Consider the following 288,358-nt stretch of genomic DNA (forward strand, 5'->3'; position numbering starts at 1 on the left):
CATGGTACACTAGTCTAGACAATATTGAATGCAATAACTTCAATAACCTCAAGAGTCTCTTCATCAAGATATTATCTAAGATGGGATGCTCTAACAACCTCATCATTAGGCTAATGAATGTCAATGATAAGGAAAAGGATGATGTTTGAGACTATGTCACCCATGTGTGGAGTCTCTTTAAGAGAATCCTAGCCGCAGAGAGCGACCCAGTGAATGAGTGGTCTCTGTTGTGTAAGCGGAATCCGAAGTGAAGAGCTTTACAAGTCCTTGGTAAATAACTCAAACCTACAAAGGGATATGCTAGCTAGGGTCTTTGAAGAAGCCACATGAGTGGATGACTTGCTCAAGGAGAGAAGCTTAAGACTCACAAACTGAGATAGCATTGCCTCTAGAACCTTAGAAAGAGCTATGATTGTTAGTGAAAGATCTAGCCAAAGCACCCAAGACAAGGGAAAGAGTGTCGACTAGACCCAACCAGAGCCAAGAATTGGCAGATGTAAAGCTAGAGTTGGCTAGGCTTCAGAAGGCCCACACGACCTCACATGCAATGCATGCATTGCAGAGGAAACCACCTTCCAGCCGAGTGCAAGGATCCTAGATCTAGACCTTGTGCCAATTGCATTAGGCTTGGCCATGATGCAATGCATTTTTGATTACCAAGGCAATTGCCATACTCACAACCATACAATTAGCCTTACTACCTAGGGAATAGAGTGCCATATTTTGGAAGGGGATCTCCACTAGCTCTCCTAGCACCCAAATATTCAAAGTTAGCTATCCCTAGGATGGATATCAACCCCACATGGATATCTAGATCACCTAGACCCATCGTGATCTATCCACCGAGCAATGCTCTGATGCATTGCATTGAGGAGCCAAACGAGGATGAAGCATATGTGAACCCTTATGTATCATACAATGAAGAGAGTAATCCAATCTTGATGGATTTCAAACTAGTGCCGGTGATGGAGTTGGACAAGGGAAGAGGTAGAGGTTGAGGACATAACCAAGAACCCATTGCAAGTTGGACTTGCAGTCACCTAGTGCACATATCATATTGATGCCTCAAAAGGGAGCAAACCAATTGAGACAAGACCAATGTGAGATGCCTTGAGTGTGGGATCACACACTTGTACGCCAAGTGCCCTAGGCAGAAATCTTCCACTATTTTGGCTATCATGCCATCCATACCATTGGGGCTGTTTGGAGTTGAGACACTTGATGGTGAAGTCACACCAATTTCACTGAATGTTATGACTTGAGCACAAGCAAAGTAGGCCGATACTTCATTACTCAAATATAGTAGCCTCGACATAGCTTCAATAGGGAAGGAAAGCTGTAGAAGAAGGAGAAAGAGGGCTGAGACGAAGATTACACTTAAGATAGATAGTGCCACCATGTTACCAAAGGGGAAGCAAGTCATGGATGTAGAAGTAGAAACATTTGCTCCTAGGAAAAGGAAAGTGCCAAGATTGGAGAATATCGCGATCCAAGGCACTAATTAGAAGTGGTCGATAAGGTCAAGAAGTAGGTGAGAAAAGTCCATGCACACCTAAAGAATGCAAAATCCATTATCAAAGATGAGATCGATGAGCTCTCTAGTATGAGCACACTAGTCTTGCCTACTCAATTAAGATCAAGAAATGCATCTCCACCCCACGTAGCACTGCATAGATAGAGCCTAGATACCACATGTAGGCAAACTACCCAAGATCATTGTCAAAAGAGTGTAGAGCCTAATGAAAAGCGGGCGGTTGGCAACTTGCCCATGACATTGATATCAGCCCCTGTGACTCTGCCTTTAGGAGAACTATTTAGGCAGAATCCAATCTTATGGCAACTGTTGAGGTAGTGGCTAGAAAGACCAAGTGAGCTTGGAGCGACCGACTTGCCCGACCATGACACAGCCACATAGATACTTAGCTTGGCCCTAAACTCAGTGCCCAAGTCCTTACACATGAACGCTTTTTGGAAAGGCATGAAAATGTACATAGTCCTACCTATCATAGCATTAGGAGAGACACCACAAGAAAGGGGATCGTAGACATTGGAGCAGGAGTCAGTGTACTCAACCATGCAGTCCTGCAGGCTTGGGGTAATCCAGCTATGGAGATCATAAGATTTAATGTCACACTGGCGAATGGAATGAAAGTTAGGCCATTTGGGATACTGAAAGACTAGCCCTTGAAGATAGAAAGAGTCCAATTCTCAGTGAGCTTCATACTCATGAAGGGAGTGGACTACGGCATCCTGCTAGGCTGACCTTCGATGCAAAATGCATGAGTGATAGAAGATGGGGGCAATGGTCTCATATTATTAGGCAACAGATCAAAGGCTATAAGAGTCAAGATGGATACCTGGAAGACCATGCTAGTCAACCTAGATGCCATCTCCGCTATCTTGAAAGGAGACTCACATGTTAGGAATTCTTATGAGCCACTAACAAAGTATATCCCTTGCCCCGGTGAGCAAGATTGGGTGCATGTGCTAGCCACCATCGGCATGCCATTCTCAAATGACAAAGAGCATTATAAGTAGGTTTCAAGGAGAGCAAGTGAGTTCCATAAAGCCATAAAATCTCACCTTTCGCCGAAGGGTAAGACCCTGCCAACATCAGTGCCACTTTGCATGATGACCAAAAGCTATAGCAGACAACCAACACCTGCCCCTTTACACATTTTTTTTAACAAATCCGAGCTCTAGGAGGGGATCCTTGAATGCTTGACAAGAGAGCTAGCAAGTAACCTAGCTACCAATCTCAAACCCCTCAAGGATCTCATGGATGAGCTGAAGTGGCGGTGCACCAAAGTACATGACTTGAACCTAATGTACAATTGGGAATTGATCATGGATGAGAAGAGGACTGAGAACAAAAACCTAGGAGATGATGAGTAACCAAAAGGTAACGATTTGGATGACAAGTATGAACACTGCTACTCTCCAAATGAGGAAAGTGAGGAAGAGGCCAAGACAATAGAGTATGACACGGACAATTGATGAGTAATTGAATGGATACAAGTAGACTCTAAGGCATGGAAAGCCAATGAATTTAGGATTGAAAGAGGAGTCTTCAAAACTAAATGTGACCGGTGGACCAGCTAGGAGTGATAGACTACAAGCAAGTTGGATTAGTTCAAACAAGTACCACACCACTCCTTAGAACACAATCAGTCTCAAAGTTGCAACCACTAAGGGAAACTCCTTCTTCTAACAAAGGTTGTGAGTTTAACTTCAAGTTAGAAGTGAGATCTAAGAGTGACCCACCGACCACCTAAGACTTCACAAAATCATCCAAGTATGTATTACTGATTGAATTTTTCAGGCTAGATATAAAATTAAACACATCTCTTACAACTCACTTAAACTACATGGAAATTCTCTTAACTCAGCTTGCAAGAGACTCACATTCATGAGCATTCTAGTCTAAATGGTATATACCCTCAAAAATGGAGAGAAAAAAGAAGATTTTTCATTAAAAATCAAGATATATAAAAAATCCAATCCACTTTCTTATGAGGACAAAGCTATTTCTTTTTAAATTGCATACTATGCTTTAGTCTCTCAATGTAAGACCGACAACTCTTCTCTATTCAAACCCTCTTCCCATGGTAGAACACTCCAAGTAGCAATAGTCTCCTCAATAGGCATGATTGGTTGTTATCCATACATTAATTCAACAAGCATATACCCTATAACTGCACTATGAGTGGTCCTATCAGCCCATAAAGTAAAGGGTAACATTCTTGGCCACTCTTTCATCTTGCCCTTGCATGACTTTGCTAATGCCTTAATGATAGGCTGATGACCTCTTTCACTTTTTTCATTTGCTTCAGAATAGTAGGCTGAAGTTAAAGCTAGCTTGATACACAATCATGAAAGAAGTCACGAGCCTCATCCACATCCAATTCTCCTCTATCCGCAACCACTTTACCAACTATGATATATGAGGATGGTATCATTGTCTCTTTCATGATGGTATTGGACCTCTTTGCAGTGTTATAGAGTACAAGGATAAAATATGCCTAGGTCTTCTCCTCTTGGAGCTCTAGAGGCCTTGCACAACACTATTGTGAGACAGGAGGCCATCTCACCCACAAAGACCCACACAAAGAGCAATGTGACAGATTTTTTTCACAAATTAGATCCTATTGATACTACTAGCCTAGCAAAGATAGAGCGACCCTGCTAAACACCTTCCATTCCACACCATGGAGTCACATTGGATAGAGCCATTTCACTTTGTCGATCATGACAACCCTGTCTACTAGGACCATGTCCGAGGAGACCACACCACAATTGTTGTTGGTTGCAACCCATCTCTATGCTTTACCATGGAATACATCTGATAGACACTGCATGATTCCACATAATGCTCCACATCTTTATACATGGTTTGCCACCAATACTTCTCTTTGATCTTGGAAAATGTGGCCCAGACTCCTCTATGTCCAGCCCATAAGCTTTCATGAAACTCCTACATCACCTGTTGTTGAGAAGCCCTATCTCCCAATACACGTATTGGAGCTCCTCTCTTTTTCTTTGCATGCTTCCATAACTATCCATCTTTCAAGAAAACCCCATAATCTTTTCTTTTAATCCTTTTGAATTCAACTTCAGACCACTCAGCCTTCTTTGTCATGAGGCTGAGATATTGGCCTATTTTTAGCCAATCATCCTCATACAACTCTTCCAAAAATTGTGTTCTCACTGAAGCGTAACACCGATGATGCTTTCTCACTATTGCCCATCTCTTCTCCATTGTTGTAAGTTCTTTTCTTATTGGTGAAATCCCTATTACAATAGTTATACCCATTGTATTTGTTGTTATGATAGTTGTACGTGCATTAATGACAGCTATACTTGCTATTTTCAAATCTGTACCTATAGTAACAGTAGCTGCATACTCATTCCCTGTTGTCATAAAGTCATTTTCAACACCTATCACATCATCCTCTTCATCTTCCATCAGCTCCTCTTCATCTTCAAACCTTGCTCATGAAATCATGTCAACCACGGGGTTTTCTCTACCTGCTACAATATGCTAAAAATCATGGTTAAGTGAGTTTATATATGCAATCCACCATAACATGGAAATATCAAGAGTTGAGCACTTTACTATGATGCCCAATAGAGATAGACTATGAGTCTCTACCACTACATGAGCTCCCATAAAGTACTCCCTACCACACTTAAGGGATGTCACTACATCCCAAAGCTCTCTTTTGACTTGAGAATATTTCCTTGCCGTTCATCGAGGACCTTTGCTCCAAACTGAATGGCATACCTATTCCCATTAGCATCATCAAGACCCACTATCCAACCAATGCCAATTGGGCTTGTATCCATGATGAGAATAATAGGTTTCCCATTCTCATAATTTTCTCTCTTTAGTGTTGGGGCTGAAATCAATAAGCTCTTTAACTTTTGAATTGCCTTCATATGAGTTTTACTCCACCAAAACTTTTGCCCTTTTCTCAAGAGCTGATATAAACATTTAGCCACATGAGCAAAATGGAGAATCCATATCAAGTAAATAACACATGTACCCAAAAACCTTCTCACCTTGGATACATTTGAACATGTATCCCACATCCTGCTTATGGCACCAATCTTTACTAGTGAGGGCTTTCTCCCATATGGTTTAGACATGTGCCCAACAACTAATACTTCCTCCACTCCAAAAACCAACTTCTCTCCTAACTGAGTCAAATGCACTTTTTCAAGATGGCTCAAAATCCTGTCACAATCAACAATATGATTAGCCACAAATCTTCTACATCCATGCTCATTCAACTCTTCATTCTTCTCATAGATATCACATCCTTTGATCAGCACATCATCAAGAAAGGGTAAGGTCAACCGAGGAATATACACCCCCAAAACTTTATACATAGCATTCATCATATGTGCCACTGAATTGGTTGCTCCCCATGGAAGCGTACACATCCTAACCAATCCAAGTGGTTTCTTCATGGTAGTGATATATTGGCTTTCCAATGCAAGCTGGAACTGATCATATCCTAAATATAAATCACCCATAGACTAAATTGCCTTGCCTACAAATGCTTCTGCAAATTCATCCACTATCGGGCCTGATCCAACATTCCTTATGTTGACCTTATTAACTGGTTGTAAATCTTGTATAAACCTCAAAGAACCATTCTTCTTTGGAACACTAAACCACCGATTCAAATATGGAGCTGAAGAAGGATCCAAAATATGCATTCTGATCTTCTCATTCAAAAGCTCTATTAGCTTAGGTAAATATACCTGAGGCACTAGAATAGGCTTTAAATTCCATGGCACATGAGGTACTATAAAGATCACCATAGGTGCAACAATGGTTAGATCAACACATCCAATTTTATCTAGCTGAAATGCAAAGTCTTTCCCATGCCTTGCTAACATCTGCAAGAAACAAACTCTTTCTACAGGCAAAAGGAAGCTTGTATCACCAATTTTTAGCTCTCGTAAGTTTCAGCTATAAAATTATGTCCTACTCCATGTGGATCCTATAACCTAGGCTGTTGAGTCACTTTTTTATCCAACCCATCACTTTCAAGCGGGTAAAGGCAATGCCACATGCTTAACCTTCTTTGCAACTATTTTGTACTTTGTATCCACCCTTGCTTTAGCCTTGTCTTGTAGCCCATATTACAGTCCATAACATTCATGCTCAGGAAACTCTTGAATGGCTTCTAGAGTGTCAACATAAATAACCTCTTTTTCTGCCATATTTTCAGCATTAATTGCTACAAAAATTTTAGCCATTATATCAACATCAACCAGCCTTGAAAACAACTCTGAAATACCTTCATTTGTAGCCATCAAACTATATATCTTTTTAGCTCTTTTTCAGCTCATCCTACATATTTCTTCTCAGCCTTGTACATGGCTAGAATATTCTTAAAAGTACCAAGACTACATGTTGTCCATTCCTACAATCCAGACACAAACACAATTTTTCCCTTTCTTGGAGGCATAATTATCTTCCTAGAGGCACTGCCATAGCCTCCACTTACAACAATGCTATCTAAAAACCCTTAAAATCTTGTACATTAGGTGGCATGGGATTATCCCATAGCCTATCCCAATTGCAGGGATGATTCACACAAACAGCAAGAAATTGTACTGCCTTTGTATTATCTTTACTCCGAACCCAAGCATATGAAGAACCATCATCTAAGGCTTTTGTTTCCAGCCTTGATTTTGAAATATAGGGCTGCCCCAAAATCACCAGATAACTACATGAATCCTACACAAAAATTTGATTTTCATCCCTAACATCTCCAATAGTGACGAGTACATTCGGACAAGCCGCATAAAGATCCCTTGATGAATTTTTTGCTTCCCGCATGCGCCATCCCGGATTTACATCAATTGGCCAACCTCCATTTTGATACAAGTTGTGTGTCATAACATTAATTTTGGAACCATAATCCAAGAGAGCTATGCAAGGGGACTCTCTTTCTCCTACTTTAACAATTGTCTCTGTTATACACGAGCCCAATGCGTTCATGAATAATGACTGCTTGGAATAAAATGAGCATCTTCTTCTTCATATACTTGTTGATGGACATCCCCATTATACATAGCCTTCTCTCTATGCTTACTCTTGCCCATAAGACCAATTTTAGCCCCACAAGCTTGCTGTCTACACTCCCATTCAACCCATTTTCAACATCAGCTACTCCAAATTAGCATTACATACATCATCATATTCTCTCTAAAGTTGTTTCTCTATGTCTTTGTCAACTTGCATCAATGCTTGCAAAACTTCACCATTAAACTGTCTTTTTCATTTTAGCATATCAATGATTGCATTATGAAATTCACGCTTTGTGATTCGAAGAACTTCTCCAAGTGTGAATTCCACTCTACTACCAAGTATACGACCTTCCAAGACCTTTTAAAGGTTTGTGGCCGTCTCAAGAACCAATTGTAACCTGTAACTAGGCTACTTGCCCCTTTTCTTCCCTTCTTGTTTCTTCTCTTGAGATGCATCCTCCATAACATGCTCAAGTATGGCTTTTTCAGCCTCTTTCTACTCCTCCATTTTACTTTGTGTTATGCATTTAGATGGTCCTAAAGAGGAAGGACTAGCAGTGTCCTCATCTCTTCTTCTCTTTTCTTCCACAAGAGCTTCTTGATTATGAACCTTAGCCAAATAAGCATAGGTTGAAAATGAATCCACTTGTGCACTCTATCATGTTCTCCCTCGTATACTCTCACTTGCATCAACCAATTGAAACTTTGATTTTTTGCCTTTTTCCATGCAATCTAATGCCCTCATCCAAACGTGAGATTTTGCTTTAATCATGCCTCTACAAGCTTCCTTGATCCTTTCACTTCCCAACCCATATGTGGCTACATTTATGGAAACAAATGTTGTCCTTGCTGCCATCTCTTCCAACCTCTTCTAGATGCCACCATTTTCAATATTTGGCTCTATTGGAAGACCATTTTCTGTTGCATGTATTTTACCATCTTTTCAAAAGACTAACCTTTTTGCTTCCACTTCATGGTAGGCTGTACAGTCTTTCTTTTCATGCTGTAAATTATCACACCAAATGCATCTCCTCATGTATCCTTCTTTGTATAGTCTTTGGGTTGTTGCCTGACCCTTCTCTTCTATCTTAACATCCAAATTTTTGACATTTGTATAGATTTCTATCAAATTTATCCTCAAATCACGCATGCCTTTGATTAATTCATCCACAGCATTACCTTTAAGAGCCAGACCAATAGGTATAGCCGGTTGTTTTGCCATAGCCATAGGCACCTTGGTTGCAATTTCAGCCCCGTTGTGAGCACTGGCAGGTGTAGTGTCTATACCCCATCTTAATTTCATTTGCTCTCTCTTTTATACACTGCCTTAGTTACATTAGCCCAATCTTATTTCGGCCTTGTTTCAAAAGAGTCATCTTCTAAATGATCAGTCAGCTTCTCCTACAAGACAAAATCAGCAGCCTTCAAAAACAAATCAATTTTCTAACTCTCCAATGATTGCTACTCATCGGCATCCCACTACGCATATGGACTTTCAAATTCACAGAGCAAAGCTATAGTAGCCAACCCTTTATTGGGCTTTTCAATCTAATCTATAAATGTATTTTTAGTTACCAATCCTGCATCTTCCAAGTAAAACTCTTCTCTCAAAGCTTTCTTAAAATCTACCCAATCAACATCTCTTTTATATATAACTCATCAATCTGGTCATACAATGCATGCATGGCCAAACGGGAGAAATACCGACTGCATGCATGCTGTGATATCCCATGAAATAACATTTTTCTTCATACAACCGGATGAAGGACAAAACATTTTGACCCTTAAACAGATTCAATTCCTATCTAACTGCCTGCAATGCATTCACAGCTAAGGAATCAATTCTTTCTACTTCCTACTGAGTTTGCATCTGGCTGTTGTAACAACTATTGTTGCTATTGTTGCTGTAACAAAGCAATCATATGTTGTAAAGCATCACTACTACTTGAACCTGAAGAATCCCCCATCTTTACACACTTGATGTCAACTTTCACATCGGGTTCACCGCCGTTGGAGTGTTTGGGGTCAAAAGTCTACCACCGGGGTAAGAGACAGGAGGGTGAAGAGAGATTCAGGGAGAGGAGTAGACAGAAGAAAAGGAGTTCAAAGAAATAGAAGATGTAGAGGAATACTCATAGAGGTGAAGCCTATCAATTTATTTTTGCATCTTGAGAAGATAAATCTCTTGTAGACCAAAAATATACATAAAACAATGGCTTCCTCTCAGCTACTCAGACCGCCAATCCGATGCTTCCATTGGCTCCGAAAGGGGGGTAAAATACCAAGACACTTGATCAGATTTCTCCCAGATCACTCCTTCCTCTCCTAGTTTAGAGTGATGTTTGTTGCTTGTAAACTGCCATTGTGTGTCACGTGATTTCGCCAATCCTTCTTTTTGCATAAAATTCCCAAAAATGGCAAAAAGATGGCTGAAAGCCACTTGAGTTTTTTTTAAAACATGTCATCTTATTTTAGAAGTTGTCTATAATTTTTGGATATTTACAAGATATAATATCCAAAATTGGCTAAATTTGTCCAAAAATCTAGTATTTTGAACCATCCACACTACGGACAATGACATTAATGACTAATATGGCATTGGCTCTCTAGATCAATAAGAAAGTCAAATGATGATGCACTCTAGATTTTTTCACACTGTGTCTGCATAGTGGCACGACAATGGTTCCTCACCCTCACACACTCACTCCCTCACTCCCTCACACCCCCTCCCTCAAGCACAAGCGTAAGCAAGAACAAGAAGAAGAGAACAAGAAGAGATCTAGTTTTGGCCACACACAAGAATAATCTTCTTCATTCACTTTTTGCCTTTTTATACATGCCCTCCTTCCCTTTGGGCACCCATCCCTTTTTACATGACCAGTCATTTTATCCTAGGTCCTTTTTTCTTATTCCATCCTATTTTCACATTCCTTCACCTGTGCCCCATCTACATTTACAAATTGCACAAGAGGGATCCTGGCACTCTTTTACAAAATGAATTACAATGCACCCACTGCTTTCCTTGCTAGAATATTCGGTGCACTCATTATTGTGTGCTTCTATTTACATTGAGACTTTTCTTGCATTTTTTTGTGCTTGCCTTTCTCTTCCATTTTTCTCACCTTGGCCTATCTTCCATTTTCAAATTTTTGGGGTTTTTCTATCTTAGACTTCCAAAGGTGTAACATTACCCCCTCATGGCCAAGTGCCAGTTCCATGGAACTTGTTGGTAAGGGATTGGGTGGTTGAAAGTTTGCCATGTGGGTCGATGATGGGATTTTGGGGAGGTGCGTGATGGAGAAGAAACACACCAAAATGGATGAGAGGTTGTGGATGCCTAGGATGGATTGAGTGGATGATGGGGACCTTTGATATTGATGGTTGATCACAGATTGCCAAATGTACCTGAAAGAAAAAGAAAGTGCACTACCTAGGGGTGTACCTACCTCACTGTGTAGTGCATGGTGTTTGTGCTAGTGGAATTGGGAGTTGGGTTGAGAACCTTAGGCAAGCCTGTGGTGTTATCCCATACTTGAGGGCCCAATTCTTCATGTACAAGGGGAGGTGTAGTGGGTGTGACTTAGGGAGGCACGTCTACCTAACTGTAGGTGAGTGGGAACTCCCTAGGTGTGTCTTGCCCTTAATGTGTCCTAAGTATGTGAAGTGGAAAGAACTAGGGTGGTCCCTAGGTGCAATGCTTGTGACACTCGTAGAGTACAGATGGGCTGATTTCCTTGTTGTGTTCCTTTTCTTTCTACTTCTTTCCTTCTTCTCCTTTTCCTTTTTCTTGTCTTTTCTTTTCTCTCTTGTTTTTTTATTTTAAAATTTTATTTTTTAAAAATTTAATAAGAGAGCATGCTAAGAGGTAACCCATTAATGAGCAAGGGCCAGGTCGCGTGGTGGTGGTTGAGCGCTTTACTGAGGAATACCCTACTCTGTAGATACCCCTTTAAGTTGGAGTGGAGTAGGTGAAAAAAATGGGTGGTTATACCCAGTGAATCTATTGTCACTTAAATCTTCTAGGAGGATGTTGGCAAGAGAGTGGCTCTCATCATGAGGCGCACCATCTCATAGCTATCTATCCTAGGATTGAGATAAAAAAAGAGGGGTAGCAACCACTCTTCCTCTACAGTAGGTTTTTTTAATAGTAATATTCATAGTAGGTGGAGGTAGTTACATGTGGTGATGAAAGCGGGGTCGGGGCATGAGGAGAAGTCCTTGAGAAAACCTTGTATAGATGGGCGAAGGTCCCTTTTGGTGAAGATCAAGCTCTCTTTAGGTATTGAGGCATTTACATTGTAGATAAGAGGGAAGTTGTATCTACCATACACCTCCCAGTTAAAATCAACTCCAAACCTTATTAGGTAGGGCATATAGATAGGATCATCCCGTTCATGGACTAGGGTGCTATAGAAAGTGATCCATGCCTCTAAGCTAGAGTTCCAGATGTTCTTGCACCACTTAGGTTGTGCCTCATATCCCTCCACCCTCCGGGGTACCTCTATCGCTTTATCTTCCCAGTAGTATGTAGGTTCTTGCTACCACCTTGTGGGGTGCCTCCTCCGTTCCTCTAGCCATATCCTTCTAGCCTTGTTGAAAGCTTGATGATATCCTTCACTACCCTAGCATATAATACTCTATCCAATGTGTGAGAGAAAGTGAAGGAGAACTCAAAGGGGTGGTAGCGGCTCTCCTATTGCTCCCACACTGCAAGTTCCTGGGCCCAATTAACAAGATCACACTCCTCACTTTGAGGGATGGCCAATTGTGGAACTTGTGGTGTCTTGGCTTGAAACATCCTGCAAGCATGTTCCACCTGCTCTCGGTGCTTGTGCCTCATCTCCACCATCTATTCAGGTAACCCTGATTCCTCTCCTTGCTCTTCTAGTTGCACTTGGGGCTGCATAAGGGGGCTTGGTTTGTGCACTTATTCTTCCTCTTGATGGTTTGATTCAAAATTAGGACCTTCTTCCTCTTGGACCAGCTCTAGTGGCTCCTATTGAGGTGGCTACATTTGCTATTCCGGCTCCCCAAGCCCTAGCAAGATGAGTTCCTATGTGGTTAAACTAGTTGAGATTAAGTGAGCATGCTGCTCCTCTACTCCCAAGCTAGTGCTAGGCTTGGGTGCCTTGTCATGGAGTCCATGTTGCATGGACCTTCTTATTAGTTCTAGTTTTCTTCTTAGTTGCTCCAATGTCTCTTCTCCTCTTGGCTATGTGACATTTAATACCGTGCTTAAGAATGCACATTCTTGCTCCAACATTCCTGTCTCGACAACCGCGAGTTTACTTTTTGCCAGGAGGTGCTCACTTTCAGAATGGGCTAGCTTGTAGGCTAAGTTTTTTATTTGATCTTCATTCTTGGCTACCCATTCTTTAGCTTTTTCCTTCATTTTATCTAACCCTTGATGCATTTTCTCTTGCTCTTGATTTTTACGTTCCACATGCTCTTTCATTATGGCTCATTGGTGGAGAGTTGATTGTAGCTGGTTGTACACCTCCAACTTCTTCGTGTTCTCCTCATCTATTTGGTTCTTTGCCACCTGTAGTTCTATCTTTGCCTCTTTAACTCCTTTATTTCTAGATCTAGATGTTTATTTTCTTGGGTGTTGAAGGCGCACATATTTTCTAAGGAGATACGGTTTCTCTCTTTCTTTATCATTCAACTCTTTTAGACCCTGTCTTGCCTTCAAGGCCTCTTTTCGTGCGATTACCTCCCTATTTATGATGGTCATCACCCTTGCTTGTTCCATCCTGTAGTCTACAAAGGCAATCTTTTCTTTTTTGAGCTCTACAAGTGTGGCCTTTTTCTCTTCTGTTGCCTTGTGGAGTTGGCTTTGAAACTCCTTTACTAGTTTGTCTTGATCTTCATTGTGGTGCATGGCCGAAGGCACACTAAAGTGGTTGACACTTCTAAGCAGGCTACCTTTGGCCCTTGACATGACTCTGTGTTGGCTACTACCTGGCCTCTTTGTTCCTGCAAGGGGGGCTCCTTCATTGGTGGGTGCACGCGTAATTTCTTATACTTTGCTAACTAGGTATTGCACCTTGGCCATGATATTGCTTTCATTGATAGCCCTTTCTGTAGTACCCTATGTTGGGGTGATTTTTGGTGTGGCCATGACTTGTGGGATTGGTTGTAGCAAGGATTTACCATTGCCTTATGCTACCAATCTTGGTTTCGGTTCTTTAGCTGTTGCACTCATGCTTGGCACTCCTCTCTTGTTGGGCTCATCATTGGTTATTCTTGAGATCGGGAGGGTTTCTCCACAAATCTGCGAATGGCAAGGGAAATCTTCTCTTCACCCTGTTGTCTCAGTTGTTCTTTCTCCTCTTCTTACCTCTTTCTACACTCTTCTTCTAGCCTCTTTGACTCCTCCTCCACCTGTTGCAGCTCTTTGTTTTCCTTAGCAATGGAGCAAGTTCTTTGTATGGGGATTTTGAGAGTGATCTTTTTTCTCCCCCCTTGGCTTGAAAACTCTGAGCATTGCTACTTCACTAACTGTCCTCTCGCTTGAGCCTTCTTGTGGTTGAGATGGTTCCTCATTCTCCTTTTCATTAACAATTCTTTCCATGTTTTCCTATTACTCTTTGTGTCTTTCTTCTTCCCCCTATTCTCCTGTTGAGAGCAAGATGGTCGCGGGCTTGTTAGGGTGGGAGAGTGATGCTCCTTGCAGATTAGTGATGGATCCAAGGTCTCCTCTACCACTTCTCTTTCCGCCTGACCTAGCACTTCTTGGATAATGGCCATTAACACTTCTCCAAAGCCTATGAACAAAGCCTTAGAGGTAGGTTTTTTCCTCTCAGACTCTGTTGTGGTAGCCGGAGACTTCCCTCCTGCCACCCTTGTTGCTATGGCTACTACCTTTCTGATGCATGAATTGTCTTCTGGACGTAGGCATTCCAATTCACCTTGTCCAAGGCATTGGCTGTAAGGCTTTTCAACAATGGTATGCTAATTCTATTCATAGGGGCATTGTATCTCTAGCCTGAAAAAAGGGTATGGAACATTTTAGCTTGCATTCAAATGGTGGGGTCCGGAATATCAACTAGGTTGATTCCATCATTAGTATAGACCTTCTTTTTTTCCATCCCCAACATTCTGCGCCTTGTTGGGTAGCATGTAAAAAATGATGGGTAGACTTTCAGTCTCAATAGAAACCATCAATTTGCATTTTCCCAAGAGTGGATAGGATTGCCCCCCAAATGGGCTAAGTTTTGCATTTGTTGATCGCAATTGGGGATGAGCGATGGTTATTTAGTGTTCAAGCGTTAAGGTATTGGCATCCTCTCCCTCATCAATTAGCGCATCAAGGGTGTATGCCCTTTGGGAGGTTACAGTGATCCGCAAGTAGGATGGTGCTGCTACTTCCTCATCCTCCTTCTCAAGTTCTGTGATGGTTGCAACCCTCATGTTTGACTGTGGTTCTATCATGGACCCATGGCAACTATAACTTTGACTTTCTCGGGGTCTGTCGTAATTCCAACCGAACTGACCACATGACCCAGAAATAACCCATAAGGTACTCCAAAAACACACTTCCGTGGGTTTAAGGCGATGCAAAATTGTCTACAACGCTCAAAGCATTTTCTTAAAATGATCAGCTGCCTTCCTCTCACGGTGGCGGCCCCTAAGTCATCAATAAACACCTTCAACTCTTCAGGGGATATGTCATCAAATGTCTTATTTGTTGTTCGTTGCCACGAACCAGGCGCATTGCATAAATCAAAGGCCATCACATGGTATGCAAAAGTACCAAATACAGTAATAAAAGTTGTTTTCAACTTGTCCTCTTCTGCAATTGCCATCTGGTTATATCCTGCAAAGCAATCCATGAACGAATATATTTCCCTACCCGCTAATTGATCCAAAATCTGGTCAATAAATGGCAACGGGTAGTAGTCCTTAACTGTTTGCTTATTCAGCTCCCTAAAGTCTACACATAATCGAATTTGATTATTCTTCTTCTTTCTTATCACAACGGCGAACACCATTCCATGTGTTGCACAGGAAAAATCAAACCCGCTTTCCGAAGCTTTTGTAACTCTTCAAACAGCCCGTCCCTTAGTTCGAAAGGCATACGCCTTACTTTTTGTCGTACAGGACGACTGCCCTCTTTCAACGGAATTGTATGAACAGCAAGACTAGGAGGAATGCCTCTCAGTTCATCATAACTCCAGGCAAAGATATCTCGGAATTCCTGAATCAAGGCCACATAGTCCTCCCTTTCTGCTGTGCTGAGCATAGAACCTAATTTGATTGGCCGTGAATCATCAGGCATACCAAGGTCTAGCTCGATAACATCTGCATCTCTTATACAATCTTGGCCCTCTATCGGCTCGTTCAAAGTAATCTGATAGATGTCTTCCATGGTGGATCCCTCTTTGGACTCATCACTCGATGATGTATCACTGGCAGATAAATCTTCTAATGTCTCCAATTCTATAGAAGATAGAGAAGCTCTCTCACTCTGCGGGGACTCAGGATAAGCATCAACCACCACACGCTGAGCACCTCTACCGAAGATTAGTCGACCGGCGGGTATATCTACTTGGCAGTCCGCTTGCAAGATCCAAGGTCGTCCGAGTAATACTTGGTAACTTGGACGGCCTGCAAAACGAATCACCCTAAAGTCCAACAGGCATTCTACATTTGCAACAGTGACATGGACCTTAGTAATGCAGCCTTCTGGCTGTCTCAAACTATCATATGCCATTCTAAGAATTGTGGAGGTATCTTTCTGGATCGCAAGACCTAACCTTTCCATCAGTTCAGAACTCATAATGTTAACAGATGATCCCGTGTCGACAATGGCATAATCTACTAATATCCCATCGACATAGGCTGCAACCCTTGGGCAATGCTTCTTAGAATGCTCGAACCAGTCATCACCAACTCGCGCAATACCCAAAGGTTCTACGATATACCCGGTACATAGGATCTTTCTAAATTCCTTGCGTACTCCTGGGGAAAGCTTAATAAGCTGTAAGAGATTCACATCCGGCTTGACTTCGCAAAGAGAGCTCGCCAAATCGAATTCATGATAGTTCGATAGAGTTCGCTTTTCACGCCAAACCGTCCACTCTTTAGGTCGCTGAACCGGATTTATTGCCTCCTTCTTAACTTTCACCTTCTTCTTTGGTGGTTCCTTATTGGTTTTACTTTCTACAGGCTTCAAAGGTCCCCCTTCCATGGCAGGATCCAAAACTTGCGTTCCTTTGTCACCTTGTTTAGGGTTTCTGTCGACAGGCTTATCCTTGTCGGCTTCTCTACCCTTTTGACCTCTTGTAAGGACAGCTCGCAGATTAGAGGTTTCAGCATCATTAACATATACAGCCTTAATCAAACTAACCCCACTACCACTGGGTAGCTCCTCCACTGCAGTCTTTGGTCGTTGAAGTATTTGTTTAGGCCCATCTTCTCGCTGGGAATCATTTCCTTGTGCACAATGATTAACAGGCCCTGGTTGCCGACTTCCTCGCTGGAGGGAACTGATCTTACTCCAGCAAGTAGCTGCTAAATGGCCGGATTTTCCACAAATGTCGCACTTAACATTTGGGCAATTTCTTGGATAGTGCTGCTGCCCACCACACCATTTGCAACTAAACCTCGAAGGTGCACCCTCCTCTGGGTATCTACTTCCTATCAAATTTTGTTGTTTTTTAAGGAAGTTGACATCAACGGCTATTTGCCGCTACTGCTCCGTAATCATGTCGGTATAATGCTTCATCATGTCCTTAACCTCGCCAAGAACATTGGAAGCACTCGACTCATAGCCTTGGTCATTACCATGTCGTTCCATAGGCCTAACAATTCGATTAGGCACTGGTTGTTGAGCCACAGGCATGGTATTAGAATTGACCGCCTGGCCTCCACCATTTGGAGCCATTTGACTGCCCGTAGGCATCGACATGCTAGGGGGAGCTAGTAATAAAGGGACATTCTGCATCATGTTCCCTCTCCCATTAGGGTTAGCCATCGCTATCCCTTGGCCACTACTGCCATTGGCCATTGCCATATTGTTTCCCAATACTAAACCCATATTTGAATTGCCTCGAGAAGCATAGGCTGCTTGTAGTCGGGATTCCACCTCTTGTGCTCGTGTAATGGCAGTATCTATATCCCCCAAGGGGACACTACTCAACTGCAATTGGATATTAAAGTCCAAACCATGAAGGAAATATTGCAATTGGGCAGCTGCGGGGATAGGAATAGAGGTGTCCAACTTACGAAAAACCTCTTTTATTTTCTTCGCATAAGCACGAATATCCTCGTGTGGTTCTTGGCGGGTCACGTTGAGTACACGCAACCAATATTGCCCACCCCTTTCAGGGGCAAAATCCCTTCGAAGAGCTCCATAAAATGCATCAATATTCAATATGGTTCCGGCTTCTAAACCATGATACCATATGGCAGCTCTTCCTTTAAGAGTCATATTGAAGAACATCATTAAATGCCCTTCTTCTTGGATGCGACAGTTAAACATCAACTTTTGAAACTCCCTAATGTGGAGTTCCGCATCTTCCTCAACTAGCCCATTAAAAATGGGTAGCGGGTAACCTAGAGCCGGCGAATCCGTCGTTCCTACAGGAATTGAAATAGGCTACGCCATAACGAAAATTGGGTTTGCACTAGGAATACGGGACGGTGGGGTTACACCTCCCGCACTTGATGTAGACTGGCTTATGGAAGAAAGGGGAGCACTAGAGCTTCCACCTTCTCCTAACTTACTGCTTGTGGCACAAAGACCACTAGATCCACTCCCTCGTAAGGGTTCAGCACCGCTATGCTTAGGGGAATATCTCCTAAAGATTTCAGCACGTCGCCTAGCTCTTTCGTCTCTTTCTTGCTTTTGGATTTCTGCTAGACGATGCTTATCGATAAATAACGGATCAATCTCAGTATCCTTTGGCATAAACTGCTAGTTGGTCCCTATGTTGAGATATCGAGCTCCACTTGTGATATGCCAGGGTGACCGTTGTGCATTTATGTCACCGACGTGTTAGTTGCAGATGCGGTTGGTACACCGCCCATGAATAATAGCTACATGATAGCTATCCTTATCTACTCTAGTTCGTGGCTCAGTTAGTATGCCACCTTAGTTAGTTGAGTTTGGTTTTGAGACCCATATTTAGGGTTCTTCTATTTCTTTGTACTAGAGTTCTTTTTGGCTTACACAACTAAGAAGAGAAAAACAGTTTTCAGCCTCCATCTTTGTGTGTATTCCCCCATTGTGCAAGCAAGAAAGCTACAAGTGAGACTCCTTCCTTCTCTCCCACAATCTTGACATGGTATCAGAGCCTTGTTCGTGGTAAGGAGCTCAAGAAAGCAAGCCAAGCTCGCGGTGTTCTGGTAAGAGGAGCAGTGTTGCTTTCATTTTCTGTTTTGGGAGCAGATCTCTGCAGGTAGCACAGTCGAAAATTGCAAGAGTGCATTGTCTCAGGTTGAGACGCCCTTCGCGGTGAAGCAAGAGGGCAGTATATACTGCGGGAGCGAGGTCTTTAGCCCTCGGCGACCCTGTTTTTTTGATTTGAGGCCATTTCGGGGCCTGTTTTGGAGGCGGAAGTTTTCTGCACGCACTCAGGAAAAGGCCCAGTTTTATGCTGTGCGACCACTGTTCTACAGGTCAGTGAAAAGTTACTGTAGAAATTGCATCGTATGCTTGTGTGCAGAGAATTGGGAGTTACAGATTCATCCTTGTTGCATGTTGATGCAAAATCGTCACTAGGAAGTGACTGTGTGGTCAAATACCACTTTCGCCAGTTTTGCAGATTTGCCCTTGTGAGGGTGAAGCTGTGTTTTTTGCAGTGACAGAATTTTTTTGCAGTATTCTGTAATGGCATCTGATTCTCTCTCACAGATTGTCACTGAAAAGCTTGACAAGAACAACTTCCAAGCATGGAAGTTTAGAATGACGAATTTCCTTATGGGAAAAGGATATTGGGAATTTGTTGCAGGAAATGAAGAAGAACCAGTTCTTCCTGATGTTCCCAATCAACAGAAAATGCAGGCATTTAAAGCATGGCATGAGAGAGCCAGGAAAGTTATGTACTGGCTGTCTATCAGTATTTCAGACTCTATGATTGTGCATATTCAGGATGCAAGTACGCCAAAGGAGACATGGGATACTTTGTCAAAAATGTATAGCACAAATACTCAAGCCAGGAAAATGCAGCTCAAGCAAGAGTTGCATAATGTGCAACGAGAAAATATGAGCATCAATGACTACCACATGAAGGTGAAGAAGATTGCAGATGCACTTGCTTCCATTGGGTCGCCAGTGGAAGATGATGATTTAGTTTCTGTGACCTTGAATGGTCTAGGAAAGGATTATGCACAGTTTCGGACATCCATCTCAGTTTGTGAAAGATTTCCTGATTTTGAGGAGTTGATTGCTCTTCTAATTTCTGAGGAGCAGAGAAATGGTGGTGCATCTTCTTCAGGAGGAACTTCAAAAGAAGCTGTCTTCTACTCAAATGCTGGAAGAGGTAGAGGCAGACGTAGAGGAGGCCGCTTTGGAGGCCGTGGTAGAAATCAGAATATGCAGCAAACTCAAGAAAACCAGTCCTATGGAGGAGGACGTGGTAACTCTAGAGGCAGGGGGAGCCAAAGAGGTCGTGGTGGATGGCAAAGAGGTCAAAATGCAAACAGTAATGTTGAATGCTACTACTGTGGTAAAATGGGTCATATGGCTAAAGACTGCTATAAAAAGCAGAATGACATGATGAATGGAAAACTGCAACAAGGGAATTATGCATCTTCTAGTAGACAGGGTGATGACAGAAATGAGCATTTGTTCATGGTGCAGCACATGAACAATTCTGTGACAAGTGCAGAAGAAAGCAATGATGTATGGTATGTTGACTCAGGTGCATCAAACCACATGACAGGTCATGCAGAATGGATGGAGGATGCAAGGAAAATGGAAAAACCAGGATTTGTGGAGACTGGTGATGATACTGCACATCCTATTGTGCAGATTGGAAAAATTCCCTTGTCTATGCAGGATGGGAAAAAGAAATACCTGTCCGATGTATTTCATGTCCCGAATATCACCAAGAATCTGGTTTCTGTTGGTCAAATGGTTGAGCAGGGCTTGCAGGTCAGATTTAATCCTCATGGATGCTTTGTTGAGGATATGAAAAATAAAGGTCGCTTGATAGCAAAAGGAAAGAAGAAGGGCAGAATGTTTACGTTGGATGCAGACATGTCTGAATTGAGTGCAGCAATGTTTGCACATGGGACTGGTGTAGTTGCAGATATTGATATCTGGCATAAACGCATTGGTCATGTTAATGTACAGCAACTTAAATCAATGCAGGCCCAAAATATTGTTGCAGGATTGCCAAAATTCAAGGTTGCAGAAATGCATAAGGTATGTGAAGCCTGTCAGTTTGGAAAACAGGCAAGGAAACCATTTCCTAGACATGTTCAAGAGAGTAAGAAGCCATTGGAATTAATCCACTCTGATGTGTGGACTACTAAAGCTGCATCTCTTGGAGGCTGTCATTATTTTGTCACTTTTATTGATGACTATAGCAGAAAAGTTTGGGTGTATTTTATGAAAAAGAAAAGTGAAGTTTTTGGGCATTTCAAAACTCTTAAAGCTATGGTTGAAAAAGAAACAGGCCTGCAAATAAAATGCCTAAGGTCAGATGGAGGGGGAGAGTACCTCTCAAATGAGTTTGCAAGGTTCTTGCAGGAGCATGGCATAAAGCAGCAATATTCATGCAGTCATACCCCACAGCAAAATGGAATTGCAGAAAGAAAAAACAGGCATATTGGAGAGGTATCTCGTGCCATGCTCAATGAAAAAGACTTGCCAGATTTTTATTGGGCTGAAGCAGTTGCTACAACAGTCTATATAATGAACAGGACTCCCACTGCAGCAATACATGGGATGACTCCATAGGAGAGGTATACTGGTAGGAAACCAGATATTTCTCATTTGAAAATTTTTGGTTGCATTGCCTATGTACATGTGCCAGATGAGTTGAGATCCAAGTTGGATCCAAAAGCTGAGAAGTGCATCTTTATTGGTTACTCTCTGCAGCAAAAAGGGTATAGATGCTATAACCCTTCTACTCGTAAGTTTACAGTGAGCAGAGATGTTGTTTTTGATGAGATGAGTAGCTGGTATAAACCAGTAAATGTGATTGATAATGTAGATGCACAAAATGGTAATGTTGCACAGAATTCTCAGCAGCAGTCACAAGATATTAGTGGACCTGGAGCGTCCTCTAGCAGTGGTTCACATTCTTCGCCATGGACAGGCAGATTGAGATCAGGAGAATCTTTTGAAGGCAGCGCAAATAGTGGTATGCAGGTATCACGAAAAGGAAAAGAGAAGGTAGATCAGCCCATGTTTGATGTGAATGCAGGTCACTCTTATGTGGATGGTAAATCCAGTGGCTCAGAACAGAGCATTGATGATGAGTTGGGTATTCCTTCTATTGTTACACCTGGAGTAAGGAAGACCAGGGATGTTTTGAGAGCACCTGGGAGTGAACCTACTTTGCGCAGGTCTACGAGAGCTAGGTATCCTGTGGATAGGCTGAAATATGATCGATTTACAGCCATTCACTATGCATATATGGTCAAAGTGATACAGGAACCAGAACCCACTTCTTTTGAGCAAGCCATGGGAAAAGAAAAATGGGAGAAAGCCATGGATGAAGAAATGGATGCCTTGGAAGCAAATGCTACATGGGAATTGGTACCTTTGCCTAAAGGTAAGAATGCAATTGGCTGTAAGTGGGTTTATAAGGTGAAGCACAATGCAGATGGTTCTGTGAACAGATACAAGGCAAGATTAGTAGTCAAGGGGTATGCACAAATATATGGCATTGACTATGAAGAAACATTCAGTCTGGTTGCAAGGACGGCAACCGTAAGAGCAATCATTGCTATGGCTGCATCAAAGGAATGGTCTTTACATCAGATGGATGTAAAGAATGCCTTCTTGTATGGTGACTTGCAAGAAGAGGTCTATATGGAGCAGCCACCAGGTTATGTGCATGATGTTCATCCTGAGTTTGTTTGCAGGTTGAAGAAAGCCTTGTATGGCTTGAAGCAAGCACCTAGAGCATGCTCTGACAAGATAGGACAGTATCTTGTCACTATTGGCTTTCAGATTTCCAAGGCAAATTTCTCACTTTATGTGAGGAAAACAGAGAAAGGTATTATGCTACTTGTCATTTATGTTGATGATTTGATTATGACAGGTGACAGTGATGAAGATATCCTTCATGTGAAAATGCTATTGAAGCAGAAGTTTGAGATGAAGGATTTGGGAGAGCTGCATTATTTCTTGGGCATTGAGGTGATTAGATCACCAAGTGGGATACAGCTCTTGCAGAGGCAGTATGGATTGGACATGCTGTCCAAATATGGGATGACAGGCTGTTAGCCTATTTCAGTTCCTTTGGAGCAGAATGTGAAGCTAAGCGCAGATGCAGGTGAGCTTTTGGAAGACCCTACTATGTACAGATGCATAGTAGGAAGCTTGATTTATATGACTATTACCAGGCCAGATTTGAGCTATGCTATTGGATTGGTAAGTCAGTTTATGCAGGCTCCAAGGAAACCGCATTTGGATGCGGCTAGACGCATACTCAGGTATGTGAAGTCCACATTGTAGTATGGACTATTTTATGAGACTAGGGTTCAGATACAGTTGCATGGATACACTAATGCTGATTGGGCTGGTAGCATTTCTGATAGACGTTCTACCAGTGGATATGTGTTCTCTTTTGGGAGTGCTGCAGTCACTTGGAGCAGCAAGAAACAGCCTACAGTTGCCTTGTCGAGCACAGAGGCTGAGTATAGGGGTGTAGCAATGGCTGGATGTGAGGTAGCTTGGTTGCATAAGCTACTTTATGATATGCATGAGCCTACAGATGGGCCAGTTGTCATTTATTGTGACAACATGAGTAGTATACACTTGGCAAATAACCCAGTCTATCATGCTAGAACAAAGCACATTGAGGTGCATTATCACTATGTGCGGGAGAGGGTTTTACTAGGTCTTATTGATCTAGTTTATGTCAGCACAGAGGATCAGGTAGCTGACATATTTACGAAGGCATTGGGCGCAGAGAAGCTGCGCAAGTTCAGAGACCTGCTTGGTGTGCAGGAATTGGGATTGAGCTCGAGGGGGAGTGTTGAGATATCGAGCTCCACTTGTGATATGCCAGGGTGACCGTTGTGCATTTATGTCACCGACATGTTAGTTGCAGATGCGGTTGGTACACCGCCCATGAATAATAGCTACATGATAGCTATCCTTATCTACTCTAGTTCGTGGCTCAGTTAGTATGCCACCTTAGTTAGTTGAGTTTGGTTTTGAGATCCATATTTAGGGTTCTTCTATTTCTTTGTACTAGAGTTCTTTTTGGCTTACACAACTAAGAAGAGAAAAACAGTTTTCAGCCTCCATCTTTGTGTGTATTCCCCCATTGTGCAAGCAAGAAAGCTACAAGTGAGACTCCTTCCTTCTCTCCCACAATCTTGACACCCTAGACAACCAGGATTCAAGGACCGCCACTTTTAAGTGGCTCCCGGTAGACGCACCACTGATGGAACCTAGAACGGGCCGACACTGGCTCGTGCACTAGCCGGACCTCTATCACGCGCGCTCAACAACCCCACAGCCTCGCGGCCAGGAGCGGTGATGACACATACATTGCCTTCCTAAATATCTTGCGTTTGTATTACGTCGTTTGTAGTCCACTCTTCTCTCACCCACTACTCCTCAGAGGGAGTCCCTTACACATTGCCTGATGGCACGAAGCACAGACATAGGGGGTCCTCCAACGGCTGAGTGCCGCCACCCCTCTGCGACTCCCCTACACCTTGGGGATTGGCCCCTCGATGCGTCGCTCAACATATAAACATGTCGCACAAAATCCACTCAAGGTACCATTTAATCGTATACAGGAATGTACCATTGTCCTTACTTCTCTTTTCCCTAGACCCCACGACTAGCCTATGGCTTAGGATGTCCTGTCTCTCACTCAACGTGGGTCAAGGTCCTAATGAAAACAATTGCTGTGCATCCAGGATTGCTGATACCTTTTAACATTTCCATGATTTATGCATATTGTGGATGCCAAGTGCTCAAACAATCATGAAATCAATATTGTGCACATGTGGAAAACATCCTTTCAATGATTTTCAACTACCGTTCTTATGCGGCGTTGCACGAACCTAGCACCGAGGAAACCCTCGTGCTACTAGGCTCTTATTTTATAATTATTCACCGACCTATATGGCATGCACACAAAACAACAATCTTTTCGTCATTTTACTCCACATTTAGACACATTCTAACCACTCTACCCTCCCATTGATCAAATGTTGCATTGTGGTATGGATTTATAGGGCATTTTGCCATCATTTTATGTGTAGAAAGGGGGAAAAACACACTAGAACAAGAAGGTGGGGTTGAACTGAGGCAAATCCTCATGCTTCAGTCCCCACAAATATTCACAAACATTGTTCTTAATTTTCATTAATTTTCCGCACCCAAAATGCATTTTTTCCCTATTTTTAGTGATTTTCCTCTATTTTTCTTGTATTTTCCCTTATTTTTTGCATTATTTAATTACTAGAAATTCAAAACAGGTTATGGGCTATGGCCCTTAGTTCCTTCTTGCAGCAAAAATGAAAATTTAGTTAGTGTTCTTATTCATTTTCCCATTTTTATGCCCAAAAACATCATTTTCCCTCGATTTTCCATATTTTACGTATTTTAGTGTATTATTTTGAGCCACAAGATGCATATTTTTCTGATTTTTTGATTAGGATCAACAAGTACTCATGGAAAACAGCAACATAAACAATTTTTAGCCCACATGAACAACATTTTATCAATCAAAAGCCATGAAATCTCAAATTTCCTTTGAAAAAAAATTGAATTACCGCTTATTTGCGTGTTTCGGGTTTCATGTCCATGGCTGCAAATCTGAAAATCAGCAGCACTTCATGTTCAGCACGATCACAAATCACCATTTCCAGCCCATGGAGCAATCCGATCCATGCCGGACAAGCCTCCACCATTCTTTCTTCTTCCTTCCTCTTCCCACATGAACTTGCCTTTAGAAGAGAGAGGGGGAGGAGAGAGAAAGACTAAAATCAGAGATCTTCAAAGAGACCATCATTGCGCGAGCGAAGGGCGGCGAAATGACCAGCATACAGAGGGGAAGCAAGGGCCATGATCATTGTGATGGGTTGTATTGAGGTTGCATGATGCCTCCATCTCCATCAAGTGCATTTTTCGGCGCCTGATGGCGCCCTCTTCTTCCACGTTTTTTGCACACAAAACCCACAACATTGCGATTTTAGGAAAAATAATGTGTTTTTAGGGTTTTGTGGTGTATATGGTGTTCCTATGGGATGGAATGTGATAGCAAAATAATTCTCAATAAGAACAATCAATCTATATTAGTAAATAAAAAAATATCAATATTTATCAATAAATATTTAGTAAAATATAATAAAAATAGATTTTTACATCCAAAAAATAGAAAAAAATAATATTTGTGTTTATGAATGTATGATAATGCTAAAGCATGAGGATTAGCCTCAGTTCAGCCCTATCTCTATGTTAGAGTGGTTTTTATTGCTTTTATGAAGTAAAAATACATAAAAGATGCTCTCTAAGCCTACAATGCATAACCTTAAGTGGGAAGGAGAGGGGGGTGTTAAGGGGATAATATGCTAAATTCTAATATTTTTTTGTTGCATGGTATATAGGACATGTGGTTTTAAAAATTAAGAGGGTCCAGTAGCATAAGAATGCTCGATGTTGCTAGCCCTAGGCAATGCATCAATCTCGATTTAGAGTAAAGGCATGGAAAGAAATGTTGTTGCACCTTCACAATGTTGGTTGTTGATGGAAGAATTGTTTGAGCACTATAAATCATACACAATTGCATTGCATGCAATGCATGGTATCATCATGGATGCATAGCAATTATTTTTGTGAACAATGACCTATGTGGAGAAGGTGAGGTACCCTAAGTTATAGGGTTAGTGGTTTGCTCCTTAGGGAATATTCAATGAGGAGTATCTATTATCTCTTGTAACTGATCTAGGCCATGAGGTGGGGTTCACTAAGATAGGTAGAGATATTATTGACAATGTTGAAAAATTTGTCAGCAAAGGAGAAATAGCATGTATGAGATAAGTGCTCTTATAGTCACTGCTGGTGTGGGCACAAGTAAACTTTAGTAGGAAAGATTTGGTCACATTGGTTTCGTAGAGTTAAAGAAGATGCATAAGCAACGTATGGTTGCTCACCTACCTACGTTATTTGAAAATGAAGGAACCATGTGAAGCTTGTATGATGGGCAAGCAATAGAGATAGGAATTTTCACAAGAAAGCAAGAATAGAGCAAAGGCTCCTCTAGAGTTGGTGTGTGGTGCTAACTTGTATGGTAAATGCCTACACAAGCCTTAGGAGGATCTTCTTATTTTATGTTGATCGTTGATGACTATGATAGAAAGATGTGGATGTACTTCCTTTGTAATAAGGCTCAAGCTTTTTGTAAGTTTAAAGAATGGCTAAAACTTACTGTGAATGAAACATGGTGAAGTGTGAAGAAGTTTAGAATAAATGGTGGTGATGAGTTCAACTCAAAGGTGTTTGAAAACTTTTTCAAGAGCAAAGGGATTAAGCATCAATTGATGATGCCTCATATGCCTCAATAAAATGGCATTATTCAACATTGAAATTGCACCATTGTGGAAATGGCACGGCGTATGCTTAAGGGCAAGGGACTGTCTAACTAGTTTTGGGCAGAAGATGTTAATATTGTAATCTACATTCTTAATCAGAGTTACACAAAGGCTCTTAAAGACAAAACTTCTCATGAGGCCTATTTTCGTAAGAAACCATTTATCTCACATTTTGAAACTTTTAGATGTGAATGTTATGCACATGTTCCAAAGGATAAGTGAAAAATATTAAACCAAAAATCATAAAATATATATTCTTAGGTTATAGTGATGAGCAAAAGGCTTACAAATTATAAGACCAAGAGGCAAAGAATATCATAGCAAGCTGTGATGTGGTGTTCAAGGAGTAGTCACACATAATGGAGAAGGAGAATATAAGTTTTACCACTTTATCATCTAGTGAAGAAGTAGTCCATATGAACCTATACCAAGAGCTCTCCCTACCCTCAAGGAGGAGGAAACATCATCATTCGATGATGGGAAAAAGTTCACCAACCTGCAATCACACCACCAGAAAAGCCATTTCTGCAATGGGTGAAGTAACTCTATGATAGTGGTAATCCTATGCTTATCATAGTTGAAGAAAAGACAAATGGACCAAGGAGGTCTTTGAGAATAGAGTAGCAAAGAAAGGCTTCTATTCACATAGTTAATATGGCCTTGATTAGCTGAGATTATAAGAGAACTAAAGGAGCCAACAAACTTAGAAGAAACACTTGTTGATCTAGCATGGAGAGCAACTATGCAAGCTATGACATCATAATGAAGAATGATACTTGGGAGCTAGTGGATCGACCGGAAAAAATGAAGATTATTGATACCAAGTGGGTTTGGAAGGTAAAGTTCAAGGCTGATGGTAGCTTAGAAAAATACAAAGCTAGATTAGTTACACATGGATTTTCACAAGTTGAAGGATTTGATTTTCAAAAAGCATTTGCTCCAACTACTAGAATGACCACTATTCGAATAATACTTATAGTGGCCACTCATAAGAAGGACACAATTTACCAAATGGATGTTAAATTAGCATTCTTGAATGGAGACCTCAAGGAGGAGATGTACATAGCTCAACCATCGGGGTTTGCGGCCCCCCATTTTGAGAACAAAGTTTGTAAGCTAAAGAAGGCATTGTATGAACTGAAACAAGCAACTAGAGGATGGTATCAGTGGATAGATAAATTCTTTTTAGGCTTGAATTTCAAAATATTCACCTCATATGCTAAGTTGTATATTTATAGGGATGGTGTGAAGTATGTAGTGATTGTCCTAAATGTGGACAACCTTCTTATTGCACGTGACTATGAATATATGATCCATCAAGCTCATCAAGCTTTGAGCTTTGAGTTTGAAATGATTGACTTGGGCTTGTTACACTATTGTTTGAGGATTAAAGCTAAGCTTGGGAAAAATCTTCATCTCTCAAAAGAAGTATGCATGGGAGATCTTGAAAGCATTTGGCATGACTAAGTGTAAGGAGATAGCTACACCTATGGAGATCAATGTGAAGTTATCCATTGAGGATACATCAGCACTAGCAGACATCGGGAGGTATAAGAGGTTGGTTGGTAGCCTCTAATCTACTTGTGTAACACTAGGCCAGATATCAATTTTACTATTGGTGTTTTGAGTAGGTTTTCAAACAAACCACGAGAAAGTCATTGGAAAGTTGGAGTGTGGGTGCTCAGATACTTGAAGGAAACTCTTGACTATGGTATCACATACAATTTCAGAAGTGCTCTTTATGGGGAATTGTGACTTAGATTGCAGGTGATAGTGATTTTACAAAATTAGTTTCTAGATATTATTTCTCTTTAGGTTAAGGAATCTTGTCTTGGATTAGTAAAAAGCAACCAAATGTGGCATTGTCTTCTACTACTACCGAAGCACAGTATAAGGTAGCTTGTTTTGCTACATGTAAAGCGATATGGTTAAGGAGGATCCTATGGCACATGGGAGTATAGAATGAAGATCCAATAGTGCTAAGATGTAACAATTAGAGCTACATCGCCATTTTTCATACACACACCAAACACATTGAGCTCTAGTATCATTATGTGTGTGACTTGATCAAGGATGGGATAGTAGAGCTCATCTACTATCCTTGGTCTACTATCCAATGGAGGATAATGGAGCATATACCTTCATCAAAGCTCTCTTGAAGGATTTGCTTCAAGTTCATCTTTAGAGGCTCAACATTAGGCCAAGGATGTAGTTCCTTGCAGTGGGTGGACATTGGGGGTGGGTTGCTAGATATGCTCAATACCCCACCCTTGTAAGGTGCCAATGATGATCCATGATACTCTAAGTTGTAAGGCCCCTATTATGAGGAGAAGCCATATGTGAGCACATCATTGGTTGGGTCCTGACTTGTATGTGAAATGAGTTCTATATGATTTGATGGCAAAAAGGTGACCTTTATGGACCTAGACTTTGGGTTAGATAGAGTAGTTATATTGTTTTAGCAACTTGAGGCACAATGCATCAAGTTAGGGGTGTGGAAGTTATCAGGGACCCCTATTTTGGGGTTCGGGGGACCACGGAAGCAGCCCTTAGTTGGGGGGTCTTAGGGGAAACTAGTGCCCCCCTTGATGGGGATCCAAGGGCAACACCTCAACCCAATGGTAAAGAAAATATTCCTTCAAATATTCTCCGACTAACTAGGAAAGGTTCATGATATGGTTGGGGACATGCTGACTAGACTACCTTCCCAAGCTATAAAAGAAAGAACCCTCCAAAGCCATCATCAATCTAACCAGTCAGAGTTCTTCTAGCTACCCTTAAGCTCTTGGCCTATCATCTATCTAAATCACCATCTAAGCTTCACAGTGGAAGTGTATGAGTGTGGATAGATCCACCTTTGTATTAGTTCGTTTGAGATTAAAGTAGTTTCTATTCTTCTCATATTTGATTTGTGTTCTCTACTCCTTGCTCAAATTCTATCTATTATGCCATGTAGTTTCTACACTATTCTCATGTTTTTCAATTCTATTCTTGCTTTCTATGTTCATTTTACTATGGTAGTAGTGCAGTTTGTTGTAACATCTATAGTAGCGATGTAGTTCTGTTATGAATTTTGCATAAACTTAGGTTTATGAATTTTGCATAAACTTAGGGCTATAACAACTCCTCTCATCTTTTTCCCTCCTTTGTAGTAACTTGTTCTTCTCTCTTTGCTATGGATATAGAAATTTGACCTTTAGCAAGGCAAGCAAGCTCCCAAATCACATCCATATCAATGTTTAATTCATTCCAAATAGATAGAAGATGGATTCCTACTATCATTAGCAAAGGTATTTGGATCATTACATGTAGTAGGCAAAACATAAGTAAAAATAGAGGTGTGAGAGCTCATTCATCTTTGCTTAGAAGGGTAGAATAATATATTTTAGACTTGGAGCAAATAAGAAAAACATAAAAGAGATACTAGTATAAGATGTGTTTATGGAGAGTCATGTTTGGAACATGGAATTTCAAACCTTCTAATGCATAGATCAAATTGTAAGTATTTGATCCTTAATGTTTCTCTTTTCTTAAACTTAGTAATTGAATTTAATATGATAAAATTCATTTGTCTTGTAGATATCTTCCCATCTAATTATTTGTCTTGTAGATGTCTACCCATATAATATTGAGGAATGACAATCAGTCAAGTCTTTTGTTGATGTTATTAATGTTGTGCACGGTTTGACTAGAGAAGAAATTATGAACAAAAGAAAAAAACACACCTTGCAAAGAATGTAATATTCTTTTATGATTGTTCTTATATTATCCCTATGAGACATTGCTAATTGGGAGTAACATCCCCCCTTTCTTTGCCTAAAAGTTCAAGCTTTGAGTAGCCTTTACCAAGTCCAACCCACTAGCGAAAGCTATAGGTGTAAAATGTTCTAGGATACATAGAGCATTAAACCATAGTCTTTTAAGTAGGCTAAGCAAAATTAATTTGTTTATGCTTATTAATATATTTCTTTTTTAATGCTAAGATAAGAAGATCAAAGGCCATGCTCTCAGTGAAGAGATTGGCATATGATCATGTCTTACAATTTGTTGATGAAGGGTGGGGCACTAGGATAGAAAGTAAGATAACTTGTAGGACATATTAGAATTTGTTGCTTGTAAATACTTGGTTTCTACTCACAATTTCATTCTTAGATTTTTATTATAGTAGATGATGTTATATTGATGGCATTCTAGTTGCTTCAAATCAAAATCTTGATGATTTGCAAAGACCCTATAGTGGATCTCGATGTTTGGTTCAATAAGGACATTATTACAATCCTTAAGGTTAAATCATCATGCACACTACATCAAGTAAGGATGGACTTATATAATTAAAATATTGATTTATCATGTTCATTTGTATCCTAGATTAACAATAAATGGACAAGTTTCTCATCAAATTATATATACTTAGGTGTATATTGGATTCCACTTCTTGAATGACACTACTAAATTTTTTTGCAGATGTCAAAGAGGAGAGTGAAGAATTTACAATATAAGGAGATTGAAAAAAAGATATCTTTAATTTCAATATAAATACAAGTATGGATATTATCTCTATTTGCTTTCTTCATGATTACATATACGAGGTTACTCTGAGTTTTCTTAGGAAAGACATCCTTTCTTAGAGTCCTTTGGCCTTACTTTGATACTTTGACTTTCTTAGGTATTGAGAGCATTCCTTCACTTGCTACAATTGTAGCCATCTCTCCTTCTTTATACAGCTCCACACTCTCTGTGGCTTGCTTATCTCCTTGTGCCTCATTACATACAATTGATAATTATGTACTTTAAAAGCTTTGCTCTTACATAACAACATGCTTAGTATTATAACAATCCTTGGAAAAGTATCACATATTTGAAAGACAAGAGTGTTAGTTTACCATTATTTTACAATGCACTATCTTTTGAGTGAAACTCTATCTTAAAGTTAAGCATATTTCATGTTACCTTTATAAGTCTGTTATCATTAAGATAATATAAAGTGGATCAATCTTCTAGCATTTGCAATTACTCTCTAGCCACACAAGAATGGCTATCATCTTGATGAGGACTCTACAACTAACAATACAAAGTAAAAATATACATCTTATTAATAGTTTATGGAATCAAATATCCTAATATATCTTGATAGATCAAGACTCTGAGCTCACCACAACTTGTTTGTACTCCATTTTTACAAGTATATTAGAAGGCATTGGATGCATTTTCTCTAGTAGTTCATTCAATCTTTTTGCACCTCTATATCCAAAAATAATTAAAATATAGAGTACTTGCAACACATAAAATTTTGAATTATTAAGGGGGCCTTAGATAATTTAACTTACATCTTATCATTTCCATGGCTTCCCTACAAAGTATTGATGAAGTAATATTGCTTATTAGTACAATCAAGCTCTAATGAGAACTAAAAATAATCATATGCCAATAATTTAGTTTTTAGAAAATATCATGAAATTAGATAGAATAGCAAACTACTTACTTTTCATGGCATTGAATCTAAAGAACCTCTAAAGTTTTGACGCCAATTGGATTGAACCAGTGCCTAAGTCCACATGTATTAATCTCATTTCTTCTCATATAATGGGAATTTGAAAATTTGATAAGTACTTTAATTTTTTTATGTATATTGAAAGGGAGCTTATGCATTATACACTTGGAAAAAGAAGCAAGATAGAGCATATAGAAACAATATTTATTGCCAAGAAACTATCATTTCTAAAAATAAAAAAAGTTGAGCATATTATACCTCAACCTAGGAAGAAGAATAGGATTGTTTGTTTCTCTCCTTCTATATATGAGGATCTAAATACACTTTAAGTCAAAGCTAACAATATCGGCTCTCTTGTATATGTCACCAAGTAAAATAAAATGCATATGGAAGTCTTGGATTAACACTTTGAAGTACGTTAGAGGGCCCATCTTCTAACAATTATAGCTACTCTACTTCATTTTCTTTTGCTTTCTTCCTCTTGTGCTCCCTCTAGTTCTTTGCCTATTCTTATGTAGCCTTTTCCTCCTTCTCATGCAATCTTATATCTCTTTCATGTGTGGTATCATTTATTTTAGGAATCTTAGAGAATATATATCTCAACCTTCTGAGGATGATCATGTCCTTGTCCATGAATGTCGGCAGTCTGTGTGCATGGGCAGCACAAATGTGAGCATTTGAAACTATTGAGACTATGATTATTACAAATCTCCCTAACAAGTCCTTAAAATGGGAGTTTTGGGGTTACATTGTTAAGAGCTTTCATTGCCTTTCGAATCTCCCTTAGGTATCTCACACCATGTGACAACTTTTTCTTGGGTTTTCTTAGTGAGCTAGATGGCTTGGAGGAAACCTAATGAATCCTTTGAGGAATCTACTTAGGATCAATCTTTCACTTTCTTGTAGTTGCATTTATTCTAAACAACACAAAATTGTCCATGTATAGGCATTCTACGACAAAACCATTGCGTTTCATGTGACAACAATGATGTGGACAGCATATTCTCACATTTTCATTTCTTACTATAGAAACCAAAAAAAAAAGCGATATGGAGACAACCATAACTCGCACTTCTTATGATAGAAATAAAAAAATTATAAAATTTGAATTTTTAGCAAAGATTCCCTATTTGTCTTGTGAAATGCAAGATGGCCTAGAATGGCATATTTGGAACTATTAAAGCATTATCTTGCATAAATCTTAATGATTATACTATAGATCACATAATTTTGAGCCACATAAATTGTTTTTTTCCTGAATGTGATGCTTTGGAGGGAAGTACAATAATGTTTATTTGCATTGGATGGAGTCAGTTGTTTCGATGAAGAATGCTAAATACCAACTATTTTCGCATCCTATACATAATAAAATGGACTTTACTCGAAAAGCTTGAGAAAAAGGGTTAAGCGTGTCTTGAGTTTTACAAAAAGGACATTGAAAATATTATTAAAATGAGAGTTTGAAAGAGATGGCACATTTGATAATGTACCTCACTTTATTATGCCTTGAAAATGATCCCACATGTGAGGAGATACTTTGAGAAGGAGTGCCCTTTTCATGACAACATGTGCCCTTTTTGACACATTTTTTGAAAATAATGGCTCTTTTTTTGAACTTTTTTTAAAAATATATCTTAAGCAAAATCTTGCACCATCTTGCTATTTTGATGCTCAACCTTTCCATATCTCTAATAGACTTTAACATAACCTTCCCATATCTCTGTGAATATTTTCATATGCCCATGGACCTTTAGCACAATGAGCACAATTTTACAAATTTCAATCTTTTGTGCAAGAATAGAATTTTTTTTATTTTATGTTTTGTGAATTATCCTATAAAATACGGGTTTCTATGTACTTAGTCATCCTCTTGTAGCCTCATTTCATGCTTAATTTGACCTATTCATCCATTTCTCTTTTGGTACCTTATGAAATGCAAGTTGCAATGTGTGTAGGCTTCCTAGTGTAGCTTGAATTTGCATCTCATCCAACAATAAGGTTGTTTGATAAATTTTCATTCTATGTCTATATAATGTGACTTTCTTTGTAAACAATACTTTTGATATAGCCTATTTTTGCATTTCATTTGATGAAGAAGCTATATGTGTGTTTTTAATGATAAATTATTGTGTTGTAGTTGCAAGTTGGTGCATGGTCAAAACAACAAAAATAAGGCTTCTCTAGAAGGAAGATCTAAGTTTAGTCTTTCTCTCTCCTCTCTCCTCTTTCCTTTTGTAAATTGTTATTATGGATCAACGGTAAAAGAGAGGGGATAGAGTGAGATGGACATTTTTGATCAATGATGATGCGGGAGTGGAAAGATATGTGAATCAAGGTTGGATGGATCATTAGTGAGACCATTGAAAAGCATTAGTGGGTCTCCAATGTCGAAAAATGTGCGTCATAATGAGCAGTTTTATGAAAAAAAGGTTGGATTTTACTGTTTTATGATAAATTATTGTTTGAAATGGTAAGTAATACTTGGATTTGATTGCCAATCCTTTGTTTGATTATTCATATTGAAAGAATCATGAAAAAATCAGTTGTATAATAATTCTATGCAAAACATGCAAAACCCGAGACTAGGCGATTTAAGGAAAAATATCTGGTTTTTGGGTTTTTGGTATGCATTTGCCATTTCTATGGGTTGAAACATGCTAGGAAAATCATATTCTATAATAGCAATCAGTCTTAACAAAAAAATAGTAATTATATGTAAATTTCTATAAATAAATAAGAAAAAAAATTTATGTCATAAAAATAAGGAAAAATAAGATTAATGTATGTGGACGTATGATAGAGCTCAAGCATGAGGTTTAGCTGAGCCCTATTTCTTTGTTAGAGTGAGTTTTTATCGCTTTCAATAAAGAAAAATACAAAAAAAATCCATAACGACACCTATCAATGAAAGCAAAATTTTAAACAATAGGGAGTAGGGGGTTGTTGAGTGGTTAAAGTACGTTAAACTCTAATGTTTCATGATGCATATCATATAGAGTTCGTGATTGTCAAAAATTGAAAGGGACTAGTAGTACGATGAAGCTCAGTATTAGCCCTAAGCAATGAAGCACTATCGTAGTAAAAGAAAATCATGAAAATAATTGTCTTCGCACTTTTATGTTGTTGATTTTCAATGAATATTTATTTGAGCACAATGGTCATATTCACACTTGCATTGATGCACCATATGGTATCATATCCTAGATGCATAGCACCTATTTGTATGAGTGATGACCTACGTGGAGAGCGTGAGGTATCCTAAGCTATAGGGATAGATATTCGGTTTCTTGGAAGTTATTCAGTGAGGTTTATGTGTCATCTCTTGGATCATTTATCAAAAGAGTGGACTTTGTTTCGAATGTGTTTCATGTTCACGGCGCATCTTGGGGCCAATCCACGAGGTGTAGGAGAGCCGTAGTGGAGCCGCGGTGATCAACTGAGGGGTGCTCCCTCCTGTGTGCATACTACATGGTGTATAATACCAACATGTTTAGGGACTCCCTTTGAGGAGTGGAGAAAGAATTATTTGTTGGACTACAAATCATACAAATGCAAAGTTCTAACGCTCCTAGCCACGAGGTCGTGTGGGGTGGTTTTAGGTGAGTAGTAGAGGTCCCACTAGTGCGTTAGAGCTAGTGTCGTGGCCCGTTTTAGGTCTCAACATTATTCAAGGAATCGATGAGTATAGTTCATGAAGAAAAAGAGTGATGTATTTGAGCACTTCAAAACTTTCAAGGATGTTGTTGAAACAGAAATAGGCTCATAACAACAAAATGCTTGAGATTAGATGGAGGGGAGAGTACCTCTTTAATGAGTTTCGTGACTTTTTGAGGTGTCATGGGATAAAGAGAGAGTTTACTTGTAGGTATATTCCACAAAAAAAGGGATTACAGAGAGATAAAACAGGCATATTATAGAAGTTGCATGGTCATTGATGCTTGAAGAGAATATACCAAAATATTTTTGGTCTAAAGTTGTTCATACTATTGTCTATATTATGAACAGAACTCCCACATTTGCAATTCATGGAATAGCCCCCAAAGAATGCTTTACAGACAAGAAGATGAATGTGTCACACTTGAAAGTGTTTGGCTATCTATGAAAGAAGCTTAATCCAAAGGCTAAAAAATATATTTTTATTGAATACTCTTTAGATTAGAAAGGGTATCATTGTTATAACCTTGTCACATGTGCGTTTAGAGTAAGCATGGATGCTATTTTTTATGAGATGAGCAGTTAGTATACATGTAGTGGTGATGCATTGGATGATGATGATGACCATGATAGTTATGTGCAAAAATAAAAACAAGAGTCACAAAGCCTTAAATGGACCAAAAACACCATCTTGTACTATATCTACAGTTAGTCCTTGGTCTGCTATCCTTGGTCTAGGAGACTAAGTAGTAGCCCCATATCTTTAGGTGGATCTACAAGTGTTGTAAGTAAAGACAAAGAGAAGAAGAAAGTGTTGGATGATAATGATGCATCTACTAGTAATTTGAGATTTGATGGAGATTCTTGTGGTTCAGAGAGCTTGGATAATGAGCTTGGTATTCCTTCAATCAGGACACCAGGTATACAAAGAGCACATGGAAATGTAAAGAACACTGAGTGATCAAGAGGTGGTATGCAAGTCTAATATGGTGAGATGTCCTATTAAAAGATTTGGTTTTGAAGATTACATAGCTCACCATTATGCTTATATGGTAAAGGTGGTAAAGGATGTTGATCACACTTGCTTTGAGGATGCTATTGGTCATGCTCATTGGGACGTAGCAATGAGGAGATGGCTATATTCGAAGCCAATAAGACTTGGGATTTGGTACCATTTCCTAAGGGCAAGAAATTTATTGGCTATAAGTAGTTTTACAAAATCAAGCATAATGCAAATGGTTATGTTAATAGGTATAAGGCTAGGCTGGTTGTAAAAGTCTATGCTCAAATATATAGCATAGATTATGAAGAGACATTCAATTCAGTTGCTAGGATGGCAAATGTTAGATGCATGATTGCTTTGGCAGTGCCCAAAGGTTAGAGTTCACAGCAAATGGATGTCAAAAATGCCTTATTGCATGGTGAATAGAAAGAAGAGGTGTTTATGGAGTAGCCAGTAGGTTATGAGGATTTAGAGCATCACACATATGTGTGCAGGTTGAAGAAGGTGGTTTATGGGTTGACGCAAGCACCTAGATCATGGTTTGATAAGATCAAAGAGTATCTTATCAAAATTTTCTTTTATGTTTTTGATGCTGACCACTTACTTTATGTGAGAAAGGGAGATTCAAGCTTGGTCATCTCCACAAAATTTTCTTCTTCAGATCCCAACTTTTGGGTACATAAAGCCTCTATCGATAGTACAATATCTCATTTTGAAAAAGATAGTTCTTAAATGTGGCCTTACCATTCAAGTTCTTCTTCTCTAAATGGATAATCCTTTTGATATCTAGGTATTCTGGATAATAAGGCACATTTTCTCGGTTTTCCATAGAGCTTATTCATCCTTAAGGTTTCAAGGATGATTCGGAGGTGGTTTGGATGGTCTTCTTCTTCTTTGGAATAAACCAAGATGTCATCAAACAAAACAACAAGAATGAGTTCGTTGAGGTAAGGCTAGAAAATGCCATGTATTAATTTGTTAAAGGTAGCTAGAGTATTAGTTAAACCAAAGGACATAATTGTGAACTCAAAATGGACATACCTAGTGTTAAAAGCAATCTTTGGGATATCCTTAGCTTTTATTTGATTTGGTAGTATCTTGATTTTAAATCAAAATTTGAGAAGATTTTTGCCCCTTGCAATCTATCAAGTAGCTCATCAATTCATAGAATATGATATTTATTCTTGATGGTTACTTGATAATCAATTCATAGAATATGATATTTATTCTTGATGGTTACATGATAATCTGGAATAATCAATGCAAAGCCTTAGGGTCCCATTCTTGTTCTTTTGGAAAAGCACAGGGGCACCCCAACATGAGTTTTTGGGTCGAATTAATCCTTGTTCTAACACTCGTTGAAATTGTTCCTTCAATCCAATGGCTTCGTGAATAGATATCTTATAAGGCCTTTTTGCAACCGATTTGGCTCTAGGGGTTAATTTAATCTCATGATCTACTTCATGGCTAGGGGATAGTTCCATTAGTTCTTTAGAAAATACATTGACGTATTTGCTAAGCCATGAAGGTACTTCAAGGTTTGTGGATGGTTCTACCTTATTTAGTTTGATTAGGTAGATAGGTAGTCCTTTTCTTAGACACTTAATTAGTTGTTTGGCTTTGGCTAGCTATGATGCAAAGGCTTGCTTTGGTGCTCTTGATGCAGAGTAAATGATGGCAATTAGTTGATGATGGAGTGCATAAGGGTAAAGGTAATAACAAAGGTGACAAGAATAGGGATCATGAGTTGTACATGCGCTCCTCCTCTCTTGAGCCAATGATTACGATAGCATGCTTTTGCTTTTTTCTTTTTTTTAATGTATTTATTTTTCTCCTTTATAAAATGAAGAAAAGAAGAAAGGAAAAAGAAAACTAATATGGATCCCTTTGTACTCCTAACTTCTCTGAAGTTCTCACACTCAAGCTTGTGTGATGGAGATGCTCAATGTGATTATAAATCTTCAAGAAATATAATATATTCTTCTTTTGATTTTATTTTCTATTTCCATCTTCTAGCTCATTAACATTCTCCAAGATTACATTCAAGTACTCTTCTTCATTACTTATTTGAATGGCATGAATAATGTTATTTCAGCATGAAACCTATGACTACGACCTAATATGTGCCCACATTTCAGACTTGGCACATAAATATCATATCCTATTCTCTGGTTTGATATGCATGATCAGCTTTATCGTTGAAGCGTCATTGGCCTTGGAAAATAATTCAAAATGTTGCACTCCATGAGCTTAATGCAGGGACCAATGGATGTACTCTTATTGTTTTAGGAGCTTCGACCTACAAAATCCATGGGCTAGCTCCTCTCACCTAGCCATGCACATGCTTCATTAACTCAAAGATTTTCTTGTAATGAGCTTGTTACCACCTAATAACTATAAAATCCACAATCCACAAGTGCACACCCTTTTGCTTCTTATCTCTTCTTGCTCAACATGCATGGAAGAAGGCATAGGAGAAGATTAGAGAGCTCCAAGAGAAATGAAAGGAGCATCAATTGCCATGGTCCCTCTCTCTCTCCTCTTCTCACTCTCTCAAGATGCAAAAGCAAGAGCAAGAAAGCAAGGACACAACATTTGCACACACATGAATAGCTTGTTCTATTCTTTCTCATCCTTTAAATACATAAAATTTAGGGTTAGGGTTTTCACATCCCTCTTGGACATCCTTCCCCTTTTGTGGTCCTTCTAGCCAGTCATGGCTTCTTTTACATGCTTGTAGGCCTCAAAAATTGATTGATACTCTTGACAACAATGAAGTATTATTAGGTTATTACAACTTGCATGATGACTCTCATAAAAAATAATAGCATAAAATGTTACAAAAATTGTTCCTTTGTCAAGAATTTGCGGCCCTCTTCCTTTTTCTCCTTCTTATAGTTAACATAGAGAGGTCCACCTACACACAATATGATATGATGGTCATGACCTTAGGAACATGGGTGTATGGACTAGTACCTTCCAATCGACAAGTTAAGGTTTTCACCCCCAACAAATGGAGACAGAAGTGGAATTATGATCAGCATAGATATGCTCCCAATAAAAACAATGGAGCTGCTTGACTATGACAAAGAAGTGCCAAGAGAAACATAGGATGTCAAGGAAATGAGCCAAGATCAATGGGAGTCTTATGAGGGGTTTATTGAGGCTCTAAAGGCCCCCAGTCAAAAGGTGATGGACTTACCACTAGGAATTTCACTACTATAAGGACAAGAAGGAGGTCCTAAGTAGTCCTTACACAAATATCAAGAAATGCACAAGTCTAACATTGCAATAATCTTCCATTTTAAGGTGCACGAGGACCTAAATTGAGAATGTCCCAACTATTTGAGCCATTTACATTTTCACACCTCCATGAGAAATAAGAAAAGAATCTCTAGCTATGCAAGAAACATGTAAGTTTTTTTGGGTTGTTTGCATGCATTGAAGGATGTTGCTTTTTGTAAGCTTAGGTTTCACTTTTGTTGTGTTAGGCTAAAATTTTTCTTTCATGGTTGAGATAAGTTTCATATCACACTTAATAATCCTTGGTTGAGAATGGATTATCTTTTATAGGTTGATTGGAAAGTTGTAATTGGAAGTGCAAGAGTTGGTAATAATGTCTGTTTTTTCTTACTCTTGACCTAGCACATTCACATGATATGGGTCACACACACCCTCACTTCCATGCCCTTATCCTCAGTAAACTTAGGGGTCATCTCTCATCTTTCTACAATTACTTCCATGCCAAAGTGAAGTTCTACACACTTTTGCAGCATCACTGTGCACTACATGGTATGAGGTCTACTACAGCTATATGCAATATGGTTAGTTGCACCTATACAAAGAAAAAACACCATCAAATTGCACACACATTTTTGCATATGCACATGTGACAATCCGACACTCAAATAGGAAACGTAGGCCATGTGAGTAAGGAGACAGGTGAGAATGAGGGATTTGGAGGTCTCCCTAGTAATTCAAACTAAGGGTTTCTTTTTAGAGTCTACATCAAATGGCCAATTTTCTCTCAAGAGGTAGTGAGCTTGGATGGGCAGAGAGGAGCAGCATCCTTATGTTCAAATCAAGAGGTGAGGATGAGAATAAAAGCATGACCTTTAATCAAGATTTTGATTGCTCATTGCATAGCAATCGTGCATTTTAGATAGGCTAGACACAACCTTTCAATGCATTCATAATCTCATACATACATAAAGTGTTTGGCATGCATTATATCAGTCTTTAAAAAATTGCATTAACAAAAAAAAATCATGAATGATTGAGAATAACTTTATCTTCAAAAGAATTTCTCTAACTATGCACATTGCATCTCTCATATAAGTGCTTCAAAAAATCTTTGAAGTCTTGAAAACTCTTCTCATGGGTTTCCTTGACATTTGCTAGCACACATTCAATAGATGCTTGATATACCTTGCAAGCAAGATTGGATGACACTTCTTACCTCCACACAGAAAAGCATGTGCTTGTATGGCATACCAAAAACTATGGATTTATTCAAGAATTCAAGTTTGAAAGCTTATGAAGGCTTGTTTTTCATAAGGCAACAAGGTTTCTTTAATCTTATATACTATTTCTGTTTCTTCTTGTAGAAATCCCCATTTTCTCATGATATACATGAGTATACTAGGGGAGCATGAAAACACGCCTTAGTTCATTAAAAAGAAAAGAATTTTGAAAAGTCAAGGGTGACTTTTTAAGCCAACAAAAACAAAGCACCCACAAATGAAGAACAACAACAAAAGCATGCAATCAAACTCAAGTGCATGGTCTACATCAAATGGCTAATTTATTTTGGATAGGCGAAGAGGAGAGACATCCTCTTGTTCAAATTGAGAGGCGAGGATAGAATAAATGGATCAACTTTAATTACGATTTTAGTTGCATAATGTATAGTGTACATGCACTTTAGATAGGTTAGGCACAATCTTTCAATGCATTCGTAATTTGATACATACATCGAGTGTTTGGCATGCATTGCATCATTCTGGTGCGACAAGTTTTATGCTTTCATGTATTCACATGGATATACATATATAGTGAAATGGATTTGTATTTATATACGAAGAAGGCCTATGATAGTAATATTATGATTTTGGTACTCTATGTGGATGATATGTTGATTGCTAGGAGTGCTCATGATGCGCTAGATGCCTTGAAAGGTCAGCTCAAGAAGAGCTTTGAGATAAAGGACATGGGACTAGGCCTCACATATTCTTGGGATGTGCATCACATGCAATTGCTTTAAGGGTCTCCTTTACTTGTTATAGAAGGAATACATTCATAAAGTTCTTGAGTGGTTTCATATGTAGGATGTTAAGCCTATTGGCTATCCTTTACCTTCTCATATAGGTTAATTATCCATAGTTTGATGAGTAGAAGGTTGAGATAGCCACTATCCTTTATGCATCTCTAGTGGGTAGTTTGAAGTATGCCATGATAGCCACTTGTCCTAACATACTATTCATAGTGGGAGTTCTGGCATACTCTATAGCTACATCTAGTAGGTGGCATTGGGATACCATGAAGGATATCATGAGGTACCTTAAGGGCACTATAGATATGTGCATATATCATGGTGGCCAAGGTACAGGAGTCATGGGGTACAGGGACTTTGATTATGTAGGACATGTAGATAGTAGGAAATCCACCTTTGGCTATGTCTTCACTTTTGCTAGAGGTAATGTTTATTGGATGTCCAGGGTGCAAAAATGCATGGTTCTATCCACTATAGAGACAAAGTATCTAGTAGAATGTCGTAGTCCACTCCCTTCATGACGATGAAGTTCACAGAGAACTGGACACCCACGTTCTTCACTGGAAAATTCTTCAAGACTCCAAATGGCCTAACTTTCATTCCATTAGCTAGAGTGATGTTGAACCTAGCGGTTTCGATAGGCAGGTTTCCCCAAGCCTGGAGCACAATATAGCTCAACACACTCACTCTTGCCCCAGTATCTATGATTCCCTTCCATGTTACATCTCCTAAAGCGAGGATAGGAAAGAATCCATGCATCTCAGTGCCTTCCCAAAAGGCGTTAATGTGTAATGACTTTGACACTGAGTGCAGCATCAAGTTGGGTATCTGCATGATTGCGTCGCGATCCTACAAGTCGGCAGCAACATGATCTATTAATTCTTCCACCCAATGTTTCAACTCTTGCCATAGCGTGGGGTGCTACCTGAGTAGGTATCCTAAACTCAAAGTCACTAGGGTGGTCATTAACATCACCAGGAGGTTGTTGGTTGCTTGCCTTTCTCCTAGATTTGTGCTTCTTGGCCATTGGTCTTGATCGACTGGCTGGCTCGTAACATCTAAACTTGGCCTAGGTGGCACCGCCTATGACATGGGTGCATCTCTCAACCTTGGTTGTGTAGGTGAGACTGGTATGCTCACACTAGAGAGATCCTCGATCTCGTCCTCTAAGATAGGCTTAGCATCCTTGAGGTGCTCCTGGGTTTCCTTTACCCACTCCTTGACTTTGGCTATTGCCTCGAGTTGGCGCCTAGGGTGAGGATACTCCCCTACCTTGGCACTCCCTTTCTCTGCCATCTTTGGGGCGGTGATCTCTGCCTCTGCATCTGTGACCTTCTTGCCAATCACTAGCATTGCCGATCCTCAGTATTAAGCATGACCTTTGTGTCAGTCTTTGTCTTCCTTCTCCTTTGGCTCTTCTTTCCTATTGAGGCTGCATCTAAGTTGCTAGGCCAAGGCAATGATATGCCTACCTTCTTCATTTGTGCTCTGGTCATGACATGCAACAAGATGGGTGTGTCCTTGTTGTCGAATGTTTCAACTTCAAACAGCCCCAAAGGCACTAATGGCATGATTGTCAAGCTAGAGGATGGCTTCCATCTAGGGCAATTGGCGAAGAGATGAGTAATGCTGCACTCAATACATCTGAGGTTGGATTTTTCCCTATTCGCTTGTTCTCTCTCTAGACATCGTGATGAGATATGGCCTAGGTGACTGCAAATCCAACAAGAGATCGGATCTTGGGTCGGATCTTGGGTCGGCCCTACGAATCCTCTACCCCTACCTCTACCTATTGCCATCACCGGTATTGGTCGATAGTCCATCAGGACTGGATTGCCCTCTTCGTCGAACAAGATGTAAGGGTTCACGTAGGCTTCTTCCTCATATGCTCCTCCATGTAATGGACTGGAGCCTCACTCAGTGGATGGGTTACTTAGGGTCCTGGTGGCCTGGGTATGCTTGTCGGGTTGATCTTCATTCTAGGGATGGCTGGTTTTACATCGTTTGGTGGTGGGAGTGTCAGCTAGGCTCCTCCTTCAAAGAAATTTGGCGGCCTGTTCCCTACAACGGATTGTACTATTGGACATAGGGAATCTCCTAGGCAGCCTATAGTGCATGGCATCATGGTCGAACCTACCACAATTCATGCAAGGCCTAGATCTAGGATCCTGGCACTCCACTAGAAGGTGGTTAGCTCCATTCTTGTAGTCATGCTAGCTCCCATTCATGCAGTTGTGCTAGCTCCATTCTCACCTCGGCTAGCTCCTGGCCTTGATCTATACTCTTCCCCTTATCCTGCGTGCTAGGCTTTGATCTCTCGCTAGAGGTTGTGGTCCTCTCCGAGGTCCTTTGACTAAAGTTATCGTAGTTATTGCGGTTCGAGCTTCGAGAGCTCCTCTCTCTCAGCTGGTCATCTACCCTAATTGCTTTGTTAAAGACCCTAGCTAGCATGTCTCGTTGCAAGCTGGAGTTGCTTGCTAAGTCTTTGTACAATTCCCCGCTGCGGATTCTGTTTATGAATATGGTGGAGATAGCCCTTTCATTGGGGCACTCGTTCACGGGGATTCTCTTGAAGAGGCTACGCTCATGAGTGACATAGTTGACTAAGATTTTATTTGTGGATTTGGCTTGGCCATTAGCCTGAGGGTAATAGGGAGAGGACTTCCGATAAATTATTAGGAAGGTAGAGAGCAAGTGGGCAATCACTTCATTAATGAAGTGTGTGCCTTGGTCGCTTACAAGTTCGATTGGACAGCCAAACCGTGAAATGACCTGCTCCCACAAGAACTTTGCAATGGTCCTAGCATCATTCTTTCTCATGGCTTGTGCCTCTGCCCATTTCGTTAGATAGTCGGTTGCCACTATGATGTAGCGAGCTTGGGAATATTGTGCTGCAGGACTAATAGGTCCAATAAAATCGATGCCCCATTTTTCAAAGGGTTGTCGGGCTATGACAGGGGTCAACTCCATCTTGTCCTTCCACACAGGCACTTTGGTCCTTTGGCACTCATCGCAGTGCTTTACAAATTTAGCTGCATCACGGAAGAGGGTGGGCCACCATAGTTGGGATTGTAGCACCTTTCGGGCTGTTGTGTCCCCACTAAAGTGTCCTCTAGCGATTCCACCATGTGCTTCGTTCAATGTGTCGTGCATCTCGTGCTCACATATGCATCTATGCAATAAACCGTCTTGTCCCAACCTGTAGAGTTGGACGGCTATCAGTTGGTATGGCTGAATTTTCAGGATAATCCTTCTCAGCCTGGCCTTCTCAGTGGGTTGCTCAGGTAATCCATTCTCTAGTACTCGCACTATGTCTTCGGCCCAATACGGCATCAGATCAACTTTAAATAATTCCTTCTCGCTAGGCAGGTTAAAGAGATGAGCATCCAACAAATTGTCAGGTATGCCTTGTCCAGCGGCTTCTCCTGTGGGTACGCGGGACATGTGGTCAGCCATGTAATGCTGCTTTCCTTTGCGTACAACCACAGAGAAGTCGAACTCCAGTAGCAAGAGTAACCATCTAGCTATGCGTCCTGTAGCGCAAGGCTTATTCACAAGATACAGCAGGGCCTGATGGTCAACAAAGAAGACAAAGGGAGTGGCCAACAGGTAATGCATGAATTTCTTTACCGCAAATATCATGGCCAACCCGTCCCTTTTTGTCGTGGAATAGTTCATCTTGGTCTCTGTGAGCTGCCTGCTGGCAAAACTCATCGAATAGTCTAAATTATGTTTGCCCGGTTGGCATAGCACGGCTCCGATAGCAAACTTAGAGACGTCTATGTGTACATGAAACTCTATGTTCTAGTCTGGGGCTCGTAAGATTGGTGCAGTAGTGAGAGCATTTTTCAACTCCTCATACGTGTGCTGGCATTCCTCAGTCCACTTGAACACTATCAACAGCTTGTACAATGGTCTAACAATTAGTGCGTAATTTAGTACAAAGCGTCGATAATATCCAGTGTGTCCTAAGAAGCACTAAACTCTCTTGTAGTTATCGGATGGTGGTAAATCCACAATGACTCTAACTTTAGAAAAGTCAGTGGCAATGTCGTTCTTTGACGCTACGTGCCCTAAGATGCATTCGTGTTTCACCCAGAACTGGCACTTTAAGGGGTTCAAGGAGAGACGATATAAGTGGCACCGTTCAAATACTACTCAGAGTTTGTTTAAGTGTTTGATCCAGGTCGAATGGACACACAGATTGTCGACAAAGACCTCTAACTCATTGTGAAGCATGTCTTTAAAGATGGTGCACATGAGGCGTTGGAAAGTGGCAGGGGCATTGGTCAACCCGAAGGGCATGACTATGTACGCAAAGACACCCCACTCAGTGGCAAAGGCGGTCTTGTGCCTGTTTGCAGGATGTACTTGCACCTTGTTGTACCCTCAGAAGCCATCTGGGAAACTGTAGGCTTCCTTGCCTGCCACCCTCTCAAGCATGTGCTTGGTATATGGCAAGGGATAGTTGTCTTTCTTTGTAGCAGCGTTCACCTTCTTGTAATTGACGCACACTCAAATTTTTCCATTCTTCTTCATCACAATGGCTATGGGTGACACCCAGTCCGTGTGCTCAATTTCGTAGATGAATCCAACTCTCATCAGCTTGTCGATTTCCTCTTTGACAGCATGAGCGTATTTTGGATTCATGGCGTACGGTCACTGCTTGATCGGCGTTGCGTCCGACGTCATGGGTATGTTGTGAGTCATAACACTCGGATCTACCCCTCGTAGCTCTTCTAAGGACCAGGCAAATACATCTATGTACTCCCGCAAGAGAGTGACAAGACTCAACTCTTGTTCACCAGTCAAGTCATCGGCAATGAATACTGGTCGGGGTATCTCCCCTTCCAGGGCTAGGTTTACCTCCTTGACCTTGGTTGGTCCTTTGATTGGTTCGCTCGTCTGCCCTTGACGCTTGGCACCTTAGCAGAACCACTACCCTATCCCCTTTTTTGAATTTAATCAAGCGTTTAGGGAGGTCATGCGGCTTTTGCTACTCTTCTGATCGTGCATCTTTGGGGTACTTTGCCCTATCCTTCTTTGACCGTCTGCAACTCAGTGGACGAGTAAGTCCCCCTTGGTGCATCTGGTCATGGGCGGCCTAGTGATCTCTAGGTCGCTATCCAAAGTAACTTCCAATTCAGAGTCAAACCCTTCATCTTCGTTGGAAGAGGTGGTCTCCCCTGGTGGCCGCAATTTGGATGGCGATTCGATTCTAAGTATTGATGTCGTCCCTGATTGGGCTAGGCTTGCTTGCTCAAGGTCTATGGCCCCCATACATTCCAACCACGCACAATCACATTTCATGCACATGACTCCTTGCTCCAATCTAAGGGCCTGCCTTTTCTGCGGCTTGGTGTCTGCTCGTATCTACTCAATTTCTCATCCTTCAGTGTCGTACTCTATGGTATCCACTTCACCCTTGCTTTCATCACTCAAGGATTGGCACTCTTCGTATTCATCGGTGCAGGAATCCTGGTCATTTGACTGCCCATCGTCTCCTAGGGCTTGGTATGCCCCATGTCATTGGTCTGGAATCAGGGCCTAGTTATACATGAGGTTCAACTCGTGCACCCTAGTCCATTGCCACTTAGGATCCTCTAAGAGATCCTGGAGCGGTTTGAAGTAGGCAGCCGAGTTACCCGCTAGCTGGTCTGCTAGGTGTTCCAGTACCCCCTGGAGTTCCCTTTTGTTGGATGGCACTTGGAAGGTAACAGGCTTAGGCCTTCCATGGAGGCTTGCTACCATCATGTAGACTGGTGTAGAGAGTGCTTTGTTTGTCTTGCCGATTGTTTTAATGGCGTGCTCATACGCCTCATGGTTTGAGAATGGCAGGTCAATTGTAGCGAGAACGTGCATCCAATTCGGCTCATCCTCTGGGCATGGGATATACTTAGTCAAGTGCCCATAGGGCTTCCTAACCTGACTGTTCCCTTTGAGCATAGCAGAGATGGTGTCTAGGTCAACTGGTAAGGTCTTCCAAGTGTCCATCTCTATTCTTACGATGTCAGTTCTATTGCCAAGGAAGATCAAGCCGTTACCCCAATCTTCAATGACTCTAGTGTTGCGCATTCAGGGTCGGCCTAATAGGACATTATAGTCCACTCCCTTCATGACTATAAAGTCGACAGAGAACTGGACACCCGCGATCTTCACTGGCCAATTCTTCAAGACCCCGAATGGCTTCACTCTCATACCGTTTGCTAGCGTGACATTAAACCAAGCAGCTTCGACAGGGGGATTTCCCCAAGTCTGCAGCACTGCGTGGCTAAGCACACTAACCACAGCTCCCGTGTCTACAATTCCCTTCCTTGTTGTGTCACCCAGGGCTAGGACCGGTAGGACTGCGTGCATCTCAACGCCCTCCCAAAAGGCATTGGCGTGCAAGGATTTAGGCACGGAGTGCAGCATCAGACTTGACAATTGTGTTTCTACATCCTGGTCTTGAGGGTCTGCCGTGACGTGTTCTTGTGATCCCTCGACCCACTGCTTAATGTATTGCCATAGGGCAGGGTGCTGCCTAAGCAGATCTCCCAGGCTAAGTGTTACAGGGGTGGTCACTAGAGTGGTCAAGAGATGGATAGATTCTCGTGCTTCCTTTAGCTCTGACTGTCCGGGCCAATGGTTGCAGCTCGGTTGCGTCTAGACTTAGTCTCAGAGGCACTGCTCGTGGCTTAGTGGCTTCGGTTGAGGCGGTGACATTGGCATGCTCATGCTAGAGAGATCATCAATCTCGTCCTCTATGATGGGTTCAGCCTGTGTGAGATGCTGTTGAGCCTCCCTCACCCACTCCCTCACCTTTTCTATGGCCTCTAATTGTCTATTTGGATGAGGGTATTCCCCTATCTTAGCGCTTCCCTCTTCAGCTGTCTTAGGGGCTGAAGTCGTTGCCTCCGCATCTGAGACTTTCTTCCCAGTAGGTAAAGATGTAGCACTCTCGGTCTTCAATGTGACCTTAGCTTCCGATCTCTTCTTTTTCCGCCTACGGCTTTTCTTTCCTATTGAGGTAGCGTCAATATTGCTAGGTCCTGGCAGAGAGATGCCGGCCTACTTCGTTTGGGCTTGGGTCATAACTCGCAAGGGAATAGGTGTGACCTCCCCGTCGGGGTTTTCGACACCAAACAACCCTAATGGGATGGATGGCACATTAGTTGAGCTCGAGGACAGCTTCCGCTTTGGGCAATCTATGAAAAGATGGGTGATTCCGCACTCTGCGCACCTTTCGTCAGCCTTGTCCTTGTTTTGTTGCTCTCTTTCAGGGCAGCGTGATGAGACATGACCGGGGTGGCCGCAAGTCCAACAAGTGACCGGATCCTGTGGCTGCCCTCTTAGGCCTCTACCCCGTCCTCGTCCTAACGCCATCACCGGCATGGGTCGATAATCCATGAGGACCGCGTTGCCTTCGTCGTCATGTGAGATGTAAGGGTATATGTAGGTCTCTTCGTTACTAGGCTCCTCCATGTAGTGTACTGGAGTGTCGCTCGGTGGGTGGGTCACATAAGGACCAGGCGGTCTAGGAATGCCGGTAGGATTTATGTCCATTCTAGGGACATCTATTTCCATATCGTTAGGTGTGGGTAGAGCTAATGGGGCTTCCCTTCCGAAGAATGGCTGTGGCCTATTAGCTAGATAAGGCTGGCCATAGGGCTGCGAGTATGGAAGTCTTCGTGGTAGTTTGCAATGTGCGACATTGTGGCCAAACCTACCGCAGTTAGCGCAAGGTCTTGACCTAGGATCTTGACACTTGGCTCATAAGTAGTTTCCACCACAGTATATGCACTGGATGTGCGAGCGCGTTGGTCGTCTCAACATGTCTTGTATCTTGGCTAATTCCATCTTGACCTCAGCCAAGGTGGCCTTCCCCTTATCTTGGGATGATGGGTTTGACCGCTCACCCGAGGCTGACGTTCTCTCCAAGCTTCGCGGGTTAGTCTCTTCTAGAGTTGAGCTCCTAGAGCTTCGCTCTTTCAACTCTAGTGGTCATTGACTCTGATGGCTTTCTCAAAAACTCTAGCCACTATGTCCCGTTGCAAGCTTGAATTGCCTACCAATGTCTTATATAACTCCTTGTCTCTAATTCCGCTGATGAATACAGTTGAAATTGCTATGTCAGTCGGTCGCTCGCCTAGAGGGATTCTCTTAAAAAGACTCCTCACATGGGTCACATAGTCGCGGATTTCCTCCTTCTCTTTCTGCTTGACATTCATCAAGCGTACTAGCAGGTTATCGAAGTATCCGGGCTCGGCGAACCTCTTGACGAAGATATCCTTGAGATTATTGAAGTTGGCTTGCTCCACGGCATCCAAGCTTGTGTACCACGTCCTACCCTTGTCTCCTAAGCAAATCCCGAATGCTTGCGAACGTTGAGTCTGGTTGTTGAGGCCGTTGGCTTCATAGACTTGCTCGAACTACTAGAAAAAGCTGTATGGGTCGTCATGCGGCTAGTACTTGTCGAGTTGTTTGGCAACAATCGGTATTTTGGCCTAACTCTTTGAGCCCTCATTTGCCCCCTAATCCTGCAAGCAGAGACGTCGCTAGTGCAATGGCACTCTGCTCTACTATGGTGTTGTCGAACAGTCGTTTCATGAGGAGCTCGCTCAGCGTCAGGTCCTCCTCTAGTGCTCTCTCATGGTCTGTTCGGTTCCGGCCAGCCAAGTTCACCACTCGCTGCACCTCATGCAGCTCCATGCTTTGCCTTTTGCTCCTAGCCTGTTGATCCCTATTATAATCAGTTATGCCTTGCAATGCCTTGTGGGCTAGCCTTCTCTCCTCCTCTAAGTCTACAATGATTGCATCTGATGTCCTGCCCCGGTGCTCGTACCGAGCGTGCACGTCGTAACTGCTCACCATTTGCTGTATAGCATCTGGGAATACACTCAAATCAAGCTCCTCATTAGACTGATGGTCTGAGCTTTCTTCTGTCATGGTCGAATTCTTGCGCCCCGCTGTGCTAGTAATTAGGTCGAATAGTCGTGACAGATCCCCGTTGTTGGCGCTCCTTGCTTGGTTCTTACCTACGCTTCACGTGTTTGTCTATGTCTTGGGTCCGCTCCTATTGGTGGGTTCCTTGAGCGACTTATCTGAGTGAGTTCCTTTGATTATTGAATACAAACCTCAATTTATGGTCACTCGGTGAGTGTGTTGTTCCTCATGCACTTTTGCCCAATCAGGCTTTCAGTTTTCTTAAGTGTACTTCAAGTGCAAAAATTCAATGTGAGTGCCGCAAGCAATTCCTCGGCGTCTTACTCACTCTCGCTCGTTTCGGCTTGATAGGCTTATAGGTCCATTTTTCGGCCGTTTAGTCAGGGTTTAGGGTTTCCTTGTATGTTTCCTTGTTTGCTTCCAATCGATCAGGTCTTGTGGTTCAGCGGCTCACGTCCTAGTCCTTGGGTCCCTCAACTGTCTACTACCAACTGCTAAGCGGCCGTGTACTACAACTTCTCTTATCAGGTGTGCCAGAATCAAGTTCTGAATGCCCAAAGGGTTTCGACAAGTTGCGCTAATGCGTGTTTGCCGGGTCAGGTCAAATTTCTGATAGATTTGACAAAAACTTGCACTTGGACCAACTGGTCCGAATTGCAGGGTCCGAGTGGGTCACTCGGACAGGCCGAATGGCACAGGGTCAAGGGCCGAATCTCCAGATCTGACTAGGACGATGTTTATTCGGACGGGCCAAATGGCAGGTTCGGACAGGATAATTTGGATGTGTCGAACCGCACTTGGCCGAAGGCGGAATCCCGGATGTGGCAGAGTTTCAAATTTGGGACTCAGACAGGTCGCTCAGACGGGCCGAACAGCGCAGGGCCGAATGTGCCACGTGGTCAAAAAGTTCTGGCTCGAACGGTCCGAGTAGGGTTACTCGGATGGGTTGACTCGGATAGTTCGAGTGCCGACTAGGATTCCAAGATGAGTAGCTGAATGGCAAGGGGCCGAGGGCCGATTCTGGGACTCGGCCCAGAAGCAACCACTCGGACGGGCCGAATGGGCGTGACGGAGACAACGCGATGTCAATTTCGATCGATTCTTGGGATTTACACAATCATACCAAGCACAACCCTCCAAATCCTGTCTAGGGGGATTGAGGAAGGGATTCATATACCTGAATGGGTCGGTGAGTGCATCGGTGATGCGATTGAATCACATGGCCTGGGGCTCTCTAGCTCTCTCTCTCTCTCTCTGAAATGGCATAAATGAGCTCCCTTTTGGCCTCCTGGCTCTTATATGCCTTCCCAGCTGTGGTGTTGACGCCCCCAATCACTCTCTTGTCGATCTTAGGCCTCATTAGCGAGCATTTTGTGCATTTTGCATGATTTTTTCTGTGTTCTTGCCCTATTTCGAAACAGTGAACCCTACCCTTTTCCGGTTCAATTTCCTACTCTAACCTACGCTAAATGCAACAAAAATCGAAGGCAAAAAACTGAAATAGATCCTCCATGCTTTCCAATCATCAAACAACCAAAATATCCCAAAATACTTACTTGTTCCGAAGATTAAAAGCACCCAATTTCCTACCTATCTCAAGCTTCGTTTCGGGGATGAATACCCTACTTTGATGCTCGATGTGAGGCACGCAAGTGCTTAAGCTTCAATCCGTTGGTCCCGGCAACGGAACCAAAATGTGGGAGCTTTCGCTCAACTGCAAAGACCAACGGACCGCTTATTGTTTCAAGCGTTTCAAGTGAGCTCTAATGGCTATCTCTCACCTAGCCGACGCGCCGTCGATCCTACGAGTGTTGTGAGCTTACCTTGGTGCCCGATCGAGTACCCTTCTCTCTCTTGCACTCCGGTAGCTCCACGATTCTTGATGCTAACTCAAGCATCCTCAAGCCTCCCCATCTCCAAGATCCATCCTCCATAGCCGCGCGCGCAAGAGAAGAGAAGAGAAGAGAAGGGAAGAAGTGAAGAGGAGATGGTGAAGAGCTTCACCCTCTTGATCCCTCACTCTCACACACACTCACTCCCTCACACTCTCACACTCCCTCTCTCAAGAGTACACACAAGCAAGAAGGAGAGAAGAAGAGAGGAAGAAGAAGACTCTTTTTGCCACACACCAAAGAATGAGCCTCTTTTACATGGCCGGTCGTAGCCTAGGCCCTTTTTCCCATTTCCCACCATTCTAATTTATCCTATTCCCACTAATGCATTCACTTTGCACAGGAGCGAGCTTGGCACTCTTTAACACAGATTCGGGGGCGCTTCCGCATTTTAATGGTGTGCCTTTTTCCTCTTTTGTTGCCGTGGCCCGACACCGAAGCTTCTTGAGGGTCGTGTCCGAACATTTGATTTTTTCAGGGATTGGTTGCCAGTCAAGTCACCTTTTTCTGCTTTTATCTTTTTTTGCTTTTATCCTTCGCCTTTTTTGCTATTTTCCCTTCTTCCCAATCTCCGCTCCTTTGTGCTGTGGAAACACGATAACAATCCTAATCCATGGCTCACAAGTAGTCCAACCATTCTAAGTTTAATACAGACAAGGTCAACATTAATGACCAATGAGGGATGTTTTGAGGGCTTTCTATTGTGATCTTCTCAATTGTTCTTCCATTAGAGTCATAATCCTCATTAGAATCTATATCACTTTCTACTCAATCCATTCATTGTCAAAGTAACTCTCCTCTTTGGTGTTAGATTTGTCACAAGGGGCACATGGAGACAAAAAGGCTATTGTGATAATCGAATAAGACTTAATGAAGTTTAATCCATTGCCACAAGGGATTTCTTAAGAGCTCCTCAAAGATAAGTTAGCCTCACTCAAGTTCTTGAAGGTTGGTCCCTATAATGAGAGGGGTTTACAAAATTCGAGTCTATTAATGGGTGTAGGAAATCCTTTGTACTTAGATGCACATGACAAACTTGCATGCATCATGAATAGTGGCATAGAAGGAAGGTCATCAGAGACATCAAGCCTATTGACATGGGATTTTTGAAATTTGTGTTGACTTAGACATTCATTGGCGAATTTATACTCTCCTGCTTTGATGAATGGCAACTCCAAGGTGGCAAGAATATGAAGCCAATCCTGCTCATCCTCGAGGTCTAGAATATATTTGTTCGACTACTTCTATGTTGGAGGACAAATTATGTCACCCCAAAACAAGATAGAAATAGCACCAAAGGTCGAGTTTGGTAGTCTTCTAGCTATTCATTTCAATGCACACAACTTTGATTCAATTTCCCAAAATACTAGACCATTGCCCCAATCTTAAATGAGTTGTGCATTGCACATCTAAGGTCCATCGAGCAATAGGTCATAGTCAACGCCCTTCATGACCACAAATGTGATAGAGAACTTGACACCAACGATCTTCACCAATTAGTCCTTTAGAACACCTAGGGAATGCACCTTAGATCCATCATTGAGATGGTGAGATTAAAGTAGACTGGCTCAATTGGGTTTCCCCATCTCTTAAGCACTACCTTGTTGACAATGCTGACACCTACTCCCATATCTATACTGCCTCTTTGTGTGAAGTTTCTTTCCACAGGTAGAACCACACATTGTTCAACTCCCTCTGAGAACATGGCAACTCTTAAAGCACCAAGGATTGGGGTATGTGGAGAACCCAATATGAGATTCTATGTATTCTCTACAATGGGCTAGGTCTCATTACTTCCATCAGTCCAAGTCTTGAAAGTCATCCAAAAGGCAAGTTTTCTTTTAAAGAGCATACCCAATGTTATTGAGACTCTTGTAGAGACTAAGGTAGCTAAAAGCCTTGGGTTTACTTTATGATACTACAGCTTCCTTGACTAACCTTAAGCATGTAGTTATGCTCCTAATTCAATAGTGGGTCTTTCAAAAGTGTTAGGATTGATCATCGAGGCCAAAGGAAGTGTGCCATCTACACCATGTTGTTGCAAATCGTCCTTGGCTTCTTCATCCCTAATTTTAGCTAGAGCCTCTTCCATCTAGTTCCTTACCTTGCTAATCAACTTAAGTTGATGTTTGGATTAGTATATTCACCTACTTGGTCAAGGTAGCCATTTCAGTGTGTGGACCAGTTGTAGCTTGTTTAGCACTTGAAGTAATTGTGGGAATTGAGGTTTCTCCATCACTCTTTAACTTGAGAGCATCATGCTTAACTTCCTTCTTTGCATTCTTCTTGCCAATTATAAATCCATTTGCTAGGGATGGTCCAGGGATATTGACATTGCCTTGCTCTGAGCTTGGTAATGGCATTAACTGGAATGGGAATGACATCCTCATGCTTCAGCATTTCAACCACAAAGAGATTCAAGGATATGGTGGGTATTATAGCTTTACCGGAGCTAGCTTTCCTCCTTTGGAAATGGGGATATGTGTGAGTGATTTCACATTCATGGCATTGTTGGTCAACTTTGTTCTATTGTGGTCTTGTTTCTGAGGGCACCAGGTGGAGATGTTACTAGGTTGGCTGCAAGTCCATAACCAATAAGAGTCTCTCAAGGTTGCATCATGCTATGCCCTTTACCTCTTTCTAATATCATGATTAGGACTTGAATTTGTTGCTGGTTATACAACGTCTATAGTTTTCAGACTGCATCTTTGGTCCCTGGCAGTGAGGTTGCAGGAGTTTAAACTGAAGCAAATACATAGCATATGTATTGACTGTTTTACCTACGGGTTAGACCATTTGTTTTGGGACTGTTTTGGGTTATCAATGGGCTGAGATACCCTAGTTTTTTACTGCAATTAGTTGCAAAAAACTGTCATAAACTGTTGTGTACTAAACTGGCATACTTATTGGTTCGCAGGTAGCAGACAGTCTATTGCATCATGGCTAATGCATATGGGACTGATAATATCACTCAGATAGTTGGAGAGAAGTTAGACAACAAGAATTTTGCATTATGGAAATTCAGAATGAAGAACTTTCTAGTTGGCAAGGGTTATTGGGATCTATGTACAGGAGAAGAGCCTGCTCCTGAGTTGCCTGCAACGAATCCAGCTAATGAGCAGAAAAGAGCTCATAGGCTATGGAATGAGAGAGCATGCAAGGTGCTGCATTGGTTTTCTCTATGTATATCTGATGCTATGGTAATTCAAATCACTGGATGTGAGACTCCGAAGGATGCTTGGGACATACTGATGAAAAATTATGGAACCATGACACATGCACAAAAGATCCAGTTGAAACAACAGTTCAACAACATGTCTAGGAATGGCACGAACATCTAGGTGTATACCACGGAGATTAAAACCATAGCTGATCAACTTGCTATCATTGGCTCAAGTGTATCAGAAGATGATATGATTGATGTTGCCTTGAATGGATTAGGGAAAGAATACAAAGCTTTTGACACATCTATTTCTCTTAGAGAAGAGCCTCCTACCTGGGAAGAGCTAGTTGCTTTGTTGCTACATGAGGAGGTCAAACTTGGTTTGAATACAGGTTCCAGTGCATCTCAGAGTAGAGACACTGTGTTATACTCTAGCCAGCGTGACAGAGGATTTAGAGGTCCTGGTGACACTTGTAATGCTTATGGACAGCAGTAGCAACACGGTAATTGGCATGGGGCAAATACACAAGGCCAGCGTGGATCTGGCGGGTTTAGAGGCAGGGGGAGATCACCCCGTGGTAGAGGTGGTGGATCTGGTTCATGGCAGTCATCTGATCAGTCCAACAGGGACAAGGATTGCCATTATTGCGATAGGTATGGGCACATTGAAAAAGACTGTTACAAGAACCAAGGAGATATGAAGGCAAAGGATAGACAGCATGGGAACTATGCATCTTCCAGTCGTGCTTATGATGAGCAAGTTGATAGACTCTTTGCCATGCAGCATGTATCCAAAAATGCATCGAGACATAATAGAGATGATAGATGGTACATTAACTCTGGAGCATCAAACCAAATGACACCACATGGAGAGTGGTTTAATGAGATGGTTGCAAGTACACATTGTTGAGATATCAAGCTCCACTCGTGATACGCCAGGGTGACCGTTGTGTATTTATGTCACCGACTTGTCAGTTGCAGACGCGGTTGGTACACCGCCCATGAATAATAGCTACATGATAGCTATCCTTATCTACTCTAGTTTGTGGCTCAGTTAGTATGCCACCTTAGTTAGTTGAGTTTGGTTTGAGACCCATATATAGGGTTCTTCTATTTCTTTGTACTAGAGTTCTTTTGGCTTACACAACTAAGAAGAGGAAAATTGTTTTCAGCCTCCACCCTTGTGTGTATTCCCCCATTGTGCAAGCAAGAAAGCTTCAAGTGAGACTCCTTCCTTCTCTCCCATAATCTTGACATGGTATCAGAGCCTTGTTCGTGGTAAGGAGCTCAAGAAAGCAAGCCAAGCTCGCAGTGTTCTGGTAAGAGGAGCAGTGTTGCTTTCATTTTCTGTTTTGGGAGCAGATCTCTGCAGGTAGCACAGCCGGAAATTGCAAGAGTGCACTGTCTCAGGTTGAGACGCCCTTCGCGGTGAAGCAAGAGGCTAATATATGCTGCGGGAGGGGGCTTTAGCCTTTGGCGACCCTGTTTTTTTGACTTGAGGCCATTTCGGGGCCTGTTTTGGAGGCGGAAGTTTTCTGCACGCACTCAAGAAAAGGCCCAGTTTTATGCTATGCAGACTGTTCTACAGGTCGGTGAAAAGTTACTGTAGAAATTGCATCGTATGCTTGTGCGCAGAGACATTGGGAGTTACAGAATCATCCCTGTTGCTTGTTGATGCAAAATCGTCACTAGGAAGTGACTGTGTGGTCAAATACCACTTTCGTCAGTTTTGCAGATTTGCCTTTGTGAGGCTGAAGTTGTGTTCTTTGCAGTGACAGAATTTTTTGCAGTGTTCTGTAATGGCGTCTGATTCTCTCTCACAGATTGTCACTGAAAAGCTTGACAAGAACAACTTCCAAGCATGGAAGTTTAGAATGACGAATTTCCTTATGGGAAAAGGATATTGGGAATTTGTTGCAGGAAATGAAGAAGAATCAGTTCTTCCTGATGTTCCCAATCAACAGCAAATGCAGGCATTTAAAGCATGGCATGAGAGAGCCAGGAAAGTTATGTACTGGGTGTCTATCAGCATTTCAGACTCTATGATTGTGCATATTCAAGATGCAAGTACGCCAAAGGAGGCATGGGATACTTTGTCAAAAATGTATAGCACAAATACGCAAGCCAGGAAAATGCACCTCAAGCAAGAGTTGCACAATGTGCAAAGAGAAAATATGAGCATCAATGACTACCACATGAAGGTGAAGAAGATTGCAGATGCACTTGCTTCCATTGGGTCGCCAGTGGAAGATGATGATTTAGTCTCAGTGACCTTGAATGGTCTAGGAAAGGATTATGCACAGTTCCGAACATCCATTTCCGTCCGTGAAAGATTTCCTGATTTTGAGGAGTTGATTGCTCTTCTAATTTCTGAGGAGCAGAGAAATGGTGGTGCATCTTCTTCAGGAGAAACTTCAAAAGAAGCTGTCTTCTACTCAAATGCTGGAAGAGGTAGAGGCAGAGGTAGAGGAGGCCGATATGGAGGCCGTGGTAGAAATCAGAATATGCAGCAAACTCAAGAAAACCAGTCCTATGGAGGAGGACGTGGTAACTCTAGAGGCAAGGGGAGCCAAAGAGGTCGTGGTGGATGGCAAAGAGGCCAAAATGCTAACAGTAATGTTGAATGCTACTATTGTGGTAAAATGGGTCATATGGCTAAAGACTGCTATAAAAAGCAGAATGACATCATGAATGGAAAACTGCAACAAGGGAATTATGCATCTTCTAGTAGACAGGGTGATGACAGAAATGAGCATTTGTTTATGGTGCAGCACATGAACAATTTTGTGACAAGTGCAGAAGAAAGCAATGATGTATGGTATGTTGACTCAGGTGCATCAAACCACATGACAGGTCATGCAGAATGGATGGAGGATGCAAGGAAAATGGAAAAACCAGGATTTGTGGAGACTGGTGATGATACTGCACATCCTATTGTGCAGATTGGAAAAATTCCTTTGTCTATGCAGGATGGGAAAAAGAAATACCTGTCCGATGTATTTCATGTCCCGAATATCACCAAGAATCTGGTTTCTGTTGGTCAAATGGTTGAGCAGGGCTTGCAGGTCAGATTTAATCCTCATGGATGCTTTGTTGAGGATATGAAAAATAAAGGTCGCTTGATAGCAAAAGGAAAGAAGAAGGGCAGAATGTTTACATTGGATGCAGACATGTCTGAATTGAGTGCAGCAATGTTTGCACATGGGACCGGTGTAGTTGCAGATATTGATATCTGGCATAAACGCATTGGTCATGTTAATGTACAGCGACTTAAATCAATGCAGGCCCAAAATATTGTTGCAGGTTTGCCTAAATTCAAGGTTGCAGAAATGCATAAGGTATGTGAAGCCTGTTAGTTTGGAAAACAGGCAAGGAAACCATTTCCTAGACATGTTCAAGAGAGTGAGAAGCCATTGGAATTAATCCACTCTGATGTGTGGACTACTAAAGCTACATCTCTTGGAGGCTGTCATTATTTTGTCACTTTTATTGATGACTATAGCAGAAAAGTTTGGGTGTATTTTATGAAAAAGAAAAGTAAAGTTTTTGGGCATTTCAAAACCCTTAAAGCTATGGTTGAAAAAGAAACAGGCCTGCAAATAAAATGCCTAAGGTCAGATGGAGGGGGAGAGTACCTCCCAAATGAGTTTGCAAGGTTCCTGCAGGAGCATGGCATAAAGCAGCAATATTCATGCAGTCATACCCCACAACAAAATGGAATTGCAGAAAGGAAAAACAGGCATATTGGAGAGGTATCTCGTGCCATGCTCAATGAAAAAGACTTGCCAGATTTTTATTGGGCTGAAGCAGTTGCTACAGCAGTCTACATAATGAACAGGACTCCCACTGCAACAATACATGGAATGACTCCAGAGGAGAGGTATACTGGTAGGAAACCAGATATTTCTCATTTGAAAATTTTTGGTTGCATTGCCTATGTACATGTGCCAGATGAGTTGAGATCCAAGTTGGATCCAAAAGCTGAGAAGTGCATCTTTATTGGTTACTCTCTGCAGCAAAAAGGGTATAGATGCTATAACCCTTCTACTCGTTAGTTTACAGTGAGCAGAGATGTTATTTTTGATGAGATGAGTAGCTGGTATAAACCAGTAAATGTGATTGATGATGTAGATGCACAAAATGGTAATGCTGCACAGAATTCACAGCAGTAGTCACAAAATATTAGTGGACCTGGAGCGTCCTCTAGCAGTGGTTCACATTCTTCGCCATGGACAGGCAGATTGACATCAGGAGAATCTTCTCAAAGTAATGCAGATAGTGGTATGCAGGTATCACGAAAAGGAAAAGAGAAGGTTGATCAGCCCATGTTTGATGTGAATGCAGGTCACTCTTGTGTGGATGGTGAATCCAGTGGCTCAGAACAGAGCATTGATGATGAGTTGGGTATTCCTTCTATTGTTACACCTGGAGTAAGGAAGACCAGGGATGCTTTGAGAGCACCTGGGAGTGAACCTACTTTGCGCAGGTCTACAAGAGCTAGGTATCCTGTGGATAGGCTGAAATATGATGGATTTACAGCCATTCACTATGCATATATGGTCAAAGTGATACAGGAACCAGAACCCACTTCTTTTGAGCAAGCCATGGGAAAAGAAAAATGGGAGAAAGCCATGGATGAAGAAATGGATGCCTTGGAAGCAAATGCTACATGGGAATTGGTACCTTTGCCTAAAGGTAAAAATGTAATTGGCTGTAAGTGGGTTTATAAGGTGAAGCACAATGCAGATGGTTCTGTAAACAGATACAAGGCAAGATTAGTAGTCAAGGGGTATGCACAAACATATGGCATTGACTATGAAGAAACATTCAGTCCGGTTGCAAGGATGGCAACTGTAAGAGCAGTCATTGCTATGGCTACATCAAAGGGATGGTCTTTACATCAGATGGATGCAAAGAATGCCTTCTTGCATGGTGATTTGCAAGAAGAGGTCTATATGGAGCAGCCACCAGGTTATGTGCATGCTGTTCATCCTGAGTTTGTTTGCAGGTTGAAGAAAGCCTTGTATGGCTTGAAGCAAGCACCTAGAGCATGGTCTGACAAGATAGGACAGTATCTTGTCACTATTGGCTTTCAGATTTCCAAGGCAGATTTCTCACTTTATGTGAGAAAAATAGAGAAAGGTATTATGCTACTTGTCATTTATGTTGATGATTTGATTGTGACAGGTGAGATATCCTTCATGTGAAAATGCTATTGAAGCAGAAGTTTGAAATGAAGGATTTGGGAGAGCTGCGTTATTTCTTGGGTATTGAGGTGATTAGATCACCAAGTGGGATACAGCTCTTGCAAAGGCAGTATGGATTGGACATGCTGTCCAAATATGGGATGACAGGCTGTAAGCCTATTTCAGTTCCTTTGAAGCAGAATGTGAAGCTGAGCACAGATGCAGATGAGATTCTAGAAGACCCTACTATGTACAGACGCATAGTAGGAAGTTTGATTTATATGACTATTACCAGGCCAGATTTGAGCTATGCTGTTGGATTGGTAAGTCAGTTTATGCAGGCTCCAAGGAAACCACATTTGGATGCGGCTAGACGCATACTCAGGTATGTGAAGCCCACATTGCAGTATGGACTATTTTATGAGACTGGGGTTCAGATACAGTTGCATGGATACAGTGATGCTAATTGGGCTAGTAGTATTTCTGATAGACGATCTACCAGTGGATATGTGTTCTCTTTTGGGAGTGCTGCAGTGACTTGGAGCAGTAAGAAACAGCCTACAGTTGCCTTGTCGAGCACAAAGGCTGAGTACAGGGGTGCAGCAATGGCTGCATGTGAGGTAGCTTGGTTGCATAAGCTACTTTATGATATGCATCAGTCTACAGATGGGCCAGTTGTCATTTATTGTGACAACATGAGTAGTATACACTTGGCAAATAACCCAGTCTATCATGCTAGAACAAAGCACATTGAGGTGCATTATCACTATGTGCGAGAGAGGGTTTTACTAGGTCTTATTGATCTAGTTTATGTTAGCACAGAGGATCAGGTAGCTGACATATTCACGAAGGCATTGGGCGCAGAGAAGCTGCGCAAGTTCAAAGACCTGCTTGGTGTGCAGGAATTGAGATTGAGCTCGAGGGGGAGTGTTGAGATATCGAGCTCCACTCGTGATACGCCAGGGTGACCGTTGTGTATTTATATCACCGACTTGTCAGTTGCAGACGCGGTTGGTACACGGCCCATGAATAATAGCTACATGATAGCTATCCTTATCTACTCTAGTTTGTGGCTCAGTTAGTATGCCACCTTAGTTAGTTGAGTTTGGTTTGAGACCCATATATAGGGTTCTTCTATTTCTTTGTACTAGAGTTCTTTTGGCTTACACAACTAAGAAGAGGAAAACTGTTTTCAGCCTACACCCTTGTGTGTATTCCCCCATTGTGCAAGCAAGAAAGCTTCAAGTGAGACTCCTTCCTTCTCTCCCATAATCTTGACACACATGGTCATGTATGTACTAGGGATGACACCCAACATGACATAAAGCATAAAGGGATTGTTCCTCTCATGATGCCTGATGGCAAGAAGAAAGGCGTGCATGATGTATTACATGTACCTACCATAACAAAGAATCTTTTGTCTGTGGGTCAAATGGCAGAACAGAATCTGCAAGTGATATTTAACAAAGATGGATGTTTCATTGAGGAGTATGGAAATGGCTGCATGTTAATTGCCAAGGGCAAAAGGGATGGCAGGATGTTTACATTGGATGTGACCATTACAGGACTTAAGGAAGCCATGTTTGCTCATGATGAGAGTGCCATTCGGGATGTAGAGATTTGGCACAAGCGGATTGGACATGTCAATGTACAAAAGCTGAAATCTATGCAGAGAAGGAAGTAGTACTTGGATTACCCAAATTCAAGTATAATGACTTTGGTCATGTATGTCCTGCATGTCAGTTTGGGAAGCAGGCACGGTTTCCTTTCCTGAGACATGTAAAAAACAGCACTAGGCCTTTACAGTTGGTGCACTCTAATGTCTGGGGTCCTTCACATAATGCTTCTTTTGGAGGTGCATGGTATTATGTATCATTTATTGATGATTTCAGCAAGTACACTTGGCTTTATATTTTGAAGCATAAAGATGATGTGTTTGATGCATTCAAAGACTTCAAGAAGCATGTAGAAAATGAGGTGGGCTGCTACATATCCTATTTGAGATCAGATGGAGGAGGTGAATATGTATCTATTTACTTTGACAGGTATCTTGCTAAATATGGGATCAAAAGACAGCTCACATGTAGCTATACACCGCAACAAAACGGTGTTGTAGAGAGGAAAAATAGGGTCCTGATGGAATCAGCTAGAGCTATGCTGAATGAGAAATGTCTGCCAAATGGTTATTGGGCTAAAGCAGTGATGACTGCTGTCTATGTGCTGAATCGAACCCCTACAGCAAGGATTCATGATGTCACTCCATATGAGAGACTGTATAGTCATAAACCTGATATTTTGCACTTGAAGGTATTTGGCAGCATTGCATATGTGCATATACCGGATGAGAAGAGGAAGAAACTAGACCCTAAGGCAGTGAAGAGTGTGTTTGTGGGATATGCACAGGAACGGAAAGCTTATAAGTGTTATGTACCTTCTAGGCATGAGACACTCATAAGTAGAGATGTGGTATTTGATGAGTTAGCATCTTGGTATGGGAATCTTGTTTTGTAGTGCCTATTGATGGCTCACCTAGTATGAGTCGTGCTAAAAATACTCCTGTAGAGAGTACTTCCATGAGTGGTCAAACAGGTGATGTATCATCTACAGTGAGCCCTTGGACAGGATGATTGCACAGTCACACTACTGCATCCACTGACACGGATATGTCAGTGAGGGGGAGAACAGATAAGGGAAAAGAAAAGGTTTTTGAAGATGTAACAGGTCCACTCACTGTAGGTTATGACTAATCTAGCACAATGATAGCTTAGACAGTGAATTGGGGATTCCGTCTGTTATGACGCCAAGTGCTAAGCAGAGTCATTATGTGCCGCCTCATGAGAGGCAAGCTCACAGTGAGCCATAGCTCAGTAGATCAGAGAGGGTTGGACGACTTGTTGATAGGTATACTTACATTGGATATTCAACGCGTCATTATGCTTATATGATGAAAGTAACAGGTTTTAGAGAACCAAATAAGTTTGATGAGGCAGTTGCAGATGAGGATTGGCATGGTGCTATGGATGAGGAATATTCAGCTTTGGCTAAAAATGGCACATGGTATTTGGTACAGTTTCTTGAGGGCAAAACACCTATTGGCTCCAAGTGGGTGTATAAGGTAAAATGTAAATCAGATGGATCATTGGAAAGATACAAGGCTAGGCTGGTTGCAAAAGGGTATGCGCAATAGTATGGTCTTGATTATGAGGAGACTTTCAGCCCTGTAGCAAAGATGGCTACAATTAGAACTGTGATTGCTTTGGTAGCAGCTAGAGGCTAGAAACTATGGCAGCTGGACGTAAAGAATGCCTTTCTGAATGGAGAGTCACAGGAATAAGTTTACATGGAAGAGCCTGAAGGCTATGTGCATCCAGAATTTCCAGCACATGTATGCCCACTGAAAAAGGCATTATATGGGCTGAAACAGGCACCCAGAGCATGGAATGCTTGCATCAGCAGTTATATGCAGCAACATGGTTTCCGATTGGGTGATGCTGATCATAGTTTGTTTGTGAAGAAGAAAGATCGTGGCTATGTATTCCTAGTTGTCTATGTTGATGACTTGATCATTACAGGAGATGATGAAAGCAGGATTGCTGAAGTAAAGACATGTTTACAGGCTAAGTTTAAGGTCAAGGACCTAGGAGAGCTGAAATATTTTTTGGGGATTGAGGTTGTCTCTACACTTCAAGGCATATGGCTACTACAGAAGCAGTATGCTCAGGACATGTTACAGAAATATGGTATGGCTGATTGCAAGCCTATGGATACGCCTTTAGAGTAGAATGTCAAGCTGCAGATTGATGTTGGGACAGATATTGAGAATGTTACCACGTACAGACAGATGGTAGGCAGCTTGATCTATCTCACGATCACTAGACTTGACTTGAGTTATGCTGTGGGGATGATCAGTCAGTTCATGCAGAAGCCTCGCAAACCACACTTGGATGCAGTCAGGAGAATTCTGAGATATGTAAAGAGTACCGCAGATCATGGGTTGTTTTATGCATATGGGAAACCCCTTGACTTGATGGGGTATACTGATGCTGACTGGGTTGGTTGCACTTATGACAGGAGGTCAACTAGCGGCTATGCATTTGGATTGGGTAGTAGCATGATCAGTTGGCAGAGTAAGAAATAGCCTATAGTTGCACTGTCCAGTATGGAAGTAGAGTATCGTGGTGTGGCCTGTGAAGCTATGTGGTTACAGAAGTTGCTGAATGACTTGGGAGTACACTTGGATAGCAAAGTAAGGTTGTACTGTGACAATTTAAGCAGTGTCATGTTAGCAAGAAATCATGTTTATCATGCAAGATCGAAACACATTAAGGTTCACTACCATTTCATTAGGGAAATGGTTTTAGCAGATCAGATTGACTTGGAGCATGTGAAGACTGAAGACCAGGTAGCAGACATCTTTACGAAATCACTTGGTAAAGATAAGTTCATTCACTTTAGACAGCTACTTGGAGTGATATAGATGATTTGAGTTTTGTTTTGAGCTTGAGGGGGAGTGTTAGAAGTCAAGCTCACCTCAGTTCGTCTTTATGAGTGACCGACATCTATGACAGCTAGTGTGTGTGTACAGCTGTCTCCATGTGACTACATTGAATAAGTCTAGTCAGTGACCTAATTAGAGTTAGTCAGTTAGGTCTACACCTAGTCTAGTTTACTTTTACACTGTATTGTGTACTTCTCAGTTAGTTCTTGAATAATGAAGAAAATACAATGAGAGCCTGAAGGCTCATGGATATGGAGTATTCCCTGTCTCTCTCTCCCATTTTTGAACAGGGTCTATGTTATCGAAGCTTGAAAAGAGAAAAATAAAGCAACAAGCATTACACTTTTCGATTATAGCGGGTGTCTTGTATCAGAGAGGAGTAGACGATATCTATTTTCGTTGTGTAGTACCCAATAAGGTTTATTCTTGAGGAGTGCCACAATTTAGGTTATGGGGGACATTTTGTTGGCCGGCTTACCGCCCAAAAAGCTCTTCGTGCTGGATATTGGTGGCCGTCAATTTTCCAAGATGCTTTTAGTTATATTAAGCGTTGTGATGTTTGTCAAAGACACGATGCGAGAGAAAATTGTAGGCGATCTCTAAATCCTATTTTGGTTATGTTACCATTTGAAAAATGGGGTATTGATTTTGTGGGACCAATATATCCTTCATCAACTACGCGAAAGTAGTATATCATTGTAGCAACGGACTACTTTACAAAGTGTTCTAAAGCACGAGCAATGGTGAAGGACAATGCTAAGGAGATGGCCAGTTTCATTATGGAGAAAATTGTTTACCATTTCAGTCCACCGAAGGAGATTATGTCTAATCGAGGGACACACTTCTTGAACAAGGTCATAGTGGCCCTCAAACCAAAGCTTTGAATATTAAGCACAACAAGACTACCCCGTATAATCCTCAAGTGAATAGTCAGATTGAGAGTATGAATAAACAACTGGTAGGAATCTTATCTAAGATTGTATCACAAAGCAAGCGCGATTGGGATAAGAAGTTATATGTGGTGTGTGGGCTTACAACACGACCTTTAAGAGAGTCATGAGCCACACCCTGTTCAAGCTAGTGTATGGAGAGGAGTGTGTTTTTCCATTAGAAATAGAGCTCCCCACAATGGGTTTTTCCCTCAATCATTCATTGGGAGAGGAATAAGCGTTACATGAATTATTAACCCCAAGCCAAGAAGGCGAAAGAATGCCCAAGCCGAGAAGGCAGAAGAATGAATGAAAAAGCGAGAAGAAGATGGAAAAGGAGCAAAGACATGCAGGTGGCCTCTAAATCTAAGCTGGAGCAAAAATCGTAATTTTAAATAAAAGGCACCTCAAAAACTCCAAAAACTCTTGTAAAAGAGCACCAGGCTCCCTCCTGTGCCAGTTCTAAAAGAATAGACGGGTATAGGCTTAGGGCAAGAAGCAAAAAGAGGGAATTATAAAATGCGACCTTGCCACAATGGCCGATCATGTAAAAAGAGATGGGCGCCCATGGGGTTTTAGGGTTTGTATATATAAAGTTCAAAAAGTGAATGGAAGCTCATTCTTGGGTGTGTGGCTAACAAGAGCTCTTCTCTTCTTCTCCTCTTCTTCCTTGTGTGCTCTTGAGAGAGGGAGTGTGAGAGTGTGAGGGAGTGAGTATGTGAGAGTGAGGGATCAAGAGGGTGAAGCTCTTCACCATCTCCTCTTCTCTTCTTCTCTTCTCTTCTCTTCTCTTCTCTTCCCTTTTGTTGCGCACGCAGCTATGGTGGATGGAGCTTGGAGATGGAGGAGGCTTGAGGATGCTTGAGCTAGCATCTAGGATTGTGGAGCTACCGGAGTGCATGAGAGAAAAGGCAACTCATGTTGGCATCAAGGTAAGCTCACTACACTCGTAGGATCATCGGCGTGTCGGCTATGTGAGAGGTAGCCATTAGAGCTCACTTGGAACATTTGAAATAATAAGCGGTTTGTGGGTCTTGGCGGTTGAGCAAAAGCTCCCACATTTTGGTTGCGTTGCCGGGACCAACGGATTCAAGCTTGAGTGCTTGTGTGCCCCATATCGAGAATTGAAGTAAGGGATTCATCCTCGAAACAAAGGTTGAGATAGGTATGAAGGTTGGGTGTTTTGATCTTCGCAACAAGTAAGTATTTTGGGTTAGTTGTATGTTTGATGATTGGAAAATAGGGAGAAATCATTTTAGTTTGTTGCTTTTGATTCTTGTTTCATTTAGTGTAGGATAGGATTAGGAAATCGAATCGGGAAAGGGTAGGGTTTACTATTGCAAAACAGGGCAAAATAGGGCATAAATCATGCAAAAAATGGCAAAAATTTTACTTGGGATGCTTAATGTTAGCAAGTGAGTGATTGGGAGCATCAAAGCCTTACCCGGGAGGGGGTTTAAGAGCCAAGAGGCCAAGAGAGAGCTCATTTGCAACCATTGCAAGGAGAGAGAGAGAGAGAGAGAGAGAGAGAGAGCCCGCAAAGATTCGATTCGATCTCATCACCGTAGAGCCTACCGCTCACCCCAGGTATACCAATCACTTCCCTTGGTGCCTTAGTTGGGATCTTGAAGTTTGTGCTTGGAGTGATTGCTTGAATCATGAGATTTGATCAAAATCGTCGTTGTGTGGCATTCGTCGTGCCGCGTTTGGCCCCGTCCGAGCGATCGTTGTTAGGCCGAGTCCCAGACTCGGCCCTCGGACCCTACGATTCGGCCCGCCCGACACAAAAACCCTAATCGGCCCTCAGTCCATAGTCCATTCGACCCGTCCGAGTGACGACACTTGGCCCTTTGACCAACTTGACACTTGGCCCCATTTACCAGTTCAGCCCTCGGCCCAGCCCTCGACCCAAGATCTGACTTGGCCCTCGGCCCAACCCCTCGACCCAACACTTGGCTCGGCCTGTCCGAGTGACGCCACTTGGACCTTGGCTCGCGAAAAATTTCTATACTCGGACCAGTGCGATTTGGCCCGTTCGAGTCACCTACTTGGCCCCCTTGTAATTCGGACCAGTTGGGCTGAGTGCATATTTGCCTCAACTTTTCAAAATTTTGACTTGACCCAACTGGAGTCAGCAACGCAAATTGTTGCGAGCACTCCTGACACTCAGAACTTGATTTGCCTAGAAACCCACTCTAGGTCTCTAGGTCTCTAGGTTGTTGCAATGCCTAGAAACCTAGAGACCTAGAGGCAACCCGCTGAGCCATAAAACCCTGATTGGACCCAAAAATGGCAACGTAACCGAAAAGCCATAAATCCCATCTAGACGGCTAGAGAATTGATCGACAAAGACTATCAGGCCCAAAATGAAGCGAGGGTGCGTAAGATGCTTAGAGTCTGTTTGTTGCGCTCACCTTGAATTTCCACACTTGAAGTGCACTTAAGGAAAACTGAAAGCCTGATTGTGCACAAGTGCACTAGAAAGAACACACGCACTGAGTGAAGATAAATTGAGGACTGTATTTAATAAGTCAACGAACTCACTCAGATAAGCCACTCAAGGAACCCACAGACAAAAACAAACCATCAACATGCGAAGTAGGACCAAGCAAGTAGCGCAAACGAAGGGCATTTGACAAACCTAGTCAACCTGATTGATAGCTTGGTGAAGCATGAGAACTTGACTGATGGCAAAGGAGAGCTCAGACTGTAGGTCTAACAAGGAACTCGACTTAGGTGTCTTCCCAGAGGCTATTCAGCACAACTGGTTAGCAGCTACGAAGTGCACTCTCGGTATGAGCACCGCGGTTGGACAACAGATGCTATCATCGCAAACTTAGAAGAAGAGAGAAAGCTAGCTCACAAGGCATTGCAAAGCATAGCCGCATATAATAGAGACCAGCAGGCCAGGAGTCAAAGGCAAAGCATTGAGTTGCGTGAGGTGCAGCGAGTGCTGAACTTAGCCGACAGAAACCGAACGGATCACGAGAGAGCCCTAGAAGGAGACTTAATGCTGAGAGAGCTTCTTATGAAGTGATTGTTAGACAACACCGCAACAGAGTAAAGTGCTGCAGCATTGGCAACCTCACTGCTGGTAGGGTTAGGAGCAACCCAAGGCTCTAAGAGCCAGTCTAAAATCCCAATAGTCGCAAAGCAGCTCGATAAGTACTAACCCCATGATGACCCATACAACTTTATAGAGCAGTTTGAGCAAGTCTGCGAAGCCAACGGCTTCAGTGACCTGACTCAGCACTCTCAAGCATTTGGGCTCTACTTAGGTGACAAGGTTGGGACTTGGTATACAAGCTTAGACGCCACAGAACGAGCAAATTTCAATAGCCTCAAGAATCTCTTCATTAAGAGATTTTTTGAGCCTGGATACTCCAACAATCTGCTAGTATGACTGATGAATGTTAAGTAGAAAGAGAAGGAGGACATTCACGATTACGTAACCCACATGAGGAGCCTCTTCAAGAGAATCCCTATAGGCGAATGACTGAGTGAAAGAGCAATTTCAACTGTGTTCATCAGCGGAATTCAAAACGAGAAACTGTATAAGGATTTGGCAGCCAGTTTGAGTGGGTTGTTGCAATGCCTAGAAACCTAGAGACCTAGAGGCAACCCGCTGAGCCATAAAACCCTGATTGGACCCAAAAATGGCAACGTAACCGAAAAGCCATAAATCCCATCTAGACGGCTAGAGAATTGATAGACAAAGCCTATCAGGCCCAAAATGAAGCGAGGGTGCGTAAGATGCTTAGAGTCTGTTTGTTGCGCTCACCTTGAATTTCCGCACTTGAAGTGCACTTAAGGAAAATTGAAAGCCTGATTGTGCACAAGTGCACTAGAAAGAACACACGCACTGAGTGGAGATAAATTGAGGACTGTATTTAATAAGTCAAGGAACTCACTCAGATAAGCCACTCAAGGAACCCACAGACAAAGATCCCTCCCCGATTCCTCCTTCAAGATGGTACACATGAACAGCCCATAGAGAAGAGAGAGAGGGAGGAGAGAGAAAGACTAGAATCTGATCTCTTCATCCGGACAGCCATTCCTCGCACGAAGACCGGCGATATCATCAGCCAAGAGGGAGAAGTTGAGGCCCCATGTCGGTTACATGAGTTACATTCAGCCTCCATGCTTGATCCATGAGGGGGAGGGCGAAAAAAATGGCTCCATGTCTGATCACGCCATGCTCATCTTCTTCATGTTTTTTCCACGATTGGTTGCATAAAATTTGAGGGGGGGGTTTAAAAATCCCAAAGGGCACCCCCCCTTTGGTCCAAGTTGTGTCCGAAGGGCATTTAACAAACCTACTCAACCTGATTGATAGCTTGGTGAAGCATGAGAACTTGACTGATGGCAAAGGAAAGCTCAGACTGTAGGTCTAACGAGGAACTCGACTTAGGTGTCTTCTCAGAGGCTATTCAGCACAACTGGTTAGCAGCTACGAAGTGCACTCTCGGTATGAGCACCGCGGTTGGACAACAGATGCTATCATCGCAAACTTAGAAGAAGAGAGAAAGCTAGCTCACAAGGCATTGCAAAGCATAGCCGCATATAATAGAGACCAGCAGGCCAGGAGTCAAAGGCAAAGCATTGAGTTGCGTGAGGTGCAGCGAGTGCTGAACTTAGTCGAAAGAAACCGAACGCGGATCACAAGAGAGCCCTAGAAGGAGACTTAATGCTGAGAGAGCTTCTTATGAAGTGATTGTTAGACAACACCGCAACAGACTAAAGTGCTGCAGCATTGGCAACCTCACTGCTGGCAGGGTTAGGAGCAACCCAAGGCTCTAAGAGCCAGTCTAAAATCCCAATAGTCGCAAAGCAGCTCGATAAGTACTAACCCCATGATGACCCATACAACTTTATAGAGCAGTTTGAGCAAGTCTGCGAAGCCAACGGCTTCAATGACCTGACTCAGCACTCTCAAGCATTTGGGCTCTACTTAGATGACAAGGTTGGGACTTGGTATACAAGCTTAGACGCCACAGAACGAGCAAATTTCAATAGCCTCAAGAATCTCTTCATTAAGAGATTTTTTGAGCCTGGATACTCCAATAATCTGCTAGTATGACTGATGAATGTCAAGTAGAAAGAGAAGGAGGACATTCACGATTACGTAACCCACATGAGGAGCCTCTTCAAGAGAATCCCTATAGGTGAATGACTGACTGAAAGAGCAGTTTCAACTGTGTTCATCAGTGGAATTCAAAACGAGGAACTGTATAAGGATTTGGCAGCCAACTCGAGCTTACAGTGAGACGCACTGTCGTATTGCTGCGCATTCGAGGTGTGAAAACCACCCAAAAAGTTGTGTGTGTGACATTTGTTACTTTGTACATACTTAGTTGTTGTGTTTACATTTATTTTCTGCGTATGAGTATAGTGGAGAGAAGTTTGGAGGTATAGTGGTGAGCATGAAGGGATGCTTTCAGTCTATATTGAGCAGGGCTAAGGAGAGAAGGCTTTACATTGGACAAGCGTTATATGTTGATGCTCTTCAGAAAGGATTTACATCAGACATTTATGTTTATAGTGCCCTGGTGTCTATGTATAGCAAATGTGGGAGCATTGAAGGAGCAGAGAATGTGTTTGATGGGTTGTCTGAGCACACTGTTGTGTTATGGAATGCTTTGTTTTCTATCTATTTAGAGGTATGATCTGCTTCCTAAGTTTGGAATGGCATTTATCTGCACGTATGATGACTATTCATGTATGGTTGAAGCTCAAGCACTCTTCAATGGAATGCTCGAATGGGAGAGAGCTATCCATCTTACCAGCTATGAGGTGTCTAAACATAATAATGTGGTTCATCCTACAGTTCAATTTGGGTACAAATCAATAGTTGGTCCACATTGTATGCTGTGGAAGAGGACAAAGGGGGCATGAAAAAGAAAAAGCAAAAGAGGACTATTTTTAACAAAGAGCCTTTTTGGGGGGAAAGGAAGTTTTTTTTGGAAAAAAAAGGAGGAGAATGCACGATGGGGAGAAGGGCGTGAGACAGACAGACAGATGGGACTTCTGCTTCCTCTCGAAGAGCTGCACGTATCAGAAAGGGGACGCTGAATAAAACATCGGGATGATACTTATTCTCATCTTTGCAGAGGCACTGGCATTGTATGGTCTGATTGTAGGAATTATTCTTTCCTCTTGAGCTGGGCAGTCCAGAGAATAAGCTGGCCATGCTCTTCGTAATTATCTCTGCTGCAAAAGGAAACCGGCATTTCTACATTTCAGTGCTAACCTTGAGTTCACTGCTACTGCAGGACAGTCATATTTTGTCCAGAAACATTTTGTAGAGCAATTGGATTAAACATTTTGATACTACCTGTGATTTTAAGAGGGTTTATGCGTAGTACGCCCTGAGGCAGGAGAGCTTTTACCTGAAGAGAAGATGTCTTCGACCACAGAGTTCAATGGCGATACTATGGCTCCCTTTTTCGGCCGCTACGCTCGTCTTCTCATAGCAAATGCACAGCAACCAAAGCTCTTTGTGGGTATGATACTGAGACTTATTTTTGTGGAGGCTCTTGCTTTGTACGGATTGACAGTGGGCATTATCCGTTCATCTCCTACGGCCAATCGAGAAAATAAATGAACATGGCTTGGCTGAATGGCTGAAGGGTCATATTCTGAAACTCAAGGCAATCCTATTACTGGCCAGTTCGGAAGAGGTTGCAGCTGTACAAGCTCTGCATCTACATAATGCGGAGAAAACAAAAATGTCCCGTGATCATAATGGAATCAGGAAACTTCTAATTGTTCTGGCAAAGGTTGGAAAACTGTGCGTCATCCATACTGGAAATGGTCGAGTAGTGTGGTCTCTCTTGCTCCCTTCATTTCAAAGTTCTGAACTCAGCTACTGTTGAGAATGGGACTCCTCTGTTTTTCAGTGGATTACAAGCCATTGCAAAGAAGCCATTCTTTCAAATCTCTTTCCACATACTACATACAGTACCAGGATTTCAACAATCTACATTGTATAGTGTGACAGTTACTGTGTCGCAATTCCAGAGATGTTCATTGTGTATATAGATGCTAAACTACCCATTCCATGTTGGACAGCAGCAGGATCTTTTATTTTTCATGATGCATTTACAGGCCTATAGGACAAACTCCAACTGGGTGAAGATCTCTGTAACTGAATCATCTTTATCATCATAATGATCAGAACTGAATCATCATTATAATCATAATGATCAGGATACTCTTCTTGGTGTTCCTGTAAGAGCAACCAATTTGGTACTGAAAGTAAGGCTGGAGATACATATACCACAGTCTTATGGACAGATTAAGCATAAGCTTTAATTTAACCCAATAGTTGTGGAAAAATCTAGAGCTCACAACAAATTGATGGAAGCTACTTGACCGTTTACAATGCAACCATTATGTAAAACGAGTTTGGAGCATCATGAAGATTGGGGTGATAACAAATTTGATTCTATTCTGAGTAACAGAATTTCAGATTAACTTTATTGAATGTATTCTGAAATTGCCTTGTGGTTATTAGAAATTACATGATTCAGAGTTGAAGGCCAGTTTGATGATAACTCTGATATTGGATGAATCACTTGTTTGATCTTCCATCTTGAATTTTATCAAGGTCTTCTGTAGACACGACTCTGCTTTCGCAAATCCTTTGACATCTTTGGTGAACCCGACGTGAAACCGTCGCAGAAATTTCAAGATGGGAGATACTTTAGCCTCTCTTTCAGCCTCTTCTACAATTCCGACTGCGTCCTCTACTTCAGCTCCATCAATGACTGATGCGTCAAGTACTTCCACAGAGGATCTAAAGCAGATTTTGCAGAATATGTCCATGTATATGCAACTCCAAAATCAGCAGACACAATTGTATATGCAGCAGCAGCAACAATTGCATCAACAGCAGTTGTCTCAGCAAAGGCAACTCTATTCGGAGCAGGAGAATGCAAACAGCGCAACTAAGGCTATTGAAGCAGTTGAGAATGAGAAGAAGCTATTTGATGGCCTTAATGTTTCAGCATATTTGAAGACATATGAGATCAAGATGGGGTTTTTTGGAGTTCCAACTGGACTTATGAGTAAGTACTTCCTTCGTCTTGTCACACCCGCTTTGAGGGCAAAAGTGACTGATCTTTTTATTCAAAAAACACATTGGCAAGATTTTAAGAAGGCCTTGAAAGAAGAATATTTCCTTGAGGACTTTGTATGGCTACTCGGCGGTCATTCCGAGAGTGGGTCTACATGCCAAACAAAGGTCTAGCTGCTTCAGAGTTGATTCGAGAATTCGAAGAGAGGTATAGTCAGCTTGATGCCATTGAACAAAGAGCATTGGATGTTGAAAAAGTTGAGCTTTTCTTGCAAGCTGTAGATCCTGCTCTTCAGGAAGAGTTGGGTGAGCTTCTTGAGGATCGCACGAAGCCTATGGCTCTTAAAACGGATTGGCAGGATGCCCAGGATGCAGTCTTGACTTTGACAAAGAGGAGGATATGGAAGACTCGCCTACAGAATGGTTCCATGACACCTACACCATGCCTGCTTCTATCCCTGTTATTTCTTCTCCTCCTCAGCCAGTTTCTTGGCCTATGCCAGTGCCTACTGTTTCCACTCCACCTATTCCTCTCCTCCTGTTCCACGATCGATGCTTACACCTTCTGCTCCAAAACCATCCGCTCCATCGGTGCCTACCTCTCTTGATGACATAATCAAAGGCATAACAGATTTGACACTGGAGTCAGTTAAAGCGGAGTTGGTGGGAAATTTGAAAGAGCAGTTTGCTTCGACTGCGCCTACTACTTCTTCTAGTGCTCCTACTGCACCTAGGAGTGCTCCTAGTGCACCTAGGAGAGATCGGAGATGTATTTGGTGCGATAGTATGGACCATCAGCATTGCAGGGATTGTGAATCTTTTCAGGATGCAAGGAGGAAGAATTTGGTATATTGGGGACAAGATGGTAAGATTTGGTTGACTGAGACAGGAGCTCCACTTGCTACCAACTTTGGTAAAGGTGGAATGAAGAAGTTAGTGGATGACATGGCTGCGCGTACTTCTTATGTGACAGCTAGAGGTGATGCTTCTGCATATGGAGTCCAGATTGAGAAGGGATCAGAGACTCACTCAGCACTATGGACTTATGCTATGGAGACTGCAAACAAGGGAAAAATTCAGCAAACTGTTTTGACTAGTACAGGCTCTAGCATCAGATCAGAGACAGGTTGGGATTCGCCTGTTGACAAGTACTCTATTTATGCTTATTTGGCTAAGTCTCAGGGAGCAGATGTACTTGTTGAGGAGAAGCGTAAGAGGGATGAAGAAAATCCAAGTGCAGCTAAGAAGACTAGAGGGGGTGAGTTTGTTACTCCACCTATTGCAAGACCGTCTTCAAGACCAGGGCCAGATCGACAGATGGAAGATGCTCAAAAGAGAGAAAAGAGGCAAGAGCCTAGAGAGAGAAAGCAACCAGGGTTTAGATTGATGTCCGATATTGAGACATCTACGGACATGAAGAAAATCTTTAATGACAAGATACTTGGCAGTGAGGCGACTTTCACTATTTCTGAGGTTTTGGGCATCTCGAAAAGAGAGTTTCAGGATCAGTTTCAAGAGGTCCTAAAGAGGAAAAGACATGCATTGCCTACCACTGATACACAGGGAGTTTTGATTGGGGAGTTGGATGAGGATGAGGATGAGGTTATGGTTGATAATGCTTCTGTTTTTCCGCAGGTAGAGAAGAGGGTTCAGCCTATGCATTATGCTGAAATTGATGAGCCTGTCTTGATACCGCGTAGTCACTTTTCGCGGAGCCATTGGGCTAGGGAAACTACAGAGGCGATGGTAAAGATTGGAGAGAAACAGGTGCCTTATGTTGCATTGGTGGATCATGGTTCAGAGATTAATCTCATAGTTCGTGGAGTTTATGAGAGTAACAGATGGCCTATGGATGTAGAGCATGGGTGGCGTATGAGAGCCGCCAATAACACTGCAGGTGATTTGTATGCTGCCTGTCCCAGTGTCAAGGTTTCTATTGGTGATGTAGAGGAGGATTTTCATTTCTTTGTGCAGGATTCATGCTCTAATCCAAGAAGGCAAGAGCTGAAAGAGAAGCACCAAAGCTGGTCCTGAGACCAAAAGAAAGTATGGTTTGGCGAGAAAAGATAGCTTTGGCTACCAATCATGATTTTGATTTAGCAAGTTCTCTTTGCGAAGTCAAACCAAATGTAAACCTCTTATAGTTGATTAAATTATCTCCAAGAGTACGCAATAAATTCAAGAAGATCCTGCGTATTGGATATATTGTAGAAATTTTGGGCATAGCGCGAGTAGGGGAAGATTGGTTTGATCATGCTAAAAAGAATTTTCCTAGGGTTCCAGCATACGTGGATGGAATATTAGTGGAGCATGCTATTGTAGACACTGGGTCCTCCATCAATATCATGAGTTCAGAGTTGATGGAGAGGTTGGGTCTAGGCATCCAAAAAGATAGCTCCACCCTTCTTAGAATGGTTGATGATAGTCTAAGGCAACTAGAAGGTTGCGTTACTAAAGTCCATGTTACAGTTGCAAGTGTAGAATGCTTCTTGGACTTTAGGGTAATAAGATTTGCAGGACGTCCTAGCTATCGAGTCTTGCTAGGTAGGCCTTGGATCTTACGAACACACTGTCAAGTCGATATACCCGTCGATCGAGTGGTTCTAGGTAGAGGTGCTAATCGAGTAATAGTCGATGCTTACCCTGAGTCTCCTCAAAGTGAGAGAGCTCCTTTATCCTCTACTGAATTAGAAACAACAGATGATCCATCTGGTAGTGAGACATCATCCAGTGACAAATCTAAAGAGGGGTCCACTATAGAGGATATTTATCAGATAACTTTGAATGAGCCGATAGAGCCACAAGATAGGATAAGAGACGGAATGTGATTGAGTTGGACCTTGGCACGCCGATTGATTTGTGGCCAATTAAATTAGGTTCCATGCTCAGTTCAGTAGAAAGGGAGGACTATGTGTCCTTGATTCAAGAATTCTATGACATCTTTGCTTGGATTTATGATGAGCTGAGAGGCATTCCTCCTAGCTTGGCTGTTCATACTATTCCTGTAAAAGAAGGCAGTCATCCTGTGCGTCAGAAAGTAAGGCGTATGCCTTTTGAATTGAGGGACGAGCTGTTTGAGGAGTTACAGAAGTTAGAGAAAGCTGGTTTAATCTTCCTTGTACAGCACATAGAATGGTGTTCACTAGTTGTCATCAGGAAGAAGAAAAACAACCAGATCCGTGTAGATTTTAGAGAGCTGAATAAGCAGACGGTTAATGATTACTACCCGTTGACATTTATTGACCAGATTTTGGATCAATTAACGCATAGGGAAATACATTCGTTTATGGATTGCTTTGCAGGATACAACCAAATGGCAATTGCAGAAGAGGACAAGTTGAAAACAACTTTCATTACTGTCTTTGGTGCTTTTGCATACCATGTGATGGCCTTTGGATTGTGCAATGCACCTGGATCATGACAACGAACAGCAGACAAGACCTTTGGTGACATCTCCCCAGATGAGTTGAAAGTATTTATCGATGACCTGGGGGCAGCCACTGTAAGGGAAAGGATGTTGATTATCTTAAGAAAGTGTTTTGAGCACTGCACACAATTTTGTATCACTCTTAACCCACGGAAGTGTGTCTTTGGAGTGCCTTATGGGCTATTGCTAGGCCATGTAATCAGTTCAATAGGGATCACAACTGACCTTGAAAAGATCAAGGTTATAGTCGCTATGAGTCCACCACGCACTCCGCAAGAGGTACATAGCTTTCTGTCAGTTGGTAGGGTACTATCGGAGGTTTATAAATGCCTTGGCAGAAAGAACGTTGCCATTAACGAACTTATTATCTTTTAGCTGTCTATTTGTATGGTGCGACCCTTGTAAGGTAGCTTTCGAGGATGTGAAACATGAGCTAGTAAAAGCACTGAGAGCAGAATTTTGGTGCCGGAAAGTGCTTAAAAATAGCTAAAAATTATGAATATCAAGGGAAAAATATCCAATGTCAAAGGCGGCGGCTCAACTTAGGACGATTTTAAGCGTCAAAGTGCTCTAAGGACGCCCGGGCAACACTTGCGGATTTTTAGTAATTTTTCCATGCGCCTGTGGCGGTCAGTGGAGCTATCACTCAGTGGGGATGCCGAGACGAGCTCACAGAAATTTTCAGATCGCGATTCGGACACCGTATGCGAGAGAGGCGGGAAAAGGGCCAAAAGGCGGTCAAAATTTGGGAGGTGCCAAAAAAAAAAGAGAAGTGAAGGGGTGCCTTTGTGAAGGGGCACCCCCCCTTTCATCAAAAAATGAGATTAGGGGGGGGCGGCGTGCTGCAGGAGCCGCCGAAAAAAACGCCCCCCCCCCCCACAAATCGTGATGTTGGCTGTAAAGCAAGCCATTGAACCAAGCACAACAGGGTGTTGCACTCCTTCCGCGCTCCGTATTACTCCGTTCAACGTAGTCAATGGCAGCCTGTAGAGGGAGAGAGAAAATCAGTCTTTCTCTCTCCTCCCTCTCTCTCTTCTAAGGGGGAGTTCATGTGGGAAGAGAAAGGAAGAAGAAAGAATGATGGAGGCTTGTCCGGCATTGATTGGATTGCTCCACGGGCTGGAAATGGTGACTTGTGATCGTCATGAGCATGAAGTGCTACTGATTTTCAGATTTGCAACCATGGACATGAAACCCGAAACACGCAAATAAGCGGTAATTCAATTTTTTTCAAATGAAATTTGAGATTTTATGGCTTTTGATTGATAAAATGTTGTTCATGTGGGCTAAAAATTGTTTATGTTGCTGTTTCCCATGAGTACTTGTTGATCATAATCAAAAAATCAGAAAACCATGCATCTTGTGGCTCAAAATAATACACTAAAACACGTAAAATATGAAAAATCAAGGGAAAATGATGTTTTTGAGCATAAAAATGGAAGAATAAATAGGAACACCAACTAAATTTTCTTTTTTTTTGCAAGAAGGAACTAAGGGCCACAGCCCATAACCTATTTTGAATTTTTAGTAATTAAATAGTGCAAAAAATAAGGAAAAATACAAGGAAAATAGAGAAAAACCACTAAAAATAGAGGAAAAATGCATTTTGGGTGCGGAAAATTAATAAAAATTAAGAACAATGTTCATGAATGTTTGTGGGGACTGAAGCATGAGGATTTGCCTCAGTTCAGCCCCACCTTCTTGTTCTAGTGCGTCTTTTTCCGCTTTTTACACATAAAATGATGGCAAAATGCCTTATAAATCCATACAACAATGCAACATTTGATCGATGGGAGGGTAGAGTGGTTAAAATGTGTCTAAATGCAGAGTAATGATGAAAAGATTGCTGGTTTTTGTTAGCATGCCATATAGGTCGGTGAATAATTATAAAATAAGGGCCTAGTAGCACGAGGGTTTCCTCGGGTGCAACGCCGCATAAGAACGGTAGTTGAAAATCATTAAAAGGATGTTTTCCACATGTGCACAATATTGATTTTATAATTATTTGAGCACTTAGCATCCACAATATGCATAAATCATGGAAATATTTAAAGGTATCAGAAATCCTGGATGCACAGCAATTGCTTTCATTAGGACCTTGACCCACGTTGAGTGAGAGACAGGACACCCTAAGCCATAGGCTAGTCGTGGGGTCTAGGGGAAAGAGAAGTAAGGACAATGGTACATTCCTGTATACGATTAAATGGTGCCTTGAGTGGATTTTGTGCGAAATGTTTATATGTTGAGTGACACACTGAGGGGCCAATCCCAAAGTGTAGGAGAGTCACAGAGGGGTGGCGGCATTCAGCCGTTGGAGGACCCCCTATGTTTGTGCTTCGTGCCATTAGGCAATGTGTAAGGGACTCCCTCTGAGGAGTAGTGGGTGAGAGAAGAGTGGACTACAAACGATGTAATACAAACGCAAGATATTTAGGAAGGCAATGTATGTGTCATCAACGCTCCTGGCCGCGAGGCCGTGGGGTTGTTGAGGGCGTGAGATAAAGGTCCGGCTAGTGCACGAGCCAGTGCCAGCCCGTTCTAGGTTCCATCAGTGGTGCGTCTGCCGGGAGCCGCTTAAAAGTGGCGGTCCTCGAATCTTGGTTGTCTAGGGACCAACTAGCAGTTTATGCCAAAGGATACTGTGATTGATCCGTTATTTATCGATAAGCATCGTCTAACAGAAATCCAAAAGCAAGAGAGAGACGAAAGAGCTAGGCGACGTGCTGAAATTTTTAGGAGATATTCCCCTAAGCGTAGCGGTGCTGAACCCTTACGAGGGAGTGGATCTAGTGGTCTTGGGGCCACAAGCAGTAAGTTAGGAGAAGGTGGAAGCTCTAGTGCTCCCCTTTCTTCCATAAGCCAGTCTATATCAAGTGCGGGAGTGCAAATCCAATCCTCGTCATGGCGCAGCCTATTGCAATTCCAGCAGAAACGACGGATTTGCTGGCTCTAGGTTACTCGCTACCCATTTTTAATGGGCTAGTTGAGGAAGATGCGGAACTCCACATTAGGGAGTTTCAAAAGCTGATGTTTAACTGTCGCATTCAAGAAGAAGGACATTTAATGATGTTCTTCAATATGACTCTCAAAAGAAGAGCCGCTATATGGTATCATGGTTTAGAAGCCGGAACCATATTGAATATTGATTCATTTTATGGAGCTTTTCGAAGGGAGTTTGCCCCTGAAAGGGGTGGGCAATATTGGTTGCGTGTACTCAACGTGACCCGCAAGAACTACACGAGGATATTCGTGCTTATGCAAAGAAAATAAAAGACGTTTTCCGTAAGTTGGACACCTCTATTCCTATCCCCCAGCTGCCCAATTGCAATATTTCCTACATGGTTTGGACTTTAACATCCAATTGCAGTTGAGTAGTGTCCCCTTGGGGGATATAGATACTGCCATTACACGAGCACAAGAGGTGGAATCCCGACTACAAGTAGCCTATGCTTCTCGAGGCAATTCGAATATGGGTTTAGTATTGGGAAACAATATGGCGATGACCAATGGCAGTAGTGGCCAAGGGATAGAGATGGCTAACCCTAATGGGAGAGGAAACATGATGCAGAATGTCCCTTTATTACTAGCTCCCCCTAGCATATCGATGCCTATGGGCAGTCAAATGACTCCAAATGGTGGAGGCCAGGTGGCCAATTCTAATACCATGCCTGTGGCTCAACAACCACTGCCTAATCGAATTGTTAGGCCGATGGAATGACATGATAATGACCAAGGCTATGAGTCGAGCACTTCGAATGTTCTTGGCGAGGTTAAGGACATGATGAAGTATTATACCGACATGATTACAGAGCAGTATCAGCAAATAGCCGTTGATGTCAACTTCCTTAAAAAACAACAAAATTTGATAGGAAGTAGATATCCAGATGAGGGTGCACCTTCGAGGTTTAGCTGCAAATGGTGTGGTGGGCAACACTATCCAAGAAATTGCCCAAATGTTAAGTGCGACATCTGTGGAAAATCCGGCCATTTAGCAGCTACTTGCTGGAGTAAGATCAGTTCCCTCCAGCGAGGTAGTCGGCAACCAGGGCCTGTTAATCATCGTGCCCAAGGAAATGATTCCCAGCGAGAAGACGGGCCTAAACAAATACTTCAACGACCAAAGACTACAGTGGAGGAGCTACCCAGTGGTAGTGGGGTTAGTTTGATTGAGGCTGTACGCGTTAATGATGCTGAAACCTCTAATCTGCGAGCTGTTCTTACAAGAGGTCAAAAGGGTAGAGAAGCCGACAAGGATAACCCTATCGACGGAAACCCTAAACAAGGCGACAAAGGAACACAAGTTTTGGATCCTGCCATGGAATGGGGACCTTTGAAGCCCGTGGAGAGTAAAGCCGATAAGGAACCACCAAAGAAGAAGGTGAAAGTTAAGAAAGAGGCAATAAAGCCGGTTCAGTGACCTAAAGAGCGGATGGTTTGGTGTGAAAAGCGAGCTCTATCGAACTATCATGAATTCGATTTGGCGAGCTCTCTCTGCGAAGTCAAGCCGGATGTGAATCTTTTACAGCTTATTAAGCTTTCCCCAGGAGTACGCAAGGAATTTAGAAAGATCCTACATACCGGGTATATCGTCGAACCTTTGGGTATTGCACGAGTTGGTGATGAGACTGGTTCGAGCATGCTGAGAAGCATTGCCCAAGGGTTGCAGCCTATGTCGATGGGATATTAGTAGATCATGCCATTGTCGACAGGGGATCATCTGTTAACATTATGAGTTCTGAACTGATGGAAAGGTTGGGTCTTGCGATCCAGAAAGATACCGCCACAATTCTCAAAATGGCAGATGATAGTTTGAGACAACCGGAAGGCTGCATTACTAAGGTCCATGTTACTGTTGCAAATGTAGAATGCCTGTTGGACTTTAGGGTGATTCGTTTTGCAGGCCCTCCAAGTTACCAAGTGTTACTCGGACGACCTTGGATCTTGCAAGCGGACTGCCAAGTAGATATACCCGCCGGTCGACTAATATTCGGCAGAGGTGCCCAACGTGTGGTGGTTGATGCTTATCCTGAGTCCCCACAGAGTGAGAGAGCTCCTCTATCCTCTACAGAATTGGAGACATTAGAAGATTTATCGGCCAGTGAGACATCATCGAGTGATGAGTCCAAAGAGGAATCCACCACGGAAGACATCTATCAGATCACTTTGAACGAGCCGATAGAGGGGCAAGATTGTATAAGAGATGCAGATGCTATCGAGCTAGACCTTGGTACGCCTGATGATTCACGGCCAATCAAATTAGGTTCTATGCTCAGCACAGCAGAAAGGGAGGAATATGTGGCCTTGATTCAGGAATTCCGTGATATTTTTGCCTGGAGTTATGATGAGCTGAGAGGCATTCCTCCTAGTCTTGCTGTTCATACAATTCCGTTGAAAGAGGGCAGTCGTCCTGTACGATAGAAAGTAAGGCGTATGCCTTTCGAACTGAGGGACGGGCTGTTTGAAGAGTTACAGAAGCTTCGGAAAGCAGGTTTGATTTTTCCTGTGCAACACACGGAATGGTGTTCGCCAGTTGTGATCAGAAAGAAGAAAAATAATCAAATTCAATTATGTGTAGACTTTAGGGAGCTCAATAAGCAGACAATTAAGGACTACTACCCGTTGCCATTTATTGACCAGATTTTGGATCAATTAGCGGGTAGGGAGATATATTCATTTATGGATTGCTTCGCAGGATATAACCAGATGGCAATTGCAGAAGAGGACAAGTTGAAAACAACTTTTATTACTGTATTTGGTACTTTTGTGTACCATGTGATGGCCTTTGGTTTATGCAATACGCCTAGTTTGTGGCAACGAACAGCAGATAAGACATTCGGTGACATATCCCCTGAAGAGTTGAAGGTGTTTATTGATGACTTAGGGGCCGCCACCGTGAGAGAAAGGCAGTTGATCATTTTAAGAAAATGCTTTGAGCGCTGTAGACAGTTTTGTATCGCTCTAAACCCACGGAAGTGTGTTTTTGGAGTACCTTATGGGCTATTTCTGGGTCATGTGGTCAGTTCGGTAGGAATTGCGACAGACCCCGAGAAGGTCAAAGTTATAGTTGCCATGGGTCCACCATGCACTCCGAAAGAAGTCCATAGCTTTCTGTCTTCGGTTGGTTATTACCATAAATTCATAAACGCCCTGGCAGAAAGAACGTTGTCGCTTACAAATTTATTGTCCTTTAGCTGTTTGTTTGTATGGAGCGACCCTTGTAAGGTAGCTTTCGAGGATGTGAAACAGGAGCTAGCAAGAGCTCCCGTTTTAAAAGCACCTAGAAGAGGTGAGGTGTTCTATATATTCTCAGCAGCCACCCATGCATAGTATCAGCTGTTTAGCCCAAATTTGGGAAGAGAAGTGGTACCACCCGATTGCTTTTGCTAGCCGAAAGCTAGGGGTATCCGAGATCAATTATACCTACATGGAGAAGTTGTGTCTAGCGATGGTCTTTGGGACCAAGAAAATTAGGCATTATATTCTCTATGAGAAAGTCGTGCTTTATACGAAGGCAGAGGGACTTCGACTATTGATGAATAAGCTACAGCCGCCTAATCGTCTAGCAAAGTGGTTGATCACTTTGCAGGAATTTGATTATGAAATCCGTAGTAAGCCACCAAGGTTGCAAGGCATCGTGGAATGTCTTGTGGACTTTGGGGAGCCGAAAGAATCTGTGGGCGGCTGAAGGTAGTGACATGGAGTTGTTATTTAAAATAGATACGGCATCTATTCCCTCCTGGTATGCTGCAATAACGCATTATTTATTGACGGGAGAGGTGGGATCTGAATTATCTAAAGCTGAGAGAAGGAAAATTAAGCAGCAAGCGTTAAAGTTTGCCTTGATCGCAGGTACATTATATCGGCAAGGGGTTGATGACATCTATCGCCGATGTGTGATGCCTGACGAGGTGCCATTCATTTTGGAAGAGTGCCATGATTCTGCTTGCGGAGGCCATTTTGCAGGACGGCTTACAGCACAAAAGGCTTTAAGAGCAGGTTATTGGTGGCCTACCATCTTCCAGGATGCGTTTGCGTATGTTAAGAGATGTGATATTTGTCAACGACATGATAGTCGAGAGAATAGGAAACGACCACTCACCCCTATTATGGCGATACTTCCATTTGAGAAGTGGGGAATAGACTTTGTGGGTCCTATTACTCTGTCGTCGACTGCACAAAAGAGATATATCATTGTAGCAACTGACTACTTCACAAAGTGGTCAAAAGCACGTGCAACAAGGAAAGATAATGCTAAAGAAACAGCTAGTTTCCTTTTAGAGCAGATAATATGCTGCTTTGGTCCGCCGAAAGAATTAATGTCGGACCGCGGAACCCATTTCCTAAATAAGGTGATCAAAGGTTTGACAGAAATTTGGCAAATCAAGCATAACAAGACAACCCCCTATAACCCGCAAGCCAATGGGCAAGTTGAAAGCACCAACAAGTAGCTTGTGGGCATCCTGTCTAAAATTGTGTCGGAAAAGAAACAGGATTGGGATAAAAAGTTATATGTAGCAGTGTGGGCCTATAATACGACTTTCAAACGAGCCACTGGCCATACCCCGTTCAAGTTAGTATATGGGGAGGAGTGTGTCTTGCCTTTAGAGATTGAGCTGCCGACTATTCGGTTTGCCATCAATCATTCTTTGAGTGATGAAGACGCACTTTTTGAGCGCTTGACGACACTGGCACATTTAGATGAGCTTAAGCTGCAGAGCTTATTGCACCAAGAAGTGTCGAAGCACCGAATGAAGCAGCTATACAACCTTAAAGCCAAGAAATACACCTTCAAGAAAGGACAGCTTGTTCTGTATTATGACGCACGACGTGAATTATTTCCAGGCAAGCTAGAGCCCAAATGGGACGGGCCCTATAGGATCGTTAGAATAGGAAAGAATAAATCCACAGCCTTGTTAGCTGACCTTGAGGGGGTAGAATTTAAAAATAAGGTTAATCTTAATAAGATTAAACCTTATTATTTCTGATTGCACTAATACTATGACTGCCTTGCAGGACTAGGCGAGATCGATCAAATATCTGCAAGGACATTGTGATAGAGATTGATGGGTCGTCTGATCCCTTATTTAGAACACCCATATTTAGAACAGAGGTATCATCAGGGAAAGCTCATTTGGTGGAGCAAAGGATACAAGGTGACTGAGCAAGAAGGCGGGACATTTATTTGGGAGATCAAGGTCTTCTGCCATCACTGCCTACAAATTTTGACGAGCATCCCTGTTGAATTCAATGATGATGGAGGGATGGAGCCTATAGTCCACCCGTTGAATATGCTGAATTTCGATTACCATAATTACGAGTAGAGTTCCGGATGGCGGGATATGTAAACCCTTTATAGACGTACACCTTGTACTTTGATGGGGCGTCCAGGGGTGCATGCAAAAAAGGAAGTGTAGGAGTTGTCATCCGAGACCCCCGACGACGCATTGTCATGAAGTTAGCTACTTATCTCGGGGTGAATTTTACCAATAATATGGCAGAATACAAAGCCCTGATTATGGGTTTGAATATTGCAAAGAAGGGTGGTATGCGTCAGTTATTGGTGAAAGGGGACTCTCAATTGGTTTTAAATCAACTCAATGGGACGTACCTGGTACGAAACCCCATCCTTTGCATGTACCATCATACTGCCATAGCCCTGCTAGACGAATTCGATAGAGTGTCTTTTCAGCTGATTCCACGAAACTGGAATCAGTTTGCCGATTCATTGGCTGATTTTGCGTATGAAGAAGACCTCTTCTTTAATTGTGGCCCTTGTCCCGATATATCTATTGATGGTGAGACAGGACCTGGTCGTTTGTGGGGTATGCTTTCTGAACATGCCCTCTTTGGCAGACGATGGTTGATCTGGGTGATGCAGAGGGTAGGCGAGACTCATCTGCCTTTATTATCTTGGACCCACAGATTGATTAGACGACATGTGATGCGAACACCTCTTGCGATATACGCAGGAGGGATGGGTCATAATTTAATGCACCTAGTTTAGGGCTACGAGCCTCTGTTCCCCTGGGAATGATATGCTTTGATGTCTATCATAGTTGTTTCTAGGAGGATGTTATGCATAGTATTGGTTGATTTCATTAGGCCAAGAGGGCCAATCTATTGGCGTAGTATTGTTTGATTTCATTAGGCCAAGAGGGCCATTTCCCTGTCTAGTGCGGGTGCGTTTAATCGGGTGTTTGTTTTAAGTGTTGTGCTGGACAGGTTTCGTGATTCATGGAATTTGGTGGAGCCTGGAGGAGCCTTTGTTGCGATGGAAGCTTCTTGTGGCCAATCCAGGCGATATCTCTCCTTTACGAGTACCTTTCTTTCCTGTTATATGTGTATTTGTACTTGTCGAGGGGATATATTTTTGTTGGGGACCGGCAACCAAGGCATGAAGTCCCAGGTTTAGGCCAAGTATGTTTGAGGGAGGTCGGAGTAGTCATTGCCTCCTATAAAGACATTGGCAGGCATCGAAAGACCTATTTTAGAAGGAAGTCCTAGTGGCCCTGTTCTGCTAGCCTGCTAGGCAGCCGTTCTAGGAGTTCTTGTTAGTAGTGAGGCAGTTAGAAGAAGCCTGCCAGAAGATAATAATGATGATGCCAAGAAACCCTGAACACCCTACCAGATGTATATACATATGAAGGTGTGTAAAAAGGGGTTCTAACCCCTATCAAAGAAAGGAAAAGGAATGAAAATGTGTAGGCAGTTGATCATCGCCTTGGGAAGGCCTGGTAGGTTCCTGGGGACGAGTCAGACCTGGGGCCGATACCTTGTCTTCCTAGGGGTGGCTTCTTGCTGGAAAAAAAAAAAACAAAACAAGGAAGGTTGGAGCGAAAATAAAAGTGAGCGTTAGAAAAGGATTGTCGCCTTGCAAGGGCTTGGTAGGTTCTTGGGTGCCGAGACAGGTCTTGAGACCGATGCCCTGTTCTCCCTGGGTCACTACGCTCAGCTCCCTTCTTTTTATATGCCCAAGTATGTTGATAAAATAAAAACCCTAAAAAAAGAAATGTACTAAAAGGAAATACTCCTTGATCAGGCTATAGGAGTCCTCGCCTTGTAGGAGCTCCTAGTCGTGTTGTCTTTAGTTGGTAAGTAGTTCAGACTACCACTTAGGGCAACCTCTTTGATAGGTTTTTTTAGTTTGGCTGTGTTCGAGCAGGTGGTTAGCGACTCACTTCGGATCTTCTATTAGATGATGCTAGGCCTACTCCTTGTGGATGTCATGCCTTGGTTCTGTCAGGGGTAGGGTGAGCATTGTGCTGAGTTTTATTATATATTTTTTTTGTATCAATTTGATGCTTCTTTGGTTGTTTATGTGCAGATATGTTCGTGGATTCGACGGACTGAGTCACCCTATCCCATGGTCACCAATGAGAGCGGAATTTTGGTGTCAGAAAGTGCTTAAAAATAGCTAAAAATTATGAATATCAAGGGAAAAATATCCAATGTCAAAGGCGGCGGCTCGACCTAGAACGATTTTAAGCGTCAAAGTGCTCTAAGGACGCCCGGGCAACACTTGCGGATTTTTAGTAATTTTTCCATGCGCCTGTGGCGGTCAATGGAGCTATCAATCAGTGCGGGATGCCGAGATGAGCTCACAGAAATTTTCCAATCGCGATTTGGACACCGTGTGCGAGAGAGGCGGGAAAAGGGCCAAAAGGCGGTCAAAATTTGGGAGGTGCTAAAAAAAAAGAGAAGTGAAGGGGTGCCTTCCTTCATGAAAAAACGAGATTTAGGAGGGGGGCGGCGTGCTGCAGGAGCCGCCGAAAAAAACGCCCCCCCCCCCACAAATCGTGATGTTGGCTGTAAAGCAAGCCATTGAACCAAGCACAGCAGGGTGTTGCACTCCTTCCGCGCTCCGTATCGCTCCGTTCCACGCAGTCAATGGCAGCCTGTAGAGGGAGAGAGAAAATCAGTCTTTCTCTCTCCTCCCTCTCTCTCTTCTAAGGGGGAGTTCATGTGGGAAGAGAAAGGAAGAAGAAAGAATGATGGAGGCTTGTCCGGTATTGATCGGATTGCTCCACGGGCTGGAAATGGTGACTTGTGATCGTCATGAGCATGAAGTGCTGCTGATTTTCAGATTTGCAGCCATGGACATGAAACCCGAAACACGCAAATAAGTGGTAATTCAATTTTTTTCAAAGGAAATTCGAGATTTTATGGCTTTTGATTGATAAAATGTTATTCATGTGGGATAAAAATTGTTTATGTTGCTGTTTCCCATGAGTACTTGTTGATCATAATCAGAAAATCAGAAAACCATGCATCTTGTGGCTCAAAATAATACACTAAAACACGTAAAATATGGAAAATCAAGGGAAAATGATGTTTTTGAGTATAAAAATGGAAGAATAAATAGGAACACCAACTAAATTTTCATTTTTGTTGCAAGAAGGAACTAAGGGCCACAGCCCATAACCTATTTTGAATTTTCAATAATTAAATAACGCAGAAAATAAGGGAAGATACAAGGAAAATAGAGAAAAACCACTAAAAATAGAGGAAAAATGCATTTTGGGTGCGGAAAATTAATGAAAATTAAGAACAATGTTCATGAATGTTTGTGGGGACTGAAGCATGAGGATTTGCCTCAGTTCAGCCCCACCTTCTTGTTCTAGTGCGTCTTTTTCCGCTTTTTACACATAAAATGATGGCAAAATGCCTTATAAATCCATATAACAATGCAACATTTGATCGATGGGAGGGTAGAGTGGTTAAAATGTGTCTAAATGCGGAGTAATGATGAAAAGATTGCTGGTTTTTGTTAGCATGCCATATAGGTCGGTGAATAATTATAAAATAAGGGCCTAGTAGCACGAGGGTTTCCTCGGTGCTAGGTTCGTGCAACGCCGCATAAGAACAATAGTTGAAAATCATTAAAAGGATGTTTTCCACATGTGCACAATATTGATTTTATAATTGTTTGAGCACTTAGCATCCACAATATGCATAAATCATGGAAATATTTAAAGGTATCGGAAATCCTGGATGCACAGCAATTGCTTTCATTAGGACCTTGACCCACGTTGAGTGAGAGACAGGACACCCTAAGCCATAGGCTAGTCGTGGGGTCTAGGGGAAAGAGAAGTAAGGACAATGGTACATTCCTGTATACGATTAAATGGTACCTTGAGTGTATTTTATATGCAAAATGTTTATATGTTGAGCGACGCACCGAGGGGCCAATCCCCAAAGTGTAGGAGAGTCGCAGAGGGGTGGCGGCATTCAGCCGTTGGAGGACCCCCTATGTTTGTGCTTCGTGCCATTAGGCAATGTGTAAGGGACTCCCTCTGAGGAGTAGTGGGTGAGAGAAGAGTGGACTACAAACGACGTAATACAAACACAAGATATTTAGGAAGGCAATGTATGTGTCATCAACGCTCCTGGCCGCGAGGCCGTGGGGTTGTTGAGTGCGTGAGATAGAGGTCCAGCTAGTGCACGAGCCAGTGCCGGCCCGTTCTAGGTTCCATCAAGCACCAGTTTTAAAAGCACCCAAAAGAGGCGAGGTATTTTACATATTTTCAGCAGCCACCATGTATAGTATCAGCTATTGTTTAGCCCAAATCTGGGAGGAAAAGTGGTATCATCCGATAGCTTTTGCTAGTCTAAAATTGGGCAGATCAAAAATTAACTACACCTACATGGAGAAGTTGTGCCTTGCGATGGTCTTTGCGACTAAAAAATTCAGGCACTACATCCTCTATGAGAAGGTAGTTTTCTATAGGAAAGCGGAAGGACTTAGATTGCTTATGAATAAGCTACAACCGCCTGATCGTCTGGCAAAGTGGTTAATCACTTTGCAGGAGTGCGATTATGAGATTAAGAGTAAGCCACTGAGGTTGTAGGGTCTTGTGGAATGCCTTGTGGATTTCGGGGAGCCGAAAGAGACTTTGGCTGAAGGATATGATATCGAAGTAATGTTTAAAATTGATACAGCTTCTATCCCATCTTGGTATGTTGCTATCACGCATTATCTATCAATAGGAGAGACTGGAGCTCGTTTATCAAAATCAGAAAAGAGGAAAATGAGACAATAGGATTTGAAGTTTTCCTTGATCGCAGGAACACTATATCGGTAGGGTGTTGATGATATCTATCGCCGATTTGTGATGCTTGACGAGGTTTCTTTCATCTTGGAAGAGTGCCATGACTCTGCGTGTGGAGGGCACTTCGCTGGACGGTTGATGACACAGAAAGCTTTAAGAGCTAGATATTGGTGGCCATCCATCTTCCAAGATTCCTTTGAGTACGTTAAGAGATGTGATACCTATCAAAGACATGACAGCAGAGAGAATAGAAAATGTCCACTTACGCCTATCATGGCTATCCTTCCATTTGAGAAGTGGGGCATTGACTTTGTGGGTCCTATCACCCCATCGTCTACTACCCAGAAGAGATACATTATAGTAGCAACTGATTATTTTACAAAATGGTCATAAGCGTGGGTGACGAGGCAGGACAATGCAAAAGAGACTGCTAGTTTCCTCTTAGAGCAGATTATTTGCCGTTTCGGTCCACCGAAGGAACTAGTGTCAGACCGTGGAACCCACTTTTTGAATAAAGTGATCAAAATCCTGATTGAAGCTTGGCAAATCAAGCACAACAAAACAACCCCTTATAATTTGCAAGCCAATGGGCAAGTCGAAAGTACTAATAAGCAGCTTGTGGGTATCTTGTCTAAAATAGTCTTGGAGAAGAAACGAGATTGGGAGAGGAAGTTGTATGTGGTAGTATGGGCGTACAATACAACGTTCAAGCGAGCTACCGGCCATACTCCACTTAAATTAGTTTATGGGGAAGAGTGTGTGTTACCCCTCAAAATCGAGTTGCCAACCATACAGTTTGCAATTAACCACTCTTTGGGAGTGGAGGATGCACTCTTGGAACGTTTCACGACCATAGCCCACCTAGATGAGCTGAAATTGCAGAGCTTACTACACCAGGAGGAAGCTAAATGTCGGATGAAGCTGTTGTACGACCTTAAAGCAAAGAAGTATACCTTTAAAAAAGGGCAATTAGTTCTGTACTACGATGCACGTAGGGAGCTGTTTCCAGGGAAGCTGGAACCTAAATGGGATGGCCCCTACAAGATTATCAGGATAGGAAAAAATAGGTCTACGGCTCTACTAGCTGATATGTAGGGAGTAGAATTTAAAAATAAGGTTAATCGTAATAAGATTAAACCTTATTATTTCTAAGTATGCTAACATGGAAAAATGCACTGCAGGTCCATGCTGGGGCTGATTTGAGACCTGCAAAAGAGCTTAAAGATGGTTGATGGGGCGGTTAATTCCTTATTTGGAGCACCCATATCTGGAGCAGAGATACCATCCGGGGAAACCTATCTGGTGGAGCAAAGGATACAATGTGATTGAGCAAGAAGACAGAACCTTTGTGTGGGAGATCAAAGTCTTCTGCCATCACTTCTTACGAATGTTGACAAGTATGCATGTTGAGTTTAATGAAGAAGGCGAGATGGAGCCATCAGTTCATCCTCTAAACATGCTAAATTTTGACTATCATAATTACAAATAGGGGAGTTTGTGATGGCAGGCTATGTAAACCCATTGTGGACATACACATTATATTTTGATAGAGCGTCCAGGGGCCCTAATAAAAAAGGGAGTGTTGGAGTAGTAATCCGAGATCCCCGACGTAGAGTTACGATGAAGTTAGCTGCTTATCTTGGGGTAGGATTCACTAACAGAATGGCGGAGTATAAAGCCTTGATTATGGAAATGCATATTGCCAAGCAAGGTGGTATTCGAAAATTGTTAGTAAAAAGGGATTCCCAGTTGATCTTGAATCAGCTAGATGGGACATACACAGTGCGGAATCCCATCCTTTGTATGTATCATCGAACTGCCATGACCCTACTTGAGGAGTTTGAGAGAGCGTCTCTTTAGCTGATTCCACGTTATTGGAATCGGTTTGCGGATTCACTGGCAAATCTTGCTTATGAAGAAGACATTTTCTTCAACTGTGGTCCTAGTTTGGATATTGCTATCAATAATGAGACAGGACCTGGTCGCTGGTGGGGAATGTTATCAGAGCATGCAATATATGGCAGGCGATGGTTGATATGGGTGATGCAAAGAGTAGACAAGACACATCTACTGTTGTTATCCTGGACCCATAGGCTGATTAGACAACATGTTATGCGTACGCCTCTTGCTATATATGCAGGAGGGATGGGTCATAATCTTATGCATTTAGTTTAGGGTTGCGAGTCTTATTTTTCCTTCTTGGAAAGGAGCATATTATTGTATATCTGTACTATTTTGGGGAGGGATGTATAGGTACTATGTTGTTTTATTTCATTAGGCCAAGAGGGCCAGTTTCGCGAGGTTTTAGTGTTTTATTTCATTAGGCCAAGAGGGCCAATTGTCTGTTTAGTACGGGTGCGGTTAATGGTTTCTTGTTTTAGTCCTGTGCTAGACAGGTTCAAAGAAGAGCTTGGAAGGAGCCTATGTCATGTGGAGACTTCTCGTGTCCCTATCTAGGTGATATCTCTCCTTTACGAGTACCGTGTTTTTATGCTATATGTGTCTATGTACTTGTAAGGGATTTTCTTTTCTTGTTGGGGACCGGCGTCCAAGGCATGAAGTCCCAAGTTTAGGTTAGGTATGTCTGAGGGAGGTCTGAGTAGTCATTGCCTCCTGTAAAGACATTGCCAGGCATCGAAAGACCTATTTTTAGAAGGCAATTTTAGTGACCCTGCTCTGCTAGCCTGCTAGACAGCCGTTCTAGGAGTTCTTGTTAGTTGTGAGGTAGTTAGAGAAGCCTGCCGAAGGAAAAATGATGATGATAGATAGGGAAAACAAAACCCTGAATATCTCAATGAAAATAAATATATACAAAGGTGTGTAAAAAGGGGTTCTAACCCCTATAAAAATAGAAAATGAAAGAAAGGAAAATGTATAGACAGTTATTCATCGCCTTGCGAAGGCCTGGTAGGTTCCTAGGGACGAGCCAGACCCGGGGCCAATGCCTTGTCTTCCTAGGGGTGGCGTCTCACTAGAAAAGAAGAAAGTAAGGAAGGTTGGAGCAAAAATAAAAGTGAGCGTCAGAAAAGGATTAAGTGTCGCCTCACGAGGGCTTGGTAGGTTCTTGGGTATCGAGATAGAACTCGAGGCCAATGCCCTGTTCTCCTTGGGTCACTACACTCAGCTCCCTCCTTTTTACACGCCCGAGTATGGAAAATTAAAAACCTAAAAGAAGAAATGTGCTAAAAGAAAATATTTCTTGACCACGCTATAGGACTCCTCACCTAGTAGGAGATTTTGGGGTGTGTTGTCCTTAGTTAGGTAGGTCATTCAGACCACCACTTAGGGCAACTTCTTTGATAGTTCTTTTTACTCTGGCCATGTTGGAGCAGTCGGTTAGTGACTAGCTTTGGACCTTCGATCAGATTATGCTAGGCTTACTCCTTGTGGATTTCATGCATTGGTTTTGTTAGGGGGTAGGGTGAGCCTTGTGCTGTGTTTTAGTATGTATCTATTTTGTATCAGCTTGATGCTTCCTTTGGTTGTTTTGTGCAAATCTGTTGTGGGATTCGACGGGCTGAGTCACCCTATCCCGTGGTCACCAATGAGAGCGGAGTTTTGAGCCCAGAATGTGCCTAAAATTTGCAAAAAAATCTGGAATTTAGGGGAAAAATATTCGACATCAAAGGTGGCGGTTGCAGCTAGGATGATTTTAAGCACCAAGTGGAAGACGATTTTTAAAAGGCGCCCGAGTGACACCTGCAGATTTTTGATAATTTTTCCAACTGCTGTGTAGGATGTCGGGAGCTGCCAATCAGTGCGGGATGCCGAGACGGACGTGTAGGATTTTTCAGAGGATGAATTGGAGCCCGGATGTGGAAGAGTTAAAAAATCGACCAAATTTGAAAAGGTGGACATTGAGAGATTAAAGGGGGGTGCCCTTTGGGACCTTAACCGCCCCCCCCCCCCCCCCCCCCCCCCCAAACTTGACTTTGGGCTGCAAGTAAGCCATGAAACAGACAATGCCCGGCAAATGCTCCTTCTTTCCTGATCATATCGCCGGTCTTCGCGCAAGATATGACTGGCTGAATGGAGAGATCAGAATCTAGTCTTTCTCTCTCCTCCCTCTCTCTCCTCTCTATGGGCTGTTCATGCGCACTATCTTGAAGGAGGAATTGGGAAGGAGATTGAAGAAAACGGTGATGGAGATTGATGGAGATGTTGAAAATTGATGTGCAAAATTGGATTAAGAACAATGGAGGCTCCATCCGCTGGTCATGCAGTCATTTAATGCGTCTTGGGTTTCGTAAAAACACGATATGACCATTTTTATGAAGAAAATGAAGGCTTTTTGGTATTTTATGATGGTAATGACGTTCTTATTGGATGAAAATTTGTTTCAATGCTGGTTGTATCATGATTAATTATTGCTTATAAAAAAATCTTGATTTTGCAATGATTTACATACGCTATTTAATTCCTGTAAACCCGATAGCAAGTTTGAAGCGGTAAAATGGTAGTTTTGTCATTTCGGGTGGGTGAAATGTGTTCCTATGGGGGGGGGGAATGGAAAATAAATTAAATGTTAGTATGCTGAAGTGATTGGTATAGGAAAAACCAGAAAATAGCATATTTTACTGATAAATAAATCAAAAAAAAGGAGAAAATAAGGGGAAAATTAGAAATATGCTTCACAAAAATAAGAAAAAATATAATGATTGTTTGTGGATGTATGGTAGTGGCAAATCATGAGGTTTAGCCTCAGTTTTCCCTATCTCTTTGTCAAATTTCGTGATTTATCGCTTTTCATACATCAAAACATGACAAAATGAACCTCTACACCTATGCAACGAAAGCAATACCTAAACGTAGGGGGTTGGGATGTTTGAATGGTGCGATTTGCATGCTGATTATTACTGATCCTCTGATGCATATCACATAGAGTTTGTTGTATTTTAATTAAGAGGGTAGTAGCACGGGTGTTGTCTCGGTGCTATTCTTACATCGCCGCAACGAGTTAATGAATGAGCATTGGAAAGCCTGGTTGTGCACAACACGTTTCTGATTGAAAATTATGTTCGAGAACTTTAGGATCAACCACTTTTGCATGTGCATGTCAACCATGGTATCAGAATACAAAGGACTGGATGCATAGCACCTGTTTTCGATGACGATGACCCACGCTTGAGTGTGGAAGGGTAACCTAAGCCGTAGGATAGACGTTCGTTTCTTGGGGGATTATTTGGTAAGGACACATGGTATCTCCTGGAATACTTTCAAAATGAAAGAGTGGAGTTTGTTCGTTTGTTCTATATATTGAGCAGCGCATCAAGGGGCTAATCCCTGCGATGTAGGAGAGCTGCAGTGGGGCTGTGGTGATTCCATCGAGAGGTTGCCTCCCATGTATGTGATTATCATGGCATTTATTGCCAATGTGTATGAGTTCTCCCTTTGTGGAGTTTATAGAAAGGGAAATGCCGGACTACAAAACTATAAACGCATAGATTAGGCTTTAGGACAGTTCGTCCTTTAGCAGCAGATAGACGATCTTGGCTCGCGAGGCTGTGTGGGTGGGTTTGTCTGTTATGAGCATGAGGTCCGGCTAGTGCCATAGCCAGTGCCGGCCCATTTGAGGTCCCATCACCGTCATGCTAGTTCAAAGGAATAGGCTTCCACGCTTGGTAGACAAGGATCAAGTTGATCTTGATTATGAAGAAGGGCCTTTGGTCATCAATAACCAATGGCCAAGAAAAGAAACCTAGAGATGCTGCTCTTGTATTAGTATGGCAAAAGAATAATGACAAAGCCCAAGCAATTTGTTATCAAGTTTGAGTTGGATGATAGTTATATCCACCATGTAGACACATGTGATACACCTCATGCCACTTGGAAACAATTGGACACATTGTTTGGTGCCCAATCTAAATCTTCAAAATATGGATTGTTGATTGAATTTTTCACGTTGGATATGAAGCATAATACATCCCTTACAATCCATCTTAATTATGTAGCAAGTCCGCTAACTCAACTTGCATGGATTAATTTAAAAATGGATGAAGATGTATGCATTGGAGTTCTGTTAAAGAGTCTTCCTCCAGAATTTGGTAATGTCTCCACCGCAGTAATTAATATGCCAAATCCAAAGCTGGTAGACATCAAAGCATCACTCTTTGAAGAAGAGGAAAAGTTGAAAGGAAAAGAAGAAGCAAACACTTTAAAGGAAGAATAGGTTCTCTATGTCAAGAACAAGTACAAAGGGAAGAAAGACATTGTATGTATGTGACTTCTGCAAAAGAATGGGACATATTGAAAAATTTTGTTATGCTAGGAAAAGATCACAAAAGACCTACCTAGCAACTACCAAAGAAGAAGAAAACCATGAAGAAGAAGAAGATACTCAAGAGCAAAAGGACAAGCCTTATTGATCGTTCTATTTCCACTATTTAGATTAAAAAATTTATGCCTTGTATGTACTTACATTAATGCTCAAATCATAAGCTTTGTAACCTTCATGTAACCTATGCACTACATCCTCTACACACTTAGTGAGGCCTTGTGATAGTATCTAGCTTTATATGGTTGGCTTTTGGAGCCCCAAGAGGAAAACCAACAAAAACGAGGAATCTACTATAAGAAAATGTATCTTGTATCATCAACAAGCATGTTTCTCATATTTTAATCAACCACAAGAAGGAAAAACAACACCAATCTTCTCAAATCTTCATATAGCTTCATATAACAATTCTCCTACGGATTTATCACAACAAAACTTCAACACATTCTTCATATTCTTCATCAAATTCATCAAAAGAATAAGAGAACATAAAGGAATGCTCCACTTTGAATGAAAATCATCACATAGGATTCATCTTCAATAGCTTCATAGTCTCTTACTCATAAATACATTGTTTTACATGAAAAATTGGCTATATCTCACACACACTCTCTCTCATACATGTCTCTCTCAATATTACATTGTAATAATCAAGAATAATCATCCATAACCCCTCTTTGGTCATGGATACCCCTCCCAAGAGGTATATCTGACATGAAGAGTCACTAGAGCCACTACAATGTCCTTTCACAGCTTAACAATGTCATTGTAACTTCAATTTTCACTTGAGTCTTTAGCAACTACTTCTTCTACTTCTTTGAGCTATTTTGAACTTGTATTCATCTCTTCCAAATATTAGAAAATTTCCCCAAGCTAGACATTCATCCAACAGAACACTTACAGAGGCATACAGAGCAAAACAAAACAGAGACAAAGGCTTTATAGACGATTTATAGAGGGTCTATAGAACCATACAGAAGGTCAACATAAAGTTTTTAGTTCAACTAAAACCATTCAAAACCATCAGGAATCATTCAATAAGCTTCTCAACACTCTTAAAATCCTTCAATTATCACTCTATCCTCTCATACAGAAAGAAAACATAATAAAACAAAAGCTAAACAGTACCAATCAGAACCTATCAAACACTCAACAGAACTTTTCATCATATCCTATCTCCACTAAAAAACATAATGAGCTTCTCAACCCTATTCAATCTTATCCAAAACACTCCCAAACACTTCCAAAGCAATCAATTCATAATATAAATTAGCCAAAAGTTAGCAAAAAATTTAACAAAAATAGCCAAAAACATAGTCATATCAACCCTCAATATATCCCCACACTTAATTGGGGAGCATCCTTGTGACCTTAGAAAAAGAGAATAGAAGTTCAAAATATAGCTCAGCTTGATCTTCCACAGTAGCAACTTCAAGAAACACCATCCAAACACAATCCCAATATAAAACTTGCATCTAATAAAGAATTGTGAGATGAAAGGAAAACACCTTTATCCCCATTAACACATCTTAGAAATAGAAAATCATAACAAACTTTTAAAGGATACAAGAGGTTTCTTTCCCAATAAGCATCCATCCATCAGATAGAATCACAAACTACCATCAATTAGGTTCTCGATCAATTCCATCGTCATCTTCAACTCCACACAATAAGGATAAAACACCATATATACATCATAGAACATACACAGAACTCTCACATACACAAGACAATGCAGTCTAAATGGCACATGCTCCCAAAACATGGAGAGCAAAGAGAAACATTTTTATTAAAAAGATCAGTACAACTAAGAGAGTATCCACATGCTATGTAAGATGAAGATATCTTTTCTTGAACTTCATACTCAGCTTGAGACATTCCAGACTCTTATTCTCATCCAAAAAATGTAGAGACACATTTTGGGAAAATTGTAAACAACACATCCTTTCCAACATGATAATAAACCTAGTAGCAAAAGCTTGTGCAAAATAATACAAGACATCCATATGAGCAATAGTCACATACTCATTAGGATTAATTGTCAAGTTTGGAATACTCTTCTGAGTATTTAGATGAGACTATTGATGCATAAAAGCAAGATACCAACAAAAATGAGACACCAAGCATATCGAGGTATCCTCAAGAAAATGAGAATGTGCTCTAGCACATTAAAGATAAGAAGTAGAAGATTGTGCAGAAGTGTCCCAAGACCCAAGAATGATAGGCCAATTAAACACTAGTCCTGTCAAAGAATCATTCAATTTTCACTGTTGTCGATAGAGAATATCACTGTCATACCCAAGAGTGTCCATCACTGATTGTGCAGGAAGATTAATATAGTTAGATGGAGATGGTAAGGAAATAAGAGAGGAACAATAAAGATGTGGGTAAGATAAATAATAAAATGAAGATATTTGAAGGGATAATGATGATGGGAAAGAAGGGAAAGAAAGTAAAAATTTCTGAAGGGATTCTACTCAAAAAATAGAGGGAATAGATGGGACAATAGGAGTAGGTTCAATAGGAGTAGGCAAAGATATAGGATCAACAATAAATGGGCAAGTAATAAAAACTAGAATTTGAGGAAAAATTATAGGGATAAAAGATAAGAGAGTGATACTATTTGGATTAGAAGTGAGGATGGCAATATACAATGGTAATCGATAAGAATTTAGGAAATAAGATAGGATATCAGAGGATCATATGGATAGATGGAACATCGAAAATCAAAAGCTAAAAAGAAATCCTTAGTAAATAAGGGATTGTTAGCAATATGGTTCAACACTTGGGATTGCAATGGCTAGATATCTAAGACTTATGAAAGACATTCCGCTAATGGTGAGGATCCAAAACATTATCCTCCAAAGGAGGATGCCAAGCATAGCCTCTACACCACAATTGCTATTGATGATAATTCTTTAAGCCATCAACCAAATTCATCTCAACAGAATGTACATACATGAATGTCTATAAAATCACATCTCCTACATAAAGATTCATGTTCTCCTTATCAGGGATGTACAGATCTCCTCGAAGATACATAAAAGATAATAATTAGGCTTCATGAGAGATTAGCTCATCAACAAATCTATCGAACATTGCTTTGAGTAAATCTGCAGACCACATGTTCTGCCACCCATCCCCTCTGGAGGTTCCAAGTCCATATTACTCAAGGAAATGTACAATGCAAAGTGCTACTGATGATATTTAATCTAGAAGGATGATGGAGGCAACACTAATTCAGCATAGTGGACAAGATCTTCATGGACACAATTCATATGATGTTGAAGTTGCTCTACCTTAGGAGAGAATCCATCACACAGTTTAGCTTTCTACTACACATTTGATCTAGCTCTTACTTAGAAGACAACAGAGAAGACATCACCGGGACTTGAGGAGGAATAGAAAAAGTAGCAACTTTCATAAGCTAAATTCTCTAGAGCCTTACTAAGCTAACTGGTTAAAGAGTCCACTTTTTCTTACAATGAGGTGTGCACTCCTATGTAGATTGTTTGAAGATAGGAGGTCATGGAGGTCTCCAAAGCAGATTGAACACCAAAAACTAGCTGTGAAAGCATAGACCCAGAAAGCATTGTTTGCAAGGAAGGAGGAATCTGTAGATCTAGTTATCCTTTCCATTGTGATGCAAAGAGGTTGTACAAGACACGAAAAAGGGAAGGGAGCTACCAAACACCTCAAGTATCAAAATCTGTATCCCAAGGGTTAGAACATGGAGAGGATTAGAATGACCCTATGTGCGGTGCTTCTTTCGAATGATTCTAACGGGTGGTACATCTGCTGAATTTTGATTGAATTCCATAGGAGGAGAAGGAACAGAAGGAGGAGACTACTACGAAAGTGGAATAGGATCAGGCAGCACAAGAATGCCACCGGGGGGGAGGTTACAATTGAATGATCTTCTATAGAAAAGCCCCATAGCAAACTGTACTGAGTTGACTATTCGTTATACAGTGAAAATATCGATCCATTTTAGTCAACAGAAAGGTTGTCTAATCAAGCTTAACCCCCTTCAAGATTCTGATAGATGTAGTGAATAATTCTAAGGATAGACACTTGGATGTAGGTTTGCTTGGTCCTTGAGGAATTGGCATAACTTCTTCCATAAGGGAGAGAAAATATGTGCCACTAATACTCATGAATTGGTGATAACCTTATGTGCTACCAAAAGAGTACAAGTCTCCTTTTGTAGCAAGGCAAGGATCTATGCAATGGATAATAAATGATTACCACTAGGCACATGGAAAGCTGCAAAAGGCAAGAACAAGGCCTTGTTGATAGTAACAGGGGATAAATAGAATCGACGTCCATAAACCAAGGCCATAAACCAAGCCCAAAAGCTTCTTGTAAGTCTCCAAAAAAGAGTAACAGAGCTTTGCATCCGCTGGAGGGAACTTTAGGGCCACAAAGAGATGAATACCAGCCTTGCAAATACAATCTGCATCCAAAAGGAGAGAGTAATCATGGATTGGTAATGGTACATGCTGAATCACAAGCGGGGGTATGGAAGAAGATGCCATTTAGACCACACTGGATCACCCACACACACACAAAAACCAGGAAAAGGAGAATGTATTCCCACAAAACCCACACATACCACCACTGAGACAGATAATAGGGAAAAACAAAAACAAAAACAACAAATACTGACTTGACTAGACTAGACCTTCCTAAGCAGTCCACATCCTACACAAAATTCGACATGACCTACGCACATATATGATCGAAAGCTTCATCCTATGCAAACATATAGGCACCCAAAAAACCCGTAATGAGACACTCAAAAGAAAAGAAAATGCCACGCATGTCGTATCCCATACATAGTCCAGAAATCAGGACTAAACCATAGACTTGGACCATCAAAATAAATACAGATAGACAAGACAGATGTCTTTGACCAAAAAACCCCAATCCTCATAAGTGTATAGCGTATACCTATGGTGCGGTGAAGTGGGTGAGTGAAAACTACATAACTCATTTTTATTAGATGACCAATTAATAACAATTCATTATTAAATTATTCCATAAATGCATGGTGAGTTGTATTCGCAGCCCAACCCCTACCTAGACTAACTTGAGTGGATAGGACTAGGGGTCTCTACAAATGCAATTCATTTTTAAAAATTAGATGACTTTTGGCGCAAAGCGTATGCATGTGTGACTTTAGGGGGTTCATTATCATTTACAAATTAAATGTGTATATAGCGCATGTGCGCGTGCACTGTGAATGGATTTTAAGTTACAAAATTAAGTGGGTTATGGTGCTATGTGCTTGTGCAATGGCAGGGTTCCTTTTATAAATTAACAGTTGATTCCTTATAATTAAAAATTTATGAGATGCATTCTATTTATTTGGTGGGTGCAGTGATTGGTTGATTATTAGTTACAATTATATGTGTATTACGGTGCATGTGACCTTACGCATGAACAAGGGCTTTGTAAAGAAGGTTACCACTTCAATGGAAATTTACACAAAGACTAACATGAAATTCTAGACAACAAGAAATGCTGGAAACCATAGCTTGCCATTTCTTAATTCAAGATGTCATACAACCAAGGATTACAAGAGATGTTGAAGCAATGGAAGCTTGAGAATCATTTGATGACAACTGCTGCAAGGAACTTACCCCTTACAATGGTGGGGAAGGAAATACCTTCAAGATCCAAAACGTGGAGATGTGAAAAATGATTAACAAAGATGATTTACATTGGCACCATCTTGCCTTTTATACTCCAGCTTGAAACAGGCTAATTGTCTAACTAAGGTAGCATGAAATTTGCTTTATTGCAATCCATCCCTGCCCAAAAGTTGTCCTCAAAATTTTGGAAACTGAAAAGACAAATGGATTATAAATGTGAAGAAATAAGAGGCCAATGCTGAATATCCTTGTTGAAGTTGTCCATTGAAGAAGATAATCTTCCATTAAAAGAATCTCCAAAATAAGCTCAAAAATGTCCTGAACAGGGTAGTGATAGTAAGTAATCCATAACTTTGGATAGAAATGTCAGAATGATGCATATGAGATATAGAAATGAAGTATACTTCATTAGGCATCCATCCATATCATCAAAATCCAATTTTGATGTTGATAGGTCAATTATTTTCATGACAGAAAATTAATACAGCAAGCTGTCCACTGTGCAATGAACTAATTATCTTCTTGAAGAAGCCATGGAAATTGATCTAAATATGAAGCATGTTGCCACCAAGACGATTCTTCCATAGGCAATCCCTTCCACTTGACAAGATATTCCATAACAATACGGTTCCTTAGAACCTTCTCTCTCTTACTAACAATCCTTTCGGGCTCATAAATGATTAAGCCATCTTCATCAAGAGGAGGTAGTTCTTCAAGAACTTGTATGTTAGGCCCAGTGTATTTCTTAAGTTGAGACACATGAAAAAAATTGTGAATGCATGTGGTTGAAGGCAAATCAAGTTGGTAAGCAAGATCTCCAACTTTCTTTATGATTTGATATGGACCATAATAGCAATGAGCAAGCTTATTATGTCCACCCTTGAGAGAAGCATAATGAGACTTAGGTTGAAGGAAAATCAAGTTGGTAAGCAAGATCTCCAACTTTCTTTGTGATTTGATATGGACCATAATAGCGATGAGCAAGCTTATTATGTCCACCCTTGAGAGAAGCATAATGAGACTTAGGTACTTTCAAAAATACCCATTCTCCTTCTTCAAAATCCACATGCCTTCTTTTATCATCCACATATAATTTCATTGTCTCTTGTGCCTTCTTGATGTTGTCATTGCACTGCTTTATTAAGGCTTCTATCTTTTCCAACTCTTCTCGAGCAAGAGGATTCACTTCATCATGAAACAATGTTGAAGGTACTTGGACTTTATATCCATACAATGTCTCAAATGGTGACATACCAATACTCATGTGATGAGTTTATTGTAACAGAACTCTGCAAGATGAATCCAATGATCCCATGCATTCTGTGTATCATGGCAAAAATGTCCGAGGTAGATTTCTGACCATTTATTGACCCTTTCAGTTTGGCCATTTGTTTGTGGATGATAGACAATACTTGGAGTTAGTTTGGTATCCATGGAAGTAAAAAGACATTTCCAAAAATTTCTCATGAACTTGGAATCCCTATCAGAAACAATCTTCATAGGTAATCCATGAAGCCTGAAAATCTCTTCCATGAATTGATCGGCCACTTGTTTGGTTGAATATTATTCTTTGGTAGGTAAGAAGTGGGTTGATTTTGTAAGACGATCAACCACAAAAAAAATTCTATTCTAGCCCTGCTTAGTGGTAGAAAGTCCTGTAATAAAATCCATGCTGATATCAGTCCATTTACCATGTGGAATAGGCAAAGGCTGAAGTAGACCACTAGGCAATAAATTTGAGTCTTTATTCTGCTAGCATGGTAAGCACTGCATCACATACTCCTTGGTATCTTTCCAAAGTCCCTTCCAATAGAAGCATTTATGGATATTGTCAAAGATTTTAAACAATCCAATATGTCCTGCCAAAGGAGAAGAATGCATCTCCTGTAAAATTCGAGATCTAAATGATGCATGAGGGGTCAAGTATACTCTTCCTTTAAACCAAAGGAGTCCATTTTTCCATTTGAAACTGGGAAATTTAGGTCCATCATCTTGCTATAATTTCTTCTTAATTTTGGCAGTGTGCTCATCTAAAAGATATTCTTATTGAATGTCATGGATCCAATTCTTATGTATGGTAGAGATAGTAGAAACAGAACATACTTACATCCTGGATAAGGTATCTGCCACTACATTATCCTTGCGTGCCATATAAGAAATCTCAAAATCATATCCCTAAAGTGTTGCTAACCATCGTCTTTGTTTGGGAGAAAGATTTGGCTAAGAGAGGAAATACTTCAGTACACGATGGTCGCTCTTCACCTTAAAATGGCTGCCATAAATATAGTGGTGTCACTTCTTGATTGCATGAAGAATGGCTAACATTTTCCACTCATAGACGTGGAGTTCTCTTTCTTTATAATCCAACTTCCTGTTTTCATAAGCAATAACACCATGGTCTTGGCATAAAACAGCCCCAATATCTCTACCACTAGCATAAGCAAATATAGTGAACTCCTTGGAAAAGTTTGGGCACACCCAGATAGATGCTAAAATGAGTAGACTTTTGAACTCATTGAAACTCTTAGTAGCTGTAGCATCCTAAAAGAATGCTTCCTTTTTCAATCTATCAGTAAGAGGAGTTGCTACATGGGCATAATTCTTGATGAATCTCCTATAGAAAGAATATAATCCTAGAAATCCTCATAGTAAAGTAGAATTCTATGGTATGGGCCAATCCTTGATGCACTTGGCCTTCTTTGGATCAACCATAATCCCTTTGAGAGCGGATTTTTCAGCCTAGGATGTGCCTAAAATTTGCCAAAAAATCCAGAAATTAGGGGAAAAATATTTAACATCGAAGGCGGCAACTACAGCTAGGACAATTTTAAGCACCAAGTGAAAGACGGCTTTTAAAAGGCGCTCAAGCGACACTTGTGGATTTTTGATAATTTTTTTGACTGCCTTGCGGGATGCCAGGAGTTGTTATCAGTGCGGGATATCAAGATGGATGCGCATGATTTTTCAGAGGTTGAAACGGAGCCCGGACGAGGAAGAGGCCAAAACTTGGTCAAGATTTTAAAAGGTGGACATTGAAAGGACCAAAGGGGGGGTGCCCTTTGGGAATTTAAACCCCCCCCCCCCCCCCCCCCCCCCTCCCTTTTCCTTTTTGATGAAAAAACGTGGAGGAAGCATGAAGAAATGGCGTGGAGCAGCACGGCTGAAAAATGCGCCATCATCCCCCCCATCATGATTGTGGGCTGCAAATAAGCCATGCAACAAAGATTACCCGGCAACTTCTCCCTCTTGGCTGACTCTATCGCTAGTCTTCACGCGAGATATGGCTGTCTGGATGAAGAGATCAGAATCTAGTCTTTCTCTCTCCTCCCTCTCTCTCTTCTTTATGGGTTGTTCATGTGTACCATCTTGAAGGAGGAACCGGGAGGGAGAATGAAGAAAATGGTAATGGAGGTTGATGGAGATGCTGAAGATTGAAGTAAAACATCGTATTGGAGCAATGGAGGCTCCATTTGTTGAATATGCAGTCATTCAAGGCATCTCGGGTTATGTAAAAAGACGGTATGACAATTTTTATAAAGAAAATGAAGGATTTTTTATAGTTTATGATGATAATTATGTTCTTATTGGATGAAAATTTGTTTGTGTGTTGGTTGCATTATGAGTAATTGCTATTTATCAGAAAATTCTGATTTTGCAATGATTTACATGCTCCATTTAATTCTTGTAAACCCAAAATGCGGTTTTTAAGCAGTAAAATGGTAGTTTTTCTATTTCGGGTGGGTAAAAGGCGTTCCCATGGGGGAAATATGGAAGATAAATTAAATGTTGGTATGTTGAAATGACTTGAATAAGAAAAATAAAAAAATAGCATATTTTATTGCCAAATAAATTAAGAAAATTGGAAAAATAAGGGAAAAAATAGAAATACGTCTTGGAAAAATAAGAAAAATTATAATGATTGTTTGTGGATGTGTGGTAGTGGAAAAGCATGAGGTTTAGCCTCAGTTTGCCTTATCTCCTTGTCAAAGTTTGTGATTTATCGCTTTTTATACATCAAAACATGACAAAATGTACCTCTACACCTATGCAACGAAAGCAATACCTAAACGTAGGGGGTTGAGATGTTTGAATGGTGTGATTTGCGTGCTGATTGTTGCTGATTTTCTGATGCATGTCATGACATAGAGTTCGGTGAATTTTAATTAAGAGGATAGTAGCATGAGTGTTATCTCAATGCTATCCTTGCATCGCCGCAACGTGTTAGCGAATAAGCATTTGAAAAGCCTGGTTGTGCACAGCACGTGTCTGATTTGAAAATGACATTTGAGCACTTTAGGATCATTCACTTTGCATGTGCATGTAAACCATGGTATCGGAATAAAAGGACCGGATGCATAGTACATGTTTTCAATGACAATGACCCATGCTTGAGTGTGGAAAGGCATCCTAAGCCGTAGGATAGACGTTCATCTCTTGGGGGATTATTTGGTAAGGACACATGGTATCACCTAGAATATTCTCAAAATGAAGAGTGGAGTTTGCTCGTTTGTGTTATATGTTGAGCAGCGCATCAAGGGGCTAATCCTTGCGATGTAGGAGAGCTGTAGTGAGGCCGCGGTGTTTCTACCGAGAGGCTGCCTCCTATGTATGTGATTATCGTGGTAATTATTGCCAATGTGTAAGGGTTCTCCCTCTGAGGAGTTGATAGAAAGGGGAACGTTGGACTACAAAACTATAAAACTATAAACGCATAGATTATGCTTTAGGACAATTCGTCCTTTAGCAGTAGATTGACGCTCTTGGCCCGCGAGGCCGTGAGGGTGCATTTGTCTATTATGAGCATGAGGTCCGGCTAGTGCCATAGACAATGTCGGCCCATTTGAGGTCCCATCAGTGGTGCATCTGCCGGGAGCTGCCAACAAGTGGTGGTTCTTGAATCTAGGGTTTTTAGGGACCAAAAAGTTGGTTTATGTCCTCTGACAAGGACCATCAAGCCAAAATACAAAAGCAGAACATGCTGGGAGGGCTAGATGGTGGTTGGAGATTGTAAGTCGCTATTCTCCTCAAAGGAGTAGCCTGATACGCATAAAAGGCTGTGGTCTTAGTAACCCAACTACTGCACACAGTGCTTTAGGTGCAGGAGGAGGCGTAAGTTCTTCCTCTCTTTCACCAAGTCAACCCACTTCAAGTGGGGGTGTGATTCCATCAGTTCAAACTCCTATTGTCAACGTCATGGCACAACCCATTACAATTCCTATAGGGACGCCGGATCTACCAACTTTAGGAGTTTCTTTGCCAATTTTTAATGGGTTAGCCGAAGAAGATGCAGAGTTTCACATTTGTGAATTCCAAAGATTAATGTTTAATTACCGCATCCAAGATGAGAGACACCTTATAATGTTCTTTAACATGACATTAAAAGGAAGGGCTGCAGTATGGTATCATAGCATAGAGACTGGAACCATAACTACAATCGACCAATTCTATGTAGCTTTTTGATGAGAATATGCCCCTAAAAGAGGTGGCCAATACTGGTTGTGTGTTTTTTATGGACCTAAAAATGGGCCGGCACTGGCTCATGCACTAGCCGAACCTCTATCTCACGTGCTCAACAACCCCACGGCCTCGCGGCCAGGAGCGTCTATCAAAAGCTCTGCCTTCCTAAACATTGCGTTTGTAATACATCATTTGTAGTCCACTCTTCTCTCACCCACTACTCCTCAGAGGGAGTCCCTTACACATTGCCCAATGGCACGAAGCACAGACATAGGGGGTCCTCCAACGGCTGAGTGCCGCCACCCCTCTGCGACTCTCCTACACCTTGGGAATTGGCCCCTCGATGCGTCGCTCAACATATAAACATTTCGCACAAAATCCACTCAAGGTACCATTTAATCGTATACAGGAATGTACCGTTGTCCTTACTTCTCTTTTCCCTAGACCCCACAACTAGCCTATGGCTTAGGGTGTCCTGTCTCTCACTCAACGTGGGTCAAGGTCCTAATGAAAACAATTGCTGTGCATCCAGGATTTCTGATACCTTTAAATATTTCCATGATTTATGCATATTGTGGATGCTAAGTGCTCTAACAGTCATGAAATCAATATTGTGCACATGTGGAAAACATCCTTTCAATGATTTTCAACTACCGTTCTTATGCAGCGTTGCACGAACCTAGCACCGAGGAAACCCTCGTGCTACTAGGCCCTTATTTTATAATTATTCACCGACCTATATGCCATGCAAACAAAAGCCAGCAATCTTTTCATCATTTGACTCCACATTTAGACACATTTTGACCACTCTACCCTCCCATCGATCAAATGTTGTATTGTTGTATACATTCATAGGGCAATTTGCCATCATTTTATGTGTAAAAAGCGGAAAAAGACGCACTAGAACAAGAAGGTGGGGTTGAACCGAGGCAAATCCTCATGCTTCAGTCCCCACAAACATTCACAAACATTGTTCTTAATTTTCATTAATTTTTCGCACCCAAAATGCATTTTTCTCCTATTTTTAGTGATTTTTCTCTATTTTCCTTGTATTTTCCCTTATTTTATGCATTATTTAATTACTGAAAATTCAAAATAGGTTATGGGCTGTGGCCGTTAGTTCCTTCTTGCAACAAAAATGAAAATTTAGTTGGTGTTCCTATTCATTTTCCCATTTTTATGCCAAAAAACATCATTTTCCCTTGATTTTCCATATTTTACGTGTTTTAGTGTATTATTTTGAGCCACAAGATGCATATTTTTCTGATTTTCTGATTATGATCAACAAGTACTCATGGAAAACAACAACATAAACAATTTTTAGCCCACATGAACAACATTTTATCAATCAAAAGCCATGAAATCTCAAATTTCCTGTGAAAAATTTGAATTATCGCTTATTTGCGTGTTTCGGGTTTCATGTCCATGGCTGCAAATCTGAAAATCAGCAGCACTTCATGCTCATGACGATCACAAGTCACCATTTCCAGCCCGTGGAGCAATCCGATCCATGCCGGACAAGCCTCCACCATTCTTTCTTCTTCCTTCTTCTTCCCACATGAATTCCCTCTTAGAGGAGAGAGAGGGAGGAGAGAGAAAGACTAGATTTCTATCTCAGCATTCAGGCCATCAATTGAGGAGCGGAGGGCGGCGATAAGATCAGTATACAGAGGGGAATGAGGGACCAATGCCTGCTCTATGGGTTGTATGCAACCCCCATGGTTGATCCATCAAGCAAGAGGCGCAAATTTCGGCGCCATACTGTCGCCATATCTCCACGCCTACATCACGTTTTTTCTCATCTACATTTCATGTGACATTTCATTTTGGGCTCCCAAGGGTCACTTACCCATTTGGCCAAAACTTTGGTCCACCCCTTCAAATCTTGACCATTTCCTTGGCCATTTTCCCGTCCGGACTCGGAATTGAGCTCTGAAAAATCCTGGGCGTCCGGCTTAGCATCCCGCATTGGCCAGTAGCTCATGTCAACCCGCACGACTCTCTGAAAATTTATGAAAAATCAACAAGTGTCGCTGGGGCACCTTTAAAGCACTTTGACGCTTAAAATGGTCCTAGATCGAGCCGCCACCTTTGACGGTGAATATTTTTCCCTTGATATTCATAATTTTTAGCTATTTTTAAGCACTTCCCGACACCTAAATTCCGCTCTCATTGGCGACCACGGGATAGGGCGACTCAGCCCGTCGAATCCACGAACATATCTGCACATCAACCAAAGAAGCATCAAACTGATACAAAACAAATATATAATAAAACTCGGCACAATGCTCCCCCCACCCCTGGACAGTACCAAGGCATGACATCCACAAGGAGTAGGCCTAGCATCATCTAATAGAAGATTCGAAGTGAGTCACTAACCAACTGCTCCAACACAGCCAAACTAAAAAACCTATCAAAGAGGTTGCCTTAAATGGTAGTCTGAACTACTTACCAACTAAAGACAACACAACTAGGAGCTCCTACAAGGCGAGGACTCCTATAGCCTGATCAATGAGTATTTTCTTTCAGTACGGTTCTTCTTTTAGGGTTTTTATTTTATCAACATACTTGGGCATGTAAAAAGGAGGGAGCTGAGCGTAGTGACCCAAGGAGAACAGGGCATCGGTCTCAGGACCTGTCTCGGCACCCAAGAACCTACCAAGCCCTCGCAAGGCGACACTTAATCCTTTTCTAACGCTCACTTTTATTTTCGCTCCAACCTTCCTTGTTTTGTCATTTCATTTTTTTTTCCAGCAAGAAGCAACCCCTAGGAAGACAAGGTATCGGCCCCGGGTCTAACTCGTCCCCAGGAATCTACCAGGCCTTCGCAAGGCAATGATCAACAGCTTATATATTTTCATTCCTTTTCGTTTCTTTGAGAGGGGTTAGAACCCCTTTTTACACACCTTCGTATTTATATTCATCGTGTAGGATGTTCAGGGTTTCTTGGCATCATCATTATTATCTTCTGGCAGGCTTCTCTAACTGCCTCACTACTAACAAGAACTCCTAAAACGGCTGCCTAGCAAGCTAGCAGAATAGGGCCACTAAGACTTCCTTCTAAAACAGGTCTTTCGATGCCTGACAATGTTTTTACAGGAGGTAATGACTACTCCGACCTCCCTCAAACATACTTAGCCTAAACCTGGGACTTCATGCCTTGGTTGCCGGTCACCACCAAAAATATATCCCCTCGACAAGTACAAATACACATATAACAGGAAAGAAAGGTACTCGTAAAGGAGAGATATCACCTAGATTGGCCACAAGAAGCTTCCATCGCAGCAAAGGCTCCTCCGGGCTCCACCAACATTCACGAATCACGAAACCTATCCAGCACAACACTTAAAACAAAAACCCAATTAAACGCACCCGCACTAGACAGGGGAATGGCCCTCTTGGCCTAATGAAATGAAACACTTCACTACAAAACTGAATCGGCCCTCTTGGCCTAATGAAATCAAACAATACTACTCATAACATCCTCCTGGAAACAACTATGATAGACATCAAAGCATACCATTCCCGGGGGAACAGAGGCTCGTAGCCCTAAACTAGGTGCATTAAATTATGACCCATCCCTCCTGCGTATATCGCAAGAGGTGTTCGCATCACATGTCGTCTAATCAGTCTGTGGGTCCAAGTTAATAAAGGCAGATGAGTCTCGCTTACCCTCTACATCACCCAGATCAACCATCATCTGCCAAAGAGGGCATGTTCAGAAAGCATACCCCACAAACGACCAGGTCCTGTCCCACCATCAATAGATATATCAAGACAAGGGCCACAATTAAAGAAGAGGTCTTCTTCATACGCAAAATTAGCCAATGAATCGGCAAACTGATTCCAATTCCGTGGAATCAGCTGAAAAGACACTCTATCAAATTCGGCTAGCAGGGCTATGGCAGTATGATGGTACATGCAAAGGATGGGGTTTCGTACCATATACGTCCCATTGAGTTGATTTAAAACCAACTGAGAGTCCCCTTTCACCAATAACTGGTGGATCCCACCCTTCTTTGCAATATTCAAACCCATAATCAGAGCTTTGTATTCTGCTATATTATTGGTAAAATTCACCCCGAGATAAGCAGCTAACTTCATGACAATGCATCGTCGGGGGTCTTGGATGACAACTCCTACACTTCCTTTTTTGCATGCACCCCTGGACGCCCCATCAAAGTACAAGGTGTACGTCCATAAAGGGTTTACATATCCTGCCATCCGGAACTCTACTCGTAATTATGGTAATCGAAATTCAGCATATTCAACGGGTGGACTGTAGGCTCCATCCCTCCATCATCATTGAATTCAACAGGGATGCTCATCAACATTTGTAGGCAGTGATGGAAGAAGACCTTGATCTCCCAAATAAATGTCCCGCCTTCTTGCTCAATCACCTTGTATCCTTTGCTCCACCAAATGAGCTTTCCCTGATGATACCTCTGTTCTAAATATGGGTGTTCTAAATAAGGGATCAGACGACCCATCAACCTCTATCACGATTTCCTTGCAGATATTTGATCGAGCTCTCCTAGACCTGCAAGGCAGTCATAGTATTAGTGCAATCAGAAATAATAAGGTTTAATCTTATTAAGATTAACCTTATTTTTAAATTCTATCCCCTCAAGGTCAGCTAACAAAACTGTGGATTTATTCTTTCCTATTCTAACGATCCTATAGGGCCCATCCCATTTGGGCTCTAGCTTGCCTGGAAATAATTCACGTCGCGCGTCATAATACAAAACAAGCTGTCCTTTCTTGAAGGTATATTTCTTAGCTTTGAGGTCGTGTAACTGCTTCATTCGGCGCTTCGCCACTTCTTGGTGCAATAAGCTCTGCAGCTTAAGCTCATCTAAATGTGCCAGTGTCGTCAAGCGCTCAAAAAGTGCGTCTTCATCACTCAAAGAATGATTGATGGCAAACCGAATAGTCGGCAGCTCAATCTCTAAAGGCAAGACACACTCCTCCCATATACTAACTTGAACGGGGTATGGCCAGTGGCTCATTTGAAGGTCGTATTATAGGCCCACACTGCCACGTATAACTTTTTATCCCAATCCCGTTTCTTTTCCGACACAATTTTGGACAGGATGCGCACAAGCTGCTTGTTGGTGCTTTCAACTTGCCCATTGGCTTGTGGGTTATATGGGGTTGTCTTGTTATGCTTGATTTGCCACATCTCTATCAAACCTTTAATCACCTTATTCAGGAAATGGGTTCCGCGGTCTGACACTAATTCTTTCGGCGGACCAAAACGGCATATTATCTGCTCTAAAAGGAAACCAGCAGTTTCTTTAGCATCATCTTTCCTTGTTGCACGTGCTTCTAACCACTTTGTGAAGTAGTCAGTTGCTACAATGATGTACTTCTTTTGCGTAGTCGACGACGGAGTAATAGGACCCACAAAGTCTATTCCCCACTTCTCAAATGGAAGTATCGCCATAATAGGGGTGAGTGATCGTTTCCTATTCTCTCGACTATCATGTCGTTGACAAATATCGCATCTCTTAACATACACAAACGCATCCTGGAAGATGGTAGGCCACCAATAACCTTCTCTTAGCGCCTTTTGTGCTGTAAGCCATCCAGCAAAATGGCCTCCGCAAGCAGAATCATGGCACTCTTCCAAAATGAATGGCACCTCGTCAGGCATCACACATCGGCGATAGATGTCATCAACCCCTTGCTGATATAATGTACCTGCGATCAAGGCAAACTTTAACGCTTGCTGCTTAATTTTCCTTCTCTCAGCTTTAGATAATTTGGATCCCGCCTCTCCCGTCGATAAATAATGCGTTATTGCAGCATACTAGGAGGGAATAGATGCCGTATCTATTTTAAATAACAACTCCATGTCACTACCTTCAGCCCCCACAGATTCTCTCGGCTCCCCAAAGTCCACAAGACATTCCACGATGCCTTGCAACCTTGGTGGCTTACTCCTGATTTCATAATCAAATTCCTGCAAAGTGATCAACCACTTCCTAGACGATCAGGCGGCTGCAGCTTATTCATCAATAATCGAAGCCCCTCCGCCTTCGTATAAAGCACGACTTTCTCATAGAGAATATAATGCCTGAATTTCTTGGTCCCAAAGACCATCGCTAGACACAATTTCTCCATGTAAGTATAATTGATCTCTGAAATGCCCAATTTCCGACTAGCAAAGGCTATCGGATGATACCACTTCTCTTCCCAAATTTGGGCTAAACAGCAGCTGATACTATACATGGTGGCCGCTGAGAATATATAGAACACCTCACCTCTTTTAGGTGCTTTTAAAACGGGCGCTCTCGCTAGCTCCTGTTTCACATCCCCGAATGCTACCTTACAAGGGTCACCCCATTCAAACAAACAGCTAAAGGATAATAAATTTGTAAGCGGCAACGTTCTTTCTGCCAAGGCATTTATGAATCTACGGTAATAACCAACCGAAGACAGAAAGCTATGAACTTCTTTCGGAGTGCGTGGTGGACCCATGGCAACTATAACTTTGACCTTCTCGGGGTCTATCGCAATTCCTACCGAACTGACCACATGACCCAGCAATAGCCCATAAGGTACTCCAAAAACACACTTCCGTGGGTTTAGAGCGATGCAAAATTGTCTATAGTGCTCAAAACATTTTCTTAAAATGATCAGCTGCCTTTCTCTCATGGTGGCGGCCCCTAAGTCATCAATAAACACCTTCAACTCTTCGGGGGATATGTCACCGAATGTCTTATCTGTTGTTCGTTGCCACGAACCAGGCGCATTGCATAAACCAAAGGCCATCACATGGTACGCAAAAGTACCAAGTACAGTGATAAAAGTTGTTTTCAACTTGTCTTCTTCTGCAATTGCCATCTGGTTGTATCCTGCAAAGCAATCCATAAACGAATATATCTCCCTACCCGCTAATTGATCCAAAATCTGGTCAATAAATGGCAATGGGTAGTAGTCCTTAACTGCTGTCTGCTTATTCAGCTCTCTAAAGTCTACACATAATCAGATTTGATTATTATTCTTCTTTCTGATCACAACTGGCGAACACCATTCTGTGTGTTGCACCGGAAAAATCAAACCCGCTTTTCGAAGCTTCTATAACTCTTCAAACAGCCCGTCCCTCAGTTCGAAAGGCATACGCCTTACTTTCTGTAGTACAGGACGACTGTCCTCTTTCAACGGAATTGTATGAACAGCAAGACTAGGAGGAATGCCTCTCAGTTCATCATAACTCCAGGCAAAGATATCCCGGAATTCCTGAATCAAGGCCACATAGTCCTCCCTTTCTGCTGTGCTGAGCATAGAACCTAATTTGATTGGCCATGAATCATCAGGCGTACCAAGGTCTAGCTCGATAACATCTGCATCTCTTATACAATCTTGGCCCTCTATCAGCTCGTTCAAAGTGATCTGATAGATGTCTTCCGTGGTGGATCCCTCTTTGGACTCATCACTTGATGATGTCTCACTGGCAGATAAATCCTCTAATGTCTCCAATTCTATAGAGGATAGAGGAGCTCTCTCACTCTGAGGAGACTCAGGATAAGCATCAACCACCACACGCTGGGCACCTCTGCCGAATATTAGTCGACCGGCGGGTATATCTACTTGGCAGTCCGCTTGCAAGATCCAAGGTCGTCCGAGTAATACTTGGTAACTTGGCTGGCCTGCAAAACGAATCACCCTAAAGTCCAACAGGCATTCTACATTTGCAACAGTGACATGTACCTTAGTAATGTTGCCTTCCGGCTGTCTCAAACTATCATCTGCCATTCTGAGAATTGTGGAGGTATCTTTCTGGATCGCAAGACCCAACCTTTCCATCAGTTCAGAACTCATAATGTTAACAGATGATCCCGTGTCGATAATGGCATAATCTACTAATATCCCATCAACATAGGTTGCAACCCTTGGGCAATGCTTCTCAGCATGCTCGAACCAGTCATCACCAACTCACGCAATACCCAAAGGTTCTACGATATACCCGGTACGCAGGATCTTTCTAAATTCCTTGTGTACTCCTGGGGAAATCTTAATAAGCTGTAAAAGATTCACATCTGGCTTGACTTCGCAAAGAGAGATCGCCAAATCAAATTCATGATAGTTCGATAGAGCTCGCTTTTCACGCCAAATCATCCGCTCTTTAGGTCGCTGAACCGGCTTTATTGTCTCTTTTTTAACTTTAACCTTCTTCTTTGGTGGTTCTTTATTAGCTTTACTCTCTACGGGCTTCAAAGGTCCCCCTTCCATGGCAGGATCCAAAACTTGCGTTCCTTTGTCACCTTGTTTAGCGTTTCCATCGACAGGCTTATCCTTGTCGGCTTCTCTACCCTTTTGACCTCTTGTAAGAACAGCTCGCAGATTAGAGGTTTCAGCATCATTAACGCGTACATCCTCAATCAAACTAACCCCACTACCACTTGGTAGCTCCTCCACTATAGTCTTTGGTCGTTGAAGTATTTGTTTAGGCCCATCTTCTCGCTGGGAATCCTTTCCTTGCACACGATGATTAACAGGCCCTGGCTGCCGACTACCTCGCTGGAGGGAACTGATCTTACTCCAACAAGTAGCTGCTAAATGGCCGGATTTTCCACAGATGTTGCACTTAACATTTGGGCAATTTCTTGGGTAGTGCTGCCCACCACACCATTTGCAACTAAACCTCGAAGGTGCACCCTCATCTGGGTATCTACTTCCTATCAAATTTTGTTGTTTTTTAAGGAAGTTGACATCAACGGCTATTTGTCGATACTGCTTCGTAATCATGTCGGTATAATGCTTCATCATGTCCTTAACCTCGCCAAGAACATTGGAAGCGCTCGACTCATAGCCTTGGTCATTACCATGTCATTCCATTGGCCTAACAATTCGATTAGGCACTGGTTGTTGAGCCATAGGCATGGTATTAGAATTGACCGCCTGGCCTCCACCATTTGGAGCCATTTGACTGCCCGTAGGCATCGACATGCTAGGGGGAGCTGGTAATAAAGGGACATTCTGCATCATGTTCCCTCTCCCATTAGGGTTAGCCATCGCTATCCCTTGGCCACTACTGCCATTAGCCATCGCCATATTGTTTCCCAATACTAAACCCATATTCGAATTGCCTCAAAAAGCATAGGCTGCTTGTAGTCGGGATTCCACCTCTTGTGCTCGTGTAATGGCAGTATCTATATCCCCCAAGGGGACACTACTCAACTGCAATTGGATATTAAAGTCCAAACCATGTAGGAAATATTGCAATTGGGCAGCTGGGGATAGGAATAGAGGTGTCCAACTTACGGAAAACCTCTTTTATCTTCTTCGCATAAGCACGAATATCCTCGTGTGGTTCTTGGCGGGTCACGTTGAGTACACGCAACCAATATTGTCAACCCCTTTCAGGGGCAAACTCCCTTCGAAAAGCTCCATAAAATGCATCAATATTCAATATGGTTCCGGCTTCTAAACCATGATACCATATGGCAGCTCTTCCTTTGAGAGTCATATTGAAGAACATCATTAAATGTCCTTCTTCTTGGATGCGACAGTTAAACATCAGCTTTTGAAACTCCCTAATGTGGAGTTCTGCATCTTCCTCAACTAGCCCATTAAAAATGGGTAGCGGGTAACCTAGAGCCGGCAAATCTGTCGTTCCTGCTGGAATTGCAATAGGCTGCGCCATGACGAGGATTGGATTTGCACTACGAATAGGGGACGGTGGGGTTACACCTCCCGCACTTGATGTAGACTGGCTTATGGAAGAAAGGGGAGCACTAGAGCTTCCACCTTCTCCTAAATTACTGCTTGTGGCCCCAAGACCACTAGATCCACTTCCTCCTAAGGGTTCAGCACCGCTATACTTAGGGGAATATCTCCTAAAAATTTCAGCACGTCGCCTAGCTCTTTCGTCTCTTTCTTGCTTTTGGATTTCTGCTAGACGATGCTTATCAATAAATAACGGATCAATCACAGTATCCTTTGGCATAAACTGCAAGTTGGTCCCTAGACAACCAGGATTCGAGGACCGCCACTTTTAAGCGGCTCCCGGCAGACGCACCATTGATGGACCCTAAAACGGGCCGGCACTGGATGCACTAACCGGACCTCTATCTCACGCGCTCAACAACCCCACGGCCTCGTGGCCAGGAGCGTCTATCAAAAGCTCTGCCTTCCTAAACATTGCGTTTGTAATACATCGTTTGTAGTCCACTCTTCTCTCACCCACTACTCCTCAGAGGGAGTCCCTTACACATTGCCCAATGGCACGAAGCACAGATATAGGGGATCCTCCAACGGCTGAGTGCCGCCACCCCTCTGTGACTCTCCTACACCTTGGGGATTGGCTCCTCGATGCATCGCTCAACATATAAACATTTCGCACAAAATCCTCTCAAGGTACCATTTAATCGTATACAGGAATGTACCGTTGTCCTTACTTCTCTTTTCCCTAGCACCAAGGAAACCCTCGTGCTACTAGGCCCTTATTTTATAATTATTCACCGACCTATATGGCATGCAAACAAAATCCAGCGATCTTTTCATCATTTGACTCCACATTTTGACACATTTTGACCACTCTACCCTCCCATCGATCAAATGTTGTATTGTTGTATACATTCATAGGGCAATTTGCCATCATTTTATGTGTAAAAAGCGGAAAAAGACGCACTAGAACAAGAAGGTGGGTTTGAACTGAGGCAAATCCTCATGCTTCAGTCCCCACAAACATTCACAAACATTGTTCTTAATTTTCATTAATTTTTCGCACCCAAAATGCATTTTTCCCCTATTTTTAGTGATTTTTCTCTATTTTCCTTGTATTTCTCCTTTTTTTTTGCATTATTTAATTACTGAAAATTCAAAATAGGTTATGGGCTGTGGCCGTTAGTTCCTTCTTGCAACAAAAATGAAAATTTAGTTGGTGTTCCTATTCATTTTTCCATTTTTATGCCAAAAAACATCATTTTTCCTTGATTTTCCATATTTTACGTGTTTTAGTGTATTATTTTGAGCCACAAGATGCATATTTTTCTGATTTTCTGATTATGATCAACAAGTACTCATGGAAAACAACAACATAAACAATTTTTAGCCCACATGAACAACATTTTATCAATCAAAAGCCATGAAATCTCAAATTTCCTTTGAAAAAATTGAATTATCACTTATTTGCGTGTTTCGGGTTTCATGTCCATGGCTGCAAATCTGAAAATCAGCAGCACTTCATGCTCATGAAAATCACAAGTCACCATTTCCAGCCCGTGGAGCAATCCGATCCATGCCGAACAAGCCTCCACCATTCTTTCTTCTTCCTTCTTTTTCCCACATGAATTCCCTCTTAGAGGAGAGAGAGGGAGGAGAGAGAAAGACTAGATTTCTATCTCAGCATTCAGGCCATCAATTGAGGAGCGGAGGGCAGCGATAAGATCAGCATACAGAGGGGAATGAGGGACCAATGCCTGCTCTATGGGTTGTATACAACCCCCATGGTTGATCCATCAAGCAAGAGGCACAAATTTCGGCGCCATACTGTCGCCATATCTCCACGCCTACATCACGTTTTTTCTCATCTACATTTCATGTGACATTTCATTTTGGGCTCCCAAGGGTCACTTACCCATTTGGCCACCCCTTCAAATCTTGACCATTTCCTTGGCCATTTCCCTGTCCGGACTCGGAATTGAGCTCTGAAAAATCCTGGGTGTCCGGCTTAGCATCCCGCATTGGCCAGTAGCTCATGTCAACCCGCACGACTGTCTGAAAAATTATGAAAAATCAACAAGTGTCGCTCGGGCACCTTTAAAGCACTTTGACGCTTAAAATCGACCTAGATCGAGCCGCCGCCTTTGACGGTGAATATTTTTCCCTTGATATTCATAATTTTTAGCTATTTTTAAGCACTTCCCGGCACCTAAATTCCGCTCTCAGTTTTGAATGTAACACGCCAAGACCCCCATGAGAATGTGAAAGCCTATGCCAAGAAGCTTAAGGAAGTGTTTCGTAAGTTACAAACTTACATTCCCATTTTGTTGGCTGCCCAATTGCAATACTTCTTGCATGGATTGGATTTCAATATTTAGGTACAATCAAGCAGTGTGGCTTTGGTTGATACAGACACTGCCATCACGCAAGAAGGAGTAGAGTCATGATTACAAATGGCCTACTCCTCTCGAATAAATCTTAATGCGGGTCTAGTACCTAGAGGCAATTTACCATTGATGAATGGAAGTCAAGGGATGCCTATGAATACCCCTAATGGGAGAGGAAGCATGGTTCAAAATGTACCTTTATTGCCAGCTCCTCTTAGTGTTACTATGCCTATGGCTAGTCAGTTGGCTCCACCAAATCTTGGAGGCCAAGCTTCGAACCCTAATGTTGTTTCTATGAGTCAACAACCAATGCCCAATCAAATTGTTATGCCAATGGAACGACGGATAGATGATCAAGGCTATGAGTCGAGTGCATCTAACATCCTTGGCGAAGTTAAGGATATAATGAAGCACTACACTGACATGATTTCTGAACAATATCGGCAAATAGCTGTTGATGTCAATTTCCTGAAGAAGCAGCAGAATCTGATAGGGAGTCGACATCCTGAAGAGGGTGACCCTCAAGATTCAGCTGTAAGTGGTGTGACGGACAACATTTCCCTAGAAACTGTCCAAATGTTAAATGTGATATTTGTGGGAAGTCGGGCCATCTAGCCGCTACCTGTTGGAGTAAGATTAGTTCCCTCCAACAAGGGAGTAAACAGCTAGGTCCAGTTAATCATAGAGCGCAAGGTAATAACCTCCAGCAAAATGACAGACCAAGACAAATAATGCAAAGGGGAAAGACCACTATAGAAGAGTTGCCACAAGGCAATGGAGCTAGCCTTATGGAGGCTGTACGCATCAATGGCGTTGAAACCTCTAACGTACGATCCGTGACAAGAGGCCAAAAGGATAAAGAGGTTGACAAAGATAAGGCAAAACCGGTTGAGAGAAACCCTAAGCAAGGGGATAAGGGGACGCAAGTCCTGAATCCTGGCGTGGAAGGTGGACCTATAAGGCCTGTTGAGACAAAAAAGTCGATCCTAAGAAGGATGAGGAAGTGCCAAGAAAGAAGGCAAGAACTAAAAGAGAAGCACCAAAGCCGGTCCCGAGACCAAAAGAAAGGATGGTTTGGCGAGAAAAGAGAGCTTTGGCTACCTATCATGATTTTGATTTAGCAAGTTCTCTTTGGGAAGTCAAACCATATGTAAAACTCTTACAATTGATTAAATTATCTCCAGGAGTACGCAAGGAATTCAAGAAGATCTTGCGTATTGGGTATATTGTAGAACCTTTGGGCATAGCATGAGTAGGGGAAGTTTGGTTTGATCATGCTGAAAAGAATTGCCCTAGGGTTCCAGCATACGTGGATGGAATATTAGTGGAGCATGATATCGTAGACACTAGCTCCTCCATCAATATCATGAGTTCAGATTTGATGGAGAGGTTGGGTGTAGGCATCCAAAAAGATAGGTCCACCCTTCTTAGAATGGCTGATAACAGTCTAAGGCAACCAGAAGGTTGCGTTACTAAAGTCCATGTTACAATCACAAGTGTAGAATGCTTCTTGTACTTTAGGGTGATAAGATTTGTAGGACGTCTGAGCTATCGAGTCTTGCTAGGGAGGCCTTGGATCTTACGAACAGACTGCCAAGTTGATATACCCGCCGGTCGAGTGGTTCTAGGTAGAGGTGCTAATCGAGTAATAGTTGATGCTTACCTTGAGTCTCCTCAGAGTGAGAGAGCTCCTTTATCCTCTACTGAATTAGAGACATCACATGATCCATCTAGTAGTGAGACATCATCCAGCGATGAATCTAAAGAGGGGTCCACTACAGAAGATATTTATCAGATAACTCTAAATGAGCCGATAGAGCCGCAAGATAGGATAAGAGAGGTGGATGTGATTGAGTTGGACCTTGGCACGCCGATTGATTTGAGGCCAATTAAATTAGGTTCCATGCTCAGCTCAGCAGAAAGGGAGGACTATGTGTCCTTGATTCAAGAATTCCGCGATATTTGTGGTGAGCTGAGAGGCATTCCTCCCAGCCTGGCTATTCACACTATTCCTGTAAAAGAAGGTAGTCGTCCTGTGCATCAGAAAGTAAGGCGTATGCCTTTTGAATTGAGGGACGGGCTGTTTGAGGAGTTATAGAAGTTACGGAAAGCTGGTTTAATCTTCCATGTACAGCAAACGGAATGGTGTTCACCCATTGTTATCAAGAAGAAGAAAAACAACCAGATCCGACTATGTGTAGATTTTAGAGAGTTGAATAAGCAGACGGTTAAGGATTACTACCCGTTGCCATTTATTGACCAAATTTTGGATCAATTAGCGGATAGGGAAATATATTCATTTATGGATTGCTTTGCAGGTTACAACCAGATGGCAATTGCAAAAGAGGACAAGTTGAAACCAACTTTCATTACTGTCTTTGGTACTTTTGCATACCATGTGATGGCCTTTGGATTGTGCAATGCACCTGGATCATGGCAACGAACAGCAAACAAGACCTTTGGTGACATCTCCCCAGATGAGTTGAAGGTATTTATCAATGACTTGGGGATAGCCACTATAAGGGAAAGGATGTTGATTATTTTAAGAAAGTGTTTTGAGTGCTGCAGACAATTTTGTATTGCTCTCAACCCATGGAAGTGTGTATTTGGAGTGCATTATGGGCTACTGCTAGGCCACGTGGTTAGTTCAGTGGGGATAGCAACTAACCCTGAGAATATCAAGGTTATAGTCGCCATGAGTCCACCACGCACTCCGAAAGAGGTGCATAGCTTTCTATCATCAATAGGGTACTATTGGAGGTTTATAAATGCCTTGGCAGAAAGGGCGTTGCCATTAATGAACTTATTATCCTTTAGTTGTCTATTTGTATGGAGCGACCCTTGTAAGGTAGCTTTCGAGGATGTGAAATAGGAGCTAGTAAAAGCACCTAAAAGAGATGAGGTATTTTACATATTTTCAGCATGCATAGTATCAGCCCAAATCTGGGAGGAAAAGTGGTATCATCCGATAGCTTTTGCTAGTCGAACATTGGGTATATGAGAAATTAACTACACCTACATGGAGAAGTTGTGCCTTGAGATGGTCTTTGTGACTAAAAAATTCAGGCACTACATCCTCTATGAGAAGGTAGGTTTCTATACGAAGGCGGAAGGGCTTGGATTGCTTATGAACAATCTACAACTGCCTGATCGTCTGGCAAAGTGGTTAATCACTTTGCAGGAGTTTGATTATGAGATTAAGAGTAAGCCATCAAGGTTGATAGGGATTGTGGAATGCCTTGTGGATTTTGGGGAGCCAAAAGAGACTTTGGCTGAAGGAAGTGATATTGAAGAAATGTTTAAAATTGATATTGCTTCTATCCCATCTTGGTATGCTGCTATTACACATTATCTATCAACAGGAGAGATTGGAGCTAGTTTATCAAAATTAGAAAAGAGAAAAATCAGACAACAGGCTTTGAAGTTTTCCTTGATCGTAGAAACACTATATTGACAGGGTGTTGATGATATCTATCACTGATGTGTGATGCCTGACAAGGTTCCTTTCATCTTGGAAGAGTGCCATGACTCTGCATGTGGAGGGCACTTGGCTGGACGGTTGATGGCACAGAAAGCTTTAAGAGCTGGATATTAGTGGCCATCCATCTTCCAAGATTCCTTTGAGTAGGTTAAGAGATGTGATACCTGTCAAAGACACGACAGCAGAGAGTATAGGAAACACCTACTTACGCCTATCATGGCTATCCTGCCATTTGAGAAGTGGAGCATTGACTTTGTGGGTCCTATCACCCCATCGTCTACTACTCAGAAGAGGTACATTATAGTAGCAACTAATTATTTTACAAAATGGTCAGAAGCAAGGGCGACGAGGCAGGACAATGCAAAAGAGACTGCAAGCTTCCTTTTAGAGAAGATTATCTGCCATTTCGGTCCACCGAAGGAATTAGTGTCAGACTGTGGAACCCATTTTTTAAATAAGGTGATCAAACTGACTGAAGCTTGACAAATCAAGCACAATAAAACCACCCCCTATAATCCACAAGCAAATGGACAAGTCGAAAGTACTAATAAGCAGCTTGTGTGTATCTTGTCTAAGATAGTCTCTAAGAAGAAACGAGACTGGGACAGGAAGTTGTATGTGGCAGTATGGGCGTATAATACAACGTTCTAGCGAGCTATCGGCCATACTCCATTTAAATTAGTTTATGGGGAGGAGTGTGTGTTACCCCTTGAAATTGAGTTACCAACCATACGGTTTGCAATTGACCACTCTTTGGGAGATGAGGATTCACTCTTTGAACGTTTTACGACCATAGCCCACCTAGATGAGCTGAAATTGCAGAGCTTGTTACACCAAGAGGTAGCTAAACGTCGGATGAAGCTGTTGCATGATCTTAAAACGAAGAAGTATACCTTTAAAAAATGGCAATTAGTTCTGTACTACGATGTGCATAGGGACTGTTTCCAGGGAAGTTGGAACCTAGATGGGATGGCCCCTACAAGATTGTTAGGATAGGGAAAAATAGGTCTACAGCTCTACTAGCTGATCTGCAGGGAGTAGAATTTAAAAATAAGGTTAATCTTAATAAGATTAAACCTTATTATTTCTAAGTATGCTAATACGGAAAAATGCATTGCAGGTCCATGCCGGGGCTGATTTGAGACCTGCATAAGAGCTTAAAGCTAGTTAATGGGGCGGTTAATTCCTTATTTGAAGCACCCATATTTGGAGTAGAGATACCATCAGGGAAAACTCATATGGTGGAGCAAAGGATACAAAGTGATTGAGCAAGAAGACGGAACCTTTGTGTGGGAGATCCAAGTCTTCTGCCATCACTGCTTACGAATGTTAACGAGTATCCCTGTTGAGTTCAATGAAGAAGGTGGGATGGAGCCGTCACTTCATCCTCTAAACATGTTAAAATTTGACTATCATAATTACGAATAGAGGAGTTCGTGATGGCAGGCTGTGTAAACCCATTGTGGACATACACATTATATTTTGACGGAGTGTCCAGGGGCCCTAATAAAAAAGGGAGTGTTGGAGTAGTAATCTAAGATCCTGGATATAGAGTTACGATGAAGTTAGCTGCTTATCTCGGGGTAGGATTCACTAACAATATGGCGGAATATAAAGCCTTGATTATGGGACTTCATATTGCCAAGCAAGGTGGTATTCGGTGGTTGTTAGTAAAAGGGGATTCCCAGTTCATCTTGAATTAGTTAGATGGGACATACACAGTGCGGAATCCCATCCTTTGTATGTATCATCGAACTGTGATGACCCTACTTGAGAAGTTTGAGAGAGTGTCTCTTCAGTTGATTCCAGGTTACTAGAATCAGTTTGCGGATTCAATGGCAAATCTTGCTTATGAAGAAGACCTTTTCTTCAACTGTGGTCCTAGTTTGGATATTGCTATCAATAATGAGACGAGACCCGGTCGCTTGTGGGGAATGTTATCAGAGCATGCAATATATGGCAGGCGATGGTTGATATGGGTGATGCAAAGAGTAGCCAAGACCCATCTACCATTGTTATCCTGGACCCATAGGCTGATTAGACAACATGTTATGCGTACGCCTCTTGCTATATATGCAGGAGGGATGGGTCATAATCTTATACATTTAGCTTAGGGCTGTGAGCCCTATTTTTCCTCCTTGGAGAGGAGCATATTATTGTATATCTATATTATTTCGAGGAGGGATGTGTAGATGCTATTTTGTTTGATCTCGTTAGGCCAAGAGGGCCAGTTTTGCGAGGTTTTAAATGTTTTTTTTCATTAGGCCAAGAGGGCCGATCAGTTTTTGTAGTGAAATACTTTATTTCATTAGGGCAAGAGGGCCAGTTGTCTGTTTAGTATGGGTGCGGTTAATGGTTTCTTGTTTTAGTCTTGTGCTAGACAGGTTCTAAGAAGAGCTTGGAAGGAGCCTATGTCGCACGGAGACTTCTTGTGGCCCTATGCAGGTGATATCTCTCCTTTACGAGTACCGTGTTTTTATGTATATGTGTTTGTGTACTTGTAGGGGATTTTCTTTTCTTGATTGGGGACCGGCGTCCAAGGCATGAAGTCCTAGGTTTAGGGTAGGTATGTTTGAGGGAGGTTTGAGTAGTTGTTGCCTCCTGTAAAGACATTGCCAAGCATCAAAAGACTTGTTTTAGAAGGTAGTTCTAGTGACCCTGTTCTGCTAGCCTGCTAGGCTGCCGTTCTAGGAGTTCTTGTTAGTTGTGAGGCAGTTAGAGAAGCCTACCAAAGGAAAAACTGATGCTAATGATATAGAGGAAAAACCCTGAGTATCTCAAAGAAAATAAAAATATACAAAGGTGTGTAAAAAGTGGTTCTAACCCCTATAAAAATAGAAAAGAAAAGAAAGGAAAATTTATCAGCAGTTGCTCATCACCTAGCAAAGGCCTGGTAGGTTCCTGGGGACGAGTTAGACCCGGGGCCGATGCCTTGTCTTCCTAGGGGTGGCGCCTTGCTGGAAAAGAAGAAAGTCAGGAAGGTTGGAGTGAAAATAAAAGTGAGCGTCAGAAAAGGATTAAGTGTCACCTCGCGAGGGCTTGGTAGGTTCTTGGGTACCGAGACAGGACCTGAGGCCGATGCCCAAGTGTTGCTCGGGCGCCTTTTAAAAGCCATCTTTCACTTAGTGCTTAAAATCGTCCTAGATGCAGCCGCTGCCTTCGATGTTAAATATTTTTGCCCTAAATTCTGGATTTTTTGGCAAATTTTAGGCACATCCTGGGCTCAAAACTCGGCTCTCATTGGCGAGATTGATGCTCCTTGTCCACGAGGCCGTGAGGGTGTGTTTGTCCTTTAGCAGTAGATTGATGCTCCTGGTCCACGAGGCCGTGAGGGTGTGTTTGTCTACCATGAGTATGAGGTCCGGCTAGTGCGATAGCCAGTGCCGGCCCATTTCAGATCCCATCAGTGGTGCGTCTGCCGGGAGCTACCAATAAGTGGTGGTTCTTGAATCTAGGGTTTTTACGGACCAAAAAGTTGGTTTATTTCCTTTGACAAGGAACTCAAGCCGAAATACAAAAAGCAGAACATGTTGAGAGGGCTAGATGGTGGTTGGAGATTGTAAGTCGCTATTCTCCTCAAAGGAGTAGCTCGATATGCATAAGAGGCAGTGGTCTTAGTGACTGAACTGCTACACATAGTCCTTTAGGTGTAGGAGGAAGCGCAAGTTCTTCCCCTCTTCCACCAAGTCAACCCACTTCAAGTGGGGATATGATTCCATTAGTCCAAACTCCTATTGTCAATCCGATTGTCGTCATGGCACAGCCCATTGCAATTCCTATAGGGATGCTGGATTTGCCAGCTTTAGGAGTTCCTTTGCCCATTTTTAATGGGTTAGCCGAAGAAGTTGCGGAGTTTCACATTTGTGAATTCCAAAGATTAATGTTTAATTACTGCATCCAAGATGAGGGACATCTTATGATGTTCTTTAACATGACATTAAAAGGAAGGGCCGCGGTATGGTATCATAGCATAGAGACTGGAACCATAACCACAATTGACCAATTTTATGCAGCTTTTTGAGGAGAATATGCCCCTGAAAGAGGTGGCCAATATTGGTTGCGTGTGTTGAATGTAACGCACCAAGACCCCCATGAGAATGTGAAAGCCTATGCCAAGAAGCTTAAGGAAGTGTTTTGTAAGTTACAAATGTACATTCCCATTCCGTCGGCTGCCCAATTACAATACTTCTTGCATGGATTGGATTTCAATATTCAGGTACAATTGAGCAGTGTGGCTTTGGCTGATATAGGCACTGCCATTACGCGAGCAGAAGGAGTAGAAGCACGATTATAAACGGCCTACTCCTCTCGAATAAATCTTAATGAGGGTTTAGTACCTGGAGGCAATTTACCATTGATAAATGGAAGTCGAGGGATGCCTATGAATAACCCTAATGGGAGAGGAAGCATGTTCAAAGTACACCTTTACTGCCAGCTCCTCCCAGTGTGACTATGCCTATGGCTAGTCAGTTGGCTCCACCAAATCTTGGAGGCCAAGCTTCGAACCTTGATGTTGTTCCTATGAGTCAACAACCAATGCCCAATCAAATTGTTAGGTCAATGGAACGACGGATAGACGATCAAGGCTATGAGTCGAGTGCCTCTAATGTCCTTGGGGAAGTTAAGGATATGATGAAGCACTACATTGGCAAATAGCTGTTGACGTCAATTTCTTGAAGAAGCAGCAGAATCTGATAGGGAGTCGACGCCCTGAAGAGGGTGGACCCTCAAGATTCAGCTGTAAGTGGTGTGCTAGACAACATTTCCCTAGAAAATGTCCAAATGTTAAATGTGAAATTTGTGGGAAGTCGGGCCATTTAGCCACTACCTGTTGGAGTAAGATTAGTTCCCTCCAACAAGGGAGTAAATAGCCAGGTCCAGTTAATCATAGAGCGCAAGGTAATAACCTCCAGCAAAATGACGGACCAAGACAAATACTACAAAGGGGAAAGTCCACTATAGAAGAGTTTCCATAAGGCAATGGAGTTAGCCTTATCGAGGCTACATGTGTCAATGGCGCTGAAACCTCTAACCTAAGAGACGTGACAAGAGGCCAAAAGGATAAAGAGGTTGATAAAGATAATAAAAAACCAGTTGAGGGAAACCCTAAGCAAGGGGATAAAGGGACGCAAGTCCTGAATCCTAGCGTGGAAGGTGGACCTCTAAGGGCTGTTGATAAAAAAGTTGATCCTAAGAAGGATGAGGAAATGCCGAGAAAGAAGGTAAGAGCCAAAAAAGAAGCACCAAAGTCGGTCCTGAGACCAAAAGAAAGAATGGTTTGGCGAGAAAAGCAAGCTTTGGCTACCTATCATGATTTTGATTTAGCAAGTTCTCTTTGTGAAGTCAAACCAGATGTAAACCTCTTACAGTTGATTAAATTATATCCAGGAGTACGCAAGGAGTTCAAGAAGATCCTACGTATTGGGTATATTGGAGAACCTTTGGGTATAGCACAAGTAGGGGAAGATTGGTTTGATCATGTTGAAAAGAATTTCCCTATGGTTCTAGCATATGTGGATGGAATATTAGTAGAGCATACTATCGTAGACACTGGGTCCTCCATCAATATCATGAGTTTAGAGTTGATAGAGAGGTTGGGTCTAGGCATCCAAAAAGAGAGCTCCACCCTTCTTAGAATGGCTGATGATAGTCTAAGGCAACCAGAAGGTTGCATTACTAAGGTCCATGTTACAGTTGCAAATGTAGAATGCTTCTTGGACTTTAGGGTGATAAGATTTGCAGGACGTCCTAGCTATCGAGTTTTGCTAGGCAGGCCTTGGATCTTATGAACAGATTGTCAAGTCGATATACCCGCCGGTCGCATGGTTCTAGGTAGAGGTGCTAATCAAGTAATAGTTGATGCTTACCCTGAGTCTCCTCAGAGTGAGAGAGCTCCTTTATCCTCTACTGAATTAGAAACAGCAGATGAGAAATCTGGTAGTGAGACATCATCCAGTGATGAATCTAAGGAGGGGTCCACTACAGAGGATATTTATCAGATAACTCTAAATGAGCTGATAGAGCCGCAAGATAGGATAAGAGATGCGGATGTGATTGAGTTAGACCTTGGCACACTGAATGATTCGCAGCCAATTATGTGGAGATTCAGCAAAATCACACTCACTAACAGCCTCTTTGTATGGAGCTTTAGGGCCAAGGACATGCAGACTTACCTATCCCATATACACAGCGGTGCCTATTGCAGTTTTCCACTTTCCTATAAAGCATTGTACTTGCTTCCTTTTCTTAATGCAATGATAGTACTCTTTTCTTTTTAGTAAAGTGTCAGTGTCATTGTCCACATACACAAGATTGTGTTTATAAGTCCAAGTCTCAATCTTGGAACCTAATTCACTTGTGTAACAAACAGTGTCTTTGTCTTCTCCATCATGAGTCCACTCTTCTCCTTCCATCCACCATAACTCATTGCCATGTCCTAGATCCCGCATCTTTCACATGGTATCAGAGCACAGACAGGCATGGCACTACTCCTTCAGCTCCATTTCACTTTCATCTAGCTCAGCTTGAGCTCAGTCCAGCTCAAGTCCTCATCTTCTACTCTTTTTTCTCACTGGCCTGTTTGGCAGCCATAGCCAAACCTGCACCTACCTGCCTTTGAGCTCTTAGATCTATTGAACCAAGTAGTATCTCCCCAAGCTCTCTTCTAGAGGATTGTTCCTAAACTCCCTAAGCTTCCCTCTGTTGCATAACAGTCCAATATTGGGCTCCTATAGTTGCAGCATTGTCATTCTTCTTTGCTTTTGTCATGTGGCCACCATAGCCAGCCTGGATATACCTCTGATAGAGGGTTGAGATCTCCCTCTACAGGTCAAATCAGCCTATGACCTCTTCTTGGAAGATGTTCCCCAACATTAGGCGCAACTCCCTATCACATTAATTGATGACATTGTTGCTCTCTGGCCCCGGCATTACAGAAATCGACTGCGCCTGTCCTGATCTACGTCATTTCTGGTCGAGCTCTCTGTGCGTGCCATACTGCCCGTGATCTGATCGGTCTCCATGGGGATTTAATAGCCCTTGAAGTAAGCTTCCTATACATGTAAAAGGTTTGGGAAGTGATCAACTACAACTCTTGCAATCTACAAAAAACCAGGCCCCTGTCTCAGAAACCCTAATTTCCACCATAGTCAAAATCTCCCAAACTCATTTTTTCTCTCATTTTCTCACTCCTGACACTAAACCAAGCTAAAGCCCACTCTGAGCTATTATCCCAGCACCAAATCAAGGAGGGGAAGGACCTGAGAAGACTAAAGAAGGATCAACAATCCCGAGCAAGGAAGATTCAAGATCAAAATCGAGTCTCTACATAGTGTGTTTTCACACTGTCATTACCTGTGTCTCTTGACACATTGTAATATGCTCTTCCACTGATAAAATCTCAGAATTCTGGAGTTGATTCGCTTCTTCAACCATCCAACATGGGAAAAGACTCTCCAAATGCTCGGTTCAAGGGAGTCGGGTTTCACACTTGGCAATCCTGATGAAGAAGGGTCTTTGGGCCATTACCAATGGCAAAGAGAAGAAACCTCGGGATGCGTACCTTGCAGTTACCTGGCACAAGAATGATGACAAGGCACAAGCCATCATTAAACTAGAACTGGATGACAGCTACATCCATCATGTGGATGCCTATGACACGTCCCATGACACTTGGGATAAATTGGATACCTTATTTGGTGCACAGTCAAAGTTGTCTAAGTATGGTCAATTAATTGAATTTTTCCGACTTGATATGAAGCCTCATACATCCCTGGCATCCAATCTGAACTACATGGAAATCCTGCTTACTCAACTTGCAGGGATAAAGCTAAAAATGGATGAAGATGTTTGCATTGGTGTCTTGTTAAAAAGTTTGCCTCCTGCCTATGATAATGTATCAACCACTCTAACCAATATGCCTGATCCTCAACTTGTTGATATTAAAGCCTCTCTGCTAGAGGAAGAAAAGAAACTTAAAATCAAAGAAGAGCCTAGCACTTCAAAGGATGAACAAATGTTATATGTAAACAACAGATACAAAGGTAAAAAGGAACCGCTCTTCTATGACTTCTGCAAAAGGACCGGACACACTGAGAAGTTTTGTCATGCTAGAAAGAGGTCCCAAAAGGCCTATCTTGCAGCTGTAAAAGAATAAGACCATGGACCAAAAGATGAAGATGAAGATGAAGATGAAGACCACTAGGATCGGAAGGACAAGACTCATCAGTCCTTCTACTCTCATTACTCTGATAGACTATTTTAAAAGCCTTGTATTTCCTTGCCCTAATCCTTCCTGCCATAAGCTTTGTAAACTCCTTATGTAACTTAGCATTACAGTCCCTATACACTTTGTGAGGCCCCTGTTATAGCCTCTGGATGTCCATCATGATTTTGGTGCCCACACTTAGCCTTTTCTGTGATAGCCTCTGGTGTCTACCATGTTTGTGATGTGCCCACACTTTGCAGGTGGTTCTCATTACAGCGTCTACACACTTTGTGCCTTTCTAGTTGTGATTGAGGAGGGGTGTTGAGATTTAGCAATCACACTCACTAACAGCCTCTTTGTATGGAGCTTCAGGGCTAAGGACATGCAGACTTACCTATCCCATATGCACAGTGGTGCCTATTGCAGTTTCCCACTTTCTTATAAAGCATTGTACTTGCTTCCTTTTCTTAATGCAATGATAGTACTCTTTTCTTTTCAATAAAGTGTCAGTGTCATTGTCCACATACACAAGATTGTGTTTATGAGTCCAAGTCTCAATCTTGGAACCTAATTCACTTGTGTAACCAACCGTGTCTTTGTCTTCTCCATCATGAGTCCACTCTTCTCCTTCCATCCACCATAACTCATTGCCATGTCCTAGATCCCGCATCTTTCACATGGTATCAGAGCACAGACGGGCATGGCACTACTCCTTCAGCTCCATTTCACTTTCACCTAGCTCAGCTTGAGCTCAGTCCAGCTCAAGTCCTCATCTTCTACTTTTTTTTCTCACTGCACTGTTTGGCAGCCATAGCCAAACCTGCACCTACCTACCTTTGAGCTCTTAGATCTATTGAACCAAGCAGTATCTCCCCAAGCTCTCTTCTGGAGGATTGTTCCTAAAATCCCTCTCCCTCTGTTGCATAACAGTCCAACATTGGGCTCCTATAGTTGCAGCATTGTCATTCTTCTTTGCTTTTGTCCTGCGGCCACCATAGCCAGCCTGGACATACTTCTGATAGAGGGTTGAGATCTCCCTCTACAGGTCAAATCAACCTATGACCTCTTCTTGGAAGATGTTCCCCAACATTAGGCGCAACTCCCTATCACATTAATTGATGACATTGTTGCTCTCTGGCCCCGACATTACAGAAATCGACTGCGCCTGTCCTGATCTGCGTCGTTTCTGGTCGAGCTCTCTGTGCGTGCCATACTGCCCGTGATCTGATCGATCTCCATGGGGCTTTGATAGCCCTTGAATTAAGCTTACTATACATGTAAAAAGTTTGGGAAATGATCAACTACAACTCCTGAAATCTACAAAAAACCAGGCCCCTGTCTCAGAAACCCTAATTCCACCATAGCCAAAATCTCCCAGACTCATTTTTTCTCTCATTTTCTCACTCCTGACACTAAACCAAGCTAAAGCCCACTCTGAGCTACTGTCCTAGCACCAAATCAAGGAGGGGAAGGACCTGAGAAGACTAAAAAAGGATCAACGACCCGGAGCAAGGAAGATTCAAGATCAAAATCGAGTCTCTACATAGTGTGTTTTCACACTGTCATTACCTGTGTCTCTTGACACATTGTAATATGCTCTTCCACTGATAAAATCTCAGAATTCTGGAGTTGATTCGCTTCTTCAGCCATCCAACATGGGAAAAGACTCTCCAAATGCTCGGTTCAAGGGAGTCGGGTTTCACACTTGGCAAATCCGCATCAAGCTCATCCTGATGAAGAAGGGTCTTTGGGCCATTACCAATGGCAAAGAGAAGAAACCTCGGGATGTAGACCTTGCAGTTACCTGGCACAAGAATGATGACAAGGCATAAGCCATCATTAAACTAGAACTGGATGACAGCTACATCCATCATGTGGATGCCTGTGACACGTCCCATGACACTTGGGATAAATTGGATACCTTATTTGGTGCACAGTCAAAGTCATCTAAGTATGGTCTATTAATTGATTTTTTCTGACTTGATATGACGCCTTATACATCCCTGGCATCCCATCTGAACTACATGGAAAGCCTGCTTACTCAACTTGCATGGATAAAGCTAAAAATGGATGAAGATGTTTGCATTGGTGTCTTGTTAAAAAGTTTGCCTCCTTCCTATGATAATATATCAACCACTCTAACCAATATGCTTGATCCTCAACTTGTTGATATTAAAGCCTCTCTGCTAGAGGAAGAAAAGAAACGTAAAAGCAAAGAAGAGCCTAGCACTTCAAAGGATGAACAAATGTTATATGTAAACAACAGATACAAAGGTAAAAAGGAACCGCTCTTCTATGACTTATGCAAAAGGACCAGACACACTGAGAAGTTCTGTCATGCTAGAAAGAGGTCCCAAAAGGCCTATCTTGTAGCTGTAAAAGAAGAAGACCATGGAACAAAAGATGAAGACGAAGATGAAGATGAAGACCACCAGGATCGGAAGGACAAGACTCATCAGTCCTTCTACTCTCATTACTCTGATAGACTATTTTAAAAGCCTTGTATTTCCTTGCCCTAATCCTTCCTGCCATAAGCTTTGTAAACTCCTTATGTAACTTGGCATTACAGCCCATGTACACTTTGTGAGGCCCCTGTTATAGCCTCTGGATGTCCATCATGTTTTTGGTGCCCACACTTAGCCTTTTCTGAGACAGCCTCTGGTGTCTACCATGTTTGTGATGTGCCCACACTTTGCAGGTGGTTCTCATTACAGCGTCTACACACTTTGTGCCTTTCTAGTTGTGATTGAGGAGGGGTGTTGAGATTTGGCAATCACACTCACTAACATCCTCTTTGTATGGAGCTTCAAGGCCAAGGACATGTAGACTTACCTATCCCATATACATAGTGGTGCCTATTGCAATTTCCCACTTTCCTATAAAGCATTGTACTTGCTTCCTTTTCTTAATGCAATGATAGTACTCTTTTCTTTTCAGTAAAGTGTCAGTGTCATTGTCCACATACACAAGATTGTGTTTATGAGTTCAAGTCTCAATCTTGGAACCTAATTCACTTGTGTAACAAAAAATGTCTTTGTTTTCTCCATCATGAGTCCACTCTTCTCCTTCCATCCACCATAACTCATTGCCATGTCCTAGATCCCGCATCTTTCACAAATTAAATTGGGTTCCATGCTCAGTTCAGCAGAAAGAGAGGACTATGTGTCCTTGATTCAAGAATTTGGTGATATCTTTTCTTGGAGTTATAATGAGCTGAGAGGCATTCCTCCCAGCCTGGCTGTTCATACTATTCCTGTAAAAGAAGGCAGTCATCCTGTGCATCAGAAGGTAAGGCATATGCCTTTTGAATTGAGGGACGGGCTGTTTGAGGAGTTACAGAAGTTATAGAAAGCTGGTTTAATCTTCCCTATACAACACACAGAATGGTGTTCACCAGTTGTCATCAGGAAGAAGAAAAACAACCAGATCTGACTATGTGTAGATTTTAGAGAGCTGAATAAGCAGACGGTTAAGGATTACTATCCGTTGCCATTTATTGACCAGATTTTGGATCAATTAGCGGGTAGGGAAATATATTTGTTTATGGGTTGCTTTGCAAGATACAACCAGATGGCAATTGCAGAAGAGGAGGCATTAAAAACAAATTTTATTACTGTCTTTGGTACTTTTGCGTACCATGTGATGGCCTTTGGATTGTGCAATGCACCTGGATCATGGCAACGAACAACAGATAAGAACTTTGGTGACATCTCCCCAGATGAGTTGAAAGTATTTTTTTGATGACCTGGGGGCAACCGCTGTAAGGGAAAGGATGTTGATTATTTCAAGAAAGTGCTTTGAGCGCTGCAGACAATTTTGTATCGCTCTTAACCCACGGAAGTGTATCTTTGGAGTGCCTTATGGGCTACTACTAGGCCATGTGGTCAGTTCAGTAGGGATAGCAACTGACCCTAAAAATACAATGTCATAGTCACTATGAGTCCACCACACACTCCGAAAGAGGTACATAGCTTTTTGTCATTGATAGGGTACTATCGAAGGTTTATAAATGCCTTGGCAGAAAGGACGTTGTCATTAATAAACTTATTATCCTTTAGCTGTCTATTTGTATGGGGTGACCCTTGTAAGGTAGCTTTCGAGGATGTGAAAAAGAAGCTAGTAAAAGCACCAGTTTTAAAAGCACCTAAAACAGGCGAGGTATTTTACATATTTTCAGCGCCACCATGCATAGTATCAGCTGTTGTTTAGCCCAAATCTGGGAGGGAAAGTGGTATCATCCGATAGCTTTTGCTAGTCAAAAATTGGGCATATCAGAAATTAACTACACCTACATGGAGAGGTTGTGCCTTGCGATGGTCTTTGCGACTAAAAAATTCAAGCACTACATCCTCTATGAGAAGGTAGTTTTCTATATGAAGGCGGAAGGGCTTAGATTTCTCATGAACAAGCTACAACCGCCTGATCATCTGGCAAAGTGGTTAATCACTTTGCAGGAGTTCAATTATGGGATTAAGATTAAGCCACCGAGGTTGCAGGGTATTGTGGAATGCCTTGTGGATTTCGGGGAGCCGAAAGAGACTTTGGTTGAAGAAAGTGATATCGAAGAAATGTTTAAAATTGATACAGCTCCTATCCCATCTTGGTATGCTACTATTACGCATTATCTATCAACGGAGAGACTGGAGCTGGTTTATCAAAATCTGAAAAGAGAAAAATCAGACAACAAGCTTTGAAGTTTTCCTTGATCGTAGAAACACTATATCGGCAGGGTGTTGATGATATCTATCACTGATGTGTGATGCCTGACGAGGTTCCTTTCATCTTGGAAGAGTGCCATGACTCTGCATGTGGAGGGAACTTCGCTAGACGGTTGACGGTAGAGAAAGCTTTAAGAGCTAGATATTGGTGGCCGTCCATATTCCAAGATTCCTTCGAGTAGGTTAAGAGATGTGATACCTGTCAAAGACATGACAACAGAGAGAATAGGAAACGCCCACTTACGCCTATTATGGCTATCCTTCCATTTGGGAAGTGGGGCATTGATTTTGTGGGTCCTATCACCCCGTCGTGTACTACCTAGAAGAGGTATATTATAGTAGCAACTGATTATTTTACAAAATGGTCAAAAGTGTGGGCGATGAGGCAGGACAATGCAAAAGAGACTGCAAGTTTTGTTTTAGAGCAGATTAACTGCCATTTCGGTCCACCGAAGGAATTAGTGTCAGACTGTGGAACCCATTTTTTGAATAAAGTGATCAAACTGACTGAAGCTTGGCAAATCAAGCACAATAAAACCACCCCCTATAATCCACAAGCAAATGGACAAGTCGAAAGTACTAATAAGCAACTTGTGGGTATCTTGTCTAAGATAGTCTTTGAGAAGAAACGAGACTGGGACAGGAAGTTGTATGTGGCAGTATGGGCGTATAATACAACGTTCTAGCGAGCTATCGGCCATACTCCATTTAAATTAGTTTATGGGGAGGAGTGTGTGTTACCCCTTGAAATTGAGTTACCAACCATACGGTTTGCAATTGACCACTCTTTGGGAGATGAGGATTCACTCTTTGAACGTTTTACGACCATAGCCCACCTAGATGAGCTGAAATTGTAGAGCTTGTTACACCAAGTGGTAGCTAAACGTCGGATGAAGCTATTGCATGATCTTAAAGCGAAGAAGTATACCTTTAAAAAAGGGCAATTAGTTCTATACTACGATGCGCATAGGGAGTTGTTTCCGGGGAAGCTGGAACCTAGATGGGATGGCCCCTACAAGATTGTTAGGATAGGGAAAAATAGGTCTACAGCTCTACTAGCTGATCTGCAGGGAGTAGAATTTAAAAATAAGGTTAATCTTAATAAGATTAAACCTTATTATTTCTAAGTATGCTAATACGGAAAAATGCATTGCAGGTCCATGCCGGGGCTGATTTGAGACCTGCATAAGAGCTTAAAGCTAGTTAATGGGGCGGTTAATTCCTTATTTGAAGCACCCATATTTGGAGTAGAGATACCATCAGGGAAAACTCATATGGTGGAGCAAAGGATACAAAGTGATTGAGCAAGAAGACGGAACCTTTGTGTGGGAGATCCAAGTCTTCTGCCATCACTGCTTACGAATGTTGACGAGTATCCCTGTTGAGTTCAATGAAGAAGGTGGGATGGAGCCGTCACTTCATCCTCTAAACATGTTAAAATTTGACTATCATAATTACGAATAGAGGAGTTCGTGATGGCAGGCTGTGTAAACCCATTGTGGACATACACATTATATTTTGACGGAGTGTCCAGGGGCCCTAATAAAAAAGGGAGTGTTGGAGTAGTAATCCGAGATCCCCGACGTAGAGTTATGATGAAGTTAGCTACTTATCTCGGGGTAGGATTCACTAACAATATGGCGGAGTATAAAGCCCTCAATTATGAGACTGCATATTGCCAAACAAGGTGGCATTCGGCGGTTGTTAGTAAAAGAGTATTCCCAGTTGATCATGAATTAGCTAGATGGGACATACACAGTGCGGAATCCCATCCTTTGTATGTATCATCGAACTGTGATGACCCTACTTGAGGAGTTTGAGAGAGTGTCTTTTCAGCTGATTCCACATTACTGGAATCAATTTGCGGATTCACTGGCAAATCTTGCTTATGAAGAAGACCTTTTCTTCAACTGTGGTCCTAGTTTGGATATTGCTATCAATAATGAGACAGGACCCGATTGCTTGTGGGGAATGTTATCAGAGCATGCAATATATGACAGACGATGGTTGATATGGGTGATGCAAAGAGTAGCTGAGACCAATCTACCGTTGTTATCCTGGACCCATAGGTTGATTAGACAACATGTTATGCGTACGTCTCTTGCTCTATATGCAGGAGGGATGGGTCATAACCTTATGCATTTAGTTTAGGGCTGTGAGTCCTATTTTTCCTCCTTGGAAAGGATCATATTATTGTATATCTGCACTATTTTGGGGAGGGATGTGTAGGTGCGATTCTGTTTGATCTCGTTAGGCCAAGAGGGCCGATTAGTTTTTGTAGTGAAGTGATTTATTTTGTTAGGCCAAGAGGGCCAGTTGTCTGTTTAGTACGTGTGCGGTTAATGGTTTCTTATTTTAGTTCTTGTGCTAGACAGGTTCGAAGAAGAGCTTGGAAGGAGCCTTTGTTGCGCGAAAGCTTCTTGTGGCCCTATCCAGGTGATATCTCTCTTTATGAGTGCCGTATTCTTATGCTATATGTGTCTGTGTACTTGTAGGGGATTTTCTTTTCTTGTTGGGGACTGGCGTCCAAGGCATGAAGTCCCAGGTTTAGGTTAGGTATGTATGAGGGAGGGTTGAGTAGTCGTTGCCTCTTGAAAGATTGTGAGGCATCGAAAGACCTGTTTTAGAAGGTAGTTCTAGTGACCCTATTCTGCTAGCCTGCTAGGCAGCCATTCTAGGAGTTCTTGGTTAGTTGTGAGGCAGTTAGAGAAGCCTACCGAAGGAACAAAGATGATGATAGAGAGGAAAAAACCTTGAATATCTTAAAGTAAATAAATATATACAAAGGTGTGTAAAAAGGGGTTCTAACCCCCTATAAAAATAGAAGATGAAAGAAAGGAAAAATTATAAGCAGTTGATCATTGCCTTGCGAAGGCCTAGTAGGTTCCTGGAAACGAGTCAGACCCAGGGCTGATGCCTTGTCTTCCTAGGGGTGGCATCTTGCTGAAAAAGAAGAAAGTAAGGAGGGTTGGAGCGAAATAAAAGTGAGTATCAGAAAAGGATTAAGTGTCACCTTGCGAGGGCTTGGTAGGTTCTTGGATACCGAGACAGGACCTGAAGAAGCCGATGCCCTGTTCTCCTTGGGTTACGACACTCAACTCCCTCCGTTTTACATGCCCGAGTATGGACAAATAAAAACTTAAAAGAAGAAATGTGCTAAAAGGAAATACTTATTGATCAGGCTATAGGAGTCCTCTCCTAGTAGGAGCTCCTGGTTGTGTTGTCCTTAGTGATGTAGGTAGTTTAGACCAGCACTTAGGGCAACCTCTTTGATAGTTCTTTTTAGTTTGGCCGTGTTGGAGCAGTCGGTTAGTGACTAGCTTTGGACCTTCTATCAGATTATGCCAGGCCTACTCCTTGTGGATTTCATGCCTTGGTTTTGTTAGGGGGCAGGGTGAGCATTGTGCTATGTTTTAGTATGTATCTATTTTGTATCAGCTTGATGCTTCCTTTGGTTGTTTTGTGTAGATCTGTTCTGGGATTCGACGGACTGAGTCACCCTATCCCGTGGTTGCCAATGAGAGCGGAGCTTTGAGCTCAGGATGTGCCTAAAATTTTCCAAAAAATCTAGAATTTAGGAGAAAAATATTTAACATCGAAGGCGGCGGCTTTGCAGTTAGGACGATTTTAAGCACTAAGTGAAAGACGGCTTTTAAAAGGCGCTCGAGCGACACTTGTAGATTTTTGATAATTTTTTAGACTGTCGTGCGGGATGTCAGGAGCTGCCAATCAATGCGGGATGTCAAGCCGGATGCCCAAGATTTTTCAGAGCTCAAATCGGAGCCAGGACAGGGAAATGGCCAAGAATCGGTCAAGATTCGAAGAGGTGGACAAGTTTGTGGCCAAAAGGGGATGTGCCCTTTGGGAGCTTGGACCCCCCCAAAAATTTTATGCCACATGAAGGAAAAAAACATGGAGGCATGAAGAAAACGTGACGCCAGGATGCGCCGAAAAATGCGCTTCATTCCATGATCATGGAGTATGCAGGCTGTGAAGAACCTATGCAATGGATGATACCCCTGATCTTCTCCCTCTCTGCTGGTCTTATCACCGCCCTTCACTTGTGGGATGATGGACTGAATGAAGAGAACCAGATCTGGTATTTCTCTCTCCTCCCTCTCTCTCTTCTCTATGGGCTGTTCATGTGCGCCATCTTGATGAAGGAACCGGGGAAGGAGAATGAAAAAAGGGATGAGGAAGATTGATGGAGATGCTGAAGATTGAAGTACAACATTGGATTGAGAGAAATGGAGGCTCCGTCTGCCGATTATGCATGCATTCAAGGCGTCTCAGGTTACGTAAAAACACGGTATGACCATTTTTATGAAGAAAATGAAGGATTTTTTATAGTTTATGATGATAATTATGTTCTTATTGGATGAAAATTTGTTTGTGGGCTGTTTTCATTATGATTAATTTATATTTATCATAAAATCTTGGTTTTGCAATGATTTACATGATTTATTTACCTGAAAAGAGGGTTTTAAGTGGTAAAATGGAAGTTTTTCCGTTTCGGGTGAGGAAAAGTGTTCCCATGGGGGGAATATGGAAGATAAATTGAATGATAGTATGCTGAAGTGAGTAGAATAAGAAAAACCAAAAAATAGTATATTTTATTGCAAAATAAATCAAGAAAATGGAAAAAATAAGGGGAAAAATAGAAATACATTTTGGAAAAATAAGGAAAAATATAAGAATTGTTTGTGGAAGTGTGGTAGTGGTAGAGCATGAGGTTTAGCCTCAGTTTGCCCTATCTCTTTCTTAAAGTTTGTGATTTATCGCTTTCTATACATCAAAATATGCTAAAATGAACCTCTACACCTGTGCAACGAAAGCAATACCTAAACGTAGGGGGTTGGGATGTTTGAATGGTGTGATTTGTGTGCTGATTGTTGCTGATTTTCTGATGCTTTTCATGTCAAAGAGTTTGTGTTATTTTGGGTTAAGAGGATAGTAGCACGAGTATTATCTCGGTGCTATCCTTTCATCACCGCAACGGGTTAGAGAATAAACATTAAAAGCCTGTTTGTGCACAAAGCACGTTGTTGATTTGAAAATGATGTTTGAGCACTTTAGAATCATTCACTTTGCATGTGCATGATGATCATGGTATCAGAATAAAAATCTGGATGCATAGCACCTGTTTTCAATGACAATGACTATGTTGAGTGTGGAAAGGCATCCTAAGCCGTAGGATAGATGTTGGTTCTTGTGGGTTTATTTGGAAAGGAAACATGGTATATCTCCTGGATTATTTTTGAAATGAAGAATGGAGTTTGTTCGTCTGTTTTATATGTTGAGCAGTGCATCAAGGGGCCAATCCCTGCGATGTAAGAGAGCTACAGTGGGGCCATGGTGTTTCTACCGAGAGGTTGCCTCCTATGTATGTGATTATCGTGGTTTTTATTGCCAATGTGTATGGGTTCTCCCTCTGTGGAGTTTATAAAAAGGGAAACGTTGGACTACAAAACTACAAAACTATAAACGCATAGATTAAGCTTTAGGACTATTTGTCCTTTAGCAGTAGATTGACGCTCCTGGTCCGCGAGGCCGTGAGGGTGTGTTTGTCTGTCATGAGCATGAGGTCCGGCTAGTGCCATAGCCAGTGCCGGCCCATTTCAGGTCCAATCACATGGCTGATTTGAAGTCCTCCTAAGACTGAAAATTCTCTCCAATCTTGCTGATGTATCTTCACCACATATGCACATATCCCTCTAGGTGTAGGGCTACATAGAAAATCTTTGCTTGATCATTGCATGGGTAGAGAGTGAAATACATTTCCAATTTGTTGATCCATTCTTCAAGTTCGGTCGGTGAAGGGTTATCTCCTTTGAAATTGGATATATTGATCTTGTCCTTGTATTCCTTTTCATAATGATAGTGCTTCCCATTATGATTGGTATATCCAAAAGATTGTTGTCTATTAAAATAATCACTCATTGGCTGCTATCCATGGTTAGGGGTAGATGAATGCTGCCCATTTTGATTATTTCCAAAAGATTGATGACCAAAAAATGAGTTCCCATGTGATTGTTGGTTATGAGTGGATATCCCGTGTGGCAACCTATCATCATGATCTTCAATATGCTGAAAACTGTCTCCATTCCTTGCTTTATCATGTGCATATTGTCCTTAATCATCTCTTACATGATGAACTTGAGTATGTTAAGAACCAAACTCCTTATAGAAGGGATGGCATCCATGTACAAACTCATTTCTGTCATAATGCAGGAAATAATATTGCTATCATTTATCTCTTGAATTAGTAAAGTTTGGCCTATTCCTATTCCAAGAGTTGGTATGAGACTGAACTATTTCATTCGCCTTAGAAGGTCCTCCATGTTCAAAAGTGGACAGTATATGCTGATGGGCTATTGTGAACCTCACATTGCCATGAACAATAGGTACATCTTCAGCATGGGAAGGTGGAAGGAATGGCACAGACAATGCATCCAGGGCATTTGACAACAATAGGGGGGTTCACATGGAAAAAGATGAAAAATTGGCCATTAAAAATCACACAAAAATTAATTTAGTAAAATCCCTCAGTCATTTAGAACGAAATGCAAAAACTAGGAAAATTGTCCTTAATGAGGAGTCGAATAGGCCTATCATGTTAGAATGCAGTTCCGATGAGAATAGAACCCGCTCGCATAGAAAAAATGGAAAAAGAAAACTAAAAAATTAATAACAAAAAATAAAAAAAATCGAAATGGAAAAAAAAAGAAGGAAAAATGTTTGGGTGGACAAGTTGGATATGGCTATCTAGGTAAAATATGGTTTTGATAGCAAATGGGATGGTTCGCATAGAAAAAACGGTAAAAACAAACTCAAAAATTTGAATACAAATTAATTCCAAACAATCTATAAGTAACAAGGGGAAAAAAAAAAAAATGTCCAAGGATGGCGGGCGATATGGTTGTCATGTTAAAATACGATTTCGGTGCAAGAAAGATACATTCACATGGAAAAGGGGGCAAAAGTGCGTAAGGAAACACAATTAAAAATTAGTAATAAAAAATCAGATGGTCCGAACAAGGGAGAGAAAATAGGAAACATGTTCAAGGGACGAATAGCTCGAGGCTATCCAAATAGAATGCCATTCCAACGAGAAAAGAGCGTGCTCATATAGAAAAATAAAAAAACTCGTATAAAAATAAACCCGCAAATACACAAAAATAAATAATGGTCAATTTGTGCATCAAAAAGAGGGGCTATAAAAAGAAAAAGTGTTCAAGAAAAGGGAAGGATCGGGGCTATCATATCAAATTGTAGTTCCGATGCAAAAAAGACATGTTGGCATAGAAACACATCCTAATTGTGTAAAATTCGTAAAAAATTAATAACTTAGGACCCATGCTCAAAATTAAGAGCTGTAAAAAGGAAAACTTGCCAGTTAGAATGGAAGAAAAAGATTATAGAATCAATATTACAATTTCGGCAAATGTAGAATGCATTAACATGAAGGATCAACAAAATGATAAAACACCCGACAGGGTTAGAGACATGAATGCGCTCACATGAAGGATCAACAAAATGATAAAACATTAGACAAGGGTAGAGACAACTGCAAAAATGAGGTAAAGTAAGGCAAGTGGGTGAGGAAGGGACCTCAATAGGGCATTTTAAAAAAAGAAGATCGTGTAAGGATCAAATAACAGGGTGTTCACAAATGTACGCAACCAAGACGTGCAAGGACGTGTCCTCACACTTAAGACATTAATAGATCGGGTTAACTAATCAATAGGGGCCTAACACTTGACCATGGCTCCAGCCCATACCCATACGTCCCCATACTTAAAACATGACATGCACAAAAATGAATGCAAGAGGTAGGGTTAGATACACGTGGCCCATTCAGTTGGTTGATGTAGATCATCGACACATGATGGGGAGTTGAAGCCAGCCAATAAGAGGTATCAAGGCTCGCCACAACACACTTGTGACATGGTAGGGACCATGTAGTAGCACCTAGGGAGATAGCATTGTTATTAATAAATATAGAGGGAAGCCCATACTCACATCCCCATTCAGTTAGGATGAAAACTCATGTCACTCAAGGGATTGTCGATGAAGATCGTCTTCGTCTAGTGTTGATGATGTCCACTTGTATCGTTTGATGAAGAGGCATATCCAGGGAGGTAGACAACAGATCTAGAACTTCAATTACATGTAAAAGATGTAATTTGTTGTAGGAATCACATGCATTGATGGAGTTGTAGAATACAACACACCAAGGGAGGCAGCTTCAGAACTGCATCCTAGAAAGTTTGACTAATGATTCAGCTGATCTGTACTGTGGGGTGTCGCCATGTTTTTCATAGCCAACTTCTCGTCCAAGGGTGTTTGCTACCTTTTATTAGAACGAGACCTGTTATAACATGGAATTTCTTCCTTTTCTCCAATAAGAGTTTTGATATTTTTTCTTTCTTTTTTCCTACTCTTGAGGGTGTTTCCACCTTTTCTCGAAGAATAGGTCAGCATGACAGGGACTGAAGTCTTTTTCTCTCATGATCGATATATATTTATGTTTTTTTTTTAAATTTTATCTTAAGAGAAGAATGGCAAGAACACCATGTATCAGAACCATCCTTGCCACCTTTGCTAGATCAAACTAAAAGGGAGCAAAGGAGGGGTGGGAGGTGGCTATGATGGGCTCGAAGAATGAGGCCACCTCATCAAGATAAGCAAGAGGGTTATCATGGGAAATAGGCAAAGCCTTACTAATCGACATGCAAGGGATGAAGGGGCTATTAGCAGGTGATTGTCAAGATCCCCAAGGAGTGTAATACTTCTTTAGGCGATAGCCATTAATTAGGAAGGGATCATAAGAGGCATCTACGACATGTATTTGAATAGATCCATTAGGGTTGACAGCAAATATCTTATATGGACTCATCCAACGTTGTTGTAGCCTTCCTGGGAACTTGCCAAATCTCGAGTCATAGGTTAGGACTAAGTCACATTTTTTAAATTCCTTATGCTTGATGGAGCTATCGTGATAGGCCTTTCGTCGAGCCTATAAAGCTTCCATACATTGTAGGGCCATCTAGCAAGTCTTATTCAAACATTCCAAGTGTAGAAGACTACACTATAGAGACTCATCATCGCCTAAGCGTTCTTTGATAGCCACTTGTAGAGAGGGTAGCTCTAACTCGATAGGGAACACGACTTCTATACCATACACCAATTGGAAGGGTGTATGTCTTGTAGTAGCCTTATTGTTGAGATATCGAGCTCCACTCGTGATACGCCAGGGTGACCGTTGTGTATTTATGTCACCGACTTGTCAGTTGCAGATGCGGTTGGTACACCGCCCCTGAATAATAGCTACATGATAGCTATCCTTATCTACTCTAGTTCGTGGCTCAGTTAGTATGCCACCTTAGTTAGTTGAGTTTGGTTTGAGACCCATATCTAGGGTTCTTCTATTTCTTTGTACTTGAGTTCTTTTGGCTTCCACAACTAAGAAGAGGAAAATTGTTTTCAGCCTCCACCTTTGTGTGTATTCCCCCATTGTGCAAGCAAGAAAGCTACAAGTGAGACTCCTTCCTTCTCTCCCACAATCTTGACATGGTATCAGAGCCTTGTTCGTGGTAAGGAGCTCAAGAAAGCAAGCCAAGCTCGCGGTGTTCTGGTAAGAGGAGCAGTGTTGCTTTCATTTTCTGTTTTGGGAGCAGATCTCTGCAGGTAGCACAGCCGGAAATTGCAGGAGTGCATTGTCTCAGGTTGAGACGCTCTTCGCGGTGAAGCAAGAGGGCAGTATATGCTGCGGGGGAAAGCTTTAGCTCTCGGCGACCCTGTTTTTTTGATTTGAGGCCATTTCGGGGCCTGTTTTGAAGGCGGAAGTTTTCTGCACGCACTCAGGAAAAGGCCCAGTTTTATGCTGTGCAGCCACTGTTCTACAGGTCGGTGAAAAGTTACTGTAAAAATTGCATTGTATGCTTGTGCGCAGAGACATTGGGAGTTACAGAATCATCCTTGTTGCCTGTTGATGCAAAATCGTCACTAGGAAGTGACTGTGTGGTCAAATACCACTCTCACCAGTTCTGCAGATTTTCCCTTGTGAGGGTGAAGCTGTGGTTTTTGCAGTGACAGAATTTTTTGCAGTCTTCTGTAATGGCATCTGATTCTCTTTCACAGATTGTCACTGAAAAGCTTGACAAGAACAACTTCCAAGCATGGAAGTTTAGAATGACGAATTTCCTTATGGGAAAAGGATATTGGGAATTTGTTGCAGGAAATGAAGAAGAACCAGTTCTTCCTGATGTTCCCAATCAACAGCAAATGCAGGCATTCAAAGCATGGCATGAGAGAGCCAGGAAAGTTATGTACTGGCTGTCTATCAGCATTTCAGACTCTATGATTGTGCATATTCAGGATGCAAGTACGCCAAAGGAGGCATGGGATACTTTGTCAAAGATGTATAGCACAAATACGCAAGCCAGGAAAATGCAGCTCAAGCAAGAGTTGCACAATGTGCAAAGAGAAAATATGAGCATCAATGACTACCACATGAAGGTGAAGAAGATTGCAGATGCACTTGCTTCCATTGGGTCGCCAGTGGAAGATGATGATTTAGTTTCTGTGACCTTGAATGGTCTAGGAAAGGATTATGCGCAGTTTCGGACATCCATTTCCGTCCGTGAAAGATTTCCTGATTTTGAGGAGTTGATTGCTCTTCTAATTTCTGAGGAGCAGAGAAATGGTGGTGCATCTTCTTCAGGAGGAACTTCAAAAGAAGCTGTCTTCTACTCAAATGCTGGAAGAGGTAGAGGCAGAGGTAGAGGAGGCCGATTTGGAGGCCGTGGTAGAAATCAGAATATGCAGCAAACTCAAGAAAACCAGTCCTATGGAGGAGGACATGGTAACTCTAGAGGCAGGGGGAGCCAAAGAGGTCGTGGTGGATGGCAAAGAGGTCAAAATGCAAACAGTAATGTTGAATGCTACTACTGTGGTAAAATGGGTCATATGGCTAAAGACTGCTATAAAAAGTAGAATGACATCATGAATGGAAAACTGCAACAAGGGAATTATGCATCTTCTAGCAGACAGGGTGATGACAGAAATGAGCATTTGTTCATGGTGCAGCACATGAACAATTCTGTGACAAGTGCAGAAGAAAGCAATGATGTATGGTATGTTGACTCAGGTGCATCAAACCACATGACAGGTCATGCAGAATGGATGGAGGATGCAAGGAAAATGGAAAAACCAGGATTTGTGGAGACTGGTGATGATACTGCACATCCTATTGTGCAGATTGGAAAAATTCCCTTGTCTATGCAGGATGGGAAAAAGAAATACCTGTCCGATGTATTTCATGTCCCGAATATCACCAAGAATCTGGTTTCTGTCGGTCAAATGGTTGAGCAGGGCTTGCAGGTCAGATTTAATCCTCATGGATGCTTTGTTGAGGATATGAAAAATAAAGGTCGCTTGATAGCAAAAGGAAAGAAGAAGGGCAGAATGTTTACGTTGGATGCAGACATGTCTGAATTGAGTGCAGCAATGTTTGCACATGGGACCGGTGTAGTTGCAGATATTGATATCTGGCATAAACGCATTGGTCATGTTAATGTACAACGACTTAAATCAATGCAGGCCCAAAATATTGTTGCAGGATTGCCAAAATTCAAGGTTGCAGAAATGCATAAGGTATGTGAAGCCTGTCAGTTTGGAAAACAGGCAAGGAAACCATTTCCTAGGCATGTTCAAGAGAGTGAGAAGCCATTGGAATTAATCCACTCTGATGTGTGGACTACTAAAGCTGCATCTCTTGGAGGCTGTCATTATTTTGTCACTTTTATTGATGACTATAGCAGAAAAATTTGGGTGTATTTTATGAAAAAGAAAAGTGAAGTTTTTGGGCATTTCAAAACCCTTAAAGCTATGGCTGAAAAAGAAACAGGTCTGCAAATAAAATGCCTGAGGTCAGATGGAGGGGGAGAGTACCTCTCAAATGAGTTTGCAAAATTCTTGCAGGAGCATGGCATAAAGCAGCAATATTCATGCAGTTATACCCCACAACAAAATGGAATTGCAGAAAGGAAAAATAGGCATATTGGAGAGGTATCTCGTGCCATGCTCAATGAAAAAGACTTGCCAGATTTTTATTGGGCTGAAGCAGTTGCTACAGCAGTCTACATAATGAATAGGACTCCCACTGCAGCAATACATGGAATGACTCCAGAGGAGAGGTATACTGGTAGGAAACCAGATATTTCTCATTTGAAAATTTTTGGTTGCATTGCCTATGTACATGTGCCAGATGAGCTGAGATCCAAGTTGGATCCAAAAGCTGAGAAGTGCATCTTTATTGGTTACTCTCTGCAGCAAAAAGGATATAGATGCTATAACCCTTCTACTCGTAAGTTTACAGTGAGCAGAGATGTTGTTTTTGATGAGATGAGTAGCTGGTATAAACCAGTAAATATGATTGATGATGTAGATGCACAAAATGGTAATGCTGCACAGAATTCACAGCAGCAGTCACAAAATATTAGTGGACCTGGAGCGTCCTCTAGCAGTGGTTCACATTCTTCGCCATGGACAGGCAGATTGAGATCAGGAGAATCTTCTCAAAGTAATACAGATAGTGGTATGCAGGTATCACGAAAAGGAAAAGAGAAGGTTGATCAGCCCATGTTTGATGTGAATGCAGGTCACTCTTATGTGGATGGTGAATCCAGTGGTTCAGAACAAAGCATTGATGATGAGTTGGGTATTCCTTCTATTGTTACACCTGGAGTAAGGAAGACCAGGGATGTTTTGAGAGCACCTGGGAGTGAACCCACTTTGCGCAGGTCTACCAGAGTTAGGTATCCTGTGGATAGGCTGAAATATGATGGATTTACAGCCATTCACTATGCATATATGGTCAAGGTGATACAGGAACCAGAACCCACTTCTTTTGAGCAAGCCATGGGAAAAGAAAAATGGGAGAAAGCCATGGATGAAGAAATGGATGCCTTGGAAGCAAACGCTACATGGGAATTGGTACCTTTGCCTAAAGGTAAGAATGCAATTGGCTGTAAGTGGGTTTATAAGGTGAAGCACAATGCTGATGGTTCTGTGAACAGATACAAGGCAAGATTAGTAGTCAAGGGGTATGCACAAACATATGGCATTGACTATGAAGAAACATTCAGTCCGGTTGCAAGGATGGCAACCGTAAGAGCAGTCATTGCTATGGCTGCATCAAAGGGATGGTCTTTACATCAGATGGATGTAAAGAATGCCTTCTTGCATGGTGATTTGCAAGAAGAGGTCTATATGGAGCAGCCACCAGGTTATGTGCATGCTGTTCATCCTGAGTTTGTTTGCAGGTTGAAGAAAGCTTTGTATGGCTTGAAGCAAGCACCTAGAGCATGGTCTGACAAGATAGGACAGTATCTTGTCACTATTGGCTTTCAGATTTCCAAGGCAGATTTCTCACTTTATGTGAGAAAAACAGAGAAAGGTATTATGCTACTTGTCATTTATGTTGATGATTTGATTATGACAGGTGACAGTGATGAAGATATCCTTCATGTGAAAATGCTATTGAAGCAGAAGTCTGAGATGAAGGATTTGGGAGAGCTGTGTTATTTCTTGGGCATTGAGGTGATTAGATCACCAAGTGGGATACAGCTCTTGCAGAGGCAGTATGGATTGGACACGCTGTCCAAATATGGGATGACAGGCTGTAAGCCTATTTCAGTTCCTTTGGAGCAGAATGTGAAGCTGAGCGGAGATGCAGGTGAGCTTCTGGAAGACCCTACTATGTACAGACGCATAGTAGGAAGCTTGATTTATATGACTATTACCAGGCCAGATTTGAGCTATGCTGTTGGATTGGTAAGTCAGTTTATGCAGGCTCCAAGGAAACCGCATTTGGATGCGGCTAGACGCATACTCAGGTATGTGAAGTCCACATTGCAGTATGGACTGTTTTATGAGACTGGGGTTCAGATACAGTTGCATGGATACACTGATGCTGATTGGGCTGGTAGTATTTCTGATAGACGATCTACCAGTGGATATGTGTTCTCTTTTGGGAGTGCTGCAGTCACTTGGAGCAGCAAGAAACAGCCTACAGTTGCCTTGTCGAGCACAGAGGCTGAGTACAGGGGTGCAGCAATGGCTGCATGTGAGGTAGATTGGTTGCATAAGCTACTTTATGATATGCATCAGTCTACAGATGGGCCAGTTGTCATTTATTGTGACAACATGAGTAGTATACACTTGGCAAATAACCCAGTCTATCATGCTAGAACAAAGCACATTGAGGTGCATTATCACTATGTGCGGGAGAGGGTTTTACTAGGTCTTATTGATCTAGTTTATGTCAGCACAGAGGATCAGGTAGCTGACATATTTACGAAGGCATTGGGCGCAGAGAAGCTGCGCAAGTTCAGAGACCTGCTTGGTGTGCAGGAATTGGGATTGAGCTCGAGGGGGAGTGTTGAGATATCGAGCTCCACTCGTGATACGCCAAGGTGACCGTTGTGTATTTATGTCACCGACTTGTCAGTTGCAGATGCGGTTGGTACACCGCCCCTAAATAATAGCTACATGATAGCTATCCTTATCTACTCTAGTTCGTGGCTCAGTTAGTATGCCACCTTAGTTAGTTGAGTTTGGTTTGAGACCCATATCTAGGGTTCTTCTATTTCTTTGTACTTGAGTTCTTTTGGCTTCCACAACTAAGAAGAGGAAAACTGTTTTCAGCCTCCACCTTTGTGTGTATTCCCCCATTGTGCAAGCAAGAAAGCTACAAGTGAGACTCCTTCCTTCTCTCCCACAATCTTGACACTTATGGGAAGTTCTATATACCTAGCAGGCCTCTATAAGTCCATCATCCCAATCATGATGATGTTCATGAATCACCCTTGTCAGGATCAATTAGAGGATATGATTAGTAACTTTGACTTGGCCGTTGGCTCTAGGATAGTAGAATATGGACTTGTGATGGCGGATCTTGTACATCTCTATCAATTCTTCCATAATCTTGTTGATGAAGTGAGTAGCTCTATCACTTACTAGTTCTAGGAGACTACCAAAATGAGTGATGATATTCTTATATAAGAACACAACCATGTTGTTGCCATCATCTCACCTTAGAGCTTTGGCTTCACATCACTTTGTTACATAGTCCATACAAACCAAAATGTATATTTTCTACTTTCTTTTGGTTGGCAAATTGATCGGCCCTATGAAGTCAATTCCCCACTTCTTGACGACTTTAAGGGAAGGATAGGCTGTAGTGGCATAACACTAGATTTGGTAGATTTTTCCATCTGAACACAATATTAGTGAGTTTGGGAATCTCCCAATTCCCATTTTTTGAATACTAAAAAGGTGGCACTGGGATAACATGCCCATAAGTTTCTCAAAACTATATGATGTGACCTATCATTACAAAGCACTTGAAAAATAGAATCTATTGAGCTATAGAACGTTTGATTTGGAGTTATAGTGTTCAAGTTATGACAAATCCAAATATTTGACCACGTGTCCCAAACTTATGGAAATTTCCCATATTCCCCAATATGGTGTTTCTGCTGCTATGATGACAAGCATCACAATGTTTGTAGTAGTCATAGGCATCCTTGTGGAAGGTCGACCATCAATATCCTGCAAGTGGAGCCTTTCTAGTTGTCGCTTCTCCTACAAAGTGTCCTCCACAGGGCTCGTCATGGTAGCATGCTTTTAGAACTATCCCAATCTCCTCTCCTTATGCAACACATCTATACAATACTTCATCTTTTCCTTTCTTGTACAAAGCATTTCCTAACAAGGTGTAGGGGGCTGATTCCAACAGAAGCTTCTTCTTCTCATGGCTGGAGATACTAGGAGGATATTGTTGAGTAGCTAAGAGGTTGGTTATGTCTACATACCATGAATAAGACATGTTCTTTTTAGCCATCAAGGCTCTTACAATTTCTATGATATGCATATTTGTTACAGCCCAAAAGGAAGCCCAAGATAGAAAGGCCTCAAAAAGTTAGAAAGTCAAAAATGGAAGGTAGGCCAAGGTGAGAAAAGCAAAAAATAAAGGCAAGCTCTAAAAAATGTAGGAAAAGCATTAATGCAAAAGGAAGATCACAATAATGAGTGCACCTAATATTCTAGAAAAGAAGCATTTGACACATTGTAATTCATCTTATAAAAGAGTGCCAGGCTCCCTCCTATGCAATTTGTAAATGTAGATGGGCACGGGTGAAGGAACCATGAAAAGAGAAAATAAATAAAGAAAAAGACCTTAGCTAAATGGCCAGTCATGTAAAAGGGATGGGCAACCAAGGAGGAGAAGGGCATGTATAAAAAGGCAAAAAGAGAATGGAGAAGATCATTCTTGTGTGTGGGAAAAACTAGCTCTCCTCTTCCCTTCTTCTTCTTATTCTTGTTTTTTCTTGCCTGAGCTTGTGTTTGAGAGAGGGAGTGAGTGAGTGAGTGAGGGTGAGGGACCATGGTGGAGAAGCTCTCCATCTCCTCCTCTCTTCTTCTTCTTCTCTTCTCTTCTCTTGTTTTGCGTGCAACAATGGAGAATGAAGTTTGGAGCTTGAGGATTGAGCATGCTTGTGGTTGCATCTTGGATCGTGGAGCTACTGGAGTGCTTGAGGGAGGAGGCAACTCGATCGAGCAGCATGGAGGTAAACTCACTACACTCGTAGGTGTGAGAGCATCTACAACTATATGAGAGGTAGCCATTCTGGCTTGAAACGCTTGAAGTAATAAGTGGTCTGTGGGTCTTGGTGGTCGAACAAGAATCTCACACATTTTGGTTCCATTTCCAGGACCAACAAACTTAAGCTTTGAGTGCTTGCGTGCTTCAAATCAACCGACAAAGTAGGAGTTCAACTCCGAAACGACACTTGGTTTTAGGTAGGAAGCAAGGGAGTCGGAGGCCATTCGATCTCTTTTGCAAATTAGCTTAGGTGTAGGAAGCTTTCTGTGCTTTGGTTAGAATAGGAGTTGTGTGTTTTGAATCAGATTTGAGAGATTAAGGTTTGGGAAATAAGGAAAAGTAAGGAAAAGATAACTCTGTAGATAACCATGAAACAATGAAACACGGGAAGAAAGGAATTAGATTTTGCATATCCAGGAAGAAAAAAACAGAGGTAAGGGGAGAAAGACAGAACACAAAGGGTGGAACAAGGGGGAGAGAGAGCTCATTTGCATTCAGGGAGATTGAGAGAGAGAGCTTGTGAGAGAGAGGCAAAGAGTTACAGGTCTGCAAACTACATTACCTATGATCCTTGGCTTGACGCATTTAGCTCTTCCAGGTATGCTCGGATCCCTGTTGCTATCTATTGTGTTGTTCTAGAATCCTAGTGGTATTGATTAGCATGCATTAAGTGAAATGAAAGCATATTTGTGCCATTTGATGGGTTTTGCACGCTGCTCGGATGGCGACCACATGCCTCAGACTACCGAGTTGTGATCAGACTTGAATGTTTGAGCCACTTAAATGTCCACTCAAACAATAGCCATACATGGATGAAAACCACTTGGCCTCAAATGGCCAAGTCTGAGCTTTGGATGGCCAACCTTAGACATTTGGCCTCGGATGGCCAACCTTAGACACTCGGATAGGTACCCCTCATCTGAATCTGAGCTAGACCGCTTGGATATCCAACTCTTGGACTCAAACCAGGTAACCAGACCCCTGTGTGACTGAGTTTTCATCCTTTCATGGGCTAGCTAGCTGCCCTCAGTTGACCAATGACCAAGATCTAAATCTATAAACGAACCCATATGTTGAGATAATAAGCTCAACACATGCGAACATTGATGATGGACCGCCTGGTTAGATGGGTCCACACGTCTACACTTAGCATGTCAGTGGTCATTATGACTCTCACATGGCCACTGACTCATTACTTATTATATTCATGTTGTTACACCTATTTACAGCTGGCATAATTATAGCGCCAGTCGACTAGTGTAGTCGGCTATGCATTGTTTGACTTAGTAGGCCACTTTCCTTTATGTTGTATCTTATCTATACTTTGTGTACATTGTAAAGAGTGTGGAAGAAGAAGAAGAAACCAGCAAGAAAACGTTTTGGCCTCCATCTCTCTTCTTGTCTCTTGAGTGAGCTTCTCCTTATGCATTTTGTGTGTGTTCAGCATAGCATCTTGAGCAAGTCCCCCCACCACGCGATTCTTGACATGGTATTAGAGCCACACCACTGAGAGAGGCTAAGTTCGGAGGCTGAAGCGAAGGAGAAGAAGCAAGGTTCGAGCAAGCAAGCCACGGGTAAGAAGCTCTCCCATTCTTCCACTTTCTCTCTTGGATAGTGCCTATGGAGGCACGGAAAGCAGGGTCGAGAAAAAATCTCAAATTGCAGTGAGATTTGGTGTGCACGAAGAGCACTGTAGTTATTTTGGGCATCTGAGGCCGTTTTAGGCCCCGTTTTAGAGCCGCAAGGTTGCGGACAACAATTTTAGGGTACACTGTGATTTCGACTGTTTTGACCGAAAGTGGGTGCACAAGTTACAAATTGAGAATCTGTAATTCTTGAGGTGTTTGCAGGAAGCAAACATAAGATTTATCTGCAAACAGGTTGCATATTACATGTATTGTTGAGCAGACAGTGAAAAAGGCTGTCTAGTGTATTGTTGTGTACTACAGGTCGAGGGTTGCAAAAAATTTGCTTGCTGTTGGTATTAATTTTGTGATAATGGCAGAGAACAATGGAAGCCCCATCATTGAGAAGCTCGACAAGAACAACTACCCTTCATGGAAGTTCTGTGTCACGAACTTCCTTATTGGAAAAGGCCTCTACGAGTTTGTTGCAGGTGAAGAAAAGGAGCCAAAGGTGAGTGATCCTCCAACTGCAGAATAGACAAAGGCACGGAAGGAATGGAATGCAAAAGATAAAAAGCTCATGTAGTGGCTGTCTACAGTAATTGACAATAATATGTTGGGACATATTAGAAATGCAGAGAATTCATATGCAGCTTAGACCATACTTGAAAGTATGTTTTTTGTAAATACAAAGGCACGAAAGATTCAACTCAAGCAAGAGTTGAATACATTGAAGAAAGGGAAGATGTCTATCAATGAGTATGCAATGAAGGTAAGGAGCATTGTAGATGCCTTGGCAGCGATTGATGCAATGCCCGATGATGATGATTTGGTGTCGTCTACCTTGGGTGGACTTAACAATGAAAAGGCTTGGAAGTCTTTTGTAACTTCCGTATATGTCAGAAAGCCATTTCCAGATTTCGATGAGTTGGTCTCCCTTATGATCACTGAAGAGATCAACATGCAGAGTGAGACATCTGAAAGAAGTGGTGAACAGGTCCAAGCTTTCTACTCCAGCTCACGAAGGGGACATGGCAGGTTCTCCTCAAGAGGTCGTGGTACAGGACGTGGTAGTGACAACTAGCAAAACATATTGAATCAGCAATTTGGAGATATGCAGGTTTCAGGAGGTCGTGGTAACTTTAGAGGCAGGGGGAGCTTTAGAGGAAGAGGTGGATGGCAGAACAGAGGTTCTAACAACTCTGGTATTATGTGTCACTACTGTGGCAAAATAGGTCATATTGTAGCCCAATGTTATGCTAAGAAAGATGATATCCATAGTGGTAAGTTGAAGCAAGGAAACTATGCATCGTCTTCACGATAGAATGAAGACAAAAATAAACGTTTGTTTGTTATGCAACATATGTTGAATGCTGTTACAGGAAAGGGAACACATGACGATGTTTGGTATGTTGATTCAGGTGCATCCAATTGTTAGAAGTCAAGCTCCCCGTGTAGTATGTGACTGTCTTTATGTACTACCGACATGACAGCTAGTGTACAGCTGTCTCCTGCATGTGACTACATTAAATAAGTCAGTTAGCTAGTTGGTGACCTGACTATGGTTAGTCTGTCTAGTCAGCATGTCACTTACTCTATGTTACTCTTGTATGTGTGTTTTCACTCTATGATGGAATAATGAGAAGAAGAGTGTGGAACCTGAATGGTTCAGATAGTGCTCAACCCTGTCTCTCTCTCCTCTTCTAACATGGTATCAGAGCAGGACTTGGTGGATCTCTGAGAGCTGGAGAAAGTGAAGATCTACTTCCAGGAAGTGAAGACTCATTTTTCCTTTGTGCAGACAGGCTGCCATTGTGGACTGCAGGTAGGCATTTGTTCACTACACACTCCAGGGTCAAGATCAGAGCTTGTGGCTTCTTGAGAGCCTTGAGGAGGCTGTTTAGAGTGCATTTGGGTGTGGCATCAACACATCATCATCTCCATCTGCTGGAACAGAAAACAGGGGTCTGCAATCAGCGTGATTGCGCCTGGTTGGGCTGCACTGCCTATTGCAATCAATGGTCACCATAAATGGGTCGTGAGAAGCATGTATGTCTATTGTAAAAGGTCTTTGTGAAGTACATGGAGTAACTACTTGTGGTTGAGCTCTGATATGAGCTGAAATAGAGTGGGCAGAACTGTGTAAATTGTTTGCACTGTTGTATACACAGCATACATGGAGTCTATAATACTTTGAAGAGCATTGGAAGCTCTAGAGTATGCCCAGAAGCACCTGTGAAGTATAGGTATATGCTGGAGACTACATGTACTTGTCTTGATCAATTGCAAGCTGAGTTTGGTGGCTGAAATACACATATCTGAAGCTTCTTTTGTGGCTGAAAACTGTCTTGGATTGTGGGCAGCAAGCATTTTGCTTTCTACTGAAGCACAGAGTGACAGATGCAGACATCTGAAAGACATATATGTTGTCATATGCATGTTAGAATTGTCTTGGGTTGAGAGGAGCATCAAATGCCACTGAATACTGGAAGTTTGCAGCTGAAGTAAAAGAAGTCTTGTTTTCTTGGGATGAATATAAATTGCAGACATTTTGTTTGACTTACTTGTCAGATGTAGACAGGGTATTGTCACTCTATAGTCATGTACTGACGGTGACATACTGAAGCAAATGTATGGTCTGATTTAAGGACTCTTTTGAGCTAGTTGAAGCGGGTTATGCTGGTTTATTCACTGCAATCTTTACATAAATTGTTGGCATTGGCACTTGTTAAGAATACACTGGCTGATGTCTCTATGCTTATGTCTGAAGTGGCATATGTACCAGCAATCAACTAAGCAGTTTTGGAACATGCATTACGTGTATCCAGGTGGAGTTTGACTTTGGAAAGGCTGCTGTAATTGCAGTTTACAGGTTTGGACTGCATACTTTTGAACCCTGGCAGTGGATCTGCAGGAGTTAAATCTGAACTGAACATCAGGCATATGTATTGACAGTTGTCTTTATGAGTTGGATCAACCGACTGTGACTTTGTTTGGGCTGATATTTGACTGAAATTTACTGGTTTTTTTTCTGCAATTAATTGCAGAAAACTGTCATAAACAGTTCTGGGCTAAAGTTGAATTGTTAAGAAAATCTTGGTTTGCAGGTAGTCAGGCAAGGTCTACAACATGGCAAATGCTGATAGAATTGATAATGTAACCCAGATTGTGGGAGAAAAGCTGGATAGCAACAATTATGCAATATGGAAGTTCCGCATGGAGAACTTTCTGATAGGCAAAGGATACTGGGACTTAGTGACAAGTGTTGAGGCTGAACCTGAAGTTCCAGATAGGAATCCTACAGCTGATCAAAGACGAGCAGATCGAGCTTGGACGGAAAGAGCTCACAGAGTCTTACATTGGCTGTCATTATGTATCTCGGATGCTATGGTGATGCAGATCATGAACTGTAAATCCCCAGCAGATGCATGGAATATATTGGTCAAATACTATGGCACAACTACAAGTGCAAGGAAGATACAACTGAAGCAGAAATTCAATAACATGGAGAGGAAGAATAGATCCATACAAGATTATGTCACAGAGGTTAAGACCATAGCCGATCAGCTGGCATCTGTTGGCTCACAGGTAGAAGATGAGGATATGGTTGCAGTGACCTTAAATGGCTTGGGTCCGGAGTAAAAGTCTTTTGACACTTCAGTATCTGTGCGGGCTGAGATGCCTGATTTTAATGAGCTGGTTGCATTATTGATTCATGAAGAGGTGAAGCTTGGCTTAGCTACAGGGTCAAGCAGCTCAAAGAATAAGGATGCAGTTTTTTATTCGAAGCAGCGTGGTCGTGGTAGCCGTGGTAGAGGCTATGGATCTGGCCGAGGAGGCCAGCAAAATAGATCTCCCCCTGCCTCGAAAGTTGCCACTACCTCTTGCACAAGAGAGTGGGGCATGTCAATTTGCAGAGGCTGCAGACCATGCAGAAGAAGCAGCTGGTAACAGGGTTACCTAGATTCCAATATTCAGATATTGGTCATGTATGCGAGGCTTGCCAGTTTGGTAAGCAGTCACGATTGCCGTTTGTCAGGCATGTAAGATTGAGTACACGACCACTGCAGTTAGTGCACTCTAATGTTTGGGGACCAGCTCATAATGCATCTATGGGGGGTTCCAGATACTATGTATCTTTCATTGATGACTACAGTCGATATACCTGGCTTTACATATTGAAAACAAAAGATGAGGTCTTTGCTGTTTTTTAGAAATTTAAAGCACAGGTTGAGAAGGAATTTGAGTGTTACATCTCTTGCTTGAGATCTAATAGCGGTGGGGAGTATGTCTCCAATGAATTTGCTGATTTTTTGGCTGAAAATGGCATTCGTAGGTAGCTAACCTGCAGCTACACTCCGCAGCAAAACAGAATAGCTGAAAGGAAGAACAGGGTTCTGATGGAAGCTGCTAGGGCCATGATGAATGAGAAGCATATGCCGCTTTACTATTGGGCAGAGGCTGTTGTGACAGCCGCATATATTCTGAACAGGACTCCCACTGCAGGCATTCATGACATGACACCGTTTGAGAGGCTCTATGGCTATAAGCCGGATGTACGACACATGAAGGTCTTTGGCTGTCTTTCTTATGTGCATATTCCAGAAGAGAAAAGGAAGAAGTTGGATCCCAAAGCACATAAGTGTGTTTTCATTGGATATTCGCAGGAGAAAAAGGCATACAAATGCTATGATCCCTCTACCAGGGAGACTTTGGTAAGCAGGGATGTTATCTTTGATGAGATGGGTTCTTGGTATGTATCACCAGTTGCAGTGCCATCTGATATGCCTTCCACTCATGTCTCTACAGTTGATTTGCAGCAGAGCACTGCTATGACAGGACCTATCAGTCAGACAGTATCTCCATGGACAGGGAGATTGAGGAGCTCACCGTCCACTGACACGGGTATGTCAGTGAGGGGGAGACATGATGTCTTGGACAGCAAAGAAAAAGAGAAAGTTATTGAGGATGCATCTGGTATGATGACACCTGGCAGAATGACTTCGGGCTATGAGTCTAGTGATACTTTACACAGTGAACTTGGTATTCCGACTGTTTATACGCCTGGCACGAGGCAGAACAGGTACATTCCGCCTCATGAGAGAGGTGAATCGAGTAGTGCACCACAGATTAGACGCTCGCAGAGGGTCAGATACCCTGTTGACAGGTTGACATACAGTGGCTACTCTGCAAAGCATTATGCGTACATGACAAAAGTGATGGAGATCAAAGAACCAGGTACTTATGCTGAAGCAGCAAAGGATGAAAATTGGTGCATGGCTATGGATGAAGAGATGAAAGCCTTGGCTGAAAATCAGACTTGGGATTTGGTACCACTGCCTGAAGGGAAAAATCCTGTTGGCTGCAAATGGGTTTATAAAATCAAATGTAAGTCTGATGGCAGTGTGGAAAGGTACAAAGCAAGGCTGGTCGCTAAAGGATATGCTCAGCAGTATGGCTTGGATTATGATGAAACATTCAGCCCGGTTGCAAAAATGGCAACCATACGAACTGTTATTGCCTTGGCTGCTGCTAAAGGCTGGAAATTACAGCAGATGGATGTTAAGAATGCATTTCTTAACGGTGACCTAGCAGAGGATGTCTATATGGTCAGCCGGAAGGGTATGTGCACCCTGATTTTCAGCATTATGTATGCAGGCTGAAAAAGGCATTATACGGGCTGAAACAGGCTCCGAGAGCCTGGCATGGTAGGATCAGCAGTTACTTGCAGAGTCTTGGATTTGTTGTTGGCAGGGCTGATCACAGCCTGTTTACAAAGAAGACTGACAGTGGCTTGGTAGTGCTGGTCATATATGTTGATGACCTAATAATCACTGGAGATGATGACATGGGAATTCAGCATGCTATGAAGATGCTGAAATCTGAATTTGACATGAAAGATCTGGGAGATCTGAAGTATTTCTTGGGTATTGAGGTTGTACCAGCTGAAAATGGCTTATGGCTGATGCAGAAGTATTATGCCATGGAAATGCTTAAGAAGTATGGCATGGCTGAATGCAAACCACTGGATACACCTCTGGACCAGAATGTAAAGCTAGACATGAACACTGGGGTTGAAGTAGAAGATGTGACTATGTACAGGCAGATGGTCGGCAGTCTGATTTACTTGACCATCACTAGGCCTGACTTGAGCTATGCAGTAGGGCTGATAAGCCAGTTTATGCAGAAGCCGAGAAAGCCGCACTTGGATGCAGTTAGACGCATCATGAGGTATGTTAAGTCCATTGTAGACTATGGGCTGTTCTATGTCAGAGATAAGCCCTTGACACTGATTGGATACACAGATGCAGATTGGGCAGGATGCTCAACTGACAGACGATCTACGAGTGGCTATGCCTTTGGCTTTGGTAGCGGCATGATCAGTTGGAGCAGCAAGAAGCAGCCTATGGTTGCTTTATCTAGTACTGAGGTAGAGTACAGGGGGGTTGCATTGGCAGCATGTGAGATTACTTGGCTGCTCAAGCTTATGGTTGACTTGGACATTCAGGTTGATGCTCCAGTGAAACTGTTATGTGATAATCTGAGTAGTGTACTCCTGGCCATGAATCCAGTTTACCATGCCAGGACAAAACACATAGAGGTACACTATCACTTTATTCGTGAGATGGTCCTTGCAGGAAAGGTTAATCTTATGCATGTGAGGACTGATGAGCAGGTAGCAGATATCTTTACCAAGTCTCTGGGTAAAGATAAGTTTTGTGGTTTTAGATAGCTACTTGGTGTGCAGATGCTGTCTTGAGCTTGAGGGGGAGTGTTAGAAGTCAAGCTCCCCGTGTAGTGTGTGACTGTCTTTATGTACTACCGACATGACAGCTAGTGTACAGCTGTCTCCTGCATGTGACTACATTAAATAAGTCGGTTAGCTAGTCGGTGACCTGACTATGGTTAGTCTGTCTAGTCAGCATGTCACTTACTCTATGTTACTCTTGTATGTGTGTTTTCACTCTATGATGGAATAATGAGAAGAAGAGTGTGGAACCTAAATGGTTCAGATAGTGCTCAACCATGTCTCTCAGTCCTCTTCTAACACCAATCATATGACCAGCCATGCAGAATGGTTTGGAGAGATGCAGAATTCGAAAAATGCAGGTTATGTGCAGACGGGTGATGATTCATGCCACCCAATTTCACACATTGGAAAAGTTCCCTTGTCCTTGCATGATGGTAAGACAAAGAGTCTTTCAGATATATTACATGTTCTATCTATTACAAAGAACTTGGTGTCAGTGGGTCAGATGGTAGAGCAAGAGCTGCAAGTCAGATTTAATGCAAATGGATGTATCTGGCTCAATAATGATACGCTGACTGTCATAATCAACATCAAAAGGAGCTGAATTATCAATGGTTGATGGCTCTCTAATCTCCCTCTGGAGTTGCTCGTGGGCCTTACTTTTGCCTTTCTGGCCAACCATCTGGATGCAGTCCACAGGACCTGTTGTCAATAAATGGGGTGTAACTTTTGGTAGGAAACTTCGATTGGTGAGATTTTTGGTTCAAATTAGAGGGGGAAAATTCCTATTTGAGACAAGCTATCCTTTGTGACAAAAAAATGATCAGAATATTCTGCAATGGAATTTCTATGTCTGTCATGGCAACATCTATGAATATCTAGTGAATAGTAGGGCTTCGGTATTAGCCTTAGAGTCTTAGTCTTAGTGTACACTTGCTTTTGTGTTAAAGTGGCTAGGTAAGGGTAGCCTCTATGTAAAATGACATATAAAATATGAAAATAAATATATATAAGGCAGAAATATGAAATGGATATTGAAATCATACATCTTTTCAATGAAAAACTAAATGTTTGTGTATCACAATAAGGCATTTAGGGTTTTAGTGAATATCTAAAGGGGTGGATGCATGGGTTAGCATGGTTCCATCATTTCAACACCGCATTATGCTAGAATAAATCATGAAAAGAATGGTTTCACATATCATGTGGTTGTTTTATTAGTTAGAATTGTTTGTGTGCCATGTGGTAGGCCAGCTTGCATATACATATAAGCATGATATCATAATAAATCAAATCTATTGGATGAATAACAATTCTTTGCAAACTCATTGACCTACATGGAGTGGAAGATGATCCCTAGTTATAGGTTACATTGCTTATTAAAAGAAAAGGTGTTGTAGCAGATATTGAAATTTGGCACAAACATATAGGACATGCAAATGTACAAAAGCTGAAATTAATGCAGTCCAAAGGGTTGGTTACAAGTTTGCCTACATTTAGAGTTGCAGAATTTCATAAGGTATGTGAAGCATGTCAGTTTGGTAAGCAGGCAAGACAACCCTTTTCACATGACACAGATGTAAGCAGACATATCCTTGATGTTGTGCATACAGACATTTGGGGGCCTACACAAAATGTATCTCTTGGAGGAAGTTCATACTTTGGTACATTCATTGATGATTGTTCTAGAAAGCTGTGGGTATATTTTATGAAGGAAAAGAGTGAAGCGTTTGAGCACTTTAGAACTTTCAAGGCTGCAGTTGAAAGAGAAACAGGCTTGAAAGTAAAGTGCTTGAGGTCAGATGGAGGGGGAGAGTACCTCTCGAATGAGTTCAGTGATTTTCTAAGGTCTCATGGGATAAAGAGACAGTTCACATGCAAGTATACCCCACAGCAAAATGGGGTTGCAGAAAGGAAAAACAGGCATATTGCAGAAGTTGCACGCTCTCCTTGATGGCTGAAAAGAATATGCCTAAGCATTTTTGGTCTGAGGCTATTCATACTGCTATTTATATTATGAACAGAACCCCCACAGCTGCAGTTCATGGTATGATTCTTGAAGAATGCTTTATAGGTAAGAAGCCTGATGTCTCACACTTGAAAGTGTTTGGCTGCATTGCATATGTTCATGTGCTAGATGAGTTGCGGAAGAAATTGGATCCAAAGGCTGAAATGTGTGTCTTTATTGGATACTCTTTAGAGCAAAAAGGATATCGTTGTTATAACCATATCACATGTAAGTTCAGAGTGAGCATGGATGTCATCTTTGATGAAATGAGCAGTTGGTATGCATCTAGTGGTGATGCATTGGATGATGATCATGATCATGACACTCATGTGTAGGCTGATAAGCAAGAATAACGGACTCTTAGTGGACTAGAGACATCATCTGGTAGTCCTTGGTCTGGGAGACTAAGGAGTAGCTATACATCTTCAGGTGCATCTAGTAGCACTATAGGTAAAGACAAAGGAAAGAATAAAGTGTCAGATGGCATTGATGCAGTTCTTAATGGAGACTCCAGTGGCTCGGAGAGCTTGGATGATGAGCTTGGCATTCCTTCAGTGAGGACTCCAAGTGTGCAGAGAGCATGCATCAATGCAAAGACTCCATTGAGTGATCCAATGGTACACAGGTCTAGGTTGAGCAGGGCTTGTAGGTCAGATTTAATCCTCATGGATGCTTTGTTGAGGATATGAAAAATAAAGGTCGCTTGATAGCAAAAGGAAAGAAGAAGGGAAGAATGTTTACGTTGGATGCAGACATGTCTAAATTGAGTGCAGCAATGTTTGCACATGGGACCGATATAGTTGCAGATATTGATATCTGCCATAAACGCATTGGTCATGTTAATGTACAGCGACTTAAATCAATGCAGGCCCAAAATATTGTTGCAGGATTGCCTAAATTCAAGGTTGCAGAAATGCATAAGGTATGTGAAGCCTGCCAATTCGGAAAACAGGCAAGGAAACCATTTCCTAGACATGTTCAAGAGAGTAAGAAGCCATTGGAATTAATCCACTCTGATGTGTGGACTACTAAAGCTACATCTCTTGGAGGTTGTCATTATTTTGTCACTTTTATTGATGACTATAGCAGAAAAGTTTGGGTGTATTTTATGAAAAAGAAAAGTGAAGTTTTTGGGCATTTCAAAACTCTTAAAGCTATGGTTGAAAAAGAAACAGGCCTGCAAATAAAATGCCTAAGGTCAGATGGAGGGGGAGAGTACCTCTCAAATGAGTTTGCAAGGTTTCTGCAGGAGCATGGCATAAAGCAGCAATATTCATGCAGTCATACCCCACAACAAAATGGAATTGCAGAAAGGAAAAACAGGCATATTGGAGAGGTATCTCGTGCCATGCTCAACGAAAAAGACTTGCCAGATTTTTACTGGGCTGAAGCAATTGCTACGGCAGTCTATATAATGAACAGGACTCCCACTGCAGCAATACATGGGATGACTCCAGAGGAGAGGTATACTGGTAGGAAACCATATATTTCTCATTTGAAAATTTTTGGTTGCATTGCCTATGTACATGTGCCAGATGAGTTGAGATCCAAGTTGGATCCAAAAGCTGAGAAGTGCATCTTTATTGGTTACTCTCTGCAGCAAAAAGGGTATAGATGCTATAACCCTTCTACTCGTAAGTTTACAGTGAGCAGAGATGTTGTTTTTGATGAGATGAGTAGCTAGTATAAACCAGTAAATGTGATTGATGATGTAGATGCACAAAATGGTAATGCTGCACAGAATTCACAACAGCAGTCACAAAATATTAGTGGACCTGGAGCGTCCTCTAGCAGTGGTTCACATTCTTTGCCATGGACAAGCAGATTGAGATCAGGAGAATCTTCTCAAAGCATTGTAGATAGTGGTATTCAGGTATCACGAAAAGAAAAAGAGAAGGTAGATCATCCCATGTTTGATGTGAATGCAGGTCACTCTTATGTGGATGGTGAATCCAGTGGCTCAGAACAGAGCACTGATGATGAGTTGGGTATTCCTTCTATTGTTACACCTGGAGTAAGGAAGACCAGGGATGTTTTGAGAGCACCTGGGAGTGAACCTACTTTGCGCAAGTCTACCAGAGCTAGGTATCCTGTGGATAGGCTGAAATATGATGGATTTACAGCCATTCACTATGCTTATATGGTCAAAGTGATACAGGAACCAGAACCCACTTCTTTTGAGCAAGCCATGGGAAAAGAAAAATGGGAGAAAGCCATGGATGAAGAAATGGATGCCTTGGAAGCAAAAGCTACATGGGAATTGGTACCTTTGCCTAAAGGTAAGAATGCAATTGGCTGTAAGTGGGTTTATAAGGTGAAACACAATGCAGATGGTTCCGTGAATAGATACAAGGCAAGATTAGTAGTCAAGGGGTATGCACAAACATATGGCATTGATTATAAAGAAACATTCAGTCCGGTTGCAAGGATGGCAACCGTAAGAGCAGTCATTGCTATGGCTGCATCAAAGGAATGGTCTTTACATTAGATAGATGTAAAGAATGCCTTCTTGCATGGTGATTTGCACGAAGAGGTATATATGGATCAGCCACCAGGTTATATGCATGCTGTTCATCCTGAGTTTGTTTGCAGGTTGAAGAAAGCATTGTATGGCTTGAAGCAAGCACCTAGAGCATGGTCTGATAAGATAGGACAGTATCTTGTCACTATTGGCTTTTAGATTTCCAAGGCAGATTTCTCACTTTATGTGAGAAAAATAGAGAAATGTATTATGCTACTTGTCATTTATGTTGATGATTTGATTATGACAGGTGACAGTGATGAAGATATCCTTCATGTGAAAATGCTATTAAAGCAGAAGTTTGAGATGAAGGATTTGGGAGAGCTGCGTTATTTCTTGGGCATTGAGGTGATTAGATCACCAAGTGGGATACAGCTCTTGCAGAGGCAGTATGGATTGGACATGCTGTCCAAATATGGGATGACAGGCTGTAAGCTTATTTCAGTTCCTTTGGAGCAGAATGTGAAGCTGAGCGCAGATGCAGGTGAGCTTCTGGAAGACCCTACTATGTACAGACGCATAGTAGGAAGCTTGATTTATATGACTATTACCATGCCAGATTTGAGCTATGCTGTTGGATTGGTAAGTCAGTTTATGCAGGCTCCAAGGAAACTGTATTTGGATGCGGCTAGACGTATACTCAGGTATGTGAAGTCCACATTGCAGTATGGACTACTTTATGAGACTGGGGTTCAGATATAGCTGCATGGATACACTGATGCTGATTGGGCTGGTAGTATTTCTGATAGACGATCTACCAGTGGATATGTGTTCTCTTTTGGGAGTGCTGGAGTCACTTGGAGCAGCAAGAAACAGCCTACAGTTGCCTTGTCGAGCACAGAGGCTGAGTACAGGGGCGCAGCAATGGCTGCATGTGAGGTAGCTTGGTTGCATAAGCTACTTTATGATATGCATCAGCCTACAGATGGGCCAGTTGTCATTTATTGTGAGAACATGAGTAGTATACACTTGGCAAATAACCCAGTCTATCATGCTAGAACAAAGCACATTGAGGTGCATTATAACTATGTGCGGGAGAGGGTTTTACTAGGTCTTATTGATCTAGTTTATGTCAGCACAGAGGATCAGGTAGCTGACATATTCACGAAGGCATTGGGCACAGAGAAGCTGCGTAAGTTCAGAGACCTGCTTGGTGTGCAGGAATTGGGATTGAGCTCGAGGGGGAGTGTTGAGATATTGAGCTCCACTCGTGATATGGTAGGGTGACCGTTGTGCATTTATGTCACCGACGTGTCAGTTTGTACAGATGCGGTTGGTACACCGCCCATGAATAATAGCTACATGACAGCTATCCTTATCTACTCTAGTTCGTGGCTCAGTTAGTATGCCACCTTAGTTAGTTGAGTTTGGTTTGAGACCCATATATAGGGTTCTTCTATTTCTTTGTATTTGAGTTCTTTTGGCTTACACAACTAAGAAGAGGAAAACTGTTTTCAGCCTACACCTTTGTGTGTATTCCCCCATTGTGCAAGCAAGAAAGCTACAAGTGAGACTCCTTCCTTCTCTCCCACAATCTTGACATGACATACTTATTGATAAGGGATCTAACTTTAGTATCCTTAGACATGATCATTGGACCCTAATTGGTCAACCCCAACTGTAGTCTACTAATGCTAAACTCAACCCATTTGGTGGACAGTCTTACTCATTGTTGGGAAAGTGCAAACTAGCGGTCTCTATGGAGACTGAAAGCCTACCTTTGATCTTCTATGTATTGTCTAACACTAAGGAGAGGCCGTTGGTAAGGAGTTGCTGCTATAGGTCTCACATTCAAGAAACAAGCACATTGCAATGTGGACTATGACTCCTAGTGCATTCACCTCACCATTGGCAATGTTTAAATAGTGACAGATTTCAGCAAGGGCAACACGACTCCATCAAAGCTTGCAATGCCACCGGTAGAGGAACCTAATGCAAGGTCTAAGGAGGGGGGTCATGACTTATCCCACCCTGCCAAGACAAATTGGCCGCAAGACAAAAGAGACATACCCATGACCACTGAGCAGTAACTCAAATGGGTGCTCAAATAGCAATTGCAACCGCATAGAAGCCAAACCACACAAACATGTAATCACAAAACCTCATGTCCTAGGCCTAGAACACAAAGCTGGCACTACAGAAAAGATGAATAGTCAAGCCACAATGAGTGCCCAAAGACTTATTGTGTGCTCAAGACTACTACAAAGGCAACAACTAGATTTGGTTGCCTAAGACTACGAGCGGCACGCATGCCCCTCAATCCAGGCCCTCCAACCCATCTCCACAAAATGGTAAGCCAGCTCAAAAGGAGAAACCAATTGACTTAAAAAGCACCAAACCCATAGACTCTCAACAAGTCTATCGACCAAAACCATAACCAGCTACCCCTAGACCAACTCAACCTGACACTCCTAGTGTCCCAACTGCACCACACGTATAAAGTAGCGTATCACCTAAGTCCCAAGACAACCCATTGCATAAGTGGCTATTAAATACCCTACTGACCAATCTAGGAAGCAAGCATTAGTTCCTATATTATCTAGTCCAGCCAAACCCCAACCTCCGCAGACCTCAAACCCCCCTATGAGCATAGATCTATCCTTACCTTGGCCTCGAACCTAGCCATGAATACGGGGGATGACTTAGTCACTTGCATTAGACGATTGGATGCCACCTTCACCAAACTAGCTAAAACCTATGAATGGCTATACTTAGGCCTCCTAGATGAGCCATTAGGTAGCAATAGATGTGTGCTCCTTCTTGCTATGCAGTTGGGAAGAATCCGAATTCATGTTTGTCAAGATTCCCATGGTAGTCAAGGAATTGATTGCCGATGAGATCTCTTGTGAGCAAGCTCGCAAACAATGGTTGATCACATCCCATAGTAGGAGCAAAGACTTTGCAATAACCAAGGAGATAGACGAGCTAGAAAATCTATCGTGCTCTGACTCTTTTTTTTGTGTGTAAATGGTACGCTCTTTGTCTCCAATGGGAACAAAGAACTGCCAAATTATGACCAATTCCAAGCAAATATGGGTAATCAAAACCTTTGAGTATGATCCAACCTATGTGGCTCCTACCATCATGCCCACTTGGAGTATAACCCAAACTTCTACAATTGGCTCATGACAAAGTAAAGCATAGCAAACATGCACTTAATGCCCTTAACCCTTCATCCTCCAATCCTAGGAAGTATTTTTCATCACTCCCTGGGGGGAGGGGGTAAGGTGGAAAAGAAGATATGACTTGAACCTTAAACTAAATTTTAAAAGCAAAAAGGATGGATAACATTCAATTTGTGCTTAAGGAAATTTCATTAAATTCTCGTTTGGACTGTGTGGATTTATCGAAGCAAAAAATCTCATTATGTACTTGAGCATTTCATCCATAGCATATATTCTTGTTCCCCTTATCTTTTTGCAAAAGTGAACTAATGGTGAGCTATTGTATCATGTGAGAAACCCAAGGTGGTAGGGCATGACAAAGGTAGCAAGCTTTCATTCACCGAAGAAGTGCAGGCCAAATATGGCCTAACTATAGAAATAAGGGCCTTTAATAAGCTTAAGTTCAAAAGCATCTAAAACTTAGAAGGCATGCTAGTAAATATATAGAGAAGGTCGGCCAAGCCACCGTAGCAAGTGCACGGAGTTACTGAAAACTTTCAATGGTAAGAGGAACTGTGGCACCGTGTGATAATAAGGCAAGGAGAAGAGACTTGTAGAGTAGTAGAGTTGAGCCCCGAAATGGTGGAAAGAGCTCTAGGGCTGGTCAACAAGCTCGAGAGGTAGCTCAAGAGAGATGTTTACGACATACTAGGGATGGACAAGGCCCAAGTATATAAGAATGATGGAGTCAGCTTAGCCAACATCCTTGACATAGACATCAGGCTGCAAGTGAAGATAGTCCATGCTCTATTCTCTAGTCAAAGGTATAATGCCTTGATGAGTAGGATTTCAGTGCCACTGCTCAAGAGCCTTGCGACTAAGTCTTTGGATGAAATCAATTGGAATGGCTATGTGCATAAGTCTATTGAATCTTCATCAAAAGCGCTAGCCACAAGAGCTAGAGCAGTAAGTGGGGAGTCTCTTGCTTCCACAATGGAGATAGCAAGGGAAAAACGAGCAGCCAAGGCCTCCCCAAGGCCTCCAACGTAGAGTTTGGAGGCATGCTCAACACTGCCACCATCCACAAGACTGTTGGAGACTTAGAAAGACAAGAAGTGGTGGAAGAAATCCCTAAGCGCTCACCAGCCCACAAATCACCTGTGCAATCACCCATAAAGATGAGCATCCTAGTCTCTTTGTCCACTAGAAACTTGGGGGATGACGAGGTTGTGAGAGTGCAAAAGGATGAAGCAAAGCAAGCTGCAAAAAAGAAGGAAGCTCTACTCCAACTACAGTAGCAACAAGAGTCTTCGAGTGAGATAACTATTAGTGGGGAAGGGAAGGAGGGCTTAGTACCTTGAGCCAAGGAGAAAAAAGAAAATTCAAGTTGAACATCCCAGGGAAGAAGAAGAAAACCATGACAGAGGAGACAAAGAATTAGAAGCTGCACAAAAAGAGTCAAAAGTGCTAGAAGATGAATGGAAAAAGAAGTAGGAAGAAGAAGAGGAGAGACTAAGAAAGGTGGAAGAGGAGTCTAGAAGGGCAATAGAGCAAGCCTCGTGCCTTGAAGATTTGACAAGGAGAAGCCCAAGTTATGAATTAGGCTCCAACGCTTCAATAGAGGAAAGAGCTCAAGGGCCCACTGTGCCAAGCAAAGGAAAAGCCCCCATGTATCCACCACTACTAGCCCTAATTGCCATTCTTGCCACCACCCAAGAAACCTTAGAAGTGGGAGTGGACCAAAGCAATGTGGTGGTGTGGGTATAGTATTTGCTAAACTCGGTGAAGTAGCTTGGCCTAGCCCCAAGTGGTGGAGCCCCATTGATAGGGACAAAGAGACCTGCTATTGTGGATGTAGAATCTAGAAAAGACCCAAAGAAGTCCAAGGTCAAGGCATCAACAACATCCATGCCATTAGCCATACTAGTAGCAACCACCTACGATGAATATGTGTAGGAGCTCCTAGGCCAACTCAAAAAGATGAAGGAAGACATGAAGGTTGCTATGGCAGAATCAAAGATTGAGAAGAATGCATTTGCCACCTACCAGAGCTAGAGAAGATGAAGCAAATAACCATTTATCAGAGGTAGGTGAATGATCTAAATAAGGAATGAGAAGCAAGGAAGAAAGTGGAGGTGGAGAAGGAAGAAGAGAGTGCAAAGGGACTCCAAATGGAGAAGGTAGAGGGCAAAATGGGGATATACATGGACTTTTTAAGCCTCCTATAGGGTAAAAAGGCATGGAAAAGCACTGTTAATAGCTAAAGGAACTCATGGATGAGCTCATCAAGCAGCTAAAAAGAGTGAAGACACATGCCCATGCAGAGTTCCATAGGAGAGATGGCAAAAGAAATAGCTACTGAAGGAACTACAAGAGTCTAGGACACAGAAAGATGAGTAGTCAACTAAAAGGCTGCTAGAGGTGGAAAACCGCGACTCCTTGGGACACTCCAAGAGTGGAAACGAGTGAAAGATGAGCTGAACCATCACAACAAGATAAGGAGAATATGTTAGCAATCTAGAGAGAACAAAAGGATGTTGTGACAATGCTATCATAAGAGCTAAGCTAGAGTCAAGGAAAGATGTGGAGGAGGCTTGGAAAGAGAGGAATCTTGAAAGGGTTAGTAGAGACTTGGCCAATGAATGCCTTGCCCTAGTAGAGAGTGGGAGAATCATGGCAGAAGAAAGGGCCGAAGCAAAGGCTGGAAGTCCAGCAACATGCCTTCCTGAACATAGTGCTTCATGTAACTTAGGCTAGAGATCAGGACACCATCGAAGGGCTAATGAGAGTTGGATTTTGGGAACCATTTTTGAAGCATTTGAGCCCATTTTTGGAGCAGAAAAGTGGTCAAGAGGTGTTAAAGAATAAATTTTTATGCAAAATTGAACAGTGGTGGATGGTTGAGCTAGAGTTTTCCTAAGTGGATTTCGATGACAGGAATCTAATGCAAGTCTTCATTCATCAATCGGAGATCATTTGACCCCCCATTTAATTCCCGCAAGGTTTAGCACTCCAAACAAACTATGTGATTCGGGAGCCAAAAATTGCACGGCAGGGTCACTATTTGTAGATTTCGATGTCATGGAGTCGGCCATCTAGTCGGATCGTAATTCCGAGTCCATTTGCCCCTTCAAATAGGCCGAAAACCCTCACAGAGCAGTGTGAAAGTGCTTTGGACATTTAATAAATGACATGAAATGAAATTTAAATGAAAAAAAACATGCAAATTCTTGCTTGACAAGAGAAGGAGGCATTTTTTGTTTTGTGCCCCATTTTTGGATGGATTTGTGCCTCTTCAATACACCCCGATCAAGAGAGAGAGAGAGAGATGGAATCCCTGATCTACATGCCAAGAGTAAGATTTTGATTGTAAGCATTAGAAATATCATCAAGGAAATGACATTCTGATTTCTTAGTCTTTCTCTCTCCTCTCTCCTCTCTCCTCTTATTGTTGTCCGTTCATATGCTTGATTCTATGAGAGAGGGGGGTGGGGTTTGATGAAAGATGTTGATGGAGTGATGGTGCGGGAGTACAAAGGATCATAGATCACACTATGGAAGAGCGTCATCGGCAAAGAAAGAGCATCAACGGCCCCCCAACCTTGAAATATGAGCCTCAAAAAGTGTGTTTTTATGCATAAGCGATTGTTCTACTTGTTTTATGATAGATTTTGGATGAAATTGTTTGAAAATGGTTGTCTTTGGTTGTTAATGTTGTAATATATTAGAGATGCTAAAGAAAATAAGAAAATTGAGTCACAACAAAATTTATATATAAACCCGCAAAACCCGCGACTACTCGATTTTAAGAAAAATGGTCAATTTTGGGGTTTTTGTGGTGTTTATGGGATTCATGTGGAATAAAAAATGATATAAAGTTAATTCTCAGTACACATGATCAAACCAAACCAGAAAATAAAAAAATATCATATTTTATGCATAAATAAATAGAAAAAATAAACAAAAATAAGTTTTTTGCATTCAAAAAATAAGACTTATGTGTGTGGATGTGTGACATGGCTGGAGCATGAGGGATGAGCCTAAGTTCAGCCTTGTCTTTGTGTTAAAGTGGAGTCTTTATTGCTTTTATAAGGAAAAACACATAAAAAACACTTCCTACACCTATCAACGCATGCATAACCTAAGCGGTAGGGAGAAGGAGGGGTTTTGAGGATGACTAATTGTTGATAAGATTCTAAATTTAGATCTTTTGCTGATGCATGTCATATAGGATGTTTATGGTTTAAGTTTAAGAGGGTCTAGCAGCACAAGAATGCTCAGTGTTGACCCTCAACAACGCAGCATTACATGTAGATTAAAATCATTGAAAGAAATATTTTTGTACCTCACAATGCTGATTTCTAAATGATAAAATGATTGAGAACTATGGTTCATATACAATTGCATTGCATGAAACTCATGGTATCATTACTGGATGCATTGCAATTGTATTCATGAATATGACCTACGTTGAGTATGTGAGATATCCTAAGCTATAGGTTTAGACGATCAGTTTCCTTGGGGACTATTTAGTGAGGAAAATATCTATATCTCCTGGAACATTTGAAAACAAGAGTGGAGTTTGTGACGTACGTGCTATTTGTGTTAGTAGTGCATCGAGGGGCCAATCCCCAAGGTGTAGGAGAGCCGGAGTGGAGCTGGGGCATTCAACCGAGGGGTGCCTCCTCTGTCTATGATTACATAGTGTTTTACACTCATATGTGTAGGGACTCCATCTAAGGAGTGTAGGGAAGGCTTAACCATTGGATTACAATCCAAAAAAAATGTGAAATTTATGATAGAAGTTAGGGCAGTGTGTCCCTTAGATGCTCTTGGCCACGAGGCTGAGAAGTGGGTTCTTTGAGTGTAGAGAGGCCTGGCTAGTGCCTAGAGAGTCAGTGTTGAGCCCATTTTGGGTCTGGATAGGTGGTGCATTTTTTGGGAGTTGCTAATAAGTGGCGGTTTCTGAATCTTGGTCAATAGGGACCAATTCGTTAGTGTATGCCAAAAGGTAGTGAGATAGACTCAAAAGATCATCAAGCCAAGCTTCAGAAGTAAGAAAGAGCTGAATGAGCTAGACAGTAGGCCGAAATGAATAGAAGATATTCTCCATAAAGGAGTGGTCCAATATCCTTACAAGGGTGGGGTCTTAGTAACCCTAGCTTGACGCATAGCCCGTTAGGGAGAGGAAGCTCTAGTACTTCCCCCCTTCCAATTAGTTTGTCCACTTCGAGTGGAGTGGTAGTTGCAATTGTTCAAAATCCTTTAGCAGATCTGGTTGTTACCATGGTGCAATCCATTGCAATCCTAGTAGGAACGCTGGACTTGCAAGCCTTAGGGTTTCCTCTACCCATTTTTAATGGGTTAGCAGAAGAAGATGCGGACCTACATATCAATGAGTTCCAAAAGTTAATGTTTAACTGTGGAATTCAATATGAGAGACACTTGATGATGTTCTTTAATATGACTCTAAAAGGACGAGCTGTAGTGTGGTATCATAGCCTAGAGGCTGGAACCATAACTACGATTGACTTATTATTTGCAGCCTTTCGAAGAGAATTTGCCCTTGAAAGGGGAGGTCAGTATTGGCTACGTGTCCTCAATGTTACATGTCAAGAACCTCACAAGAATGTCCGTGGGTATGCCAAGAAATTGAAGGAAGTATTCCATAAGTTGCAAACCTATATTCATATAAGTTGCAAACCTATTTATTGAGGCGTTGGATATTTGTTTATTATTTTGTATGTGCATGGGCGCACGATTATGATATTTGTTTTTGGACATTGTATTGGGTACGCCTGACTCTTTGGGCACCGCCCATTAGCTTTATTTCTATTTTGTACTAAAGCAAACTCAAAAGCCAAAAGCGTGCTATTTTGTAATTGGGGCTATTATTTGAGCTTGAAGATGAATAATACATAAAAATACATGCTTTGTGGAGTGCTCACACAAGGCATGGGGGGAGATTGCACCCAATTGGTCTCTTGTTCATGTCGTGCATGTTTTTTACCTTGAGTTTTGTGCAAAAAGTAGAGTTCTTTTGTTCTTGGGGACCTTCCGGCATTCACCACGCAAGCATACGGCATCCGATCTGCGCATCAGTGGTATCAGAGCGAAGCTGAGATCGAGAGCTTCCAATCGCTACCCATCTTGTGCGAAGGCAGAGCTCCTAGAAGGATCAAGCTCTACGGTCAATCTCATAGCGAATGGTCAATACGGGTGGATTCCTGGCGGTCAAGAACCTCTGTTTCCATCCTCTGATCGCGAAGGACAGGCCTGCAACGACGGAGGACCACTTCTACATCCTCTTATACAAGTCGTGGAGATACAGAGATAAGTATCAAAACTTCATAAGCTTAAAAGCTTAATACAAAGCTTATAAAGCTTAAAGAAGCTTTAAAGCTTCATAATTTTGAATCGACGGCATTAGAGGAGGTCCGCGTGATTTTCGCGCCGTGAAAAAAATGCCCCCCCCAAAAAATCGACGTCGTTTGCTGCCTAAGACTCAAGCCTACTACACTAAGTCAAGTCACACAGAATTTACAAAGTCAACAAGTTTAAATTCTGCAAGTCTTCTAAGTCACTCAAGTTCTGCAAGTTCTGGTACTCTGCAAGTCTCATAAGTCTGCAACTCTGCAAGTCAGACAAGTCACTTGAAGTCAAAACTGACTTCTGTTCAAAACTCCTAGAAGGACTGTTCCTGCGCAGAAACTTCGAACTGCAAAGTTGTTTGCTAAACCAGTTTCAGCACACGCAGAAGGTCAAAACGAAAATTTTTCAAATATTACAAATCTCTAATAGCCAAAGATGAAGATTGTGAAAGCCACACACAAAAATATATAAGCCTTGTACACCCGATCTTGAGCTATGCTCATCCCGCTAATTGGATTTTGAGAGTGTGAGGTCTTTTGAAGTTTAGCAGGATGACGGAACCACATATGGATGATTTAATGGCTGAAGGCGATATTCCTGAACCTACGATGAAGCAAAAGTTGGATTTAATTATGATGCAGTTGGATGAAGAACGACGAGCTCGGCAAGCATTGCAAGTTCAATTGGCTAATTTACAAAGAACGACTACTGACAAAGAGGAACCACAATTTGAAGATCTTATCCGACGTACCATCGATACGACTCTCGAAGCTCAATCTATCCGCAAAGAAATAAAAATAAGTAAAAGAAATTTCAAATTCTGTACTTTCAATGGCACTGGAGATGGAAAAACCGTTCTTGCATTCATCAGTTAGTTTGATGATTACTTTCATGAGGAAATATACGCTGAAAAAGATAAAATCAAGTGTATCACTAATAATTTAGTGGATAGAGCATCTCTTTGGTGGACCACGGTTTGTAAGAGTATAGATTGTCCCACTACCTGGGAGAATTTCAAGAAGAAGTTTATGCAGTATTTCCTTCCTCCACAATTCCATGAAAAAGCCATAAAGCAATGGGACATTCTTCAGCAAAGAGATCGTGAGCCTATTCCTCAGTACACCGAACGTTTTTGGAATGCATTACTCTAGTTACGCATGCTTGAAGACGTACCTGAAGTGACTCACAAGCGCAAGTATATGTCTGGATTACTTGGGCATTACTACGCTGAAGTCAATATGTTCAAGCCTGCAACTCTTGAAGACGCAATTTCTTTAGCTCATGACACTGAAGACAAACTTCGAGGAAGAGACAAGCGTCCACAGCAATTTCAAGCCAATGGTAACTATGGATCTAAGCAATTCAACTCAAATTTTAGAAGATTTAATCAAGGTTGTTTTCCTTCATCATCTTTCCGTAAGACTTGGGCAAAACCACCTACTTTACCATCCAATACCAATCAACACAACAAGCCAACTTCATAGCCAAATCCTAATATTCCTAGACTTCCTACCATTGCAAACAATGTAACTAAAGCCAAACCTATAGTGTGTTACAAATGCCACCAACCTGGACATCTAGCAGCCAATTGCCAATCGAAGAAGCCACCTGTCCATATCAACTATCTTGGAGCAATGGAAGATGAAGAACATGAAGAAATGCCTGATTTCACGGAAGATGAAGATGATATTACTACTCCTTCGGATACTTTACCAGGTATGCCAACTCCACATTCTTTATTGACAATGAAATGTCTAGTGCATGGAAAAGAAAAGATTATTTTGCATGATGATGGTAGTACTCATGATTTTATTTCTGCAAAGCTAGTGAAAGAATTGAAGTTACAAACTGTTCCTACGCATTATCGCATTAAAGCAGCATTCTTAGGCACAAGGTATAATGGAACACAAGAGGTGCATGACTTATAAATTCAAATTGGTGAATACACTGAAAGAAGGAATTTCCTAGTTGTACCATTATAGTCCAGTGATATTATTTTAGGTATGCCTTGGCGTCATCAGCATAACCCTGATATAGATTATTCCACGCATTCAATTAATATTCAATTTCAAGGAAAACATATTGCATTGTATGGTATGCATGCATCTAATGCTTTTCCACTGCTTTCGCATACTCAAGCTAAACGTGCATTACACAAAAGTAGTAAATCTTATCTCATTTGGGTGAATGAACTGCAAGTTAAAGAAAAACATATGCACCCTAGCCATAAAGAATTTCTTGCACAATTTAAAGACTGTTCTGCAGAAGATCTACCACCTGGTTTACCTCCTTCATGTCCTGAAGACCACAAAATAGATTTGATTCCTGGTACACAACCACCTTGTAAAGCACCATATTGGCATAACCAGATAGAGCAAAAAGAAATTCAAAATCAAGTTGAGGAATTACTAAATACAGGATTGATTAGACCTAGTAGTTCTCCATTTGGTGCACCTGTTTTGTTGGTAAAGAAGAAGAATAATACTTATCGTATGTGCATTGACTATCGTGCTTTAAATAAGATCACTGTAAAGAATAGATATCCAATTCCTAGAGTCGATGACCTTATGGATAAACTGCAAGGTTTTGCCATATTTAGTAAAATAGATCTTAAATCTGGTTATCATCAGGTGAGCATTAGGGCCGAAAACGCTTCAAAAAATGCACTTTTGTTAATCACGGGATTAAGAAAAGGGCCAAAGAGAGTTTGCCACGTGTGCAAGAATATGGTATTGTTGTCTCCTCTTTTTTGGAGATAGTAGAGTCCACTTCGTGATTCTCTCCTCCTTTTTAGCCAAAATCTCCAATGTCTGACATGTTTTGGTAGTCCCGAAGTCCTTATTTACTCATAAAATCTGACAAATGACAGAATAAAGTTGCTGTGAAGTTAATTATGATTTTTTTGAAAGTCGAAAACTTTTTGGTGCCCAATATATTTTCATTAGTCTTCTTAATATTCGTTTTTAGTTCATTCACCTTTCTCAGTGAGCTTCTTTCTCTACTTTTTAGTTCATTCATCTTTCTCGATGAGCTTCTTTCTCTGCGAATTTAATTTAAGTATGGCATCCAGAAGGCGCTCTTCTCATTTAGTAAACTCTTGCACTGTCTATAGCCACAGAGTTGATGAAAATTGGGAGCCAAAGATCTTTAGTATAAACGATTAGGTTGCCATGCTGCCCTCTTGCAAGGGCTCTCACAAGGTGAAAAGAAAAAAAGAGAGGATATTAAACATCACTGGAAGGGACGTATCATTTCTTTCAAAATTATGCATGAAGGGTGGTTTATCAAACTGCAACATGTTTACATGGCGAAGGATATCCATTTGCCTCCAAACGAGTATGTTTCGCAGCAAACACATTGTAAGACTTGAGTTTATAACGTTTTTTTTTTCATTTAAGCAAGTACTAATAACGAATTCTTGGTTGTAGATATATTTCTATCAACAAGTATGGAATGGCAACCTATGGAAAGCTTAAGTGGAACCTTCCATGCGATTCATAAGGTGTTCACAAACATTATCTATGCTGATTAGATTGTGGGTTCTTTTATTATGCATGTTTCGTGGCTTTGTGGAGGGGAATCGGAATCAACTAGTGTGATTACCCTATCCAAAATCAACTCAATACATTGCTCCCTTATCCATCGCATATATGAGTTAGGGTAATCTTAGCACTACGAGAAAAAATGTAACAAGTTGGTAAAAAAGGGTCCCTAAAAAAACCAACAATATGAAAGAGAGTTACATTCACTCCATCTATCTTGAGTATCTTTGAATCTATTGTCCTGCAGACATTTGAAAAGCACTCTTTTTCCACAAGTATATGTATGACTTTGTGACTTTGCAATGGTACTTCTTGTTAGAGAGAGTTATATGGTTTTCTAGGATCAACAATATCCTCATATGTGGTGTCCAAGAAGGTAGTCATGAGCCTGCCAGCACTGCAAATGGAAACATGTAACTAAAATAGATAATCAAATAAAATAAATAATTAACCAAAAAGCAAGCAGTATTCCATTCAACCCACATTCTTCCTTGGCCATGGATACCACTTAGAGAGTTCATGAGGATAATTTCTCTGGTGAGTGTATTCGATGTAATAAAAAAATTTATGGTAGTTGTGATGGAATTAAAAGCTTTGAAAGACATTGTTATATTTGAACCAAATCTAAAAAAAAATTCCATTGATAACAGTGGATCAACAATACACATAATTTTAGAGATTTATTGGCTAAGAGATGCAATCAATGTCCTAAAGCTAATAGCAAAAATAAAGGAGTGTTATTTGCAATCAATAGCACAATTATTCTATATACTAAATTTTTTTAGAGTCAAAATGCCTTACCTTATGCAATAATAAACTACAGAATCTAACAATTAAATATCCTTTTTACAACTAGCATGGACTTGTCCTCATGAGATATGCTAAGATAGTCCTCTTCCTCAGAAGTGCAAGAAACATTAATAACCATTTGCCCATACACCTCACCCATTCTCTTATAATTAACAGGTCCAAGTATATCGATTTTTCTCTTGCAAACATCATTCTCGGTACCTTATTTTGCTAATCATATTAAAATCTTTATTCATTAGGGTGATCTTATGAGCATGAGCAGCAACAATGTAAGGATAATTCATAAATTCATAAAGTCAACCATGTGAGGATAAGTTGATATGACACGAGAGCAGCAAAGCCAAATTTTCGCAGGGTCATACTCGCACCGTATCGTGGAGCAGTTCATACGGCGCGAGCGTGGCAAAAATCATAATGTTTGGTACTATACTTTTCGCTCCATATCATGGATGACTTGATATGGTGCGAGAGGGGCACAACAAAATCTCCGTAGGGGTCCTCCTCCCTCAGTATCGTGAAGGAGTAAACATGCGCGTGCAAAGTACACCTCCCTTGTAATGACTTATTTTTTGTGAGATCTTAAACCTATCAAAAAAATTCAAAAAAAATTCCATGAGTTTATTAGGCTTTGAAAAAAAAATTTGGGTGGTTTTTTTGTGATTTTTTGGGTCTTTTTCAAGCTATTTTTTGCTTAAAAATATTTTTAAAAATAGCAAATGAGCTCAAAAAAATCTTAAAATTTTTTAAATTTTTTTTCAAAGCTAATAAACTCATGGAAATTTTTTTGAATTTTTTGAGCTCGTTTGCTATTTTAAAAATATTTTTAAGCAAAAAGAGGCCTAAAAAAGACCCAAAAAATCACAAAAAAACCACCCAAAAATAGCATAGCCGATACGGCGCGAAAATGGGTATCCGTTTTCGCGCCGTATCGCGCCGTATCGGCTATGCTATTTTTGTGATTTTTTGGGTCTTTTTTTTTGTCTTTTTTAGGCCATTTTTTGCTTAAAATTTTTTTAAAATAGCATAGCCGATACGGTGCGGTAATGGGTATTCGAGCTGGCTCGGATACCCATTACCGCACCGTATCGGCTATGCTATTTTTGGGTGGTTTTTTTGTGATTTTTTGGGTCTCTTTTAGGCCCTTTTTTGCTTAAAAATATTTTTAAAATCAAAAAAATCTTTAAAATTTTCTAAATTTTTTTCAGAGCCTAATGTAGACTGATTATTTTGATGGTCTTTTTTTTGTGAAATTGAGATATATTACATTTGAAAAAAGATATACAAGGATAAAGCATCAATAATGTAGTGATGCTTTCAATTATAAAATCAGTCTGCATTAGAATCAGAGTTCTGAGAGAAAGAAATAGATTCAAGTCCTTTCTATTTCTTCTTACAAATCAAGGGAATAGATCTTAAGAGATTTGCTAGGATATGATATCATGAGTAGTATCATCCCATGACATCAAGCCACCATTTAGGTATTGAAATCTGATAGTGCTAATAAGAATCACAATTGAAGATATTGAAACTTGAAACCCCATAGTGCTAATCATAGTTGAGGGTATGATGAGAAAAATACTCCCAAGAGCTAATATTAAGTAAGAAGTTGTATCCTTCATATTCTTCGAAGCATCCTGCACACATAAAATCATCTTAGTCCTAAAGTTGATATGATACACAATATCACTAATACTTCTATCTATTACTTGTTTAATTTTTTTATATTTTAAGAGACAAAATTGAATAATAAATATTTTTAATCTATTACTAGGTAAATATTTTTATCTCCCAGAAATCAAAGTATTTCCTTTCTTCTAATTATAATATATTATCCTTGTCTTATCAATTAGTCCTTGCTAAAAAGTTGATATTACAACACTGTATAATGAAGATATTCTATTTTCAAGTGTCAAGTTCAAAGTGAAAATTTTCACTTTCTATTCTATTAGCTTAAGGATTATCCTTAGTATATCTATCCCTACCAATTTGCATCAACACCATGGGACTCTTTTACCCATTTTCTTATGAATCAAATTGAAGAGATTGAAGAAAAAGCTTGGATTTAGTTGAAACAAAATCTTACAGAATGGATATCTTAGGGGTTGAAGTAAAGATGCGGCTTGGATGTCCCAACCTAGTTGGGTCTGCTGAAAACTAACAAGATGATCTCGTCTCAGGTCCATGGAGGACCATATCTCTATAGCTCAATCGGCAAGTAAGTGGTATTGATCCTCTGTGTAGAGACTCTTTTGATTGTTGATCACCTTCTCAAGATTTTGTGAAAGGAGACGAAGGGAGACGAAGGGAGACCAATGCACGCTGCTGGTAAGAACCGGACGTGATTTTGGTGAGAAATTTTACGACATAGTAAAATCTACTTTAAGAACTAAGAAACAAAGTGAAGAGGAGAGAACAATGATTCAAATGAATGCAGGCGAAAAAAGAAGCGTGATTTTGGTGGGAAACGTGATAGTAAAATATTCAAAATGAAAGAATAATGGCCGAAAAGTGACCTCTAACATGAGTTAACGTCCTTAGGCATTTAATGGCTAACCTCTTAAATGAATAATAAATTCTCTCATTAATCACGTCTGAATGGCCAAATTTGGAGGGTTCATTATTTTAAAACCTCAACTAATAAGTAACTTAATCATTTTCTTACAAGTGCCATTTTTGAAACGTTTTTGGCCCTAATGATTAGATAAGACTGACATATTCAAGACTGCATTTAGAACAAAATTTGGTCATTATGAATTTTTAATGATGCCTTTTGGATTGACTAATGCACCTACTACATTTAGTAGAATGATGAACTGTATATTTTTGAAATATCAGCATTGTGTTATTGTCTTCTTTGATGATATTTTGGTGTTTAGTCAAAATGAGAAAGAACATTATGAACATCTATCCTTGGTTTTCAAGTTGTTGAAAGATAATCAACTGTATGCTAATCCGGAAAAGAGTGAGTTCTTTAAAACATAAATTGAATATTTAGGTCATATTGTATCATCAGATGGTATTAAGGTTGACCCTAAGAAAATAGAAGCAATATTGAACTGGCCTATACCTAAAAATGTGCATGAGTTATGATCTTTCCTAGGTCTTGCTAGTTTTTACAGGAAATTTGTGCGAAATTTTTCATTACTTGCTTTGCCTTTGACTAAACTTTTAAAGAAAGGTATTGTTTATCATTGGTCTGATAATCAACAAAAATCTTTTGACTTATTGAAACATGCATTAACCCATGCTCCTGTATTACAACTGCCTGATTTTAATAGACCATTCTTTTTAGTAGTTACTGATGCTAGCGGATCTGGAATAGGAGCCGTACTTATGCAAGATAATCATCCCATAGCCTATTCTAGTTGTAAACTGAAACCCTCCAAACTTAAATATTCCATATATGATAAAGAATTATTAGCTGTAGTACAAGCTTTAAGACAATGGAAACATTATTTAATGGGTTCTGAGTTTATGATTAAGATCGATCAACAAAGTATTAGACATTTACTTAGCCAACCCCAAATATCTGACCGACATATCAAATGGGCAGCCTTAATTCAGAGTTTTCATCCCATCATTCAATATCAACCAAGAAAAGAAAATGTAGTGGCCGATGCATTAAGTAGAAGACCTACCATTCATATTTTTTCTGTTATATCATTTGATTCTTTAACTCCTATGAAAGATACTTATAATCAGGACATTACTTTTCATGCTGATTGGAATAAATTAGTTGGAAATAATTGGATTCCTATTGATTCACTGTCTTATAATGATGGATTCATGTTTTATGAAAAGAGATTATGTGTTATAGTTCCATTCAGATCTTTTGTTTTGAATGAGATTCATTGTCCTCCATACCAAGGTCATAGAGGTATCATATCTACTTTACGTACATTAACTGAAGATTTTTATTGGCCACATATGGACACTGATGTATCTAACTTTATTTCTGAATGTTTGGTTTGTCAAAGAGTTAAGAGACATCATGGTAAACAGTATGGATTACTTATGCCTTTATCTATTCCATCAAGACCATGGGAACAAATTTCTATGGATTTTATTACTGGTTTACCTAATACTAAAGCTAACCATAACATGATTTGGACTGTAGTAGACAGGTTTAGTAAACAAGCATATTTCATTCCATGTAAGAAAACTTTAATAGCATCTCAAGCAGGACAATTGTTTTTGAAAACTGTTTTCACTAATCATGGATTACCAAAAGTTATTATTTCTGATCGTGATTCTAGATTTTGTAACAACTTTAGGATTACTTTGTTTGCTAACCTAAGAATAAAAATTGATTTCTCATCTGCAATTCATCATGAAACTAATGGACAAACAAAAGCCACTAACAGTACTATTCTAGATCTTTTACATGCTTACACTATTTCTAAACAACAGACATGGGACACACATTTGCATTTACTGCAGTTTGCATATAACAATACACCACACACATCTACAAAGAAAGCCCTGTTTGAAGTGATTTATGGTTATAGATTGTCTACACCTGTTGCATCTTTATCAAATAGAATTCAGAGTGCTGATGATATTGCTACTATGTATGCTACTATTTTTGATGAGGTTAAAGACATGATTGCCAAAGCCCATCAATCATATATCAAACAAGCCAATAAGAAAAGACAAGCAATGAATTTCAAAGTTGATGACTATGTTTGGTTGAGAATAGAAAAACGTACATTACAAAGTGTAGATAGACACCCAATTGTTAAATTAGCACCTAGATTCTATGGACCATTTAAGATCATTCACAAAATCAATGACAATGCATTCAAGTTAGAATTACCACCTCACTGGAAAATTCACAACACATTTCATATTAGTTTATTACGACCCTTTAGAGGCCAATTACCTGTACACCCTGTTTATGAAAACCCACCTTTGTTAGATGAAGAGACTGAAATACTTGAACCTGAAGCTATCATAGATACTGACTTTATGACCACTAGAAATGGCCGAAGATATTCTAGATATCTAGTCAAATTTAAGAACCATCCTGTAGAAGAAGCCCAATGGATTCACGCTAGAGACTTAAATGCTTTCCCCACTCTGCTAGCTCCACATTGAGCTAATAGAAATTGAGTTCAATTGCTATCCCACCCCAGGGGTATGATGCCAGGAGGCATATTTCACGGTGGATTCCGTGAGGTTTTACGGTGGATTCCGTAAACTTTGTTGATCGGGGCTCATACATAAAGAGGATTCTTTGTGCGAGAAGTTGATGGGGACACCTATCCTTTTCGGGCATTGCATTAATTTAGTGTGTACATGGGTGATTCCGTAAAATACATATTAAATTAATAAACGTTTATGAGTTTAGAGTGTGCACTCGTAATAAATTAAGGTTAGGATTGATTTCTAACCAGTTGATTTATTTATGTAGCTGAAGACTGCTAGGTATTCACTTTTGTTGGTTTAATTGTATTATTTTACTAGCGATTGTGAATGCTTCAGTTGATGTGTAGAGATAGCAGCAGTGGCGGAGGCAAGCATTGGAGGTTAGCGAGTATTCGAGTTATCACTTATATTTTGATGGGCGCATACCTTAGGCATGGCGCCTATATTTTGTCGCGCCTATTTATTGAGACGTTGGATATTTGTTTATTATTTTGTATGCGCATGGGCGCACGATTATGATATTTGTATTTGGACATTGTATTGGGTACGCCTGACTCTTTGGGCGCCGCCTATTAGCTTTATTTCTATTTTGTGCTAAAGCAAACTCAAAAGCCAAAAGTGTGCTATTTTGTAATTGGGGCTATTATTTGAGCTTGAAGATGATTAATACATAAAAATACATGCTTTGTGGAGCGCTCACACAAGGCATTGGGGGAGATTGCACCCAATTGGTCTCTTGTTCATGTCGTGCATGTTTTTAACCTTGAGTTTTGTGCAAAAAGTAGAGTTCTTTTGTTCTTAGGGACCTTCCGGCATTCACTACGCAAGCATACGGCATCCGATCTGCGCACCACTAAATAATGCCAATGGCTAGTCAAATGGTCCCACTAAATAATGGAAGTCAAATGATAAACCCTAATGTGGTTCCAATTAATCAACACCAACAGCCAACCCCTAATCAGGTGGTTAGGCTGATTGAATAGCAAGTAGATGATCATGGCTATGAGTCTAGTGGATCAAATATCCTTAGCAAAGTTAAGGATATGATGAAGTAGTATACTGACATGATCATCGAACAATATAGGCAAATAGCTATTGATGTCAATTTTCTTAAAAAATAGAAGAATTTGATTGGAAGTTGATACCTTGAAGAGGGTTCCCCTGAAGATTAAGCTATAAGTGGTGTGGTGGCCAACATTTCCCTAGGAATTGTCCTAATGTTAAATGTGACATATGTGGAAAGTCCGGCCATCTAGCTATTACTTGTTGGAGTAAGATTAGTTCTCTCCAGCAAGTAAGTAGGCAACCAAGTCTAGTCAATCATCGAGCACATAATCTCCAATAGGAATGATAAACCAAAGAAAATATTGCAAAGAGGAAAAGCTACTGTAGAAGAGCTACCTAGTGGTAGTGGTGTCAGCCTTATTGAAGCTATGAGTGTCAACAACATTAAAGCTTCTAATTTGCGACCCATTACAAGTGAGAAATGGAAATTTCCAATGACACGGGAGTGCCCAAGGTTTCCGAAGTTGCCACTACCAACAACGGAATATCGAGAGTGGCTAATGCAAGCACGAGTAAAGACAAAGTTCCTAATGTCGTCATGCTGCCAAATCAGGTTATTCATTACTATATCATTATTTTGCTATATAGAATAATTACATAAAAATATTAGCTTTCATATTTTTCACTTACATGGATTGATAATTGTGGGAGCTTTCGCTCAACCGTCAGGACCCACGGAGCGCTTATTGTTCAAGCGTTCCAAGCCGAGCACTAATGGCTACCTCTTACATAGCCGATGCGCCATCCATATCTACGGGTATAGTGAGCTTACCTCCATGCCAATCGAGTTATCTCCTCTTCCACGCACTTCGGTAGCTCCACGATCCAAGTGCAAGCTTCAAGCAATCTCCATCCTCAAGCTCCATGCTCCAAGCTCCATTGCTGCGAGCAAGAGAAGAGAAGAGAAGAGAAGAGAAGAAGAGATGAGAAGATGGAGAGCTTCTCCTCCCCGGTCCCTCACCCTCACACACTCACTCCCTCTCTCAAGCACAAGATCAAGCAAGCAAGAAGAAGAAGAAGAAGAAGAAGAAGAAGAAGAAGAAGAAGAAGAAGAAGAAGAAGAAGAAGAAGAAGAGGAGGAGAACCACTTTTGGCCACCCACAAGAATGAGCTTCTCATTCACTTTTCAACTTTATATACAAAACCCTAAATCCATTTTGGGCGGTCATCCCCTTATCCCCTTTTTTACATGGCCGGTCGTGGCCTAGGTCCTTTTTCCCATTGTCCTTTTATCTTCCTAGCTTCCTTTCCATCGCCCATCTACATTTACAAATTGCACGGGTGAGAGCCCGACGCTCCTTAAATTAAATCATGATGCGCTTGTGCTCTTTTACAAAAGTAGTGACTTGCGCTTTTCCTTGTGCACCTTTCTCCCTTATTTAGGACTCTTCTCCTTGTGCGTCTTTGTCTTCCGTTTCACTTTGCCTTGGCCTTTGTCTTCTGCTTTAGCTTTTCCAGATTTTCCACCTTGTTTGTCTGAGGGTTAATAATAACTCATCTAGAAAACATATTAGTACAAACATAAATGATTATTCATTATGAATTTCAGCTAGATTAATTGAGATTCTAAATCATAGAATCATGTTAGAAATAATTGATGAAGGCTAATGTACATATGTCCTTATGCGCATTGATATAGTTATGGTCAAATGCGATAAGGTTAAGTGTTGACTAACGCTTGTTATGAAAAGTAAATGTCTATTTAAGAATCCTATAAGTCATCTCGTTGAGTTATTGACACAATATATTTCTTTAAGGAATTTTTCTTATGTTGGGTAAGATAGTCCAAACAAGAAATTCATGCCTTGCTTAACATGAATTCTTCCTTGTAATTGCTCTACTAGCAAATAAGCCATATGCAACTATGTGGAATTAACTTCCCTTGATACATGCACTTCACAAACTCCATCTTTCGAGTAAGTGAGATGAAATTTATCCTTTCCGATGGCCTATACTCGTGTATCATAGTATGGAGCCTAATGTCTCTCATACAAGAATCAAAACAACATCTATCAATTTAGAAATACATTACTTAGAACCGGTGTACTGCAGTCGGATTGACATTGATGCCTTCACTTGAAGCTTCGTTGTTGGTAATGGGATTGCCATCCGCACATGAAATTCTTTGCTTGGAGGCCATCATTCGCAAATACATTCGAGAGATAAGAATGAGGAATGTATTTTTGAGATGGAGTGTAAGAGAAGATGGCCTAGTCGAGAATCGAGATAGGGAAATATTGAGCTAACTCTCTCTCTCGTAGCCTCTCGAGGTAGCTTCTCTCTCTCTCTCTCTCTCTCTCTCTCTCTCTCTCTCTCTCTCTCTCTCTCTCTCTCTCTCTCTCTTTCAAGCTCTCTCTCACAATCTCTTGGAGGGGTATCCTTCTCTCTACCTCTCTCTCGCGGCCTCTTGGGGTCTCCTTATGCTCCCTTGTGCCTCCCCATGCCTCATAATTATAGTGAATTAGAGAAGAGGGCTTGTGGCTGAGAAGTGGAGCTCTTTCTGGAGGGGGATCTTGGAAAGATTAGTGATCTGATACTCATATCATAAATTTGATGGTTCCATTGGCTCCAAAAGGGGGGTAAATCCCCAAGACAATTGCTTAGAAAGCTCTCAGTTCACTCCTTCTTCTTTTCTATATTCAAAGTGTTGTTTTCTGTCTTTAGACTGCGATCACGGTGCGTGCAATTTTGCAAATCCCTCTCTTTATTGTTTTCTTTTTATAAAATCTCAAAAACTAACTAAAACATCACTTGTCTTTTCTTTTAAATGACATCCAGTTCTAGAAATCTCCATATCTTTTTAGGATAATATTTAAAATATCTAGAATATGCTAGTTTTTCCAAAATCTAATTATTTTGGACCATCCAAACTATACACATTAATACTAGTGATTAATATAGCTCATAAGTCTCATTCACGTTGTAACTTCCGTAAAGGGTGGCTACGGTCCTTGTCAATCCAAGAAAAATATCGGATTTACGACTCTCGATTTTTTAAAAATATATTTTTAATAAAATAAAATACTTAATTATTAATGTTAGTTAGTTGTTTTTTCTTTAGTTAGTCTTTAGTTAGTAATCTTACTGACTTATTAATCAACTAACTAACTTTCGAAATAACCAACTTAATTTTATTGTGTGGAAATATTACAGATGTGCCCTGGATGACCACATACCCAACATGCTATGGGTCCCTAGTTCTAAGTTCCTCATAGGTCTCTATCTCTTCCCCTACCTAAGGCCATGACCAGTATGGGTCTATAGTCCATGAATATTGGATTGCCTTCTTCATCGTAAGAGATATAAGAATTCAAATAATAATCTTCCACAAAGTGCACTTGTGGAGCTTCGCTCGGTGGATGGGTAACGATAGGTGTAGGGGGTCTAGGGATCCCTATAGGGTTGATATCTGTCCTTGGCATGGCTAGCTTTGAATTGTTAGCTATAGGGAGGGCCAAAGGGGATCTCCTTCCAAAATATAGTTGTCTAACCCCTGGATAGTATGGATGTGTGTAAGGCTGTTGTGTAAGGCAACCATCTTGGCAACCGACATTGCATGGTGTCATGCCCAAATCTTTCACAATTGGCATAAAGCCATGATCTGGGATTGGGGCATTCAGATGGTAGGTGATTTCATCCACAGTGTACACAAATTGCATGTGGAGTCACATCGGTCTTTGTATTGACTCTTGCAGTCTACCCAAATCTGGTTTTAGGTTGGATTTAGCTTGGGTGTGGTCAATACTCTTCCCTTTTTCCTATTCATTGGAGACTGCTCATTTACTAGTTGTTGCAACTCTCTCAGTGTTCCTAATTGCATTGCTACCTTGCTACCCCATCTAAGAGCTTCTCTCCCTAAGCAAGTCATCTACCCATATGGTTTTCTCAAAGACTCTTGCAAGCACATCCCTGTACATGTTCAAGTTACTTGCTAGGGTCTTATATAGTTCTTCGTTTTGTGGATCCTATTAACAAACATAGTAGAGACCGCTCTCTCATTAGGTTGCTCAGTTGCAGGTATCCTCTTATAGAGACTTCTTACATGGGTAATGTAGTCTCGTATGTCCTCTTTGTCTTTCTGACTAACATTCATCAGCTTAATAATTAGGTTATCGAAGTATCTTGCCTCCGAAAATCTCTTAATGAAAAGATCCTTCAGCTAGGTAAAGTCATTACATTCAGCATTGTCTAGATTGGTGAACCAAGTGCGTCTGTTGTCTCTTAGGCACAGACCAAATACTTGTGCTCATTGGTTGAGCAGGGTCCATGAGGTTATTAGCCTCACACACCTGCTCAAACTGTTTGACAAAGCCGTAGGGATCATTCCCTACCTTGTATTTATCAAGTTGCTTCGTGACTATGGGTATTTTCATTTGGCTCCTGGCATTTGGGGTAACTCCTAGCATGGCTAGAAATGATGCCACCAAGGCTACCCCACTTTTCTCAGCACTAGTAGTATCTAGAAATCTCTAGGTGAGTATCTCACTTAATGTAAGATCACCTTTTATAACTCTCTCCCTATCGGCATTGCCTCCCGTTCTATTTCTACCTGATATGGCTAGGATCCTATGAAGCTCATTGAGCTCCCTCTCATGACACAGTCTCTAAGCCCTTTACTCTTGACTATAACTTGCCATGTGTTGCAATGCCATCCTTGATGGTCTTCTCTCTTCCTCAAGGTTAGCTACAATGTGTGCTACTGATCCTCCATGGTGCGCTATTCTTATTTGTTGGTTGTACTATGTGACAAGTCATCGAATGTCATCAGGGTGCTTAGCCATGCTAAGGTCAAGGTCAAGGTGTATACTATTCTCATTCGAGCTAGTGCTAGCTACAGTAGTTACCCCCTCACCCACTAGTGTGTCTATGAGGTCAACTAGATGTGATGGTTCACTCCCCTCTATGTCTTTGTCATTGGTTTTTTGGTTCTCTTGTCTGATTCCTCGGGTTGTACTCCCATTGGTGGGTTCTTTTTAGGTCCCCTTAGTGTGTTCCTTGTTAATCTACTTGTTTACAATTATGCAACACTCATACACTCTTGATGTGCACTATGCAAAATCAGGCTTTCTAGTTTCCATACATGCTTATGTGCCTACCCTGTCGAGTGTGACCTTTGATGGAGCCAATTGCTTCAATCTATTTCCTACTCTTGATGTGATTAGAAGAAGGAGTTTTGATTACTCCTGACCAATTGAGCCCGAGTTCTCTACAAGTCATGACAGATGGTCTATGTCTAGCCTAGTGAGTCAGCTTGGGTCTCTAATTAGTTAGTAGTGGCCAAAGGTCAGGTATTTTGATTCCCCACGGAGTGCTAGGTTGATGTTCCTTCTTTTTCTGGGTGCAAACAATTCTATGGTGTCAAGAATCGCGTGGTGGGGGAACTTGCTCAAGATGCTGTGCCGAACACACACAGAATGCACAAGGAGAAGCTCACTCAAGAGAGACAAGAAGAGAGATGGAGGACAAAACATTTTCTTTCTGGTTTCTTCTTCTTCTTCCACACTCTTTACAATGTACACAAAGTATAGATAAGATACAACATAAAGGAAAGTGGCCTACTAAGTCAAACAATGCATAGCCGACTACACTAGTCGACTGGCGCTATAACTATGCTAGCTGTAAATAGGTGTAGCAACCTGAATATAATAAGTAATGAGTCAGTGGCCATGTGAGAGTCATAATGACCACAAACATGCTAAGTGTAGATGTGTGGATCCATCTAACCAGGCGGTCCATCATCAATGCTCGCATGTGTTGAGCTTGTCATCTCAACACTCCCCCTCAAGCTCAACTGCATCTCTACAACTCCAAGTAAGCTTCCAAACTTTTGAAGCTTCTCTGTACCCAATGCCTTCATGAAGATGTCAGCTATCTGATTCTGTGTGCTGACATACACCAAGTCAATCTCACTTGCTAGTACCTTCTCTCTCACAAAGTGGTAGTGTACCTCAATATGTTTTATCATAGCATGGAACACAGGGTTCCTAGCCAACTGTATACTGCTCATGTTGTCACAATAAATGACAACTGGACCTTCCACTTGCACATCCAAATCAGCCATTAAATTTTGTAGCCATACTACCTCACATGCTACAACAGTAGCACCTCTATACTCAGCCTCTGTACTTGACAAAGCAACTGTAGATTGCTTTTTGTTGCTCCAAGCAACTGTTGCACTACCAAGAGAGAACATGTATCCGCTGGTAGATCTTCTATCAGACATACTACCAGCCCAATTTGCATCTTTGTATCCAAACACGTGTACATTTTTACCTGCCTCATAGAAAAGTCCATAATGTAATGTGGACTTTACATATCTCAATATGCGTCTGACTGCATCCAAATGTGGCTTTCTAGATACTTCCATAAACTGACTCACAAGACCAACAGCGTAGCTCAAGTCTGGCCTTGTAATGGTCATGTAGATCAAACTCCCCACTATCCTCCTGAACATAGTAGGGTCTTCTATCTCATCCCCAACATCAGCACTCAACTTTACATTCTGCTCCTGACCAACAGAAAACAGATTCTTGGTGATATTCGGGACATGAAATACATCGGACAAGTATTTCTTTTTCCCATCCTGCATAGACAAAGGAATTTTTCCAATCTGCACAATAGGATGTGCAGTATCATCACCAGTCTCCACAAATCCTGGTTTTTCCATTTTTCTTGCATCCTCCATCCATTCTGCATGACCTGTCATGTGGTTTGATGCACCTAAGTCAACATACCATACATCATTGCTTTCTTCTGCACTTGTCACAGAATTGTTCATGTGCTGCACCATGAACAAATGCTCATTTCTGTCATCACCCTGTCTACTAGAATATGCATAATTCCCTTGTTGCAATTTTCCATTCATGATGTCATTCTGCTTTTTATAGCAGTCTTTAGCCATATGACCCATTTTACTACAGTAGTAGCATTCAACATTACTGTTTGCATTTTGGCCTCTTTGCCATCCACCACGACCTCTTTGGCTCCCCCTGCCTCTAGAGTTACCACGTCCTCCTCCATAGGACTGGTTTTCTTGAGTTTGCTGCATATTCTGATTTCTACCACAGCCTCCAGATTGGCCTCCTCTACCTCTGCCTCTACCTCTTCCAGTATTTGAGTAGAAGACAGCTTCTTTTGAAGTTCCTCCTGAAGAAGATGCACCACCATTTCTCTGCTCCTCAGAAATTAGAAGAGCAATCAACTCCTCAAAATCAAGAAATCTTTCACGGACGGAAATGGATGTTCGGAACTGTGCATAATCCTTTCCTAGACCATTCAAGGTCACAGAAACTAAATCATCATCTTCCACTGGCGACCCAATGGAAGCAAGTGCATCTGCAATCTTCTTCACCTTCATGTGGTAGTCATTGATGCTCATACTTTCTCTTTGCACATTGTGCAACTCTTGCTTGAGCTACATTTTCCTGGCTTGCGTATTTGTGCTATATATTTTTGACAGATTATCCCATGCCTCCTTTGGCGTACTTGCAGCTTGAATATGCACAATCATAGAGTCTGAAATGCTGATAGACAGCCAGTACATAACTTTCCTGGCTCTCTCATGCCATGCTTTAAATGCTTGCATTTGCTGTTGATTGGGAACATCAGGAAGAACTGGTTCTTCTTCATTTCTTGCAACAAATTTCCAATATCCTTTTCCCATAAGGAAATTTGTCATTCTGAACTTCCACTCTTGGAAGTTGTTCTTGTCAAGCTTTTCAGTGACAATCTGTGAAAGAGAATCAGATGCCATTACAGAACACTGCAAAAAATTCTATCACTGCAAAGAACACAGCTTCAGCCTCACAAGGGCAAATCTGCAAAACTGGCGAAAGTGGTATTTGACCACACAGTCACTTCCTAGTGACGATTTTGCATATACAGGAACCAAGGATGATTCTGTGACTCCCAATGTTTCTGCACACAAGCATATGATGCAATTTCTGTGGTAACTTTTCACCGACCTGTAGAACATTAGTCGCGCAGCATAAAACAGGGCTTTTTTCTGAGTGCGTACAGAAAACTTCCGCCTCCAAAACAGGGTCAAATAAAAAAAACAGGGTCACCAAGGGCTAAAGCCCTTTCCCGTAGCATATACTGCACTCTTGCTTCACCGCGAAGGGCGTCTCAACCTGAGACAATGCACTCTTGCAATTTCCGGCTGTGCTACCTACTACAGAGATCTGCTCCCAAAACAGAAAATGAAAGCAACACTGCTCCTCTTACCAGAACACCGCGAGCTTGGCTTGCTTTCTTGAGCTCCTTACCACGAACAAGGCTCTGATACCATGTCAAGATTGTGGGAGAGAAGGAAGGAGTCTCACTTGTAGCTTTCTTGCTTGCACAATGGGGGAATACACACAAAGGTGGAGGCTGAAAACAGTATTCCTCTTCTTAGTTGTGTAAGCCAAAAGAACTCAAATACAAAGAAATAGAAGAACCCTATATATAGGTCTCAAACCAAACTCAACTAACTAAGGTGGCATACTAACTGAGCCACGAACTAGAGTAGATAAGGATAGCTGTCATGTAGCTATTATTCATGGGCGGTGTACCAACCGCATCTGTAAACTGACACGTCGGTGACATAAATGCACAACAGTCACCCTGGCATATCACGAGTGGAGCTCGATATCTCAACATGTCAAAGGCATTTGTCTTTTGGGTAGTCACTTATATGCATAGGTAGGCAGGTGCTACTACTTCCTCATCCTCATCCTCACCCTCTATCTTAGTGATGGTGGCTACTCTCACATTCACAAGTGGTTCTAGCATTGGAGGCTCATGCAGTGGATACATTGGGGGGTAGTACTTCTTGACACGACTACCATTGAAGAAGCCTAAACTCTCTCTTGAGGGTCTTGATCTCTACATTTCCAGTTTGACTAATGTTGCGGACTTTGAAAGGCCCCAATCCTCTGAACTTCATCTTCTGCTTCTGGCCCTTTACAAAGTACAGTAGCACTAGGTCACCTTGCTCAAATTCATGTTGTTTGACATGTTTGTCAAACTAGCTTCTGCCTCTTGCCTTTTCAGATATTAGCGTATAGGTAGCTAGGAATCAAGTCTCAAAAAGGCACTCTAGCTCTACCACATATTCTCTCCATACCTTCTTTCCATCCCATCTCTCTTGCACTGCCACTCTCAAGCTTGGAAAAAAAACTCCATTGGCAGGATCACTTTGGTCCCATAGGTCAGCTTGAATGGTGTTTGCCCTATGACCATGTTGTAGGTTGTCCTATAGACCCATAGCACTGCCATGAGTTTCTTGTCCCAGTCTCATTGCATGAGGCAAAGTCTACCTTAGTCAGGACATTCAATAGGATCTTATTTGTGAATTCCACTTGACTGTTAGCTTGAGGGTAGTATAGTGATGATTTTCTATAAATGATCAAGAATGTGGATTGTAAATGGGCAATAACTTTATTAATGGTGTGTGCCTTGATCACTAACTAGCTCGATGGGGTAGCCAAATCGTGAGACCACTTGCTCCCAAAGGAACTTAATCATGGTCTAATGCCAGGAGGCATATTTCACAGTGGATTCCATGCCACGGTAGATTCCGTGAGGTTTTACGGTGGATTCCGTAAACTTTGTTGACCGGGGCTCATACACAAAGTGGATTCTTTGTGTGAGAAGTTGATGGGGACGCCTATCCTTTTCGGGCGTTTCATTAATTTAGTGTGTACATGGGCGATTCCATAGCAGGTGATTCCGTAAAATACATATTAAATTAATAAACGTTTATGAGTTTAGAGTGCGCACTCGTAATAAATTAAGGTTAGGATTGATTTCTAACCAGTTGATTTATTTATGTAGCTGAAGATTGCTAGGTATTCACTTTTGTCGGTTTAATTGTATTATTTTACTAACGATTGTGAATGCTTCAGTTGATGTGTAGAGATAGCAGTAGTGGTGGCAGAGGAAAGCATTGGAGGATAGCGAGTATTCGAGTTATCACTTATATTTTGATGGGCGCATACCTTAGGCATGGCGCCTATATTTTGTCGCGCCTATTTATTGAGACGTTGGATATTTATTTATTATTTTGTATGCGCATGGGCGCGCGATTATGATATTTGTATTTGGACATTGTATTGGGTACGCCTGACTCTTTGGGCGCCGCCCATTAGCTTTATTTCTATTTTGTGCTAAAGCAAACTCAAAAGCCAAAAGCGTGCTATTTTGTAATTTGGGCTATTATTTGAGCTTGAAGATGATTAATATATAAAATACATGCTTTGTGGAGCGCTCACACAAGGCATGGGGGGAGATTGCACCCAATTGGTCTCTTGTTCATGTCGTGCATGTTTTTTTACCTTGAGTTTTGTGCAAAAAGTAGAGTTCTTTTGTTCTTGGGGACCTTCCGGCATTCACCACGCAAGCATACGACATTCGATCTGGGCACCAGTGGTATCAGAGCGAAGCTAAGATCAAGAGCTTCCAATCGCTACCCATCTTGTGCGAAGGTGGAGCTCCTAGAACGATCGAGCTCTATGGTCAATCTCATCACGAACGGTCGATAAGGGTGGATTCCTGGCGGTCAAGAACCTCTGTTTCCAACCTTTGATCGCGAAGGACCGGCCTGCAACGATGGAGGACAACTCCTACATCAAGTATAGCAAGTCTCATAAGTTCTGCAACTTTCGAAGTCAGTCAAGTAATTTGAAGTTAAAACTGACTTGTGTTCAAAACTCCTAGAAGCACTGTTCCTGCGCAAAAATACCGAACTGCAAAGTTGTTCCTTGGAAGGTACTATTCGCATAGGCAGACTTGCTGAACTAGTTTCAGCACATGCAGAAAGTCAAAACACAGATTTTTCAAAGATTACAAATTCCGCAATAGCCAAAGATGAAGATTGTGAAAGCCACACACAAAAATATATAAGCCTTGTACACCCGATCTTGAGATACGCTCATTCCGCTAATTGGATTTTGAGAGTGTGAGGTCTTTTGAAGTTTTGCAGGATGACGGAACCACATATGGATGATTTAATGGCTGAAGGCGATCTTCCTGAACCTACGATGGAGCAAAAGCTGGATTTAATTATGATGCAGTTGGACGAAGAACGAAGAGCCCACCGACAAAGAGGAACCACAATCAGAAGATCTTATCTAACGTACCATCAAAGCGACTCTCAAAGCTCAATCTATCCGCAAAGAAACAAAGATAAGTAAAAGAAATTTCAAATTCCGTACTTTCAATGGCACTCGAGATGGAAAAACTTTTCTTGCATTCATCAATCAGTTTGATGATTATTTTCATGAGGAAAAATACGCGGAAAAAGATAAAATCAAGTGTGTCACTAATCATTTAGTGGATAGAGCATCTCTTTGGTGGACCGTGGTTCGTAAGAGCATAGATTGTCCCATTACCTGGGAGAATTTCAAGAAGAAGTTTATGCAGAATTTCCTTCCTCCATAATTCCATGAAAAACCCATAAAGCAATGGGACCTTCTTCAGCAAAGAGATCGTGAGTCTATTCCTCTGTACACTGAATGCTTTTGGAATGCATTACTCCAGTTACGCATGCTTGAAGACATACCTGAAGCGACTCACAAGCGCAAGTATATGTCTGGATTACTTGGGAGTTACTACGCTAAAGTCAATATGTTCAAGCGTGCAACTCTTGAAGACGCAATTTCTTTAGCTCATGACACTGAAGACAAGCTTCCAGGAAGAGACAAGCATCCACAGCAATTTCAAGCCAATGGTAACTATGGATCTAAGCAATTCAATTCAAATTTTAGAAGATTTAATCAAGGTCGATTTCCTTCATCATATTTCCGTAAGTCTTGGGCAAAACCACCTGCTTTACCATCAAATACCAATCAAAACCCTAAGCCAATTTTACAGCCAAATCCTGATATTACTAGACTTCCTGCCATTGCAAACAATGTATCTAAAGCCAAACCTATAGTGTGTTACAAATGCCACCAACCTGGACATCTAGTAGCCAATTGCCAATCAAAGAAGCCACCTGTCCATATCAACTATCTTGGAGCAATGGAAGATGAAGAACACGAAGAAATGCCTGACTTTACGGAAGATGAAGACAACATTACTACTCCTTCGGATACTTTACCAGGTATGCCAGCTCCACATTCTTTATTGACAATGAAATGTTTAGTGCATGGAAAAGAAAAGATTATTTTGCATGATGATGGTAGTACTCATGATTTTATTTTTGCAAAGTTAGTGAAAGAATTGAAATTACAGACTGTTCCTACGCATTATCGCATTAAAGCAGCATTTTTAGGCACAAGGTATAATGGAACACAAGAGGTGCATGATTTAGAAATTTAAATTGGTGAATATACTGAAAGAAGGAATTTTCTAGTTGTACCATTACAGTCCAGTGATATTATTTTAGGTATGCCTTGGCGTCATCAGCATAACCCTGATATAGATTATTCCACGCATTCAATTAATATTCATTTTCAAGGAAAACATATTACATTATATGGTATGCATGCATCTAATGCTTTTCCACTGCTTTCTCATACTCAAGCTAAACGTGCATTACGCAAAAGTAGTAAATCTTATCTAATTTGGGTGAATGAACTGCAAGTTAAAGAAAAACATATGCACCCTAGGCATAAAGAATTCCTTGCACAATTTAAAGACTGTTTTGTAGAAGATCTACCACCTGGTTTACCTCCTTCACGTCCAGAAGATCACAAAATAGATTTAATTCCTGGTACACAACCACCTTGTAAAGCACCATATATGCATAACCAGATAGAGCAAAAAGAAATTCAAAATCAAGTTGAGGAATTACTAAATACAGGATTGATTAGACCTAGTAGTTCTCCATTTGGTGAACCTGTTTTGTTGGTAAAGAAGAATAATAATACTTATCGTATGTGCATTGACTATCATGCTTTAAATAAGATCACAGTAAAGAATAGATATCCAATTCCTAGAGTCGATGACCTTATGGATAAATTGCAAGGTTCTTCCATATTTAGTAAAATAGATCTTAAATCTGGTTATCATCAGGTGAGATTAGATAAGTCTGACATATTCAAGACTGCATTTAGAACACAATTTGGTCATTATGAATTTTTAGTGATGCCTTTTGGATTGACTAATGTACCTGCTACATTTAGTAGAATGATGAACCGTACATTTTTGAAATATCAGCATTTTGTTATTGTATTCTTTGATGATATCTTGGTGTTTAGTAAAAATGAGAAAGAACATTATGAACATCTGTCCTTGGTTTTCAAGTTGTTGAATGATAATCAATTGTATGCTAATCCGAAAAAGAGTGAGTTGTTTAAAACAGAAATTGAATATTTAGGTCATATTGTATCATCAGATGGTATTAAGATTGACCCTAAGAAGATAGAAGCAATATTGAACTGGCCTATACCTAAAAATGTGCATGAGTTACGATCTTTCCTAGGTCTTGCTAGTTTTTACAGGAAATTTGTGTGAAATTTTTCATTACTTGCTTTGCCTCTGACTAAACTTTTAAAGAAAGGTATTGTTTATCATTGGTCTGATAATCAATAGAAATCCTTTGACTTATTGAAACATGCATTAACCCATGCTCCTGTATTACAACTACCTGATTTTAATAGACCATTCTTTTTAGTACTTACTGATGCTAGCGGATCTGGAATAAGAGCCGTACTTATGCAAGATAATCATCCCATAGCCTATTCTAGTTGTAAACTAAAACCCACCAAACTTAAATATTCCACATATGATAAAGAATTATTAGCTGTGGTACAAGCTTTAAAAAAATGGAAACATTACTTAATGGGTTCTGAGTTTATGATTAAGACTGATCAACAAAGTATTAGACATCTACTTAGCCAACCCCAAATATCTGACCAACATATCAAATGGGCAGCCTTTATTCAGAGTTTTCATCCGATTATCCAATATCAACCAGGTAAAGAAAATGTAGTGTCCGATGCATTAAGTAGAAGACGCACCATTCATAATATCTCTGTTATATCATTTGATTCTCTAACTCCTATGAAAGATACTTATCATTAGGACATTACTTTTCAAGCTGATTGGAATAAATTAGTTGGAAATAACTGGATTCCTATTGATTCACTGTCTTATAATGATGGATTCATGTTTTATGAAAAGAGATTATGTGTTACAGTTCCATTTAGATCTTTTGTTTTGAATGAGATTCATTGTCCTCCATATCAAGGTCATAGAGGTATCATATCTACTTTACGTACATTAACTAAAGTTTTTTATTGGCCACATATGGACACTATGTATCTAACTTTGTTTCTGAATGTTTGATTTGTCAAAGAGTTAAGAGACATCATGGTAAATAGTATGGATTACTTATGCCTTTATCTATTCCATCAAGACCATGGGAACAAATTTCTATGGATTTTATTACTGGTTTACCTAATACTAAAGCTAACCATGACATGATTTGGACTGTAGTAGACAGGTTTAGTAAACAAGCATATTTCATTCCATGTAAGAAAACTTTAACAGCATCTCAGCCAGCACAATTATTTTTGAAAACTGTTTTCACTAATCATGGATTACCAAAAGTTATTATTTCTTATCGTGATTCTAGATTTTGCAACAACTTTTGGATTACTTTGTTTGCTAACCTAGGAGCAAAAATTGATTTTTCATCTGCATTTCATCGTGAAACTAATGGATAAATAGAAGCCACTAACAGTACTATTCTAGATCTTTTACGTGCTTACACTATTTCTAAACCACAGACATGGGACACACATTTGCATTTACTGCAGTTTGCATATAACAATACACCACACACATCTACAAAGAAAGCACCGTTTGAAGTGATTTATGGTTATAGATTGTCTACACCTGTTGCATCTTTATCAAATAGAATTCAGAGTGTTGATGATATTGCTACTATGCACGCTACTATTTTTGATGAGGTTAAAGACATGATTGCCAAAGCCCAGCAATCATATACCAAACAAGCCAATAAGAAAAGACAAGCAATGAATTTCAAAGTTGATGACTATGTTTGGTTGAGAATAGAAAAACGTAGATTACAAAGTGTAGATAAACACCCAGTTGTAAAATTAGCACCTAGATTTTATGGACCATTTAAGATCATTCACAAAATTAATGACAATGCATTCAAGTTAGAATTAGCACCTCACTGGAAAATTCACAACACGTTTCACATTAGTTTATTACGACCCTTTAGAGGCCAATTACCTGTATACCTTGTTTATGAAAACCCACATTTGTTAGATGAAGAGACTGAAATACTTGAACCTGAAACTATCATAGATACTGACTTTATGACCACTAAAACTGGCCAAAGATATTCTAGATATTTAGTCAAGTTTAAAAACCATCATGTAGAGGAAGCCCAATGGATGCACGCTAGAGACTTAAATGCTTTCCCCACTCTGTTAGCTCCACATTGAGTTAATAGCAATTGAGGTCCATTGCTATCCCACCCCGGGGGTATGATGCGAGGAGGCATATTTCACGGTGGATTCCGTGAGGTTTTACAGTGGATTCCGTAAACTTTGCTGACCAGGGCTCATACACAAAGTGGATTCTTTGTGCAAGAAGTTGATGGGGACGCCTATCCTTTTCGGGCGTTTCATTAATTTAGTGTGTACATGGGTGATTCCATAGCAGGTGATTCCGCAAAATACTTATTAAATTAATAAACGTTTATGAGTTTAGAGTGCGCACTCGTAAGAAATTAAGGTTAGGATTGATTTCTAATCAGTTGATTTATTTATGTAGCTGAAGACTGCTAGGTATTTACTTTTGTCAGTTTAATTGTATTATTTTACTAACGATTGTGAATGCTTCAGTTGATGTGTAGAGATAGCAGTAGTGGCGGAGGAAAACATTGGAGGATAGCGAGTATTCGAGTTATCACTTATATTTTGATGGGCGCATACCTTAGGCATGGCGCCTATATTTTGTCGTGCCTATTTATTGAGGCATTGGATATTTATTTATTATTTTGTATGCGCATGGGCGCGTGATTATGATATTTGTATTTGGACATTGTATTGGGTACGCCTGACTCTTTGGGTGCCGCCCATTAGCTTTATTTCTATTTTGTGCTAAAGCAAACTCAAAAGCCAAAAGCGTGCTATTTTGTAATTGGGGCTATTATTTGAGCTTGAAGATGATTAATACATAAAATACATGCTTTGTGGAGTGCTCACACAAGGCATGGGGGGAGATTGCACCCAATTGGTCTCTTGTTCATGTCGTGCATGTTTTTTTACCTTGAGTTTTGTGCAAAAAGTAGAGTTCTTTTGTTCTTGGGGACCTTTCGGCATTCACTACGCAAGCATACGGCATTCGATCTGCGCACCATGGTCTTAGCGTCATTCTTCCTAATGGCTTGAGCTTTGGCCCATTTTGTAAGACAATCCTTCACTACAATGATGTACTTTGCCTCTGTGTGAGTACTACAATGTTGAGCTATTTGGCCCAATAAAGTTGACGATCCCCCAACTTTCAAAGGGTTGTCATGCTATTACCAAGGTCTCCATCTTTTCCTTATGGATGGATACTTTGGTTCTTTGACATTCGTTGCAATGCTTCACAAACTTAGCAGCATCACAGAATAGGGTGGGCCACCATAGTTGAGATTACAACGCCTTGCGTGCTCTATAGTGTCTTCGCTGAAGTGTCCTCTAGCAATTCCACCATATGCTTCAATAAGCACATCATGCATTGCATGCTCACACATGCATTTTTGCAATAAATCATCATGACCTAGTCTATAGGGATGGTTGGTAATTAATTGATAGGATGAATCTTAAGGATAAGGCACCTTAGCCTAGCCTTCTCTATAGGTCTCTTGTAATGAAGCAAATTATCAACATGAGATCTAAAGCCTATTCCAATATAAACTTTGTAAATACTTGAGCCAAGAGAAAGACAACTTAGGGTTTAGTTTAAAAAGGCAAGAAGTGCTAATGTAGCATCATTCTTTGGCATTATCACAATTTTATCCTTCTTGTCCTTCACATTCTTGTACTTAGTTAATAGCTCATGGCTACATTGTGCTATGGTAATAGAAGATGTTCCTTGGCATGGCCATGTTTGTAATTCAGTTTGTTACCTTTCTTGCTACGTGTAGCTTAGATTAATTCGATTTCCTATTCATTTCCATTGTTAGGTTAGTCATTCTTTACATTGGTATCAGAGCTTTAGATTAGATCTTATCAGAAGCCATTTTCATGCATTAGATTTAGTTGCAGTGACTAGGGAATGAAAATCGCAATTAAAATTTAGTCACAGGGGTTAGTTCTTCCATAATCGTGGTCTGACATCGATATCTGTCACAAATCGTGACTAAGATGGAGGTTCTTGGCATGAACCAATGGATAATGGCAGGCTCCAACCAATTTGGCAACTTGTGACAAAGTTATGGACCAAAAATTGGGATAAGTTGGACAAAATGAGGGTTACACAACTTAGTTTGGGATAAACTTGAGTTACTTTTCAAGAACAGGGGTTTCTTCCCTTTCCTTTCAAGCTGGCCTCAAGAATCCATGGCCAAAGGCTGATCAAATCTCTTGCCTGTGATCTCTATCATGCCAATGGACTTCATAGCCTTGTTCTCCATCTCTTGAGCTTCCCATGGAATAGTGGATTGGCACATTATGCTTCATTCTTATCATGGAATCCAGCAGTAGGCAATAGCATGAATTGCACCTGCTACATATTCAGGCTTGTCACGTGTCAAAAATGAGCTATGGATCTCAAGTAATCCTTGAATAGTGCTCAAGCACCATTGGCAAGTGGTCTCCTCCAATCTTGGACTATTCTTGGACTTTTCTCTCTCCCATGAAACCCTATTATTGACAATTTTGGACAGCAACAAAGAATCTCTAATTTCCTGAAGCAAATGAAGGGAGTATTGGTGGCAAATCACTCGTGGAGCTTGCTTATACATGTGGCTTCAATTCATTGACAACGTTGAAGCAACATTGAAGCATATTCGGGCACATATTGATCTATGGAAGATTTGGACAGCATGCATCTTCAATGTCAATGAAATTCTTGATTCTCTTTCCAATATTTGGAGTTTTCAGTCTACATTGGAGTTGTTCATTATCATCTTTCAAGTTCTTCATCAAATAGAAGAAGATTATACCTTCATCAACCATTCTTGAAGCATGGGGCAACAATGGAGTTCATATGAAGCTGGGAGCTTATGCTATATTGAAGCATGTTGAAATTGGGATTTCTATGGATCTTTATAAGCTAAAGACATGCCATTATTGTGTGAGGAATCTAAATCAACTACATTCTTCACTTACAAGCATAAGAGGTACTTTCAATCATCTTTAATCTCTCCCTTCTGAATCCAATTTCTAGGCTAATCCAATTAATGAAAGAGGGGTTAAAATCATTCAGAATTCCAATCATTTTCTTAAATGCACTTCATGAACAATCCATTTAGCTACCTTAGTGATTAATCACTCATTGATCACTTACATTCATTGAAATAATCACTTCCAATGCCTCTAATTCTCATCCATTTTGCTCTAACCGTAACATTGAACTGTTTGCCTCTTGTTTCATTGCCATGAATGAAAAATTTAGTCCAATGGTAAGTAAAATAAAAATTGTAAAGTAGTGAGTCATTGCTGCAGATATTCCTTACCTAACTTCACTTCATTTTCAGTCCTGCTCTTGCATATCATGAAATGGCAATCAAATCCTTTCCAATACATGGATTTCATGCTGTCTTCTTAGCCTAGCATTGATTTGCCATGTCTATATCCACAAGGAAAAGTGGATGCCGGGTGAGTTGGTAGGACAAAAGAGAGGTGACCCTCCCCTACAGACAAGGACCCTGAAGGGGAGCACAAAATAGCTTGAGAGGGAAATTTGCACACCCCTCAAGTCTTGGATCGCACGCATTTAAAGTTCAAGTGCATGTACTATTTCAAAGGCGCAAGAATTTAGCCTTCAGCATGGTGTATTTGGCATGGGTTACATGATGTAAAGGAAAATGTATGGCAACATAATGCAATGCAATTGGCAAATTGGGATAGAGCTATGTTGAGCAAGATGTATGCTACTTGTGGCATTTGTAATTTGGGTCAACAATAAAGAATTGGAACAGGACATTCAAACAAGGTTTCATTGATTAGATCCTTATTTTTCAACTTACTGTGGGATTATTCAATTCTTTGATTACTTGTAGAGGTTATTATTAGTGTTGGCAGATGTATGGAGTTCCTTTGTAGGTCTACATAGTTGATGTATGCATGATATTGATGGTACAAGTCATTAAATGACCAAAACAGAGCATTCACAGGTTGCAAGAAATTCCAAACATCTATAGTAAATTGCTTACAGAATTTTATGTACTCAACCATTTTCAATACTTAATAGCTCATTTGAAAGGGACATCCTAAGCTTTATACAGAACCAAGAATTTGGTCATTTGGATAATTAGAGTTCAAGATATTTGAGTTTTTCTTCTACTATACACCCAAGACAGGACATCACCTATGACTAAAAATAAAAGAAAGGAACCCATTATGGATACCATTAGTGAAGGTTTAAGGGACTATCAGAGCTAGATAAAGAGCATGAAGCTTCACAAGAGGCTATTTACCTTGAGAACCATGATAATGAGGAGCTAGAGATAAGCTCAACACATGCTGCAGTAAACAAATAAGTGAATGGGATTAGTACTACTCATGTTCTAGTGATTCTAACAGTTTTCAATAACTCTCCAATGACATAAAGGATATGAAATCAGGCATTGATAAGCTTGTGGCTCTCTTGAGTGAGAGGCTATTACCTACAGCTATTCCAAATGCTCCAAGTCTTCCCATTGTTCAAGAGCAATCAAAGACCACAAGCTCCAAGGTTGTTGGGCACTTTGAAGTTGGAGAGGCATCAAGAGCTCAGCCCTCTCATTTTTAGCCTCAATCTCAACCCCTAAATCAACCCAAGACCTACACTAGCCCTCATGGACAGGATTTGGAAGATAAGGCTCAAGATAACTCAAGGTTTAATGATGACACACATGGATGCCATCCATTTTACAAGTCTTTTTATGGAAGTCTTGTGTAAGAGCAAAGAGGTCAAGCGTCAATTGACAATGCTTAACACATCTTAGTAGAGTGGTGTTGTTGAATGCTAGAATTGCACCATTGTGAAAATGGCAAGATGTATGTTTAAGGGCAAGGAATTGCATATCTAGTTTTGGGCCGGAATTGTTGATATTGCAATCTGTATTCTCGATTGAAGCTATACAAATGCTCTCAAGGGAAAAACACCTTATGTAGCCTACACTGGTAAAAAACCATTTGTCTCACACTTCTAAACTTTTGGATGTGAATGCTTGGCATGCGTTCGAGATAGGTAGGAACAAGTTCAAATAAAAAAGCATAAAATATATCTTCTTTGCTTATAGTGATAAGCAAAAGGCTTACAAATTGTATGACCAAGAGGTAGAGAGGATCGTAGAAGCCATGATGTGGTGTTCAAGAAATATCCACATAAAGTGGAAGAAAATGCAAGTTTTTCCACTTTATCAAGTGAAGAAGTCGTCCACTATGAACCTATCTCAAGAGCTATTCCTATCCTTAAGAATGTGAAAGCATTGTCTTTAGATGATGGAAAGAAAGTTCACCAATTTGCTATCATGCCATCGGAAGAGCCATTGTTATGATGCGTAGAGCAATTCTATTATTGAAAAGAAATAATCCTATGTCTATATTTTTTGAGGAGAAAATAGATGGACCAAGGAGGTTGAAGGGAATAGAAGAGCAAAGAAAGGCTTTTGTCCATGTAGTCAAGATGACCTTGATGGCTGAGATTATGAGAGAAGTAAAGAAACTAGCTAACTTAGAAGAAGCACTTGTAGATCTCGCATGGAGATCAGCTATGGAAGTTGAGTACGATAGCATATTAAAGAATGATACTTGGGAGCTAGTAGATTGGTAGCTAAGAGGAAGGTTATTGGTACCAAGTGGGCTTGGAAGGTAAAGTACAAGGCTAATGGAACCTTAGAAGAGTACAAAGCTCTATTGGTTGCATAGGAATTTTCATATGCTGAATGGTTTGATTTTCAAGAATCATTTACTCCAATTGCTAGAATGACTACTATTCACATAAAACTTGTAGTTGGCACTCATAAGAAGTGCTGGTTTAACAAATAGATGTTAAATCAACATTTCTGAATGGTGACCTCAAGGAGGAGGTATATGTTGCTTAGCCACCAAGATTTGAGGCCTGCATTCCAAGAACAAAGTTTGTAAGTTGGAACATGCATTGTATGGCTGAAACAAGCCCCTAGATCATGGTACTAAGGGATAAATAAGTTATTTTAAGCTTAAAATTCAAAATTTGTGCCTTAGATACTAACTTATATGTTTATAGGGATGGTGAAAATTTTGTAGTGATTGTCTTATATGTGGACAATCTTCTTATTATTGGTGACTCTGAGGATATTCATTAGACTCGTAAGGCTTTGATCTTTGAGTTTGAATGTTAGACTTAGGCTTGCTGCATTGTTGTTTGGGAATTGAAGATTGGCAAGAGCTAGGAAAAATCTTCATCTCCTAGAAACATCAAGTCTATGGATAGCCTCATGTTGTTGGCAACTCTATCTTTCCACCACAAGGACAATTTAATTAGCCAAATAGGTTTGTACATACTCATGGACAGCAACAACCATATGTTCATGGAGCTTGGAGTAATGATGTTCAAAAGAAAAATTCTTTTTGGTCCAAACTTTAATGGACATCAACACAATAACGGTCAATCTCACCAATATGAGTGGGAATATAAGGAGAAAATAACCATTTCTAATTTCAAGGGTGAAATCCATCCCCTAATGAGTTAGAAGAATGGTTTGACAAGCTTGAGATGTATTTTTCTTTGTATCCTAGACCAAAGAATGCCAAGATTAAATTTGCAGCCCTACATTTGGAAGCATATGCACACACATGGTGGCGGTATATGTCAAGGATTGGTAATGAATTCTTGACATGGGATGCATTAAAGAGGGCAATGATCAAAGTTTCTGTGTCTCCTATTGAGAAAGAGAAGTTAGAGAAGAAGTGGTATGCTCTTAAGCAAAGGGGATTAACGGTTAGAGATTATTCTAACCAATTCCTTAACCTCTCAATGTATGTGGATGGATTATCTGACAATGCCAAGCTAAATAAGTATATATTTGGGCTTGATTCTTCTCTATCTTTAGAAGTGGGTGCAATGAAACCATCCTCTTTACAAGCTGCCATACAATTGGCTGAAAGTTATGGTAAAAAATATAAGAGTTTTCAGCAAAGAACATGGCAATATTTTCAGCCAAACCAGTCCACTAGAACAACTGCAAATTCTGGGCAAACAAAGATTGAATTTCAGCAGGGAGAAAAGCCAACAAATACCTATAGTAAGATTCCTACATTTCTTTCTATTTATGGATCAAAAGAGGGCAGTAATTTCACATTTAATGCTGAAAATAGATCAGATAGAAAGAGGACTAAAATAGGTGGCAAAAACTCAGCTCCAATGGTGCAAGGAAAACATGTGTCTAATGATAAGCTGAAGGACTTGCATGCAAAAGTTCTATGCTTCAAATGTGGGGAGAAATGGTCTCCTGACCACAAGACAAAATGCAAAGCCAAGAATGTCAAACTGAGCATGATCTTTGAAGAGAAATTGGATGTTGAGACAAATGAAAGCAGTCTATCTCAGCTTGAGTGCTTACCTACTCTTGAGGAGACACATGACCATGATGATGATTTCCATGAAGAATTCTATGACCCTATGGATGGTTTTCCATTCGACCTAGGTGGTTACTACATGGATGATCCTTGGAGAAAGGGCCTATCAATGTAGCCAACAGTGAGAAACATTCTCATATGTCTACTCTCACTGCTTTGACTTTGACTCTTGAGCATCTTATATGAGTCTTATACACTCTTTCCATAATTTACAATGTTGATTCATTCACTTCAAAGTTCTCTTTCTTCTTTTTTTGTGTTTGTGTTTTTTCATTTTGCATTTATTCTATTATTTTTTGAGTTATTTTGTTTCAGTTGTGTTCATACATTTTGTGTTTTCTCGATGCAAACACTAGCAAATCTTCACACGACATACTCTTGGAGCTATTCACAACGTCTCTAATAGTTGTCCTTGAGATATGGAGGGCCTCTACTTGTAACATTTATATTTGTTTGCTCATTCATATTCATAGAGTATTCAACAATGTTCATCACCTTGTTATTCTTTCCATGTTAATTTGTGTTGGCCTTTTTATTCTTTACATGTTATCATAGTGGAGTGCTCTTGATTAATACCTAAGTCGTGTTCAAGGAAGCATGGCATTCAAAAGGATACAAAATTACCTTCCAAGATGTCTCAACCATTTTGTTGGCCCAAGATGGAGCAATTGTGCAATTAATTTAATGAAAAATGAATGAGAATGAAAGAATTAACTAATGCACAATTATACTCGATCATGAATGAGAAGTAATGTATTAATGAGTGAAAGAGAGTACAATGCTTAAGGCGATCACAGTAAATAATATCACACTTGTGGAAATTAGGCATGAAGTGTCTTTAAATAATTAAAAATGAAACCCTAATAGCTTATAACTGTCATACAAAACCCTAAAATAAGCCCTAAACCTAGTGCCACTTAGTGCCCAGGACACTAGGGCAACAATTGCATTTAATGATAGTTTAAATGCCTAGGGAGCTTGGATTATGGATCAAAGGGCATCCATGATAGCCCACAAGATGGCTTACAAACCCCCTCCACGAAATGGGTGGACTGATCTAGGAAAAATGATAGAATCCTAGAAAATAAAAATAAATAGAACGTCATGGTTACACAAGGTCATCCAAGTGGATATAAAAACCTATGACAATACAGAGTATGATAGATCATGGAACAAATGGAATCAAGTTCAAGGCTTGTCAAAAAGCATGGAACTTGGGTTGAGGAAGAGCCTTCATGAAAAGATCTGCTAAGTTATCTTCAATGGGTATGTAAGACAACTCTATTTCTCTAGCTGACATCTGCTCATGAACATAATGATAACGAACTTCTATATGTTTTGTGCAGACATGCAGCACTGGGTTCCAAGCAATGGCCAAATCACTATGGCTATCAATGTAGATAGGTGTCTTAGAGCTGTTTGCTACATATAAATATATTCAAGTAACTTATATAGCCAAACACACTCCACTATGGCTCCAAATGATACTTTGTACTAAGATTTACAACTAGAAGTAGCAACTCTAGTTTGTTTCTTATTAAACCAAGAAACAAGAGATGTCCCCCAAGAAGCAGTTGCCGCTACGAGAGACATGAGAATCTGAACATCCAACCCAATCATTGTCAAAATATCCATGCAAAGAGAGTAAAGAATCAACCTTGTAGAGAAGGCCATGATCTTGGGTGCCTTGAAGATATTGAAAGACACACGTCAATGCCTACCAATGAAGTATTGAAGGGCTATGTATATATCTACTCAATTGGGAGATAGTAAATTGAAGGTCAAGCCTCGTATGACATAGATAAATCAAGCATTCAAAAACCTACTGATATAAAGTAGTATCAAAGGATCTGCTACCATAATCAAAAGTGAATTTAAAAGCAAGCTCCAAGGGAGTAGGCCTGGGCTTGCAATCCTCAAACTAAAGAGCTGAAGTAGTTGTAAAATGTGCTTGGATGGTGTCATAAGGATACTCCCCTCAATTGGAAAATTGGATATCCAAATAATAAGAAAGTAGACCAAGATTTGTCATGGCAAAGGTTTGTTGCAAATCAGCCTTAAATGTTGCAATTTGACTAGCATTGGCCCGAGTGACAAGCATGTCATCAACATAAAGCACAAGAATAATAAAATCAGATTCTTGATGTCAAATGTAAAGAGTAGCCTTGGAAGGGATATTTTGAAATCCAAGATGTAATAGATGAGAATATATGTAGGTGCACCAAGCTCATGGAGCTTGCTTTAAACCATACAAAGCCTTATTGAGGTGATTGACTTTGTGCTCAAAGCCTTTAATTGAAAATCCTAGAAGCTGAGAAACATATACCTCTTGAGTGAGATATTTATTGAGAAATGTGGTCTTGGTTTATAGATTATGTACCTCCCAATTAAAGTAGGCAATAAGGATAACAGTACTTCTAATGGTAATGATGCAAGAGGTAGGGAAAAAATTTTCCTCAAAGTCAATGCCTTGCTATTGGGCATAACACTTGGCAACAAGGCGGCTTTGTACCTGTCAATAGAACCATATGATTTCCTTTTAATTTTATAAACCCATTTGGTATCTATTGCATGCTTGCAGTGAGTCAAGTCACATAGCTCCCAAGTGTCATTCTAATGGATGGAATCAATCTCTACCTCCATTGCTTCTACCCAACGATCATCTGAAAAAGCATCTTTATAACATAGAGGTTCTTCATTGCATGTTGTAGCCACCAATACACATGCAAGAATATTTCCTAGATCCTTACTAGTGGAGGCTCGTATGAGGGTAGCGAAAGGAAGAAGTTGCTTGCTATCCCAAAGAGTGTCTAGCAGCCTGCAAGGGACTCTTTTCTGTTGTGGTGAATTTAGCCCTCATATACTCCGATCGATCAAGAATAGGGAGCTCTATTGTGGTTATAAATCAAGTTGAATATATTGTTGTAATGTGTCTATAAGTGGTGGAAATGAAGGCTGAAAAGAAGAATCATCCATGGAACCATTATGGAAAAATGGTAGTAGGTTGTCAAAGATGTTTGAAGCATCAATAGTACACTATTTTTGACAGTCCAACAAGGGATGAGAAGCATTTTTAGCAAAGATAACATATTGACTAACAATAACCTTGCTTGTAGAGGGTTGATAAAGATAGTACCCTTTACTTTCAGCACTATATCCAAAAATATGTAGCGAATAGCCTTATCATTTAGCTTATGCCTTTTTTGAGAAGGCACATGAGTGTACGCTAATGATCTGAAAGTCCTTATATAAGAGAGAGAAGGCTTAGAGCCCATGCTTCATGAGTGATAGTGCATAAAGATCTTGTGGACACCTATTCAAAACATAAGCGGCCCATAGAATAGCATCGAATAGAAAAGAATTAGGTAAATTCTTACTCTTTAGGATGCATCTTGCCATCTCCATAAGTCACATATACTTCCATTTGGCTACTCCATTTTGTCGTGGGGAGTAATGAACTGTGCATTGATGATGATATGCCTTGAGATTCAAGATACTCTGAAAACTATTTAGAAAGATATTGACCCCCATGTCTATGTGAAGGGTTTGAATGCAAAAGCCTCTTTGGTTTTCCAACATGGCAATAAAAGTCTTGAAGCAAGAGAAGACTTCAGACTAAGATTTCAGCCCATATTCCCAAGTGAATTGGGATTCGCCATCTATGAATGTGACAACATATAGAAATCCACCAATGGATTTGGTCCACATTGGACCACAAACATCACTATGAATGAGATGCAAAATAGATGGCAAATGAAGAAGAGAATCCTTAGGAAATGAAAATTGATTTCAACAATCTCTCTCTCCCTCTCTAGAGTACCTATAATGATGAGATCATCAACATAGATGACCACAATAACCATTCCATCTTTTGTATGTCTAACATAAAATGAATAATCAACCATGCTTTACTGACATCCCATGCTTTATAAGAACCTACGAATCCTCTCACACCAAGCTCTTGGTGCTCACTTCAATCCATACAATGCCTTCCAATCCATGTTTACTTCCTCTTCCAATGTACCATTCAAGAAGGCATTCTTCACATCCATTTGGTATAATTTCTAGCCATAGATAGAAGGTAATGCAATGATCAATCTTATTATAGTCACCTTAGCCACATTGGACTAAATGTCTCTCTCTCTTTATAATCCAAACCATATATTTGAGCATAAAATTTTGCAACTAACCTTGCCTTGCAATTCTCTAATGAGCCATCAAATTTTCACTTGACTTTGTACACCCACTTGCAGCCAATTGCCTTCTTGCCACCATAAGGCAACCCAACTAAATTCCATGTCTTATTCTTTGTCAATGCATTCATTTCTTCATCCATAGCATTCTTCCAATCTTTGTTTCCAACTACGTCTTCAAAACAAGTGGACTGAACATGCTAAACATACGATACCATGTATGCATAATTCATCTTCATGAAACCACTATATGTCAATCTATCCACAGGATCCTCACTCTATCTGATCTCTTCAAGTGTGTTCATTCTTGCATGTGGTGGAACATACTTTTCTACACTCTTTATCCCTAGAGTTTTAACATGTGGTATGCCAAACTCGTCATCCATAGAGTCATCCTTAGAATTTTCACCCATAGCCTTCTTTCCTTATGCAATTTCTGTCCTCTTTTGTGCATTTCGCAACTTGCCACTCCATGAACTATAACTATCACTTCTTTGTTCATCGTGGATCCCTCAGAGTGATGAAGAGGAGTAGGATGACTGAGACCTTCCTTATGCTTCCCTTTTTCTAGTCGAAATTGTAACCCAACACATAAAAATACTCTTTAAGAAAAATTTTAAACATTAAGGGGAAAGGGATTATGGGAGTTAAATATCATTGAATATTAATTTTGTGCATGGGCTGAAGCTATCTCTACAACTATATATATATATTATGAACATAACTTCCACTATTATAGTGCATAATGTGACACTAGAGGAGAAGTTTATTGGCAAGAAACTATATTTGTCACACGTTAAGATATTTGGATGCATTGCATATGTACATATTCTTGATGAGCTAAGAAAGAAGTTGGATTCAAAAGTTGAAAAGTGTGTAATTATGGGCTAATCCCTTGAGTAAAAGGATTATAGGTATTATAATCTAGTTTCATGCAAATTGTAGGTGAGTAAATATATTGTCGGGACCTAAAATGGATCTGATAGTGGCTCTATGGCACTAGCCGAGGCCTCTACTATACACCTCAAACCACCCCACATGGCCTCGCGGCCATGCGCATCTAAGAACTTTGCATTTGTATGGTTTGTAGTCCAGAACGAATAATTATTTCCCCACACTCCTTAGAGGGAGTCCCTAAACATGCTGGTGTTATACATAATGTCTCACAAAGGGAGCACCCCTCGACTAATTACTGCAGCTCCACTACGGCTCTCCTATACCTTGGGGATTGGCCCCAAGATGTGTCGTGAACATAGAACACATTTGAAACAAACTCCACTCTTTCAATTGATTGATCTAGGAGATAATAGATAATCCTCACTAAAAAAATCCCAAGGAAATGAAAATCTAGCCCTACGGCTTAGGGTACCTCATGCTCTCCACATAGGTCATCATTCATGAAAACAATTGCCATGCATCTAGGATATGATACCATATGGTGCATGCAATGCAATTGTGTATGACTACCATGCTCAAACAAGTTTATTCATTAACAATCAACATTGTGAAAGTGCGAAGGTAATTCTTCTCATGCTTTTCTTCTAAACTAAGAGTGCTTCGTTGCTTAGGGCTAGTACCAAGCTTTCTCATGCTACTAGACCCTTCTTATTTTAAATAGTAATTTTGATATGAATAACTGCAAATAGGGGTCAAGGAGAACTCAAATCCAATGCCAAATGCTGAGTATTAATTCCAAGGGTGGTCAATATTGATGGGGATCCTTTTGAGGAGTGTCTGGGAGCTGAGAAGGAGGTTGAGAGGGACAAGAAGAGGAGATTGTGAACTATTGTAGGTATTTGAGTGGAAGTTGAAAAAGTAATGCCGGTGGATCAAGCTCGAACTCTCAAGGAAGATGGCTCTGATACCAATTAAAGGGAGTGAGCCCAAAGTGGAAGCACATGAGCAAAAGCAAGAGCCATGGTGGAGAGAGAGAGAGAGAGAGAGAGAGAGAGAGAGAGAGAGAGAGAGATGTGGGAACTCCAAAAGTCATCATGTGTGACCGACCTTTCATTTATTCAAATGTCATTGAAAGAATAAAGAATGAAGTGATAGTGGATGGACGCCTGCCACCTGCAATCTACAGGTGTGTGGATACTATCAATGTAGTAATACATAGGTGGCTAGGCACATGCATCTTTACCCCCAACACAAAATATGAGAGGAGAGTGTTTGGTGAGCTCGAGGACCATATTCATCTTGTACAAGTTCTACACTCGTACATCACAATATTAGGGAGTCTTAAACCCGGTAAGCTTTGAGTGTGCCTTTTTGTTGGATAATTGCTTCCAAGATTATTTTGAGAGATTAATCAAGGTACATTGAGATTTGGCATGATTTTTTACTATTCTGAAACTCTTGGCATTGTGCTCGGATGGATTCACAATCATCTAAGTCCCACTACAACTCGGACAATCCGAGTCCTTAGTCCACTTGGACGAACCATACTATTCTAAGTCAGACTCAAACTTGGACAACAACATTTGGGCCAAATTTGGGGACTCTGAAAATAGTCCAATCGAACATGCAAACATTTCAAGCCTCGAATGGCCGAGCGTCCATTCACTCGGACCGCTTGGGCTCCAGTCCATGTTAGATACTCTGACAAATTGTGCAGAATCTAGATTCTAGAAAATTGGATGCACCCTAGGGTAGGGAGAGCCTAAGCCCAAGATAGACGACACCTCCATAGGCCTCTAGACACGTAGAACGGCTCATAGGGCCACCAAACTCACGAATCACGGCCTAATGGTTGAGAAAACGGCTACGGTCACTAACCCTTAGCTCGAGACATGAACTAGCTGATCAAACTTGCTACCCCTCAGACCACACATCTAAAATGTTGTAGAGACCAAGATAAACCAACTAGAGTGGCCGTCACCCACACAAAAGGATCAGGAAAAGTGTGTATTGCACTATATTTTTTTCATTAAATTCACACATTGCATCAATTAAACATTTGACGTGCACCAGGTGTAATATTTCCACGCAATAAAAGTTAGTTAGTCAATTAATAAGTTAGTAAGGTAAAAGAATTAACTAGCGTTAATAACTAACTAACATTAAAAATAAATAAATAAACAAAACCGAGAGTTGTAATTTGATATTTTTTCTAAATTAACAAAGACCGTAGCCACCCTTCATTGGAGTTACAATGTGAACGAGAGTTATATTAATCACTAGTGTTAATGTGTATAGTATAGAATATGGTCTAAAAATATTAGATTTTTGGATAAGACTAGTATATTTTAGATATTATAAAAAAAAGATATGGAGAAATCTAGAATTGGATGTCATTTAAAAGAAAAGACAAGTGATGTGTTAGTTAGTTTTGAAGATTTTATAAAAAAGAAAAAAAAGGGAGAGAGATTGGCAAAATTGTGCGCGCTGCGATCGCAGTCTATAGACAGAAAACAACACTTCCAACAAAGAAAAGAAGAAGGAGTGAACTGAGAGCTTTCTAATCAAGTGTCTTGGAGTCTTACGCCCCTTTCGGAGCCAATGGAACCATCAGATTTATGATCTAAGCATTAGATCACTGATTATTCTAAGATCCCCTCCACAAAGAGCTCCACTTCTCAACCACAATCCCTCTCGTCCAATTCATTATAAATAAGAGGCATAGGGAGCAATTAGGGAGACACAAGGAGACCCTAAGAGGCTACGAGAGAGAGGTAGAAGGATACCCCTCTAAGAGGCTTCGAGAAGGGGAGAGAGAGAGAGAGAGAGAGAGAGAGAGAGAGAGAGAGAGAGAGAGAGAGAGAGAGAGAGAGAGAGAGAGAGAGAGAGAGAGAGAGAGAGAGCTCAATTCCCCGTCTTGGTCTTCAATAAGCCATCTTCTCTTATATTCTCTCATCTCGAAATCTATTCCACCTTCCCTATCTCTCGAACCACTTGTAGACAATGGCTCCAAAGCAATGAAGTGGAAAAACCATGGGGACCAATGCAACCGGTCAAGCAACGGGAATTGCCAATGATAGGGGAGTGCCCGAGGTTACCAGAGTTGCCACTACCAACAACGGAATATCGGGGGTGGCTAATGCAAGTGCGAGTAAAGACGAAGTTCCTAATGTTGTCATGCTGCCAAATCAGGTTATTCATTACTATATTATTATTTTGCTATATAAAATAATTACATAAAAATATTAGCTTTCATATTTTTCACTTACACGAATTGATAACTCATCTAGAAAACATATTAGTACAAATGAAAATGATTATTCGTTATGAATTGTAGCTAGATTAATTGAGATTCTAAATCATAGAATCATGTTAGAAATAATTGATGAAGGCTATTGTACATATGTCCTTATGTGTATCGATATAGTTATGGTCAAATGCGATAAGGTTAAGTGTTGACTAACGCTTGTTATGAAAAGTAAATGTATATTTAAGAATCCTATAAGTCATTCCATTGAGTTATTGACACAATATATTTCTTTAAGGAATTTCGCTTATGTTGGGTAAGATAGCCCAAACAGAAAATTCATGCCTTGCTTAACATGTTATAAGAGGTACTCTTATGGGGAGAAGAATCCTCATTAGAATGTAAGGTTACCTTAGGATAAGGTCTACCTTGGCTATGTGAAGCTGTGAATTGCATGATGGGGTGATTGTCATATCATTTGATATACATTTGAAAGGACTGTTTGTGTTTGCTAGAATCTAGATCTCTTATTGAAAATATTGTCAAACAGAATAAAAGGAAGGATTGCGCTAGGCTACCCCCAAGCTAGCAGCAAGACCCTACTCCAAGGGGGGTCATGATTATCCCTATGAGAGGCTTGGACCGGCTCCGTAGGCAAAAGGTTTGTCAGTAGGGATAGTCTCGGATAGTAGAAAATGTAGGTGCCAGAGGGGGCTCTGGTTGTAAATCTTGCATTGTTCTTAGAATCTGATAAGCCTCTTCATGACCCAAGATGGGATCCTAGAACCCTAAATACTAGTTACAAGGGTGAATCTTGGTGGGCATAATACCCTCGTGGAATTCTGTGTATCTTCCACTGGGTCGAAAAGATGGAAATTGTAATAAGCTTCCAATATAATAAAAAAGTTGCTTATTCAAGGATTATTTGATTTGTATGCGTATCTGTGAGATAAGTTACGTGAAGGAACATGTGATTTAATGGATTAATTAAGGAAACTGGTTGTATATGTTCCAATAAATGTGCTGTAGGTAATTAAAAAACTAAAGATGACCCCATCATCAAAGGAAAGCGGGTGGGCGTAACCCCCGACGGGTCGTCCAATGGTAGGGTGGTCCCAGTTAGCTGGGAGCTTTTCTAAATCAACAATAGAAATAGGAAGACAATAAATTGACCAACTAGTCATTAGATAGAACTGACTTGCGTTGTTTTAGGGGGCCGAAATGGGATTTTGCCTTATCGGCAGGAGGGTTGACGTATCGCACTCCCCTCCGTATCACATTCTCATTGAACCAAGTGCAATGGCAAGTCGCTTTAGATTGAGTAATCCTATAAAAGTGGAAACTCAAAATTACTGACGCTAGTGGGCTGCTAGGAAACCCATATGATTTTAGGAACCGAAAAATTTAGGTAAATTCTAGTGGGTTTGGCCGGAACTTTCTCGTTGCGAAGTAGACTCAGTAGGGCCTAAGTGACAAACCCCGTGGTGTTCTAAAGGATCGTCGGGCGGCTTCATTTTTGGGAAACCTACTGATGGACTACTAAAAGTTGTGCCATGGATTGATACTGGTGGACACCTCACAGTTGGTATCAGAGCGCATGTTAGTATAGAATACAATGTGAGCTTAAGAAAAATATTTTTTTAAAAACATAGCCTAGGACATGTTTTCTTCTCTTTATTAATGTATGTTTTTGAATTATGGTAGCGTAACAAATCTTGGAAACGATTCTTGATCTTTCGAGTAATGTCTATGAATTTATCCAGTTTTGCCTGGAGAATTCAGATGATGCAGATACTAGATTAGTTGTACAACCCCTTGCCTCTATATCGTGAAAGATGATGGATGATTAGCGGAGGATATTGCTATATCGATGCAAGCCGTCTAGCTTATCTTCAGAATAATCTGAAAAGGGTAAAATGGATGGAAGATCTTAAAGTTGTTAAGATCTATCTATTGTTGAGATATTGAGCTCCACTCGTGATATGCCAGGGTGACCGTTGTGCATTTATGTCACTGACTTGTCAGTTGTTGCAGATGCGGTTGGTACACCGCCCATGAATAATAGCTAGATGACAGCTATCCTTATCTACTCTAGTTCGTGGCTCAGTTAGTATGCCACCTTAGTTAGTTGAGTTTGGTTTGAGACCCATACATAGGGTTCTTCTATTTCTATGTACTAGAGTTCTTTTTGGCTTACACAACTAAGAAGAGGAAAACTTTTTTCAGCCTCCACCCTTGTGTGTATTCCCCCATTGTGCAAGCAAGAAAGCTACAAGTGAGACTCCTTCCTTCTCTCCCACAATCTTGACATGGTATCAGAGCCTTGTTCCTGGTAAGGAGCTCAGAAAGCAAACCAATTTCGCAGTGTTCTAGTAAGAGGACCAGTGTTGCTTTCATTTTTTCTGTTTTGGGAGCAAGTCTCTGCAGGTAGCACAACCGGAAAGTGCAAGAGTGCATTGTCTCAGATTGAGATGCCCTTCGCGGTGTGGCAAGAGGGCAGTATATGCTCCGGGCAAGGGCTTTAGCCCTTGGTTGCTCTGTTTTTTTTATTTGAGGCCATTTTGGGGCATGTTTTGGAGGCGGAAGTTTTTTGCACGCACTCAGGAAAAGGCCCTGCTTTATGTTGTGCGACCACTGTTCTACAGATCGGTGAAAAGTTACTATAGAAATTGCATCGTATGCCTGTGCGCAGAGACATTGGGAGTTACAGAATCATCCTTGTTGCTTGTTGATGCAAAATCGTCACTAGGAAGTGACTGTGTGGTCAAATACCACTTTCGTCAGTTTTGCAGATTTGCCCTTGTGAGGCTGAAGCTGTGTTCTTTGCAGTGATAGAATTTTTTGCAGTGTTCTATAATGGCATCTGATTCTCTTTCACAGATTGTCACTGAAAAGCTTGACAAGAACAACTTCCAAGAGTGGAAGTTCAGAATGACAAATTTCCTTATGGGAAAAGGATATTGGAAATTTGTTGCAAGAAATGAAGAAGAACCAGTTCTTCCTGATGTTCCCAATCAACAGCAAATGCAAGCATTTAAAGCATGGCATGAGAGAGCCAGGAAAGTTATGTACTGGCTGTCTATCAGCATTTCAGACTCTATGATTGTGCATATTCAAGCTGCAAGTACGCCAAAGGAGGCATGGGATAATCTGTCAAAAATATATAGCACAAATACGCAAGCCAGGAAAATGTAGCTCAAGCAAGAGTTGCACAATGTGCAAAGAGAAAGTATGAGCATCAATGACTACCACATGAAGGTGAAGAAGATTGCAGATGCACTTGCTTCCATTGGGTCGCCAGTGGAAGATGATGATTTAGTTTCTGTGACCTTGAATGGTCTAGGAAAGGATTATGCACAGTTCCGAACATCCATTTCCGTCCGTGAAAGATTTCTTGATTTTGAGGAGTTGATTGCTCTTCTAATTTCTGAGGAGCAGAGAAATGGTGGTGCATCTTCTTCAGGAGGAACTTCAAAAGAAGCTGTCTTCTACTCAAATGTTGGAAGAGGTAGAGGCAGAGGTAGAGGAGGCCGATTTGGAGGCTGTGGTAGAAATCAGAATATGCAGCAAACTCAAGAAAACCAGTCCTATGGAGGAGGACGTGGTAACTCTAGAGGCAAGGGGAGCCAAAGAGGTCATGGTGGATGCCAAAGAGGCCAAAATGCAAACAGCAATGTTGAATGCTACTACTGTGGTAAAATGGGTCATATGGCTAAGGACTGCTATAAAAAGCAGAATGACATCATGAATGGAAAATTGCAACAAGGGAATAATGCATCTTCTAGTAGACAGGGTGATGACAGAAATGAGCATTTGTTTATGGTGCAGCACATGAACAATTCTGTGACAAGTGCAGAAGAAAGAAACGATGTATGGTATGTTGACTCAGGTGCATCAAACCACATGACAGGTCATGCAGAATGGATGGAGGATGCAAGGAAAATGGAAAAACCAGGATTTGTGAGACTGGTGATGATACTGCACATCCTATTATGCAGATTGGAAAAATTCATTTGTCTATGCAGGATGGGAAAAAGAAATACCCGTCTGATGTATTTCATGTCCTGAATATCACCAAGAATCTGATTTCTGTTGGTCTGGTTGAGCAGGGCTTGCAGGTCACATCTAATCCTCATGGATGCTTTGTTGAGGATATGAAAAATAAAGGTCACTTGATAGCAAAAGGAAAGAAGAAGGGCAGAATGTTTATGTTGGATGCAGACATGTCTGAATTGAGTGCAGTAATGTTTGCACATGGGACCGGTGTAGTTGCAGATATTATATCTGGCATAAACGCATTGGTCATGTTAATGTACAGCGACTTAAATCAATGCAGGCCCAAAATATTGTTGCAGGATTGCCTAAATTCAAGGTTGTAGAAATGCATAAGGTATGTGAAGCCTCTGCCAATTTGGAAAACAGGCAAGGAAACCATTTCCTAGACATGTTCAAGAGAGTAAGAAGCCATTGGAATTAATCCACTCTGATGTGTGGACTACTAAAGCTGCATCTCTTGGAGGTTGTCATTATTTTGTCACTTTTATTGATGACTATAGCAGAAAATTTTGGGTGTATTTTATGAAAAGGAAAAGTGAAGTTTTTGGGCATTTCAAAACTTACAGCTATGGTTGAAAAAGAAACACGCCTATAAATAAAATGCCTAAGGTCAGATGGAGGGGGAGAGTACCTCTCAAATGAGTTTGCAAGGTTCCTGCAGGAGCATGGCATAAAGTAGCAATATTCATGCAGTCATACCCCACAACAAAATGGAATTGTAGAAAGGAAAAACAAGCATATTGGAGAGGTATCTCGTGCCATGCTCAATGAAAAAGCATGCCAGATTTTTATTGGGCTGAGGCAGTTGCTACAGTAGTCTACATAATGAATAGGACTCCCAATGCAGCAATACATGGGATGACTCCAGAGGAGAGGTATACTGGTAGGAAACCAGATATTTCTCATTTGAAAATTTTTGGTTGCATTGCCTATGTTCATGTGCCAAATGAGTTGAGATCCAAGTTGGATCCAAAAGCTGAGAAGTGCATCTTTATTGGTTACTCTTTGCAGCAGAAAGGGTATAGATGCTATAATCCTTCTACTCGTAAGTTTACAGTGAGCAGAGATGTTTTTTTTAATGAGATGAGTAGTTGGTATAAACCAGTAAATGTGATTGATAATGTAGATGCACAAAACGGTAATACTGCACAGAATTCACAGCAGCAGTCACAAGATATTCGTGGACCTGGAGCATCCTCTAGCAGTGGTTCACATTCTTCGCCATGGACAGGCAGATTGAGATCAGGAGAATCTTCTCAAAGCAATGCAGATAGTGGTATGCAGGGATCTCAAAAAGGAAAAGAGAGGGTAGATGAGCCCATGTTTGATGTGAATGCATGTCACTCTTATGTGGATGGTGAATCCAGTGGCTCAAAACAGAGCATTGATGATGAGTTGGGTATTCCTTCTATTGTTACACCTGGAGTAAGGAAGATCAGGGATGTTTTGAGAGCACCTGGGAGTGAACCTACTTTGTGTAGGTCTACCAGAGCTAGGTATCCTGTGGATAGGCTGAAATATGATGGATTTACAGCCATTCACTATGCATATATGGTCAAAGTGATACAGGAACCAGAACCCACTTCTTTTGAGCTAGCCATGGGAAAAGAAAAACGGGAGAAAGCCTTGGATGAAGAAATGGATGCCTTGGAAGAAAATGCTACATGGAAATTGGTACCTTTGCCTAAAGATAAGCATGCAATTAGTTGTAAGTGGGTTTATAAGGTGAAACACAATGCAGATGGCTCTGTGAATAGATACAAGGCAAGATTAGTAGTCAAGGGGTATGCACAAACATGTGGCATTGATTATGAAGAAACATTCAATCCGGTTGCAAGGATGGAAACCGTAAGAGCAGTCATTGCTATGGCTGCATCAAAGGGATGGTCTTTACATCAGATGGATGTAAAGAATGCCTTCTTGCATGGTGATTTGCAAGAAGAGGTCTATATGGAGCAGCCACCAGGTTATGTGCATGTTGTTCATCCTGAGTTTGTTTGCAGGTTGAAGAAAGCCTCGTATGGCTTGAAGCAAGCACCTAGAGCATGGTCTGACAAGATAGGACAATATCTTGTCACTATTGGCTTTCAGATTTCCAAGGCAGATTTCTCACTTTATGTGAGAAAAACAGAGAAAGGTATTATGCTACTTGTCATTTATGTTGATGATTTGATTATGACAGGACAGTGATGAAGATATCCTTCATGTGAAAATGCTATTGAAGCAGAAGTTTGAGATGAAGGATTTGGGAGAGCTGCATTATTTCTTGGGCATTGAGGTGATTAGATCACCAAGTGGGATACGGCTCTTGCAGAGGTAGTATGGATTGGACATGCTGTCCAAATATGGGATGACAGGCTGTAAGCCTATTTCAGTTCCTTTGGAGTAGAATGTGAAGCTGAGCGCAGATGTAGGTGAGCTTCTGGAAGACCCTACTATGTACAGACGCATAGTAGGAAGTTTGATTTATATGACTATTACCATGCCAAATTTGAGCTATGCTATTGGATTGGTAAGTCAGTTTATGCAGGCTCCAAGGAAACCGCATTTAGATGCGGCTAGATGCATACTCAGGTATGTGAAGTCCACATTGCAGTATGGACTACTTTATGAGACTGGGGTTCAGATACAGTTGCATGGATATACTGATGCTGATTGGGCTGGTAGTATTTCTGATAGATGATCTACCAGTGGATATGTGTTCTCTTTTGGGAGTGCTGCAGTCACTTGGAGCAACAAGAAACAACCTACAGTCGCCTTGTTGAGCATAGAGGCTGAGTACAGGGGTGCAGCAATGGCTGCATGTGAGGTAGCTTGGTTGCATAAGCTACTTTATGATATGCTGATGCCTACAGATGGGCCAGTTGTCATTTATTGTGACAACATGAGTAGTATACACTTGGCAAATAACCCAGTCTATCATGCTAGAACAAAGCGCATTGAGGTGCATTATCACTATATGTGCGGGAGAGGGTTTTACTAGGTCTTATTGATCTAGTTTATGTCAGCATAGAGGATCAGGTAGCTGACATATTTACAAAGGCATTGGGCGCAGAGAAGCTACGCAAGTTCAGAGACCTGTTTGGTGTGCAGGAATTGGGATTGAGCTCGAGGGGGAGTGTTGAGATATCGAGCTCCACTCGTGATATGCCAGGGTGACCGTTGCGCATTTATGTCACTGACTTGTCAGTTTTGCAGATGCGGTTGGTACACCGCCCATGAATAATAGCTAGATGACAGCTATCCTTATCTATTCTAGTTCGTGGCTCACTTAGTATGCCACCTTAGTTAGTTGAGTTTGGTTTGAGACCCATATATAGGGTTCTTCTATTTCTATGTACTAGAGTTCTTTTTGGCTTACACAACTAAGAAGAGGAAAACTGTTTTCAACCTCCACCTTTGTGTGTATTCCCCCATTGTGCAAGCAAGAAAGCTACAAGTGAGACTCCTTCCTTCTCTCCCACAATCTTGACATCTATTTCATGAGGCCACTATAAACTCAACCATGTATACTAGAGGCAAGAAGATCAAACTAAACCAGTATATCTATGAGGAAGTTACGAAGATCCTTTCGGCTAATAGAATAAAGGTCGTAGGTCACTCTAGTTGACACAACTACAAAAAAGATGGATTTCTGAAACTCACTCAAAAATATAGATTCCTAGATATCTACTCTTCGAATCCAAGTTACTTCATAAAGGACGTATCAGAGTGTCATACTTAGATTGTAGTAGGAAATCCTTTTCTGAAAGAAAATAAGATGAGCATGGGAGCTATCTGAATAATGTATTTCTTTCCATCTGATTACCTTACGTTGTAATAAAAGATTAATTGATACTTTATCAATTAGGGGAATCAATGTGCCCAATAGACCTCTAGGATGCTTTGATTCAAGGTGCTCCTATTGTGCGGGAAGTACAATCAAAGCCTAACAACAATAAGTTCGGGAGCTACAATAACCAAAACAAAGGAGGATTCAAATGTCAAGCAAAAAGAACCCAAGGCCACTTTTACCAAGGTCAAAAGAAAAAGGCAAAATCCAATGCAGTTGGAAATTTTGTTCCTATCCAAGGAAACAGGGATAGTCTTAGGTGCTTCCATTGTAATGAGATAGGACATTTTAGGAGAGATTGTCCAAAGCTTGGTAGGAACCATCGACAAGACTAATTTTGAGGTCAAGGAAAAACTGCCCAAGACCGTGGTCAAGTAGCTATGGCAAGAGGAAGAACGTCAAATATTACCCTAAAAGAGACTAATGAGGAGGAAGACCCTACTATGGAAGAAGATATTGAAAGAGCAACTATTCATGTTGCATTCCACAAGAAATGACCAAATTGTTAATATTCGATAATACAGACACCGATTAGTTACCGAGGTAAATCATTTAAAGTTTTGATTGACTGTGGAAGTACACACTCATTTATTTCACCCAAGTGTGCTAAGAAGTTAGGAATAGATACAGTAAATGCATCAAAGCTGCTTGTGGAATTAGGGAATGGAAAGGAAGTACTTTCTACGCAGCAAACTACCAAGGTAGAGTTTAACCTAGGAGAAAACCTTTCAAGTATGAGGTTCAAAGTAATAAACTTAGGAGCTTATGAATGTTTACTAGGAATGGATTGGTTGATTCCCAATGATGCTCATATCCATTGTGGAAAAGGTCAAGTCACATTTTAGGGTTTGAATGGTAAAATAGCAACTACACAAGGTGAAATAGGGAAACCTAAAGTTCAATTAGCAAAATCTTCTCGAATTTTGAAAGGCTTGAAGAAGGGATTACATGTTTACTTGATCAAGCTTAACAATATAAATCAAGATGGTCAAACAGAAGAAGAACCGTCCTGGTTAAAAGAGTACACTGACATATTTCTTGAAGAGCTAACTGAGTTACCTTGTTGCGAAGCGGAATCACGTGGCAAATCTAGCAAATCAAATCTCAATCATATATAACTTTATGATACATATAATAGAACTTAGTGGAAAAAGCTAACAAATCAAAAATCTCAACTATTAAATACAAACAATCAATAGATTGAGAAAGACAAGAGAAAAACGCATGATTGGGCCCAACCTCCCCCATGGCTAAAGCCATGATTTGCCATCCTTAATTATATATTAAAGTTTTACATGGATATTTTAATTCATATCTTACATATAATTACAAAGAAAGTACAAATATCAATTGAAATACATAGTTTTAAGAGTTAAGAGGTATCGTATAACATGCCGCAATTGCTGCAGAAAATTCTGTGCTCTAAATCTTGATATTTTGACATCACCATCACGTCCAAAGCATGCCAAAACCCCCATAACGACTCTTGAAGCTCTGAATTCCGATTCCAGATGAGGGAGAAACGAAAAAACTAAGTTTTCACCCTCTTCTCCTGTTTTACGCGTGATCCTGTTGCTTTTATAAAGGAAGCTAGAAAAGCCTTCTAAACTTAACCACATTAAGAAAATAACAAGGTATTCCGTAAAGAAAGCTTATTTCAATAAAAACGTATCTTAAATCCCATATTCTAAAATAATCTATATTAAAAATAAATAAATTAATAGTACTAAGGACAATGATCTAATTATTACTAAAGAAGTTTAAACTTATAACTTACAAATAGAGTAATAATTTTAATAATACAACATCATATAAATACATAATATTATATATTATACTTAAGATAACTAATCATAATTATGAAATTTACGCTTGAACTTACGCTAACACCTAGTGCTACCCAAAGCCACCGCTACCTGCTCTACACATCAACTTAATTTAATACGAGTGCACACTCTAAACTCATAAATATCCATTAATTTAAATATGTATTTTGCAGAATCGCCCACTATGGAATCATTCATGTGCACATTAAATTAACATGACACCCGAAAAGGACAGGCGCCCTTGTTAACTTCTCGCATAAGGAATCCACCTTGTGTATGAGCCCTGGCAAATAAATATAGTTTTATGAAATCCACTACAAAACCTCACGGAATCCACTGTGGAATAAAAACTCATGGAATCCACTGTGGAATATGCCTCCTGGCATCATACCCCCTCCTCGTCAACTTCTCGCACAAGGAATCCACCTTGTGTACAAGCCCCGACAAATAAATATGGTTTTATGAAATCCACTGCAAAACCTCATGGAATCCATAGTGGAATATTCCTCCTAGCATCATACCTCTAGAAAGAGAAGTTGATCATGAGATCAAACTTGTTCTAGGAGCCGCTCGAGTGGCAAAGAGACCTTACAAAATGTCTATCCCTGAAGCCATCGAGTTAAAAGAGCAACTCAAGCAACTGCTAGAACAAGAGTATATCCGACCAAGTAGTTCACCATGGGGAGCCCCAGTATTATTCCAAAAGAAGAAAGATGGAACTCTCGGTCTTTGTATTGACTACCGAGGGCTAAACTAGGTAACAGTAAGAAATAAATACCCAATCCCGAGGATAGATAAGCTTCTTGATTGTCTACAAGGAGCAAAGATCTTTTCTAAGATTGATCTTCGGTTAGGATATTATCAGACTAGAGTAAAAAATGAAGATATTTCAAAGACCGCCTTCAACACAAGATACGGTCATTTCGAATTCATCGTGATGTCATTTGGGTTGACAAATACTCCAACTACCTTCAACAAGTTAATGCATGACATTTTTATACCTCATCTTGATGATTTTGTTCTCATATTCTTTGATGATGTCCTAACTTATTCTAAGGAGGAAGAAGATCATGAACCACATCTTCTCATTGTCCTAGAGACAATGAGAACACACAAGTTGTATGCCAAGAAGAAGAAGTGCGCCTTCTTCAAAATGAAGATTGAATACTTGGGATTCATAGTGTCTGTTGAAGGTATATCAGTAGATCCTGCCAAGGTCAAGGATGTTTAAGATTGGCCACCCCCAATCACTATCACGGAAGTGAGAAGTTTTCTAGGTCTAATAGGATGGTATAGGGTATTCATCAGAAACTATGCTCAAATTGCAGCACCTCTTACAAACTTACTCAAAAAGTAAGTTGCCATTAATTGGACGCCAATTGAACAGTCTAGCTTTGAGCAACTAAAGCATAGTTTGGTAACTGCTCCTATCTTAAGGCTACTTGACTTAAGCAAGGAATTCGAAGTTGTCACAGATGCCAGCTCTCTTGCATTGGGATGTGTACTAATACAGAAAGGACATCCTGTAGCTTACTCTTCAAGAAAATTGAAAACCCATGAGCAGAAATATGCTACTCATAACCTAGAGTTGTTAGCTGTGACTCATGCTCTCAAATTATGGAGACATTACTTGCTTGGAAATAAGTTTTCCTTAGTCACAGATCATAAAAGTCTTAAGTGGATTTTTACTCAGCCTAATCTTAATATGAGGCAACAACGTTGGATCGAGATTCTGCAGGAGTATGACTTTGAAATTAAGTTTAGACCCGATAAAGAAAATGTAGTAGCAGATGCCCTTAGCTGTAAAGCCTTCCTTAATGCTCTTATCATTGAAGAACCATCTAGGGCAGAAACTCTGGCTATAATGGTATCGATGCCAACTAATCCTATCATTGAGTTGACTAAAGATGAAGCAAATAAGGACCCAGACTATCAACAATTATTTTGGGAAGTTCAGAATAAGGAACAAGACCCCAAACTCAAGATTGAGTATCAAGAATTCTCTATAGATGAAGACGAAGGACTTGTTTATTTCAGAATGAGACTATGCATTCCTTCAAGTCAGACTCTCAAGAGAAGGATACTTTGGGAAGCACATGATTCTCCTTTTTCAGGACACCCAGGGTATGCAAAAACCTTTAATGCTGTCAGAAAAAGTTATTACTGGCAAAAACTCAAGGGTGATGTACTTAAGTATGTCACTGAATGTCTAAATTGCCAAAGGGTAAAATCCGAACGTGTCAAGTTACCAAGAAAACTCCAGCCACTTGACATTCCCAAGATGAAATGGGAATTTATTAGCATGGACTTTGTAGTTGGGTTACTTTCTGTACAAGGAGGATATAACTCAATAATGGTGATAGTAGACATGCTAACAAAGGTCGCTCATCTTATTCCAGAAAAACCAATTACAAAGCTTTAGATATTGCTAGAATTTTTGTAAATGAGATTTTTATGTTACATGGGTTACCTAAAAGGATCATCAATGATCGTGATTCTCTTTTCACATCACACTTCTGGAAGAGTTTATTTAAAGCCATTGAAACGCAAATTTGTTTTAGTATTGCTTATCATCCACAAACTGATGGGCAGACCAAACGAGTTAATCAAGTAATTGAGGATATTCTGTGTGCATATTGTAGCAAGGAATCTAAAAGGTGGATTCAGTATCTATCCTTAGTGAATTTTTCTTATAATGCCTCCTATCATCGAAGTATTCAGATGACTCCATTTCAGGCACTATATGGTCAAGATTGCCATATACCACTTACTTTTTCCAATCCTACTCTAAGGATAGAAGCCTCAAGAAAAATGTTAGAAGAAATAGATGATCAAATCAAGATTATCAGACAGGATATTCAAGCTACCAAGGACCGACAAAACGCATATGCTGATCTAAAAAGACAAGAATGTGCCTTGCGAGGGCTTGGTAGGTTCTTGGGTGCCCAGACAAGACCCGAGGCTAATACCCTATTCTCCTTGGGTTACTAAACTTAGCTCCCTCCCTTTTACATGCCCGAGTATCAAGTTTTAAAGGAAAAGAAGATAAATCGAAAGAAAAAAATAATAAATCAATGAGATCAAGCTATAGGAGTCCTCGCCTAATGGGAGCTCTTGGTTCTGGTATCCTCGATTAGGTAGGTAGGTTAGACGACCACTTAGGACAATCTCTTTGATAGTTCTTTTTAGCTAGGTTGTGTTGGAGCAGTTGGTTAAAAATTGAATCTTGACCTCTTGATCAGATACTGCTTAGTTCTTTTTAGCTAGGTTGTGTTGGAGCAGTTGGTTAAAAATTGACTCTTGACCTCTTGATCAGATACTGCTTAGCTTCTCCCTCATGGATTTCATGTCATGATTTTTGTCAGGGGGAAGGGCGAGAGCTGTGATATATATTGTTGTTTCTTTCTTGTCACAACTTGATGCTTTTTGTGGTTATGTCTGTGCAAATCAGTTTGTGGGATTTGACGGAGTCACCCTATCCCATGGTCACCAATGAGAGCTGAATTTTGGGGCCCGTTTTTGAAGTGCTTGAGCCCATTCTTGGAGTGGAAAAGTGGTTGAGATACGTCAAGGATCAAATTTTCATGCAAAATTGAACAGTGACGAATGGTTGAGCTAGAGTTTTCCTAAGTGGATTTCGATGCCAGGAATCTAACACAAGTCTTCGTTCATCGATCGAAGGTTGTTTGGCCCCCATTTAATCCCTGCACAGTTTAGTGCTCTAAATAAAATATGTGATTCGAGAGCTAGAAAGTGTGCAATGGGATCAAGGTTTATATATTTTGACGTCATGGAGCCAGCCATCGAATCGGACCGCAATTCTGAGTCCATTTGCCCCTCCAAACATGTCGAAAACCCTCATGGAGAGAGCAGTGTGAAAGTGATTTTTCCAAAGTGGGCATTTAATAAATGACATCATGAAATAAAATGTAAATGAAAAAAAACATGCAAATTCTTGTCCGACAGGAGGAGGGGGACATCTTTTGTTTTGTGCCCCATTTTTGGATGGATTTGTGCCTCTTCAATACACACCCCGATCAAGAGAGAGAGATATGGAAGCCTAATGTACATGCCAAGAGCAAGATTTTAACTGTAAGCATGTGAAATATGATCAAGGAAATGAAATTTTGATTTCTTATTCTTTCTCTCTCCTCTCTCCTCTCTTCTTTTGCTATCCGTTCATATGCTTGATTCTATGAGAGAGGGAGGTGGGTTGATGGTGGTGGAGCACAAAGGATTGTAGATCGGGCTGTGAAAGAGCGTCAACCGCCAAGAAAGAGCATCAGCAGCCTCCCAACCTTGAAATACGAGCCTCAAAAAGCGTATTTTTATGCGTAAGCGAACAATCTACTTATTTTATGATAGATCTTGGTTGAAATTGTTTGGAAATGGTTGTCTTTGGTTGTTAATGTTGTAATCTATTAGAGATGCTAAAGGAAATAAGAAAATTTAGTCACATAATTGTGGGAGCTTTCGCTCAACCACCAAGACCCATGGACCACTTATTGCTTCAAGCGTTCCAAGCGAGCTCTAATGGCTATCTCTCACCTAGCCGACGCACCGTCGATCCTACGAGTGTAGTGAGCTTACCTTGATGCTTGATCGAGTACCCTCCTCTCTCTTGCACTCCGGTAGCTCCACGATTCTTGATGCTAGCTCAAGAATCCTCAATCTTCCTCCATCTCCAAGCTCCATCCTCCATAGCCGTGCTCGCAAGAGAAGAGAAGAGAAGAGAAGAGAAGAAGAGAAGAGGAGATAGTGAAGAGCTTCACCCTCTTGATCCCTCACTCCCACACACTCACTCCCTCACACTCTCACACTCCCTCTCTCAAGAGCACACACAAGCAAGAAGGAGAGAAGAAGAGAGGAAGAAGACTCCTTTTGCCACACACCAAAAGAATGAGCTTCTCATTCACTTTTCAACTTTATATACAAAGCCCTAAATATTTTTTGGGCGGTCATCCCCTTTTCCCTTTTTTACATGGCCGGCCGTAGCCTAGGCCCTTTTTCCCATTTCTCACCATTCTAATTTATCCTATTCCCAACTAATGCATACACTTTGCACAAGAGTGAGCCTGGCGCTCTTTTACAAGGATTCGAGAGTGCTTCCACATTTAATGGTGCGCCTTTCACTCTTTTGTTGTCTCGGGGTGACACTGAGACTTTCTGAGGGTCGTGCCCGAGCATTTAAAATTTTCAGGGTCTGGTTACCGGTCAAGGCACCTTTTTTTGCTTTTATCATGCACCTTTTTTGCTTTTTATTTTTTTTTCCATTTTCCTGCTCCTCTGTGCTGCGGTAAACACGATAAACATTACCCCCCTCCTAGCCAAGTGCCAGTCCCATGGCACTGCGGTGGGAAGTAGTGGCTAGTTAGGTCTGCTGCTAGGCGGAACTGGTAGGTAGATGACGCTGATTCAAAGACAATCTGTCAAGATTGTGGGAGAGAAGGAAGGAGTCTCACTTGTAGCTTTCTTGCTTTCACAATGGGGGAATACACACAAGGGTGGAGGCTGAAAACAGTTTTCCTCTTCTTAGTTGTGTAAGCCAAAAGAACTCTTGTACAAAGAAATAGAAGAACCCTATATATGGGTCTCAAACCAAACTCAACTAACTAAGGTGGCATACTAACTGAGCCATGAACTAGAGTAGATAAGGATAGCTATCATGTAGCTATTATTCATGGGCGGTGTACCAACCGCGTCTGCAACTGACAAGTCGGTGACATAAATACACAACGGTCACCCTGGCGTATCACGAGTGGAGCTCGATATCTCAACACTCCCCCTCGAGCTCAATCCCAATTCCTGCACACCAAGCAGGTCTCTGAACTTGCGCAGCTTCTCTGCACCCAATGCCTTCGTAAATATGTCAGCTACCTGATCCTCTGTGCTGACATAAACTAGATCAATAAGACCTAGTAAAACCCTCTCCCGCACATAGTGATAATGCACCTCAATGTGCTTTGTTCTAGCATGATAGACTGGGTTATTTGCCAAGTGTATACTACTCATGTTGTCACAATAAATGACAACTGGCCCATTTGTAGACTAATGCATATCATAAATTAGCTTATGCAACCAAGCTACCTCACATGCAGCCATTGCTCCACCCATGTACTCAGCCTCTGTGCTCGACAAGGCAACTGTAGGCTGTTTCTTGCTGCTCCAAGTGACTGCAGCACTCCCAAAAGAGAACACATATCCACTGGTAGAACGTCTATCAGAAATGCTACCAGCCCAATCAGCATCAGTGTATCCATGCAACTGTATCTGAACCCCAGTCTCATAAAATAGTCCATACTGCAATGTGGACTTCACATACCTGAGTATGCGTCTAGCCGCATCCAAATGCGGTTTCCTTGGAGCCTGCATAAACTGACTTACCAATCCAACAGCATAGCTCAAATCTGGCCTGGTAATAGTCATATAAATCAAGCTTCCTACTATGCGTCTGTATATAGTAGGGTCTTCCAAAAGCTCACCTGCATCTGCGCTCAGCTTCACATTCTGCTCCAAAGGAACTGAAATAGGCTTACAGCCTGTCATCCCATATTTGGACAGCATGTCCAATCCATACTGCCTCTGCAAGAGCTGTATCCCACTTGGTGATCTAATCACCTCAATGCCCAAGAAATAACGCAGCTCTCCCAAATCCTTCATCTCAAACTTCTGCTTCAATAGCATTTTCACATGAAGGATATCTTCATCACTGTCACCTGTCATAATCAAATCATCAACATAAATGACAAGTAGCATAATACCTTTCTCTGTTTTTCTCACATAAAGTGAGAAATCTGCCTTGGAAATCTGAAAGCCAATAGTGACAAGATACTGTCCTATCTTGTCAGACCATGCTCTAGGTGCTTGCTTCAATCCATACAAAGCTTTCTTCAACTTGCAAACAAACTCAGGATGAACAGCGTGCACATAACCTAGTGGCTGCTCCATATAGACCTCTTCTTGCAAATCACCATGCAAGAAGGCATTCTTTACATCCATCTGATGTAAAGACCATCCCTTTGACGCAGCCATAGCAATGACTGCTCTTACGGTTGCCATCCTTGCAACCGGACTGAATGTTTCTTCATAGTCAATGCCATATGTTTGTGCATACCCCTTGACTACTAATATTGCCTTGTATCTATTCACAGAACCATCAGCATTGTGCTTTACCTTATAAACCCACTTATAGCCAATTGCATTCTTACCTTTAGGCAAAGGTACCAATTCCCATGTAGCATTTGCTTTCAAGGCATCCATTTCTTCATCCATGGCTTTCTCCCATTTTTCTTTTCCCATGGCTTGCTCAAAAGAAGTGGGTTCTGGTTCCTGTATCACCTTGACCATATATGCATAGTGAATGGCTGTAAATCCATCATATTTCAGCCTATCTACAGGATACCTAACTCTGGTAGACCTGCGCAAAGTGGGTTCACTCCCAGGTGCTCTCAAAACATCCCTGGTCTTCCTTACTCCAGGTGTAACAATAGAGGAGATACCCAACTCATCATCAATGCTCTGTTCTGAGCCACTGGATTCACCATCCACATAAGAGTGACCTGCATTCACATCAAACATGGGCTGATCAACCTTCTCTTTTCCTTTTCGTGATACCTGCATACCACTATCTGCATTGCTTTGAGAAGATTCTCCTGATCTCAATCTGCCTGTCCATGGAGAAGAATGTGAACCACTGCTAGAAGACGCTCCAGGTCCACTAATATTTTGTGACTGCTGCTGTGAATTCTGTGCAGCATTACCATTTTGTGCATCTACATCATCAATCACATTTACTGGTTTATACCAGCTACTCATCTCATCAAAAACAACATCTCTGCTCACTGTAAACTTACGAGTAGAAGGGTTATAGCATCTATACCCTTTTTGCTACAGAGAGTAATCAATAAAGATGCACTTCTCAACTTTTGGATCCAACTTGGATCTCAACTCATCTGGCACATGTACATAGGCAATGCAACCAAAAATTTTCAAATGAGAAATATCTGGTTTCCTACCAGTATACCTCTCCTCTGGAGTCATTCCATGTATTGCTGCAGTGGGAGTTCTGTTCATTATGTAGACTGCTGTAGCAACTGCTTCAGCCCAATAAAAATCTGGCAGGTCTTTTTCATTGAGCATGGCACGAGACACCTCTCCAATATGTCTGTTTTTTCTTTCTGCAATTCCATTTTGCTGTGGCGTTTGACTGCATGAATATTGCTGCTTTATGCCATGCTCCTGCAAGAACCTTGCAAACTCATTTGAGAGGTACTCTCCCCCTCCATCTGACCTTAGGCATTTTATTTGCAGCCCTGTTTCATTTTCAACCATAGCTTTAAGAGTTTTGAAATGCCCAAAAACTTCACTTTTCTTTTTTATAAAATACACCCAAACTTTTCTGCTATAGTCATCAATAAAAGTGACAAAATAATGACAGCCTCCAAGAGATGCAGCTTTAGTAGTCCACACATCAGAGTGGATTAATTCCAATGGCTTCTTACTCTCTTGAACATGTCTAGGAAATGGTTTCCTTGCCTGTTTTCCAAACTGACAGGCTTCACATACCTTATGCATTTCTGCAACCTTGAATTTTGGCAATCCTGCAACAATATTTTGGGCCTGCATTGATTTAAGTCGCTGTACATTAACATGACCAATGCGTTTATGCCAGATATCAATATCTGCAACTACACCGGTCCCATGTGCAAACATTGTTGCACTCAATTCAGACATGTCTGCATCCAACGTAAACATTCTGCCCTTCTTCTTTCCTTTTGCTATCAAGCGACCTTTATTTTTCATATCCTCAACAAAGCATCCATGAGGATTAAATCTGACCTACAAGCCCTGTTCAACCATTTGACCAACAGAAACCATATTCTTGGTGATATTGGGGACATGAAATACATCGGAAAGGTATTTCTTTTTCCCATCCTGCATAGACAAAGGAAATTTTCCAATCTGCACAATCGGATGTGCAGTATCATCACCAGTCTCCACAAATCCTGGTTTTTCCATTTTCCTTGCATCCTCCATCCATTCTGCATGACCTGTCATGTGGTTTGATGCACCTGAGTCAACATACCACACATCGTTGCTTTCTTCTGCATTTGTCACAGAATTGTTCATGTGCTGCACCATAAACAAATGCTCATTTTTGTCATCACCCTGTCTATTAGAAGATGCATAATTCCCTTGTTGCAGTTTTCCATTCATGATGTCATTCTGCTTTTTATAGCAGTCTTTAGCCATATGACCCATTTTACCACAATAGTAGCATTCAACATTACTGTTTGCATTTTGGCCTCTTTGCCATCCACCACGACCTCTTTGGCTCCCCCTGCCTCTAGAGTTACCACGTCCTCCTCCATAGGACTGGTTGTCTTGAGTTTGCTGCATATTCTGATTTCTACCACGGCCTCCAAATCGGCCTCCTCTACCTCTGCCTCTACCTCTTCCAGCATTTGAGTAGAAGACAGTTTCTTTTGAAGTTCCTCCTGAAGAAGATGCACCACCATTTCTCTGCTCCTCAGAAATTAGAAGAGCAATCAACTCCTCAAAATCAGGAAATCTTTCACGGACGGAAATGGATGTCCGAAACTGCGCATAATCCTTTCCTAGACCATTCAAGGTCATAGAAACTAAATCATCATCTTCCACTGGCGACCCAATGGAAGCAAGTGCATCTGCAATCTTCTTCACCTTCATGTGGTAGTCATTGATGCTCATATTTTCTCTTTGCACATTGTGCAACTCTTGCTTGAGCTGCATTTTCCTGGCTTGCGTATTTGTGCTATACATCTTTGACAGAGTATCCCATGCCTCCTTTGGCGTACTTGCATCCTGAATATGCACAATCATAGAGTCTGAAATACTGATAGACAGCCAATACATAACTTTCCTGGCTCTCTCATGCCATGCTTTGAATGCCTGCATTTGCTGTTGATTGGGAACATCAGGAAGAACTGGTTCTTCTTCATTTCCTGCAACAAATTCCCAATATCCTTTTCCCATAAGGAAATTCGTCATTCTAAACTTCCATGCTTGGAAGTTGTTCTTGTCAAGCTTTTCAGTGACAATCTGTGAAAGAGAATCAGACGCCATTACAGAACACTGCAAAAAATTCTGTCACTGCAAAAAACACAGCTTCACCCTCACAAGGGTAAATCTGCAAAACTGGCGAAAGTGGTATTTGACCACACAGTCACTTCCTAGTGACGATTTTGCATCAACAGGCAACAGGGATGATTCTGTAACTCCCAATGTCTCTGCGCACAAGCATACGATGCAATTTCTACAGAAACTTTTCACCGACCTGTAGAACAGTGGCTGCACAGCATAAAACTGGGCCTTTTCCTGAGTGCGTGCAGAAAACTTCCACCTCCAAAACAGGCCCCGAAATGGCCTCAAATAAAAAAAACAAGGTCGCTGAGGGCTAAAGCCCTCGCCCGCAGCATATACTGCCCTCTTGCTTCACCGCGAAGGGCGTCTCAACCTGAGACAATGCACTCCTGCACTTTCCGGCTGTGCTACTTGCAGAGATCTGCTCCCAAAACAGAAAATGAAAGCAACACTGCTCCTCTTACCGGAACACCACGAGCTTGGCTTGCTTTCTTGAGCTCCTTACCACGAACAAGGCTCTGATACCATGTCAAGATTGTGGGAGAGAAGGAAGGAGTCTCACTTGTAGCTTTCTTGCTTTCACAATGGGGGAATACACACAAAGGTGGAGGCTGAAAACAGTTTTCCTCTTCTTAGTTGTGTAAGCCAAAAGAACTCTTGTACAAAGAAATAGAAGAACCCTATATATGGGTCTCAAACCAAACTCAACTAACTAAGGTGGCATACTAACTGAGCCATGAACTAGAGTAGATAAGGATAGCTATCATGTAGCTATTATTCATGGGCGGTGTACCAACCGCGTCTGCAATTGACAAGTCGGTGACATAAATACACAACGGTCACCCTGGCGTATCACGAGTGGAGCTCGATATCTCAACACAATCGTGTGAATGAGAGGTGATGGAGTTTCCGGTGTGCTGTGGGCTTCATGAAGATGCTTGGCATTTCTCACACAGTTGTGGCTTCCATTCTGCGAGACGGTTGATTGGGGTTCAAGTTGGGTGGTGGAAAATATGTAGCCGGTCGTCCCTAGAGCATCAGAAACACTTGATCAATAAGCAATCCCTTAGGAGGATGGTATTGGAGGGATTTATCCTAGAGAAGCCCCCCCGAACTCTGCCTTGACAAAGATATGCTTTGTCTTTGCATTGAAAATTTGTGTCTTTGATTTGAAGATCTTTGTCTTTGAGTTGAAGGTCTTCAGTGTTGTGTTGAAGGTCGTCAACCTTGCATTGGAAATCTTCAGGCTTGTGGAATCAAACCCATAGATCTTGAGGCGTAAGGCATGCATCTTTGGACAATGAGTTTCCAAGATCTATGCCAATGGCAGATCTATTACTGAGTACTCCTTTTTCTTGATTTGGTTCAATCATGGTAGCCATCAGCAGGCATATGGTTGGCGACATGAAGCATTTTGGTCTGTCCACTCCAATGCAGAAAAGCTCGTGAAACAGCAGCAATGGTGTCATGTCCGGCACATGGAAAAAGTTTTGGTCATTAAAGGATGCCGTGGGTGATCTTCTTTAGCTGAGTAGCCGGTTCTTGAAACTCAAACATAACCTGCAAGAAAATTTGTGCACTCCCTAAGGGGTGTGTTTGCCTCTCCGTGTAGTGCGTGGTGCCCGTGGCATTGGAACTGGGAGATGGGTCTAACCTTGGGTAAGCCCTTGGTAATGTCCCACACTTGAGGACCCAATTCGTGTGTCGTTGGAGGTGCGGTGCAAGTCTTAGGGTGACAGGTTTGAAAGTCTTGTCCTTGATGTGCCCTAAGTGTAAAGTGGGGAGGGGGCTAGGGAAAACCCTAGGTGCAGTGATTATGGTGCACAAAAAGGTAAAGGGAAGTTGCAAGGGGATCATGTGAAGTCCTCTCTCTCTTATCATTGCTTAGTAGTAGATTCATCCCTTGGCTTTGCTATTCTTTCCTGTTGTCGCTTCTTTCCAGTTCACCTTTTCTTTTGTTGCTTTGTGGCTTTTTTTTTTTTTTGAAGAGGCTATACATAGATGCATGTGGTACAAGGGCATGACGGGAGTTTAATCCTCGTCATCCGAATGGCGGGTAGGGGATTGGGGAGGGCGGGGGGCTTTGTTAAGGAATCTGCGACTCAACAAGTAGCCCTTGAGATTGAGGCGGGTTTTGAGAGTGGTGGTGGAAAGGAAAGGGTGGTTGCACTATGTGAATTTACTATCGCTCATATCCTCAAGCAGTGCAATACAGAAGGATGGCAAAAGAGTAGCGCACATCATGAGGTGAGTCATGGTGCTGCTATCTATGGCATTGGGGTCGAAGTAAAGGGGTGGGAGGTGGCGTTCTTGAGGTGCAGGCTCTTGGTGGATTAGGACCCTAATTAGCCTAAGATAATTACAGGTTGTTATGAAGGCGGGGTCAGGGCAGAATGTGAACTCACTAAGTAATCTATCTATAGAACTGTACAAATTAGGGAGGGTAAATACAAGGGCATCCTTATAGGAGGTGCTATTGGCGTTATAGATGATAAGGAAGTCGAACCTGCCATGGATGGACGGACTAAAATCCACGCCTACCCTTCGAGGATACGGAATGAAAGTGGGGTCGTTTCTCTCAGAAGGGAGGGTGTTCCAAAACGCCATCCAAGCATCAAGGTTGACATAAAAAATGTGTCTTCTCTAGGTGGGTTGGCAATTATAGCCTTCCACCAATCTAGGCACTTGGAGGACTTTATCATGCCAAAATTTGCGGTCCTCGGCTCCCCTAGCAGTTGGGTTGACCTCTCACTCCGCTAGCCACTTGTCCTTGAGCCTTGCACCCATATCGATTACATCATTTACAAGTTCAATGGGCATTACTCTATTTAGTGTAGTGGGGAAGCTCAAAGCTCAAGTCGAAAGGGTTACGGGCACATTCCTATTGTTCCCAGATAATCAACTCTGCATGGAATTCAGTGGGGAGATCCTTAGGGCACGGTGGGAGAGGGGCAGGTTGTCTTGGAACAGGTCTAACGTTCAACTTCTTCCTTGCCTTCTCTATCATTTCTTTCCTGCGCTTAGCCAGGGTTGCTTTCCTCTCAACGGATGTGTCAGTGGATTGCACTTCATCTTGTCGTGGAGGAGAGGGTGGTGGGACGTAGTCCTCCTCCTGAGGTCCCAGATTACTCTGGTTCACCCCCTTCTACTTGCACATCTTCTTGCACCTTCTCTTCTGTGAAGCCAAGTTTTTCGATTTCTTGCTCCTTCAGACCTACCTATGCAAGGTATTTTCTTTGCTCCTCTAGGCTCTGGGCGGGCCTCCTAGTTGCAGTGGTACATGCAGGCCTGCTATTAGGGCTCTGCATGCAATGGCTAGCTTCTTCTACAAGCTGATCATGGGCCTCATTTTCTTCCGTTTTGGTGGAGTGGAGCAGCATGTTGAGGAAGGTGTGCTACTGGGCTATCATAGCGAGCTAGGCAGCCTCTGCTTGATTCTCAGCCAACTCTCTATCTCCTTTTGCTTTGGCCAGTCGGTGTGCTAGGTCTCGTACCCTCCTTTCATTGTGGTCAGCCCATTTCTTCACTCTCTTTTCCATATCTTCCAGGCTCTCCCCCTAATGGAGGGTCATAGCCATGAGTCATTGCTCCTGGTGTTCATTGGTGATCTCTGCATTGAGCTGATCCAGCTTCACTTGCATCCTTCGCACCTGCTCTTCTCTTAGCTAGTCTAGCTTTGCAGTCTCCTGTTTTATCTTCTCAAGCTGGTTTTGTGCCTCTAGGTTGATTGCAGTAAGCTGGTCGTTCTTGCGACGCAGGTGAGCAGTGGTCTCCCTCTCTCCATTGAGGTGTTCCATTAAGATTTTTCTTCTTCCCTCCTAGGCAGCATCATATTCCTTTAGGGCATTTACTTCTTCTGCATCTCTATTGCTGGCTTCCTCCTTTAGCATAGCAATCTCCCTTTGGTATTCTGCTATCTGCTTAGTTTTCTCGAGCTGGAGAGTGGCTCTTGATTCTTGCTCTATTGCCAACTCTTCCATGGCAATTTTCTTTTCTTCCTTGGCCTTTTCTAGCTGCGAGAGCAGCTTCTTAACGTATTCATCATATTGGCCTGTTGGAGGTGGGGGATGGGACATGGTGGCGGTGGTGATAGCGGTTTCTATTTTCTATATTTTAAGCTCTGGCCTTGGCTCCATATCAACCGTGGCTGCCCTCTTCACTCCTGACGCTGGGGTGGCCACGCCTGCTTCTCTTGCCAACTCCCTTTCCACCAGGAACTGCAGCCAAGTGACCATATTGCTCTCATCGACCTTTGGAGTGGAGCCTTGGGTGGTGGTGGTAGTGGTCATTGTCATGATGAGAGTGGATGGTGTGGTAGGTACGAAGAGAGGGGGAGTTGGCATCATTGGTTCTTTGCCTTTTCCTTCTGCCGGGGTGGGGGTGCGATTTCCAGCACATTGGTATTGGAACCAGGTGCTTCTGTTCTGTGTGGCTCTTTGCGCCCTCCTCGTCTCTTTTGTGCTGCTCCTCAATGGAGCGATGGGTGGCCAGCGCTATTTCTTCCTCTTCCTTTCTTCTCAACTCCTCTTCAATCTTCTTTTTCCTCTCCTCCTCATCCCTGAGCGACTCCCTCCGAGCCCTCTCCAAATATTATTTTTCTTTTTTCTTGCGCTCTTCTTTCCTCTTTCCATGCAGGGCTTTCGTTCTTTGTTCTGCGTGCCTCTGTGGGCTACCCTGGGACTCTCCCTCTTCGTCTTCGTTAGTCTCCATTTCATTTGAATACCTATGCTGTTCTTCTGTGTGAGGTGGGGATTGTGACGGTGCATCATCACTTCCTTCTTCGTCTCCCTTCTTGTCTTCTTCTTCCCGTCCTTGCCCTAGTGCTTCTCAGATTATGGTAGTAAGGATGCCTCCAAACCCTATGGTTGAGGCTTTGGATGACGATACCTTGTGTGTTGATCTAGACGATCGGGATTCTCCTCCAACGGCTCTTCCTCCCATTGCTAGAGCCTTAGCCAAAGCCTCTATGGTTCTCCTCACAAACCCATTCAGGTTTACCTCGTCTAGTGATTGTGCGGCAATGCTGTCGAGCAGAGGCACGTTGATCCGGCTCATTATGCTATTGTACCTCTGGCTCAAGAACAAAGTGTGCACCATTTTTACTTGCAACTGGATATCTGGGTTTGGGATGTCTGCCAAGCTAATCCCATCGTTGGTATAGACCTTCACCTTGTCCATTCCCAACATGGCATAGATGTCCCTCTTTCGCTTTCTTTCCACTTTATTTGGCAGCCCCAGTGCCCTTTCCACCGATTCCGGGGTCAGCTCAATCTGTACTTGCCGGGTGGCTTCATTCTCGCGCACAGTGATGGTGCCTCTGTTTCTGTTAAAGGTACGCAAAAAGTCGACGCACTGGGTGTAGTCCACCCTCTGGCCCACTGCGTCTAGGTATTTCTGCAGATGGCATTGGTCTATAATTCGGCGCACTGCCGGCTCTTCGATGGCCACGTCTTCAAGGTTGAAGATGTGATGGAACTTCAACTAGCTAAAGGCTCTAGTATCCACCGTGAGGCCATACTTCGCTTGCTCCTCCTCCAAGAAGGGGAGCTTGTCAGCCTTGTCCTGGCTTGCCATGATCGATGCCTGCAAGTTCAGCCATTTCCACTATTAGTGCTTTTTGACAAGTAACTTACTGAAAGAAGAAAAGCGTAGAAGATTTTATTGATCTGAAATATTTTGAGTATAGTCTTAACTTTTCTTTTCAGACTTTTACCATTACATTTTACCATTGCATTTCAAATTTTATTGACATTTCATACTTGGTTCACTTTTTAAATTCCACCTTACCCCCTCCCCCTTTGGAACAAGAAGAATCCGTCCCAGGATTAGAGGTTGAGAGGACAAGGGCGTTCAGCATAAAGAGCATCGGTCTATTTGCGCAGGAGCCAAGCATAGAAGTTGGGGTTGTACTCTAGCTGAGCTTCACGATCTAATTCGAATGGAAGGATATCCACGGGCGTGATGTATATTAGAACATCGGTTAGGAGATTGCCAGAATCGACCCGACTTGCAATGTGGAGTTCTTCCTCTGTTAAGAGGCGGTCAAGGTAGGGATGCCCCTTGATGTGCTCTTCCATGGGTCGGCCACGAAGAGTGGTTAATACTCAATACGAGGTTGGCACGACGTAGGTGGGGTCGTACTCTGCTATTTTGATTACACGGCACTGCTCAGCGTTGGTCATTATGCGGCACCCCTCAACTTCCCATTGCAGCCTAAGAGTGTATGAATGCTCTTAAAAAACGTGGAGTCAGCATCAATGAGCTTGGATAACTCAGTGATTTCTTAATCCGTGATAGCAGAAGTGGTTCGCTGATCGTAAGATGTGATGAGACATTGTTTAATGTCTTGCTCTTTGAAGATCTCGTTGTTGAGCAACTCATCAGTAGAGCGAGAAGATTTTGCAAATGCAAATTCAAAAGTCTCCCAAGAGCAAGGCATATTGCGCACTTCCGTTGCAAAGGGTTCTTCTAATAGACCTAAGTCCAAGCGGTCATAGCTGAGGGCTAGCGACACGAAGGTGGCATCAAGTTGTTTAATGCATTCCACCACGTCATCCCTAGTGTCCTCCGTAAGGTCAGCGGCTAGCGCTAGAAAGGATTTTCATTCGTAGGAGGGCGTAAGGCCGACAGGTGGTTGAGGTTTGACAGAACAAGCACTTTTGACAATGAAGATGGGCGGTTGGGAGGGTTCGTAAGTTTGTGGTTTGGCCGTTTGGATGTTGAGTGGATTGGGGGCAGCCATGACGGACGGGTTGATGCATTCAGGTTGGAGTTGGGGAGGCAGATTGACTTTGGCGGGTGATGACTCTTATGACAGAGCCTACGGTTTGGGCTGGTAGACTTGTGGGACTCCCTTGGGTCTAGATGTGGATGGGGCGGATGGTTGTGGTTCAGGAGAGTACTGCGGCTTGCAGTTTTGAGGGTTGATGGAACACGGTTTGAGCAAGCTTGAGGGCGGTGTATGAGTGGTGCCTTTGGGCGTGTGGGCCTTAGGGATCCACATCCACGTATTTCCCTCGTAGTAGCCTTGTGCACGTAAGAGGGCTTTAGGGACCCATCTTTTCTTGATCATGTGGCGCTTTCTGTTACTGCATTTTGGCCTCCTAGGGCTAGAGTTTTTGGTCGTACGAGGATGGGAGTGTCAACTTCTAGGCGACGGTTGCGGCTGTTTGGGTCTCCATTGAAATCTAGGCTGTTGAGCCTGATGTTTTACTACTATGGGTTGTGATTCCTGAATTCTGGAAGGTGGCAGCCGCGCACGACCATTACAACAGAAACGAGGCATAGACGCGCAAAGTCGGGCACGTTTATCATCGTGTCTGTATATGCATGTAAAAGAGCATGTAAATAGATGCGAATTTTACATCTATATATCCGCGCAAATAGATGCGAATATAGACGCGTTTTCAGACGCGTCACTACAACAAGCAACAGTTGTAGATGTGCACACAGACGCGCACTAAAATTTTAAAAAATTTTGAAAAATATAGACGCAATTGTGCATCTATATTTGCGTCTAATTTTGTAGGTAAAATTGCATCTATGTGCGCATGTATAAACGCATGTATAAGCGCGTGTATATGCACATCTATAAGTGTGTTTAACTGTGCATATATAAGCGCGTCTATGAGCGATTCTTGATCTATATACACGCTTATAGATGCACTTATAGAGACGCACACAGACGCGCACTAAAATTTTAAAATTTTTTAAAAAATATTGCTCGTGTGTCATTCTTTTCAAAGTAGTCCCGTCGTACGTTTCTTTTGGGTTTTTTTGACAGGCGCACGACACAAAGAGAGGAGAAAGGAAGAGGCAAATAAGAAAGGGTAAAGAGAGGAGGAATCAAGAGGCAAAGAGAAAGGAGAGGGAGTGATGGACCTAAAAACGGGCCGGCACTGGCTCATGCACTAGCCGGGCCTCGTCACTACGCACAAGACAACCCCTCGGCCTCGCGGCGAGGAGCGTCTATCAAAATCTCTGCCTTCCTAAACATTGCGTTCGTAATACGATGTAGTCCAACTGATCTGAAGCAAATCTTCATGCCTCAGCCTCACTATACATTCACGGACATTACTCATAATTTTCCTAATTTTCCAAAGCCCAAAATATAATTTTCCCCTATTTTAAGGGTTTTTTCCACCATTTTCTTGCACTGTTTCCCATTTTCTCCCATTTTTCAATTGCTGAAAATTAAGTTCAGTTTATGGGCTGTGGCCCTTAGTTCATTTCAGCAGAAAAAAGGATTTTAGTAGGTGTGGATTAATTTATTGCATCATTTTTAGCCCAAAAAACCCTATTTTCCTTCATTTTTATGGTTTTTCGTGTCTCGGTTTTCTATTTTCTGCTATCCCACACATGTTTTTCTGATTTTTAAATGATGAACAGCCAGAAAACAACTCAAAGCACGACATACTCAAAACTCAATCCATATGAACACATCTTTATCAATCAAATTTGCACCAAAATGCCATTTTCTTTATAAAAACAATTATTACCGTGTCTTGCGGGTTTTTCCATTAAATTTGGCACGTCCCACGACTGATTTCCAGCCATGAATTCTACTTGGAATCAGCAATCTACAATGATTTGGCATTGCCCTTCAGTTTCGTCAAGAATCGACATCCATCCGGCCATCCATTTCCATTCTACTCTTCCACGCACGAACGGGGGTTAAGAGAAGAGAGAAGGAGGAGAGAGAAAGACTGATTTTCTCTCTCTCTCTCTACAGTCCACCATTGCGGGAGCGGAGACCGGCGATACGGAGTGTAGGATAGATGTAGAAGCCTGGCATAATGCACTTCATAGCTTGCTTGTCAAGCCTCATCATGATTGGGGGGGAGGGGGGGCGCGTTTTTTTCACGCCGTTGCCTGCATGGCACTTCCTTCCCCCCCACGAAAAAATTAGGGGGGTGGACGGGCCAAAGGGCACCCTCCACTAATCACACCCTTTCAATTTTCAAATTTGGCCCCCTTCTTGGGCGTCCCGGCCGGTTCCCGTCCAGTTTCCGCATACGGACTCCGATCGTCAGTCTGAAAATTTCTGTGAGCTCGTCTCGACATCCCGTACTGACTGGCAGCTCCACTGACTGGCACAGGCACACGGAAAAATTATGAAAATTCTCAGAGTGTCGTACGGGCGCCCGTCAAGCACTTGACGCTTAAAATCGTCCTAGGTCGAGCCGCCGCCTTCGTGGTTGAGCATTTTTCCCCGCATTTCCACATTTTTCTCCTATTTTTAGGCATGTTCCGGGGCCTAAAATCCATCCTTCATTGGCGACCACGGGATAGGGCGACTCAGCCCGTCGAATCCACGAACATATCTGCACATAAACAACCAAAGAAGCATCAAACTGATACAAGACAATTAGATAATAAAACTCAGCACAATGCTCCCCCTACCCCTGGACAGAACCTAGGCATGATATCCCCAGGCAGTAGGCCTAACATTATCTAATAGAAGATCCGAAGTGAGTCACGAACCAGCTGCTCCAACACAGCCAAACTAAAAAAACCTATCAAAGCGGTTGCCCTAGTGTTGAGATATCGAGCTCCACTCATGATACGCCAGGGTGACCGTTGTGTATTTATGTCACCGACTTGTCAGTTGCAGACGCGGTTGGTACACCGCCCATGAATAATAGCTACATGATAGCTATCCTTATCTACTCTAGTTCGTGGCTCAGTTAGTATGCCACCTTAGTTAGTTGAGTTTGGTTTGAGACCCATATATAGGGTTCTTCTATTTCTTTGTACTAGAGTTCTTTTGGCTTACACAACTAAGAAGAGGAAAACAGTTTTCAGCCTCCACCCTTGTGTGTATTTCCCCATTGTGCAAGCAAGAAAGCTACAAGTGAGACTCCTTCCTTCTCTCCCACAATCTTGACATGGTATCAGAGCCTTGTTCGTGGTAAGGAGCTCAAGAAAGCAAGCCAAGCTCGCGGTGTTCTGGTAAGAGGAGCAGTGTTGCTTTCATTTTCTGTTTTGGGAGCAGATCTCTGCAGGTAGCACAGCCGGAAATTGCAAGAGTGCATTGTCTCAGGTTGAGACGCCCTTCGCGGTGAAGCAAGAGGGCAGTATATGCTACGGGAAGGAGCTTTAGCTCTTGGCGACCCTGTTTTTTTTATTTGAGGCCATTTCGGGGCCTGTTTTGGAGGCGAAAGTTTTCTGCACGCACTCAGGAAAAAGCCCTGTTTTATGCTGTGCGACCACTGTTCTACAGGTCGGTGAAAAGTTACCACAGATATTGCATCGTATGCTCGTGTGCAGAGACATTGGGAGTTACAGAATCATCCTTGGTTCCTGTATATGCAAAATCGTCACTAGGAAGTGACTGTGTGGTTAAATACCACTTTCGTCAGTTTTGCAGATTTGCCCTTGTGAGGCTGAAGCTGTGTTCTCTGCAGTGACAGAATTTTTTGCAGGATTCTGTAATGGCGTCTGATTCTCTTTCACAGATTGTAACTGAAAAGCTTGACAAGAACAACTTCCAAGCATGGAAGTTTAGAATGACGAATTTCCTTATGGGAAAAGGATATTGGGAATTTGTTGCAGGAAATGAAGAAGAACCAGTTCTTCCTGATGTTCCCAATCAACAGCAAATGCAGGCATTCAAAGCATGGCATGAGAGAGCCAGGAAAGTTATGTACTGGTTGTCTATCGGTATTTCAGACTCTATGATTGTGCATATTCAGGATGCAAGTACGCCAAAGGAGGCATGGGATACTTTGTCAAAAATGTACAGCACAAATACTCAAGCCAGGAAAATGCAGCTCAAGCAAGAGTTGCATAATGTGCAAAGAGAAAATATGAGCATCAACGACTACCACATGAAGGTGAAAAAGATTGCAGATGCACTTGCTTCCATTGGGTCGCCAGTGGAAGATGATGATTTAGTTTCTGTGACCTTGAATGGTCTAGGAAAGGATTATGCACAGTTTCGGACATCCATTTCAGTTCGTGAAAGATTTCCTGATTTTGAGGAGTTGATTGCTCTTCTAATTTCTGAGGAGCAGAGAAATGGTGGTGCATCTTCTTCAGGAGGAACTTCAAAAGAAACTGTCTTCTACTCAAATGCTGGAAGAGGTAGAGGCAGAGGTAGAGGAGGCCGATTTGGAGGCCGTGGTAGAAATCAGAATATGCAGCAAACTCAAGAAAACCAGTCCTATGGAGGAGGACGTGGTAACTCTAGAGGCAGGGGGAGCCAAAGAGGTCGTGGTGGATAGCAGAGAGGCCAAAATGCAAACAGTAATGTTGAATGCTAATACTGTGGTAAAATGGGTCATATGGCTAAAGACTGCTATAAAAAGCAGACTGACATCATGAATGGAAAACTGCAACAAGGGAATTATGCATCTTCTAGTAGACAGGGTGATGACAGAAATGAGCATTTGTTTATGGTGCAGCACATGAACAATTCTATGACAAGTGCAGAAGAAAGCAACGATGTGTGGTATGTTGACTCAGGTGCATCAAACCACATGACAGGTCATACAGAATGGATGGAGGATGCAAGGAAAATGGAAAAACTAGGATTTGTGGAGACAGGTGATGATACTGCACATCCGATTGTGCAGATTGAAAAAATTCCTTTGTCTATGCAGGATGGGAAAAAGAAATACCTGTCCGATGTATTTCATGTCCCGAATATCACCAAGAATCTGGTTTCTGTTGGTCAAATGGTTGAACAGGGCTTGCAGGTCAGATTTAATCCTCATGGATGCTTTGTTGAGGATATGAAAAATAAAGGTCGCTTGATAGCAAAAGGAAAGAAGAAGGGCAAAATGTTTACGTTGGATGCAGACATGTCTGAATTGAGTGCAGCAATGTTTGCACATGGGACCAGTGTAGTTGCAGATATTGATATCTGGCATAAACGCATTGATCATGTTAATGTACAGCGACTTAAATCAATGCAGGCCCAAAATATTGTTGCAGGATTGCCTAGATTCAAGGTTGCAGAAATGCATAAGGTATGTGAAGCCTGTCAGTTTGGAAAACAGGCAAGGAAACCATTTCCTAGACATGTTCAAGAGAGTAAGAATCCATTGGAATTAATCCACTCTGATGTGTGGACTACTAAAGCTGCATCTCTTGGAGGCTGTCATTATTTTGTTACTTTTATTGATGACTATAGCAGAAAAGTTTGGGTGTATTTTATGAAAAAGAAAAGTGAAGTTTTTGGGCATTTCAAGACTCTTAAAGCTATGGTTGAAAAAGAAACAGGCCTGCAAATAAAATGCCTAAGGTCAGATGGAGGGGGAGAGTACCTCTCAAATGAGTTTGCAAGGTTCTTGCAGGAGCATGGCATAAAGCAGCAATATTCATGCAGTCATACCCCACAGCAAAATGGAATTGCAGAAAGAAAAAACAGACATATTGGAGAGGTGTCTCGTGCCATGCTCAATGAAAAAGACTTGCCAGATTTTTATTGGGCTGAAGCAGTTGCTACAGCAGTCTACATAATGAACAGGACTCCCACTGCAGCAATACATGGGATGACTCCAGAGGAGAGGTATACTGGTAGGAAACCAGATATTTCTCATTTGAAAATTTTTGGTTGCATTGCCTATGTACATGTGCCAGATGAGTTGAGATCCAAGTTGGATCCAAAAGCTGAGAAGTGCATCTTTATTGGTTACTCTCTGCAGCAAAAATGGTATAGATGCTATAACCCTTCTACTCGTAAGTTTACAGTGAGCAGAGATGTTGTTTTTGATGAGATGAGTAGCTGGTATAAACCAGTAAATGTGATTGATGATGTAGATGCACAAAATGGTAATGCTGCACAGAATTCACAGCAGCAGTCACAAAATATTAGTGGACCTGGAGCGTCCTCTAGCAGTGGTTCACATTCTTCTCCATGGACAGGCAGATTGAGATCATGAGAATCTTCTCAAAGCAATGCAGATAGTGGTATGCAGGTATCACGAAAAGGAAAAGAGAAGGTTGATCAGCCCATGTTTGATGTGAATGCAGGTCACTCTTATGTGGATGGTGAATCCAGTGGCTCAGAATAGAGCATTGATGATGAGTTGGGTATTCCTTCTATTGTTACACCTGGAGTAAGGAAGACCAGGGATGTTTTGAGAGCACCTGGGAGTGAACCTACTTTGCGCAGGTCTACGAGAGCTAGGTATCCTGTGGATAGGCTGAAATATGATGGATTTACAGCCATTCACTATGCATATATGGTTAAAGTGATACAGGAACCAGAACCCACTTCTTTTGAGGAAGCCATGGGAAAAGAAAAATGGGAGAAAGCCATGGATGAAGAAATGGATGCCTTGGAAGCAAATGCTACATGGGAATTGGTACCTTTGCCTAAAGGTAAAAATGCAATTGGCTGTAAGTGGGTTTATAAGGTGAAGCACAATGCAGATGGTTCTGTGAACAGATACAAGGCAAGATGAGTAGTCAAGGGGTATGCACAAACATATGGCATTGACTATGAAGAAACATTCAGTCCGGTTGCAAGGATGGCAACTGTAAGAGCAGTCATTGCTATGGCTGCATCAAAGGAATGGTCTCTACATCAGATGGATGTAAAGAATGCCTTCTTGCATGGGGATTTGCAAGAAGAGGTCTATATGGAGCAGCCACCAGGTTATGTGCATGATGTCAAGATTGTGGGAGAGAAGGAACGAGTCTCACTTGTAGCTTTCTTGCTTGCACAATGGGGGAATACACACAAGGGTGGAGGCTGAAAACAGTTTTCCTCTTCTTAGTTGTGTAAGCCAAAAGAACTCTCGTACAAAGAAATAGAAGAACCCTATATATGGGTCTCAAACCAAACTCAACTAACTAAGGTGGCATACTAACTGAGCCACGAACAAGAGTAGATAAGGATAGCTATCATGTAGCTATTATTCATGGGTGGTGTACCAACCGCATCTGCAACTAACACGTCGGTGACATAAATGCACAACGGTCACCCTGGCATATCACGAGTGGAGCTCGATATCTCAACACTCCCCCTCGAGCTCAATCCCAATTCCTGCACACCAAGCAGGTCTCTGAACTTGCGCAGCTTCTCTGTGCCCAATGCCTTCGTGAATATGTCAGCTACCTGATCCTCTGTGCTGACATAAACTAGATCAATAAGACCTAGTAAAACCCTCTCCCGCACATAGTGATAATGCACCTCAATGTGCTTTGTTCTAGCATGATAGACTGGGTTATTTTCCAAGTGTATACTACTCATGTTGTCACAATAAATGACAACTGGTCCATCTGTAGACTGATGCATATCATAAAGTAGCTTATGCAACCAAGCTACCTCACATGCAGCCATTGCTGCACCCCTGTACTCAGCCTCTGTGCTCGACAAGGCAACTGTAGGTTGTTTCTTGCTGCTCCAAGTGACTGCAGCACTCCCAAAAGAGAACACATATCCACTGGTAGAACGTCTATCAGAAATGCTACCAGCCCAATCAGCATCAGTGTATCCATGCAACTGTATCTGAATCCCAGTCTCATAAAATAGTCCATACTGCAATGTGGACTTCACATACCTGAGTATGCGTCTAGCCGCATCCAAATGCGATTTCCTTGGAGCCTGCATAAACTGACTTACCAATCCAACAGCATAGCTCAAATCTGGCCTGGTAATAGTCATATAAATCAAGCTTCCTACTATGCGTCTGTACATAGTAGGGTCTTCCAAAAGCTCACCTGCATCTACGCTCAGCTTCACATTCTGCTCCAAAGGAACTGAAATAGGCTTACAGCCTGTCATCCCATATTTGGACAGCATGTCCAATCCATACTGCCTCTGCAAGAGCTGTATCCCACTTGGTGATCTAATCACCTCAATGCCCAAGAAATAACGCAGCTCTCCCAAATCCTTCATCTCAAACTTCTGCTTCAATAGCATTTTCACATGAAGGATATCTTCATCACTGTCACCTGTCATAATCAAATCATCAACATAAATGACAAGTAGCATAATACCTTTCTCTGTTTTTCTCACATAAAGTGAGAAATCTGCCTTGGAAATCTGAAAGCCAATAGTGACAAGATACTGTCCTATCTTGTCAGACCATGCTCTAGGTGCTTGCTTCAAGCCATACAAGGCTTTCTTCAACCTGCAAACAAACTCAGGATGAACATCATGCACATAACCTAGTGGCTGCTCCATATAGACCTCTTCCTGCAAATCACCATGCAAGAAGGCATTCTTTACATCCATTTGATGTAAAGACCATCCCTTTGATGCAGCCATAGCAATGACTGCTCTTACGGTTGCCATCCTTGCAACCGGACTGAATGTTTCTTCATAGTCAATGCCATATGTTTGTGCATACCCCTTGACTACTAATCTTGCCTTGTATCTGTTCACATAACCATCTGCATTGTGCTTCACCTTATAAACCCACTTACAGCCAATTGCATTCTTACCTTTAGGCAAAGGTACCAATTCCCATGTAGCATTTGCTTCCAAGGCATCCATTTCTTCATCCATGTCTTTCTCCCATTTTTCTTTTCCCATGGCTTGCTCAAAAGAAGTGGGTTCTGGTTCCTGTATCACCTTGACCATATATGCATAGTGAATGGCTGTAAATCCATCATATTTCAGCCTATCCACAGGATACCTAGCTCTCGTAGACCTGCGCAAAGTAGGTTCACTCCCAGGTGCTCTCAAAACATCCCTGGTCTTCCTTACTCCAGGTGTAACAATAGAAGGAAGACCCAACTCATCATCAATGCTCTGTTCTGAGCCACTGGATTCACCATCCACATAAGAGTGACCTGCATTCACATCAAACATGGGCTGATCAACCTTCTCTTTTCCTTTTCGTGATACCTGCATACCACTATCTGCATTGCTTTGAGAAGATTCTCCTGATCTCAATATGCCTGTCCATGGCGAAGAATGTGAACCACTGTTAGAGGACGCTCCAGGTCCACTAATATTTTGTGACTACTGCTGTGAATTCTGTGCAACATTACCATTTTGTGCATCTACATCATCAATCACATTTACTGGTTTATACCAGCTACTCATCTCATCAAAAACAACATCTCTGCTCACTGTAAACTTACGAGTAGAAGGGTTATAGCATCTATACCCTTGTTGTTGCAGAGAGTAACCAATAAAGATGCACTTCTCAGCTTTTGGATCCAACTTGGATCTCAACTCATCTGGCACATGTACATAGGCAATGCAACCAAAAATTTTCAAATGAGAAATATCTGGTTTCCTACCAGTATACCTCTCCTCTGGAGTCATTCCATGTATTGCTGCAGTGGGAGTCCTGTTCATTATGTAGACTGCTGTAGCAACTGCTTCAGCCCAATAAAAATCTGGCAGGTCTTTTTCATTAAGCATGGCACGAGATACCTCTCCAATATGCATGTTTTTTCTTTCTGCAATTCCATTTTGCTGTGGGGTATGACTGCATGAATATTGCTGCTTTATGCCATGCTCCTGCAGGAACCTTGCAAACTCATTTGAGAGGTACTCTCCCCCTCCATCTGACCTTAGGCATTTTACTTGCAGGCCTGTTTCTTTTTCAACCATAGCTTTAAGAGTTTTGAAAAGCCCAAAAACTTCACTTTTCTTTTTCATAAAATACACCCAAACTTTTCTGCTATAGTCATCAATAAAACTGACAAAATAATGACAGCCTCCAAGAGATGCAGCTTTAGTAGTCCACACATCAGAGTGGATTAATTCCAATGGCTTCTTACTCTCTTGAACATGTCTAGGAAATGGTTTCCTTGCCTGTTTTCCAAACTGACAGGCTTCACATACCTTATGCATTTCTGCAACCTTGAACTTAGGCAATCCTGCAACAATGTTTTGGGCATGCATTGATTTAAGTCGCTGTACATTAACATGACCAATGCGTTTATGCCAGATATCAATATCTGCAACTACACCAGTCCCATGTGCAAACATTGCTGCACTCAATTCAGGCATGTCTGCATCCAATGTAAACATTCTGCCCTTCTTCTTTCCTTTTGCTATCAAGCGACCTTTATTTTTCATATCCTCAACAAAGCATCCATGAGGATTAAATCTGACCTGCAAGCCCTGTTCAACCATTTGACCAACAGAAACCAGATTCTTGGTGATATTCGGGACATGAAATACATCGGACAGGTATTTCTTTTTCCCATCCTACATAGACAAAGGAATTTTTCCAATCTGCACAATCGGATGTGCAGTATCATCACCAGTCTCCACAAATCCTGGTTTTTCCATTTTCCTTGCATCCTCCATCCATTGTGCATGACCTGTCATGTGGTTTGATGCACCTGAGTCAACATACCACACATCGTTGCTTTCTTCTACACTTGTCACAGAATTGTTCATGTGCTGCACCATAAACAAATGCTCATTTCTGTCATCACCCTGTCTACTAGAAGATGCATAATTTCCTTGTTGCAGTTTTCCATTCATGATGTCATTCTGGTTTTTATAGCAATCTTTAGCCATATGACCCATTTTGCCACAATAGTAGCATTCAACATTACTGTTTGCATTTTGGCCTCTTTGCCATCCACCACGACCTCTTTGGCTCCCCCTGCCTCTAGAGTTACCACGTCCTCCTCCATAGGTCTGGTTTTCTTGAGTTTGCTGCATATTCTGATTTCTACCACGGCCTCCAAATCGGCCTCCTCTACCTCTGCCTCTACCTCTTCCAGCATTTGAGTAGAAGACAGTTTCTTTTGAAGTTCCTCCTGAAGAAGATGCACCACCATTTCTCTGCTCCTCAGAAATTAGAAGAGCAATCAACTCCTCAAAATCAGGAAATCTTTCACGGACGGAAATGGATGTCCGAAACTGTGCATAATCCTTTCCTAGACCATTCAAGGTCACAGAAACTAAATCATCATCTTCCACTGGCGACCCAATGGAAGCAAGTGCATCTGCAATCTTCTTCACCTTCATGTGGTAGTCATTGATGCTCATATTTTCTCTTTGCACATTGTGCAACTCTTGCTTGAGCTGCATTTTCCTGGCTTGCGTATTTGTGCTATACATCTTTGACAGAGTATCCCATGCCTCCTTTGGCGTACTTGCATCCTGAATATGCACAATCATAGAGTCTGAAATGCTGATAGACAGCCAGTACATAACTTTCCTGGCTCTCTCATGCCATGCTTTGAATGCCTGCATTTGCTGTTGATTGGGAACATCAGGAAGAACTGGTTCTTCTTCATTTCCTGCAACAAATTCCCAATATCCTTTTCCCATAAGGAAATTCGTCATTCTAAACTTCCATGCTTGGAAGTTGTTCTTGTCAAGCTTTTCAGTGACAATCTGTGAAAGAGAATCAGATGCCATTACAGAAGAGTGCAAAAAATTCTGTCACTGCAAAAACCACAGCTTCACCCTCACAAGGGAAAATCTGCAAAACTGGCGAAAGTGGTATTTGACCACACAGTCACTTCCTAGTGACGATTTTGCATCAACAGGCAACAGGGATGATTCTGTAACTCCCAATGTCTCTGTGCACAAGCATACAATGCAATTTTTACAGTAACTATTCACCGACCTGTAGAACAGTGGCTGCACAGCATAAAACTGGGCCTTTTCCTGACTGCGTGCAGAAAACTTCCGCCTCCAAAACAGGCCCCGAAATGGCCTCAAATCAAAAAAACAAGGTCGCCAAGGGCTAAAGCCTTCTCCCGTAGCATATACTGCCCTCTTGCTTCACCGCGAAGGGTGTCTCAACCTGAGACAATGCACTCCTGCACTTTCCGGCTGTGCTACCTGCAGAGATCTGCTCCCAAAACAGAAAATGAAAGCAACACTGCTCCTCTTACCAGAACACCGCGAGCTTGGCTTGCTTTCTTGAGCTCCTTACCACGAACAAGGCTCTGATACCACGTCAAGATTGTGGGAGAGAAGGAAGGAGTCTCACTTGTAGCTTTCTTGCTTGCACAATGGGGGAATACACACAAGGGTGGAGGCTGAAAACAGTTTTCCTCTTCTTAGTTGTGTAAGCCAAAAGAACTCTCGTACAAAGAAATAGAAGAACCCTATATATGGGTCTCAAACCAAACTCAACTAACTAAGGTGGCATACTAACTGAGCCACGAATAAGAGTAGATAAGGATAGCTATCATGTAGCTATTATTCATGGGTGGTGTACCAACCGCATCTGCAACTAACACGTCGGTGACATAAATGCACAACGGTCACCCTGGCATATCACGAGTGGAGCTCGATATCTCAACACATGATGTTCATCCTGAGTTTGTTTGCAGGTTGAAGAAAGCCTTGTATGGCTTGAAGCAAGCACCTAGAGCATGGTCTGACAAGATAGGACAGTATCTTGTCACTATTGGCTTTCAGATTTCCAAGGCAGATTTCTCACTTTATGTGAGAAAAACAGAGAAAGGTATTATGCTACTTGTCATTTATGTTGATGATTTGATTATGACAGGTGACAGTGATGAAGATATCCTTCATGTGAAAATGCTATTGAAGCAGAAGTTTGAGATGAAGGATTTGGGAGAGCTGCGTTATTTCTTGGGCATTGAGGTGATTAGATCACCAAGTGGGATACAGCTCTTGCAGAGGCAGTATGGATTGGACATGCTGTCCAAATATGGGATGACAGGCTGTAAGCCTATTTCAGTTCCTTTGGAGCAGAATGTGAAGCTGAGCACAGATGCAGGTGAGCTTCTGGAAGACCCTACTATGTACAGACGCATAGTAGGAAGTTTGATTTATATGACTATTACCAGGCCAGATTTGAGCTATGCTGTTGGATTGGTAAGTCAGTTTATGCAGGCTCCAAGGAAACCACATTTGGATGCGGCTAGACGCATACTCAGGTATGTGAAGTCGACATTGCAGTATGGACTATTTTATGAGACTGGGATTCAGATACAGCTGCATGGATACACTGATGCTGATTGGGCTGGTAGTATTTCTGATAGACGATCTACCAGTGGATATGTGTTCTCTTTTGGGAGTGCTGCAGTCACTTGGAGCAGCAAGAAACAGCCTACAGTTGCCTTGTCGAGCACAGAGGCTGAGTACAGGGGTGCAGCAATGGCTGCATGTGAAGTAGCTTGGTTGCATAAGTTACTTTATGATATGCATCAGTCTACAGATGGGCCAGTTGTCATTTATTGTGACAACATGAGTAGTATACACTTGGCAAATAACCCAGTCTATCATGCTAGAACAAAGCACATTGAGGTGCATTATCACTATGTGCGAGAGAGGGTTTTACTAGGTCTTATTGATCTAGTTTATGTCAGCATAGAGGATCAGGTAGCTGACATATTCACGAAGGCATTGGGCGCAGAGAAGCTGCGCAAGTTCAGAGACCTGCTTGGTGTGCAGGAATTGGGATTGAGCTCGAGGGGGAGTGTTGAGATATCGAGCTCCACTCATGATACGCCAGGGTGACCGTTGTGTATTTATGTCACCGACTTGTTAGTTGCAGACGCGGTTGGTACACCGCCCATGAATAATAGCTACATGATAGCTATCCTTATCTACTCTAGTTCGTGGCTCAGTTAGTATGCCACCTTAGTTAGTTGAGTTTGGTTTGAGACCCATATATAGGGTTGTTCTATTTCTTTGTACTAGAGTTCTTTTGGCTTACACAACTAAGAAGAGGAAAACAGTTTTCAGCCTCCACCCTTGTGTGTATTTCCCCATTGTGCAAGCAAGAAAGCTACAAGTGAGACTCCTTCCTTCTTTCCCACAATCTTGACACCTAGATGGTAGTCTGAACTACTTACCAACTACAGGCAACACAACTAGGAGCTCCTACAAGGCGAGGTCTCCTATAGCCGGATCAAAGAGTATTTTCCTTCAGTGCATGTCTTCTTTTAGGGTTTTTATTTAATCAATATACTTGGGCATGTAAAAAGGAGGGAGCTGAGCGTAGTGACCCAAGGAGAACAGGGCATCGGTCTCAGGACCTGTCTCGGCACCCAAGAACCTACCAAGCCCTCGCAAGGCGACACTTAATCCTTTTCTAACGCTCACTTTTATTTTCGCTCCAACCTTCCTTGTTTGGGTATTATTGTTCCAGCAAGAAGCCACCCCTAGGAAGACAAGGTATCGGCCCCGGGTCTGATTCGTCCCCAGGAACCTACCAGGCCTTCGCAAGGCAATGATCAACTGCGTATATATTTTCATTTCTTTTCTTTTCTTTGATAGGGGTTAGAACCCCTTTTTACACACCTTCGCATTTATATTCATCTTTTAGGATATTCGAGATTTCTTGGCATCATCATTATTATCTTCTAGCAGGCTTCTCTAACTGCCTCACTACTAACAAGAACTCCTAGAACGGCTGCCTAGCAGGCCAGCAGAACAGGGCCATTAGGGCGTCCTTCTAAAACAGGTCTTTCAATGTCTAACAATGTCATTGCAGGAGGTGATGACTACTCCGACCTCCCTGAAACATACTCAACCTAAACCTGGGACTTCATGCCTTGATTGCCGATCCCCAACAAAAATGTGTCCCCTTGACAAGTACAAATACAAATATAACAGGAAAGAAAGATACTCGTAAAGGAGAGGTATCACCTGGATTGGCCGCAAGAAGCTTCCATCGCAGCAAAGGCTCCTCCAGGCTCCACCAAAGTCCATGAACCACGGAATCTGTCCAGCACAACACTTAAAACAAAAACCCGATTAAACGCACCCGCACTAGGCAGGGAAATGGCCCTCTTGGCCTAATGAAACAAAACATGACTACGCATAACATCCACCTGGAAACAACCATGATAGACATCAAAGCATACCATTCCTAGGGGAACAGGGCTTGTAGCCCTATACTAAGTGCATTAAATTATGACCTATCCCTCCTGCATATATCGCAAGAGGTGTTCGCATCACGTGTCGTCTAATCAGTCTATGCGTCCAAGATAATAAAGGCAGATGAGTCTCGCTTACCCTCTGCATCACCCAGATCAACCATCGTCTGCCAAAGAGGGCATGTTCAGAAAGCATACCCCACAAATGACCGGGTCCTGTCTCACCATCAATAGATATATCGGGACAAGGGCCACAATTAAAGAAGAGGTCTTCTTCATACGCAAAATTAGCCAAAGAATCGGCAAATTGATTCGAATTCCGTAGAATCAGCTGAAAAGACACTCTATCGAATTCGTCTAGCAGGGCTATGGCAGTATGATGGTACATACAAAGGATGGGGTTTCGTACCATGTACGTCCCATTAAGTTGATTTAAAACCAACTGAGAGTCCCCTTTCACCAATAACTGACGGATACCACCCTTCTTCGCAATATTCAAACCCATTATCAGGGCTTTGTATTCTGCCATATTATTGGTAAAATTCACCCCGAGATAAGCAGCTAACTTCATGACAACGCGTCGTCGGGGGTCTCGGATGACAACTCCTACACTTCCTTTTTTGCATGGACCCCTGGACGCCCCATCAAAGTACAAGGTGTATGTCCATAAAGGGTTTACATATCCCGCCATCCTGAACTCTACTCGTAATTATGGTAATCGAAATTCAGCATATTCAACAGGTGAACTGTAGGCTCCATCCCTCCATCATCGTTAAATTCAACAGGGATGCTCCTCAAAATTTGTAGGCAGTGATGGCAGAAGACCTTGATCTCCCAAATAAATGTCCTGCCTTCTTGCTCAATCACCTTGTATCCTTTGCTCCACCAAATGAGCTTTCCTTGATGATACCTCTGTTCCAAATATGGGTGTTCTAAATAAGGGATCAGACGACCCATCAACCCCTATCACGATTTCCTTGCAGATGTTTGATCGATCTCGCCTAGACCTGCAAGGCAGTCATAGCATTAGTGCAATCAAAAGTAATAAGGTTTAATCTTATTAAGATTAACCTTATTTTTAAATTCTATCCCCTCAAGGTCAGCTAACAAGACTGTGGATTTATTCTTTCCTATTCTAACGATCCTATAGGGCCCATCCCATCTGGGCTCTAGCTTGCCTGGAAATAATTCACGTCGTGCGTCATAATACAGAACAAGCTGTCCTTTCTTGAAGGTGTATTTCTTGGCTTTGAGGTTGTGTAGCTGCTTCATTTGGCGCTTCGCCACTTCTTGGTGCAATAAGCTCTGCAACTTAAGCTCATCTAAATGTGCCAGTGTCGTCAAGCGCTCAAAAAGTGCGTCTTCATCGCTCAAAGAATGATTGATGGCAAACCGAATAGTCGGCAGCTCAATTTCTAACGGCAAGACACACTCCTCCCCATATACTAACTTAAACGGGGTATGGCCAGTGGCTCGTTTGAAAGTCGTATTGTAGGCCCACACTGCCACGTATAACTTTTTATCCCAATCCCGTTTCTTTTCCGACACAATTTTGGACAGGATGCCCACAAGCTGCTTGTTGGTACTTTCAACCTGCCCATTGGCTTGCGGATTATAGGGGGTTTTCTTGTTATGCTTGATTTGCCACATCTCTGTCAAACCTTTGATCACCTTATTTAGGAAATGGGTTCCGCGGTCCGACACTAATTCTTTCGGTGGACCAAACTGGCATATTATCTGCTCTAAAAGGAAACTAGCAGTTTCTTTAGCATCATCTTTCCTTGTTGCACGTGCTTCTGACCACTTTGTGAAGTAGTCAGTTGCGACAATGATATACCTCTTTTGCGCAGTCGACGACGGAGTAATAGGACCCACAAAGTCTATTCCCCACTTCTCAAATGGAAGTATCACCATAATAGGGTTGAGTGGTCGTTTCCTATTCTCTCGACTATCATGTCGTTGGCAAATATCGCATCTCTTAACATACGCAAACGCATCCTGGAAGATGGCAGGCCACCAATAACCTGCTCTCAAAGCCTTTTGTGCTATAAGCTGTCCAGCAAAATGGCCACCGCAAGCAGAATCATGGCACTCTTCCAAAATGAATGGCACCTCGTCAGGCATCACACATCGGCGATAGATGTCATCAACCCCTTGCCGATATAATGTACCTACGATCAAAGCAAACTTTAACGCTTGCTGCTTAATTTTCCTTCTCTCAGCTTTAGATAATTCGGATCCCGCCTCTCCTGTTGATAAATAATGCGTTATTGCAGCATACCAGGAGGGAATAGATGCCTATCTATCTTAAGTAACAACTCCATGTCACTACCTTCAGCCACAAATTCTTTCGGCTCCCCAAAGTCCACTAGACATTCCACGATGCCTTGCAACCTTGGTGGCTTACTCTTGATTTCATAATCAAATTCCTGCAAAGTGATTAACCACTTTGCTAGACGATCAGGCGGCTGTAGCTTATTCATCAATAATCGAAGCCCCTCCGCCTTCGTATAAAGCACGACTTTCTCATAGAGAATGTAATGCCTAAATTTCTTGGTCCCAAAGACCATCGCTAGACACAGCTTCTCCATGTAGGTATAATTAATTTCGGATACCCCTAGCTTCCGACTAGCAAAAGCAATCGGGTGGTACCACTTCTCTTCCCAAATTTGGGCTAAACAGCAGCTGATACTATACATGGTGGCTGCTGAAAATATATAGAACACCTCACCTCTTTTAGGTGCTTTTAAAACGGGCACTCTTGCTAGCTCTTGCTTCACATCCTCGAATGTCACCCCATACAAACGAACAGCTAAAGGACAATAAATTTGTAAGCGGCAACGTTCTTTCTGCCAAGGCATTTATGAATCTACGATAGTAACCAACCGAAGACAGAAAGCTATGAACCTCCTTCGGAGTGCGTGGTGGACCCATGGCGACTATAACTTTGACCTTCTCGGGGTCTGTCGCAATTCCTACCGAACTGACCACATGACCCAGCAATAGCCCATAAGGTACTCCAAAAACACACTTCCGTGGGTTTAGGGCGATGCAAAATTGTCTACAGTGCTCAAAGCATTTTCTTAAAATGATCAACTGCCTTGCTCTCACGGTGGCAGCCCCTAAGTCATCAATAAACACCTTCAACTCTTCAGGGGATATGTCACCGAATGTCTTATCTGCTGTTCGTTGCCACGAACCAGGCGCATTGCATAAACCAAAGGCCATCACATGGTACGCAAAAGTACCAAATACAGTGATGAAAGTTGTTTTCAACTTGTCCTCTTCTGCAATTGCCATCTGGTTATATCCTGCAAAGCAATCCATAAACGAATATATCTCCCTACCCGCCAATTGATCCAAAATCTGGTCAATAAATGGCAGCGGGTAGTAGTCCTTAACTGTCTGCTTATTCAGCTCCCTAAAGTCTACACATAAACGGATTTGATTATTCTTCTTCTTTCTAATCACAACTGGCGAACACCATTCCGTGTGTTGCACAGGAAAAATCAAACCCGCTTTTTGAAGCTTCTGTAGCTCTTCAAACAGGCCGTCCATCAATTCGAAAGGCATACGCCTTACTTTCTGCCGTACAGGACGACTGCCCTCTTTCAACGGAATTGTATGAACAGCAAGGCTAGGAGGGATGCCTCTCAACTCATCATAACTCCAGGCAAAGATATCACAGAATTCCTGGATCAAGGCCACATAGTCCTCCCTTTCTGCTGTACTGAGCATAGAACCTAATTTGATTGGCCACGAATCATCAAGCGTACCAAGGTCTAGCTCGATAACATCTGCATCTCTTATACGATCTTGGTCCTCTATCGGCTCATTCAAAGTGATCTGATAGATGTCTTCCGTGGTGGATCCCTCTTTAGACTCATCACTCGATGATGTCTCACTGCCAGATAAATCTTCTAATGTCTCCAATTTTGTAGAAGATAGAGGAGCTCTCTCACTCTGCGGGGACTCAGGATAAGCATCAACTACCACACGCTGGGCACCTCTGCCGAATATCAGTCGACCGGCGGGTATATCTACTTGGCAGTCCGCTTGCAAGATCCAAGGTCGTCCGAGTAATACTTGGTAACTTGGCCGCCCTGCAAAACGAATCACCCTAAAGTCCAACATGCATTCTACATTTGCAACAGTAACATGGACCTTAGTAATGCAGCCTTCTGGCTGTCTCAAAGTATCATCTGCCATTCTGAGAATTGTGGAGGTATCTTTCTGGATCGCAAGACCCAACCTTTCCATCAATTCAGAACTCATAATGTTAACAGATGATTCCGTGTCGACAATGGCATAATCTACTAATATCCCATCGACATAGGCTGCAACCCTTGGGCAATGCTTCTCAGCATGCTCGAACCAGTCATCACCAACTCGCGCAATACCCAAAGGTTCTACGATATACCCGGTACATAGGATCTTTCTAAATTCCTTACGTACTCCTGGGGAAAGCTTAATAAGCTGTAAAAGATTCACATCCGGCTTGACTTCGCAAAGAGAGCTCGCCAAATCGAATTCATGATAGTTTGATAGAGCTCGCTTTTCACGCCAAACCATCCGCTCTTTAGGTCGCTGAACCGGCTTTATTGCCTCTTTCTTAACTTTCACCTTCTTCCTTGATAGCTCCTTATCGGCTTTACTTTCTACGGGCTTCAAAGGTCCCCCTTCCATGGAAGGGTCCAAAACTTGCGTTCCTTTGTCGCCTTGTTTAGGGTTTCCATCGACAGGCTTATCCTTGTCGGCTTTTCTACCCTTTTGACCTCTTGTAAGGACAGCTCGCAGATTAGAGGTTTCAGCATCATTAACGTGTACAGCCTCAATCAAACTAACCCCACTACCACTTGGTAGCTCCTCCACTGTAGTCTTTGGTCGTTGAAGTATTTGTTTAGGCCCGTCCTCTCGCTGGGAGTCATTCCCTTGGGCACGATGATTAACAGGCCCTGGTTGCCGACTTCCTCGCTGGAGGGAACGGATCTTACTCCAGCAAGTAGCTGCTAAATGGCCGGATTTTCCACAAATGTCGCACTTAACATTTGGGGAATTTCTTGGATAGTACTGCCCACCACACCATTTGCAACTAAACCTCGACGGTGCACCCTCCTCTGGGTATCTACTTCCTATCAAATTTTGTTGTTTTTTAAGGAAGTTGACATCAATGGCTATTTGCCGATACTGCTCCGTAATCATGTCGGTATAATGCTTCATCATGTCCTTAACCTCGCCAAGAACATTGGAAGAACTCGACTCATAGCCTTGGTCATTACCATGTCGTTCCATCGGCCTAACAATTCGATTAGGCACTGGTTGTTGAGCCACAGGCATGGTGTTAGAATTGACCGCCTGGCCTCCACTACTTGGAGCCATTTGACTGCCCGTAGGCATCGACATGCTAGGGGGAGCTGGTAATAAAGGCACATTCTGCATCATGTTCCCTCTCCCATTAGGGTTAGCCATCGCTATCCCTTGGCCACTACTGCCATTGGCTATTGCCATATTGTTTCCCAATACTAAACCCATATTCGAATTGCCTCGAGAAGCATAGGCTGCTTGTAGTCGGGATTCCACCTCTTGTGCTCGTGTAATGGCAGTATCTATATCCCCCAAGGGGACACTGCTCAACTGCAATTGGATATTAAAGTCCAAACCATGTAGGAAATATTGCAATTGGGCAGCTGCGGGGATAGGAATAGAGGTGTCCAACTTACGGAAAACCTCTTTTATCTTCTTCGCATAAGCACGAATATCCTCGTGTGGTTCTTGACGGGTCACGTTGAGTACACGCAACCAATATTGCCCACCCCTTTCAGGGGCAAACTCCCTTCGAAAAGCTCCATAAAATGTATCAATGTTCAATATGGTTCCGGCTTCTAAACCATGATACCATATAGCGGCTCTTCCTTTGAGAGTCATATTGAAAAACATCATTAAATGTCCTTCTTCTTGAATGCGACAATTAAACATCAGCTTTTGAAACTCCCTAATGTGGAGCTCCGCATCTTCCTCAACTAACCCATTAAAAATGGGTAGCGGGTACCCTAGAGCCGGCAAATCCGTCGTTCCTGCTAGAACTGCAATAGGCTGCGCCATGACGAGGATTGGATTTGCACTAGGAATAAGAGACGGTGGGGTTACACCTCCCGTACTTGACGTGGACTGGCTTATAGCAAGAAGGGGAGCACTAGGGCTTCCACCTTCTCCTAACTTGCTGCTTGTGGCCCCAAGACCACTAGATCCACTCCCTCGTAAGGGTTCAGCACCGCTACGCTTAGGGGAATATCTCCTAAAAATTTCAGCACGTCGCCTAGCTCTTTCGTCTCTCTCTTGCTTTTGGATTTCTGCTAGACGATGCTTATCAATAAATAACGGATCAATCTCAGTATCCTTTGGCATAAACATTGGTCCTTAAACAACCAGGATTCGAGAACCGCCACTTTTAAGCGGCTCCCGGCAGACGCACCACTGATGGACCTAAAAACGGGCCGGCACTGGCTCATGCACTAGCCGGGCCTCGTCACTATGCACAAGAAAACCCCTCGGCCTCGCGGCCAGGAGCGTCTATCAAAATCTCTGCCTTCCTAAACATTGCGTTCGTAACACGATGTAGTCCAACTGATCCTAGCCCAATATTACTCCCCAGAGGGAGTCCCTTTCACATAGCCAAAAGGCTCGAATCACATACACATGGGGTTCCCCCTATGACTGAATGCCGTCAACCCTCTGCGACTCTCCTACACCTTGGGGATTGGCCCCTCAGTGCATCGCTCAACATATAGACATTTCGCACAAACGTCGCTCAAGGTACCAAATAAACGTGTCCAGGAATGTACCATTGTCCTTACTTGATTTCCCCTAGACCCCACGACTAGCCTACAGCATGGGTATCTCACTGCCTCTCAACGTAGGTCATGTCCTCATAAACCAATTGCAATGCATGTCCAGGAGCTGATCACTGATACTTTTAAAATTCTTTCCATGCTCTATGCATTTGGTGGATGCCTAGTGCTCAAACATTTAGCAAAATAGTATCGTGCACAAGTGCAAAAACATCCCTTTCATGGTTTCTTTCTAACGATTGTATGCTTCGTTGCATGGCATTTTACGGCTTTTTCCATTATTTTTCATATCAAAAGCGGAAAAAACCGAACTAAAACACGGAAGCAAGGCTGATCTGAAGCAAATCTTCATGCCTCAGCCTCACTATACATTCACGGACATTACTCATAATTTTCCTAATTTTCCGAAGCCCAAAATATAATTTTCCCCTATTTTAAGGGTTTTTTCCACCATTTTCTTGCAATGTTTCCCATTTTCTCCCATTTTTCAATTGCTGAAAATTAAGTTCAGTTTATGGGCTGTGGCCCTTAGTTCATTTCAGCAGAAAAAAGGATTTTAGTAGGTGTGGATTAATTTATTGCATCATTTTTAGCCCAAAAAACCCTATTTTCCTTCATTTTTATGGTTTTTCGTGTCTCGGTTTTCTATTTTCTGCTATCCCACACATGTTTTTCTGATTTTTAAATGATGAACAGCCAGAAAACAACTCAAAGCACGACATACTCAAAACTCAATCCATATGAACACATCTTTATCAACCAAATTTGCACCAAAAGGCCATTTTCTTTATAAAAACAATTATTACCGTGTCTTGCGGGTTTTTCCATTAAATTTGGCACGTCCCACGACTGATTTCCAGCCATGAATTCTACTTGGAATCAGCAATCTACAATGATTTGGCATTGCCCTTCAGTCTCGTCAAGAATCGGCATCCATCCGGCCATCCATTTCCATTCTACTCTTCCACGCACGAACGGGGGTTAAGAGGAGAGAGAAGGAGGAGAGAGAAAGACTGATTTTCTCTCTCTCTCTACAGTCCACCATTGCGGGAGCGGAGACCGGCGATACGGAGCGTAGGATAGATGTAGAAGCCTGGCATAATGCACTTCATAGCTTGCTTGTCAAGCCTCATCATGATTGGGGGGAGGGGCGCGTTTTTTTCGCGCCGTTGCCTGCACGGCACTTCCTTCCCCCCCATGAAAAAATTAGGGGGGTGGAGGGGCCAAAGGGCACCCTCCACTAATCACACCCTTTCAATTTTCAAATTTGGCCCCCTTCTTGGGCGTCCCGGCCGGTTCCCGTCCAGTTTCCGCATACGGACTCCGATCGTCAGTCTGAAAATTTCTGTGAGCTCGTCTCGGCATCCTACACTGACTGGCAGCTCCACTGACTGGCACAGGCGCACGGAAAATTTATGAAAATTCTCGGAGTGTCGTACGGGCGCCCGTCAAGCACTTGACGCTTAAAATCGTCCTAGGTCGAGCCGCTGCCTTCGTGGTTGAGCATTTTTCCCCGCATTTCCACATTTTTCTCCTATTTTTAGGCATGTTCCGGGGCCTAAAATCCATCCTTCAGGGAGGAGAAGGAGTTTGTAGCCCTGTCGCCGCCCATCACAACACCGATTCAAGGTGAGTCCTTCTTGTCTCTCTCACTCACTCACTCACTCTCTCTCTCTCTCTCTCCCTCTCCCTCCCTCCCTCCCTCCCTCCCTCTCTCTCTCTTTCTCTCTCTATCTTCGCTTTGAGTTGTATTTTGCTACCTTCTTAGCTTTTGGTATGTTTGTTGTAACAAGTAGAATAGCCAAAGAGCAAGGAGATGGAGGAGAAGAAGGAGTTTGTAGTTGTGCCACTGCCCATCACAACAAATATTCAAGGTGAGTCCTTCTTCTCTCTCTCTCTCTCTCCCTCTCTCTCTCTCCCTCTCTCTCTCTCTCTCTCTCTCTCTCTCTCTCTCTGGTTACTCTGAGTTGTATTTTGGTTCCTTCTTAGCTTTGGGTATGTTAGTTGTTGCTTGCTTTTCCTAGTTTTATTTTGTGCTTCACTGCTAATTCACGTCTACAAGCACGTCTGATATACAGAGTAGACGCTCTCGTAGACGCGCAAGTGTTGAAGATCCATAAAACCTCCTAGGTTTTTTTGAGTTTTGTGGACTTGGCACTTGTAAGAGTGCATCTGATCCACAGAGTAGATGCACCTATAGACACGCTCGCATTAAACAACCACATCTCCTTTGAGGTTTTTTTTTCATACACTATTTTTCGCGTCTATAATCACATCTATGTGCGCATGTATATGCGCGTGTATATGTGCATGTATGTGCGCATGTATATGCGCGTGTATATGTGCATGTATGTGCGCATGTATATGCGCGTGTATATGCGCATCTATAAGTGCGTCTATAGGAGCATCTATCTTCGAGTGTATATGCGCATCTATATGCGCATGTAGTTTTCACTATAAGCGTGCTTGTAGACGCGAAATTTTAGGCATGCTAGTAGACGCGGTAATAAACGCGCCCGATATTTTTAAACACAATTCAAATATTATGTCTACAAGTGCGTCTATGGAGCCTTTTTGTTGTAGTGGACCCCCCTCCGTAGATTTGGTCATGGAGAATTCTATCGGTGGCTTTACAAACGCTGGTGAAGTCGCGCAGCCCTTGCTGAAAGCTGTGACAATGTGGACGTTGCGTATTGCAAGGTGGATGCACTGCGACTCATAATCGACATTGTAGTGAGTTTGCTTTTTGGAAGTTCACCCCAGCAATGACTCCGTGCCTGCGTCTTTAACATTTGGCAATACATAAAAAACCATTGCGACAGTCTCAGACTTGATAGAAATAGCTACTTTGCACTTGTCGAGGAGTGCGTAGGAATGGGCCCCATATGGGCTCAATTTAGCATTCGTGGGCTGAAGTGGTGGGCTACCAAGTTTGGTCCAATGATCGTGGTTAGGACTTTGGAGTCTGCTCCCTCATCGATCATTGTAGTCTGCTCCCTCATCGATCATAGTGTTGAAAGTGCAGGTTTGTTTTGCAGTGACCGTTATGTGGAGGTATGCGGGCTCTACGGCTTCCTCATCCTCATAATCAATTTCCATGATTGTGGCCACTTGTACTTTGACAGGCAGTTCCAACATTGGGGGCTTGTGCAAAGGATGGGTGGGAGGGTAGTACTTCTTGACACGACTGCCATTGAAAAAACCTATTCCCTCACCATCTAAGGTTTCGAGTTTGACATTGCCTGTGCGGCTGATCGCATGAACCTTGAAGGTTCCAAGACCTCTGAATTTCATTTTTTGCTTATGCCCCTTAACTAAGTAAAGGAGCACTAAGTCACCCTGTTCGAACTCGCACTGCTTGACATGCTTGTCAAACCAACTCTTGCGTCGGGCTTTTTCACAGATAAGCGCGTGGGTAGCTAGAAGATGAGTTTCTGATAGGTGTTCAATCTCGACTAGGCATTGCGTCCATGCCTCCTTCCCTTCCCATCGTTCTTGAAGGGCTATTCTCAGGCTAGGAACAAAGAATTATAACGGTAGGATTTCTTCTGTTCCATAGGTCAGCCTTGACTGACAGCCATTTTATAAGCTGTACGGTAAGCCCACAAAGCTGCCATAAGCTTGTTGTCCCAGTCGCTTCGCGAGGCTGAGACTACTTTGGTCAGGACATTGACAAGAATCTTATTCGTGGATTCTGTCTGGCTGTTTGCTTGAGGGTAGTATGGAGATGATTTGCAATGGATAATGAGAAAGGTGGACAGGAGATATGCTATCACTTCGTTGATGAAGTGAGTGCCCTGGTGAGAGCGGAATTTAGGTGACGGGAAGTGCTTAAAAATAGCTAAAAATTATGGATATCAAGGGAAAAATATTCACCGTCAAAGGCGGCGGCTCGATCTAGGACGATTTTAAGCGCCAAAGTGCTTTAAAGGCGCCCGAGCGACACTTGTTGATTTTTCATAATTTTTCAGACAGTCGTGCGGGTTGACACGAGCTACTGGCCAATGCGGGATGCTAAGCCGGACGCCCAGGATTTTTCAGAGCTCGATTCCGAGTCCGGACGGGGAAATGGCCAAGAAACCGGTCAAGATACGAAGGGGTGGACAAAATTTGGCCAAAGTGGGCAAGTGACCCTTGGGAGCCCAAATTTAAATGTAACATGAAACTTTGGAGGTTGGAGATGCAACAAATCGTGGAGAGGAAGCGTGAGGAACAGGCGCCGAAAAATGCGCCTCAATGTTGATCATGCATCATCCAGCCTGCAAACAACCCCCCCCAATCATCATTGCCCCTCATTTCCCTCTGTATGCAGACTCTATCGCCGCCCTTCGCTCGCGCAATGGTGGCCTGGTTTGAAATTTCTGATTCTAGTCTTTCTCTCTCCTCCCTCTCTCTCTTCTAAAGGCAAGTTCATGTGGGGAGAAGAAGGAAGAAGAAAGAATGATGGAGGCTTGTCCGGCATGGACCGGATTGCTACACGGGCTGAGAATGGTGATTTGTGATGTTGCTGGACATGAAGTGTTGCTGTTTTCCAAATCTACAACCATGGATACAAAACCCGAAACACGCAAATAAGCGGTAATTTAAGATTTTCAAAGGAAATTTGAGTTTTTATGGCTTTTGATGGATGAAATGGTGTTCATGTGGGATAATAATTGTTTATGATACTGTTTTCTATGAGTTCTTGCTGGTCATGATCAAAAAATCAGAAAAATATGCATTTTGTGGTTCAAAATAATATGTTAAAAACGTAAAACATGAAAAACAAGGGAAAATGAGGGTTTTTGGCATAAAAAGGGGGAAGTAAATAGGAACATCAACTAAACTTTCATTTTTTCTGCAAGAAGGAACTAAGGGCCACAGCCCATAACCTGTTTTGAATTTCCAGCAATTAAATAATGCAGGAAAATAAGGGAAAACAGAGAAAAACCATGAAAAATAGGGGAAAAATGCATTTTGGGTTCCGAAAAATAAGGATAAATAAGAGCAATGTTTGTGAATGTTTGTGGGGACTGAAGCATGGGGATTTACCTCAGTTCAACCCCACTTTCTTGTGCTAGTGTGGTTTTTTCCGCTTTCTATACATAAAATGATGTCAAAATACCCTATACACCTATCCAACGATGCACTATTTAAACGGGGAAGGGTAGAGAAGTTGAAATATGTCTAAATGCCGTGTGAAATGATGGGAAAGTTGCTGATTTCTATGCATAGCATTTAGGACGGATGAGAATTAAAATTAAGAGCTTAGTAGCACGAGGATCACCTCGGTGCTAAGCCCATGCAACGAAGCACAAAGCGGTTAAAAAGAAAAACATGAAAGAATGTTTTTGCACTTGTGCACGATACCGTTTTGCTAAATGTTTGAGCACTAGACATTCACCAAATGCATAGAGCATGAAAAGAATTTAAGAAGTATCAGTGATCAGCTCCTGGATATGCATTGCAATTGGTTTATGAGGACATGACCTACGTTGAGAGGCAGTGAGATACCCATGCTGTAGGCTAGTCGTGGGATCCTAAAGGGGAAATCAAGTAAGGACAATGGTACATTCCTGGATACGCTTATTTGGTACCTTGAGCGACGTTTGTGCGAAATGTCTAAATGTTGAGCGACGCATCGAGGGGCCAATCCCCAAGGTGTAGGAGAGTTGCAGAGGGTTGACGGCATTCAGCCGTAGGAGGAACCCCATGTGTATGTGATTCGAGCCTTTTGGCTATATGAAAGGGACTCCCTCTGAGGAGTAATATTGGGTTAGGATCAGTTGGACTACAACGTATTACAAACGCAATGTTTAGGAAGGCAGAGATTTTGATAGACGCTCCTGGCCGCGAGGTCGAGGGGTTGTCTTGTGCGTAGTGACGAGGTCCGGCTAGTGCATGAGCCAGTGCCGGCCCGTTTTTAGGTCCATCAGTGGTGCGTTTGCCGGGAGCCGTTTAAAAGTGGCGGTTCTCGAATCCTGGTTGTTTAAGGACCAACTAGTAGTTTATGCCAAAGGATACTGAGATTGATCCGTTATTTATTGATAGGCATCGTCTAGCAGAAATCCAAAAGCAAGAAAGAGACGAAAGAGCTAGGCGACGCGCTGAAAATTTTAGGAGATATTCCCCTAAGCGTAGCGGTGCTGAACCCTTACGAGGGAGTGGATCTAGTGGTCTTAGGACCACAAGCAGTAAGTTAGGAGAAGGTGGAAGCTCTAGTGCTCCCCTTCCTTCTATAAGCCAATCCACGTCAAGTACGGGAGGTGTAACCCCACCGTCTCTTATTCCTAGTGCAAATCCAATCCGCGTCATGGCGCAGCCTATTGCAATTCCAGCAGGAACGACGGATTTGCCGGCTCTAGGTTACCCGCTACCCATTTTTAATGGGTTAGTTGAGGAAGATGCAGAACTCCACATTAGGGAGTTTCAAAAGCTGATGTTTAACTGTCGCATTCAAGAGGAAGGACATTTAATGATGTTCTTCAACATGACTCTCAAAGGAAGAGCTGCTATATGGTATCATGGTTTAGAAGCCAGAACCATATTGAACATTGATGCATTTTATGGAGCTTTTCGAAGGGAGTTTGCCCCTGAAAGGGGTGGGCAATATTGGTTGCGTGTACTCAACGTGACCCGCCAAGATCCACACGAGGATATTCGTGCTTACGCGAAGAAGATAAAAGAGGTCTTCCGTAAGTTGGACACCTCTATTCCTATCCCCGCAGCTGCCCAATTGCAATATTTCCTACATGGTTTGGACTTTAATATCCAATTGCAGTTGAGTAGTGTCCCCTTGGGGGATATAGATACTGCCATTACACGAGCACAAGAGGTGGAATCCCGACTACAAGCAGCCTATGCTTCTCGAGGCAATTCGAATATGGGTTTAGTATTGGGAAACAATATGGCAATAGCCAATGGCAGTAGTGGTCAAGGGATAGCGATGGCTAACCCTAATGGGAGAGGGAACATGATGCAGAATGTCCCTTTACTACCAGCTCCCCCTAGCATGTCGATGCCTACGGGCAGTCAAATGGCTCCAAATGGTGGAGGCCAGGCGGTCAATTCTAACACCATGCCTGTGGTTCAACAGCCTGTACCTAATCGAATTGTTAGGCCGGTTGAACGACATGGTAATGACCAAGGCTATGAGTCGAGTTCTTCCAATGTTCTTGGTGAGGTTAAGGACATGATGAAGCATTATACCGACATGATTACGGAGCAGTATCGACAAATAGCTGTTGATGTCAACTTCCTTAAAAAACAACAAAATTTGATAGGAAGTAGATACCCGGAGGAGGGTGCACCGTCGAGGTTTAGTTGCAAATGGTGTGGCGGGCAGCACTATCCAAGAAATTGCCCAAATGTTAAGTGCGACATTTGCGGAAAATCTGGCCATTTAGCGGCTACTTGCTGGAGTAAGATCAGTTCTCTCCAGCGTGGTAGTCGGCAACCAGGGCCTGTTAATCATCGTGCCCAAGGAAATGATTCCCAGCCAGAAAATGGGCCTAAACAAATACTTCAACGACCAAAGACTACAGTGGAAGAGCTACCAAGTGGTAGTGGGGTTAGTTTGATTGAGGCTGTACGCGTTAACGATGCTGAAACCTCTAATTTGCGTGCTGTTCTTACAAGAGGTAAAAAGGGTAGAGAAGCCGACATGGATAAGCCTGTCGACGGAAACCCTAAACAAGGCGACAAAGGGACGCACGTTTTGGATCCTGCCCTAGAAGGGGGACCTTTGAAGCCCGTAGAGAGTAAAGCCGATAAGGAAGCACCAAAGAAGAAGGTGAAAGTTAAGAAAGAGGCAATAAAGCCAGTTCAGCGACCTAAAGAGCGGATGGTTTGGCGTGAAAAGCGAGCTCTATCGAACTATCATGAATTCGATTTGGCGAGCTCTCTTTGCGAAGTCAAGCCGGATGTGAACCTCTTACAGCTTATTAAGCTTTCCCCAGGAGTACGCAAGGAATTTAGAAAGATCCTACGTACCGGGTACATCGTAGAACCTTTGGGTATTGCGCGAGTTGGTGATGACTGGTTCAAGCATGCTGAGAAGCATTGCCCAAGGGTTGCAGCCTATGTCGATGGGATATTAGTAGATTATGCTATTGTTGACACAGGATCATCTGTTAACATTATGAGTTCTGAACTGATGGAAAGGTTGGGTCTTGCGATTCAGAAAGATACCTCCACAATTCTCAGAATGGCAGATGATAGTTTGAGACAGCCGGAAGGCTGCATTACTAAGGTCCATGTCACTGTTGCAAATGTAGAATGCATGTTGGACTTTAGGGTGATTCGTTTTGCAGGGCGGCCAAGTTACCAAGTATTACTCGGACGACCTTGGATCTTGCAAGCGGATTGCCAAGTGGATATACCCGCCGGTCGATTGATATTCGGCAGAGGCGCCCAGCGTGTGGTGGTTGATGCTTATCCTGAGTCCCCGCAGAGTGAGAGAGCTCCTCTATCTTCTACAGAATTGGAGACATTAGAAGATTTATCTGCTAGTGAGACATCATCGAGTGATGAGTCCAAAGAGGGATCCACCACGGAGGACATCTATCAGATCACTTTGAACGAGCCGATAGAGGCCCAAGATCGTATAAGGGATGCAGATGTTATCGAGCTAGACCTTGGTACGCTTGATGATTCGCGGCCAATCAAATTAGGCTCTATGCTCAGCACAGCAGAAAGGGAGGACTATGTGGCCTTGATCCAGGAATTCCGTGATATCTTTGCCTGGAGTTATGATGAGTTGAGAGGCATCCCTCCTAGCCTTGCTGTTCATACAATTCCGTTGAAAGAGGGCAGTTGTCCTGTACGGCAGAAAGTAAGGCGTATGCCTTTCGAATTGAGGGACGGGCTGTTTGAAGAGTTAGAGAAGCTTCGAAAAGCGGGTTTGATTTTTCCTGTGCAACATACGGAATGGTGTTCGCCAGTTGTGATTAGAAAGAAGAAGAATAATCAGATCCGTTTATGTGTAGACTTTAGGGAGCTGAATAAGCAGACAGTTAAGGACTACTACCCATTACCATTTATTGACCAGATTTTGGATTAATTAGCGGGTAGGGAGATATATTCATTTATGGATTGCTTTGCAGGATATAACCAAATGGCAATTGCAGAAGAGGACAAGTTGAAAACAACTTTCATTACCGTATTTGGTACTTTTGCGTACCATGTGATGGCCTTTGGTTTATGCAATGCGCCTGGTTCGTGGCAACGAACAGCTGATAAGACATTCGGTGACATATCCCCTGAAGAGTTGAGGGTGTTTATTGATGACTTAGGGGCCGCCACCGTGAGAGAAAGGCAGTTGATCATTTTGAGAAAATGCTTTGAGCGCTGTAGATAATTTTGCATCGCCCTAAACCCACGGAAGTGTGCTTTTGGAGTACCTTATGGGCTATTGCTGGGCCATGTGGTCAGTTCGGTAGGAATTGCGACAGACCCCGAGAAGGTCAAAGTTATAGTTGCCATGGGTCCACCACGCACTCCGAAAGAAGTTCATAGCTTTCTGTCTTCGGTTGGTTACTACCGTAGATTCATTAACGCCTTAGCAGAAAGAACGTTGCCACTTACAAATTTATTGTCCTTTAGCTGTTCATTTGTATGGGGTGACCCTTGTGAGGTAGCATTCGAGGATGTGAAACAGGAGCTAGCAAGAGCACCCGTTTTAAAAGCACCTAAAAGAGGTGAGGTGTTCTATATATTCTCAGCAGCCACCATGTATAGTATCAGCTGCTGTTTAGCCCAAATTTGGGAAGAGAAGTGGTACCACCCGATTGCTTTTGCTAGTCGGAAGCTGGGGGTATCCGAAATCAATTACACCTACATGGAGAAGCTGTGTCTAGCGATGGTCTTTGGGACCAAGAAGTTCAGGCATTACATTCTCTATGAGAAAGTCATACTTTATACGAAGGCGGAGGGACTTCGACTATTGATGAATAAGCTACAGCCGCGTGATCGTCTAGCGAAGTGGTTAATCACTTTGCAGGAATTTGATTATGAAATCAAGAGTAAGCCACCAAGGTTGCAAGGCATCGTGGAATGTCTTGTGGACTTTGGGGAGCCGAAAGAATCAGTGGCTGAAGGTAGTGACATGGAGTTGTTATTTAAGATAGATACGGCCTCTATTCCCTCCTGGTATGCTGCAATAACGCATTATTTATCAACGGGAGAGGCGGGATCCGAACTATCTAAGGCTGAGAAAAGGAAAATTAAGCAGCAAGCGTTAAAGTTTGCCTTGATCGCAGGTACATTATATCGGCAAGGGGTTGATGATATCTATCGCCGATGTGTGATGCCTGACGAGGTGCCATTCATTTTGGAGGAGTGCCATGATTCTGCTTGCGGTGGCCATTTTGCTGGACGGCTTACAGCACAAAAGGCTTTAAGAGCAGGTTATTGGTGGCCTGCCATCTTCCAGGATGCGTTTGCGTATGTGAAGAGATGCGATATTTGCCAACGGCATGATAGTCGAGAGAATAGGAAACGACCACTCACCCCTATCATGGCGATACTTCCATTTGAGAAGTGGGGAATAGACTTTGTGGGTCCTATTACTCCGTCATCGACTACGCAAAAGCGTTACATCATTGTAGCAACTGACTACTTCACAAAGTGGTCAGAAGCACGTGCAACAAGGAAAGATGATGCTAAAGAAACTGCTAGTTTCCTTCTAGAGCAGATAATATGCCGGTTTGGTCCGCCGAAAGAATTAGTGTCGGACCGCGGAACTCATTTCCTAAATAAGGTGATCAAAGGTTTGACAGAGTTGTGGAACATCAAGCATAACAAAACAACCCCATATAATCCGCAAGCCAATGGTCAGGTTGAAAGTACCAACAAGCAGCTTGTGGGTATCCTGTCCAAAATTGTGTTGGAAAAGAAACGGGATTGGGATAAAAAGTTATACGTGGCAGTGTGGGCCTATAATACGACTTTCAAACGAGCCACTGGCCATACCCCGTTCAAGTTAGTATATGGGGAGGAGTGTGTCTTGCCTTTAGAGATTGAGCTGCCGACTATTCGGTTTGCCATCAATCATTCTTTGAGCGATGAAGACGCTCTTTTTGAGCGCTTGACGACACTGGCACATTTAGATGAGCTTAAGTTGCAGAGCTTATTGCACCAAGAAGTGGCGAAGCGCCGAATGAAGAAGCTACACGACCTCAAAGCCAAGAAATACACCTTCAAGAAAGGACAGCTTGTTCTGTATTATGACGCACGACGAGAATTATTCCCAGGCAAGCTAGAACCCAAATGGGATGGGCCTTATAAGATCGTTAGAATAGGAAAGAATAAATCCACAGTTTTGTTAGCTGACCTTGAGGGGATAGAATTTAAAAATAAGGTTAATCTTAATAAGATTAAACCTTATTATTTCTGATTGCACTAATGCTATGACTGCCTTGCAGGTCTAGGCAAGATCAATCAAACATCTGCAAGGAAATCGTGATAGAGGTTGATGGGTCGTCTGATCCCTTATTTAGAACACCCATATTTGGAACAAAGATATCATCAGGGAAAGCTCATTTGGTGGAGTAAAGGATACAAAGTGATTGAGCAAGAAGGCGGGACATTTATTTGGGAAATCAAGGTCTTCTGCCATCATTGCCTACAAATTTTGATGAGCATCCCTGTCGAATTCAATGATGATGGAGGGATGGAGCCTACAGTCCACCCGTTGAATATGCTGAATTTCGATTACCATAATTACGAGTAGAGTTCCGGATGGCGGGATGTGTAAACCCTTTATGGACGTACACCTTGTACTTTGATGGGGCGTCCAGGGGTGCATGTAAAAAAGGAAGTGTAGGAGTTGTCATCCGAGACCCCCGACGACGCATTGTCATGAAGTTAGCTGCTTATCTCGGGGCGAATTTTACCAATAATATGGCAGAATACAAAGCCCTGATCATGGGTTTGAATATTGCGAAAAAGGGTGGTATCCGCCAGTTGTTGGTGAAAGGGGACTCTCATTTGGTTTTAAATCAACTCAATGGGACGTACATGGTACGGAACCCCATCCTTTGTATGTACCATCACACTGCTATAGCCCTGCTAGACGAATTCGATAGAGTGTCTTTTCAGCTGATTCCACGGAATTGGAATCAGTTTGCCGATTCATTGGCTAATCTTGCGTATGAAGAGGACCTCTTCTTTAATTGTGGCCCTTGTCCCGATATATCTATTGATGGTGAGACAGGACCTGGTCGTTTGTGGGGTATGCTTTCTGAACATGCCCTCTTTGGCAGACGATGGTTGATTTGGGTGATGCAGAGGGTAAGCGAGACTCATCTACCTTTATTATCGGGGACCCATAGACTGATTCGACGCCATGTGATGCGAACACCTCTTGCGATATACGCAGGAGGGATAGGTCATAATTTAATGCACCTAGTTTAGGGCTATGCGCCTTTGTTCCCCTGGGAATAGTATGCTTTGATGTCTATCATGGTTGTTTCCAGGTGGATGTTCTGCATAGTATTGTTTGATTTCATTAGGCCAAGAGGGCCGATTCAGTTTTGTAGCAAAGTCATGTCTGAATTCATTAGGCCAAGAGGGCCATTTCCCTGTCTAGTGCGGGTGCGTTTAATTGGGTTTTTGTTTAGTGTTGTGCTGGACAGGTTTCGCGGGTTGTGGAATTTTGTGGAGCCTGGAGGAGCCTTTGCTGCGATGGAAGCTTCTTGTGGCCACTCCAGGTGATATTTCTCCTTTACGAGTACCTTTCTTTCCTGTTATATGAGTATTTGTACTTGTCGAGGGGATCTATTTTTTTTTGGGGACCGGCAACCAAGGCATGAAGTCCCAGGTTTAGGCTAAGTATGTTTGAGGGAGGTCGGAGTAGTCATTGCCTCCTGTAAAGACATTGTTAGACATTGAAAGACCTGTTTTAGAAGGAAGCCCTAGTGGCTCTGTTCTGCTAGCCTGCTAGGCAGCCGTTCTAGGAGTTCCTGTTAGTAGTGAGGCAGTTAGAGAAGCCTGCTAGAAGATAATAATAATGATGTCAAGAAATCCTGAATATCCTAAAAGATGAATATTAATACGAAGGTGTGTAAAAAGGGGTTCTAACCCCTATCAAAGAAAAGAAAAGAACTGAAAATATATAAGCCGTTGCTCATTGCCTTGCGAAGGCCTGGTAGGTTCCTGGGGACGAGTCAGACCCGGGGCCGATACCTTGTCTTCCTAGGGGTGGCTTCTTGCTGGAAAAATAATATCACAACAAGGAAGGTTGGAGCGAAAATAAAAGTGAGCGTTAGAGAAGGATTAAGTGTCGCCTTGCGAGGGCTTGGTAGGTTCTTGGGTGTTGAGACAGGTCCTGAGACCGATGCCCTGTTCTCCTTGGGTCACTACGCTCAGCTCCCTCCTTTTTACATGCCCAAGTATGTTCATCCAATAAAAATCCTAAAAGAAGACATGTACTGAAAGAAAATGTCCTTTGCTCAGGCTATAGGAGTCCTCGCCTTGTAGGAGCTCCTAGTGGTGTTGTCTTTAGTTGGTGAGTAGTTCAGACTACCACTTAGGGCAACCTCTTTGGCAGTTCTTTTTAGTTTGGCTGTGTTGGAGCAGTTGGTTAGTGACTCACTTCGGATCTTCTATTCGATGATGCTAGGCCTATTCCTTGTGGATGTTATGCCTTGGTTCTGTCAGGGGTAGGGGGAGCATTGTGCTGAGTTTTATGATGATAATTGTTTTGTATCAGTTTGATGCTTCTTTGGTTGTTTATGTGCAGATATGTTCGTGGATTCGACGGGCTGAGTCGCCCTATCCCGTGGTCGCCAATGAGAGCGGAATTTAGGTGACGGGAAGTGCTTAAAAATAGCTAAAAATTATGGATATCAAGGGAAAAATATTCACCGTCAAAGGCGGCGGCTCGATCTAGGACGATTTTAAGCGCCAAAGTGCTTTAAAGGCGCCCGAGCGACACTTGTTGATTTTTCATAATTTTTCAGACAGTCGTGCGGGTTGACACGAGCTACTGGCCAATGCGGGATGCTAAGCCAGACGCCCAGGATTTTTCAGAGCTCGATTCCGAGTCCGGACGGGGAAATGGCCAAGAAACCGGTCAAGATACGAAGGGGTGGACAAAATTTGGCCAAAGTGGGCAAGTGACCCTTGGGAGCCCAAATTTAAATGTAACATGAAACTTTGGAGGTTGGAGATGCAACAAATCGTGGAGAGGAAGCGTGAGGAACATGCGCCGAAAAATGCGCCTCAATGTTGATCATGCATCATCCAGCCTGCAAACAACCCCCCCCAATCATCATTGCCCCTCATTTCCCTCTGTATGCAGACTCTATCGCCGCCCTTTGCTCGCGCAATGGTGGCCTGGTTTGAAATTTCTGATTCTAGTCTTTCTCTCTCCTCCCTCTCTCTCTTCTAAAGGCAAGTTCATGTGGGGAGAAGAAGGAAGAAGAAAGAATGATGGAGGCTTGTCCGGCATGGACCGGATTGCTACACGGGCTGAGAATGGTGATTTGTGATGTTGCTGGACATGAAGTGTTGCTGTTTTCCAAATCTACAGCCATGGATACAAAACCCGAAACACGCAAATAAGCGGTAATTTAAGATTTTCAAAGGAAATTTGAGTTTTTATGGCTTTTGATGGATGAAATGGTGTTCATGTGGGATAATAATTGTTTATGATACTGTTTTCTATGAGTTCTTGCTGGTCATGATCAAAAAATCAGAAAAATATGCATTTTGTGGTTCAAAATAATATGTTAAAAACGTAAAACATGAAAAACAAGGGAAAATGAGGGTTTTTGGCATAAAAAGGGGGAAGTAAATAGGAACATCAACTAAACTTTCATTTTTTCTGCAAGAAGGAACTAAGGGCCACAACCCATAACCTGTTTTGAATTTCCAGCAATTAAATAATGCAGGAAAATAAGGGAAAACAGAGAAAAACCATGAAAAATAGGGGAAAAATGCATTTTGGGTTCCGAAAAATAAGGATAAATAAGAGCAATGTTTGTGAATGTTTGTGGGGACTGAAGCATGGGGATTTACCTCAGTTCAACCCCACTTTCTTGTGCTAGTGTGGTTTTTTCCGCTTTCTATACATAAAATGATGTCAAAATACCCTATACACCTATCCAACGATGCACTATTTAAACGGGGAAGGGTAGAGAAGTTGAAATATGTCTAAATGCCGTGTGAAATGATGGGAAAGTTGCTGATTTCTATGCATAGCATTTAGGACGGATGAGAATTAAAATTAAGAGCTTAGTAGCACGAGGATCACCTCGGTGCTAAGCCCATGCAACGAAGCACAAAGCGGTTAAAAAGAAAAACATGAAAGAATGTTTTTGCACTTGTGCACGATACCGTTTTGCTAAATGTTTGAGCACTAGACATTCACCAAATGCATAGAGCATGAAAAGAATTTAAGAAGTATCAGTGATCAGCTCCTGGATATGCATTGCAATTGGTTTATGAGGACATGACCTACGTTGAGAGGCAGTGAGATACCCATGCTGTAGGCTAGTCGTGGGATCCTAAAGGGGAAATCAAGTAAGGACAATGGTACATTCCTGGATACGCTTATTTGGTACCTTGAGCGACGTTTGTGCGAAATGTCTAAATGTTGAGCGACGCATCGAGGGGCCAATCCCCAAGGTGTAGGAGAGTTGCAGAGGGTTGACGGCATTCAGCCGTAGGAGGAACCCCATGTGTATGTGATTCGAGCCTTTTGGCTATATGAAAGGGACTCCCTCTGAGGAGTAATATTGGGTTAGGATCAGTTGGACTACAACGTATTACAAACGCAATGTTTAGGAAGGCAGAGATTTTGATAGACGCTCCTGGCCGCGAGGCCGAGGGGTTGTCTTGTGCGTAGTGACGAGGTCCGGCTAGTGCATGAGCCAGTGCCGGCCCGTTTTTAGGTCCATCACCTGGTCACTGACTAGTTCGATGGGGCAGTCGAATCGCGAGATCACTTACTCCCATAAGAACTTGGCACTTGTCCTAGCGTCGTTTTTTCGTGTGGCTCTTGCCTCTGCCCATTTTGTGAGGTAATACTGGCCACAATGATGTACTTGGCTTGTGAGTACTGCGCCACAGGACTGATGGGTCCTTTGAAGTCGATTCCCCATTTTTTCGAAGGGTTGTCGAGCAATAATTGGGCTCAACTCCATTTGATCCTTGCAAATCAGGACTTTTGTCCATTAGCACTCATCACAATGCTTGACGAATCGCATGGCATCGCAGAAAAGCATGGGCCACCATAGTTGAGACTGCAGCACCTTCCGTGCTATCATGTCTCCGCTAAAGTGTCCTCCCGCAATGCCGCTATGTGCCTCTGAGAGCACATTGTGCATCTCATGCTCACATATGCATCTATGTAGCAATCCGTCTTGCCCCAGCCTATAGAGTTGGCCTGCAATCATCTGATAGGGCTCGACCTTAAGGATTAAGCAGCTAAGTCAGGATTTTTCTATTGGTCGCTCAGATAGCCCGTCGTCAAGCACTTGGACTATGTCATCCGCCCAATATGGCGTTAGATCAGCCTTAAATAACTCTCTCTCGTTAGACATGTTAAATAGATGGGCATCAGATAATTCATCAATGATACCTTGTCCAGCGCCTTCTCCCGTGGGGATGCGTGACATGTGATCAGCCATGTAATGTTGTTTTCCCTTTTGTACTACCACGGAGAAATCGAACTCTAGAACGAGAAGGAGCCATCAAGCTATGCATCCTGTAGCGCAAGGTTTGTTTATGAGATAGATCAAGGCTTGATGGTCCATGAAGAAGGTAAAGGGTGTGACCAAAAGATAATGCCGAAATTTCTTCACAGCAAACACCATGGCTAACCCCTCTCTTTCTGTTCTTGAGTAGTTCATTTCTGTCTGGGTGAGTTGTCTGCTAGCAAAGCTCACTGGATAATCTAAGTTGTGTTTGCCAGGTTGCCACAACACTACCCCCACAGTAAACATAGAAGCGTCGATGTGCATGTGGAAGGTAATGGTCCAATCTGGGGCTCGTAGAATTGGTGTTGTTGTTAGATCCTTTTTCAATTTTTCGTACGCTTGTTGGCATGCCTCGGTCCATTCAAAGACAATCAGCAGCTTGTATAATGGTCTGGCAATCAACGCATAATTCAGTACAAACCGCCAATAGTATCCCGTATGGCCTAAGAAGCATTGAACTCCCTTGTAGTTAATTGGGGGTGGAAGGTCATGACCTTCGAGAAGTCAGTGGCAATGCCGTTCTTTGACACCATGTGTCCTAGGATGCATTCGTGCTTTACCCAAAACTGGCACTTCAAGGGGTTCAAGGAGAGACGATATGAGCGACACCGTTTAAAGATTGCACGGAGTTTGTCTAAGTATTCAATCCAGGTCAAATGGACACACAGGTTGTCGACAAAGACTTCTAACTCCTTGCAAAGCATGTCCTTAAAGATGGTGCACATGAGACGTTGGAAAGTGGCAGGGGCATTGGTCAACCCGAAGGACATGACTACATGTGCAAAGACGCCCCACTCAGTGGCAAAGGCAGTCTTGTGCCTGTTTGCAGGATGCAGTTGCACCTGGTTGTACCCCGAGAAGCCGTCCAGAAAACTACAGGCTTCCTTGCCTGCCACCATCTCAAGCATGTGCTCGGTGTACAGCAATGGATAGTTGTCCCTCTTCGTAGCAGCGTTCACCTTCTTGTAATTGACACACACTCGGATTTTTCCATTCTTTTTCATCACGATGACTATGGGTGATACCGAGTCTGTGTGCTCCATTTTGTAAATGAATCCAACTCTCATCAGCTTGTCAATTTTCTCTTTGATAGCATGAGCGTGTTTTGGATTCATAGGGTATGGTCGCTGCTTGACCGGCGTTGCGTCTGGCGTCGTGGGTATGTTGTGAGTCACGACACTCGGATCTACCCCCTTAAGTTCCTCTAAGGACTAGGAAAACACGTCTATATACTCTCGCAAGAGAGAAATAAGACTCGTTTCTTCTTCATTGGTCAAGTCATCAGCAATGAATACTGGTCGGGGTGTTTCCCCTTCCTAGGCTAAGTCTACCTCCTTGACTTTGGTTGGTCCCTCGATTGGTTCGCTCGTCTTCCCTTGACGTTTGGCTCCTAATAGAACTACTACCCTATCCCCCTTTTTGAATTTCGTGAAGCGTTTAGGGAGGTCCCGCGGCTTTCGCTGTTCTTCTGTTTGTGTATCCCTGGGTTGCTTTGCCTTTTCCTACCTTAACCGTCTACGCCTCAGGTGGATGGGTAGGTCCCCCTTGGTACATCTGGTCGTGGGCAGCCTAGGGATCTCTGGATCACTATCTGAACTAACTTCCGATTTAGAGTCAAACCCTCTGTCTTCGCTAGAAGAGGTGGTCTCCCTTGGTGGCCGCAGTTCAGATGGCGATTCAGTCCTAAGTATTAATGTCGTTACTGGCTAGGCTAGACCTACTTGCTCAAGGTCTATGGCTCCTACACGTTCCAACCAAGCGCGATCACATTCCATGGCATGACTCCTCACTCTACCCTAAAGGTCTACCTTTTCTGCGGCTTGGCGTCTGCTCGTATCTGCTCAATTTCTTGTCCTTCAGTGTCGTATTCTGCGGTATCTACTTCACCCTCGCTCTCATCACTGAAGGATTGGCAGTCTTCGTATTCATCGCTAGAATCTTTGTCATCCGACTGCTTGTCCTCTCCTAGGATTTGGTATGTCTCGTGTCATTGGTCAAGAACTAGGGCCCAGTTATACATGAGGTTTAAATCATGCACCCTGGTCCATTGCCACTTGGATTCCTCTAAGAGATCCTGGAGTGGTTTGAAGTTTGCAGCTGGATTGCCAGCTAGCTTGTCCGTTAGGTGTTCCAGTATCCCCTGGAGTTCCCTTTTGTTGGATGGTACTTGGGAGGTGACAGGCTTAGGCTTTCCACAGAGGCTTCCTACCATCATGCAGACTGGTGTAGAGAGTGCTTCGTTAGACTTGCCGATCGTTTTGATGGCTTGCTCATACGCCTCATGATCTGAGAATGGCAGGTTGATTGTAGCGAGAACGTGCATCCAATCCCGCTCATCCTCTGGGCATGGGATATACTTGGTCAAGGGCCCATGGGACGTCTTGACCTGAGTGTTCCCCTTGAGCATAGCAGAGATGGCGTCTAGGTCGACTGGTGAGGTCTTCCAAGTGTCCACCTCTATTCTTACGGCATCTGTTCTATTGCCAAGGAAGATCAAGCCGTTACCCCAATCTTTGATGACTCTAGCGTTGCGCATCCAGGGTCGGCCTAGTAGGATATCGTAGTCCACTTCCTTCATGACTATAAAGTCAACAGAGAATTGGACACCTATGATCTTCACTGACCAATTATTAAGTACCCCAAATGGCTTCACTCTCATACCGTTTGCTAACGTGACATTAAACCTAGCAGTTTGGATAGGCGGGTTTCCCCATGTCTGGAGCACTACGTGGCTCAGCACACTAACCCCAGCTCTTGTGTCTACGATTCCCTTTCTTGTTGTGTCACCTAGGGCTAAAACCAACAAGACAACATGCATCTCGAAACCTTCCCAGAAGGCATTGACGTGCAAGGATTTAGGCACAGAGTGCAGCGTCAAACTCGATATTTGTGTTTCTGCATCATGGTCTTGTGGGTCTGCCGTCGTGACCTGCTCTCGTTATCCTTCGACCCACTGCTTAAGATCTTGCCATAGGATAGGATGCTGCCTAAGCAGATCTCCCAGGCTATGTGTTATAGGGGTAGTCACTAGCGTGGTCAGGAGATCATTGGAGACTCGCCTCTCCCTTAACCTCGATTGTCCTGGCCAATGGCCGTGACTGATCTGCAGCTCTGTAGCATCAAGGCTTGGTCTTAGTGTCACTGCTTGTGGCGCGGTTGCTTCCGCCGATTGATGTTGAGGTGGTGATATCGGTGTGCTTACGCTGGAGAGATCATCGATCTCGTCCTCTATGATGGGCTCAGCGTCCTTGAGATGCTCTTGAGCCTCCTTCACCCATTCCTTCACCTTTTCTATGGCCTCTAACTGTCGCTTTGGGTGTGGGTATTCCCCTACCTTAGCACCTCCCTTTTCGACCGTCTTAGGGGCTGAAGTCTCTACCTCTACGTCTAAAACCTTCTTTCCAGCAGGCAGAGTCGTAGCACTCTTGGTTTTAGTGCGATCTTAGCTTGCGATCTCTTCTTTTTCTTCATGCAGCTTTTCTTCCCTATCGAGGTTGTGTCAAGATTACTAGGTCCTGGCAGAGAGATGCCGACCTGTTTCGTTTGGGCTCGGGTCATGACTCGCAAGGGATAGGCGTGGCCTCCCCATCAAGGTTTTCCACACCAAACAGTCCCAATGGGACAGATGGTACATTGGCTGAGCTAGAAGATGGCTTCTGCTTTGGGCAGTCTATGAAGAGATGGGTGAGTGCACACTTTGCACACCTTTGGTCAGCCTTGTCTCTCTTTTGCTGCTCTCTTTCAGGGCAGCGTGATGAGACATGACCGGGGTGACCACAAGTCCAACCTCCTAGGCCTCTACCTCGTCCTCATCCTAATGCCATCACCGACACGGGTTGATAATCCATGAGGACCACATTGCCCTCCTCGTTGTGCGAGATGTAAGGGTATATGTAGGTCTCTTCCTCATTCTCTTCCTCATTCGGCTCCTCCACGTAGTGGACTGGAGCGTCGCTTGGTGGATGGGTCACATAAGGACCAGGCGGTCTAGGAATGCCTGTAGGGTTTATGTCCATTCTAGCGACGACTGGTTTCATATTGTTAGGCACGGGAAGAGCCAATGGGGCTCCCCTTCCGAAGAATTGTTGCGGCATGTTTGCTAGGTAAGGCTAGCCGTAGGGTTGCGAGTATGGAAGTCTTCTTGGTAATCTACAATGCGTGACATCATGGCTGAACCTACCGCAGTTAGCACAAGGTCTTGACCTAGGATCTTGACACTCGGCCGGCAAGTGGTTTCCGCCACAGTATACGCATTGGACGTGCGGGCGCATTGGTCATCTCAACATGTCTTGCAACTTGGCCAATTCCATCTTGACCTCAGCCAAGCCTTGGTCTGTCTCGGTGGCCTTCCCCTTATCTTGGGATGATGGGATTGACTGCTCCACTAGAGGCTGACGTTCCCTCTGAGCTTCGCAAATTGGTCTCCTCTAGATTTGAGCTCTTGGAGCTCCGCTCTTTTAGCTGTTCATCGACTTTGATGGCTTCCTCAAACACTCTAGCTACCGCGTCCTGCTGCAAGCTTGAATTGCCTGCCAAAGCCTTATATAACTCCTCGTCTCGAATTCCACTGATGAATACAATCGAAACTGCTCTTTCAGTCGGCCGCTCGCCCAAAGGGATTCTCTTAAAGAGACTCCTCACATGGGTCACGTAGTCACGGATGTCCTCCTTCTCTTTCTGCTTGATGTTCATCAAGCGTACTAGTAGGTTATCGAAGTATCCGGGCTCGGTGAATCTCTTGACAAAGAGATCCTTGAGGTCATTGAAGTTGGCTCGCTCTATAGCATCTAGGCTCATATACCACGTCCTACCCTTGTTGCCTAGGCAAAGATCGAATGCTTGCGAGTGTTGAGCTTGGTCGTTGAGGCC

This window comes from Lygodium microphyllum, chromosome 29 (assembly GCF_053477565.2).
Source record: "Lygodium microphyllum isolate KBCC chromosome 29, Lygodium_microphyllum_v1.1.10, whole genome shotgun sequence".
In the NCBI taxonomy this organism is placed as follows: domain Eukaryota; kingdom Viridiplantae; phylum Streptophyta; class Polypodiopsida; order Schizaeales; family Lygodiaceae; genus Lygodium; species Lygodium microphyllum.